Source organism: Schistocerca nitens, chromosome 3 (genome assembly GCF_023898315.1).
Source record: "Schistocerca nitens isolate TAMUIC-IGC-003100 chromosome 3, iqSchNite1.1, whole genome shotgun sequence".
Classification (NCBI taxonomy): domain Eukaryota; kingdom Metazoa; phylum Arthropoda; class Insecta; order Orthoptera; family Acrididae; genus Schistocerca; species Schistocerca nitens.
Window position 1 is genome coordinate 993,090,492 of NC_064616.1, and position 288,358 is coordinate 993,378,849.

General features: G+C 40.5%; 1 protein-coding gene, 1 non-coding gene and 1 pseudogene across 2 annotated transcripts; 2 read left to right on the forward strand and 1 right to left on the reverse strand.

The window, feature by feature from the left end:
- The first annotated feature begins 45,479 nt into the window (after positions 1 to 45,479).
- Positions 45,480 to 185,299, forward strand: LOC126249055 (src substrate cortactin). The gene is made up of 12 exons (XM_049950689.1): positions 45,480 to 45,603; positions 55,558 to 55,723; positions 83,847 to 83,966; positions 90,801 to 90,921; positions 104,365 to 104,530; positions 108,492 to 108,602; positions 145,838 to 145,959; positions 148,969 to 149,083; positions 151,391 to 151,548; positions 157,371 to 157,632; positions 179,801 to 179,856; positions 179,942 to 185,299. Exons 2-12 carry the CDS (start codon positions 55,566 to 55,568, stop codon positions 180,020 to 180,022), a joined length of 1,470 nt encoding a protein of 489 aa, XP_049806646.1. The 5' UTR covers positions 45,480 to 45,603; positions 55,558 to 55,565; the 3' UTR covers positions 180,023 to 185,299.
- Positions 185,300 to 188,614: 3,315 nt separating this feature from the next.
- Trnat-ugu (transfer RNA threonine (anticodon UGU)) lies at positions 188,615 to 188,689 on the forward strand. The gene has a single exon. It is a non-coding gene; the product is annotated as a tRNA-Thr (tRNA).
- A 48,624-nt stretch (positions 188,690 to 237,313) lies between these two features.
- LOC126250327 (5S ribosomal RNA) lies at positions 237,314 to 237,431 on the reverse strand (annotated as a pseudogene).
- Between the last annotated feature and the right edge of the window lie 50,927 nt (positions 237,432 to 288,358).

The window sequence follows — 288,358 nt, forward strand, 5'->3', positions numbered from 1 at the left end:
TTCCTAGCGGAACTTGTTGTTCTGGATTAATGGCAAGTCACTTGTCATTTTATGCATACTAACAGGATATATGAGGTCTGACTAGGCCGCATACCCTACATCAGAATCAGCCACCAGACCCATTATTTTTTCACCTAATCCGTCTAATTCGTTTTCTGACACTGATTAAAACTTAATAAACTGGCTGTGGCTGCATTACCGCATGCATATATGTAAGTTATTCAGATCCAAATACAGAATAAAACTTCACTTGAGGGATGCATTGAACCCCACACCCATACGTGGGTTATTTGCCTTGGCGTGTCTATGGAGACACTGCCAAAGTCCACCAACGATTCCGCGCTCAAAGAAGAGAGACATATCAGCATCGGTCAAAAGTTCGATGCTGCGCCTCGTTTGTTGAGCACACAGGTGCCGTGTAATAAAAGGCGAGGTCCAGAGAGTAAGTGGCCATGCATACACTCCGGAACTTTTCAAAAACATTAGCAAGCAGGACCATGTTGTTGTCCGTGTATAGTCTTGCGTATTCACCAAAATTGGGAATGTTGAATTCCTGCCGGACATTCGCAGCATGTTCATAATCTGCTCTAGTTACGACATCGCCTGTGGGAGTACTGGTAGATGCAGATATCTCGGATAGCCCTATTTTGTCGATTTTTGCATTACTGTCCAGATACTCATAAGGGAAAACTCCTTTCCTAGTCACAAGTTGAAACTTTTCCTCATCAGGGTATGCAGATCGCGTGATGTGCATATCCTCCAGGGGTATAGTGTCGAAAAGTTTATAGTGAAGTCTACATGAAACGTAGAAAGTCAAGGAAGCAGAGCGTAATTTTTGGCGTCATCTGTTTCAAGAAAGAAGTATACATCTCTACACTCTCAGGCAGGACACTGATCTTATCTTTCATCACACTGAAATTAGGCAATTGCTCAAAGTGAAAGTGAGTATGATAACCACTCACATTGTGAAAGAAGATGGCCATGTGTCATGGTAACTTATACCTCAAGTTGCAAGCATTGTGGCATGCGCCACTGAACTACCCCATAAGATGACAATGATCTCTATGAGGCGTTTCAGCTTTTCTCAGTCCACAAACACGACATTCAAACGCTTTATAGAATAATTTTTTATCCTCCTCCAATTCGGTCATGCGAATGTTGGAGCTGTAAAGCCTATAAAAATCCCATGAAAATTCCTTGAGCTCAGTGTGCTACGAAATTTCAGGATTATCCCCGACATAAGATTCATAGTGGTTAAGACTTGAATCATATGAGCATACAAATTGGTACACATCAACATAGGTCGTGTTTTTGCGTGAAAATGGTATGTGATGCTGCAGGGTCACCTTCACAGTAGGTGACAGACGCAATAAACATTCGAAGTCACTGTATACAACATATGGGCATAGGTCTTGGTGGTGAGAATTCTTGAATTTAATGAATTTGTGTTCTTCTGTAGGCATAACAACACGTACCACTTTCTTGGATTCACAGTCCTTCAGATGCCTATTTAAATACTATTCCTCCAAAAAGGTATTTTGACACCTGAAACAAATATGCCGTTTACCAGGGTGTTTAATCAGTTCAACTGAAAGAAGGAGGAACATGTCCTTGATCCATACATAATGCTGATTTTCACCTTCAGAGAAGAACAGCATCTTTATATTAAGATCGGGCTCATCTGCACATTTCGAAAAATGAAATGTTCCAGCTACAGTATGCCTGTCCTGCTTATGTTGCTGATTTTCATCATTATCATCAGATTCATCTGGCATGCATTACAGCTTCTTCAAGTCATAAACATGAACCAGTATTCAGAGATTTTGTGCCTGAGATTTAGGTGTGTCCTGAACCTTTATGGGGAACTCGATACCATCCAAGTTATAACATCCACGAATGTTATGGCCTATTCTGTATCGAAATGTGTGCTTGGGATGATATCTGTAATGGTAATTTCGCTGGGAAGCCAGGATAGGCCATGCCAAACAAGCATTATCCTTTATATTTTCAGACTTAATACAAGCCTGCTGGTTCTTAATATCCTCAGGGAGTGCACCTTTAAAACGATCATAGACATGAATATGTATGTCAAGGTGCGGTATTTGGCTGAGTGCTTCAGCTGACCCTCTTAGTTCCATCTCAGAAAACTGGGACAATATATCACCAACTGTGGATTCACGATACCACTCGGAGATTGATGTACCCCAAGATATAATGCCATTATCGCCCCAGAAGTAGTGCAGGCTTTTTTCCTCAGCAGCACCCTGATGTTTGGAAGGATGACTCAACTCGCAGCAGAGTACTACATTACATTTCATGGCATTAAATACTGGATCATCTCGGGCTTTGAGGAGTTCCGTCTCTAGCACCGGGAGGCACACTGCTAGAAACCAAGCTGGGTCGACATACCCCACCCCCCTGCCAGATTCTGGATTCTAGTGAAATAGATGCGGCCCTCAAAGGCCCTAGCAACATCTGAGTTTTCTAGAGGAGTTATGACGCCTCTAATCTGATGTCCTTCATTATCAGGACAGGAGAGAGCATTGCCGTTAGTCACAGGTTCATTATCATTAACACAATAAAACAATGTCTAGGGGAAGCCGATAGCTGCCCGCACCTGGTAGATGATGGCATTGGGGAGGAGGCGCCTGCTAGGATGAGGGGTATCACTAAGGCATATATACCTTTCGTTGGCGTGGGCGATCAGCCTGAGCTAGAGTAGGAGGAGGTGGCAATGGTGAGACCCAGTGGAAGCACCCAGGCCGTGGAAAGGGCGCTAATGATGCATGCTGTAAACTTCACCACAACCAGCTGGGGACGGGGAGATCGTTGTTCTTCTGACTGAACTAACCACGGACTCCAGAGGGTATGTGATGGTGCAGGGGCTAGCTCTGCAGCGGCTGCAACTGCTGCTGCCTCTCTTGCAGCCACGAGCAATGCACTGCATGCACTTGGGAGTGTGTTTGACACCTGCCTCCACAACCACTGCTCTAGACCCCCGTGCCACCGAGAGCTGTTGTGGTGGCAATGTTGGTGATGCCTCTGTAACATACGAATAACGAAAAAACTTAATTACAATGCTCAAGATTTTTTAAATATATGCTGCCAACAAATAACAACAATTAAGTGCATCAACATTCCAGAATAATAACTGCATGCTGTAATGGCAGTGGTTGCATTATAATCACATTTTCCACTCTGGGTCCAAGGATTGAGCAGTTCAGTCAGGCGTTTGGGTACTACTTCCATCCTACCTGGCGATATCTCTTCCTCCAAAACGGTGAGATGGCGCTGCCTTTCAGCATCCTCAGCAGTCGCCATCTTATGTACCCATTCTGGTATCTCACCCTCGCCTTGGAGCCATCTGTCTAGCTCTCTGGCGTTACCTACAACAAGATACCGGACGTAATTATTATTTGAAAATATTACTGACATACACAGAAAATCGTATTCTTTTGTTTACTGAAATACAAACAGAAAATCGTATATACTAGTTCACTGAAAATATATATGAAGCACACACACACACACACACACACACACACACACACACTGAATTTGAAAATTGTATTCTGTCACTTACAAGGCTGAATCGATGGCTCCTTACTTTCGACCTCGACACTGTAACGGAACATATTAAAGGCTTTACTTTAGTGAAGTATGCGATACCCTCCAAATTCAACCAGTTAACGAGTATTTATGATTATAGAAAAGTTATTGTGTATGTTAACAATGATTGCACAACATGTCTCCGTAAACAGTCAACCCATTAAATTATACTGAATAACTGACCCACACAAAAGTTAATATCACTTGATCACTGATACAGCAAATGTCATCATGTAAAAACACTAAGTTTATCTAAAATAATTAATATGAAGTACGAAAAATAGTGGCCAAATTAGGTATTTTGGATCTCCTTAAATAAAAATCACCCAGTGAAACCTATTTGTTCACTAGGAGCGTTTTCACTCAGTATTCACGTAATCAATCCTATTTTAGACGAAAACCAATGTAATTCTTAATCATTCATGTTACTTACTTATTTATGCAAATTAGAGAAGTCAATTGACAAACTTCTAAAAAACGGCCTTTTTGTAACAGAGAATTATTATGTCAAGTCAACAAATCTGTCTGTCATTTTCATAACATGTTAAATTATGTCACTCGATGCAAATTAATAACTTATCTGCACAAATTATGATAACAGATGTACATGTGACTTATAAACTATATCTCTTTTTAGTAGTTCTTTGACAATGTTATAAATACAAGCAGCAAGAAGGGTTGGGGGCGCAGTCGGAACGTCACTTTGGTAAAGTGTGTTTGTGTGTTATTGTTTGAGGTGGTTAAACAATGCAAGGAACATGTAAAGGAAGAACTACTTTGTGTTGTGTCATGGTCTTTGGTGGACAGTGGAATTAAGATGGCCACCAGAGTAATAAATATTTGAAGTTTACATATTTGTTGGTTTCGCTCGTTCTTTATCATCAAAAGCACATAAAAAACACGGGACCTCATGTTTTTAACCATAGACAACCAGATTAAGAGCCAGCATCAGCATCGAGACACAGCAGCGATCCAGCAAGCAGCAGCGATTACCACAACGCATTTTAATGGTGCCAACCTAACATCAAGTGCTAACAAGCTCCGTAAATGGGAGTGAAATAGTGAGATTATAGCAGTTAGCAATATCTAGGACTAGGCGACCATTACAACACATACAGTTGCTTCATCGTCCATAGAAACACCGAGAAAAGCAATGAATATGTCTCAATCAACTGAATATTACGTAAATGCACCATGTTACGATAAATGAATGTATATACGTTCCCCTGGTCTCATCATTAGAATCACAGTACATTACGTAAAAAAGAATAGTTTCCCTAAGAGCTACATGCTGAAGATAAGGTGGGTAGATCACGTAACTAATGAGGAGGTATTGAATAGGATTGGGGAGAAGAGAAGTTTGTGGCACAACTTGACTAGAAGAAGGGATCGGTTGGTAGGACATGTTTTGAGGCATCAAGGGATCACATATTTAGCATTGGAGGGCAGCGTGGAGGGTAAAAATCGTAGAGGGAGACCAAGAGATGAATACACTAAGCAGATTCAGAAGGATGTAGGTTGCAGTAGGTACTGGGAGATGAAGAAGCTTGCACAGGATAGAGTAGCATGGAGAGCTGCATCAAACCAGTCTCAGGACTGAAGACCACAACAACAACAACAAGAGCTACATATCACGAAAAAAAAATGCACTTACATTCTTGCTGCGCCGACTCTAATATTGCTGGAGGCTGTTGCTGCAATAGTCTCTGTCTCCAGCTACCGGTCTAGGTCGGCCAACATCTCGGCGATGAGGGCTGCAACGACAAGAAAAAACAGACAATCTGTAATACCAGGTACGGAACAAAAAAATTCGTCACACACACACGCTAAAATTACGTGAGAAAAGCTTTCAAAGTTCGATAGTACAGATTAGTGCCTCTGCCACCTACAGCCTGAACAATTGCTGAGGAAGGGTTCTAAAATTACATAACACACAGGTGCATTGTAAGAATAGGAAAAAAAACAATTAAATTACGTGGTAGACCATCTGGACAACCTCGTTCAGCACTGTCAATATCATCTGCTGATGAATGTGATGTTGCTCGCTTCATCGTAGCCCAAAAACGAACATGAGCACACAATAACCGAACACCAATAGAGCAGACAAATGAAAGTAGTCTGGAACACGCACTGGCTGCTAGCACCAAGCCGATCAGAATGAGGTCGATATGGAAGGGGATAGGGTTTGTATACCCTCTGTGATGTCAGATCAAAGATCGAGAGTTTTTCCCATCAAAAGCCAATAGGAACACAGCATCATGGGGGAACACATGTGAGAATGGTTGCTTTCCATCACTCCCTGTCTTGAACTATCCAGCTGACCACAACATGTCGGTGAAGACACACCGCATGTAACGCCCCTTCATGACTTTGAGTACCAAGATGATATCAGTACTTGAATTTTCGCACACAGATAAATAATACAGAGAAATATTCTAACTGAATCAGTAGCGTTTCAAGACGTGATATCACTACCTTAATTTTCACACATTGAATTACGTTTGCGTTTCGTGATATTATCTCGAATTTTATCTACTCCTGTAAGAGGGTAAGTACACTTCATGTAACACTCTTCATGACTTTAAGTGCTGAGACGAAGTCAGTACCTGATTTTTCACACATTGAATTACATTTGTGTTTCGTGAGACGATTTTTGTTTCACACAGCGAAGGTACTTTATCGAATTTCAGTGGTGAGAGCGAGGTATTTCGGGAAACGAGCTGGGTTTCCCAGAGTTGAATGCCTATATTCTTTATTCTGTGCAGTTGCGAGCGTGTAGAGACTTGTCTGAGAACCACTTAAGAAACTTAAAGACGAGTCGTACGATGTGTGGAATTTCCAACCAGCGCAGCCCCCCTACCTCTTTCTCCCTGCCACTTGAGAGACAGTCCTGAGAAGCTTACTGCTGTGCGAGACCTCCGTGGCCTAGGATTAGCGGAGCAAAGCTTCCAGTCTGACCAGTGGCGGCAGCAACTGCAGAGCGGGCCTCCTCGGAACGTCACGTTACTCTCTGCAGCTCACTTTGGTGTTCAAAGCAGTTTAGTATAACAGTGTTGATATTTAACAATATGTATCAGCAGCACTGGTGTCGTGAGAGGAACGCAGTGCTCGATCGATGTGTTTGAGAATATTTTCTCCTTTCGTGAAGTTCAGGAATCCTATTTTCGTGAGGGTAGTAACTTGAACAGTTGGTTCAATGCACTAAGGAAGTGGGACAGGCGCGAGTATTCAGTGTTCTTTGAATATGGTGATATGACAGTACACCTAGCAAGGCAGTGGGAGAATCATGTTTTCTCGATCTGTAATTAAGAGGCAGTCAATACAAAAAATTTATAAACATGTGGATGTTAAATTCGTGTATACAGTGTTCCTCGAATGTTGTGATGGTTCAAGCAGCAGGGCAGTAGGTTAATCAGATCTGTAATTAGGAATCAGTTACCAACTTATATTCCAAGCCGTATACAGCTATGTGAGCAGTCACTCCGATTTTTTCGAAATTCGTAGCGATTTTCGAAATAGTGGAAAACATTCCCACCCCCCCTCCACCGAAGATGATGATGAAATAAAGAGAAAATACATATTTCCCCGAAACTCCATTGCAAATTTAATTGTTGCCAACATTTCCATGCCAGTTTTCTAGAGGGAGAGGTACATGTGGTCTATCCACCAAGGATAAACAGAGTTCGATTCCAGGTGGAGGATGCTGCCTTTTGCATTATGAACACACAAAGACATAGAACCATCAATTCCTGCCAATTTAATTGTTATAAACAAATACCACTAAACTTATAAACAATTAGGGCTCTCCAGCCACTGGGGCATGGGGCAGATGCAGCATTGAAATAAACAGCGTGAAATTGCTTAAATAAATATGACACTGGTGTCGTGTAGTCCTCCCAGTGCAACTGGCCGACACAAACTGAGTGAGTTTCCCACCATTTTTCCCCTGAGCTGCCATCTTGAATTATGTCATGGGTGGGAGGGAAAGGGGAAGGGAAGGGGGAGGGAAGGAGGTAAGGATTTCCCTGACATAACCCACATGCCAGCTGGAGAAACCCCATGACATCATCAGGGGGTGAGGGTAATTAATCGATCAACATAATGAACTTTCATAATTAACTTGTATCAATTTTATATCGAAATTCGGTGGTACTCCCCTTACGCCACTACTGCCATTCACTAGGTTTGGCATCACTTTCAAAAATTTGAGAAGATTAGCTCCTAAGAACGGACTGACGTCATCAGCGATTACAAACCTCCAAGTAGGCGAAAAATTCGGACAGAAGTTGTAATGAGATCTCCCTAAGTAGCCGGGGTAACTTGGCTGGAAGTTTGTTAAGCCACGTGAGATGTAATGCCGTTTGTGTTAGAAGATCTTTACGTGCAAAGGAGTGCAGTTCCGTTAAAACTCTTGAAGGTTTCAATTGCACATAAGTTTGAGGTGAAAGTAGATTTTTCAAACGTTCACGCTGAGTTAACAATTTATGTTGGATCAGAGAGTCTTTCTCATGGATCTATGGCAGTTCATGTAGCACGTCCTCAATATTTTTAAACAGTTTTAGTGTTAACACTTATCTGTCGAAATCACTACGCACTTGGTATTAGTGAAAAATCGATTCCATTCGGAGAAACTACAATTCACAGCTTGTTGACCAGAATGACAGGAGTTTTACATTACCAATGTTCAGCAACGGAGAAACATTTTGCTGGTCTGAATCAGAGTGAGAGATTGCACATTTGTAGTTGGAGTTGCAGTGGCTGGAGAAGAGAGAGAATGGTTGTCTGTTTGTTGCAATAGGTGTCTTCAAAGGAGTATCCATTGTATATGATGACAAAAATACTGACCCCATTTGTAAAAATTCTACGTGAAATACCGAAGGTCGGGAAGTCACCAATGTAGAATTCCTTTTATGATGTTACCCTATGTTCGAATGATGAAACAATACACAATAACAGAAAACTACAATTTATTCAGAAACTACACTCTGAAAGGGACACCGGTAACACAAGCACATTACAAACACAAAAGACACCCGTGAGGTAAAAATATCACTTCACACTACACAATGCACTTCGATCAGTCGATCTATTGGTCGCCACACTATTATCCTGTAACGAGTCACTGGAGACCATGGAGCCTTATTCCGAAATACTCAGAAAATATCACTGAACAACCTCCAAAATTATGTCGGTAGAGTTCATTTCGGCCTGTGCTAGCAGAAATTCCCCAATTTTGAAACAGAAACTAAATGGAAAAACACCTTCAGTGTCATTAATACATTGCATTTGCATTGCTGTCCCACACTGTTGGCCTCATAACCTGGACAAAAATACCTCAAACAAATCCAGAAAAAACATACGGAATTTACATAAATTGTGGCATCCACAATTCTAAGTAAGCTGTTGAGATACTGCTCATCCCACGCTGGAAAACGGGTAGACGACTAACAAATATTGAGTAGCTGCACGTAAACGTTCTTTGGAACCAGAAGTAGTGTTAGCGCTATCTAATCACTGCATAAAACAACAGTAAGCTCATACGCTAATTACACACAGCTCATTCTGGCAGAAACCTCCAAAACACTTCAGTCCGAAACCGCTCTGCTGGTACGGTCGCAGGTTCGAATCTTGCCTCGGGCATGGATGTGTGAAATGTCCTTAGGTTAGTTAGGTTTAAGTAGTTCTAAGTCCAGGGGACTGATGACCTCAGATGTAGAGTCCCATAGTGCTTAGAGCCATTGGAACCTGCAAAACAATCTCAAAGTCCAGGATAGAACTAATTGACAAGAATATATTACGCTGGGTTAGGAAAAAACGACCTCATCCATGATCATGGCGATTTGCAAGCATCTAATAATGAGTTGACGAATGCAGATTTTCATGTAGAAACTCATGGATTTAGGGCAGTTGTACAAGATTGCGACACTGTAGGAGGAACTGCCAGATGTATATACTGAACGAGAAAGTAAGAGATGATAGCTGCAGAATGTGTCAGGACCAGAAGATCATATCACATACATTGTCCTATCACACATATGTAATGCAGACTTGACCACTAGGTGTCGCGAGAGGTGGATCCACCAGTAAAAAAGTAGACAGAGAGTATTGTGTTGTCAGTACTCAGTTGAGAAGCTGTAACAGCAGAATGGATCAGTCATGACAGCTCACTCTCTTTGAATGTGGGATAGTCATGGGATGTTACCTAAGTAACAACATTGTAAGGAGATTTCAACCCTATAAAAGATGCCCAAGTAAACTGTTGATGATGTGGTTGTAAAGCGTAAACACATAGGAACAGCCACAGTGAAACCAACAACAGGCAGACTTGGGGTTACAATTTTTTAATGTTCAAAATCTGAGCAAACTCAGATAATGTGACTTAAATTTCATATTTTTATGTTCTTAGACTTTTTTCAGGAAATCTTTTTTACAGCTAATTCTGTCATGGCATATGTACATTTTTCATGTTGTAAAGTGCAACGAATAACAACTTTAAATTTTCAACAGTTAGTTTATTCTGTTCATCTCTCCACTGAACATTCAGCAGAGAAAATATTCCCTCTACAGCTGCGTTGTGTGCAGGTATGGCAATTCATTGCAATCAACACTGCTACTCATGTATTGGTACCATTTCTCAGTAACACTTTTCCCTATCAATGTTGTAGTTTTCATCATGTACTGCAGTGTTAAAGCACTTATTTCACCAAAGAATACAAAGTCATCAGTAATAACATCAGCACCTCTTAAAAATAATACAGTTTTTTCCACTGCTTGCCTCGCTGGTTCTTTTTTCCAGAGTCAACCAATGGAACACAGATATGACACAGTGCCGGGTCACTCATTTATTAATATAATTGAAACTAACAGTGTGAAAAGAGCATATTTCACTTTCAAAGGCTTTAACTAAATTTCCATCATCGGAATCCTTTACTTTTAAACGGACAAAGTGGTTTTCTGCCTTTCATGCAAACTAGAGGTAGTGTTCTATAAAACAGTATACTTCTCACTTTCAATGTGTAGAATTTGTTTTTGCTAAAAGATCACATAATACTGTGTTCAATCCATAAATGGATGTCTGCTAATGGATTTTCTAAAAAGAGCCTAATAGTTGCAAGACAGTTTTGTTCAGATAAGAAATAACTTTTAGGACATCACATATCTGCAGTATCCTCTCATTTGCAGGTGTAAGTGACATATGTCTTGGTTTACAGTAAGACAAAACTGCCTTGCATTCTGTTCCTCCAAACTGACAGAATTCCACTAACTTGTGAGCTCTTACAATGTACAGTGTAGATTGAAAATATGTTATGTACAAATGCTTCTGCATCAAAAATTTACATCAGCATTGCCTTACCCAAAAGGATCTATATTTCTTAAGAGATTGTGGTTAATAAGTACTTTCAAAATGTACTGTACAACTTTGTTGGGTGTTTCTTTATGGAGAGATTGAAAATCAATACGTTTAGTCTGCATATCACCTTCAGATGGAGAAAAAAACTAAAGTAATGGTGGGGGGCAGAACTTTACATTTCTATGTTTACTGGAATCAATACTGTACTAACAAAATGAACTAACTCTAATAGTGATTTTAGTTCATTGAGACAGTCAGGTGCAATCACTTTGGTCACTATTGTCTCACAATAATTTTGTCATTGCACATGCAAAATTTGCTGCAGTATTGGCTCCACTGAAAGTTTTTTGATAAGTTTGCTGGTGGAATCCATGGAGTTAAAGTCCTGGTGGTATTTAATGGTGTGAGATGAATGTGCAGCTTCTGCTGCTGTAATTTTTAGATTAGTTTCAATAGTGATTCTGGGGAAAAAATTGTTATAGTTTGAGTTGCATCCTGTACAATTTTATTTTTCTTGTGGTTCTTTGTCACATTATGGTTTAACATACCAGAATGCCCTCCATGTGAGATGGAAAAATAGCACCTAAAACAAGAATAAGATTTAAAATTTTGTCCTAATACAAAACTATACAGTATCACCATAAAATTATTTATCTCTAATTTATATAGAACACACCACAATAGTGACATTGCAAGTTAATGAGAATTGAGGTTATGTCCATCACAGTGAGAAAAAATTCGTAATTAACAATAGAAATACAGTATTTATGTGTAGATATTCATATATGTTACATTAACATTGGAAAATATATAATCAAATAGAGACATAAGTAACAATACAATTATACAAATCAATTAGTCACCTGCATAGTGTGCATTCTGCTTCTATGTCTGTTCTACCCTAGTGCAGAAAAGGAAATTCATCCTTAAACTTGCACTTGCAGTAAATTTTTGGCATCATGATTCGTATACTGATATACTGTGTATCTTATAGTACACACTAGTTGGTCCAGGTTTAAGTATATGTAGACTCTTGTCTTTACTGTGCCTTCATAAAAGCGAAAACAAAATAAAGGTTAAAGAGAAAAAGTAGTGTAAACTTTAAGCAGGGTTCAGCAAAGACCCACTACAGAGCACACAAATCATAATAAAATACATTTACTAAACAGTTACTAAAAGTGCGACAAATTTCCTGGATGATTGCTGCTAGAGCCAGGAGTCAAAATAAATTAAAATGATAAGTAAATAACATGTTTTATTATATTCTAAAAATGGGTGGTTTTGCAAAAAATTCCAAAACTGAGTTGAGGTTGGGGAAGAGTCTCAAAAACTGGTGTCCCAAATAAAATGGGTACTATGGTAACCTTAGGCAGACCTCAAGTACTTACAAACTGGAGCCATTGAACGTTATGGGGATGGTGGGGGTGGGGGTGGGGGGTTAGAGGTGGCTGTAAAAATTGCATGAAATCAGTGGAAGGAATCATCCGTGATATCAAAACTGCTGCCAGCAGTCCAGATAGCACAATGACTTTGTATATGTAATCAAAAAGAATATGGTACAATGGTCGAGCAGCACTGTATTAGCACCGCATTCTGCAGTCAGTCCTAAGTAAAACTTGAGGTGATGTAAAGAGTGCGACCTTTGTACAATACATCCCTGGAAACATGCTATTTGGAGTGATGACACACACTATATCCTCTGGTGATCCAACAACTGTGTGAGTTGCAGATGACATGATGTTCACTGAGTAAAAACGGCAACAACCAAAAAACGCACAGAAAATATGTCGCAAACAGCAAATAAAATTCTCAAAAACACGGTGTAACATACAATAAATAAGGTAGTATGAAAGTATCTATAGTAAACTATATTTCAAAAAACCAATAGTAAAAATGTAATAATGTGCCACTGTTTTTGTATAACCATGTTATTTTCTGCATGTTTTAGATTTAAAAAACCCATTGATGTTGGTGATATTTGTCGCCAAAGCTAGTTTCAGAAAATAAAGAAATAAAAGAATAACAAGGTGTTTTGCATCAAGGCGGACTCAATTTCTGATATTGCTGTAACACTATATTTCTGGTTTCAGCTATTGAGGGGTAATGGGCTGGCATTCCTCCACAGACTTAAGACACTTCATTGAAGGAGCCTCTGGCAGAGTTCAAGCTGTCATAAACATGAAGGGTAGGCACACCACATATTAATGTCCGCTAATAGGTGTCTAGATACCTCTGATCAGATAGTGTATTACATATGGATAAAACAGTGGGATTTACAGTATAATTAAAAAGGCATGATGAAGTAATGATTCACCAAAACTTGAGATAGCTATGCAAATTAATGAAGGAGTCTTTTACTGTAGGAATGCTTTTACATCCTTATGCGGATACAGTCCCCGTACTCTCCCTGAGTGGGGGATCTGCTAAGAGATAGCTACACTCATGTGGCACACTTACTACTCTAAAAGGTCCATTGTACACCAATTGCCACTTGCTATTCTGTTTCAAGGATGCCGAGGACTTAGGATGATTGCGTAAGAGTACTAAGTCCCCAACACTAAATTTTTGGTTATTCGTCACATGTCGGTTATATTTTTCTTTCCTTTTCTGAGCGCACCTGGTAAGGTTGCACCCTGCTTTTCTTATCTTCCATCTCGTGTGTTTATATGCAATGTATAACCTGAAAAATTTATTTAACTCTCCAAATGTTCTCTCTACTATTTCCTATTCGGACCAAGGAATGGAGTATGAGGCTCGACAGTAAGTTTTGTGAGGCTTTACCTCGATATTGTACTGATATCCCTTAACAAATCTGTATAATTAAATAATAACTGGTACCAAATCCTGCTGTTGTATTGAATTCAAATTTTCGGACTGTGATACTTTGTTCACTAATGCGTCCATATTCGCTTTTGATTGATCAACTTGTACATCAGGATAATAGAGATTCTGTCCTAGACAATGATTGTCTAAATGTAGTATCGACTGATTCCTACATTTTATATTAATAGCATTACATTTAGGTACAGGTACCTCTCCGGATCTGAGCATGGACAATTCTATTCTCCTACCAGCATTCATCAAACTTAATTTTCCCCGAGAAAGGTCGATTATTGCGTCCCTTTCTCTCAAAAAATCTACCCCCAAAATGCAGGCTACCTTTAAACCCTTTACTACCAGGAATGAGCTCGCTATGGCTTCTTCCCCTATATACATCTCTACCCGCACTTGGAGTTTAATTATTTGTCGCTGTGCACTTATGGCTCCAGTGACTTTACAATTATTCACGGGAAAAGTCAGCATACGCCTTTCCTTCCCCAGTACCTTGAATAAGTCCATACTCATAACACTGACAGTAGCACCTGTATCTACAACCGCTTGCACATCAATATTATTAATTTTGATCTCTATTATCGCTTGTACTTTGTCTTTGTGATCCTTTATGCACGTGGATGGTTCAGTTATTAGTTCGTCTCCCATCTGTACCCCGTCATTGTACCTAAGGATACAGATTTTGTTCGGCGTTTTGTTCTGTGTCGGGCTGCTCTCACTCCAAACCTCAGCCGACGATGGAGAGCGTATCTCGGCTGCATCTAGTTTGTTGAATTATTGCTAGTGGATGGGCGTGGCTGCTCTGTGTCACTGACCTCCACTATGTGCACGTTGTGTTGCGTCGGCCGCCACGGTTGCGCAATTGGCGCATTTTGTGGTGGCGGTCGGTTATTGTCGTATCTTTCACTTTTTTGCCGGTCCGGACTGGGCCTCTGGTTCTGTGGCCAAGTTCGGTTTGCATCATTATAAGTATTAGTGTTGTACGGCCCCCTGGCATTCTTCCATCTATGATTGCTTGGTGGGCCTGTTTCATACCGGTCATCGAACCTCCTCTTTCGGTCATTATTCACCGGCGGACTATTGCCGTTCCGGTCTCTACCTCTATTTCCGTTTTGTGCATACTCTTGTCTCCTATTATTACCTCCGCCGTTTCCATTACTTGGTGGAGGCGTGTTATTTCTACCATTTCTATAACCGTTTCCGTTATTTCTAGCCTGTTCAGAGGCTGCCTTAACGTCCTCCTGAATCAGGTCAATTGAGTCCAGAACAGACAAGAAATGTTCCATATCATTTTCAGGCATGTGTATAAGCTTTTCCTTTACATGTATCGGCAAGTGTGATTTCAAAAGTCTGATCAAATCCCGGGATGAAATCTGTTCGTCCCAGTAACGGGTCTTGTTAATGTACTTCTCAAAATATTTTCGCAAATTTCCTAGTCGTGGAGAATACGGCTCTGGATTATATACTTCCTTCCGTAATCTCTCTTGAATACATGTTGACCAATATTTGGCCAAGAATGCCTTTTCGAATTGCTCATATGTATCACAACTGTCAGCTGCTTCGGTTGCCCATAATGCAGCATCTCCTTGTATGTATGACATAACAAACTGTATTTTCTGGGTATGACTCCAAACGCTAGGCAAAATGTTTCTAAATCCCTTGATAAACACTACAGGGTGAACAGATTTCTTCTCCGTTGTAAAGATCTGAAACTGTCGGTTCCTAATCAGACTTTCTTCAATTACTACTTTGGAATGACATTTATTTGTTCCGCTTACATTGGTTGCCTGTTCTGTCTCGCAGTCGCAATTTTTTACTGCAGTATTTATAGGCCTATCATTGTTGGACCTGGCTGGCGTGACATACGCCTGCGCATCGTCATGCCGCAAGCTTAGCTCCATTTCGGCAAGACTGCGGTCCACACTCCGCTGCCACAGCGGAATGTCCTTTTGCACTATCTTTTTAAGATTTTGCACATCCACAGTTGAGTCCACCTCCCTGGCCTCTATTGCGGCGTGCACTTTCTCATCTATTTCCTTTGTGAATTTACATTCTACTTTGTGCACTTGTTCGATCACTTTGTCCTCAATTACTTGGGTTGTGTCAATTTCTAGTTGTTCGACCCTATTAGTCAGGACACTGATTTCCTCTACGATATTGGCATTAGCCACTTGAATACTGTCTACTCTTTCGCTTAATTCATGTACTGTTTTGGGTATGGTTGCATATTTTTGTTTCAAACTGACAATATCACTTTGCATAACTTCTAAAGTTCGCATCAACTGCAAGTCCCTCTCATGCAGGCGTCGGTCACGCTCTGCTTGTTTAGCATCACGTTCTTTATCGCGCTCTGCTTGTTTGCATGCAAATTCCGCTACCAATCTCTGGTCACGCTCTGCTTGTTCACTGGCAAATTTAGCTACCAATCTCTGGTCACGCTCTGCTTGCATATGTACAAATTCAGCTTGGAAATTGAGCATGCGCTCGAACATAACTCTTAATGATTGCACTTCTGACATCACACCACTCTCTGGTCCGTGTCCAGTGCTTGCAGATTGCACAGAATTTCCGCTATCAACTGAATCACTGGGTGGCAGTGGCAACATTTCTTGCCCTTCTGCCCCCAGATTCTCACATTGTACTTCCTGAACTACGTCACTAACATTACTTTGTGTCCCACATTCCAACTCGGTATCACTACTTACTGACTGTTGCTCATTATCCATGTTGATATCTTTCTGACTACGCAATCTAACCATAGTAAACACAAGAAATAAAATCTGAACTAAATATCCTAACACTCAGGTTTCACTGACATAATCACACAAGAAATGGACATTAACTAATACACACTTACTATATACTACAATGACTAACTACCTAAATGTCCTGTTATTTTAAAACAAAGCACTAACAACAAGCACACCACTAATGATCCGAGAACACTGCACTGAGGCTACTTTACTACCCACAGGACAACTACACTGTAGCTTTACCTTTTGGTGATCTATCTTGGGTGCAGCTGCCCCCTGATATTGTGGTAGGTAATTAATTTTTCGAAATAATGAGCTCTCCTCTTCAACTTGCCTCTGGATACATAGTGTTCTCATGCAAAAAATCATACACAGGTATTACCACACAATATTGGTTATGAAATACATACAATACATAGAAAAATTATTAAATGTTCTGCAACAAAGTTCGACTATATTAATTCCCTAGTTATCTCACGGGTATTTAGTGGCCACTGCATATTCGAGCCCCACGTTGGGCGCCAATTTAACGAAATCGGCGATGTCGAATTCGTTAAAGAATGAATAATAAATTTTATCTTTTTTGCTTTTAAGTTAAGTTTCTTTCGTGCGAACTTTGTTGTAGAACCACTCTCTTATTTTCGTGTGGTAATAAAAAATTTTACTTTCTTAGGAATTACGTACATTTAAAGAAAAAATATTACGTGCACTCATATTAACTGGATAATATTATTTAGTTGAGAATTGAGTCCTTTAAATCATTCGGCCTTGACATACACTTTCCAGATGCAGTGGGTTTTTTGTTAAATATTTTCACTGAATTTTATCCCGGAAATAGCCATAGAACATAAGATTATCTCTATCAGCAGAAAATGTTTTAATTATTGCCAAGCCGACAATTATCACTGATCAAACCTACTTCACTACGCATTTGAGTTATTTTAAAGAACCAAACTGTTTAAATTTCAATGTTAACTAACATTAACTATCCGCCTACGAATGCACAAACGTATAATTAATTCAAATTTTATCAGCCACAGGATCACTGAAAAGGAAGAACAATTTCTTAATTCACGATTGATTTTTATGCATCTGTTCCCGATTTACGGGTTTGATAATTTTTTAAATGTGCCGCCTCTTCAGATCTGCGATTGTTGGTCGCGGCACAGCCCAGCAACACCGCTAAAAAATGCTGAAAAATTCTTAAAGAAATTTTATAGATGACGTGGGCAAGCTAATTTACATAAATAATTCACACTTTTGATAAATACTGATATATTTAGCTCAAACAACAATTCAACTCACATTAATTCGTAACGCATCGTCTAATGGCGGCTAAGTCCAGACAGAGACAAAAGAAGTCTACACATTCGTTAAAAGCTTCTTCACAGCGTCCTACCTCGATCACGTCAGAACAGAGACGACCAAAGAATACATAATGTTTAGTCCTTATATAGCATTTCCCGACTATTAACATTTCCTTGTAAATTATTCTTTTCTGGCAAATTTTTATATCTCTGATACCGCAAATACTGACACATTTTACATTCACATATTAAATACAGAAAAATTCCTATCCTAAATACAGAGAAATATTACAATAAAACATAATGAAAATAACAAACGTATTTTATACCACATTCAGTAATATTTTGTTGAATAATTACGATGTATATACAACTTGCCCAGAGCGGCGTATATGGCACAAATAAACTGTGAAAATGCCAGGGAACGTTACATTGCCCCCTGGCAGCATTTGGCAAAGAGTTTTTTACACTTTGACACAATGGTGCCAGTAACGTTCTTTATACTTCTGTATGTTTTACGGAATGGCTCTTTTATTTAGTCCCAGGGTTATATAAGTTCATGGCTCCCCCATTTGGGCGTAGGCAAACAGGAAACCTGGGCAAAACTGTGCCGGAGCCCAGCCATCCCAGTTGGTTTATAGTCAATATTGTCCTTTTAACAGTTATTCATTTGAATTAAATTAGCAGTGTGTCACAAACGGGGTTACACAATTACACAATATCACAGTCACATACAGTTCAATGGAAGGTTTTTTGTGTGTGATACTATTATTCTTGTGATACACTACAAGGTCACTTGTCCTAGGATATATCACTCACGGACATACATAGTAAATGTTCAATGTTTATCGAAATGAAGTCATTAACATGTTATTCAGTTTATGTGAACATTTCAAAAAAGTCAATAATGTTGTATTTGGTGAGCGGTGCGGAGTGATTGTTGGGCGGCGCTCGACGCGGCGCGTTGACTCCGTGTAGGTCACCGCCCCCGGCGTTGACAGCTACGGCGCGGAGGGGCGTGGCTGTCTGGTCTGCTACGGGCTGCTGTGGCCGCTGCATAGCTGATGTAGCCGGATGCGCGTTGGATATCAGCTCGCCCGTGCGACGTCTTCTCGCGGTGCTCCAGGAAACATGCAACAAGTTCACAAACAGTGTACTATCCTTATAGGCATTTTTCCTGCTGTGGGAAAGAACGCACACAGTTAGTGGTAGTTATTACTCAGTAGGCCTTTGCGACGTCTTCTCGCGGTGCTCCAGGAAACATGCAACAAGTTCACAAACAGTGTACTATCCTTATAGGCATTTTTCCTGCTGTGGGAAAGAACGCACACAGTTAGTGGTAGTTATTACTCAGTAGGCCTTCACTAGTCTGGTTTGCACAATGTTTCGTTGTCACAGTAACACTTTTATGGGCACACAATATTCTTCACCATGTCATGACTTGTCATTAGTCACACGCAAGTTTTCACCTTAGGACAAAATCAAAATGTATTTCTGTAGTCAATGCGCTTTCCTAGCGTCCCTTGACACACAAAGAGTTAAAGTTTGACACTAAGTTGATCCACTGTCCGTTATCGGTTCACTGTTCGTGTCGTGCTAGTTCCTTGTCCACTTGCACACACGGTGATGATACAGTTTTTTATTACTTATACACAACTACTCCGTGACGTATTGCTGCAGGTTTAACAGTCACTGTCTGTCTCTGCCGCACAATACTGCACTTTTGTTTAAGTTCCTTTATTTTTATTTACAATGTCCGCTGCTCAATTTTGTTTGTAACAGCACATTCGTAACTCTTTACCAAGGTGTGAGATTTGCGTACATGGTAACAATTACTCAAAATTCGTATTAGTTTGCCCAAAGTCATCTATATTCGTGTTCGATTAGATTTTATTTGTGCATTCCAGCCGGATTCAGGCATATTGTTCAATAACTCCTTTGTACTCATGTCACACTTTACTATTAACGTCCTACGTAACTACAGTGTAGTCTCTGTAGGCAAAAATTTACTTGGACTGTATCTGGCTAGCTCCTTTTAACTGATTGAATATGTACATGCTTCAATTGAAGCTTCTTTGTGCGTAACTTTGCGTTACATAAATTTGCAACAAGTTTGCCTCCCGTGGTGCCCTCGGGTCACTACTGGGTGCATTATTTTCTCTGATAACATTGGTGAGATAATAAAGTTCTCAGGACATCATATTACTGATATTATTCTGGGTTCGAGTCTGTCAATCTGACAGCTACACATATATACATACATACACATAATAGAAAAGATTGTGCCAAGAAATATTTCAAATTTGACACACATATAGGAAATTATGTAGTACACTAACTAATCCTTACTAAAATGTTCTTCTTGACTGAACTTTGTCACAGCTTAACACTACAAATAATTGCACTAATCAGATTATCTGTGCAAACATTTAGAGCATGGTTTAGATAACACAAATTAAAAGAGTACTTAACATAAATATCCATACACATGAGAAAGTCAATCATATTCTTATAACTAAACACTTCTACACCAGTACACATTATCTCTAAAGATCACACATCATTAATGTTCATTTTACAAAAGAGTGGTGTCCACATAGGACTATTAGTCTTTTACTGTAGGAATGCTTTTACATCCTTATGCGGATACAGTCCCCGTACTCTCCCTGAGTGGGGGATCTGCTAAGAGATAGCTACACTCATGTGGCACACTTACTACTCTAAAAGGTCCATTGTACACCAATTGCCACTTGCTATTCTGTTTCAAGGATGCCGAGGACTTAGGATGATTGCGTAAGAGTACTAAGTCCCCAACACTAAATTTTTGGTTATTCGTCACATGTCGGTTATATTTTTCTTTCCTTTTCTGAGCGCACCTGGTAAGGTTGCACCCTGCTTTTCTTATCTTCCATCTCGTGTGTTTATATGCAATGTATAACCTGAAAAATTTATTTAACTCTCCAAATGTTCTCTCTACTATTTCCTATTCGGACCAAGGAATGGAGTATGAGGCTCGACAGTAAGTTTTGTGAGGCTTTACCTCGATATTGTACTGATATCCCTTAACAAATCTGTATAATTAAATAATAACTGGTACCAAATCCTGCTGTTGTATTGAATTCAAATTTTCGGACTGTGATACTTTGTTCACTAATGCGTCCATATTCGCTTTTGATTGATCAACTTGTACATCAGGATAATAGAGATTCTGTCCTAGACAATGATTGTCTAAATGTAGTATCGACTGATTCCTACATTTTATATTAATAGCATTACATTTAGGTACAGGTACCTCTCCGGATCTGAGCATGGACAATTCTATTCTCCTACCAGCATTCATCAAACTTAATTTTCCCCGAGAAAGGTCGATTATTGCGTTCCTTTCTCTCAAAAAATCTACCCCCAAAATGCAGGCTACCTTTAAACCCTTTACTACCAGGAATGAGCTCGCTATGGCTTCTTCCCCTATATACATCTCTACCCGCACTTGGAGTTTAATTATTTGTCGCTGTGCACTTATGGCTCCAGTGACTTTACAATTATTCACGGGAAAAGTCAGCATACGCCTTTCCTTCCCCAGTACCTTGAATAAGTCCATACTCATAACACTGACAGTAGCACCTGTATCTACAACCGCTTGCACATCAATATTATTAATTTTGATCTCTATTATCGCTTGTACTTTGTCTTTGTGATCCTTTATGCACGTGGATGGTTCAGTTATTAGTTCGTCTCCCATCTGTACCCCGTCATTGTACCTAAGGATACAGATTTTGTTCGGCGTTTTGTTCTGTGTCGGGCTGCTCTCACTCCAAACCTCAGCCGACGATGGAGAGCGTATCTCGGCTGCATCTAGTTTGTTGAATTATTGCTAGTGGATGGGCGTGGCTGCTCTGTGTCACTGACCTCCACTATGTGCACGTTGTGTTGCGTCGGCCGCCACGGTTGCGCAATTGGCGCATTTTGTGGTGGCGGTCGGTTATTGTCGTATCTTTCACTTTTTTGCCGGTCCGGACTGGGCCTCTGGTTCTGTGGCCAAGTTCGGTTTGCATCATTATAAGTATTAGTGTTGTACGGCCCCCTGGCATTCTTCCATCTATGATTGCTTGGTGGGCCTGTTTCATACCGGTCATCGAACCTCCTCTTTCGGTCATTATTCACCGGCGGACTATTGCCGTTCCGGTCTCTACCTCTATTTCCGTTTTGTGCATACTCTTGTCTCCTATTATTACCTCCGCCGTTTCCATTACTTGGTGGAGGCGTGTTATTTCTACCATTTCTATAACCGTTTCCGTTATTTCTAGCCTGTTCAGAGGCTGCCTTAACGTCCTCCTGAATCAGGTCAATTGAGTCCAGAACAGACAAGAAATGTTCCATATCATTTTCAGGCATGTGTATAAGCTTTTCCTTTACATGTATCGGCAAGTGTGATTTCAAAAGTCTGATCAAATCCCGGGATGAAATCTGTTCGTCCCAGTAACGGGTCTTGTTAATGTACTTCTCAAAATATTTTCGCAAATTTCCTAGTCGTGGAGAATACGGCTCTGGATTATATACTTCCTTCCGTAATCTCTCTTGAATACATGTTGACCAATATTTGGCCAAGAATGCCTTTTCGAATTGCTCATATGTATCACAACTGTCAGCTGCTTCGGTTGCCCATAATGCAGCATCTCCTTGTATGTATGACATAACAAACTGTATTTTCTGGGTATGACTCCAAACGCTAGGCAAAATGTTTCTAAATCCCTTGATAAACACTACAGGGTGAACAGATTTCTTCTCCGTTGTAAAGATCTGAAACTGTCGGTTCCTAATCAGACTTTCTTCAATTACTACTTTGGAATGACATTTATTTGTTCCGCTTACATTGGTTGCCTGTTCTGTCTCGCAGTCGCAATTTTTTACTGCAGTATTTATAGGCCTATCATTGTTGGACCTGGCTGGCGTGACATACGCCTGCGCATCGTCATGCCGCAAGCTTAGCTCCATTTCGGCAAGACGGCGGTCCACACTCCGCTGCCACAGCGGAATGTCCTTTTGCACTATCTTTTTAAGATTTTGCACATCCACAGTTGAGTCCACCTCCCTGGCCTCTATTGCGGCGTGCACTTTCTCATCTATTTCCTTTGTGAATTTACATTCTACTTTGTGCACTTGTTCGATCACTTTGTCCTCAATTACTTGGGTTGTGTCAATTTCTAGTTGTTCGACCCTATTAGTCAGGACACTGATTTCCTCTACGATATTGGCATTAGCCACTTGAATACTGTCTACTCTTTCGCTTAATTCATGTACTGTTTTGGGTATGGTTGCATATTTTTGTTTCAAACTGACAATATCACTTTGCATAACTTCTAAAGTTCGCATCAACTGCAAGTCCCTCTCATGCAGGCGTCGGTCACGCTCTGCTTGTTTAGCATCACGTTCTTTATCGCGCTCTGCTTGTTTGCATGCAAATTCCGCTACCAATCTCTGGTCACGCTCTGCTTGTTCACTGGCAAATTTAGCTACCAATCTCTGGTCACGCTCTGCTTGCATATGTACAAATTCAGCTTGGAAATTGAGCATGCGCTCGAACATAACTCTTAATGATTGCACTTCTGACATCACACCACTCTCTGGTCCGTGTCCAGTGCTTGCAGATTGCACAGAATTTCCGCTATCAACTGAATCACTGGGTGGCAGTGGCAACATTTCTTGCCCTTCTGCCCCCAGATTCTCACATTGTACTTCCTGAACTACGTCACTAACATTACTTTGTGTCCCACATTCCAACTCGGTATCACTACTTACTGACTGTTGCTCATTATCCATGTTGATATCTTTCTGACTACGCAATCTAACCATAGTAAACACAAGAAATAAAATCTGAACTAAATATCCTAACACTCAGGTTTCACTGACATAATCACACAAGAAATGGACATTAACTAATACACACTTACTATATACTACAATGACTAACTACCTAAATGTCCTGTTATTTTAAAACAAAGCACTAACAACAAGCACACCACTAATGATCCGAGAACACTGCACTGAGGCTACTTTACTACCCACAGGACAACTACACTGTAGCTTTACCTTTTGGTGATCTATCTTGGGTGCAGCTGCCCCCTGATATTGTGGTAGGTAATTAATTTTTCGAAATAATGAGCTCTCCTCTTCAGCTTGCCTCTGGATACATAGTGTTCTCATGCAAAAAATCATACACAGGTATTACCACACAATATTGGTTATGAAATACATACAATACATAGAAAAATTATTAAATGTTCTGCAACAAAGTTCGACTATATTAATTCCCTAGTTATCCCACGGGTATTTAGTGGCCACTGCATATTCGAGCCCCACGTTGGGCGCCAATTTAACGAAATCGGCGATGTCGAATTCGTTAAAGAATGAATAATAAATTTTATCTTTTTTGCTTTTAAGTTAAGTTTCTTTCGTGCGAACTTTGTTGTAGAACCACTCTCTTATTTTCGTGTGGTAATAAAAAATTTTACTTTCTTAGGAATTACGTACATTTAAAGAAAAAATATTACGTGCACTCATATTAACTGGATAATATTATTTAGTTGAGAATTGAGTCCTTTAAATCATTCGGCCTTGACATACACTTTCCAGATGCAGTGGGTTTTTTGTTAAATATTTTCACTGAATTTTATCCCGGAAATAGCCATAGAACATAAGATTATCTCTATCAGCAGAAAATGTTTTAATTATTGCCAAGCCGACAATTATCACTGATCAAACCTACTTCACTACGCATTTGAGTTATTTTAAAGAACCAAACTGTTTAAATTTCAATGTTAACTAACATTAACTATCCGCCTACGAATGCACAAACGTATAATTAATTCAAATTTTATCAGCCACAGGATCACTGAAAAGGAAGAACAATTTCTTAATTCACGATTGATTTTTATGCATCTGTTCCCGATTTACGGGTTTGATAATTTTTTAAATGTGCCGCCTCTTCAGATCTGCGATTGTTGGTCGCGGCACAGCCCAGCAACACCGCTAAAAAATGCTGAAAAATTCTTAAAGAAATTTTATAGATGACGTGGGCAAGCTAATTTACATAAATAATTCACACTTTTGATAAATACTGATATATTTAGCTCAAACAACAATTCAACTCACATTAATTCGTAACGCATCGTCTAATGGCGGCTAAGTCCAGACAGAGACAAAAGAAGTCTACACATTCGTTAAAAGCTTCTTCACAGCGTCCTACCTCGATCACGTCAGAACAGAGACGACCAAAGAATACATAATGTTTAGTCCTTATATAGCATTTCCCGACTATTAACATTTCCTTGTAAATTATTCTTTTCTGGCAAATTTTTATATCTCTGATACCGCAAATACTGACACATTTTACATTCACATATTAAATACAGAAAAATTCCTATCCTAAATACAGAGAAATATTACAATAAAACATAATGAAAATAACAAACGTATTTTATACCACATTCAGTAATATTTTGTTGAATAATTACGATGTATATACAACTTGCCCAGAGCGGCGTATATGGCACAAATAAACTGTGAAAATGCCAGGGAACGTTACATTGCCCCCTGGCAGCATTTGGCAAAGAGTTTTTTACACTTTGACACAATGGTGCCAGTAACGTTCTTTATACTTCTGTATGTTTTACGGAATGGCTCTTTTATTTAGTCCCAGGGTTATATAAGTTCATGGCTCCCCCATTTGGGCGTAGGCAAACAGGAAACCTGGGCAAAACTGTGCCGGAGCCCAGCCATCCCAGTTGGTTTATAGTCAATATTGTCCTTTTAACAGTTATTCATTTGAATTAAATTAGCAGTGTGTCACAAACGGGGTTACACAATTACACAATATCACAGTCACATACAGTTCAATGGAAGGTTTTTTGTGTGTGATACTATTATTCTTGTGATACACTACAAGGTCACTTGTCCTAGGATATATCACTCACGGACATACATAGTAAATGTTCAATGTTTATCGAAATGAAGTCATTAACATGTTATTCAGTTTATGTGAACATTTCAAAAAAGTCAATAATGTTGTATTTGGTGAGCGGTGCGGAGTGATTGTTGGGCGGCGCTCGACGCGGCGCGTTGACTCCGTGTAGGTCACCGCCCCCGGCGTTGACAGCTACGGCGCGGAGGGGCGTGGCTGTCTGGTCTGCTACGGGCTGCTGTGGCCGCTGCATAGCTGATGTAGCCGGATGCGCGTTGGATATCAGCTCGCCCGTGCGACGTCTTCTCGCGGTGCTCCAGGAAACATGCAACAAGTTCACAAACAGTGTACTATCCTTATAGGCATTTTTCCTGCTGTGGGAAAGAACGCACACAGTTAGTGGTAGTTATTACTCAGTAGGCCTTTGCGACGTCTTCTCGCGGTGCTCCAGGAAACATGCAACAAGTTCACAAACAGTGTACTATCCTTATAGGCATTTTTCCTGCTGTGGGAAAGAACGCACACAGTTAGTGGTAGTTATTACTCAGTAGGCCTTCACTAGTCTGGTTTGCACAATGTTTCGTTGTCACAGTAACACTTTTATGGGCACACAATATTCTTCACCATGTCATGACTTGTCATTAGTCACACGCAAGTTTTCACCTTAGGACAAAATCAAAATGTATTTCTGTAGTCAATGCGCTTTCCTAGCGTCCCTTGACACACAAAGAGTTAAAGTTTGACACTAAGTTGATCCACTGTCCGTTATCGGTTCACTGTTCGTGTCGTGCTAGTTCCTTGTCCACTTGCACACACGGTGATGATACAGTTTTTTATTACTTATACACAACTACTCCGTGACGTATTGCTGCAGGTTTAACAGTCACTGTCTGTCTCTGCCGCACAATACTGCACTTTTGTTTAAGTTCCTTTATTTTTATTTACAATGTCCGCTGCTCAATTTTGTTTGTAACAGCACATTCGTAACTCTTTACCAAGGTGTGAGATTTGCGTACATGGTAACAATTACTCAAAATTCGTATTAGTTTGCCCAAAGTCATCTATATTCGTGTTCGATTAGATTTTATTTGTGCATTCCAGCCGGATTCAGGCATATTGTTCAATAACTCCTTTGTACTCATGTCACACTTTACTATTAACGTCCTACGTAACTACAGTGTAGTCTCTGTAGGCAAAAATTTACTTGGACTGTATCTGGCTAGCTCCTTTTAACTGATTGAATATGTACATGCTTCAATTGAAGCTTCTTTGTGCGTAACTTTGCGTTACATAAATTTGCAACAAGTTTGCCTCCCGTGGTGCCCTCGGGTCACTACTGGGTGCATTATTTTCTCTGATAACATTGGTGAGATAATAAAGTTCTCAGGACATCATATTACTGATATTATTCTGGGTTCGAGTCTGTCAATCTGACAGCTACACATATATACATACATACACATAATAGAAAAGATTGTGCCAAGAAATATTTCAAATTTGACACACATATAGGAAATTATGTAGTACACTAACTAATCCTTACTAAAATGTTCTTCTTGACTGAACTTTGTCACAGCTTAACACTACAAATAATTGCACTAATCAGATTATCTGTGCAAACATTTAGAGCATGGTTTAGATAACACAAATTAAAAGAGTACTTAACATAAATATCCATACACATGAGAAAGTCAATCATATTCTTATAACTAAACACTTCTACACCAGTACACATTATCTCTAAAGATCACACATCATTAATGTTCATTTTACAAAAGAGTGGTGTCCACATAGGACTATTAGTCTTTTACTGTAGGAATGCTTTTACATCCTTATGCGGATACAGTCCCCGTACTCTCCCTGAGTGGGGGATCTGCTAAGAGATAGCTACACTCATGTGGCACACTTACTACTCTAAAAGGTCCATTGTACACCAATTGCCACTTGCTATTCTGTTTCAAGGATGCCGAGGACTTAGGATGATTGCGTAAGAGTACTAAGTCCCCAACACTAAATTTTTGGTTATTCGTCACATGTCGGTTATATTTTTCTTTCCTTTTCTGAGCGCACCTGGTAAGGTTGCACCCTGCTTTTCTTATCTTCCATCTCGTGTGTTTATATGCAATGTATAACCTGAAAAATTTATTTAACTCTCCAAATGTTCTCTCTACTATTTCCTATTCGGACCAAGGAATGGAGTATGAGGCTCGACAGTAAGTTTTGTGAGGCTTTACCTCGATATTGTACTGATATCCCTTAACAAATCTGTATAATTAAATAATAACTGGTACCAAATCCTGCTGTTGTATTGAATTCAAATTTTCGGACTGTGATACTTTGTTCACTAATGCGTCCATATTCGCTTTTGATTGATCAACTTGTACATCAGGATAATAGAGATTCTGTCCTAGACAATGATTGTCTAAATGTAGTATCGACTGATTCCTACATTTTATATTAATAGCATTACATTTAGGTACAGGTACCTCTCCGGATCTGAGCATGGACAATTCTATTCTCCTACCAGCATTCATCAAACTTAATTTTCCCCGAGAAAGGTCGATTATTGCGTCCCTTTCTCTCAAAAAATCTACCCCCAAAATGCAGGCTACCTTTAAACCCTTTACTACCAGGAATGAGCTCGCTATGGCTTCTTCCCCTATATACATCTCTACCCGCACTTGGAGTTTAATTATTTGTCGCTGTGCACTTATGGCTCCAGTGACTTTACAATTATTCACGGGAAAAGTCAGCATACGCCTTTCCTTCCCCAGTACCTTGAATAAGTCCATACTCATAACACTGACAGTAGCACCTGTATCTACAACCGCTTGCACATCAATATTATTAATTTTGATCTCTATTATCGCTTGTACTTTGTCTTTGTGATCCTTTATGCACGTGGATGGTTCAGTTATTAGTTCGTCTCCCATCTGTACCCCGTCATTGTACCTAAGGATACAGATTTTGTTCGGCGTTTTGTTCTGTGTCGGGCTGCTCTCACTCCAAACCTCAGCCGACGATGGAGAGCGTATCTCGGCTGCATCTAGTTTGTTGAATTATTGCTAGTGGATGGGCGTGGCTGCTCTGTGTCACTGACCTCCACTATGTGCACGTTGTGTTGCGTCGGCCGCCACGGTTGCGCAATTGGCGCATTTTGTGGTGGCGGTCGGTTATTGTCGTATCTTTCACTTTTTTGCCGGTCCGGACTGGGCCTCTGGTTCTGTGGCCAAGTTCGGTTTGCATCATTATAAGTATTAGTGTTGTACGGCCCCCTGGCATTCTTCCATCTATGATTGCTTGGTGGGCCTGTTTCATACCGGTCATCGAACCTCCTCTTTCGGTCATTATTCACCGGCGGACTATTGCCGTTCCGGTCTCTACCTCTATTTCCGTTTTGTGCATACTCTTGTCTCCTATTATTACCTCCGCCGTTTCCATTACTTGGTGGAGGCGTGTTATTTCTACCATTTCTATAACCGTTTCCGTTATTTCTAGCCTGTTTAGAGGCTGCCTTAACGTCCTCCTGAATCAGGTCAATTGAGTCCAGAACAGACAAGAAATGTTCCATATCATTTTCAGGCATGTGTATAAGCTTTTCCTTTACATGTATCGGCAAGTGTGATTTCAAAAGTCTGATCAAATCCCGGGATGAAATCTGTTCGTCCCAGTAACGGGTCTTGTTAATGTACTTCTCAAAATATTTTCGCAAATTTCCTAGTCGTGGAGAATACGGCTCTGGATTATATACTTCCTTCCGTAATCTCTCTTGAATACATGTTGACCAATATTTGGCCAAGAATGCCTTTTCGAATTGCTCATATGTATCACAACTGTCAGCTGCTTCGGTTGCCCATAATGCAGCATCTCCTTGTATGTATGACATAACAAACTGTATTTTCTGGGTATGACTCCAAACGCTAGGCAAAATGTTTCTAAATCCCTTGATAAACACTACAGGGTGAACAGATTTCTTCTCCGTTGTAAAGATCTGAAACTGTCGGTTCCTAATCAGACTTTCTTCAATTACTACTTTGGAATGACATTTATTTGTTCCGCTTACATTGGTTGCCTGTTCTGTCTCGCAGTCGCAATTTTTTACTGCAGTATTTATAGGCCTATCATTGTTGGACCTGGCTGGCGTGACATACGCCTGCGCATCGTCATGCCGCAAGCTTAGCTCCATTTCGGCAAGACGGCGGTCCACACTCCGCTGCCACAGCGGAATGTCCTTTTGCACTATCTTTTTAAGATTTTGCACATCCACAGTTGAGTCCACCTCCCTGGCCTCTATTGCGGCGTGCACTTTCTCATCTATTTCCTTTGTGAATTTACATTCTACTTTGTGCACTTGTTCGATCACTTTGTCCTCAATTACTTGGGTTGTGTCAATTTCTAGTTGTTCGACCCTATTAGTCAGGACACTGATTTCCTCTACGATATTGGCATTAGCCACTTGAATACTGTCTACTCTTTCGCTTAATTCATGTACTGTTTTGGGTATGGTTGCATATTTTTGTTTCAAACTGACAATATCACTTTGCATAACTTCTAAAGTTCGCATCAACTGCAAGTCCCTCTCATGCAGGCGTCGGTCACGCTCTGCTTGTTTAGCATCACGTTCTTTATCGCGCTCTGCTTGTTTGCATGCAAATTCCGCTACCAATCTCTGGTCACGCTCTGCTTGTTCACTGGCAAATTTAGCTACCAATCTCTGGTCACGCTCTGCTTGCATATGTACAAATTCAGCTTGGAAATTGAGCATGCGCTCGAACATAACTCTTAATGATTGCACTTCTGACATCACACCACTCTCTGGTCCGTGTCCAGTGCTTGCAGATTGCACAGAATTTCCGCTATCAACTGAATCACTGGGTGGCAGTGGCAACATTTCTTGCCCTTCTGCCCCCAGATTCTCACATTGTACTTCCTGAACTACGTCACTAACATTACTTTGTGTCCCACATTCCAACTCGGTATCACTACTTACTGACTGTTGCTCATTATCCATGTTGATATCTTTCTGACTACGCAATCTAACCATAGTAAACACAAGAAATAAAATCTGCACTAAATATCCTAACACTCAGGTTTCACTGACATAATCACACAAGAAATGGACATTAACTAATACACACTTACTATATACTACAATGACTAACTACCTAAATGTCCTGTTATTTTAAAACAAAGCACTAACAACAAGCACACCACTAATGATCCGAGAACACTGCACTGAGGCTACTTTACTACCCACAGGACAACTACACTGTAGCTTTACCTTTTGGTGATCTATCTTGGGTGCAGCTGCCCCCTGATATTGTGGTAGGTAATTAATTTTTCGAAATAATGAGCTCTCCTCTTCAGCTTGCCTCTGGATACATAGTGTTCTCATGCAAAAAATCATACACAGGTATTACCACACAATATTGGTTATGAAATACATACAATACATAGAAAAATTATTAAATGTTCTGCAACAAAGTTCGACTATATTAATTCCCTAGTTATCCCACGGGTATTTAGTGGCCACTGCATATTCGAGCCCCACGTTGGGCGCCAATTTAACGAAATCGGCGATGTCGAATTCGTTAAAGAATGAATAATAAATTTTATCTTTTTTGCTTTTAAGTTAAGTTTCTTTCGTGCGAACTTTGTTGTAGAACCACTCTCTTATTTTCGTGTGGTAATAAAAAATTTTACTTTCTTAGGAATTACGTACATTTAAAGAAAAAATATTACGTGCACTCATATTAACTGGATAATATTATTTAGTTGAGAATTGAGTCCTTTAAATCATTCGGCCTTGACATACACTTTCCAGATGCAGTGGGTTTTTTGTTAAATATTTTCACTGAATTTTATCCCGGAAATAGCCATAGAACATAAGATTATCTCTATCAGCAGAAAATGTTTTAATTATTGCCAAGCCGACAATTATCACTGATCAAACCTACTTCACTACGCATTTGAGTTATTTTAAAGAACCAAACTGTTTAAATTTCAATGTTAACTAACATTAACTATCCGCCTACGAATGCACAAACGTATAATTAATTCAAATTTTATCAGCCACAGGATCACTGAAAAGGAAGAACAATTTCTTAATTCACGATTGATTTTTATGCATCTGTTCCCGATTTACGGGTTTGATAATTTTTTAAATGTGCCGCCTCTTCAGATCTGCGATTGTTGGTCGCGGCACAGCCCAGCAACACCGCTAAAAAATGCTGAAAAATTCTTAAAGAAATTTTATAGATGACGTGGGCAAGCTAATTTACATAAATAATTCACACTTTTGATAAATACTGATATATTTAGCTCAAACAACAATTCAACTCACATTAATTCGTAACGCATCGTCTAATGGCGGCTAAGTCCAGACAGAGACAAAAGAAGTCTACACATTCGTTAAAAGCTTCTTCACAGCGTCCTACCTCGATCACGTCAGAACAGAGACGACCAAAGAATACATAATGTTTAGTCCTTATATAGCATTTCCCGACTATTAACATTTCCTTGTAAATTATTCTTTTCTGGCAAATTTTTATATCTCTGATACCGCAAATACTGACACATTTTACATTCACATATTAAATACAGAAAAATTCCTATCCTAAATACAGAGAAATATTACAATAAAACATAATGAAAATAACAAACGTATTTTATACCACATTCAGTAATATTTTGTTGAATAATTACGATGTATATACAACTTGCCCAGAGCGGCGTATATGGCACAAATAAACTGTGAAAATGCCAGGGAACGTTACACTGCCCATCCTTACTTAAGAGCCAAAACCAGACAAGGTAGTGATGTTGGATACGGGGGTACGTAGAAGATCTCACCTACCCCAGAGGTGTTCCATTGGAATCAGGTCAGGGTACTGGACTGAGTGAGGTGGCGCAGTGGTTAGCACAATGCACTTGCATTTGGGAGGACGTGGGCTCAAATCCCCAGTTGGCTATCCAAATTTAGGTTTTGAATGATTTCCCTAAATCGCTCCAGGCAAATGACAGAATGGTTCCTTTGAAAAGAGCATCCCAATTTTCTTCCCCATCCTCCCATAACCCGAGCTTCTGCTCTGTCTCTTGACCTCATTATCGATGCAACATTAAACTCACATCATCTCCTCCTCCTCCTCCTCGTCAGGACTCTGGGCAGAGCAGTCAATGTCAGGAGTTATTGTCCACAAATCGTTGCCTCACAGATGCTGCTTTATGACAGGGCACATTATCATGCTAATACAATCATCATTTTCAACTGCTCCTCTATTGTGTGCAGAACACTATGTTGTAACAGGTGTTCATATCCTTCCATATTTAGCGTTTTCTATAGAGCAACAAGAGGACCACACCCTAACCACGAGAAAGACACCCATATCGTAACACCTCCTCCTCTGTACCTCACTGTTGGCACCATGCATGATGGCAGGTAATGTTCTCAAGGCATTCGCATAATACAAACTCTTCTAGCAGACTGACACAGGGTACAGTGTGATTCATCATTCCGGATCACTTGTTTCCAGTTATATACTGTCCACTGGCTTCACTCTTTAGATTACCTCAAGGTTCGTGTAGCATTGACTACAGAAATGTGTGGCTTATAAGGTGCTGCTTCATCCCACTCTTTTTAACTGTCTATGCACAGCCATTGTGCTAGCTGGACTGCTGCTAGCACTTCTGAACTCATGAGTGATTCCCTCCACGTATTTCATGCAACTTTTTACAACCACTCTCCATAATGCTCGACAGTTCCTTTCTGTCAGTACATGAGGTCTATCCAGATTGGTTAAGCTGTCGTTTCTCCTTCACACTTCCATTCCACAATTATATCACCAACAGTCAAATTGGGTAGCTTTATAAGGTTTGAAACTGCCTGATGGATCTTTTATTCAGGTGACATACAATGACTAGTCCACATTTGAAGACACTGAGCTCCCTTGACCGACCATTCGGCTGTTATTGCTTCTCTACTGACAACACAATACTCAACACCTTCTTTTATACTGGTGGATCTGCCTCTCGTGACATCTAGTGGTCACATTACATATGGGTGTCTGGATATTTTTGATCATAAAATGTAAGCCTGCACAAATCTTTTATATGGTGCTGTCAGACGTGGGTGCTATCCAAAAGGAAGCTCCGAAGAACCTGTATGACCTAATACTGCATTCTTCCCTCTGGTGGAAATTGTAGAAGGCAGGTATGCTCTAAACTTAAGATCCACAGAATGTGTGTGACTCTGGACACAGAGATTTTTTCAGAGGCAAAATGGCACTGTGTAGTTCATGATTAAATAATCCATTATTAATAATTCCAATACTAACAACAATATAATTTTTGTACACAATGGCCATTCATCTCTTTATAAAGAATACTTTGAATTGTGGACAGATTGTTTTACTAAATGCCATCTATTATGCCATCAGAGTAAAGAATTAAGAAGTTTCCTGCTGTTCAAATGTTATTCTGTCCCTGCAAAAATCTCTGTGCGTAAAGTCATACACATTCTTTAAATCTTACATTTTTAGCATCTGCCTTCTTCTACATTTTAACCTGAACATGTCTAATACTCTTCCATAAACCCTTGTACTTATATCTTCATTCTTCACCTTTCGTAACATCCAGCACTTATCTCTGTAAGTTCCTTTTAGAAATGTGTATTTCTCATCATTGTCACATTACTATTACATTTTCATCTCAAATTTTCCCAACCATAAGAACAATTTATGATCTTTGTAAGTGACCTATCTCTCAATATAGAACAGCTTGGTCTATAAAGTTTCTCAAATCATTCCCATTTTGAGAACACAAAACTCACTCACAAATCTATCAGCACTTCTGTATCAACATAGTTAACAAGCATAATGATTATGACTTCCTATGTGGTTTTTGTAAACAAGATGCAACTTGCCATATTTGTACCATCAATGAGTACAGTTTCATCACTTTTAATGTGTCTTTAAATTGCTGCATTAACGGATGTGTACGAAAATGATTCATTGTGATCGCTAGCTTTGGAAGTTGTTGAGACTTGACAAATGAATAAAAAGATTTATATATTAAAAAAACTGCAAACAGCGATGTCAAAATGTTCAGAAATGGAGTAACTTTGTCAACTGCTTTAAAACAAGTCTAAGTCAGCAAAAAATACAATATAAAAAATTATTCAAATGGTGAAAACTCTTTATTGAAAAGATACGTACATGTAATTATACATAACCTTAAATTGTCTAGTTTTAAATTCACTTGAGACTACTAAACAGTTACTCACATACAGAATATTAAATGAGAGGACTATCAATCAATTGAAATATAAACTGAAAGTAGGAGAGTAGCCAAATATAATGCATAATATAAAAAAATCTTCATGAGTATTCTCTATTTTTTTATTAATAGTTAAAAATGTAGCAGATAGGCACTGTCCACTTGTCACTAAAAGATGCACCCCTAGTGACAGACAGAAAACTCAGTACTGTAACAAGTGGTACACTCCAGGGCTTGAGAATATGAGGATAATGTTTCTTATGCACAGAAATAAGACTGGTAGAAGTGAGGAAGCCAGGCAACACATATGACCCTCAATACTTTGTATAAATAGGTAATAAAATCAGCTAAAGGTAAACTAAATCATGAATATATCACAGGTTCAAAAAACAGTTTTCAATCAGCTTGGAATGCTACAAAAAGTGAGATAAATATGGGCAAAGAGCAAAACACAGTCCCAATAGTTTGCAGTACCGTTAATGAATACTTTATGAACTACGCCAGCCCCCATCCTTCATTCACTGAAAATAATTATAATAATGTTGATCTGTAGTGTGTCTACTTAAGCAACAAAAACTAGCAACGAAAAAATTCTCATGCACAAAAATCACCTCAGGTAACATCATGAAACCTAGAAATAAACTTAAAAACTCAAAAACAGAGGCTTACTATGGGGTTAATAGCAATATTATTAAATACAAGGCCACTGCAATCGTGACACCACTAATGTATCTAGCAAATTATGTTTTCTATGAAAGAGTGTTCCCTGAATGTCTGAAAATTACATTTACACTTCGAAATTATAAGAAAGAAGAATGCCAATTATAGATCCATATCAATAGTTCCCATTATATCAAAAGTCACAGAAAACAATATGCATACGCAAATTTACCATTATTTTGAAAGTAACAAATTATAGAATAATAGCCAGTTTGGCTTTCGGTCTCAGCCTTCAACAACAAAAGCAGTAGAGTGTGTCCTAAACAACATATAATTACGAAGCATTTGAGAACAAGAAACTCACTTGTGTAGCACTGTTAGATTTAAGCAAAGCCTTTGTCTCTGTCACACATGATATAATGACAAAAAAATCTAGAACATTATGGTGTTGTAGATAATCCATTACAACTATTTCAGTCACATTTAAGTAACAGGGTACAATTAGTAAAGGCAAACAATGAAATGTCAACACCCATGAAAATAAAGAGAGAATCTCACAAGGCTCAGTGCTTGGGCCTTTCCTGTTCATTATGCATGTCAATGACTTCCCAAATTACATGGCATGTGATAATGTACTGTGTGCTGATGACATAACACTAATGAAAGATGGAGAAAGTCGACACTCTGCCTTAGAATACAACAAAGTAGGCCTAGCAATTGAAATGAGCAGTGACTGTGCAAGACCAACGATTTATCACTGAAGAAATTTATTCACCCTAGGGCTGGTTGTACAGTCTCCAGTTAACAGTTGGTTATGCTCTATTTCCAGAATAGCACGAGCAACGCAGTGTACGAACCTAGAATAACGCCTAATGAAAGAATAAACTCATACTTAATGGGCGATTTCTGGCTGGTTAACCGGAGAATAAGTTTTCAAGATGGCAGGAAAAATGACAGATGCAGACAGTGATGATGGGATTTTGGCGGAACTATTCATGAGAATGGGGAGAGTGTCAGACGACCCGGATTCCGAATTTATATCCAGATTTTGCTTATCAAAAGAAGCCGCACTTTGTCTTTTCAATCTTGTACATGAAAATCTGCTGCTTATGACGAACAGGTGAGACTATTTCTCTGGTTTCTTAATTAATACTGTTTATTTGTAGTAACATGTATTTGATTTCCACATTTTGTGTATTCAGTCATGTTATGTACGTAAATCAGGCACATTAAAATGATGATTTGTCCAAAAATTGCCCTTGTTTACCCGACTGTATTACAATCATTACAGTGAAAAGTACTGTCTCGTTTTATTTAGCTGACAAAAACCACACCAGTTCTGTATACTAATTGTATTAAAAGTTTTTTCTGTTTTAGACAAAACATCGATTTTTCGAGCTGCAAAACGTTTTGATAAAACAGTACTGGGCTAATATCACTCAGCCGCACTAAGTCAATAGCAGAAAATATTGTTCCGCCCTTTTCTAATGAGAATGCTCCTTTTTGTAAACATCACAGCAGTGTCAAAACAAATTTCCGCCCTTTAGTGAAAATATTACGATAACAGGCCGAGCAATGCTTCAAACCAACAACTTTGTCTCCCACCTGCCATTATTCAAATGGTTCAAATGGTTCTGAGCACTATGGGACTCAACTGCTGAGGTCATTAGTCCCCTAGAACTTAGAACTAGTTAAACCTAACTAACCTAAGGACGTCACAAACATCCATGCCCGAGGCAGGATTCGAACCTGCGACCGTAGCGGTCTTGCGGTTCCAGACTGCAGCGCCTTTAACCGCACGGCCACTTCGGCCGGCTTGCCATTATTCACTGAAGTATGTGGACTACTTGTGCTTACTCAGGCTGAGCTTGACACAGTAATATTACTAGGAAAGTTAGCGCTTTTTCTCTTTTAGGAAAAAGATTATGCTTCCCCAGTTACAGAACATAGCTGATGGGTTTCTCCATTACTAGTGTTATCCACATAAGACCACCCATATTTACCATAAAATAATTGCTATATATGTAGGTTATAAGAGGAGAACAGGAAATTAGTTATTGAATCTGCATAGCTGTAGCATGTGGACGGAATGCTTGGAATGCTATGTTTTTAACTTTCCTTGAATAACAAGTTATTTTCACTGTCCTCCTTTACGTCAAAGTATGGCTAGTTGTAGGAAACTTAATTGAAATATTTTGTATTGTACTTGTCTAAAGTACTATTTCTCTGAAATAGATGATTTAGAATGATAGTTTAATGTAACAAGAAGTTCCCAGTTCACTCAAGCACATTTATAGCAGAAAATATTGTTCACTCTTATCTCTCACTGGACAACAACTTTCCATCATTTAGTGAATGCTTCAAAGCAACAAAATTGTCCACCACCTACCATTATTCTCATAAACATATAAATTAATTGTGTTTACTCAAACTAAGTAATAAAATTAACATGAAACTCAGTCCTCCTCAGACTACATCCAAATTTATCATAAACTATTTGTTATCTTTGTGTTATAAGAAATAGGTACATGTCATTCAGCTAACAGGAATCTTTAATTATTGAATCTAAATAATCACTACAGTCTAAGGAGTGGCTGGCAAGCTATAATTTTAAATTTCTCTTGAACTGTCTCACGTCGTTCTTTTCTTTCTTTCAGAAATGACTCTGTTCCACCAATGAACCAGCTACTACAGACACTCAGATATTTTGCCTCTGGTGATTTCCTTCTGTCCACTGGAAACTTAATTGGTACTGGCAAGGGGACAGCCAGAATGATTATAAAAACGATGTGTATGACATGGACAACATGCACAAGAGATAGTTTCTATAATTTTTTAGATTTCTGGTGTAATTAAATGAAAATAAAATAAACAAATTTATATAGATGAATATACTTTTATTCTGAAATAATTTGTTTTTATTTTCTGATCCTAATTTGAGTATGCTCTTTCTTTAACCAGTACAGCTCTTCCTCCCTTTTCTGGTCCCTGTCAACCTACTTTTGAAGCAGCCCCACCTACAACTCTGCTAATTCTTTCACATTTGAGAACAGCTATTTTTATTTTGAAAACAAAAATAACAGTTTTAAGTTGAGATGACTGCAGAAAAGAAGGAAGAACACAGTGAATGTGTCACACCACTTCCCTCCCAGAATACATATAGCTGCTAGAGATGATTGCACAAGCCAAAATTATGTATGAAATAGTTACTGTTCCTCAAACATTTAGGGTGAGATACAAAAACAACAGCCTCTACTTTGATATGTGCCATAGGTACATTTCTACTCCAGGATTATAAAAAAGATAATGGTTGCTTATTGTTAATCTCGAAATCTTATTCTTCATACATACCCTCAATGCAATTAACGATCAGCACATCATAGAAACAGGACTGGATTTATATATGCTCAAGAACTGCAAAAATGGATGCAGAAATAACGTTCAATAATCCAGCAGTGGTATTTTCTGCAGAACACCCATTGCTGCTGTAATGGATCAATGATTCTAAGATGTATATACAGCAGCAAGCTAGCCAGTAACACCTCTCAGAATTTTCAGGCTAATCAATCACCATGTTGGCTGTGTTGTCACAGTTTCTTATAGAGACTGATTTGACCAACTATTTCACAAAGCAGACCACATTTCACAGTTGCTTCTATATTATGCACCTACTTATTATTCACCATCTACCATACAACTACATTTGAAGGCATACTATTATTCATAGAAATGTTGCATCTGAATCAAACTTACAGTAGCATCCTTCAGTTGACAACTTTATGAAATTGTGTATTTCATTGCACACAATTTGGAACTTACACTCCACTTATGCGATGCCACCAATCTGCAGCCTCTGCTACTTTTTCTGAGCATAATATTTACATGTTTCTTTCATTGCCACATGCACAAAAATATCTTACATCTGTTGTAGGTGCTCTGTCGATCTATGTGAAGTTGTTTGTGAATGGAAACTGCTGCATATTTTTTTCTACTTTATTTAGAAATCTAGAAAGATCGCTTACTGGTCAAACAAAAACACCTGATCATTTAACTAGTCTCAGGATAGATCCTTATATTCTTACAGAAATAAGTAAACTACCAATTTAGTTTAATGTTTTGCACTAACATTTTTATTGAATGAGAGTGCAGGAGTTATTGTGCTTTCTTGTACACACCTGAACTCATTTGCAGTATCTCCCAGCCTCAAATTATCCACAAGCAAATAGATGTACGATCTGTAACGCTTGTTAATCATATTCGACACCCTGTTTTGGCAGACGACAACTAAGTAAATATGAAACGACATGCGCGAAAATACCGAGAGTGCTCTTCAGTTGTCACCAACATAACTGGACATGAACGCTATTCCAGGAATAGCTAAATAGGAAATAAAATGATGTCGTACAACCTGCGCTTCAAGTTAACCCATGGCTAGCCTATTCCTTGGTTAGCTCTCCCTGGATTTATCCCGAGATTGTACAACCAGCCCCTAAAGACATTAAAACAAGATAAAAAAACGTCAAATTACTGAGATTGCATTTAGATCAAAAACTTACTTGGAATAAGCACATAAATTATCTATATGGCAAACTTGCTCATACTCTCTTCCTGCTGCACAAACTGGGACACATAATTAGTAAAAATTTATTAATTTCTGCATACTTTGTTTTCTTTCAGTACACCTGCAGTATAGACTACTACTCTTCCATAACTCAGTGGGTTCAAGTACCATCTTCATGTAGCAAAAAATGGCTCTGAGCACTATGGGACTTAACTTCTATGGTCATCAGTCCCCTAGAACTTAGAACTACGTAAACCTAACTAACCTAAGGACATCACACACAACCATGCCTGAAGCAGGATTCGAACCTGCGACCGTAGCGGTCACGCGGTTCCAGGCTGAAGCGCCTTTAACCGCACGGCCACACCGGCCGGCATGTAGCAAAAGAAAGCAGTTATATGTACATTAGGTTTAGCACCAAGACAAAGATGCAAAAATCACTGTAAAGAGCTCAGGATAATGACACTCCCTAGACTGTATATTCATAACTGTTTAGTATATACTAAAGAAAACGTAACAAACTTAAGTTCCCAAGTCCATGCCCATAATACTCGAAATAATAGTAACCTGGATCTTCTGAATTAACACATAAGACCCAAAAGTAGCTGTGTTTGAAATTATATAAGAAAATCTCAGACAGTGACCCATATACCAATGAAGAAGTGTGGTACAAATGTATACCATACTTGTGAACTGATGAGTTTCTAAACTGTGGCACCCAGGAGATATGCAATAAGCAGCAGACAATTACATTATGAAGTAGTAGATGCCTATATGTACGTGACAGTAGTGAAATCTATTTACACTATTTTCTACAAGGTATTTAAGTTAAAACATAATTAAAAATGAAACTATTATACATATGATTAATATGATGTATTATTACTATTGCTACTATTATTACTACTGCTACTATTACTACTATTATTATCATTATTATTATTATTAACATTGTATAGTACTACTAAATGTATGACTATTGTGTTATCACTATTATTTTAGTGTACATATCTACTTATACTGCACATGCATAGTCATGTAATTATATTGTATGGTTTTTTGTATCGAACACACTTACGAAGCCAACTGTATGAAAACATAGCGAAAGGCAAATAAAGATTCTATTTTATTCAATATTCCAATTCAAAAGAAAATTATAAAATTTTCATCAGCAAAAGGAAATTTTCACCAGATTTCAACCCAAATAGTGTTGATTATATCTACTGTATCTTGGAGATTGAGTAAATATTCATTAGCCATATATGAGAATTAAAAATTGTTATCTTTGTCAGTTGTCCAGGTGAAAATAGAATCGACAAAGACTTGCTTGAGAATCTCTTTTGGTTATCATTGCTGGAGGCAATCTGATGATGATGTGTCATTGTATGAAGGCACTGAATTTTCAATGGTTCTAAGCAGAATATTAACCCTTGCAGCTGGTTTTTCACTGTTCATTTCCTCACTAAACACTACAGATATAGCAAGGTGCAAAATAATATCATTGTAGATACCTAAGGACTCTCAGCCTGGTCCTAATGGGCCTCACGTTTTTTAACAACATGTAAAACGAAAAGAAAAACGTACGATCTGAGAACAAGTACATCAAAATTGTAAACTTCACGAAAGATTAGATTAGATTAGATTAGTACTTGTTCCATAGATCATGAATATGACACTTCGTAATGATGTGGAACGTGTCAGGTTAATAAAAGGTGTCTATACAAGATATTACATTACACAAAATATTACATGACACTTAATATTTTTAATTTTTTGTGGGGGTTGGGGAAATTACCCAGTTACTATATCCAAAAATTCATCTAATGAGTAGAAGGAGTTGTCATTAAGAAATTCTTTTAATTTCCTTTTAAATGCTATATGGCTATTTGTCAGATGCTATTAGGTAAGTGACCAAAGACTTTTGTGGTAGCATAATTTACCCCCTTCTGAGCCAAAGTTAGATTTAACCTCAAGGCTAAATCTAACTTTGGCTCAGAAGGGGGTAAATTATGTGTAGCCACGCTATTACTTTTGAATTCGTTCGGATTGTTAATAACAAATTTCATAAGAGTATATATATATATATATATATATATATATATATATATATATATATATATATATATATATATATCTGCAGGATGATATTGGATGAGCTCCAGCAATTATTCTGAGTACACGCTTTTGTGCAATGAACACTGTGTTACTCAATGATGAATTACCCCAGAATATGATGCCATACAAAAGCAGAGAATGAAAATAGGCGTGGCAAGCTAATTTACTCAAATGTATATCACCAAAATTTGCAATGACCCTAATAGAATAAGTAGCTGAACTCAAACGTTTCAGTAGATCTTCAGTGTGTTTTTTCCAGTTCAACCCCTCATCAATGCATACACCTAGAAGTTTTGAATATTCTATCTTAGCTACCGATTTCTGATCAAAGTCTATAATTATTAATAGTGTCATTCCATTTACTGTGTGGAACTGTATGTACTGCGTTTTGTCAAAGTTTAATGAGAGCCCATTTGCAGAGACGAATTTAATGATTTTCTGAAAAACATTGTTTACAATTTCATTAGTTAATTCTTGTCTGTTGATTGTGATAGCCGTACTTGTATCATCAGCAAAAAGTACCAGCTTTACATACTCGTGAATATAGAATGGCAAGACATTAATACATATTAAGAATAGCAGTGGACCTAAGACCGAACCTTGCGGCACCTCATTCTTGATTGTTCCCCAGTTTGAGAAATCACCAGTTTTTTGCATATTATGTGAACTGCTTATTTCAACTTTCTGCACTCTTCCAGTTAGGTATGATTTAAACCATTTGAGCGCTGTCCCATTCATACCACAGTACTTCAGTTTATCTAGAAGTATTCCATCATTTACACAATCAAAAGCCTTTGAGAGATCACAAAGAATCCCAACGGGTGACTTCTGGTTACTCAGAGCATTTAATATTTCATTAGTGAAAGTATATATAGCACTTTCTGTTGAAAAACCTTTCTGGAAACCAAACTGAGATTTTGTTAAAACTTTATTTTTACAAAGGTGTGAAGCTACTGTACAATACTTTACTTTTTCAAGAATTTTGGGCAAGGCTGTCAGAAGAGAGATTGGGCAGTAGTTGTTGACATCAGGCATATCCACTTTTTTATGCAGCGGTTTAACAATGGCATACTTCAGTCTATCTGGGAAAATACCCTGCTTCAGAGAGCTATTACATGTGTGGCTAAGAATCCCACTTATCTCTTGGGAACAAGCTTTTATCATCCTGCTGGAAATGCCATCAAATCCATGTGAGCTTTTATTCTTGAGAGAGTTTATTATCTTCCTAATTTCAGAAGGAGAGGTGGGTGGAATTTCAATTGTATCAATTCGGGTGGGTAAGGCCTCTTCCATTAACTGTCTTGCTTCTTCTAATGAACATTTAGATCCTATTTTCTCAACAACATTTCAAAAATGATTATTCAAAATGTTTTCAACTTCCGGCTTGTTGTTTGTCAAGTTTCCATTCACTTTGATGGTAATGCTGTCATCCTGTACTCTTGGTTGCCCTGTCTCCCTTGTAATAATATTCCAAATTGTTTTGATTTTGTTATCAGAGGTATTACTCTCAGACATGATGCACATGCTTCTGGACTTTTTAAAAACCTTTCTTAATGTAGCACAGTAGTTTTTATAATATTTGGCTGTTTCTGGGTCATTACTCTTCCTTGTTGTTAGATACAGTTCCCTTTTGTGGTTACAAGATATTATTCCTTTAGTATGCCAAGGTTTTTTGCATGGTTTCTTATAATTAGATTTAACTACTTTCTTGGGGAAACGGTTTCCAAATTCTCTTACAAGTGCATCATGAAATAAGTTATATTTTAAATTAGCATGGAGTTCCTTGTACACCTCATCCCAATATAACTGCTGAAGATTTTCTCTGAAATTTCTAACTGTTGAGTCATTAATTGAATGCACAACTTTGGATTACTAAATGGAGCTATGTCATATACTGTAACTAGCTGAGTACCATGATCAGAAAGGCCATTCTCAACAGGACCAGAATTTATGTTTTTCAACTTATTGGTCTATAAAATTGTTAGCTATCAATGTGCTGCTGTCCTTTACTACCCGAGTAGGAAAATCAATGACAGATGTCAAATCGAAAGACCTGAGCAAGGCTTCAAGGTCATTCTTCCTATTACACTCTTTCAGTGAATCAACATTGAAGTATCCACAAATAGTAATTTGCTTTCCCCTATCTGACAGATAGCACAACAAGGCATCCAAGTTTTCCAGGAATAAATGAAAGATTCCTGAAGGGGACCTATGTACTGTTACAATTATAAAAGAGCCCTCCTTCAGTTTACGTTGACAGGCACATGCTTCTATATATTGCTCTAGACAAAACTTTTTTGTATCTAAGCTTTTTACACAGTGATAAGTTTTGACATATATGGCAACTCCTCCTCTCACCTTATTCTCTCTATTCATATGTGCACCTAGTTTATAACCACTGATATTTACCTTTTCCATATCAGACACAATGTGATGCTCAGACAGGCATAGTGTATCTATTACATTATCAGATTCAATATCATCTAAACAAACCAGGAGATCATCTACTTTATTCTTCAATACCGGAAATTAAATTAATGGTTGACATAGTTGCCCCGTTTCCACCAAGCTTCCCTGTGCAACATGGCTTCGTGATATTTTTAAACATAAATGAAACATAATATTTACATCTATAAATGATTCTGAATGACCATTATTTGCTCTGTGAAACAAAACATGTAGTTTTTACTCAGATGTGAATGAATGAACAGGCCACGACATTTTATCGTATACCGTACTAAAAAAAAAAAAGTCATAGCCTTCAAGACGGAAGAAAAGACGCCTATACCCATTCGTAAGCGCCTCAAAATGATGAAAATGGTCAAAATAGTCATTGTTAAATGTCTTTTGCGTACAATTCAGAGGCATAATAAAACACCGTAAGGAGTTCCGCTTCCTGCCTGTTTCGTCTCCTTTACTTGTTGTTTCGGATTCTCTTTTAAATTCGTGATTAAGAATTTTGTGATTCTGAAAACCTTCAAAACAAGTATATTTCTCGTTCAGTGCGCCTTTAAAATAAATTATTTAGGTTTTTTGTCATTTGTTGTTGCTCATAACAATAGTTTGTTTCGCTGAAATGTTACGAATATCGACTAATCGGAACACCAGCGATTTTTTTATGTCTGACGGGGACAACATGTGGGTTGTGTATCTATGTAAGCAGTAGGTGCGTTTCAAGTTTAAATGTGAGTAAACGCTTGCAGATGATGCTAGCGCTTGACTACTGATAGAAAGTTCTGTAATTTTCTTATCTGTGCTCATGAAATGTTTTCTTTTCCATAAAGCAGCTCCCATTGCCGACCATTGCATAGTTCTTTGGGAAATACTACTGTTAGCTTACAAAACATTCATCTGTCATGACAGTGACATAAGTAAATATTAAGAGTACTTGAAACATACATGTTTCATGCTTTGTTGTGTACAAATGTGAATCTGTTGCAAATGTTTAATCATAAGATAAGACACCTGAAAATATAATTGAATGACAGACGAAATAAAGACAAATAACTATGACTTCCCCTTCATAATCGAATCAAAAATTGTGGCACGTTTAAAGGTATATTGCGGCTCGTAAATATACGTGTACGAGTAGTGTTAACTTCTGACATTCTGGCACAGCTCTAGTTCAGAATTTAATACTCAAAAGGAACGATGTTTGTCATATCCGTAGTTCTCACTATGGTGAACTGGTTTGCATCGTGGAAACACGTGCCTTTAAACCCTTGTGATTCCCAGGTGTGACTTCTTGTTGACATCTGTTAACAGTGAAACGAACTGTCAACTGACTGAATGACATGGAATCTAATATTCACTTCTTTCCAGCATGCTGGTATTTAATCGGTATGGTCGTTCTCTGGCGATTTTTCGGACATCTGAGACATCCACCAAGCGAAGTGGCACAATGATTAATACACTGGGCTCTAAACCAGGAAGACTGGGCACCAATTGTGTCTCAAGCATCTAAATTCAGATTATCTGTGGTTCAATAGGATTATTTGCTGTGAATTTAAGGATTTTTTTAACAGTGCTGCAAACAAATTACACCCACATTTTTGTCCAATCTTAACTTGTTACTAATGACATTAGATTGATGAGTTGATATAGACCCAATCTAATGTTCCATCTATACCTTTTCATCCATTATTTTCCAGAGTTCTGTTACAGCCAATGCAGAGAATAAAATGTCATACTCAAAGTGAAAATTGTTAAGATTACGTTTGCTAATAGATATATATTCTACCAGAATTCGTGGCTTCCACAAATCACACATTAGGCCAGTGGTTGTTAACTTTGTCCCTAGCATTCAGTAGTGGGCATTCCAGATTACATAGTAGGCAGCAGTGGTTTCTAAAACATTTTCATTCGGTTTGCATATTACGTGCTTAACTTGCTGAAACTCAGCTTTATAAATTTTATAAACTAAAATTACTCTCCTACTTTATATGCAATTACTGTGGAACTGATCGGTAGTTAAAAAACTTTAATATTATAGAATGCAAAAGTGGGCAGTGGGGGTAAAAAAAAAAAAAGGTTGACTATCCCTGCATTATACAAATGATGAGATGATTTCTTTGAAAAAGGCATACTTGATTCACTTCCTTAATGTGAACTCTTGTTCTGTCACAAATGACAACAATGTTGTCAAAACATTAAACCCAAATCTCCCTTTCTCAAACCACAAGGTAGTAATTTCTAAAGCTTTCCCTATAATGTAGAAGATACTATTTTTATTTAATTTTATTTGTCATCAAAGAATGATTACTTGTTTATTAAAACTGTTGGGAATGTAGTCACCGTGCCCGTTTTGAATTTTCTATTCTGCTGATACAATCAAAGTGAACCACTTTTCAAGTGTTAACTGTGCAGATTTTCTCAAATCTGAGTCAAATGATTTTTTTGTAGAATGATATCCTAGGCAAATGGTAATCATTTTGTGACAATTCCTTCTGTAACCTACATCGCATAGGCTATCTTTTACTAACTTGATGAGTCAAGGTGTCTTTTTCTGTAAAAAATGGAATAATTACAGTGTGCACAGAAGCATTTAAACATTCATTTGGCATTTTGTGTGAAAATGGAATGGGAAGACACCCTAATGTTTGTATAATTGGAAGTACCCTTTGTTGCACAGTTCAGTGGTTTTCAGAGTTTACTACTACTAGAACTAGAGTATAGACATAGATTGTTTTATTTCTTTGTCAGCTATACTAGCAGACTGATTCACAGAGAATCTTGCAGATGAATAAAAGTGCCATGCCCATGACTATAAATTACTGCCCTGTCAGTCTCTAAACTTTTAACTGAAATAACTTTGCATTTACTAACGATTCTTCTTTGCATCTTATCAGAAAATTATCTCAAACAGGTAGTTTGATAACCCACACAAGATGGACCACAATAGTAGGTCATGCACAGCTGACTGCTATTAAGAAGGAATAGAATGCTTGTTTGATTAAAAGAATCTGACCAACAGGATATTCCAGATTACTGACAGGAGCAGTTCCTAACATTCAAGTTCAGATGTGGTGTTTTAAGTACACTGAATGGGCATATTCCATTCAGGCCATCCAGGATTTTAAGGGGAAAGGAATTGTACTATAACACAAGAATTAACATTCTATCTGTGAAGACATTGTAAAGATAGAGCACAAGCTCACATTGGGAAAGAAAGAGGTAGAAAATTGACAATGACTTTGTTTAAGAAACTGTCTTAGCAGTTACATGAAATGATTGGGGGAAACCACAGAAACCCAAATATGGGCTCCTGGCTGGATTTTAACCTCAGTCCTGAGTATGATTCCATTGCAGTAGATTTCTGTTACTCTAATTACATGGTCTACATCATTTGGCTGATTTTTATAAAATGTTGTCAGATAGTTCAATTTACAGAGTACTTATGCATAATTTTTATGGGAGAAAGACTGCATGCTGGCCATTCACAGATCAATAAATAACGCATTGGCTTCCTCTGTATAAGAAACAAAATATTGATATTCAGTACTATTCGTGCAACTAGTGATACACATAAATATAGTTTTTTCTTCTTCTTCCTTTCATGCACTATCCATTATTAATTAAAAATTCAGCAGTGAAATAGGAGTCATCCAGAAAAAGATATTTTAGACCAGGTTTTAAAATTATTATGCTGAAGGGTTAGACATTTTATGTTGTTAAAATGATGAAAGGCTTCTGTGGCTACATGTTAAAGTCCTTTCTGAGCCACTGACAGCATTAATGGGCTGTAGTAGATCAGTTTTCATCTGTGTTGTAGCTGTGGCTGTGACAATTCCTTCCAAGTGTGTTCGAGCATATTGAGTGTGCATTTTGTGAAGAAGTTGTTAAAATACCTAACTTTTAGAAGAGATTTCTACCATGTATAACTCTCACAGCTCACTTTTGTACAGTTAGTACCTTTTTTTTCTAAGTGATAAGTTTGATGAATAACTCCCAGAAAATTATGCAGTTATATGAAGAGTAAAAGCAGCTGAACCTAGTTATTTGAGAAGCTCAGTAGTATATTTCTCTCAGTTCTAGTTTTCATCATTATGTTTGCCCAAAAATTTGTAGCATTGCACACTGTTTATTACTGCATCCTGTTCAAGTAGTACATTAATAGTTGGCACTATTCTATTTGTAGGACAAAGCTAAATATGCTTTTTTTCCAAATTTAAAGGTTAATCCATTTGCAGAGAGGCACTTGATAATTTCCAGAATGAATTTTCGCCCTGTAGTGGAATGTGCACAGATTTGAAACTTATTCGCATATTAAGACTCTGTGCTGGACTAGGACTTGAACTTGAGACCTTTTCCTTTAGGGCTACTGGGCAAGTGCTGTACCGACTGAGCTATGTAAGCACGACTCACAACCTACTCTCACAGTTTTACATCTGCTAGTACCTAATCTCCTACCTTCCAGACTTCACAGAAGTTCTACATGCCTCGTGGAACTAACATACCTGGAAGAAAGGATATTACAGACACACAGCTTAGCCACAGCCTGGAGGTTTTTCTTCTCCGAATGCATTTTAATTCTGCAGCTAAGTATGCTCACCGATTTGAAATTTTCTGGTAGATTAAAACTAAGTGCCTTGCCACTGGGACTCAAACCTGGGACCTTTTGTTTCTCACGAGCAAGTGCTCTACTGTCTGAACTATCTAAGCATGACTCATGACATGCCATCACAGCGAGGTACGCAGGAGAACTTGAAGTTTGAAAGATAAAAGAGGGGGTACTGGCAGAAAAAAAGATGTGAGGGTGGGTTGTGAGGTGTGCTCAGTCGGCTTAGTTGATAGAATATTTGCCTGAGAAAGGCAAAGGTCCCAGATTTGAGACCTGGTCTGGCACACAGATGTTAAAACTTTCAGGAAGTTTCACTTGACAATTGTTTGAAAAGTGTAGTTAATACTTTCTTTTCTTCCGGTATAATTTTTATATTATTCGACATATTTTTTTCATTATTTTTGTTAATTGCATTTCAAATCAGTTGTTTGAATAACCATCAGTTCCATTGACTGTGTTGTCAAGGAACATTACAGATCACTATGATGTGATAATCTGTGCAGAATCTTGTTGAAATAGGGATTAGCATTGTGAACTTAGTTCGACATGGAATCTCACTTTAGCAGTCATAAGCTGAGAGCATGCCGAGCAGTGGACAGCATGAGGAATGAAGGAGTGCCCATGCAGAGATTTCTATGAAGCCTCTATCTCTCCCATATCCAGCCTCTCTGCCTGCCTGCCTGCCAAACAAACAAGACACTAGCACCCACAGCTAGGGGGAGAAGGCTGTCGATCCTTATGTATAAATAGGTGGGACATCCATAGTATTTTGACCCTTCACCAGAAGATGATGGAGTCTGACTCTCTCTGAAATGCCAGTGTTCCAACTCTGCCACTTGGGTAGAAACCTGAGAGTTTTCATACTCATGGAAATTGATTCTGACCATAGAAGCCTCCATATAAAATAAAAGAATAGTCTGTGAGAAGAATTATGACATCACTTAATCTCTGACAGTGCAAATCATTTCTCATTATATATTCACAAAATTTTTGTTTTGAGTTAAATGGCACACAGCAGTTTTTGCATTCCTATCTTTTTAAACTGTACTTCTACAAAACCTATACATCATGTTATAGCATGTTTCTTTGCAGACATCAGTGGTATGAGTCTCTCTTTCATGTGTTATTGCTATCAGTATAGGCCTACCAAACATATGTGTGAGAGAAAATATTGGGTTTTCACTTTCAACTTGATCTTTTGTAGGAAACCATAACATTTATGGATGAAGCAACCACAGAATTTGTGAGGTGCTGCAAATAGCTACAAATGTTCTTCCTAAAGAGATTGTGCATGAAAACAAATGTTCAAACTGATTTTTCATAATTCTCTTGAATTTGTCTTATGACTATAAACACACACATAAAATTCTGTTTTAAGGCTAGTACAAACTTATAATTTTCATTAAAGAGGTTCTCATTTCAAGTACTATCTTAATTTCAATGTAACATCCATATTGAACTGAATGGAAGGGGCATAAATGATGAGTCACTGGTAGAAAGCATATTTAACAATTATTTCTTAAATACTGTAGAAAGCATAGGGACAAGCTGTTGAAAAGAAAAATCACAGCAATGTGTTGAAAAGCCAACACTCATAAATTCCAAGAATATGGATGTATCAGTAACTTCTCTTTCTGAAATTAAGAAAATTATACACACTCTCAAAAAAAAAAGTTCATCTCGTTTGGTGGTGTTTCCAATAAAGTACTAAAGATTTGTTCCCGTGTTATAAGCCCAGTCTTATCTGAAATACATCGTGCATCATTAACTCAAGGATTTTTCCAGACAGACATAAATATGCATTATTAAAGCCCTGTTTAAGAAAGGTTATAGGGGAGATGCCAATAACTACTGACTTGTTTCACTACTGGCATTGTTTTTCAAATTTTTTGAGAAAGTGATATATTTTAGAACAGTATCTCACCTGAGGAACAATAATATTCTCAGCAAATCACAGTCTGGATTTCAGAAGAGTTTCTGTACTGAGAATGCTATTTACTTGTTCACTCACCAACTTTTGCAAGCATTAAGTAATAAAACAGTGCCAGTTGGTATTTTCTGCTAGTTTGTGGTACCCTCCATTTGTAATGCTGGAATTCAATATGATGTTGGCCTAACCTTAGACTTGATGACAGCTTCCACTCTCACACGCATAAATTCAATCAGGTGTTGGAAGGTTTCTTGGGGAATGGCAGCCCATTCTTCACGGAGTGCTGCACTGAGGAGAGGTATCGATGTCAGTCAGTGAGGCCTGGCACAAAGTTGGAGCTCCCAAACATCTCAAAGACGCTCTATAGGATTCAGGTCAGGACCCTATGCAGGCCAGTTCATTACAGGGATGTTATTGTCATGTAATCACTCCGCCACAGGCCATGAATTATGAACAGATGCTTGATCGTGTTGAAAGATGCAATCGCCATCCCCGAATTGCTGTTCATCAGTAGGAAGCAAGATGGTGCTTAAAACATAAATGTAGGCCTGTTCTGTGATAGTGCCATGCAAAACAACAAGGGGTGCAAGCCTCCTCCATGAAAAACATGACCACACCATAACACCACTGCCTCCGAATTTTACTGTTGGCACTACACACGTTGCCAGATGACGTTCACTGGGCATTTGCCATATCCACACCCTGCCATCGGATCGCCACATTGTGTACCGTGATTCGTCATGCCACACAATGTTTTTCCACTGTTCAATCATCCAATGCTTACGCTCCTTGGCATTTACCGGCATGATGTGTGGCTTATGAGCAGCCATTCGACCATGAAATCCAAGTTTTCTCACCTCCTGCGTAACTGTGATAGTACTTGCAATGGATCATGATGCAGTTTGGAATTTTTGTGTGATGGTCTGGGTAGATTCTGCCTATTACACTTTGTGACCCTCTTCAACTGTCGGCAGTCTGTCAGTCAACAGACGAGGTCAGTCCGTACACTTTTGTGCTGTACGTGTCCCTTCACATTTCCACTTCAGTATCACATCAGAAACAGTGGACCTAGGGATGTTTAGGAGTGTGGAAATCTCGCGTGTAGACGTATGACCCAAGTGACACCCAATCACCTGACCACATTCGAAGCCCATGAGTTCTACGGAGTGCCCCATTCTGCTTTCTCACAATGTCTAATGATTACTGAGGTCACTGATATGCAGTACCTGGCCATAGGTGGCAGCACAATGCAACTAATATGAAAAATGTATGTTTTTGTGGTGTCTGGATACTTTTGTGTATCTAAGGCATTTGACTGTTTGGATCACAGTATTCTCCTAGATAAAGATAAATTGGAGGTTTGTGGAATTGATGGCATAGCCAACCAATGGTTAATGTAGTATCTAACCAAAAGAATGCAGGAAGCTGTACGTAGTAATTCAACCATTGTACTCCTGGACATTATTCTGACCGGTAAGAAATCGCATATGGTGTTCCCCAAGGCTCAGTTTTAACTCCATGTTGTTTCTCATTTGTGTAAACTACCTTCCATCTAACATACAACAAGCAAGAGTTAGTTCTTATTGTGGATAACACTAGTATTGTAGTCAATGCAAAAATTCATACAGCATCAGAAGAAATGGTAAGCAATGTCCTTAAAAGTATCATTTACTGGTTTTCTGTGAATGGTCTCGCTCTCAATTTTAAAAAGACACAACATACAGTGTACTATCCAAATGGTGGAATGAAATGATCATATGACACTGATGGCTGGGAGTCCACACCCGGGCAAGTTCGGCCGCCAAAGTGCAAGTCTTTTCAGTTGATGCCACACTGGGTGACTCATGTGTCAATTATGATGAAATGATGATGAGGACAAGACAACATCCTGTCGCCAAACAGAACATCTCTGGCCCAGCTGGAAATCGAACCCGGGCCTGCTGCATGGCAGTCAGACCCGCTGATCACTCAGTTTAGGGTGCAGACACACCAGTGATAAGTGTAACACATGGTGAGGAAGTAACAAATAGGATGGAACCTCCAAAATTCTTAGGTGTCCATATTTATGAGAATTTAAACTGGAAAAAGCACATGTTTGAACTCCTAAAACCACTTAGTTCAGCCACATTTGTACTTCGAACCACTGTAAATCTTGGGGAGAGACAAATCAGTTAGTTGACATATTTTGCATATTTTCATTCAGTAATGTTATATGGAATATAATGTGTTGGGGAAACTCATCTTCAAGAGTCCGCAGTTCGTGGTCTTGTGGTTGTGTTCTCACTTCCCGAGCGTGGAGTCCTGGGTTCGATTCCCAGCGGGGTCAGGGATTTTCACCTGCCTCGATGTGACTGGGTGTCATCATCATTCATGAAAGTGGCAAGATTGGACTGAGCAAAGGTTGGGAATTTGTACGGGCACTGATTGAGCACCCGACAAACCAATCATCATCATCTTCAAGAAAGAAAGTTTTCATTGCAAAAAATGTCCTGCAAGACTAATATGTGGTGCTCACCCACGGTCATCTTGTAGACATCTGTTTAAGGAGGTGGGCATTCTGACTACTGCTTCACACTATGTTTATTCCCTCATGGAGTTTATTGTAAATAATCCATTGCAATTCAAAAGGAACAATGATTTACATAATTACAACACCAGAAGGAAAAATGACTTTCATTACTCCACATTAAGGTTGTCTTTAGCACAAAAAGGTGTGCACAGTGCTGCAACTACAATTTTTAATCGCTTACCCAAAAATATAAACTGTCTGACAGAGAGCAAAGTAAAATTTTAAAACAAATTGAAAAAGTTTCTCCTTGACAACTCCTATTCCACAAAAGAATTTCTGTTATTGTAATGTATAAAGGATGCTGGGTAGAAATTAGTAACTCACAAATGTATATTTAAAAAAATAAAGGCCTTATAAATGTTCAGCATGTGTCCATTTTTAAAAATTAATTTGCGATGTGAATGTAAAAATGACTTGTTCCACATAAAAATGTAATTTTTCTTATGTACGAGGTGTTGAAAAGATGTGTTGAATACTTTGAGAGGTGGTATTACTCATTGAAACAAGAAAAATAAGTCCAATAAACATAGATCCGAAAAGGCATACTTTCTGCAATAAACACGTATTTACTGTAGGTGTTCAGTGTGGCATCCATTCATGACAATGCACCCCTCTGCCCTTCAGTGTAGGGAATGATGCAGTCTTGAAGTATATACGGTTGTTGTTGTATGTGCTGGCACACATTGAAGATGCGGCCCTGTAGTGTTCGCACATCATTGATCGGTATGGCATAGATAAATTCTTTTGAATGTCCCCATAACTAAAAGTCTAGGGGATTGAGGTCTGGGGAACGAGCAGGCTCCAAGGTGGGCCTTCCACGGTCAGTCTTCCGAGGTGCAAGGTACCTCTGTCCCTCAGACTCTAGAGAAGTCTCCTGAACAGCTTATCAGAGAGCACTCTGCACTGTGGATATTTTTCAGTGTAGAGGCACTGGCTCGTAGGCTATGTCCATTTGCTGTACCATAGCAGAATGTCATATCTGCCCTTTCACTTATCAAGTAGTAGGCTTCCACTGCTAACAAGTGATAGAAGAGAGAAAATGTAAATGTATATGCAAACAGCACAATAACAGTAAGCACATAGGTGAACCCACATTTGGAAGAAGGTAAAACACCATGAAACATACCCAGGGTTGACAGTACTGTACAAGAAGGCACACAAACATGACGAAAACTAACATACAACACAACCCGAACAACACAGCTGACTGCAGACCACCTAATGGTAAGTAGAGTACAGTGAGTAAGACGTCATAATATCCTGCTGACAGATTTGATGGAGCGCCAGTGCGGTGACTGTGCTAATATCTGCAACCATGCATCACACAGCCCTTCCTATAAATACGTGTTTATCTCGGAAAGTATGTATTTCCATACCCATGTTTGTTGGACTTATTTTTCTCGATTAGATGAGTTCTACCACAGTATTCACACTTTTTTTTTAACACCCTGTATAGTGTGGTTTCTTGTGGATACTCACACACAAAAATACCTGGGATGTAGCGATAACATAAACTACTAAACAACTTCCTTCTACGTACATTCTCTGTACTTTATAAACTGAAGGTGTTATATTTTCAGATTGCACAATGTGGAAGGCGACTGCTGGACAAAATCTACAGATAGCTGATGGAAATGACGATGACTGGGAGACAGACCCAGATTTTGTTAACGATGTTACTGAACAAGAACAGCGATGGGGATCCCGAACAGTTGAAGGCTCAGGAAGAACTGTTGGTGCAATAGAGTAATTATGGAGCAAGCTCATTTTCATATAATATCATAGTGTGGTGCAAACCTAACTGCCTTATGCTGATTCTCCCTTACAGATATGGTACCGTTACTTTGTCTTGCGAATTGTAAATTTTCAAATATATACAGTCGGTGATTTCTTGCCAGCCAGAACTCTGTTGGCTGTTGTGCATTCTACAAGACACTAATTTGATTGCATGAAGTTTAATACACTGCTTCTTGCTTTATCTGTAGTGGATTGCTATCACACACATCACTGTGCCCATTAAAACTTAACTTCATAATTACTGATAAGCTGAAGAGTACTATACATGCCAAACAGACTCGGTATGTGATTCTACAAGGAATGCATCATTTATCAGATAAAGGGCCAATTTTAAATGTTTACAGACCTGTATTCACACAGAAGTGTAAAACCATATGGTGGATCAATTTCTCTCTGTTTGTCAATAAAAGTTGTACTTGTTGTTCTAAATGAAAGTACATGTACATGTACATTGCTGTTTTCTCTTGACTACTCAACAGCCCAGTAGAGTTAAACTTAATTGATAGGTGTACTGCAGTGGTGCAGATGAAAGCTGAACCTGATACATAAATTACAGTCAATATCTGTGCATATGTTTCTTAACTGGTTCCAGACCTAAAGACATTGAGTGATCAGCAGAACATCTCACTATTATGATAACAATAACAGTAATATTTAGGGATTGCAGTGTTGAGATTTCAGACTAGTGAAACTAATTGAAAACTTGTGCACATTTTGTAGGTTGCTTTGCATAACGTGTATAACGTCTTTCGGCCATTATTATTATTATTATTATTATTATTATTATTATTATTATGTTTATGGTGGGATGGTCACAGACATCTACTAGTTGGTTTTGAAGGTGCTGTAAATTGCTGAGGCAAGCAATCTTCTGCATGTAAGTTTCAAAGCTATTTCATCTTACACCTGTATCACCAAAGAATCTTTGGTTTGGTGTGTAGAAAGTTAAAGATAGTACAAAATTTGGATAAGAATATTATTTGAAGAATAATATATGTACTAGATTTGAGGACAGTGGCACTTATTCTTCTTATATACACAAACTGGCTGTTAACAGTACAGCTAAAATAGGTGCTCCTCTAGAAGATTGAGTAGTAGAAATTTGTAACAACATTTGTGCAAAAGATGAAAATATTTATGTTCAGAGATGTATTCTTTGTTAAAACATGCAAGAACATAAAAGCTATTGGTCAAAACATTTATCTATCCAGTAAACCAGTGCATATTCCAAAGATACACTTGTAGTACAATGGCTGTGTTAATAATGCTTTTTATGGAATACCAAGGCCAAAATTAAATTTGTCAGAGACACACATTATTTTGTTGTTGTCAATCACGTGACCTGATAAAGTGCAGTGAGTATTCAAATTGAATCATACTGGAAAACAAGACATGAAATGAGCTATGAAGTACAGTGAAGATGAAACACAGAAAAGAACAGAACAACTCCTTGTTGCTCACTTACCTTTGTGCAAGGCAGTGGTGACCATGAACTGCACTGCATAGGAATTAAGCCTATATTTCAGGGTAGTCACAAGGGTCAAGATCTGTCGAGGCTTGTGAAATATTCTGTAGAAACACATTATGCTGCAGTGTTTACAAACTACAATTTGAATACAACATCGTCACAATCTTATTTAATCACCTTCTGTTAAACAAATAAATTATAAATTCAGTTGACACTGTGGGTGTGGAACTTGAGCTCATGATCATATTTGAAGTAGTGTTTGGCTTGAAAAATAACTACTTATGGGTTGATACTGAACTGATGCAAAACAGTTCCTTCTTTAAATTAAAGTTTACCATGTTTATTTGCAGAGCTTGTTGACTGCATCATAAAATTAATGTATGTAGGTGGAGTCAACATGGTTCATTGAGCTATATGACATTATGGTTTATTATTTTACATCAAAATGTTTATTAAAAAGTTCCTGTTTTGGCTAAGAACTGTTGCAGTAACAACCCAAGCTGACAACCAGTGCAAACAATGCTTCACTAACATCGCGCTAAATGAAAACCAAAGTTCATTTCCTACACTTATTACTACTTTTATCATGACACCATATGAAAACTCGAGTTCAAAGTATAAAATACTTTGGGAAAACACCCAAGTCTCACATTGACTTCTCTTGCAAAATTGATAACTGTCCACTATGTAGTTTATACTGTTTGGAAACTAAGAAGACTAATCTGTCTGTGCTGTCCTGTCCTGTCCTGTCATGAAGTCTAGGCAAGTTTGCATAAATGACATCTTGTGTGAAGGACACTAAAATTCATGTTAATTTTCGTGGTATACAGTGTATGAACATTCAATTATTTCTCATATAATATAAAATCAATGAATTAGACTTTTCGTAAATAGTAAATTAAAGTACAAGAAATTATGAATATAACTTGCTACTAAACTGCAATGGATGGCCCTACTTATAATTCATTTTGTTTGTACCATTTTCTTAACTTAGAACTATAATTGTATGCTTGTACACGAATTCTGCATGTCTTACTTTTACATAATTAATATGGGGTAAAGGTGATAAGGTGCCTAGTTTTTCATGCTGCCGTGTGTTTCCATGTGTTATTCAATTTATCTGCATTGAATTTCTATCTCTCTGGAATCTTAAGTGTAGCTGCTTCTTGTAAGTCCTTAATACATGCTTCAATGGGTTTTTCTCATGGCACTAGCTGTACCAGATACCTTTGCCACCAATATTTTCTGCTCCAGCCCTGTACAGTAGGCAGCACTTAGCTGTATGTGGCCACAAATTCTTACTTTCATTCACTTACCTGGAGTGAACTTTTCTGCAGCCTTTACTATATGGAAAATACTTTACTTACTGTGCTGATCTCCTTAAAGCTGGACTGGATGCACACAACTAAGTGACACATCTGTGTACGACTGCCCTTGATGGAATTTCATAACATGCTCAAAGCAGGTGTTCATTCTGGTAAATCCTCTCACAGGTCAAACTTTCTTACAGAAAGCTATGACATTTTTAAATTATTAGATTTTAAACTTGGAGAAACTTCCTCTTACTTAAAACAGTTCAAGATCTCATGTGCTATTCAGTCACCTCACAGCGTGTATATTGGCAAACCGAGTGACCAATTAGCACTCGCATGTCAGAGCATGAATGCTACATATGACTGAGGCAACTCGGCAAATCATCAATAGCTGAATACAACGTGGAATGCAACCAGACTATCAATTTTCAAGAAGTCAGTGAACTTGCTTGGCAGCTCCAGTGAACTTGCTTGGCAGCTATCGACGCAGCAGGGAACAATAAAGGAGGCTATTGAAACGCACAATTGAGCATCCCAACTGCATGAGCAAGAAGTATAGCTACAAGTTGCTGAAGGCCTGTCTGCCAGAAATTCCAGTTACCCTGAAGAGAACGGCTACATGTATTCACCAGTCAACAGCTCCACAAGACTTAGGTTCACATGCATGAACAATTGGCCACGAAAGAACTGCCATGCGGCATCAACATCTTGCTACAGGGAAACACTGCGATGTCGGTACAAGTTGACCGTTGGCTGCTGATTCGCTATGGCCTGACAATCACCTTTTAGAGTCTCCTCCACAGGCATCTCGACTTCAAACTGTCTAATGTAATACCAGAATGTGATGTCAGTTGTCACCTAATAATCAAAATAAGATCCCTGAAAAGAACCACTGTAAAGACACTTGAAACACCTGTTTTATAGTTGTTTACATACTTCAACTGATGCAGCCTAACACTGAAAAGATTTTATTTAAATTGACATAGCCCTGTACACTTAATTCTAGCTGTGTTCAATGAGTTTTACTGGACATTTGAAAGCCTGTTGTTTAAATTTTTAGTGTGACTTCCATCAGTGCAAACATTTTCGCGTGGAACATATACTCTTTGATACCTTTCAAGCAATTGTGAAATTGAACCTTTCAGGCAGTTTTGAGATAACTTTCTTTATATTTTTTAGTTTATCATGTTATATTTCTGGGGAGTCCATAGTAGTCTGTAAAAACTTGGAGAAGGTTGTGCATTTTCTCAATTACTTCGTGCCATCAAAAAGTAGTATGTGAGTTACTTTTCTTTTATGTGCCCTGAAAGGAAGTTTTCCTTGTTTCTGAAACAAGAAATCTGAGAACAAAGTGCATTTTCAACCATCAGCTGCATCAGGAAACTGACATTCTTTATGATTTAAAGAATCAGCAACAGCCTCATTTAATATTTTGGCTGATAAAAAGTTCATTTCCTTTTTAGTGAAGTTTGGATGATAGTGTGACAAAATTTACTTACAACTTGGAGTTCTAAAGAACTTTGCCCCCGGGAATTTAGGCATGTGGAATCTATTTCAGATTTGATCCTTCAAATGTGGTTATTATAATTGTCTGCTGTGCCATCATAGTTCTGGTCTCTCTTTCTTTGTATGATCTTTCACATGCTTGGATGCATAAATATGTTTTGTAGTCTACCATATTGTATTTCCCTTACTCCAAAAAAATCCACCATGATTGCCTTGGCCATGACTTGAATCACTACAATCTCTTTTTCCAACAAAAAATAAATTTATAAAATAGTGAATTTGTTTGGCTTTTACTTCCTGTGGATAAGGTGGTATGATTTCTGAAGATTACAAAGTACGCCTATAAATGGTTGCACTTGCAGCGTGAGTTGGTTTCACAAACACACACAGTACCATCTGTTGTCATGACCCTACTAATACAAATACTCCTAGTAAAGCATTAGACTACAAAAGAACTATTATCATTCATAATATAATGGCAGCTACTCCTGTCATCTTATTGCCATAAATAGACCTGTCATAGTGTCTGTATCCATATTTGTAGGCAAACAAGTTAAACACACAACCAAGGAATGTCATGCAGTCAAAGAATCTACTTCAAAGGAGTCAAAATTTACTTTTTTCCAGAAAGTTTGTGATATGATTACATTGATTTTCTAGTGAAAGGTGACTACCACACATCTTTATAGAAGTTTTTTACTGTAGAAATGAAAGAAAAAAGTGCACAGCAGATTACAAGAAAGATCCTTTTCCAGTGTGATTAATATATTAGTTTTTTCATGTCCAAGTTTGATATCAAAGTTTTTCTTGAGGATATTTCCCACTTTCCAGATTCAGTTCACTTGACTTAGATTAGCTTTCATTCCAATGGATCTATAGCGAGGAGATCCTCCATGATGTAAAACTTGCAAGAAAAGAAGAATGCACAATAAATATTTACAAAAAAAACAGATATACGAGGGTTGGAACTTTAATAGTGGCAACTATTTACTTACAGCTCGTACAAGTTTTACTGACCTTCAAAGTAGTCACCAGAATTGTGTATAACCCGTTGCCAGCGATGTGGAAGTTGTAGAATGCTCTTAGCAGTGCCAGTTGTGTTGACAGTTAGAGCGGTGCGGTCTATTGCCCGAAGAATTTGTAGCAGTTCTGAAGCGAATGCTGTGAAGTGTTTCCTTCAGTTTAGAAAGCGAGTTGAACTTACGAGGGCTTAAGTCAGGGGAGTGCAGAAGGTGGTATTGCACTTAGCAGCCACATCAGTCAAACAAATCAGTAAAAGCTTGCACTGTACGTGCTTGAGCATTGTCCCACAAAATGATGGTCAGGTCCTGCAGAAAGTGCCATCACCTCTGTCTCTAAGCTGGTCGTAGGTTGTGTTCCAAAAATGAACAGCATAGAGACAGAAGTGATGACACTTTCTGCAGGACCTGACCATCATTTTGCAGGAAAATGCTCAAGCACATACAGTGCAAGCTGTTACTGATTTGTTTGACTGATAGGGCTGCTAAGTGCTACACCACCTACTGCACTCCCCTGACTTAAGCCTTCATGAATTCAACTTGATTTCTAAACTGAAGGAAACACTTCACAGCATTTGCTTCAGAACTGCTACAAATTCGTTGGACAATAGACCACGCCGCTCTAACTGTCAACACAACTGGCACTGCTAAGAGTATCCTACAACTTCCACATCGCTGGCAACGGGTTATACACAATGCTGGTGACTACTTTGAAAGTCAGTAAAACTTTGAAACATGTATCTATTTTGTACGAGCTGTAAATAAATAGTTCCAACCCTCGTATTAATGTTCCTTCCCCAGTTCCCAAGTGAAATGACCTTTGTGGATGTGGAATAAGTCAAAAAATCTTAAATATATTTTCATTTAAAAGGTAATAACAAATGTATCACAAAACATGGAAATATTCAATATACTGACGAGCATATGACAATTTGTTGCCTATAGTTGCCACGCATCACCTAGAAAAACCATTTCAAAATACTTATTTACAATAATCACATTACGGCATGGCATTTGTATAGAAGTCATATTGTACATAATACTCATGTTATTTTATATGAGGGTGATTCAAATATAAACAGTAATTGTGCCAGTGTACTGCACAAGCAAATCCAAGCAGGATGGTTTAGTGGGAGTGGGGAGACGGGGATTGTAAATTGGTATGATAGGGACAGGGAACCAGCTTGGTTTGCTGCTGCACTCTGTTCTGGCCTCAGTACAGCCATGAGTGAACAAGAGGTTCCTTTGTCTGTTGTGCTGTGTATTATGATGAAGTTTTTAACCCTTGAAGGAGTTAAACACTCAGAGATTTTAACTCATTTGAAGGCACAGTTTGGGGACACTGTACTATCCCAGAACTGAGTTTTTACTCGGGCCATAGAGTTTAAGGGTGGCAGAAAAAGTGTAGAGAATGAGGGTCCTACTAGTTGTCCAAGGTCAAGTCTCACAGATGACAACGTCTGTGCTGTTCAAAAGCTTATTATAGGTGATCACTGATACAGTGTTGAAGAAATCACAGCAGAAGTGGGTATCAGCATTGAAAATACTCATGCCATTATCAGTGAACAGTTTGGCTTTAGAAAAATTAATGCTTGATGGGTTCCAAAGTCGTTAAGGGAACGAAGAAGAAGAAAAAACAGGTCCGGTTGAAAATCTGTGAGAGACTTCTGAATTGATTCTGGCTAGAAGGGGAGAATTTTTTGAAGTATATCATCACATGTGATGAGACATGGGTCCATTATTACACTCGAGAATCGAAAATGACGAGTAAGGAGTGGTGAAGAAAGGATGAAGGCCAAAACCCACCTCTTTATGCGGAAAGTTCTTGTGACTGTGTTTTTTGACTACAGAGGAGTGTTACACATTGATATCTTCGTGACTGATGTATGGTGAATGCAGCTAACTACTACTAGTCATTAATGTCAGCAAAAACTGCCTCCTGAAACAAAAGATCAGGAATGCACATCAGAGATGTCATGCATTTCTACGACAATGCTAAGCCACACATTGTGAGTTTCAGAAGGGACAGATTGGAGGCTATGCACTGGGAAACCACCAAACACCATCCCTACAGTCCAGATTTGACACCCCCCACCCCCACTCACGGCCTCTTTCCCCCCCCCCCCCCATGAAAGAATTATTTGGAGGGTAACAATTCAAAAACAGTGAAGATGTCAAGAAGCATGTGCACAATTGGTTGATGGTGCACCCTCAGACTTTTTATGAACAAGGCTTTTCGTGAATTAATTGCTGGCAAAAGCATGTAGAGTGTGCTGGAGGCTATGCTGGATTCAATTGTGTAAATGATTGATCAATAACTCTATAACAAATGATAACTATTTATGTATGAATCACCCTCATATTATTAATATTGTATTTTCATCAATCAGTTCTGCTAAGAAATTCATCAATGAAGTGGAAGGAATTGGCCACGAATAAATTGTTTAGGCCTATCGTAAACTGAACTTTATTGGTAGTTAAAATTGTTATAGCTGCTGGAAATTTATTGAAAATGTGTGTTTCTGAATAATGGATGCAATTCCAAACTGAAGTAAATGACTTTATATCTTCGTGAATATTATTCTTATTTCTGGGATTGATTCCATGAAATGAATTGTAGGTTTGAAAAAGAGATATATATATGTAATGACTAATTTGTTAAGGAATAACTATATTGGGAAGCAATAGTTAGTGTCCCCAGTTCCTTAAATAGGCCTCTGCTGGGCATTCTTGAGTTCACACCACAAATGATTCATATTACATATTTTTAGGCATGGAGAACCTTAGCTGGGCTTGATGAGTTACCCCAAAAATAATCCCATATAACATTATAGAATGTAAGTAAGCAAAGTATGCAAGCTCTTTTATTTTTGTACCACCGATGGCTGGCAAAATTTGCATTGCAGATAGAGATTTGCTTATGTGTTTTAGCAGTTCTGTGGTGCATTCCTTCCAGTTGAATTTATTATCAAGTTGTAAACCCAAGAATTTAACATTGCCAACTTTGTTTATCTGCTTGTCATCATATTTTAGGCATTTACTTGAACAAAAACTCTTACAAGTCCTGATCTGAATATAGTGTTTTTTTTTTCAAAGAGTTTGTGGTGAAGAATTGACTAGGAACCATTTATTAATGTCCATGAAAATTTCATAAACTGAACTTTCTAAGACTAGATTTGCTATTTATTGCAATGTTTGTGTTGTCTGCAAACAAAGCAGCTTGACATCTGGTAATGTTACTGATTAAAGGTCACTAATATATACAAGAAAAAGTAAGAGCACTAAGATGGAACCTTGTGGGACACCACATATAATTAGTTCCCAATTGGATGATAGCTGAATGCTTAATACATGTGTCTTTCGTATGACACCCTTTTTTACTGTCGAGATCTTGGATGTGAATCATTTTCCAGCATTTCCTGTTATGCCACAATATTCTAATTTACTTAAAAGGATATTGTGATTTACACAGTCAGATGCCTTCAACACATCACAAAATATACCAGTAGTCTGTAACTTATTGTCCAATGAATTAAGTATAAGGGTCAGTCAAATGAAAATGAGACAGATGGGAAAAAAGTAAGTAAACTGTTAATTGTTTTAAGGGGACACAGTCGCGAGGGAACTCCCATAAGGAATCAATGCAAAAATGAGCAAACATCAGGTACACTTTCTGAAGTAACTAATGGAGATAGAGACCTGAAACTTTTACAGTGTACAGCTGAAACATCATTGTCAAATCACATAAAAATGGTTAATGTATTTTATATATTTCATGAGTAATCATTTTTTTGTTCTATAAGACAAAAAATTAAAACTTTTCTAAACACCTTGGAGTTTGTAAATCTGTTCTTTTTATCACTACTGGTCTACTTTTTTTATCTAATTAATCATCGTTGTATTAACAAGAGATACTGTAAGTCTAATGTCTGTAGCAGTCATAGTTTTTGAGAAAAGTGTACCAGAAGGTCAAAAAATGTAGTTTTGAGAAAAATGGTATTAAAGTTTTACATGCAAGAAAGTAATGTACAATGTCATACAGACACACTTTTAAAACATTCCAGGGCTATACTGTAGCCCAGCTTCTTGATCTTTATCTTCTTTTCTTTGATCTTCTGGCTATCCTGGCCTCCTTGGTAGCATTTCCTGCAGAAATATCAGCATAACGGATACAGTCCATGTCAATTTTTTTCAGTCCCCTTTCAGTATTGATACCATCCTTTGTTCCCAAGAGTCTTAATACATCAGTCTTCTTTGACACACCAGCATTGAAGCACATCACTGCATCATGAACACCAAATTTTAGTGTTTCTTTTCTAAAGAAAACAGTATTTGGTAGCCTTGTCCAAATGACAGAATTCAAACTTTCATTTGGGTTTTCAGTTTTTCCATGGAGACACTTTTTCAAGAGCTCTTGTTGGCTAAGGTATCTGAAAATGGGTTTCACAGCTAGCAGGATTTTTTCTGGAATTGAATAATTGGAGCACAGATTAAGACTAAAAAAAATTCAATTTTTTGAGCCTGTTCGCGACTGTGTCCCCTTAAAAGTAATCACCATAACTGTTAATACATTTATCCTGCTGTGACACAATACGGTCAATGCCTTCGTGGAAAAATATTTGCAGTTGCCTGTGGAACCATGATTGACCCAGTGTGCACCTGTTCATCCAAAGCAAATCAACGGCCACCAATATCTTTGAAGCCCACCTGTTGCCAAGATTGTTTCAAGTGTGCTGCAGAAGTGTCACTAGGAAACACTTTGACGTCCTCCTTACAGTTCCGATTTTTCCCCATGCGATTTTTGTATTTTTGGAGCCCTGAAGAAATACATTTGTGACTATCGATTTGCTTCGAAAGAAGAGGTGCGCGCCTGGGTAGAATCGTGATTCTGTAGGCAACCACAAATGTTTTTCTGTGAAGGCATTGACTATATCTTCTCAAAGTGGGATAAATATGTTAACAGTTATGAGATTTACTTTTGGGATAATGAACAGTTTACCTACTTTTTCCACCTGTCTTATTTTTATTTGAGTGCCCCTTATACCTTATCACTGTGTGTGTATCTAGCCTTCTCAATATCGGAATATCTGTACTATGACTTTGGCAATTAATTATTGGTGGCCAAACAGTTAAAAAACCGACTGTGTATTACTTTTTCTAAAATTTTTGACAATGCTGGCAAAAGTGAAAGTGGATGGAAATGTGGTGGTATTTCTTTTATCTCCATTCTTAAACAAACATTTAAGTTTAGCACATTTCAGCCAATCAGGAAATGTTCCACTGATAAATGACTCATTACACAAACAACTTAATATGTTACCAAACTCAGAAGCACAGTCTTTAATTAACTTTGTTGATATTTTATCATAACTACTAAAATAACTTGATTTTACATGTTTTATAGTGGGCATTACTTTTGCTTGTGTAGTGAGGGTCATAAGTTGTGTGTAATGACTGTTCTGAGATATTCCATGATAGCATCTAGTGAACGTGACAACTTCACCTCTTCAGTAACAGTTATGAAATGCTTGTTAAATAGATTTGTAACACTGCACACACATTTTACCAATGTATCATTTACTCCTAATGCTGTTTGCTCTTCATCTCTGGTTCTGTCAGTCTCCTCCTTCACTATATACCATATTGTATTTATTTGCTATCTGAGGGGATTATCATCTTCCTGTAATACATTTGCTTTGATATCAGTATTACTATCTGCAATATTTTGCGATATATCTTGTAATGAATACAGCATCGACATCAGAGCTGTTTCTGATTGAGACATACAACTTCCTTTTTATCTTGCAAGAGATATTTGTTCCCTGAGCAATCCAAGACTTCTTTGTAGACTTTGGTAATCTATTTATTTCCTATTTTCCAGATTCAGTTGTCTTGGCCTGCTGTTATTTCCTGACATGGAAGAAGTTTAAGTAAGTCTGCAGGTTTTGTGCCTTAAGTTAAAATCTTCTGTGTTGTTAGGACACATTATATTTCATCAGACAATTGATGCTTTGACATCTCTGCTGGGAACTTCTTCAGGATCTTATGGTGTCCCCTGTAGACTGAGCACTGTCAGAGACCAATGTCGCCTTCTTTTATAAACAGACGTGTTCACATGCTTGTGCTGGAGATGTGGGATTATTGGATAAAAATCTTATGGCTACAATTGGTGGGTCATCATCACTGGATAGTGATAACAGACACGAAAGCATGCAGACTAACATAAAATGCTTGTATGTGCGTGATGTTTATACCACCCGCAGAAGATTGGAGAACCTGTGCAGAAGAAGAAGTAAGTTACTGAGTGATTGGTCTCTTCTTTCCTGTTGTTGTGATAATGATGTGATCCCCAAATTATCCAGAATTAGTCAACACGTGCAGACAATGAAAGCCAGGAGGATTTACCAAAGGGCAAGCCAAACTTCTTCATGAAAGAATCCAGCAAATGTGCAAAGACTTGAATTATTTCAGCTTCATTTTTGTTGCTTTTCATTTTCCACTGGCAACAACTCTCTCACTTCAGGACTGGGATAAATTGGACAGTATAACGATTAGTCATTCAGCAAGATTTCCGCATTTCAGTGCTATGAAACAGAAAGAAAAATTTGAGAAACTAATGGATAAACTACACAAGAAAGACAACATTGTGTGTCTGAAATGAGTAGCAGCGAATCTCTCATCAGGGGTACTCAATGATGCAGATGTCTCAGTTCTGGGCAAAGGTCTGAATTTCGCAACTATACATTCCTGTTGAAGAAATTGTAAGTGCTGTCGAAGCATCCTTGTTTCATCTTGAAAGTGCAGGTCAAAGAAGTGAGACAAGATGTGTTGAGAATTCTACGAAAATTGAAACCACCCAAAAGCAGCATATCGGCACAAGAAAGGAAAGCTTTTAATTAACTCAAGAGATAAGGGAAATGATGAAGTTCTTATGAACATTTTGGAAGACCATGACAAGTTGGAACAACTATTAGCTTACTCTTTGTACTGCAAGTTAAAAAATGATCTGACAAACAGAATCATTCAGAAAGTGAAAAATTTGATATCAGTGTCCAAAGTGGATAGCTCTTATTACAAAGAATGTGTGGACTACCCAAGATACACAAAGAATCAGTTCCTTCGAGATCTATAGTGAATGAGATCAACTCATAAACTTACTTTTTAGCAAGTCTTTTGTATGGAAAACATGTCGTTGGAAAAGCAAATACTTTTGTAAAAGATTCAAAACTTTCTTAGAAATTATAAGCACGGTGAAGATATCAGCAAGTGACATTTTTGTTAGCTTCGATGTGACATCGCTATTTACAAACATCCCAGTATCAGATACAGTGGAGATCGTAAGGGAGAAAGTTGCACCAGATGTTTATGACTTAATTAATTTATGTCTTTGATGAGCTATTTTAAGTATGATGGTGAGCTCTACGAACAGACTGATGGTGTTGCTACGAGCTCACCCTTGTCGAACAGTAGCAGCTGACATTTTTATAGATTATTTTGAGCAACAGGCATTGAGTAGTGCTCCTTTGAGCAGACTGATGGTTTTGTTATGAGCTCACCCATGTCTAACAGTAGCAGCTGACATTTTTATGTATTATTTTGAGCAACAGGCATTAAGTAGTGTTCCTTTGAAGCCTTCCTGTTGAATCTGCTATGTGGATGATACATTTGTTATATGGCCACACAGCAAAGAGGAGCTTCATGGGTTCCATACTTCTTAACTGCAATTCATCCCAAATTTGTCTTGGAAGTTGAAAGTGAGATCGGTCTCCCGCTCCTAGATGTGTTGGTGTATGAAAGATCTGACAACACACTAGGACACAGAGTGTATAGGAAGCCAACCAACACAAATAAGTATTGAGATGCCACTTTGCACCTTTACCCAGCCCAGACACGAGCAGTGCTCAACACACTGTCTTTACGTGCCTTCCACAACAGCTTGGAATTAGAGGTGGATTTTTTAAAGAAGACTTTGAAGTCCAGTGGCTGTGACAGTTTGTCTGTAGACATGGCTTTTAAGTGAAATATTAATTTTGCTAATAGAAATGACGAGGAACTGCCCTCTCACTCTGTTAAGTTATTGTTTGTTTCTGGGGTCACTGATCACTGAAGCTGAATTCTAAGGAAAAAGGGTATTCAGATGGATGCAGTTGATTGCCTCTATGAAATAATGTGTGGCTGCAGCAAAGTGTATATAGGTACATCAAACCATGTTTAACAAATGTGGTGGTTGCCGTAGAATTTTGAAAGAGGGGGTGTTCTGTGTAGACTCTAAGTTACGGTTTCATTGGGGCGAATGTAGTGACGAGGAAACGAGGGTAGAAAATGAGGCTCTTCCGTGGCAGTGTAGATTATGTAGAAAGGACAGAAAAATCTCGGAACAGGGGGCAAAAATTTGTGCCCTTAAGGCTGAATTAGAAAACGCGAACTTGGAATTACGTAGGTTAAGGGAGGAAAAAGGGACTGGGAACTGGGAAAAGGTAGCAAGCAAAGGGCGAAAAAGGGAAACAGTTGTAAAAACTCCAGAAATTCAATTAGTAAATCAGTTTGGATTGCTATCTGAAGTGGAGGAAGGGCCTCATCCAGATGTAGTGGAAAGCAGGTTGAAGCAGAATATTAGCTTAAAGAAAAAAGAAAGGTCGGGATCAAACCAGAATAGTAAAAGAATAATTCTGCTTATAGGCAGCAGTCATGGGAGGGGTGTGGGCCAGCTGCTTCAGGAGAAATTAGGTGCAGGGTACCAGGTCACAAGTTTTGTGAAACCAAGTGGTAGCCTTAGCCAGGTGACAGAAAACTTAGGTCAGCTATGCAGGGACTTTGAGAAGGAAGATCAGGTAATTATAGTTCGGGGAGCAGGAAACAGCCTGGCTATGAATCCAAGATACACTATTAGGAGTGACCTGGATAAAATAGGAGCAGATACTGAGCACACAAATGTAGGGTTTGTGGAGGTCTTTCAGCGCCATGATCAGCCCTGGGTAAACACTGCTGTAAGGCATGTTAACACTGAGCTGAACAGGATGCTCTAGACACTGGCAAAATCTCACATAAGTGTTGTTCCAGTAAATGCTATTGGTAGGTGGGGATACACTACACATGGCCTGCACCTGAACAGGATGGGGAAAAGTAAGTTAGCTTCTCTATTAGCAGAAACTGTAAGGGGGTCCACAGTCACACAAGGGGTAATCCTGTGGTTAATGGGTCCAGGCAGACAGGTTTTTTAGGTTAAAACCAAAGTCCAGGCACATGACAATCAAGATAAATAGAATAAAAGAAACTTCATGTACAGTTAATAGGGCTATAGCTAAGGGCAGTATCAACATACTTCATCAAAATATCAGGGGAATAAAAAATAAAGTAGATGAGCTATTAGTGTTTAGATGATCTCAAAAATAAGAATGAGATTGGTATACTCTGTCTGTCTGAACACCATGTACCTGTGGGCATGGATAGTGTCAGTATAAGTGGGTATAATTTAGCATCCTACACTTGCAGATCTAGGATGGATAAAGGAGGAGTTGCCATTTTCATAAAACAAGCGTATAAATGCAAAACTGTAAAAGTAAGCAAATTTTCTTTTGATTAGCACTTTGAGGTTTGTGCATGTGAACTTCAGCTAGATAATGTAGTATTGATATTAGCAACAGTGTACAGGTCCCCATTAGGAGACTGGGAGCTGTTCATAAAAAAGTTTGACTCCCTATTATGCTGTCTGTCAGACAAAAAGAAGAAGTTATTAATCTGTGGTGATTTCAATGTAAACTTTCTAAGTAATTCTGATAGGAAAAGTGAACTAGAAGTGTTATTAACAACGTATAACTTAGAATCAGTAATCAATTTCCCTACACGTATAGCTCAGGACAGTAGCACGCTAATAGATAATGTATTTGTACAGAAAGGGGATGTAAAACAAATACGTGCTTTCCCTGTGGTAAATGGATTGTCAGACCATGACGCACAACTGATTAACTTACAAAACCTAACAGTGTGTACAGTTTGGAAACCATTAAGTAAAACTATGAGGTCGCTCAACCCGGTATCTATACAGCACTTCATAGAAAGCTTGAGAAATGTTAATTGGGGAGATGTATATAATGAGCCAAATGCTAATGATAAGTGTAACATATTTTTTGATAAATTTATATCCCTCTTTGAACATTGTTTCCCAAAGAAAATTACTAAATGTAACACCACACACTTTTCAAAGAAACCTTGGATTACTACAGGTATTAAAGTGTCTTCAGAAATAAAAAGAAAACTATATGAGACAGCAAGAACTAGTAAAGATCCAGAAGTAGTTTTACACTATAAAAATATTGTAACATACTGAGAAAAGTTGTAAGGAAATCAAGAAATATGTATATAAGAGAAGAAATTAACAACTCTGGCAATAAAATGAAATCAATATGGAATGTTGGTAGAAGGGAGACAGGAAAAGTGACCACTGGGGTAGGTAGTATTACTGTTAAAGAAAATGAGACCATCCTAACCAACAGTACACAAGTAGCTAATGTATTTGACGATTTCTTAAGTGTAGGAGAAAAAATTGGTGAGAACAGTTCAAAAGAAAAAGCCATCGAAGAGTCTGTTTTGAAAAAATTTAGTCAGATTAAGTTTCACCTAACAACCTCTTGTGAAATAAGTAAAATTATTAAATCTCTGAAAAATAATTGTTCTGTTGGAGTAGATGACATCTCTAATAAGATATTAAAACAATGTGGAGCAATTAGGGCTGATGTTTTGAGTCACATATGTAATGCGTCACTAACTCAAGGTATAATCCCAAACTGGTTAAAATATGCCATTGTCGGGCCTCTCTACAAAAAAGGGACACCACAGATAATAATTGGCCAGTATCCTTGCTTACAGCATTCTCAAAAATCTTCGAGAAAGTAATGTACTCAAGAGCGGTCAGACATCTCAACAGCAATGGGATACTTAGTAAATCACAGTTTTTTAATCTCATTTTGTTCTCTTTTGTTCGTTGCATCTTCTCGGGGCAGACGTCATAAGACATCCATTTAAGTTCGTTGTTGATCGGTTAACTCAGTTTTTTTTATTACAGAGGACAGCTAACCCTCTGACCGAACACGCTGAGTTACCGTGCCGGCTAGTTTGGATTTCAAAAATGCTGTTCCACTGAGACAGCAATTTACAATTTCACTGTCCACATAATAGAGTCTTTAAATAGTAAAATGTCACCAATAGGAATTTTCTGTGACTTGTCCAAAGCATTTGATTGTGTGAACCATGACATTATGTTACAGAAATTACAATTCTGTGGTATAAATGGAATAGCATGTGAGTGGTTTAAGTCATACCTACAGAACAGGAAGCAAAAAGTTTCCTTATATGGGTCAAGTGATTTAAATAAGTTTTCCACTTCATCTAACTGGGGTGAAATTACATTAGGTGTTCCACAGGGTTCAACCATGGGTCCCCTTTTGTTCTTTATATATATGTGAATGACCTCCCTTCCTATCATCCGAAACAGGAAGCTGAACTGACACTGTTTGCTGATGATACAAGCATCATTATTAATCCAGTAAAATAAAGTCCAATTGAAAATGATACAAATAAGGTCTTTGGAAAAGTCATTAATTGGTTTTCTGCAAATGGGCTCGCTCTAAACTTTGAAAAAACACAGTACATCCAATTTTCTGCTGGAAAAAGCACAGTTCCTTCAATAAATATAACACATCAACAGAAGTCAGTGGACAGGGTAGAGCATACTAAGTTTTTGCGTGTACATGTAGATGAGAATCTTAATTGGAAAATTCATATTTTGAATCTCCTAAAGTGACTAGGTTTAGCAACTTTGCGATCAGAGTAATTGCCAATTTTGAGGATATAGACATTAGTAAGCTAACATACTTTGTATACTTTCATTCTCTGATGTCATACGGGATAATAGTTTGGGGTAACTCAACATTTAGACAAAAAGTATTCACTGCTCAAAAGAAAGTAGTTAGAATAATGTGTGTGGTTCATAGTCGCACATCTTGTAGGCATCTTTTTTGAAGATTGGGAATTCTTACAACAGCCTCACAATACATCTACTCACTATTGAAATTTGTTCTCAACAACATGGACCAGTTTAAAAATAACAGTGACATCCATGATTATAATACCAGAAAAAAGGTAGACTTACACTATCTTTGGCACAGAAAGGGGTAAAATATGCTGCTATAAAAATTTTCGACAAATTACCAGGTGAAATAAGGTGTCTGACAGACAGCAGTAATAGCTTCAAAAATAAATTGAAAGCATATCTCCTTGACAACTCCTTCTATACCATAGATGAATTCTTCAATAGGAATAAGTAAATCTATAAATATAGAATGTAGTATATGCATTTTGTGCCATTTAAGGGAATGGGGTAAATAATAGAAATATTAATCTTTAACTCTGTATTCACATGTAACTTCAATAGAAAGGATGACTGTAGGCTTCTGTCATTGTGGTTTCCTGCCATCAAGAAACTGAATCTCCAGTCATGGCGTATGAACAGTACAGTGTCCTGGAAGCCTTTCTGGACAGCAATATTTTGGATAAACATTCATTGTCTCTAATTCTGCCCATTTCACTTCTAGCCAATGATGTTGGCCCACCAATAGCAGCAGGGGAAATTTTAACCAACAACTCTTCTCCAGTGTAAGTGTGGGAAAAATCCCTTTCGAACCAATGATGTTAGCCCAACAACAGTAGCAACAAGAGTTTTAGCCAATAACCCCCTTCTTTGGCATTAGTGCAGGAATACTTCCCTTACTATCAAATGATGATGGCCCACCAATGGTAGCCACAAAATTTTTATACAGTAGTCCCACTTCTCCAACACAAGTGCAGGAAAACTCCCCTTTATAATAGGATGTGACACTGGTCTTTGACAATACTCAGTCTACAGTGGACACCATAAGAGCCTGAAGAAGATCCTAGGAGAGGTGTCAAAACATTGACCATTTGATGAAATATGACGTGACCTAACAACCCAGCAGATATTAACTTCAATGAAAAAAATTTGCCACCAAGAGATGTTCAATATCACGCAAAACATCGGTAAAAGATTGATACAATCTCATCCTTTGAATGAGACTTATAAACTTATTTATCATGGATCATACAGTGCAGGCTTTCATTGCTGGTATTTACATCCTTTGTGTTTTTTGTTACATGGGCATTGGATATGGCCAAGGGCGTGTTTCTATGGCTAATGGTTGATCTCCAATCTTTGATCTTCTAATCCTAGAAACATCATCCAGATGATATAAAGATGCAGTTAATGTTTTCAAAGTTAGATAAGCACTGTTCTATCTTTACTATTGTGCAAGTTTATCAAATGGCCACAGTGTTTAGATTTCTCTGTGTACATAAATTGCTTTGGCCATCGTTAAATGATGGGACATTTCTATAGTGGACATAAAGCTCAGATATTTTAATAATCAATGTTGAAGTCTGATGTACATATGCCATCTTTAGTGATCCTACTGGCAGTTGAGCATTTACCACAGCTATCAAAGTAGACTGACTGAATGATTTGAGTGACCAAAAAAAAAGGTTTTTTAAGTTGCAAATGAACCCAAATGTATTCAGTGCTCAAACTATAATCATTATCTGCAAAACTTAAGGATGAGATAGATAAAGTATTATAAAATATTAACTAGTAGATGGGAATGTACAAAAGTGCAGGAGCATGTTGCCAGAGGTCTCCCAGTCATGTACAGGAAGTTGGATGTCACATAGTGTGAGGTCAGCATGACTATAACACCAAATAGGGCTGTCCCTGCAACATGAGACAGTTGAAAGGACGGGAGAAGACAGCACTTGTCAATCAGTGGGCAGTTACAGTGCATTGTGGTGGTGTTCTTCGTTACAGTATGGCCCAGAGACAACATTCGGATGACTGGAACAAAGACAAAGTTTGATGAGCGTAGCCCAAGAGTTTGGGATTGCTCACAGCTTTGTTTAATGTGCACGGAGAGCATTATGGACCACAGGCACTACTGCCCGAAGGAGAGGAGTTGGTTGACCGTGGTCAGCTACAGCAGCAGGTGACTGCTGACCGACAAGTAGTGGAGTCGTGTGCTCTTCTTGGATGAAGACAGATTCAGTCTGGGTGGTGATTCTTGACATACCCTCATATCGCGAGAGGTGGGAACATGTAATCCACCCAGAAACACTGTCGAACATCACCGTTTTGGTGGTCGACCTGTTACGGTGTTGGGAGGCACAATTTTGCGTGGGCATATTGAAATCCAAATCTTTGAACATGATGTACTCACCGGTCAACATTACTGTGACACTGTACTCCTTCCCCATTCACATCTTTTCAAGGGTGCATTTGTCTCTGACTTTATTTTTATGGATGATAGCGCATGGCCACGTCAAACTGTGCAGGTGGAGCAGCTCTCGGAATGAGAGGATATTTGGCAAAATGACTGGCCTGCTCATTCCCCCGATTTAAATCCCATCGAGCATGTGTGGGTGCATCCACACTCTCCAATGACCACCCAGCAGTTGTCTATCACGCTGATGGAGGAATGGATCACCGTGCCACAAGAACTTCTTACCAACCTTGTGGCCAGCATAGTAGCATATTGCAGGGCATGCATTGCCATCTGTGGCTATCACACACCCTATTAAGAACCGTGTCCCATCTTTTGTAATGATCAGGGTAATATCATAAATTGTGGTGACTTCCATGTGCAATTATTGTCTTTGAATAGAAGTGTCATTTCTGTCTGTCTCGTGTATTTCTTTAATTTGCCTTCTTTAGTACACTGTAGTAGTTCTTTCTATGTATGGTTCATGTTTCATCAATCTTACTTGACACTAACACATGTGAAAGTTACTTTCATCCTTAATTTTTGTACATCAGTGTATTTCATCAGCTTCTTTGTGCTTATTTCCCTGTTATCCAGCATTAGGCTAGGTTGGCACGTTTATGGTGCTTCTCCATTTTCCTCTGTTTTTCCACCATTCTTCTTCCATAAGTGTTTTGTTCCAGTCCTGATTCTTTCTTCTTAAACTTGTGTTTAATGAGTTAACCCATCTTGCTCTAGGTCTTGCTCTTGCCCACAAATATGGCCTCCACCATTCATTTTGGTATTCTTCCAACTTTCAGTCTCTTTTTATGTCCAAGTCATTTTAACCTGTTTTCAGTTCTCTCGTTCATCTTTTATGCACCACTACGGACTACATTAATTTCATAACTACATAACTGTGTTACTACTTAACTACATTAATTTCTGTTGTTTCTTTCCTTCCTTCCCCTCCACATTTACTTCATTCCTTCGTAGTGTTGTTCTCTTTTTTCTTCAGGCCATGCTGCACTAATCTTCCTTTTAGCCTTTTCCGGAATACTTACACAATTTTGTAACTTTGCTTTAAGTGAGGCATGTACTTCGGTGTCTTCATGATCGATTTTGAGTTTTTCCTTGTTCTCCTTTGATCCCTAAGTCAGTCATTTTCAATTTGGCTACATAACTGCATAATTTTCTTATGTGCCTATTATGGTCCATTCTTTGAATATGATTATAAAAAGCAATTCATCGCTTCTGAATTAAATCTGCAGTTTTTTATAAATGTGTAAATTCAGTGTTACTGTATTAAAAGAAGTAGTGTGTTATAGTTGTTTTAACTCTGTCATTAGGTATGGTATAGTTTTCAAATAGAGTTTCGCGGATGCTGAAGCTGCAGAAGGAGGTTACCATAAAGTGTACACTACTCAACACAAAGAACTTCTTGCCCCTGATTTTGAATCTACAAACACTTACTGTTCCCTCCTTTTATGAAATTATATTCGCGTTACTCCACAGACAGAAAATATTTGACAATAAACATTTTAACCATACATACAACATGAGATACAAAGAGAGTTTTATATTTCCCACACACTAATTGAAATTACATGCACAGTCTCCACAATACATAGGAATGAAAGTATATAACAAATTAACAGACAGAAACATACTTAATATGAAGCCAGATCTTGTAAAATCATATTGCAAGATATCCTGTGGAAGAAATGCTACTATTCAATGGGAGAGTTTATGGAGAATGAACTGAGCCTTTCTTTCTGTAGCAAAACTGTTGTTATTAAGACACTGTTATTAGCACTAGTTGTTCTCTGTTTATTACGAAGGTTCACTACAAATTTGTGACATATCTGATGTATCTGAATCAAATGATTTAAAGTATGTCTTTTATGATACTAATAAATCACAATTCACAATTCTTCATTGTTTTGAATTGGCCCTAATATTTTCTTAATATCCTTCTTTCAGTGATTTCCAATTTCTTCATCACCATTTTCATGATCAGTAACAGGCATTCCGCAGCATGAAGTACTTCTGGGCTATTTACTGTTGCATAGTATTTGAACTTAGCATTTATGGACATTGATTTTTGTTATAGATATCGTTGATTAAATGATGTGCTATTTTCATTTTGGCTGTTCTTAAGTGAACTGGTTCTTTTCATGACACATTTTTTCTTGTTACTTCTTTTCAATACTTGAATATATTGTTCAAATTAATTTATCCATATTTAGGGAGAAAATATGGGAAACCAAAGGTTATCTACAATTTGAACAGAAATCAGTCTCCAGTTATAAGAGTGGAAGGACATGAAAGGGAAGCAGTAGTTAGAAGGGCATGAGACACGGTTGTAGCCTAGTCCTTACGTTATTTGATCTGTACGTTGAGCAAGCTGTGTAGGAACCTAAAGAGAAATTTGCAAAGATAGTTAAAGTTCAGGGAGAAGGAATAAGAATTGGGCAACAAAATAACTGACGATGATTAAAGTAGAGAGGATACAAAATGAAGACTGGCACTAGCAAAAAAAGTATTTCTAAAGAAGAGAAATTTTTCAACATCAAATATAAATTTAAATGTTAGGAAGACTTTTCTGAAGGTATTTGTACGGAGTGTAGCTGTCGTGTCCACCCGCTTAGTTTGGCGGACGAGAAATGCTCACATAGATTTTGTAGGACAAGTTTAATTGACAAGAAGCGATACATCTTCTCTGACATGCGTTGAGTACAATGTAAGAATTAATTACTTTAGAAATACAATATCATTCTTAAATAAGAATGAACTGCATTGAAAAGAAAGTTTCTTTTTTTTAGTATAGAAATAACAGCATTATTTATATGGAAGACGAAGGCCTGAGCAAAACAGTTACTTATGGGATAAAGAATAAACATCAATACTGACTGGAGGCCTTTAGGAAAATAACCACTATTGGAAAATGCCACTAACTGCTAAATACACAATGCACTATCCTAGCAAAAGTTCAAGTCCCGACAGGGCAGTCAAAAGAATACTGTGATAATTGTAAACTTAGACTCGGTACAAGTTGAAGACAGAGGAGGACAGTCCAAAATCAGAGCTCCAGTATGATGGAACACAGTTGAGTCCAGAGTAGCAATAATGAAACAAAGACCTGTATTCTTGCAAGTCCACAAGGTGATCACCGACTCGGAAATTGTTGTTGTCGTAACAGTGGTTCCAAAATGAGTTACCGATTGATGGAATTTTACTGCGTTCAGTACCTGGCCTGGGAGCCCACTTGGAGTGAATCGGTTATTGTGGCGCGTGCACCAGCCTGAATAATATAGCCTGGATGCCAGTATACCGTAGGCACTACTTTCAGTCATGTGGCCTGCAGAGGAGAATAGGTCCACAGGACCATCAACCTGTTTGGGCACCCGGGACAGTGTGTGGTCGCTAGGCGGGTCATGGCCGAGTTGCGTATCTGTCTGCAGGAAGGCTGGCCCCTGCGAGTTATGTGATTGCTTCTCTCAGATGTATTGTTGGCTGCTGGCTGGGTAGATGCGAAGCATATTCCCCCCCCCCCCCCCCCCCCATCTTCCTCCCCCTCCAAAAGAGTGGAGAGGTGGTGGCCAATCTCCGCACGACTGTGTGGAGAAAGCTGGATCCCAGCTGGTAGCATGTAGAGTAACTGAGAGTCTCCTCCTCCTCCTCCTCCTCCTCCTCCTCCTCCTCCTCCTCCTGTGGTCAGCTGCTGATGGGAGCAGCCTACGGGTGTGTTCATGTGACTGGAGCGGGTGGGCCCAAAGCAGGCAGCAGTGAGCTTCCTGGAGTCAGCCTGTAAGGAGACCAGGCTGGACATAGAGGGTAGAAAACTGTGTGGGGAAAACATGGAAACAGAGATATAATAATTGGTGCACAGGAGCACTAGGATGAGAATTCATTGTGCACTCAGGATTAGAATTTATTGTGTGAAAGCACTTGGAATGAATTTTTTTTTTTTTTGTGACAGCAGTTTGGATGAAGATTGCTTCTGTCGAAGCAGCTGGGATACAATAGTGTTTAAAAGTTCTATAGCAGTTTCTTGTACCATTTTTAAAATTTTACTCTATTAGATTTAGTTCGTCCTTACTGTAGCTTCTCTTGGTGCTCCTTATTAATTTAACTGTTTCATTTCTAACTTCAATGAAGTTTGGATTTAAGGGAGAGTGTGGTTATTCTATTGTTTGGAGATCTGAAATCTGTTAGTGGTTGCTGTTAGTTTATAGCTGACTATGAAATCCCTGTGATTGAAAACTATAAAACTATATTATTATATCTAAAAACAAAGATGATGTGATTTACCAAACGAAAGCGCTGGCACGTCGATAGACACACAAACATACACACAAAATTCAAGCTTTCGCGACAGACTGTTGCCTCATCAGGAAAGAGGGAAGGAGAGGGAAAGACGAAAGGATGTGGGTTTTAAGGGAGAGGGTAAGGAGTCATTCCAATCCCGGGAGCGGAAAGACTTAACTTAGGGGGGAAAAAAGGACGGGTATACACTCGCCCACACACACATATCCATCCACACATACACAGACACAAGCAGACATATTTATTATTATTATTATTATTATTATTATTATTATTATTATTCTTTACTTTCTCAGACGTTAAGTCTGGTTAAAAATGGAAAGTGACGCGGACCTTGATCAAGCGTCACTTCCTTTTAACTGTATGGTATGTGTTATATTGCATTTAGGAACTTTCGGGTAATTGAACATGTATCAATACTTACTGATTTCTGTAGTTGTATATATAAGTTTGGATGTAGCTGTATTGCATTGATGTACTGGTGGATATTGTGTGGTATGACTCCTGTAGTTGATAGTATAATTGGTATAATGTCAACTTTATCGTGATGCCACATATCCTTGACTTCCTCAGCCAGTTGGATGTATTTTTCAATTTTTTCTCCTGTTTTCTTTTGTATATTTGTTGTATTGGGTATGGATATTTCAATTAGTTGTGTTAATTTCTTCTTTTTATTGGTGAGTATGATGTCAGGTTTGTTATGTGGTGTTGTTTTATCTGTTATAATGGTTCTGTTCCAGTATAATTTGAATTCATCATTCTCCAGTACACTTTGTGGTGCATACTTGTATGTGGGAACGTGTTGCTTTATAAGTTTATGTTGTAAGGCAAGCTGTTGATGTATTATTTTTGCTACATTGTCATGTCTTCTGGGGTATTCTGTATTTGCTAGTATTGTACATCCGCTTGTGATGTGATCTACTGTTTCTATTTGTTGTTTGCAAAGTCTGCATTTATCTGTTGTGGTATTGGGATCTTTAATAATATGCTTGCTGTAATACCTGGTGTTTATTGTTTGATCCTGTATTGCAATCATGAATCCTTCCGTCTCACTGTATATATTGCCTTTTCTTAGCCATGTGTTGGATGCGTCTTGATCGATGTGTGGCTGTGTTAAATGATACGGGTGCCTGCCATGTAGTGTTTTCTTTTTCCAATTTATTTTCTTCGTGTCTGTTGATGTTATGTGATCTAAAGGGTTGTAGAAGTGGTTATGAAATTGCAATGGTGTAGCCGATGTATTTGTATGAGTGATTGCTTTGTGTATTTTGCTAGTTTCTGCTCGTTCTAGAAAGAATTTTCTTAAATTGTCTACCTGTCCATAATGTAGGTTTTTTATGTCGATAAATCCCCTTCCTCCTTTCTTTCTGCTTAATGTGAATCTTTCTGTTGCTGAATGTATGTGATGTATTCTATATTTGTGGCATTGTGATCGTGTAAGTGTATTGAGCGCTTCTAGGTCTGTGTTACTCCATTTCACTACTCCAAATGAGTAGGTCAATATTGGTATAGCATAAGTATTTATAGCTTTTGTCTTGTTTCTTGCTGTCAATTCTGTTTTCAGTATTTTTGTTAGTCTTTGTCTATATTTTTCTTTTAGTTCTTCTTTAATATTTGTATTATCTATTCCTATTTTTTGTCTGTATCCTAGATATTTATAGGCATCTGTTTTTTCCATCGCTTCTATGCAGTCGCTGTGGTTATCAAGTATGTAATCTTCTTGTTTAGTGTGTTTTCCCTTGACTATGCTATTTTTCTTACATTTGTCTGTTCCAAAAGCCATATTTATATCATTGCTGAATACTTCTGTTATCTTTAGTAATTGGTTGAGTTGTTGATTTGTTGCTGCCAGTAGTTTTAGATCATCCATGTATAGCAAATGTGTGATTTTGTGTGGGTATGTTCCAGTAATATTGTATCCATAATTTGTATTATTTAGCATGTTGGATAGTGGGTTCAGGGCAAGGCAGAACCAGAAAGGACTTAATGAGTCTCCTTGGTATATTCCACGCTTAATCTGTATTGGCTGTGATGTGATATTATTTGAATTTGTTTGGATATTAAGTGTGGTTTTCCAATTTTTCATTACTATGTTTAGGAACTGTATCAATTTAGGATCTACTTTGTATATTTCCAATATTTGTAGTAACCATGAGTGGGGTACACTATCAAAAGCTTTTTGGTAATCAATGTATGCATAGTGTAGTGACCTTTGTTTAGTTTTAGCTTGATATGTCACCTCTGCATCTATTATCAGTTGCTCTTTACATCCTCGTGCTCCTTTGCAGCAGCCTTTTTGTTCTTCATTTATAATTTTGTTCTGTGTTGTGTCATTAATTTCTGTGTATGACTGAAGTTAATATTTTGTATATTGTTGGTAGGCATGTTATGGGGCGATATTTTGCTGGGTTTGCTGTGTCTGCTTGATCTTTAGGTTTCAGATAAGTTATTCCATGTGTAAGTGTATCAGGGAATGTGTATGGGTCTGCAATGTAACTGTTAAATAATTTAGTTAGATGTGAATGTGTTGAGGTGAACTTCTTTAGCCAGAAATTTGCTATTTTATCTTTTCCAGGGGCTTTCCAATTGTGAGTAGAATTAATTGCTTGGGTGACTTCATGTTGCAAAATTATCACTTCAGGCATTTGTGGTATCATCTTGTATGTGTCTGTTTCTGCTTGTATCCACCGTGCATGCCTGTTATGTTGTACCGGGTTTGACCATATGTTGCTCCAGAAGTGTTCCATGTCTGTTATATTTGGTGGATTGTCTATTTTAATGTGTGTGTTATCTATTGTCTGGTAAAATTTCTTTTGGTTTGTGTTGAATGTTTGGTTTTGTTTCCTTCTATTTTCACTTTTTTTGTATCTTCTAAGTCGTTTGGCCAATGCTTGTAATTTCTGTTTCTTTTCATATAATTGCTCTATCGCTTCTTGTTGTGAGATTTTACCTAACCTTTTTCGTTTTTTTTTTTCTGACATTTCATTTCTTATAAATTGTGTTAGCTGTCCGATGTCCTTTCTCAGTTTTTCTATTCTGATCTGTAGCCTGTGTTGCCATGCTGGTTTTGTGGGTTTCTTCTGTGTGTTGGTTGGTTCTGATCTCTGCCTAGTGTGTATATTTAGTGTAGTGAGTGCTCCTATATAAAGCAGTAGTTGTAACTCTTCCATAGTTGTATTTTCATTTATTTTGTTGTGTATGATTGTGTTGATAGTTTTTATTGTTGTTTCGACTTGTGGGTTATTTGGTGGTCTATGCAAGAATGGTCTAATGTCTGTATTTGTGTCTTTGTATTCTATATATGTCAGCTGAAATTTTTCTTCTATATCTAACATTGTGTGTCACTTCGTGTTCTATTTGTGCTTGTTCTGGTGGCTGTCTTAAGATTTCGTTTTCCTCTGATTGTTTAATTGGTGCGTGTTGTTCTTTGTTTGTTTGCTCTGGGATGTTTGAGTCCATTACTGTATTTTCTTCTTCTTGTGATTGCACATTATTTTGTTCCAGTATTTGTTGTACTTGTTGTTTGATGTTTTCTAATTCTGACTGGGGTATCCTGTTATTTTTGATTATTACACGGATCTGATCAGCTAGTCGTTGTTCTGTTAAAAATTTTAATTCTGGGTATCTGGTAATAAATGTTGTGTATACCTGTGATCTGTATCCAGTTGTGTTGGTTATTATTATTATTATTATTATTATTATTATTATTATTATTAAAATACATTTTGAGGGTTAAGTGTGTAGTGATACAGAAAATTTGGTCAGACAGTGCTGTGGACACATTGTGTATTCTCTGAGTCCCAGAAAAATGAGTTGTTGAGTGCTCTGATGAACAACACATTTTAGATAGTACACCCGTTCCAGAACAGTACTCATTATTCTGACAGCTCTTCAGTGAACTAAATAGCTAAACTCGTTTGTTTCTATAAATTAATTGCGCAGACAGTTATCGTATTCCAACCGTGTGCTGATATAATGTGGAAACAGTGTTCTGTGTACAATTAATAATTATCACAAAAGCATCAGAATGTTGACGTTAATAGGATGCACATTACTCAGTAAGTAATTGTTAAGTAATTAACTGACATTGATATGCAGTGTTTTAGCGTTATTTATGCATTTATTTATTTATTATAACAGTATGAAAAAATTACGTGAAGAAACTGCAGAGGCAGATGCAGTCCTTAAACAAAGACAGTTGGAAGATGGACCCAAAGCAGCATTTGGCTATGGAGGGAAGTTTGGAGTGCAGAAAGACAGGTACTGTTACATACCAGCATGTAAAAGAAAAACAAACTGCAAATTTTTTTTTCTGCTTTGATTCACCTTTCATTGGATGCACCTTTTTTCCCCCCACTGGTACCAAATACAAGTTAAATTGGATGACATGAGTTTGGTAGAATCTTCCAATTTTTGGCTAATGTAAAAACAGATTCAGCTGCATGATCCATCCCTTTATTTTCCTCTGACTAGCCACGGCAGAGTCTTGTTTTGAGAACTGCATCATCAGATTCACATTTTCCAGACCATATTTATTTTGCTTGTTTTTTAAGTACTGCCTGTAAAATTGATGACTATGCCAGAAACCCATTTATTCTTCAGTCCAGAGCTTGTTTTCTGGAACATAATTATTACTTATAGTGCTGATAACTAGGTCAAAAATTGGTCTTATTTTGCAGTTTGTCATTATATTGCAGCGGGTTGTCACGGAAATGTAGACAACACAATAACAGCCCATCTCAATTACTGCCAATAGGAATTCCCAAATCTGATAGTGTATAAAAGGGTCTTCTTCTCCAGTAGTGCTCAGTGACAGAAAGCAAGTGCCTGTTTGCAGCAAAATCCCATGTACATGTTCATTTCAACATGTTTTCATCCATCTCATGACCTTGCATAACCAACTCATCCTGCTTTTGTAAATATATTTGTTCTGTTGATGAAGTGAAGGACTCTTTGGGTGGAACAAGGGAAAAAGGTGGGGGGGGGGGGGGGGGGGGCAATAAGTGCAATGATACAAAAATTTTGTAAGTATGATTTCATTCTCATCTTCTCACTGAATGGAAATGCTGATGTAACCAGAGGAATTTCACTGTATGCACCACAATTTTTACTACCTGAGATGGAACTAATAATCGACATCTGTGACTTATAGTTGAAAAATGTGAAGATATGTTTTTGAGTGTTCAGTCGGAGTTTCTTAGATTGGATCCTACAGTCTGGCCATGCAAAGCCTGAGCACTGGGTGATGACTGCAGCACTGTGCTGTTTTGTGCTTTTGAAGGGAAATTCTGATGGAACTATTTGTGGACTTAGGGCATACAAAAAATGCAGTAGTAAATGTAACTGTTTACAGTCCAGGATACATGAGAGTGTGGTATAAAGATATCTGGCCACACTGCATCTCAAGTGGTTAAAAAATCCAGCAGTACTGCCTTTCCCAGCACACAGTTTGTGTGCTCAAGCTGTAAACATCTAACCATATCATCATCATCATCATCGGTATCAGGGAAACTAAAGAGATTGAAGAGAGGTACACTCCAAAACCAGTAATACAGCAATATCAGAGTTATAAATACAAATCCACAGGTAAGTTCCAGGCCACAGCTGTGTTAGCTATACAATTGGATAAAGCATGAGTAGAAACAGATACCAAGTGCCTGAATCCACTTGCACATATGCTTATATGCAGAGGTGGTTGAACAGCTCTATCCAGATTATGTGGATCCATGCATTCGGCCTAGGGATCCCTCAAAACTCTCTTGCATTCTTTTCACCATGTTTGTCTAATGCAGATACTAACATTAGTTGATGTCTGCAGTTTCCAAGTGGTGTACAAGGTTCATCATACAGCTAGATGCAGATCTTATGACGTTTCACATTTGACAATGATTTTTGCTTGGATTTGTAGAAATATATGTGGTTTTTTCTAATGGTTGGTACATAGGGTTACAGCATAACTTAATCTGTCTCAGGCTTAATGACAGTGGTCATTTGGTTCTGAATAAAGTGGAAGATTGGAACCCAGTTGTCAATATTTCTATGGGAGAGTTTAGGTGTGACTATCTAAACCTACACTATACAGTTTAGTGCTGTAATCTCTCATTATTACTAGAGAGTAATTGATATGCTTGCGGCTGAGTTTGTGAACCTCCAATGTGCACAAGCGAGTGACACACTTAAGTCTAGAATAAAGTAAAAACAGAGTATTCTGTAGTATTAATAATCACCACCATCGTCATCAATGTATAAAAATGTCAAAAATAGTTTGAAGCTGAAATTAATCCTCCCCAATGTCTTATTCTTTGTTGTTTCCTTCAGTTCTTGGTTAAGATATTCTTTTACTTTGATCCATCATGCCATATCTTCTTCTGCCTCTTGCTTTGTTTTCCTTCTATCTTCCACATCTACATCTACATCAATGCTCTGAAATCCACCCTATAGTGAATACCAGAGGGTACCCCGTACCACTATTAGTCATTTCATTTCCTGTTCCACTCACAAATAGAATGAGGGAAAAATGACTGCCTATATACCTCTGCATGAGTCCTAATTTCACATATCTTATCTTTGTGGTCCTTGTGCAGAATGTATGTTGGAGGCAACAGAATCATTCTGCAGTAGCTTCAAATGCCGGTTCTCTAAATTTTCTCAAGAGTGTCAATTTTCTCAAGAATGTTGCCTTCCCTCCAGGAATTCCAATGTGAGTTCCCGAAGCATCTCAATAACACTTGCGTGTTGTTCGAACCTACCAGTAACATATCTAGCAGCTTGCCTCTGAATTGTGTCAATGTCTTTCTTCAATATGAAGTGGCATGGATCCCAAACACTTGAGCAGTACTCAAGAAGAGGTCACACTAGCATCCTATACGTGATCTCCTTTACAGATGAGCCCCACTTTCCTAGGATTCTCCCAGTAAACCAAAGTTGACCATTCACCTTTCCTACCACAATCATCAGCCTTCCCTTCGATGAAAATTTTATGCAAATAGTTTTTCTTTAAAACATGCCCAGCACAGTTTGCTTTCCTGTTTTTAATGTTTTTCTGGATGGTATTTGTATCTCTAGTTCTCACAGTCAATTCATCATTCCTTTCTTTGTCTGCCCATTTACTTATGCCCATTTGTCTCCATTGTCATGTTTCGAGGCTTTACAAATACATCTCCTCTTTCTTCCCTATCGTCCATATTTCAGAGTAATATGTAACTACACTTCACATGGGCATTTGTCTCAACAAATCTTTTTCTTTGAGCAATTCCTGTTGGTGTTATTTTAGTATTCCTTGTATTTTTCTAAAGACTTCTTATTTGTGGATATGTATTTTCTTATTTCTCTGGTACATTTCCATCAATAATAAACATGTTTTCTATGCAAGTGCTATTTTAATTAAATTTTTGTGGGTGACGTGGATAAACAGTCCAGATTTTCCTCCTTGTTTTTCTTATTGTCTCCATCATTTTCTGAAGATCACCATCATTTTCTCTAAGGACTACTTAATCATCAGTAGGTTTATCATTTTTCATTCCATGTCTTTCTCCTTGTGTTCTGCCCCTGTAATATTAAAGGCTTTTTCCACAAGTCTATAACCGTAGGCTATAAGCAGGGATTCAAACATGTAAAAACATTGTCTCATATCTCTTTTAACACCTGATTGCTTTTCTGCCTTGTGAAATCTCACAAGTACTTTCTGTTTTAGCTGTGAATCCCCTCATGTCTCACAAAGTTTGTTTTTATGATCGGAAATGTCTTAATCGACACACCTTTGACCACAGGAAAATGGTGCATAGAGCCACTAGTATACTGTGTTAAAGGAAACTTGTTTTTTCCATACAGTTCACTAGAGTACATTGTGTGTCCAACCATAAATGGGACAATGTGGCCTGTGTACACTGTCCAATCTGTCAACATGCCTCAAAAAGTAGTTCAAATATAGACTGTCCCCACAATGTCACTTTACGCCAAGAAAGGTTCTCGGCACGAAACCTGCCAACGGAATTGGCATACACCGTGGCAACATTTGAACATTCAACTACAGTGCTGAGACACAAAACATTGAAAATCTGCCTCGTAGTGGTCACCCTCGGCCAACAACTCCAGCTGATGAGTGCTGCCTAAAAATTATGACTCCTAAGTACCGCAAGAAAAACGTAATACACTCCTGGAAATGGAAAAAAGAACACATTGACACCGGTGTGTCAGACCCACCATACTTGCTCCGGACACTGCGAGAGGGCTGTACAAGCAATGATCACACGCACGGCACAGCGGACACACCAGGAACCGCGGTGTTGGCCGTCGAATGGCGCTAGCTGCGCAGCATTTGTGCACCGCCGCCGTCAGTGTCAGCCAGTTTGCCGTGGCATACGGAGCTCCATCGCAGTCTTTAACACTGGTAGCATGCCGCGACAGCGTGGACGTGAACCGTATGTGCAGTTGACGGACTTTGAGCGAGGGCATATAGTGGGCATGCGGGAGGCCGGGTGGACGTACCGCCGAATTGCTCAACACGTGGGGCGTGAGGTCTCCACAGTACATCGATGTTGTCGCCAGTGGTCGGCGGAAGGTGCACGTGCCCGTCGACCTGGGACCGGACCGCAGCGACGCACGGATGCACGCCAAGACCGTAGGATCCTACGCAGTGCCGTAGGGGACCGCACCACCACTTCCCAGCAAATTAGGGACACTGTTGCTCCTGGGGTATCGGCGAGGACCATTCGCAACCGTCTCCATGAAGCTGGGCTACGGTCCCGCACACCGTTAGGCCGTCTTCCGCTCACGCCCCAACATCGTGCAGCCCGCCTCCAGTGGTGTCGCGACAGGCGTGAATGGAGGGACGAATGGAGACGTGTCGTCTTCAGCGATGAGAGTCGCTTCTGCCTTGGTGCCAATGATGGTCGTATGCGTGTTTGGCGCCGTGCAGGTGAGCGCCACAATCAGGACTGCATATGACCGAGGCACACAGGGCCAACACCCGGCATCATGGTGTGGGGAGCGATCTCCTACACTGGCCGTACACCACTGGTGATCGTCGAGGGGACACTGAATAGTGCACGGTACATCCAAACCGTCATCGAACCCATCGTTCTACCATTCCTAGACCGGCAAGGGAACTTGCTGTTCCAACAGGACAATGCACGTCCGCATGTATCCTGTGCCACCCAACGTGCTCTAGAAGGTGTAAGTCAACTACCCTGGCCAGCAAGATCTCCGGATCTGTCCCCCATTGAGCATGTTTGGGACTGGATGAAGTGTCGTCTCACGCGGTCTGCACGTCCAGCACGAACGCTGGTCCAACTGAGGCGCCACGTGGAAATGGCATGGCAAGCCGTTCCACAGGACTACATCCAGCATCTCTACGATCGTCTTCATGGGAGAATAACAGCCTGCATTGCTGCGAAAGGTGGATATACACTGTACTAGTGCCGACATTGTGCATGCTCTGTTGCCTGTGTCTGTGTGCCTGTGGTTCTGTCAGTGTGATCATGTGATGTATCTGACCCCAGGAATGTGTCAATAAAGTTTCCCCTTCCTGGGACAATGAATTCACGGTGTTCGTATTTCAATTTCCAGGAGTGTAGAACTGTGCACTACGTTTTTGGAGGCAAATGGCACGGATGTGTCGACCCAGACAGTACGCAACCATCTTCTTGGGATCAGTTTGTCCATTATGAACAATAGTACAAGAAGATACAAAAATCAGATATAACATACAAATAAAATTTGTAGGTTTTCGATCATATTGTTTCATTTACTGCCTTTTCCCTTATACTTGAGTCGTAATAACAAACTTAACAACCTCCTCTTCAAGGCTTTTTTTTTTCCCCCCCCATCTGAGTGAAGTGGTATTCCTTTGGAGAAAGCAACCGATAATTTTTCTGTGAAATGTTATTTACCATCATTTCTGTTGTACATCATCAAAAATATTTTTAAGATGACATGCTGTTTAAAGATATAATTATGTTCTCATAATCATTCCCCATGGCCTCATGCAGAAGATAATTATTTCAAATGCTTAAATTGCTTATCACCAGTTTTGAACTTGTAGTTATTTTCACATACATTACAAGTACAAGGGTAATCACAAGAGTAAGGTCTCCTATTTTTTTTATATGTACATAGACCTGTTTATTTCTACAATAGTTTACATCAGTTTACAGCTTGAACATTTAGCTATTTTTCGACGCAATCACCATTTCTGTCGACGCATTTTTGTAGACGCTGTGGCAGTTTTTGTATGGCCATGTCGTACCAACATGTCGCCGTGCTGTTCAGAAAGTTATGAACCTCTTCTTTCATCTTGTCGTCGGAGCTGAATCGCTTTCTGGCCAAATGTTCTTTTAACCTAGAGAACAAGTGATAGTCACTGGGTGCCAATTCTGGACTATAGGGTGAGTGGGTGATTATGCTCCACTGAAACTGTTGCAGGAGAGCAACGGTTTGCCAAGCGATGTGTGGGTGAGCATTGTCACGGAGAATGTGTACGCCCTTGCTCAAAATTCCTCTTCTCTGGTTCTGAATTGCCCATTTGAGTTTTTTCAGAGTCTCTCAGTACCGGTACCTGTCAGCGTTAATTGTGGTCCCAGTGATTCAGCTCCAACAACGAGGTGAAAGAAGAGGTTCATAACTTTCTGAACAGCATGGCGGCAAGCTGGTATGACGTGGCCATATAAAAACTGCCACAGTGTTTACAAAAATGCATTGACAGAATGGTGATTATGTCGAAAAATAGCTAAATGTTCAAGCTGTAAACTGATGTAAACCATTGTAGAAATAAACAGGTCTATGTACTTGTGAAAAATAGGAGACCTTACTTTTGGGATTACCCTCATACTATTGTCTCCATGTTGTTCTCAACATAAAATTTGGTTTTCATGGCACACAGTTGATAGCCGAGTATTTGTATCACAGTGTGTGTCTCTGACACTCAAGAAACTGAATAGAGCTTCCAGTTATCTCATCATATATTGACAGCTAGTGCACAGAATTGGATCAAAATGCATGTAGTTACTATAAACTCACAAAAATTATGCAGGATTTGTGCAGCAGTGATTTCAGTCTCACAAATCAGTGTGCTGTTAATTCTTTTTTGTTTTATAGGATGGATCAGTGTGCTGTTGGACATGACTATGTTGCAAAAGTAGAGAAGCACGTGTCCCAGAAGGATTACAGTGCAGGCTTTGGGGGCAAATTTGGAGTGCAGAAGGATCGAATTGACAAGGTGAGTTTGTATGTTTGCACCAATTGTAATTTTGTCTTCTTCTCCTCAAAAGTGACTTTGAATCAAATAGCATGCCTGTGGAATATCACATCTGTGTAACTGGATTCGTGCTTACGAGTGAGAAAGGGCACAGTATGTAGTAATTGACTGAGATTCATGAGGTGAAACCAAAGTTTACCTGGTATTCCCCCAGGAAGTGTGATAGGCCATTTACTGTTCTTGATCTACATAAATGATTAAAAAGACAATCTGAGCAATCCTCATAGATTGTTTACAAGTAATACAGTTACTTACTGGCTAGTGAAGTCAATAGAAGGTAAAAATAAGTTACAAAATATTTCAGACAAGATATCTGAATGATATGTAAAGTACAAGGCGTACAACTTTGCTTCTGCCATTTGCCGATAGGTGGTGACAGTGGTAAGTAGCGGTCGAAAGAAACATATCACAGACATCAGGCAGTTAGCTTGGATCTCAGTCAACATAACCTCATTCAAACATTAGTTGATTTGTGTCAAAGTTGTTCTTGATTGAAAATGTCAGTTTATGAGCCTAATTCTCATCATTTGCGGGAGATGTTACTATCTTGTTTCAATATGAAGAAAACAGTGGCTGAGTCTCATCAAATGCTCTCAAGTATGTACGGTAAGGACGCTATTAGTGAAAGAAAGTGTCGTGAGTGGTTTCAACGCTTCAAGAACGATAATTTTAATGTCGTAGACCGGCATAGTGATGGAAGAGAGAACGTTTTCGAAGGTGCAGAATTGGGGACATTGCTGAGTGAAGACTTGCGTCAAACCCAAGAAGAATTGGCTTGATTAGTGGGAGTGACACAGTAAGCCATTTCAAAACATATCAAGGCTATGGGCATGATTCAGAAAGAAGGAACTTGGGTCCCTTGTGAGCTGAAACCAAGAGAGATTGAACGGCATTTGTGTGTTTGTAAACAGTTGCTTCAGAGACAAAAAGGGAAGGGATTTCTCCATCACTTTGTGACCGGGGATGAAAAATGGGTTCATTACGGTAACCCTAAATGCAAAAAATCATGGGGATATCCCGGCCATGCTTCCACGTTGACGGCCAAACCGAATATTCACGGTTCCAAGATCATGCTTTGCATTTGGTGGGATCAGCTTGGCGTCGTGTACTATGAGGTGTTAAAACCAAGTGAAACAATCACAGGTGCTCGTTATCGAATGCAATTAATGCATTTGAGTAGAGCATTAAAAGACAAACAGCTGCAATACAGCTAGAGGCACGATAAAGTGATTTTGCAGCATGACAACACTCAACCCCACGTTGCGAAAGAGGCCAAAACGTACTTGGAAATGTTAAAATGGGAAGTCCTACCCCACCCGCCGTATTCTCAGACATTGCTCTCTCTGACTATCACCTGTTTAGATCAATGGAGCATGGCCTGGCTGACCAACACTTCAGATCTCATGAAGAAGTCACAAATTGGATCGATTCATGGATCGCTTCAGAAGATGAACAATTTTTTTGACATTGGATTTGTACACTACCCGAAAGGTAGGAGAAAGTACTGGCCAGCGATGGAAAATACTTTGAATGATACATGTGTAACCAATTTGTTTTATTAAAGCCTCAAATGTTTGGGAAAAAATGGCGGAAGCAAAGTTGTACACCTTTTAACTACTAAGAGAATTCCATTGAATTTCTATTATATGATAAAGAACACAAATTTAGAGGTTGTCAATATTAAATATGTTGGGATTACTGATAGGAATGACTTAAATGGGGATGAACATGCCGAAAATGTAGGGAAGGCAAACTATATTTTATTAGCAGATCACTCAAAAGGTGCAACAAAGCCACTAAAGAAATGGTTACACTATGCTTGTCCGTCCTATTCAAGAGTATTTCTATGGGTTATGAGATCCTTACCAGATGGGACTGGGAGAGGACATTGGTCCAAAAAAAGGGGAACTTGTTCTGTGTTGTCACAAAATGGGAGGGGGTGAGTGTCACAGACTGATAAGCAAGTTTGGGTGGTATTCATTGAAACAAAGATGTTTTACATTAGAGCAAAATCTCATCACAAAATTTCAGTTAACAACTTTCTCCTCTGACTCCCAATATACCTTGTTACTCCCCACTTACATAAGGAGGAATGATGATCATGATAAAATAAGAGAAATCAGAACTTACACAGAAAGATTTAGATATCTGTGTCTCCCATATACTATTCCAGAGGGAATGGTAGAGAGATCCTTTGAAACTGATGTTATGCTCTGTCCACTAAGCATGTCCTGGTATATGATTGTGTAGAAAAGTCACCTAATTTTTACTGTTCAAAAAGGACTGAAATGAGCTGAATGTCCTACCCATAATTCAATAATATTTTAATTTACTTAGAAGTTTACCATATTCTTTGCAACCATCCAATCTGTGTGCATTAGAGTTCATACGTCTCTTGCCGCTGACAACATTTCGAGAGTCAGATAAACGGTTCTACTGAAGCAGATTAGTGACTCCTCTCTTGAATATTTGGGTACTTCAAATTTCTTTCTTAATAGCCGAAAACATAAAGTCTCACGATTTGATAACCTATTACCAACCTTTTCCTCAGTATTTGATGAAAATACTGTCTATTGCTGTGATGCTAATGGTGTCATTTCACTAAGGGTTAGTAGTTATATTTTGTCCCTCAATCCCAGTAGCACACAGATGAGCTGGTCATACGTTTTTGTAAATTTATTTGTTTATTTGCTGTCCATATAACAATCAGTTTTTGGACATTGTCATAGATTTTAGATCACATATACAAAGGTTTAGTTAACATACGTAAGTGCACACATTGATATAAATAGTGAAGGTCATATTATAATTTTTTGTTGCAAAAACAAACTTATGCCAGTACACTGTTTTACAAAGGGCTATTTCAACTTGAAATCTTCTGCTGAATAACAGCTTTTCTCTATTAATAAAAGCTTAAGTTCATTCTTTGAAGTGTTTAAATTAGCTGTCATGAGGTCAGATTGAAATCTGTTATAAAAGATGGTTCCTATTGTATGTGGATTATGGTCTGCAGCCTTTGTTTTACTTGTAATCCTGTGAAATTTTCCCTTCCCCATGGATCGTACCTATATACATTATTGTTTGTTACATTATATTCTGGATTTTGTTTCACAAACATTATTGCCTGCGGGATATGCGTAGACTATATGGTTAGTATTTTATATTTTGTGCAGATTTCTGTGCAAGGCTCTTTCCTGTTTACCTCAGCTACCACTCTTACTGTCTTTTTTTTGTAGTCTGAAGAGCCTGTATGTATAGACAGCTGGTGCCCCTCCCCGTGTCTCAATACAATCTTGAAGATGTGGATGTGTCACTCCAAAATATATTTGTCTCAAGCTACCTTGGTCCAGGAAGGCTGAGACCCTTTTCAGTAGATACGTATTTGAACTGAATTCCTTACTAATATGGTATATATGTTCTTTCCATGACAGGTGTTCATCAACAATTATACCCAAAAACTTGTGTTTTTTGTGTAGCCAAGGACCAATGGGACTGTAAATAGAGTTCTATTTATATTCTGACTATAGCTAAGCATAAATTGTGTTGTCACTGTCTTCTCTTTATTTACGAGTAGCTGATTTGCAATAAGATAACTTGACAGAAAATTACAGTTGATTTCACTACTGTTTGTAGCAGTTTGCATATCACGGCCCCAGCTGACAAAAGATGTGTAATCGGCATAGCTTACAACCTTGCAGTTTTGGGGTTCAATTAAGTTGTTAATGTACACAAGAAACAGAAAAGGCCTCAATATACTTACTCGGTCACACCAAATCGAGGTATCTTGTGGGTTGATTTCGTTGTTACCAGCTGTTAATTCCTTTTATAAGTTAGCTTGACACACTGGTTCCTGTCTTTCAGATAGGAGGTAAGGAGTTGTAAGGCTACCCCTCTCATCCAAATGCTTCTAAGTTATGCCATAGAATTTTATGATTAGTAGTATCAAAAGCTGTACTCGTATCCAGGAAGGTGCATATCGCCTTGTCTCCTTCGTCTACCTTGTTTAATATTTCGTGTATAGAGGTTGCTACTCCCATTACAGTAGATCTTCCTTTTCTAAAACCGTGTTGTAGATTGCTAAATAGATTGTTTCATGAAATATGCCTCAAATTGATTTAATATTACAATATTGGCCTATAGTCTTTCATATCAGCTTTTATTCCCTTTTTGTACACCGGCAGGATTTCAGTGATTTTCAAAAGATCAAAGAATTCTCCATGGCAGAGGGATGTATTTATTAGGTGTGTTAGAGGCTTCACTAATTCTCCTCTGCATTCCTTTAGCAGCTCAGGTAAAATGTCATCCCAGCCACAACACATTTTAGCTTGAAGGTTTGAAATGATTGCCGTTTTACTAACATTGGCTGAGTTCCTTATTTGATAGGCATATATCTGAGCTATAAGGTTAGTCAAGGAATCTCTGTATTTTTTCTGAGCAGTTTACATTTTGTTAAATAGTATTGTAATTTAGTATCTCTAAAGATTATGTAACAGTCTTTCATGTACTCTCTCAGGTCACTGATTTCTGGAGGTAAGTTCTCAGCTTTGTAATAATAGCTTTGTTTACTTGTTTTACTAAAGGACGTGTTTAATTTAAAGTTTTATTGAATAATTTATAGACATTTTTCCATTATCGTTCACATTTGTTGCATTGTAATTGGTTCCCATTTTTCATTGCCTAATGCCCTCTTAAGTTTACTATAGTTAAATTTTCTTTTATACATAAACATATCACTTTTAGTTATATCTACATTCCCTACATCAATTTCCATAGTAAGGGCTCTGTGATCAGATATGTCATTTTCTATGTTGGTTATGTTTATGTTCTCCTTTGTTATGTTTGTGTGAATGTGGTCAATGCATGTGAGCCGTGTTGCAGCTCACGTTGGTGACAGTGGTAGGCTGGCATCATGTAATAGGGATAGTGGTGTCTCATTTTCTTCTTGTGTTTACTGACGCCACAGCGTTTGCTAGCGTTGTCAGTCCATGTGTGGCAGCAGCAGTTATTGATAGTACAGTGGTATTATTTTTGGAGGGATGTGAAGTGTTTTCTGGGTCACAAGGTGTCAGGGGGTTCGGTTGGGACGGAGCACAGTGAGGTCCGGCAGCGCGAGGACGTGCAGGCACTGCCAGATCGAGTGGCTGTAGTTGCGAGGGCCGCAATCTCGTTGTCCACTGGACCCAGGACGTTTGAGTTGAGTGAACATTAACCCAGTTGTGAAACCTCCACTATTTTGAGATCACACTGTTTGTTCAGCCGTTGTTGCTCGCAGGGTCGCTGAAATGAAGAGCGACGAGTGGAGTGTTTGGAGTTGGCGAAATTAATTAGCTGTCCTCCACTTCTTATTATTAATCATTGCAGTATTTTTCTGCCTAGTGGCTGCTAATGCTCAGTAACCTGCCCTGGAGGTTTGCGTATTTTTGTGGCAGTGTACCTTTCCTCGCCTTACCGCTACTCTCCGGTAAGGTGTGTAGTTCGACAACCTCCTTGATTGTGGTTCGAATATTTTGTTTCTTTTGGATTACTTTGATCATAGTGGTTCCTTCTGCTTCTGGATGTTCTAAACACCGGATTCGGAAGACGCAGTGCTGTCCACCAGTTCCGCCTTGCCTGGGTTATTCCATCATTGTATTGGTTATCAGACATTAGGTAGATTTTGAAAGAGTGTTGGTCTGTGTTTAAACTGTCACTAGTTTGAGTTTCCATCCTGTTAGGTGAATACAACTCTTGGCTGCCTGTCTCATTGTTTACGAAGTTGAGCGACTTTCCCAGGTTGATCCTTGGAGCACTGTCTGAGGCCCACTTCTCTCTTGATTTGGTCAGAATGTGATGATTGTTATTTTAAATACGGTAATTTTGAATTATTACTGATTGGGCCTTCAGCTGACAAATAATTTGAATTTCTTGTCAATAAGGCCTTCAGCTGTGAACACAATTGGTCTTAAGAATTTTTAATTAGATATTGTCTCTTAATAGTGAACGTTTGATGATTGTCTTTTTTTTAGATATTTTAGTATCCCTTGGAGAAGTTTAACTGTTTCTTAAGTATTTTCTATCCAGGCCTTCAGCTGTCAAATTGTTTTTTGAGTTATTACTATTGGGGTCTTCAGCCAACAAATAATTTTAATTTCTGGTCAATAAGGCCTTCAGCCGTGAGTGCAACTTGCTTAATTTTTTTTTTTAATTAGACATTGTGTCTTAACAGTCAAGTTGAATGATTGTTCCTTATTGTCCAGTTTAGTTGCAATTGTTTCCAAATAAAGTGTACGTGATTTTAAAAAAAAAAAAAAAAAATATCTGAGCAACCACACCGAATCCTGCCTTTCCCTAAGTACCAGGTCTCAGTGGTAGCAGAGCGTGGTTAGGATTGTAATATTGCCGTTACAGTTACCGTTGGTTCGAATTGTAACTCTCTCAGTGTTAGACGATATTTGCCTTTGCTATTTTGTTGTTTCAGGTGACCAATTCTAATGACGGTCAGACAGTGCCCTGGGATCAGCCTGTTGAGGATGGACTACCTCGTTTATGAGCTGGCGATAAGGCGCCAGCCTGTTGAGGGTAGTTTCCCAGACTCAGCCGCGCGTTTGCATGCTACCATTCTTCAGCCAGTTGATGTCTTGCCGGATGTTGTGGGCGAGACAGAAGCAGCCATTGAGTTTTTGTTTACACCTGTTAGGGTTCTTGAGGGCACCATCAGCTTTTTGGAGGGCACTCAACCTAGTGGCAGTCAGTTAGACAGGGTGCGGGCATAGTTAATACATTTAACCAACCAGATAGCGAATTTAAGGAAATTAAAGTTAGAGGATCATTATAAAGAATCAACTGCTGAATTGGGGTCCTTGATTAATGAATTGCAGTTCAAAATTTCATGTTTAGAGCTTGTTGGGGAGAAGACTGGGGAGCAGGATTTGCTGTCTTCAGGGTGGCGCACAAGCCAGTCCGGGAATAACGCACTTATGTCTCCCGAGAGGTTAGACGCAGCGTTTGCTAAATTGCCTAATCCTCTGGTGCATCTCTTTTGGGACATCATAGAATTAGTTCTAGACCGACTCGAGCAGATTGAAAGGTTTATTATGGTTGTTGGTTCACTGTGAGCAACACACTGCTGCCTTTGGCATTTCGCATCAAGTAGTTTTGTCGCTATTGTATCCGTTAACTGGAGGCGAATTGAGGACCCTCGTATCCAGAGCCATGGCAGAGGGGTTTTCCTTGCAGTGGTTGAGGGAGCTTGTAATTAACGAAAGATTGACCATGGGAGTTCGCAAACAGCTCAAGTGTCACTATATTTGGCAGATGCAGCAAGATAAAGAGGAGTTACATGAGTATGTGGACAGAGTCCAGACGGCCTGCTTGGCCTTTTTAGTCAACTTGCCAGAATGGGAGTTAGTTTCTATTATCTTGGTGGGAATGCGAGCGGTGGATAAGTCGCACTTTGTTTTTTTTGTTGTTGTCCCTCCACCTGGGAAGAACTTAGTGCTGCCGTTGTAGCGATATCTGCGTTACCGCTTGCGGACGATCCGTGCCATGAAGTTAAGGTTCAGCCTGCGGGCGTTATCAAGGAGAACTCCGGATTATCTACATTGGCTGAGTCTGCTAAAAGGGAACCACGGCATTGCTTCAGGTGCGGTCAGACATGTCATTTAGTTCGTTCTTGCATTCAACCACGTGCACCCAGAGCCAATAAATGACGCCGGGCCGGGCAGCGACCTCGGGATCGAGCCTTTAAACCTTGGTGTGCCCATGTCGTTGCTTGATCATCACCTCCCCGGCCTTATATTTGTTCTCGAGCAGGTGGCGAACCTATTTGTGCCCTTTTGGATTCTGGTAGCTCCTTTTCGTTGTTGTGCTCGGATTGGTTTCTTGAATTTCGTCATCTTACGAGACTTTAGTCGGTCCCTTCTTCGATGCAGAGATGTCGGGTTGCCAATGGGCAGGTGTTGCCTCTGCACGGTTGGGTCCAAGGGAGTATCTCGATTGGGGATTTCCCCTGGCCCTTGTCTTTGGCCTTGGTTAAGAAGCTGCTGGTCGTTTTGATTTTGGGGTGTGATTTTATCAGTAAAACTGGTCTTGTCTTGCATTATTCCGAGTACACCTTCTTCTTTAAGTTTGCTTCTGCTCAGGAGTTTGGGTTCTGTGAATGTGCTAAGCGTAAGGTGCATCGAAATACCAGCGTGCTGGCTGTTGATGCTAAGGTTAAGGAGTTTGATCTCATCCATCTATCTTCACAGCAGGCCTCTGAACTAGAGGATTTGTTGCAGAGGTTCCCCGAGCTTCTCTGTGGTAGACTGGGGGTTACTAATGTTCTTGACTACCATATTCGTCTATCTGACCATATTCCTGTCAGGCAGTCCCCATATCATCTCTCATCGCCTAAGATGAAGATACTAAGAGGAAAAATCTCTAAAATGCTCAAGCAAGGAGTTATTAGGCCTTCTACATCTGCTTATTCTTCCCCCATATTCCTTGTTCCTAAGGATCAGGGGCGGGATTTTTGGCCTGTTGTTGGCTACCAGCACCTGAACACCAAGGTTGTCCTCAAATCAGTTCCATTACCTGATCTTTATAACTCTTTTACTTGGTTTGCCAGTGCTAATTGGTTCTCAGTGCTCGATCTGAATCCAGCCTGTTATCAGATTCCCTTAGCTGAAGAGTGTAAACACCTTACAGCATTTTGTACTGACTAGAATCTGTTTGAGTTTAACAGGGTTCCCTTTGATTTGGCTACTGACGCAGCTGTTCTTACTCATTTGCTGGATAATATTCTTGGAAACTTGAAATTAGTCTGTGTTTATAATTACTTGGACGACTTGGTGATTTATAGCTGTTCGTTTCAGGAGCATTTGGAACATATCCATTAAGTTTTTGCCAGGTTGCGGGGGGCCAGTTTGACTGTTAAACCCAGTAAGGTGACATTACCCAGGCAGCAGGTATCCTTCTTAGGTCACCTAGTATCAGGCGAGAACATTCGTATTGACCGGGAGCGGTAAGGCATTGAGAGCTCTCCTGCCGCATGCTGATAAACGTTGGATTGCCAGGTTCATAGGCATGTCGAATTATTTTAGGTGTTTTGTCCCTAATTTTGCTCAGTTGGCAGCTCCTTTAAATGAATTGCGTCGAAAAGGGGTGTGTTTTGACTGGGGACCTGCCCATGAGGCTATGTTTGAGCACATTAAGGTAGCTATAGCCATCCCTCCGGTTCTCAGAGTGCCACCGAGCGAGGTGGCGCAGTGGTTAGCACACTGGACTCGCATTTGGGTGGACGACGGTTCAATCCCGCGTCCGGCCATCCTGAGTTAGGTTTTCCGTGATTTCCCTAAATCGCTCCAGGCAAATGCCGGGATGGTTCCTTTCAAAGGGCACGGCCGACTTCCTTCCCCATCCTTCCCTAATCCAATGAGACCGATGACGTCACTGTCTGGTCTCCTCCACCAAAACAACCCAAACTCAGAGTGCCTGATTTTAATAAAAAAATTATTGTACAAACCAACGCATCTAATGAGGGAATTTTGGCCATCCTCCTACAGGAGTTCGAGGCTCAAAGGCAGCCATTAGTATACGTGTCTCGCCGGTTAACCAGTGCTGAAGTTAAATATTTCGTTTATGAATGTGAGGCATTGGCCGTCTTGTTCGTGCTGGAGAAGTATCGCTTTTATCACGAGCATAGAGTATTTCAGCTAGAAACCGACAAGCAAGCGTAAAACTGGCCGTATCGTCAGGTGGGCAGTACACATTTCAGCGTTTCAATTCGAGGTTAAACACATTAAGGGGACTGTGAATGTGCTTACGGATGTCCTCAGCCATATGTTCACTGAACATCCATCTAGTGAGTGCGTCCAAGAAGCAGAGGAAGACAATCTTAGTTGTGTTGTGTTAGGCAGTATTCCTCATTTGTTTAGTGACATTGCCGACCATCAGGATCAGGACCCCACTTGGGGACTGGTTAAGTAACGGCTGTCAGTGGGGAACCTTTGGATGGATATGTCATCAGGAAAGGCATTTGGTGTAAAAGGGTGGGACATGCCAAGGAGTTGAATATCTGTCTACCAGAAACCCTGGTATGCCCCGTTTTCCATTACTTTCACGACTCGTTGATTAGCAGGCATTTAGGAACCTATAAGACCTTGCAGAAAATTAAGAAGCATTTGACTTGGCCGTCAATGGACTGAGACAATAGAGAGATGGTTTGTCGGTGTCAGTTGTGTCGTGTGGCCAAGCCTAAGACCGCACTTCAAGAGGGCTTCTTGAGTTCTGAGTGTGAATCCTGTCCCATGGACAAATTCTATATCACTTATGTGGAGCCCTTACCTCGCACCAAAAGAGGCCATCAGTACATATTGGTTATTATTGACGCATTTTCAAGGTTTACCTGGCTGCTTAAGAGTTGTAACGTGTCTGCTGCTGCTACTATTTGCCCATTTAACTAACGTATATAGTGTTTTTGGACCCCCTAAGCAAATCGTTAGTCATAATGTGCTGGCCTTTCTTTCGGCTTCCTTCAAGGCTTTCTGTTTTACAAGCCATGTGAAGCACATGACTACCACTCCGTATTACCTGCAGGGCTCTTTCGCAGAGAGGGTCAATCGTAATCTCAAATCCGCACTGACTATCTACCATCAGAAAATGCCCAGTAAGTGGGATTCTAGTCTCCCTTGGCTTAGTTCTGCCTTCAATACCACCAGCCATGAGGCTTTGAAGGTTACTCTGGTTTCCTTGTCATTTCTTATCCTGTTAATTCCCCACTTTGGAACTTATGGGTAATTCAAGATCTAATCCCTGTGGATATTACCCGTCAGATCGCCAAAGAAAACTGGAATTGTGCCAGGCACAATATTCTCAGGGCCCATGACAAACAAGCTGACCGTTACAACCGTAATCGAGTCTTTAGGGGTAAACCAGGAGACCAGATGTATGTCCGTAATTTTCCAGCGAGGGAGGTGCGTGTTGGGAACCTTGGTAAGTTCACTCCTTGTTTCCTGGGTCCCTGTACTATTATGCATATTTTAGGCCCAGTTAATCTTCTGATTAGCCAGCCACGGTGGCCGTGCGGTTCTAGGCACTTCAGTCCGGAACTGCGTGACTGCTACGGTTGCAGGTTCGAATCCTGCCTCGGGCATGGGTGTGTGTGATGTCCTTCGGTTAGTTAGGTTTAAGTAGTTCTAAGTTCTAGGGGACTGATGACCTCAGATGTTAAGTCCCATAGTGCCCAGAGCCATTTGAACCATTTTTTAATCTTCTGGTTAAGGACAACCGCACCGGCAAGCAAAACTGGGTCCATCGTAATCAAATTAAGTTTGGTTAGGCCACTTGTTGGATTACCCCCGGGTTGGTGTTTGAGGGGGGAGGGGCGAGGTTGAGCTGTGTTGCGGCTCGCGTTGGTGCTGTCGGTAGGTTGGCATCGTGTAATACGGATAGTGGCATCTCGTTTTCTTGTTGTGTTTACTGGTGCCACCACGTTTGCTAGCATTGTCTGTCCGCGAGTGGCAGCAGCAGCGGTTATCGATATCTAATATGGTGGTACTATCTTCGGAGGGACGTGAAGTGTGTTCTGGGTCGGAGGGTGTCGAGGAGTTCAGTTGGGACGGAGCACAGTGAGGTCCGGCAGCGCGAGGACGTGCAGGCACTGCCAGATCGAGGGGCTGTAGTTGCGAGGGCTGCAATCTCGTTGTCCACCGGACCCAGGACGTTTGAGTTGAGTGAACATTAACCCAGTTGTGAAACCTCCACTATTTTGAGATCACACTGTTTGTTCAGCCGTTGCTGCTCGCAGGGTCGCTGAGACGAAGAGCGACAATTGTAGTGTTTGGAGTTGGCAAAATTAACCAGCCGTCCTCCACTTCTTATTATTAATCATTGAATTCCTTGTGTTATTGTTGGTGAAGCTCAACCAGTGGTATTTTTCTGCCTAGTGGCCGCTAACGCCCCAGTTACCTGCCCTGAGGTTTGCGTATTTTCGTGGCAGTGTACCTTTCCTCACCTTGCTACTGCTCTCCGGTAAGACGTGTAGTTCGACAGCCTCCTTGATTGTGGTTCGAATATTTTGTTTCTTTTGGATTACTTTGGTTGTAGTGTTTCCTTCTGCTTCTGGATGTTCTAAACACCGGATTCGGAAGACGCAGTGCTGTCCACCGGTTCCGCCTTGCCTGGGTTATTCCATCGTTGAATTGGTTATCAGAAGTTAGGTAGATTTTGAAAGAGTGTTGTTCAGTGTTTAAACTGTCACTAGTTTGAGTTGCCATCTGGTTAAGTGAATACAACTCTTGGCTTCCTGTCTCATTCTTTACGAAGTTGAGCGACTTTCCCAGGTTTATCCTTGGAGCACTGTCTGAGGCTCACTTCCCTCTTGATTTGGTCAGAATGTGATGATTATTTTTTTAAATACGGTAATTTTGAATTATTACTGTTTGGGCCTTCAGCCGACAAATAATTTTAATTTCTGGTCGATAAGGCCTTCAGCTGTGAGTGCAACTTGCTTAATTTTTTTAAAATTAGACATTGTGTCTTAACAGTCAAATTGAATAGTTGTTCCTTATAGTCAACTTTAGTTGCAATTGTTTCCAAATAAAGTGTATGTGATTTAAAAAAAAAAAAATCTGAGCCACCAACAGTAACTGATTACAACAGCCCCGTCCACACCGAATCCTGCCTTTCCCTAAGTACCAGGTCTCAGCATGTCTGTTTTTGTACTGTAGTTGTTGTATGTTCTGAGTTTCTGTGATAATAGTTATAACACTGAAGTAAGTCAACATAGTGCAGATAATTATTGCTTTTATTTAAAGAGTGTATGTTAATGTCTCCAACAAACGGCAACATGTTTTTATACAATTATGTCTTCTCCAGCAGATCCTCCAGACAATTGAAAAGTTCGTCAATACTACTTCCAGGTGATGTATACAGAGCTGCTATAATCAGGCTGTTGTTTTCTAATTTTAAATTTTTTGCTGCATCCTTAAGTACTATTTCTTTACTCAGATTACCAATCCATTTGACTTTTTCACATGCAATATCATTCCCGCTATGAATGCCTATATCTCCACCTTTATGTGTCCTCCTACAGTACAAGTTTATGAGTTCATAATTTCTTAGCCTGTACTATATACTTTCTCTTCCTTGCAACCTAATTCACTTTCTATGAAGAAATGTGGTCTTGATTCATGTAGGTATATATCCAAGTACTCTGTGTTTTTGTTATATACATTCTTGTATGTAATGTTGAAATCACTATGTTATGCTCTAAAAAAGCATCGCTTTACCCCGTGACTGATAATCATGTTTACATCATGTAAGATTGTTAAAATAATTCTTATTTCTTATTTCATTCCTTGGCATATGTAATTACAGGGCAAAATTAAATTAGACAAATGAAAAGTGTTAGGTCTGGAAAAATTCATGTGGTTTTATTTTCAGAGTGCAGAAGGTTGGGAATATAAAGAGAAAATTGAAAAACATGCGTCACAAAGGGACTACAGTTCTGGATTTGGTGGGAAGTTTGGAATTCAGGCAGATCGACAGGATAAGTCTGCAGTAGGTTGGGATTATGTAGAAAAGATCGAAAAACATGAGTCACAGAAAGGTAAGGAAAAAACAAGTGTGTTCAGAAATTATTGTGTTACTTTTGATAAAAAGTTTGAAAATAATGTTATCACACAATCACCAGAAATTATGAGTTTATCTTGTAACGTGATTCCGTTCACAAAGGCAACAATTATTATAGACACATGATAATCCTTAAACTTGCATTATTCCTGAATTAAGATGCACCTTTAAAGTATGTGTGTGCCATGTTTTATTTCATTTGAAACAGTGTTAATTTGGAAAACAAGTTCTAATACACATCCCCATATGTCTTTATATCCTGATTATGTGATAGCTTTTTCATAATTCCAGTTATGCAATTGGTTTAGTAATCAAATCAGTTGCAGCAGCTTTTTTCCTTAATTTTTTTATGATGTTTGATGAAGTTCCATTAATTTGCATGTGCACTATTTCAGCTAATGGTTGATGAATAAGAATGTACGGGGAAAATAAAATAGTAGTGTGCAACAGACATCTATACAAAGTGGAAGAACATGTCATAGTACTTTAAAGACAAAGCAGGTCTCTCAAGATAGCTGAAACGTATATGGCCAGAATATGGGGAGAAATAAAGTTTATGCAATTACACTCCCAAAGTTTAATTCTAAGTTATTGTACTGTGAAAACATGAAAATGCACATCAGTGTAATAGTTGTTTAACATGTAAACAATACAATGAAATGGGACACAATGAACAGTGGAGCATTTTGTCCTAGGGAGTGTCATGATTTATTTTGGAGCCCTGGATGTAGATGTATTTTTATGCAGAGAGAGTGCAACTGAGCAAGTAGTACAGTAATTAAGATACTGTACTTGCTGCATTTGGTGGGACGACAATTTAAACCCTTTCCTAGCCATGCAGATTAAGGGTTTTCTGAAGTTGCCCTTTCTCTATTGCATCTATTGAATCTTTAATGATCTTGTCATTGAGGACACACAGAACTGTAATCATTCTTATGTAGTTCCAACATTTTGTTGGGAGATGACCACCCTCTTAGATTCAAGAACTGTTGTTTTAAATTTCTGTCATAGCACGTGTAATTTATACTGGTGACCAGTTTTGAATGTAGCTATGTTTGAAATTAGTCAGCAGTATAAATTACTCAGAGCTACACTATGTGATCAAAACTATCCAGATACACACAAAAACATACATTTTTCATAGTAGGTGCATTGTGCTGCCACCTACTGCCAGGTACTCCATATCAGTAACCTCAGTAGTCATTAGACATTGTGAGAGAGCAGAATGGGGTGCTCCGTAGAACTCATGGATTTCAAACATGGACAGGTGATTGGGTGTTACTTGTGTCATACATCTGCACGCGAGATTTCCACACTCCTAAACATCCCTAGGGCCACTGTTTCTGATGTGATACTGAAGTGAAAATGTGAAGGGACATGTACAGCACAAAAGTGTACAGGCTGACCTCGTCTGTTGACTGACAGAGACCGCCGGCAGTTGGAGAGGGTCATAATGCGTAATAAGCAGACATCTACCCAGACCATCACACAGGAATTCCAAACTGCATCAGGATCCACTGCAAGTACTATGACAGGCGGGAGGTGTGAAAACTTGGATTTCATGGTCAAGTGGCTGCTCATAAGCCACACATCACGCCAGTAAATGCCAAACGACGCCTCGCTTGGTATAACGAACGTAAACATTGGATGATTGAACAGTGGAAAAATGTTGTGTGGAGTGACGAATCACAGTACACAATGTGGCAATCTGATGGCAGGATGTGGATATGGCGAATGCCCGGTAAAAGTCATCTGCCAACGTGTGTAGTGCCAACAGTAAAATTCGGAGGCGGTGGTGTTATGGTGTGGTCATGTTTTTCATGGAGGGGGCTTGCACCTATTGTCGTTTTGCATGGGACTATCACAGCACAGGCCTACATTGATGTTTTAAGCACCTTCTTACTTCCCACTGTTGAAGAGCAATTTGGGAATGGCGATTGAATCTTTCAACACGATCGAGCACCTGTTCATAATGTGCGGCCTCTGACAGAGTGGTTACACGACAATAACATCCCTGTAATGGATTGCCCTGCACAGAGTCCTGACCTGAGTCCTGTAGAACACCTCGGGAATGTTTTGGAACAAGACTTTGTGCCAGTCCTCACTGACCAACATCAATACCTCTCCTCAGTGCAGCACTCCGTGAAGAATGGGCTGCCATTCCCCAAGAAACCTTCCAGCACCTGATTGAATGTATGCCTGCAAGAGTGGAAGCTGTCATCAAGGCTAAGGGTGGGCCAACACAATACTGAATTCCAGCATTACCAATGGAGGGCCCCACAAACTTGCAAGTCATTTTCAGCCAGGTGTCTGGATACTTTTGATCACGTAGTGAATGACAGAAATTTAAATAAAAGAAAGTGTAAGAATCCTTCCTGTCACAGTGTGTGCATTTTATTAAACAGGCTCACATGTCCCTTTGTAACTTCCCATTTTCATTAAAAATTTTCCTGAGCTGGCTGATTGCAAGCTAAAAATAAAGAAAATTAGGGTTTGTAGGTCAAATAAAATAATTTTTTGATTGACAGACGGCAGTGATGTGGTCAATGTTACTGGCTGCTACTAGACAATACGTCACATGCTGATGCAATCAATAGTTGTGCATGCACTTCAAAATGAACAAAACATACACCCCATGCTGATGCAATCAGTAGTTGTGCATGCACCTCAAAACAAACAAAACATGTACTTAAGAGATTTTTGTAAATTATTGGTAGTGGGGAGGGTATTAATGATGGTGGCAGAACAGCAGCAGTTGTAATACCTATTATGCATACGTAGGCATCATAATTAAATTTTTCAAAGGCAAATAACAGCACTAAGGTAAGTGTCCATTCTCACATTGTGAATGATGTGAAGTAACAAAATTCCTAATACACAAGAAAGAAACAGTAAGTTGAGAACACAGCTTAATTTTTGGTGCAACAGGCTACACAAACAATAGATACACTGCTTGTGAATCACTGTCATCCTTGTGTTCACTACATCTGCTGTCAGAATGTAATGAAGTAATAAGCTACTCATTGTGTTTTCCACTACAGCTTCATTCTCCCACACCGAGCGAGGTGGCGCAGTGGTTATCACACTGGACTCGCATTCGGGAGGACGACGGTTCAATCCCGTCTCCGGCCATCCTGATTTAGGTTTTCCGTGATTTGCCTAAATCGTTTCAGGTAAATGCCGGGATGGTTCCTTTGAAAGGGCACGGCCGAATTCCTTCCCAATCCATCCCTAACCCGAGCTTGCGCTCCGTCTCTAATGACCTCATTGTCGACGGGACGTTAAACACTAACCACCACCACCAATCATTCTCCCACACTTTCATTGTGATCTCATTTGTGTTTTCCATGACATCATGACCCTCCAGAAGCGAATTCTAGATTATAGCATTACTTGTCAATCTCTCTATTTCTGCCGGTGTGTGTTTATTGTTGTGTGGTGAGCTGCACCAAACTGGTCGTTGAACTGAAGAACACAATACATTACTGTGAGATCTCGCAGAATTATTATAGTATTTGGTCCACTCTAAATGCATAAATTGTATATCGAAATTCAAAGTTAGAAAAAAGTAAAACTACCATCAACCTAATGATTGGTTTGAACTCAACAGTGGTTTACTGGGTATGGTCCTGTTGAGGATGGTATATCCTTGTCTTCATCCAATTTGTTAATTAGACTTTCCTTGCCAGTAATAAGGGGACATGCAGTTTAACATGGGATCTTTACTGAGATGCAGTTATGCATTTTTCGTAGGCATAAAGCATCAGTAGAGGCAAAAGCAGTGAAAGGAGACTAAAATCCGACACTTATTCTGACAGCTGTCATCACAAATGAGTGTTTTGTTTCTGAAAAGAATGGGTGGATATTTGATTGGTGTATCTCAGTTACATGAGAATTTTTGTATCACTGTAATAGCAACTATTGCTTTACTGTTTCAGATTATGCTAAAGGCTTTGGTGGAAAATTTGGTGTTGAAACTGACAGACAGGACAAGTCTGCTTTGGGCTGGGATCATGTAGAGAAGACTGAAAAGCATGCAAGTCAAAAAGGTATTGTTGTATACAACTATTAATCTTTACCAAACTGAAAATGTTTGTGCTATTTTTACTACAAATAAGAAAAGAGAACAGTAAATTAGATACACACAAACAGTGTGACGGATGTTTCAAGTTGCTATTCGTTCAAGTAAGTGCTTGTTCAAGTAATAGTGTACTGACTTGTCAACATAAATACAAAAAATATATGAAACCAGAAGGTAAAAATATATAGTATGAATAATGCTAGATGTAATTCATAAGATTTAAAAGGTAATGTGGTGTGAGAAATCTATACAAGGACCGAGCGAGGTGGCGCAGTGGTTAGACACTGGACTCGCATTCGGGAGGACGACGGTTCAATCCCGCGTCCGACCATCCTGATTTAGGTTTTCCGTGATTTCCCTAAATCACTCCAGGCCAATGCCGGGATGGTTCCTCTGAAAGGGCACGGCCGACTTCCTTCCCCATCCTTCCCTAATCCGATGAGACCGATGACCACGCTGTCTGGTCTCCTTCCCCAAAAACCAACCAACCATCTATACAAGGGATCATGTGGCTTTTTTTCCTTTCATGGAGAAACATGCTAAACACCTTTGACACACAGAATAAAGATTAGTATTCACAAACTCTGTTCTCCAAACATGCCCTTGGTTAAAAGGAATCTCATCACAACTGTTGACTAAATTTTGCAGTGAACAAATAATCATTTGATTAGGCTTTATTTTCAATTCCTGTGGCCACACTTTAGCACATCATCTATATTCATCAGCCCTTGTGGGAGACACTGCGACTGCCAGCAAACTGTAGAGACTAATTTTACATCATGGTGGCAACAAATAAGTTCTCTACTAGTCTCTCTTCAAAAACACATTTTTTAAAATTTCTGGATATTGTATCCTTCCCCTCATTATAAAATTGCATACTATTTAAGATATTATGGCTCTCTAGTCTGACCACAACATACACTTCTCTCAAATAAATCCATCTCCCTTTAATAACAATGCTTTACAGTCACCACTTCAAAGCCGGAAACTTGTCTGCACTTCACTTTTTCTATTATCCTGTAGAATCCGAAGTTTCACTATATTTTGTAGTACTGTACATCCACAGTTCACAGATGATAGTTAAGTGTGTGGCAGCATCCTTTTTGTTGTATTATACAGGGTGATAAAAAAATGTTTACAAGCAGACATGGCACTTCAGGCATACAACAAGGATCAGTAATCACATGGGAAGCAGTTTTCGTAAAGGCCATCCGGGGCTACTGAATGGCATTGGAGTTATTTCGTCACATGCTACAAATGTATGCCAGCTGCAGGAGAGGCTCAAAGTGCTGTCCAGATGCATGAAGCCATGTCTGACATCGACACTGCATCGAACAGTGCACCCCCTCAATGACATCCCGCTACTGCAACAATACTGCCCACTAGGCTCTCCTGAGGTGTAACAGGTGTTTTGTACACAAGGCCCTTGAGGCATCCTCACCAGAAAAAATCAGTTGATGACAGATCAGGTGATCACAGTGGTCATGCAACTGACCCACCATGAGCAATCCAGCAGCTGTAAAAGGTTGCCTACAGATGTGCCCTCATTTTTCTGCTGAAATGCGCAGTGGCTCCATCATGCTGAAGTCAGATGTGACGACAAGTAGGCATGGGAACAACATTCATCATGCCCAGTACAACCTCTCACAGGAATATGAGGTATGTGCAATCTCCAAGTCAGTCTGGGAAAATGTACAGCCCAATTAAATGCAGTGCCCTCTCGTGAGCAGAGCATCATCTTGTGGCATTTGCAACTCCCAGTTCCTATGTGATTATTGATACTTGTTGTATTCTGGATGTGCCATGTCAGTTTTAAACTCTTTTTTTTCTATCATCCCATATGTTAAGTGTTTATCTTCCATGTGGTGGATACTAAAAATGACTATGTATGTCCCTTTTTGTAAATTGTAATTAATTGATTTATGGTCCTCACAGGAATGCTACATGTGTGATTACAGACTTTCTACATCTTTCCTTTAAATGCCACTTTGACTGTCCTTTACATATAGATATTACATGATAGATGTGAAAATGATGCTCGGAGGAGACACTCAAAATGTAAGTTGTTCTGACAACATCTGCTGCACAAGCAATATGAGATCTGGGATTGTAATGCTACAAAACATCACTCACAGACATATGAAATACCACTCGCAGACAGGAATCCGTATAACTTTGATTTTATTTTAATTTTTTGTTTGATGCTAGTATTGATTTTTCAGTAGTGTTTTAAGATTATCAAAAATGTTTATTCACTGATCTGTCCCATACATTACCAAATTGGCTTCTAAGATTGTGCTTTGCTTATTTCAAAAGAATGTACTTTCAGGTGTTGCTATGAGTATCAGCCAGCTACACTGCTCTTTAAATGGTTTTTATTTTATAAATCACTCACAATGAACCCATTTCAGTATATTGTCATCATCAGGTGCTCTGTAAATACATAAGTAAGTGATGGTCCTAATATAATGGTCTGTAACTATAATCAGTAAAGTTATAATACATTTGTTTGGTGTTTTTTCCTTACATGTAATATCGTTGCTGCCATGTGCTGTCTCTTTTTAGAATTATTAGTTTCTCCTTACATGTACATTGGAGATGTATGTCTGACTTAAGTCAGTTTTTATGTATGCTATTTTTCTCTTGACAGCTTGGATGACAGTGGATCAGCGATATTACTTGTTTACATAGTTACCATTATAAGTAAGTGATGTGTGGAAATTTGGTTGTTTTTTATTATTTTTATAGGTTTGGTTCTAATTGTTTTTGCCTGGAGTTTGGTTTAGTTTTAGTTGAAATTTTTATGTTATATTTTTATGTTATATTTTTATTTCTTCATAATAATTTTGTTATTGACTATGATTTGTGAAGTTTTCTTGATCTTATGTCTCTTGTATGCTCTTCATTTTGCTATCGCTGTTACTATGATTATGTATTATTTAGTGTCTCTGTTTTATTACATTACCCATTTTCTTGCTTTACAATGCGAATAAAGTTTTCTATATACTTTTTGTGCTTTAGGTCGGTTTGTTCGTTCAGTAAATTTGTGGGGTTGCTGTATGCATGTGAATATATGTCTATTTCTTCAAGGATGTTCATGATTGCTCCCTTTTGCATAATATGGAGGATTTCTAGTGCTTCATTTATGGGTTTTATGTCATGTTTTTCTGTTTGTAGATGTTGAAAAAATGTGAATGGGTTATTTTCACTTTCTCTGGTGTGCTCCTTATATATATCTAATGTTCAAGATTCCACGAGTTTGTTCCGTGTAGAATTTGTGACATGAAAGGAGGAGGCTCTGCTGCTAGGTAGTTCGCATGGTAGAGGTGTGGGCCAGCAGTTGCAGGAAGTGTTGGGGAGTAAGTACCAGACCACCAGCATTGTTAAGCCTAGTGCAGGGGTGGCCCAAGTGACTGACAGCATAGGGGAGTTACGTAGGAATTTTGCGGAGGATGATCAGGTAGTGATAGTTGGTGGAGCAGCGAACAGTCTTGATAGGTATGGGGAATATGATGTAAGTGGTGACCTGGTAAAGATAGTTACTCAAACTGGTGGCACTAATGTGCATTTCGTGCAACTGTTTCAGCATCATGAATGGCCTCACCTTAATGCGGCTGTTAGGTGCGTTAATATGGGGCTGGAGAAGGCACTGATGGTAGAGGGCATGAGTCACATTTCAGTGGTGCCAGCTGAGTCTGTTAGTAGATCGGGTTACAATACGCGTGGCCTGCACCTCAATAGGTATGGGAAGGGGAGGCTGGCAAAACTTACAGGTGACAAGTGTAGTGGGTGGTGGTGGGATCACTCGTGGAAAAATTCCTGTAGTCGTTAGTGTTAGAGCTGCACCTTTTTTAGATTGAAGTCAGCTGATAGGTATACCTGCTTAAAGGTAGTCCCTCTAACTAAGGGCTAACCTCCAGAGGACGTCATGTTTCCAAGTAGAGAAGGAATTAGCATACACTCCTGGAAATGGAAAAAAGAACACATTGACACCGGTGTGTCAGACCCACCATACTTGCTCCGGACACTGCGAGAGGGCTGTACAAGCAATGATCACACGCACGGCACAGCGGACACACCAGGAACCGCGGTGTTGGCCGTCGAATGGCGCTAGCTGCGCAGCATTTGTGCACCGCCGCCGTCAGTGTCAGCCAGTTTGCCGTGGCATACGGAGCTCCATCGCAGTCTTTAACACTGGTAGCATGCCGCGACAGCGTGGACGTGAACCGTATGTGCAGTTGACGGACTTTGAGCGAGGGCGTATAGTGGGCATGCGGGAGGCCGGGTGGACGTACCGCCGAATTGCTCAACACGTGGGGCGTGAGGTCTCCACAGTACATCGATGTTGTCGCCAGTGGTCGGCGGAAGGTGCACGTGCCCGTCGACCTGGGACCGGACTGCAGCGACGCACGGATGCACGCCAAGACCGTAGGATCCTACGCAGTGCCGTAGGGGACCGCACCGCCACTTCCCAGCAAATTAGGGACACTGTTGCTCCTGGGGTATCGGCGAGGACCATTCGCAACCGTCTCCATGAAGCTGGGCTACGGTCCCGCACACCGTTAGGCCGTCTTCCGCTCACGCCCCAACATCGTGCAGCCCGCCTCCAGTGGTGTCGCGACAGGCGTGAATGGAGGGACGAATGGAGACGTGTCGTCTTCAGCGATGAGAGTCGCTTCTGCCTTGGTGCCAATGATGGTCGTATGCGTGTTTGGCGCCGTGCAGGTGAGCGCCACAATCAGGACTGCATACGACCGAGGCACACAGGGCCAACACCCGGCATCATGGTGTGGGGAGCGATCTCCTACACTGGCCGTACACCACTGGTGATCGTCGAGGGGACACTGAATAGTGCACGGTACATCCAAACCGTCATCGAACCCATCGTTCTACCATTCCTAGACCGGCAAGGGAACTTGCTGTTCCAACAGGACAATGCACGTCCGCATGTATCCCGTGCCACCCAACGTGCTCTAGAAGGTGTAAGTCAACTACCCTGGCCAGCAAGATCTCCGGATCTGTCCCCCATTGAGCATGTTTGGGACTGGATGAAGCGTCGTCTCACGCGGTCTGCACGTCCAGCACGAACGCTGGTCCAACTGAGACGCCAGGTGGAAATGGCATGGCAAGCCGTTCCACAGGACTACATCCAGCATCTCTACGATTGTCTCCATGGGAGAATAGCAGCCTGCATTGCTGCGAAAGGTGGATATACACTGTACTAGTGCCGACATTGTGCATGCTCTGTTGCCTGTGTCTATGTGCCTGTGGTTCTGTCAGTGTGATCATGTGATGTATCTGACCCCAGGAATGTGTCAATAAAGTTTCCCCTTCCTGGGACAATGAATTCACGGTGTTCTTATTTCAATTTCCAGGAGTGTATTTCGACAAAATATAAGAGGTATTAGAGATAAAGTTAGTGAACTGGTTATAGATGTTGACTGTGAAATTATTATTATCAGAGCACCACCTAAATAATTTCACAATTCAAGGGCTTCCTTTACCAGGATACAGATTAGCTGGCTGTTTTTCAAGGAGTTCCTTGTGGGGTGAGGGAGTGGCCATGTACATAAAAAACAGTATTCCCTTTGAGTCCATTGACGTATCATGGCACTGCACTGAACAGATATTTGAATGTTGTGCAGAGGCAGTTGAATTTAGTGAAAGTAAACTTCTAATTGTTGCTGTTTATAGGTCCCCTAACTCCGACTTCAGAGCATTTCTGCTCAAGCTAGAAAGGGTTCTTGGTTCACTTTATAGGAAGTACCAGAAATTAGTTATATGTGGTGACTTAAGTATTAATTTTGTACATGATGATGCAAGAAAAAGGAAGTTGGTAGATCTCCTAAATTCATATGTTCTGATGCAGACTGTGTATTTTCCAACTAGGGTGCAGGGGAACAGTAGCACAGCCATAGATAATATTTTTATTCATTCTTCATTACTAGATGGGCATTCTGTTAGTAAAAGGGTGAATGACCTTTCAGACCATGATGCACAAATTTAACACTAAAAGCCTTTGTACCCAAACAAATGTCACATATAACTACCAACTATGTAGGAAAGTTAATCCAACAGCAATAGTGAGTTTCTTAACACTTGTCAAGGAACAAGAATGGCAGGACGTTTATAGTGCCGATAACATAGATGACAAGTATAATGCTTTCTTTAACACATTTCTCATGCTCTTTGAGAGTTGATTTCCATTAGAACATTCTAAATGGGGCACTAGCACTAAAAGGCAGCCTGGGTGGCTGACTAGTGGGACAATGATATCATATACAACAAAGCGAGAATTATATCAAAATGATAGAAGTAGCCACAATCAAGCTACAGTGGCCCATTACAAATAGTACTGTAAGGTGCTTAAAAATGTTATTAGGAAGGCAAAGATTATGTGGTATGTAAATAGAATAGCTAAATCACAGGATAAAATTAAAACCATATGGTCACTTGTGAAGGAAGTGTCTGGTCAGCAGCACAAGGTTGATGATATAAAGTCAGTTCGTAGAAAAAATATTTCTGTTACTGGTAAATCAGATATATATACAGTATTTAACAATCACTTTCTGAGCATTGCTGGTGAATTAAATAAAAATTTAGTTTCTACAGGGAATCATATAACACTCTTGGCAAATGCCTTTCCGAGGTTGATGTTTGAAGTACTCCTTTGTGGTACAGACAAGGGGGAGATTGAGCCAATAATTAAATCACTGAAGACTAATGACTCTCATGGATATGATGGAGTGCCTAGCATAATATTAAAGTACTGTGCAGCACATGTTAGTCCTGTATTTAGCCATATTTGTAATTTTTTCTTTAGAAATGGTCAGTTTTTCTGAATGATTAAAGTACTCAGTAGTAAAGCCACTTTATAAAAAGGGAGAAAGCGATAATGTAGACAATTTTAGATCTATTTGTATGCCATCAGTGTTTGCTAAAGTTATTGTAAAGTCTGTTTATGTAAGGATAATTGATCATTTTATATCACACGATTTGCTTTGAAATGTACAGTTCAGCTTTAGAAGTCATTTAACAACTGAAAATGCTATATTATCTTTCCTCTGTGAGGTACTGGATGGGTTAAATAAAAGGTCTTGAATGCTAGGCATATTTTTTGTTTGAATTAAGGCATTTGATTGTGTTGATCACAAAATATTGCTCCAGAAGTTGGACCATTATGGCATACGGGGAGTAGCTTACAATTGTTTCACCTCTTACTTTGGCAATAGACAGCAAAAGGTCATTATTCACATTGTTGAGAATGGCTGTGTTGTGGGGTCTGAGTGGGGTACGGTCAAGTGGGGGGAGGGGGGGAGGGGGTGGCCCAGGGATCAGTGTTGGGGCCACACATGTTCCTTGTTTATATAAATGATACGCCCTCTAGTATTGCGGGTAACTCTATAAAATATATTTGTTTGCTGATGACACTAGCTTGTTGGTAAAGGATGTTGTGTGCAACATTGGCTTGGTTTCAAATAGTGCAGTTCATGGTATAAGTTCATGACTTGTAGAAAAGAAACTAAAGCTAAATCACAGTAAGACTCGGTTTTACAGTTTCTAACACACATTTCAACAAAACCTGACATTTTAATTTCACGGAATTGGCATATGATTAGTAAAACTGAACAGTTCAAATTTCTAGGTGTTCAGATAGGTAGTAAACCGGCATGGAAAGCTCACGTTCACGATCTTGTACAAAGACTTAATGCCGCCATTTTTAATATTTGAACAGTATCTGAAGAGAGTGATCATTCAACACGAAAATTAGTCTACTTTGTTTATTTTCATTCATTTATGTGATATGGTATTATATTTTGGGGGGTAATTTTTCCCATTCTGAAAGGATATTTTTGGCTCAGAAACGAGCGGTTTGGGCAATAAGTGGTGTAAATTCACAAACCTCTTGTTGACCCCTATTCACAAGTCTGGGTATTTTGACATTGGCCTCTCAGTATATATATATTCCTTATTGTCATTTCTCGTTAACAATATTAGCTTATTCCCAAGAATAAGCAGCTTTCACTCAGTTAATACTCGGCAGAAATCCAACCTGCATTTGGATCAGACTTTGTTAACTCTTGTGCAGAAAGGTGTGCAGTATACTACTGCATCCATTTTCAATAAGCTACCACAAGAGTTAAAGAATCTTAGCAGTAATCCATGCACTTTTAAATTGAAACTGAAGAGTTTCCTCATAGGTCGCTCCTATTCTGTCGAGGAGTTCCTTGAAAAATTAAGCTGATTCTTGTTGTATTGTCGATTATGTTTACTTACATTTATGGCTTGACATTTTTTGGGTTCACAAACATTTTATTTTTGTCTTTTATTACGTTTATGTTGTAATTTCATGTATTGACACATTCCATGACCTTGGATATTTGCTCCTCAGTTTGGTCCTATGGAACTTGATGTGTAAATAAATATATAAAATGAAATTTTGTAAACATTGAGGTGGTTGTGTATGGAATTTTCAAGCTGCCTTTGTAGATTTTGTGTTTGAGACTGTGTGTTTTGATATGCAAAGACAATGTCAGTTTTGGTGAATAATATGTTAATTTTGTTTGAGATATTTCCCAGATAAGTTGTGGTTACGTATGTTGTTTTCTTCTTCTTCTTCGTTTTAATTCTCTATGTATACTGGGCCTTTTTGGTTGCATTTTACTGTAGTATAATTGCATTACAATTTTGGGGTCATAATCATTTTCGTGGGCTATGTATTCTACGACTTTTATTTCCTTCTGAACTGCTTCATTTTCTAGTGGAAAATTTGTTAATCTGTTAAGCATTGTGTGGAAGAACGCGAGTTTGTGGGCCTTAGGATGACATGTGTGTGCACTGCTTATACAGTCTGTTGGGGTAGACTTTCTGTAAATTTCAAAGCAATGTTTGCTGTTTGTTAAGTCGAGAAAGTTGATTGTTTTGTTAGTTTTGTGTTCTGTGGTAAATTTCATTTTAATCCTTTGACTGCTGGAGGCATGCCATCTGCTTGGCGTGCTGAGGCACCAAGGCCTGCGGCCTAATCTGGCTACCTGTGCTGCGAGCCTGTCCTTCGGAGCCGCCGCCGGGACCGGAGCGGCCTGCACTGCCCAACCTGCCCTGTGCTGTGCTGCATACTTCTCAGCTGATTATGATTAATGAAGCAACCCACTATCATCCAGAAATTAAAAAGTAGGAGACTGCATTGGGCTGGACATGTGGCTAGAATGGAAAACAACAGAATCTCCAAGAAAGCATTTGAAAGAACTCTCCAGGCAACAAGACCATTGGGTCGACCTCGTACAAGGTGGAAAGATGACATAGAGAAGGACATCGCAGTATTAGGAATTTCCGCAGGGTGCAGATAGGTTGCGAGAGATAGAAGGCGGTGGAAACACATCGTTGATGCAGTGCATGGTCTACAGGGCCTGTGATGACTGAGGAGAGAGGGAGGGAGAGAGAGAGAGAGAGAGAGAGAGAGAGAGAGAGAGAGAGACTATTTTCCAATAATCTACAAATTAGTCGAAAAGATGTTGATTTTTATGAAAACATGAAAGCAGAGTATATTTGAAACTTCTTTTACTAATATCATTTTCTGTTAATGCTTCAAAGCCAGTGTCATTTGATCAACGAATTTTAAGCACCCAACCCTCCCCAGAACAAGGAGTTTAATTTCCAATCTTCGCTAACAACAGAGGCAAAGTAGCAAGAAAAATCGCACTGAGAACAGCATTTTAACTTTGGCGTGTTGTTTCTCGTTGATCAAAGGCATTTAAATCAGTTATGGAAAACAGGTTTTCTACAAGTAGACCAAATGTGATTTATATTTGTACTATTAAGGATAAAAGAATAACTGTCCATGTTATGCGTTAATATTTAAATGTATCGTACGCAGATTAATATATGGGTTTTGTTATACTGGCCCAATGTACTCGGCGTAATTACATTTGCCACAGTACAGATGTTGTGCCATCTCAATCACCAATTCCATTCATTTGCCAGTAAAGTGCTACACATGAAGAAGTCAGGCTTCATTTGAATAGTTTTACACCTGTTGCACCTATTTCCCATCCTTTTCGATCTGGGCTTTGGACTGGCACTGGCGAAGTTAAAAACAGATTTATATTTCATTTTTTACATTTTTTAGTAATTTATTCAGAAGTGTCAATAAATTTTCTCAGATTTAGTTCCCAGTGATTAATAATGCTTCTTTGTGTGATAAGTCTCAAAGCAGGATACAACACGTAATGGAACGTTGTAAGTTTTGCTTTGGTAACTAGTTTCCCGGCGCACTTTCTGTTTCGTGCAAACCACGCATCTGCACATTAGCGTACTTTTCTGCGAATGTTCACTCACGATAACAGCTGGTAAATGTCTCCCTGTGAATTGCAGAGGATTCTCGTTATCGTATCACCTTGTTTCCATTCTGTAGCATATTTTTCTACAATCTCCCATAAGAGAGAAAGGTGAAACTCTGAAAGTGCCATTTTTCGCCCTGTTAGCGACCGGTGGAGAGCATGAGCATTTAGAGTGCACAAATCCAGAATGTGAAAAAAATATTTCTTGAACCATTTCACAGTCTTACGCACTAATCCCACTGAGCTCAGTAACATGTCACAACGGTCAACTGCACCCATACTCGAATTGTAATCTACAATACATTGTGGTTTCTTTATTTTTTCACCAGTATTTCTGACAGTCTTCTGTGATTCAACCATTTGTGTTGTGTGACTTGTGGTCAATATGCACTCCTCTCTCTTATCGCACCACTCGATAGCAAGGACCTTGTCAGAGGACTTAAACTCAGTTTCTCCTCGTTTTAATTTCTTCTGCAGTTTTGGCATGGTGCACCTATTCTTATGAACAGTGCCACATGCAGCTGCTGAATGGTTGTGAAGCCAGAGGAACAGGTCTGGGCTGGAGTACCAATTATCTCCATATGGAATATGACCCTGTTCCAAATACGGTCCCAGAAGAGTTATCACTACATCACCACTTTTTCCCAAATTGTGGAACCCAATTTCTGTTGTTGCACCTGTATATACAATAAAATCCAAATTATACCCACTCCAACAGTCACCCAGTACAAATGTCTTTATTCCGAATGTGTTTCGCTTGGTTGGAATAAACAGCTTAAACGATAATTGCCCTTTGAAAAGCAAGACTTTCATCTATACGAAGCTTGTGATGTGGGCAAAATGAACTACAAAATGTCTTTCAAACTTTGTCAACAATCGCCCTAATTTTAAATAGACCGTCACCTCTGGTACTCGCAGAGTTATCACTGAATTGTAACGTTCTCAGAAGTAGACAAAAACGGCCTCAGGACATAATTTCATTGGAAACTGTATCTCTGGACCAATAATCACTTAATTTTAACTTCTTAACTTGTGCCATTAGAAGGCAAATAGCAACAAAACAATACATGTCCTCAAATCCAGTGTCTTTCCACTTTGACAGTCGGGGAATTCACAGATTCAGTAGTATTTTCTCTGGTGTAAACGTAAAAACGATTTGTTTCATCTGCAATAAATTGCCAAAGTTCTTGGGACAGAAATATCACAAAAAATGAAAGAATGGTCGGGTCAGTATCTAATTGACAGTTGTGTCCCGAACTCGAGTCATTGAAGTAATGGTTTAACGGCTGGAAATCGGTTTCTTTCCAGTAAAATGGGTCACTTAAGCGTGCTCTTTTCCTAACCATTTCACTGTCACTTTCTGATTCCTCGGATTCAGAGGAACTGCTGACTGTAATTCTTCCTCTCCCCTCTGATGTGAAGGGCTGAGCACTACAGCTTCGAGATTCTGTTGAAGAATCATCACTGCTAACGACGTCAGATAATTCACACTCGCTGTCGCAATTAGTGAGCATACCCAGGATTTCTTTATCTGTGCAACCATGGCGACATGACATTTCTCCCAGAAAACAAGAAAACTGATGAAAACATAGGAATTGAAGCCGAATTCTGCAAAGAGGGAATGCAGCAACAAACATATATGCACTCTCGAACTATATAGTCAGATCACTGAACAGCTACTGGAAGAGCAGGGCGGAAAGACAGCTCTGCGTGTTTACATGTCTGTAGCGCTCAGGTAGCTGTGACTCAGCGCGCCTAAACTCGTCCCTAGCGCTGGAAAGGCCAGTGGTGTGGTACACGTCAACACATCCTCAGTGCTGTAGGGAAGACCCGAGGGCCGCGCTTATACACGTCAGGTGTGCCAGGGGAACGGCGAGGCATGAAATAAGATGGCGCCAGTAGAACAGTGCAGCAACACTTCAGCCTCAGCTAAAAAGAAGTTTCGTAACAGCGCAGAGTGTAAAGAATGCAAAAACCATGTGATTAAAGGCATCCTCTGTGTGAAATGTAACTTCTGGTTACACGAAAAATGCGCGAATGTGAATGAATCTCGAGTTCGTTAATGACGATATTAGGTGGTCGTGTCGTAACTGTCTTAGTGATGAACGTAAAGACTTCCTCGACATGATAAATTCAAAAGACAAAATTATCAAGTTACTGAATAGTGACATTGAGACTCTCAGAAAAGAAATTGTAATCTTGAAGCAAGAAAACGTGAAACTATTAAATGAAAAAAATTTGTGGATCCGTGGAAACAGTGAATCAGTGAAGGAAAATGGCCAAAAACACAGTGAGACTCAGTGTTAAAAGCGATATACAAACTGAAAAAAGTGATGATAATGACGAAAATTGCGTAGAAAGAAATACAAAACATGTCGAACGTAGAAATAAAATAATAAAAGTGGGTTGCAGTGACGTACAAAAACAAAGGAAGGAAGCATCAAGAACGTGGCAAACAAGGTACCGCAAATGACTTCTTAATAATTGGGGATTCACTATTCAAAAACGTTGCAGTATCGAATACTAAAACTGATGTCCGCCCAGGGATAGGTATACATCAATTAAATAGTCACCTCAAGAACATGGAGACAACGAAACAAAATGCATTCCCGCTGGTACATCGTGATGAAAACTACAAAGATGTATTCATCCACGTGGGGACGAACTCACTGCGAAACAGCAATGAAGAAGAGATGGTAAACAAAGCAAGAAATCTAATCCGTACGGCGAAAAATGTGTAACCGGCGTCAAAGTTAATTATTAGTAGTATCTTGCACAGAAGATCTGTAAGTGATAAATACATAGAAGGATAAACATTCGCATCAGAGAGCAGTGCAGCAGACTTGGTGCAGTTTTCATAGATTTGAATAAATTTGTTAGTGTTAAATGTCTAGGACAAGATGGACTGCATCTGAACAGGCTAGGATCAGCAACATTCAGCAATATGTTTAGTGATATACACAAGACCATACTTAATAAGGGAAACTAGTATGCAAAGATGGGGGTGTAAAAATTGATAAGCCTAATGAAGTTGAAACTAAAATACACAAACAGCGTTTCAAACCAGATGCCATTAGGAATATTCAAAAAGGTAACAATACGTTCTTATTGCACTTGAACATAAATGGGTTAAGTTCAGATTACATAAATGGCAGAGAAACTAAACTAAATGACTTGCAAATCATTTTGTCGGAAATACCAAATATCAAGATTGTGTGCTTTAATTAACACTGGCTTACAAAGGATAGTATCAAAATCTTAAATAACCTTGATAATTTTTATGTTGCCAGCATCTTTTGTAGAAGTAATTTAACTCAAGGAGAATCGTGCATACTAGTGGAAAGATCAATGGAATGTAAAGCAAGACTCAATTTCGATTCCCTTAATGAAGAATGTGTATTTGAAAGCTGCTGTGTAGAGTTAGCGCAAAATATTTTAATTTTATATGTGTACAGACTTCCGGGCGCAGAAATAACGAAACATTTTTTGTCAAAATTCCAGTGTCTGTTCCAAAAACTTCAAAAAGAAACCAATAAAAGAATCATAATAACCGCTGATTTCAACATAGAACTAGACAGTGAAACCAATAACTCAATAAAATTCATTGATATGATTCAAACATCGGGTTTCAGTGCAAATTTCACTGATTTCACTCAAGTTAACGAAGTGTCTGCATCATGTATAGATAATATTTTAACCAATTACACTTATAATGAGACAAATAAGTTTTGTTTAGATTTAGGATTTTCTGATCATTGCGCTCTGTTTATGGAGTTACCAAAAACAATAGAACCTTGCACAACAAAAGAAACCTACACCAAACGCCAGTTCAGCAAAGAAAATATAAACTTATTCTATCGTAGATTAAATAAGGTGGAGTGGTCTATAGATCATAGTATTTCATGCTCTGAAAATTTTGCTACTTTTCTGGAAAAATTCCTGCTCATTTTTAATGAAACTTTCCCTCTTACTGTACATCATAAAAAGTAGGAAATAAAGTAAAGTGGATTACTGAAGGAATAAAAATCTCGAGTGCAAGAAAAAAGGCGGCTACATAGGGAACTAAAACATAATAAAAGTCCTGATTTTGTTACCTATGTAAAAGATTACAAAAATATTTTTAAAAAAGTAGTAAAGGCAGCCAAAGAGCTGGAAAATAATAGATTTATATTGGATAGTGAAAACAAATCAAAGGCATTATGGTCAGTGATCAAAGCTGAAACAGGTGCCACAGGTAGAGGCCACAATATTTCTAAAATCAAGATAGAGGATAAAACTATTGTAAATCCTGCTCAAATTTGTGAATTGTTTAATGAATTGTTTATAAATGTAGCAGAGTATCCAGTCACAGTAAATTTCTTCAACGGTGAGCAACTTGATGGTGAATTTTTCAGTACCTTTACAAAAAATACAGTAAAAGATACAGAAAATGTGATACTTTCACTAAAAAGTAAAACATCAGGGATGGGATACCAAAAAAAGTGTTAAAAACAGTCTAAAATAATTGCGCAGCCACTAACTACAGTAGTTAACCAGTCCCTTGAAGAAGGTTATTTTCCAGGGACTCTGAATTACGCAGTAGTTAATCCACTATTCATAAAAAGGCGCAAAAGAACGCATGGGAAACTATTGTCCAATCTCTCTTTTTCCATCACTGTCAAAAATATTCGAGAAGGTAGTCACCATACAAATTCAAAAATTCATAGAATAATTTAAAATAATTTCAAAAAATCAGTATGGATTTCAAAAAGGCAAAACCACAATATCTGCTATAAATAATTTTGTTGATAAAATTAGCTCGTCTCTAGACAAATCATTGCATGCCACAGGAATTTTTTTGTGACCTATCAAAGGGCTTTGATAGTGTGAATCACTCCTTGCTACTTGTAAACTGGAAAAGTATGGAATTAGGGGCACGGTATTAGAATGGTTTAAATCCTATCTAACCAACCGAAGACAAAGAGTGGTTATAACATCAGAGAGAGGAACTTATACTTCAGAATGGAAAACCATTTCACAAGCAGTACCCCCCAAGGTTCTGTCTTAGGTCCCATTCTTTTTTTGTTGTACATAAATGATCTGCCACTTAATATTCAGTGTCACTTAGTTTTATTTGCAGATGACACATCTTTAATAATTGAAAGTAATATTGCAGATCAAATTCCACAAACTGTATTAAATACTCTAGAAAACTTAGATACCTGGTTTGATCTAAATGGGTTAAAATTAAACATGGAAATGACTCAGTTAATACAATTTAAAACAAAACAAGCAAAATTAAATGATATTCAGGTCAGTCACAGAAACCAGGATTTGCAGGAAGCTAGGTATGTGAAATTCCTAGGAATGCAACTAGATAAAAATCTATCATGGGGGTCACACATACAGTACCTTGCAAATAAATTAAATAGCCTAGCATATGCAGTGAAAATATTGTACAATGCTACCAGTATGGGCATAAGAAAAGTAGTATATCACAGCTACTTTGAGTCAGTGATACTTACTTACTTACTCGCTCACTCACTCACTGGTCATACCGGACTCGAGAGTCCATTACCGCAGCAATGTATTTTCGCCACCTGTCCCTGTCTTGGGCTATTTCCTTCCATTCACCTTCAATACCTAGGCTCCTTAAATCAGCCTTCACATTGTCGTCCCATCTACGCCTCGGTCTCCCCACAGGATCTTTTCCCTCTAGGTGCCCTACCAGTACTCTGCGCGCTGCCTTGCCCTCATCCATTCGAGCTACGTGACCCACCCATCGCAGCCTACATGATTTAATAATACTGATTATGTCAGGGCTTGAATAGAGTTCGTGAAGCTCTTCGTTATGCAGTTTTCGCCACTCTCCGCTAATGTCATCCCTTTTTGCTCCGAAAATTTTCCTCAAAATTTTGTTTTCAAATACTCGAAACGGCTTTTCATTTTGCACAGTGAGAGACAAGTCTCACACCCATACAGCATAACTGGTAGAATAATAGTTTTGTATATTCTAATCTTTAAATTCCTAGACAATATCCGTGATGAAAGTAATCTATTCAGTGAGAAGTAGCACGCATTTCCCACCCATAATCTCTTCTTCAGTTCGGATTCAATCTCATTTCTCGAAGTGATGTCCATGCCTAGATACTTATCGGTGTTCACTTTTTCAAACTGCATGTCTCCAACTCTTAACATTTCCTGATCTACTGCTGTTGGCATTCTAGTAGTAACCAGGTATTTAGTTTTGTCTTCACTTTTCCTTAGACCTACATCTTCACTAGCCTTGATTAATGCATTCGCATTTGCTGTTACAGATTCTTTCTTATCGCTAATGATGTTTAGATCATCTGCATACCCTAATATCTTAATATTTCCATTTAACTCCACACCCTCTGAATTATCTGCTGCCATTCGTACAATATATTCTAGGACTAAATTAAAAAGTAGCGGAGACAGGGCATCTCTCTGCTTAAGTCTGTTCTTTATTACAAATTCTTCTGACTCCAATTTCTCCACGTGTACTCTACCTTTTGTGTTTTTCAAACTTGCTTCTATAAGTCTAACATACTTCTTTGGTATTCCAAGTTCCAAAAGAATTCTGTACAATTTTTATTGCAATACTGAATCATATGCTTTTGTAAAATCTATGAAAAGATTATGAACTGGTTTATTGCATTCCCATTTCTTTTCCAAAATTTCACGCAGGGTGAATCTTTGGTCTATAGTTGATCTGTTCCTCCGAAAGCCGGCTTGGTAATCCCCCACAATTTCATCTGCATATGGTGTAAGCCCGCTTAGCAAAATATTTGAGAAAATTTTGGAACATGCTGGTAATAGTGATATCCCTCTATAATTACTACAATCCATTTTGTTGCCCTTCTTAAAAATTGGGATCAGAATCGATGGCTGCCACTCTTCAGGTATCATCTCTGAGTTCCATACTTTAGTTATCACTTTGTGAACTACTACCACCAAATTCTGTCCCCCATTTTTAACTAATTCTGCAGTTATGCAATCTGATCCTGGTGCTTTATGGTTTTTCAATTTGTTGATTGCATCTCTTACTTCCTTTAACGTTGGCTCAGGTATCTGGGGTTCTGCTGTATGAGTCAGTAATAAGGTATGGAATTGTATTTTGGGGTGCCTGAAACCATATATGTCGAATACTAAAACTTCAGAAAGCCATCATTAGAAATATGTACAATGTAGGTCGAAGAAAATCATGTCGCCCACTCTTAAAAAATCTGAGTATACTAAGTCTTCCCTCACTATACATATATGAGCTGATTATCTTTGTACATAGTAACCCTGATTCATTTGTAGCAAATCATTTTCAACACGATTACAAAACTAGAAATCAAAAGAATTTTATGCTGCCCACACACTGTTTAAAACTTTATGCTCAAACTCCACATTATATGGTTATGAAAATTTATAACAAAGTGAAAGGAAGAGAATTGCTCAGCATAAATTTAGAAACACGGAAAAAATCCTTATATGAGAAACTAGAGCAGAAATGTTACTATTCAGTAGAAGAATTCATAAATAACAACCTGAAAATTTGAGCAGGAGAGAGCAAATGCTTAGGGCTGATAATGTTAAAAGTTTGTTACTTTTGAAGAAAAATTATTAATTGCTTAATTAAGTAATTATTCAGTACTGTGTATTATATTACTGATATTATAAGGAAAATTGTAAACCAGTTTTTGTGTTTTGACGAGTCTCCTGTACTTTTAAGTCAATGGCTTGAAATTGTATGTAATGAGACAATAAACTTCTACTTCATGAAGAGTTAACACATCCCCAGCAATCAAAGGGTTAAGGTGTAATTGATTCAGTGGTTTATGTCTTTTGTCTATGCCAGTAAGGTTACCGTCTACAAGCATTAAAGTGTTGTCTACGTTTCTGTAGCAGTATATGATTTTTTGATTAGTTGGGTTTTTTGTTTTGAAGAATTTTTCTTCCAAGCTGTTAAAGAATATGTCAGCTATGGTTCCAGCAGTGCGACTCCATCTTTTTGTGTATATATTTTATTATCAAACTTGAAGTAATTTTGGTGTGTGATAAGTTTTATTAGTTGTAATATTTCTGTAGTGCCATGTATTGAGATTTTTCTGGATTCAAGTAGGTTTTGTTCTATGATATCGGTTGTTTCCTGCATTGGAATGTTCGTGTATAGGTTAGTAATGTCAGAAGATATAAATCTTGAATTTGGAGGTATTTTTATCTCTTTGATATTTTTAGCTAATGTTCTAGACTTTCTTACTATATATTTTTTGTTGTATGTGTAAAATTTATTAAGGAGGCTTTTTAATTTTGTCCTAATATAGTATGTGGGGCTGTAAACATTATCTACTACAGGACGCATAGGAACAAATTGTTAGTGTGTTTTAGGGTTTCCATGGATATATATCTTGATTTTGGTGTTCCTCATAAGATAGTTTACTGTTAATTTCTCACTGGCTCCATAATTTTGCTCCATATTGTCTGACATGACGTACCAACCTTGATTCTGCTGAAATCTTGATGCTGACATAGGCCAAGATGAGTTTTTTCTGTAGACAAACCTTATTAAAAGTCACACTTTTGATCAGTATTACCATTTTTATTTTTATCCTTAAGTATTTCAATTTGGAACTTTTCAGTTTTAATGAAGGGGAGGGCCCAGTATCTTACTTATTTGCTGTTGTTTGTTGGTGACAGTATAGCTGTTGTAACCCTCACTGTGGGCCGCAGTGTTTACTGAAGGTAAAGAAATTTTGCAACAACAACGTAAATTGTCAATTAGTCCATGAACCAAATAGTAATAGTTTTTGGCACAATATTCATTTAAGTCACAAACAGAAATTATTATGAGATTATTCTGGGGTAGTAAAATAAAACACAAGCTTGACTAATCTGGATAACATGTATTTCATAATGAATGTTTCATAGCCTAGTGGTCATGCAAAACCACATGTACAGGTTACTTAGCACTAAACACATAGTAAACAGTCACAACATTTTAGAGTACATCGGTAGAGGCAAGTGGGATAACAGTAACTGAGGCAGAGACTACCATCAGACAGCCTTTTATTTGGCCACTACATTTGCTCTTGTGACGGGCCTGTGATATCAGACTGGTTTCTGCCGCAGGCACCCTTGCCAAACCTGTGCAATAGTACATATATCAATACATCTGTGTAATCCATGTTCATGTTCAGCAGGATTACTAAATCCCTCCCCCCCTTGAAACAGCATGTAGGGCAGCACCTGCCCAGCTGGTGTGGGGGTGGACGACATGGAAGCAGGTGAGAGGTGGACAGTGTCACTCCAGGGAGATGTTTGGGGCTGCCAACGATGCTGATGGTGGATCCGAACTTCTTGTGTAGAACCAGAGATTTCTACAAGCAGAGACACCCCTGTGGGATAAGGTGGGGTTAGTATTCGACATTGGTGAAGTCGAATTGATGTCCATGACCATATCTCACAGCTTGCAAGGGTTGATAGAAGAGAGAGAGAGAAGATCCAACGGAGAGCAGCGCGCTTCGTTACAGGATCATTTAGTAATCGCGAAAGCGTTACGGAGATGATAGATAAACTCCAGTGGAAGACTCTGCAGGAGAGACGCTCAGTAGCCCGGTACGGGCTTTTGTTTAAGTTTCGAGAACATACCTTCATCGAAGAGTCCAGCAGTATATTGCTCCCTCCTACGTATATCTCGCGAAGAGACCATGAGGATAAAATCGCAGAGATTAGAGCCCACACAGAAGCATACAGACAATCCTTCTTTCCACGAACAATACGAGACTGGAATAGCAGGGAGAACCGATAGAGGTACTCAGGGTACCCTCCGCCACACACCGTCAGGTGGCTTGCGGAGTATGGATGTAGACGTAGACCGGGCAGCCATCCTCTGAGACCTATGACTTAGCTGTGGTGGTGTCCAAGATGGACTCATTGCTGCAGGAGGCCATTGACCAGAATGCCGCAACTGGAGTTGATTGCAGTGATGATGCAGCATCCCAGATTTTGTAGCCACCAGTATTGCCTGATGTCCCTGTTTCACCATGAACCCCGGATCCACTTTGGATTCCAGCTAAATGTGTGAGCCCACACTAGGGCTCTCACACACAATGGCATGGCTGTGCTGGCTTCTTGTTCCAGTGGTGGATATAAGTGATTGACAAACATCCTGTGAGGTGCCCATGAATGAGTTCTGTCAGTCTTGCACCATTGATGGGTGTGGGCCTGTAAGAAGCTAGATTCAACAGTGAGGTTATGAGAGGTGGAGCACAGGCTCAGATTACAGAAACATGAGAAGAAAACTGGTTTGTAAAATCACAGAAAACCTGAAGCTGTTTGGCCAGATGGGTATTTGAACAGTCGTTCCCCAAATGTGAGGCCAGCATGCTAAATTTGGCAAGGAGTTTAGCTCTGAAGCCGAATTAACCACCCCTAAAGCTCTAAGATTTTTTTCCTTAAAGGTACAAACTGCTGATAAGGTGTTTAATACCTTTGCAGGTGCAAAACCTTTTGAAATCACCTGCTGTTAGTTGGTGAAGTTGTTGGTCACTAACATGTGAGGTGCACTGTCTGTTGTCAAGATTCTTTTCGAGGCTCTCACTGTGGCCAATGTAGTTGTCAGTTGGTGGAGGACAACATAGAGGAAATGGGAGGAGACCGTGATGTTTAACCATATGAATTCCAGGAAAAGTCTCACAAAATTGGCATAATCTCCCGTCTCTTGACTGCCTTTGTGCAGCACTTGGTGGAAATAACTGGGATGGGGCCATTTGGTATGCCTGCAAATGGTACCCTGTTGCGCCACCCATGCAGCGTCATTGTCCACACAGGGGCAGTAGATATATTGACATACCAGTTGCTTCATCCTATAAATTCCTCATTGGGATTGATGTGTGAACTGAAGCACCCGAAGTTGCAGAGAGGATGGTACTACAACCTGGCACTGTTTATTATCTTCTGTAAGGAGCACTACACTGTACCAAATTTGAAGTTGGTGACACCAATGGGAAAAAAAGACTAAGTGGATCTGCACTGGAAAGCTTGGGAGGCCAACCCAATCGGAGGTATTGCAGGACCTGTTAAAGAAGCAGATCATGCTAAGATGATGTAGCAATGTCCTGGGAATTTATAGGCAAGTCATCAAGCGACTTCTCCATTTGGTCGTCTAACTGAAAAAAAAAAAAACTTTATCCAGGTATTCAAATTTAAGATCCAGACCTTCCAGAAGGTGAGGTAGTGCATTATAATGCAGAGGAAAAGTGTGATAATGAATAGAATGCTTAACATTATTCAATTACATGGTATATCAATGAAGGCAGTGTTCCATATGCTCAGGTCATTTAACCTTGGGACATCTAAAATAATGGCCACTGCTTCTTTTTCAGGCCGAGAATAATACTCCTGAGCTGGAATAAATGTCTACAACTTAAATGTGATTAGTCTCTCTGTTCCAACTTCATAACGTATGAGAGAGAACTGCCCTGATGCCATATGGGGGTGCATATTTGGACAAGGCCATTTGCAAATTGGGCTGGTAAGTCAAAAGGTCAGGTAGAAATTGTAGGGCTCATTTTAGCTTCCGAAAAGCTCTGGTGCATTGTTCGGCCCATTGAAAGGTGCTTTCTTTTTAAGGAAACTATTTAGCAAATGGGCTATGGAGGCTGCTTGGGGAATAAATTGTGCGTAGTAATTCATTTTTCCGAGAAATTCCTGAAGATAATAATGTAAACTGGAAGTTAGCTTGAGAAGTATGGATATAGAAGTAGAAGGTCGTTAATCGGTTTAGGCACAGGCCTATTCTGAATAGGCTCTACGTATTCTGTTGTGGGCCAACGACCCTCTTCACTGAGGATATAACCTAAGTAACCCACGGCTTAAAGAAGCCACATTTGGAAAAGTTATACTTCAGGCCTTTCTGTGCAAGGCACGCAAAAACCAGATGAAGATTGTGCAAATATTTGTCTGCTGTATGACCAGTGTAATTTACACAATATGAAATTCCAGCAATAGTCTGTTCAAGAAACTTCTGGAATGTGATGGGAGCACTTGCCACACCAAAGGCAATATGTTATACTGATATAGTCTGAACAGCATTTTGAAGACTAATATCAAATTATTTGAATAACACAATCTTGATCACAATGTTATTTACTTTTGATGACCAATTTCGGCCAGTGTAGACCATCTTCAGATCTAGAAACTAATTGAAGCAAGTGTTCCTTTTCAACAACTCATATTTAATATCTTATGAGAGTTTTCATCAAAACGCAACTGAAAATAGGCATATGTGAGATAGATTTTGGAGAATAATTTACATCTTGAAAGTTTAAGAAAGAGCTCACCCGAAAAAGCAAGAATAAGAGTCAGTGTCCACCTGAGCATTAATGGTGTGCTTCAAGTCCTCCTCCTGTCAAAGAGAGCCCCCATGTTTGCTAACCACCACTAATTTCGAAGCCCACTGACTGTAGTAAATGGTGGACGGAAGTTGTTGTTGTTTTAGACTGTCCAATTTAATCTTAACCTTATTCTTAATGGCCGGTGGAAATGAGCAGGCTTTGCAAAATCTCAGACTTGTTGTAGGCTTTAAGACAATGTGAGCCTGAAATTCAACTAGTTTCCTCAAACCAGCTTCAAACAGTGGCACAAATTTTGTATGAAGCATATCAATGCCAGCATGAGGTACTGTCAAGCTGAGGGAACATATAGCATAATGTAATGAAAATCTTACAGCAGCATATGCATCAAGGCCAAGTATATTCTCCACCAATGGATACACCACAATAAAAAATTACACTGTTCGAGACACCAGATTATAAGTGGCCATTAGTTATACACATATTATAAGTGGCCGTACAACAGCAGTTTTGATTGTACTGCACTGCACTGCATTGAACTGAACGAGGGAGCACTCACACTTAAGTACGTCAGCTGGTGTATCATTGAAACTGATGCACTGGTATAAAAAAGAATAGCCACTGGGATGTTTCGTGCTGTTGTGTGTAACAAAACTTTATGTGGCACCAGCACCTGATCACTTCCGGAAGTATTATTAATTTGAAATAATCTCGATCATTTGGTGCTCCACAGCTGATTTATATTAATAAGAACCGTCACATCTATAGTTAGATATGTTTATTATTTCACAATTGGTTTTGTTCAATGAACATCGTCAGGTAACACTGAAAATTCACCAAATAACTTCATAATGTTCTCACAGAATTATGTCGATATCATGACTCAAAAAGTCTAATTATCTTACTCGACACTGAAGACATGTTCTAGAACATGATGAGCACACAACACTCTACCAGCTGTGTGGTACAAACACAGTCAGCAGTAAGTGAACGGAACATAACATGCTCTGCACACTTTGAATTGTACAGTTACACTGCCTGGTGCCCAGCTCGCTACGACACATGTCTGCAATGAGACATTCACATAAACACTTATAACATTCATCCTCATAATGTAGGGTTTCTAAAGCTTAGGATGCAAGGAAAAACAGTCAGGGCAACTGGGAAATAAAATATATTGCCACGAACAAAACCTGGTACTACTCTGGGATTGCAGAGAATGCAGATGTGTGGACACTGCTGAGCAGAACTTGTTTACCATGTTAGAGTCTGTGACGGAAACCCACTGTACTATACCACTACTATCTGGGCCACCTGTGAAATGTCAAAATCTGCCTAAAAAGTTTGTTGCACTTCTTGTTATATTTAAAATACATGCGCAATTGGCAGCACTTCGACCGATGAGACTTTCAGTTGTCGTAAGGCTTGCATGCGGATCTCCGTATTGGGAACGAAGTGAAGCGCTGCATTGTGAATTTTAACTCTCTGCTAGTGATTTACCATATTTATGTCTGAATTTTCACAACCAAGCTGCTTAACTACAGTGTCTTTCTTGTGACGTTGAAAGAATTTTAGCCTTGCTGCTACCACGTGCATTTTAATGGGAAAATGCTCAGACAATAAAGAGAGTATGTCAGACAACGGTAACTCTGATGGAATGGACAGCAGGGCTAACTTTTGAACCAAGGAATATAACTAAGGATTTGTAGACAGCAAATACTCATTTGCGATCTGGATATTTAATATCACTTGCATGGAAATATAGCACACTGTGAAGCAAAATTGCAGGCTCCTCATCTGCACATTTATGTTCTAACCCTTGTGTTAGGCTACAGTATTTATTGAACCTAAAGAACTTCTGTAACAACAATGTAAACTGTCAGTCACGTATTTCATAATCAAAGTTCTGTATAGACTAACAGTGATGGAAACTACAATTTCATGATACATATAGGCAGTACACAGCTGTGGGGTTGCAGAGTCCACGGGCAGAGCTGAGTTGGGTAACAGTAACTGAGGCAGATATGGCTGATGGGTGGCCTTATATTTGGCCCATTACAGACGCTCGTGTAACTGGCCTGTCATATCAGCCATGTTTCTGCTGCAAATGACTTCCCCACATATGTGCAATGTTACAGACACCTATACATCTGTATCATCCATTGGCACATCTGATGTGGTTGCTGAAAGATCTGTGTGCCATTCTTAGTTGTGACCCTTGCAAAGAAGCCGCTCGATTCTTGTTCAGAGTGTAAAATAAATTCTACACAAACTTTCAGTTCAGTTGAATGACACACATTTGGCTGGAACATTCTGGAAGCGGAGCACATGATGAGCAATACAATAAGTAAAACTTAACCCTTCATTACACACTTTTTTTAGAAGTGTATATACAGGGTGTTACAAAAAGGTATGGCCAAACTTTCAGGAAATATTCCTCACACACAAATAAAGAAAAGATGTTATGTGGACGTGTGTCCGGAAACGCTTACTTTCCATGTTAGAGCTCATTTTAGTTTCATCAGTATGTACTGTACTTCCTCGATTCTGATGATCAAATTCTAAATTTTCACAATCAATATGTGTGGGCTGACGAGAATCCGCACACAATTGTGCAATCACGTCATCAACACAGATTTTCTGTGAATGTTTGGGCAGGCATTGTTGGTGACGTCTTGATTGGGCCCGATGTTCTTCCACCTATGCTCAATGGAGCACGTTATCTTGATTTCATACAGGATACTCTACCTGTGCTGCTAGAACATGTGCCCTTACAAGTACGACCCAACATGTGGTTCATGCACGATGGAGCTCCTGCACATTTCAGTCGAAGTGTTCGTACGCTTCTCAACAACAGATTCGGTGACCGATGGATTGGTAGAGGCGGACCAATTCCATGGCCTCCACGCTCTCTTGACCTCAACCCTCTTGACTTTCATTTATGGGGGCATTTGAAAGCTCTTGTCTACACAACCCCGGTACCAAATGTAGAGACTCTTCGTGCTCGTATTGTGAACGGCTGTGATACAATACGCCATTCTCTAGGGATGCATCAGCATATCAGGGATTCCATGCGACGGAGGGTGGATGCATGTATCCTCGCTAACGGAGGACATTTTGAACATTTACTGTAACAAAATGTTTGAAGTCACGCTGGTACGTTCTGTTGCTGTGTCTTTCCATTCCATGATTAATGTGATTTGAAGAGAAGTAATAAAATGAGCTCTAACATGGAAGATAAACTTTTCTGGACACATGTCCACATAACATATTTTCTTTCTTTGTGTGTGAGGAATGTTTCCTGAAAGTTTTGCCGTACCTTTTTGTAACACCCTGTATAAAACAAAGATGATGTGGCTTACCAAATGAAAGTGCTGCCAGGTCGACAGACACACAAACAAACACAAACATACACACAAAATTCAAGCTTTCGCAACAAACTGTTGCCTCATCAGGAAAGAGGGAAGGAGAGGGAAGGACGAAAGGATGTGGGTTTTATGGGAGAGGGTAAGGAGTCATTCCAGTCCCGGGAGCGGAAAGACTTACCTTAGGGGGAAAAAAGGACGGGTATACACTCGCGCGCGCGCACACACACACACACACACACACACACACACACACACACACACACACACACATATATCCATCCACACATATACAGACACAAGCTTGTGTCTGTATATGTGTGGATGGATATGTGTGTGTGTGTGTGTGTGTGTGTGTGTGTGTGTGTGTGTGTGTGCGCGCGCGCGCGCACGAGTGTATACCCGTCCTTTTTTCCCCCTAGGGTAAGTCTTTCTGCTCCCGGGATTGGAATGACTCCTTACCCTCTCCATTAAAACCCACATCCTTTCGTCTTTCCCTCTCCTTCCCTCTTTCCTGAGGAGGCAACAGTTTGTTGCGAAAGCTTGAATTTTGTGTGTATGTTTGTGTTTGTTTGTGTGTCTGTCGACCTGCCAGCACTTTCATTTGGTAAGTCACATCATCTTTGTTTTTAGATATATTTTTCCTACGTGGAATGTTTCCCTCTATTATATATATGTGTGTGTGTGTGTGTGTGTGGTATTTCAAATTGTTCAAGGATGTCAGGAAAAATGTTGAAAAAAATAAGATGTTTTTAAGTCAGAAAAAAATTTATTTTTATTCAGTTTGCATTTATGCAAAACTGTGGGAAACTTATCATATACACTCATAAGTGACACTTTGCACATATGCAAAACTGTGTGAAGTTTTTCACACAGAAAGATTATTAACTGTAAAATATAGTTTTTTCATGTCAAATTAACAACAGATATGAAAGAATTAATGACATATTCGAAAATTAATGAAAGACACATGTCTTAATCACTATGGAATGCAAGAAAGCAGTTTTTGTCTTTATTTAAACATAAATTCATTTTGCACTTTTCACACATGATAAAGGTATAGCCTTTTTCAGTTAGGGCATTTGCATGTTGTTCTCTTCTTATTCCACACTGGCCAGTGATCATAAGGATCTAACCTTACTTCCTTTGGAGGTAATGATGATCCCTTATATCTCATCCTGTTTATCTCTATTGTATCTGTGCTAGCTGGTCTACCTTGGTTTTTGAGCCAATTCAGTTCTAAATTTCTTCTGATGCATTGACATGTTTGCTGCTGTTTGTTTTTTTTTTTTCCATTAGTACCCTTCTGTACAGAATCCACGAATTTATTACAATTATATCAATCAGATGGAAAAACAAACGTAAATACCTGCGTTTGGATCTAATTTTTATATGACATCTTCCAATGTTGCTATCCAAGAAATCTACATTTTCCATATGTGAGTTGTAAACAGATACAACAGCTGGACACTGCCCCATTCTGTGCCCTCTCCTCTTTCTGTCAAATCTTGTCACTTCAGATTTTGGCAGCTCACCAACAAATGTATACAGGAAACAGACAATATTATTATCTTTATACAAAACAAAGGAAATGTCCACATTGTCAACAGTAGTGATGCATTCCTCAGAATAGCCACTTACTTCTTTCTTCAGTTCCTTTTCAAATTTGCAATTTGCTATCCTATTCCTTTGTATTGTTCCTACACTCTGGATCCCAAGTTTTAAAAGGTATACAACTAGATCCATAGAGGTATAATATCTGTCAAAGTAGATCTTGTAATTCTGATGGCTTGGAACTTCCCTTATGAGGTGAACCACAACGTTTCCAGATGTTCCAATATCTGGTTCATTATCTAACCTGAATTTTGGATTATTTTCTTGCCCACTGTAGATTTCAATTTTGTGTGTAAACCCCATATCCCCACACAAAACAAATAGTTTATACCCCCATTTATGTGGTTTGTCTTTCATATAAACCTTCATGTGGTGCCTTGCTTTGGTTGCACAGATTTGTTCAGCAACTGACAAACGCTCACTCATTGGAATCAAAAGCCATTTTTTATTCCTATGATCAATTATAGGTTTGATTTTGTACAATTTGTCATGATCTTGACTCTCAGGGTCTGGCCGCTTTGTATTGTCATTGAAATGCGGAGTGGCCATCAGACACTCAAAGTATCTCCGAGACATTGTCTGTTTTACTACCTCAACACCAATAACATCATTCCAGAGATCTCGAACAGCAGTAGATGGAGCTGAAGAACTAATAATACATATGCCTATAAGTTTATGAATGTCATGAATATTGCAATTAAATGGTTTGTTTGGATTTTTTTGTGTGCTGTAAAGATTAGTTTCATCAACAATTTTTGCCATTAATTCATCATTAAAAAAATATTTAAAAAACTGATATGGTGTGGACAACTCTAGCACTGACTGTGGCAGTGAGGACTTTCCTTTGAATATAAATTTATTTATCATTTCCAAAGGAAGCACTTTGTTTTTTCCAGATGATTCAATTTTTCTGAACCTTTTGGTGTTTTTCAGAAGCTTGTGGTACCTGTGCATCAGCAACAGCTTCATTATCATCATCCTTCAAACAATAATTATTTGAATTATGTGTATTAACTACAGTAGCCTCAGGCTCGCTATAACTATCTGCAGATTCCAGATCATTTACGTTTATTGTCGGGTCTTCATCTGAATCGTCAAATTCTAACTCATCTTCACTGCCAGAAGGGCATTCTAGGGCCACGAATTCTTCATACATCATCACTTTACGCCGTCCATCGTCGAAATACGAGAATGACTCCATTACAGCACTTGAACCATCACAATAAACTAGAAAAAAGCAGAAAGAAGGAAACACTACTTTCTCATCGTTCGATTGTGGATAGAAGTATTATTACGCACTACTGCCCATATGCAAACGAAATTGATTTGTATACTACTCACATATTTACTAGCAGAAATACAAGATGAACGGAGCAGAATACTCTCCAATGGTTTTAGAAGCACTACAATTTTTTTGCATTCACGTGTTCTTCCATTCAACTACTAATAATCACCACCGAAAGAAAGCAATGTCAGCCTGACTTACAATGGTACTCACAGCATCACACATTGTCGCGTCATACACTCAGTAGCGCATTCCAGTGGCAGAATCTTATCAGTTACCGTCATAATACAACATAGCACATCAGCAAAGCAGTTTCAATCGTTAAACTTCAAGAACAATGGCAAAAAGCTAGTTGAAACTTTGCTTTGCATATCTGCAAAGCAACGCAGTGAAGGGTTATATTTTATAAATTTTTATTCAGTGCCACTCAAACTGTGTTGTCACTTGAAAGTCTTCTCTGGAGTCACAGTCTGATGTGTTTGTCATCCAAACCAATTTTGAATGGTCTACTCTGTTCTTACACTTGCTGTAATGAATGATCTTCACCAGTATATTGGATCTTAATTCTTTTATTAATTGTAATTTGTTTTACTTGTATGTTGGTCTGACAGTAAATAACAGAAACTTGTTTGGTGCCAGTCTCAAGTGGAGCAACCATCTTTATACTTCCACCTACGGCCCATTTTTTTTTATTATGATTTCTAAAGAAACTGCCACATTGCAGGATAATAGCACAATATTTTCAAGATTCATTACAAATGTGGCCTATGTTTTTAGATTTTTGTAATGTAATTGGCATGTCTCTTTGAATAACTCCTGACTGTGTACAAATATTTCTGTGACTTTCTACCGTGAGGAGAACAAATATTTGGCTTGGCTGTCATTATTGCTGTTGTCAGCCTTCATTACATAACCACTATGAGCATAATAATAATATTTCCTAGTACACTAGTGACCAGTAAATGGCATGCATATTAATCTTAAGAGCAGGTGTATCCAATTTTATAAGGCGAGAAGGTGCTTGGGGCATTGCACCTCCCATTGTATCGTGTCCATTATACTTGAATTATTGTATCTTTTGATATTTATGGCTTAAAATAAATTCAACCCAGATGTTAGTATGAAATATGTTGTCATAATAAGTGAACAACACATACAGTTACTTTTACTATATTTACATTGTCACCCCCCTGCAGGTCCGGGGGTTAGAAACGGCCCGAGGTGTTCCTGCCTGTCGTATGTGGCAACTAAAAGGAGTTTCACACATATCGGCCTTTATGTGATGGTCCCCTGTAGGGTTTGACCTCCATTCTTCAAAATTTTTCCAAAGAGCGAGCCAATTGTGGAAGGGCGCCTTACAAGGTGCATCGTGTCCATCGTGCATTGAGATCTTTAGCCCACATTCTTGTCGTCGCATTGCAGTCCAGCCCATTCTCCATCTCTTGGGCGAGGACACCTTCCTGAGTGCGTTTTCCACCATGCACTATGCAGTGTGATTTCTGTGTCGATGATGACCGTGGACTTCTTTGCACCTGATATCCAGCACGGTAGCCAGTCCGTTGTGGTGGGGCCGCCGTGTACCCTGTTGGTTGTAGCCCCCTGACCACACAGGGATCGGTCTGCTGATGCCTGCACCGTTAACTCCCCACGTATGCCGAGGGGTAGATGCCCATCCCCCAGGGGCATCGGGACTCCCGGCAATGGCTATCCTGCCAGGTGGCCTTTGCTGCGGCTGGGTGGCGCCCGTGGGGAGGGCCCCTGGTTGGAGTGGGTGGCAACAGGGCAGATGATACGTGATGAAGCGTAGTCCATCATCTCTTGCTGGTGGTGAAACATCAGCAGCCTCTAAGCGATCACGAGCTCAATTCAACGCACAGAAGTACGACCCCAAATCGTTCCCCTCCCAGGCCACACCATGGGAGGAACGTCAGGCTAAGGATGGCAGCGGATCTTACTCACCCTGGTACCTTGTATGTTCGAGAGATGGTGGGGAATCTTTCATGACGATGAAGCCTCAGTTTTTTGTAGAGCATTTAGAGGACAAGTTCGGGGAGGTGGAGGGCTTGTCCAAAATGAGATCTGGGTCAGCCTCGATCAAAACAGCATCCTCTGCCCAGTCACGGGAGTTACTCGCTTGTGACAAGCTGGGGGATGTTTCTGTAACCGTCACGCCTCATAAGAGCTTAAATATGGTCCAGGGTATCATATTTCACAGAGACCTTCTTTTGCAGTCCGATGATGAGCTGCACACCAATTTAGAGCGGCGAGGTGTACATCACGTCCAGTGTGTCCACCGGGGTCCGAAGGATAATCAGGTTGCCACCGGTGCCTTCATCTTGGCCTTTGAGGGTGATGCATTACCCAAGAAGGTCAAGGTGACGGTCTACCGGTGTGATGTAAAGCCCTATATCCCTCCCCCGATGCGGTGCTTTAAGTGCTGGAAGTTCGGCCATATGTCTTCCCGCGTCACATGCCGAGATTGTGGATGCCCGTCACATCCCAATACTCCATGTGCCCTGCCTGCCATCTGTGTCAACTGCGGAGAGCACCATTCGCCTTGCTTGTCTGACTGCAGGATTCTCCAGAAAGAAAGGAAAATCATGGAGTACAAGACCCTGGACTGACTGACCTACACTGAGTAGCCTGCATCCTGTGCATATGACATCATCTTATGCTGCTGCTACAACAGTTCTGGCACCATCAGCTCCGCCAACCCAGGTCACCTCTCAGAGCCGGAAGACTACACCCCCCCCCCCAACCCCCACCCCCCAAACCGTCAGGGACGTCCGTCCCCACTTCTAAGCCGGAGAAGCGTAAGTCTTCTTCAGCTTCTCTCTCTAGGAAAGGGTCCCTTGGGTCACTCCTTTCCCAGGTTTCTGCTAGTGGGAAAGACGACACCCGCCAGTGGCTGAAGAGCCCAAAAGCAGCTGGTCGTAGGGCTTCACGCTCATCCTAAGACCCGGATACTGAGCCAGTGAAGTCCTCCCAGCCAGGGAAACCCGAGGAATAGCGAGAGGAAGCCAAAAGAAAACCTCCAAGGCCAAGAAAATTGTGGTGGAACCCACACCACTTCTACCTACAAACTCTGGGGCTGAGGATCGGGTGGAGGTTTTGGCATCCGCTGAGGACCTAGATCTCACCACACCCTCAGACACAATGGATATATACTGCTCAGACAATAAATTGGTGGCAGCAGGTGACTCTGAGGCGTAAACTTCCTCATTGAAGCTTCCACGCCTTCCCAGTCTACGATGTCATTCTCCAGTGGAATTGTGGCGGTTTTTTCCACTGGCTGGCTGAGCTACAGCAACTGTTAAGCTTTACACCTGCTATCTGCATTGCCCTCCGGGAAACCTGGTTCCCAGCAATGCAGACCCCTGCCCTCTGCGGCTATAAGGAATATTACAGGAACCGTAGCAACTATAATTGAGTGTCATGTGGAGTTTGCGTTTATGTCTTAAACTCTGTCTGTAGTGAACATGTGCCCCTTCAAACCCCTCTTGAAACTGTGGCTGTCAGAATAAGGACGATGAAGGAAATAACTGTCTGCACTGTGTATCTTCCTCCAGATGGTGCAGTACCCCTGAATGTATTAGCTGCACTGATTGATCAACTCCATAAACCTTTCCTACTTCTGGGAGATTTTAATGCCCATAACCCCTTGTGGGGTGGTACCACGCTTACTGACCGAGGCAGAGTTGTCGAAACTTTACTGTCGTAATTCGACCTCAACCTCTGCCTCTTAAATACTGGGGCCTCCACACATTTCAGTGTGGCTCGTGGTAGTTACTCAGCCTTTGATTTATCAATTTGTAGCCCAGGACTTCTCCCATCTATCCACTGGAGAGCACATGACGACCTGTGTGGTAGTGACCACTTCCCCATCTTCCTGTCACTGCCCCAGTGTCAGGCACACGGACGCTTGCCCAGATGGGCTTTGAACGAGGTGGACTGGGGAACTTTCACCTCTGCTGTCACTGCTGAATCTCCCCCACACGGTAACATCGATGTCATGGTTGAGGAGGTGACTACAACAATTGTTTCTGCAGCAGAAAACGCAATCCCTCCCTCTTTAGGGTGCCCGAGGCATAAGGCATCCCTTGGTGGTCGCCGGAAGTCAATGAAGCAATTAAGGAGTATCGGCGAGCTCTACAGCAGCATAAGTGGCACTCTTCCCTGGAGCACCTCATAGCCTTTAAATGGCTCCGTGCTTGCGTTTGCCAACTTACCAAAAGATGGACACAGGAGTGTTGGTCGACATTGGGGGCCATATGTCACCTTCCCAAGTCTGGGCAAAGATCAAACGTGTTTTTGGGTACCAGACCCTAACAGGTATTCCCGGTGTTACCATAAATGGCATGTTATCTACCGATGCAAACACAATTGCCGAGCACTTTGCTCGAGCCTCTGCATCAGAGAATTACCCTCCAGCCTTCTGCACACCCAAACGGTGGCTGGAAGGGAACGTTCTCTCATTCACTACACGCTGCAGTGAATCCTATAACACCCCATTTACAGAGTGGGAGCTCCTCGGTGCCCTTGCACATTGCCCCGACACAGCTCCTGGGCCTGATCGCATCCACAGCCAGATGATTAAACATCTCTCATCTGACTACATCTTCTCGTCATCTTCAACCAGATCTGGTGCAATGGCATCTTTCCATCGCAATGGCGGGAGAGCACCATCATTCTGGTGCTCAAACCCGGTAAAAATCCGCTCGATGTGGATAGCTATTGGCCCATCAGCCTCACCAATGTTCTTTGTAAGCTGCTGGAACGTATGGTATGTCGGCTGTAGGGTTGGCTCCTGGAGTCACATGGCTTGCTGGCTCCATGTCAGGGCGGCTCTACCAATGATAATCTTGTGTCCATCAAGTCTGCCATCCGAACAGCCTTTTCCAGACAGCAACACCTGATTGCTGTCTTTTTTGACTTACGTAAAGCATACAACATGACTTGGCGACATCATATCCTTGCCACGTTGTATGAGTGTATCCAAAACTTCCTGTTGCTCCATACTTTCCGTGTCCAAGTTGGTGACTCCTGTAGTTCCATCCACATCCAGGAGAATGGAATCCCATAGGGCTCTGTATTGAGTGTCTCTCTATTTTTAGTGGCCATTAATGGTCTAGCAGCAGCTGTCGGGCCCTCCGTCTCACCTTCTCTGTGTGCAGACGACTTCTGCATTTCGTGCTGCTGCTCCAGTACTGTTGTTGCTGAGCGGCGCCTCCAGGGAGCCATCCACAAGGCACAGTCATGGGCTCTAGCCATGGTTTCCAGTTTTCAGCCACAACGTCGTGTGTCTTGCACTTCTGTCAGTGTCGTACCGTTCATCTGGAACCCGCACTTTACCTTAGTGACGATCCACTCACTGTAGTGGTGACATCAGTTCCTAGGACTGATTTTCGACGCTCAATTGACTTCGCTCCCTCATCTTCATCGGCCTAAACAGAAGTGGTGGCAGCACCTCAATGCCCTCTGTTGCCTGAGCAACACTAATTGGGGTGCAGATCACTCTACGCTGCTGCAGCTCTACAGAGCCCTTGTCCAATCCCGAATTGACCATGGAAGTGTGGTTTATGGTTCGGGAGTGTCCTCAGCATTGCATTTACTCGACCCTGTGCACCACTGCGAGGCTCAGTTAGCAACAGGAGCTTTTAGGACGAGACCAGTGACCCGCGTACTGGTGGAGGCTGGTGTCACTCCACTGAAGATCAGACTGCTCGCCAGTTACACAGCACACATTCATAGTTCCCCTGAGCATCTGAATTACTGTCTCCTTTTCCCGCCCACGGCAGTCTATCCCCCGCATCGGCGGCCCAGATCGGGGCTAACGATTCCGTTTCGCATGCAGTCCCTTCTCTCCAAACTGGAGTCCTTCCCTTTACCACCTCTACTTGCGGTCTGTTTACGTATGCCTCCATGGTGTACATCTGAGCCACAGCCTCATCTGGACCTTTTGCATGGCCCTAAGGACTCCGTTAACCCTGCCGCTCTCTGCTGTCACTTCCTCTAGCCGGCCGCGGTGGTCTCGCGGTTCTAGGCGCGCAGTCCGGAACCGCGCGACTGCTACGGTCGCAGGTTCGAATCCTGCCTCGGGCATGGGTGTGTGTGATGTCCTTAGGTTAGTTAGGTTTAAGTAGTTCTAAGTTCTAGGGGACTTATGACCTAAGATGTTGAGTCCCATAGTGCTCAGAGCCATTTGAACCATTTTTGTCACTTCCTCTCAATTCTTGACGTGTTACGGGGCTCTGAAGTGGTTTACACTGACAGCTCAATGATTGATGGTCACGTAGGCTTCACATATGTTTATTGGTGATGTATTGAGCAGCCCTCCTTGCCAGTTGGCTGCAGTGTTTTCACTGCAGAGCTGGTGCCATATCTCGTGCTCTTGAGTACATCCGCTCGTGCCCTGGCGAGTCATTTCTCCTGTGTACTGACTCATTTAGCAGCCTACAAGCTATCGACTAGTGTTACCCTCACTACCCTCTGGTGGTGTCCATTCAGGAGTCCATCTGTGCCCTGGAAAAGTCCCTCCGTTCCACGGTGTTTGTGTGGACCCCAGGACAGTTCGGAGTCCCCGGCAACGAACTTGCTGACAGGCTGGCCAAACAGGCGATGCAGAAACCACATTCTGGAGATAGGCATCTCCGAAGCTGACCTGCGTTCTGTCTTACACCATAGGGTTTTCCGGCTTTGGGATGCGGACTGGCATAACAGCACACTCGACGAACTGCGTGTCATTAAGGAGACAGTGAATGTGTGGAAGTCTTCCACGCAGGCCTCTCGCAGGGAACCAGTTGTCCTCTGCCGGCTCCGCATTAGCCTTACGTGGCTAACGCACGATTACCAACTCCGTCATGAGGACCCGCTTCAGTGTCGCTCTGGCTCCCAAATGATAGTCGTCCATCTCTTGCCGGACTGCCTACTTTTAGCCGCTCTGCGGCAGACTTTTAACTTTCCCAGCACCCTGCCTTCGGTGTTGGGCAACAGTGCCTGCACAGCAGCTTTAGTTTTACGTTTTATCCGTGAGAGTGAGTTTTATACTCCTATGCAGGTTTTAGCGCGTGTCCTTTGTCCCTCTGTGGCCTCCACCCTAGTACTTTTAGGGTGGAGGTTTTAATGTGTTGAGAGTGGCTGGCTTTCCCTTTTTATTCTGGTGGTTGGCCAGCCACTGTAATCTGCTTTCTTGTTTTACTCTCTTCTGTTTCTAGGGTCTCTCCACTGTTTTCTTGTCCTCTTTCGTTTCTTTTAGTGTTCGGTACCTTCCCTTCGTTCTTGTGGCTTTTCCTTTCTTTCCGTTTTGTGTTACATGTTTCATCCATTTTATTCTCACACTTGTGGCCTCGTTTTATTCGGAACAAGGGACCACGTAGTTTGGTCCCTTCTCCCGCCTTTAAACCGACCAATCGACATTGTCATATATTTTCTAGCAGGGCTGCCATTATTTGTGACTATATGTGTTAACGACATACTGAATTTAGAAGTAATATCAAAATCAACTCTTTCATGAAATTTCACTTTGATTGTCACACTTTTTGCCGGTGTGGAAAATTCTAGTACGAGTCGCAAATGACGGCAGTCGAGTTTAGATTCATTTTGTACACCTGACATCACACATTGTGCGTCAGCCGGTGAACATTCGGTAGTGTTCTGAGCACTCGGCTCTGAACGCCGTAGCCAGAACGAGTGTTAGACGTGAGTGTAGCGAGTTAATTAGTGAATTTTCATTCCTTTTGTTGCAAGTTGTCACCGCTGAGAATGGTGGTAAGCGACAAATACTATATAAGCAAACGACAGACATAAATGCACGCTACACACTTTCTTCAAGTACAAAGCCTTTCTACACACGTACTGGATTTGGCAACATTGCAGTCCCTGTCCGAGCCTCAGCCTTCGCGGACCACAGTCGTTTGTGTATCGGACTATAGTGCGCGTCGCTCACCGGCAACTTGTTGTTTAAAGAGCAACCTGTAGTGAGGGGCCGGTATCTTTGGCGTATACTGTGCTAGGCTGCATCTTCCTTTGACAGTCCCTAACATTTCGTCATTTGAGACAAAAATACCTGCACTACTTGAAACACAACAGCAATTGCTCCCTTCATTGTTTAATTTGATTATGAAGTAAGTGCAGGAAGCTCGTGCTTTATCCTACTCTTTTCATTTTGGAATATTCAGAGACTCATTTACCATGATGCTTTGATACTTGCAAAACACTAAACTGTGATTTGTGACAGTTTATTTTGATTCTGATTTTTCTAGATTATGCTGTTGGTTTTGGTGGAAAATTTGGAGTCCAAGCTGACAGGCAAGATAAGTCAGCAGTTGGTTGGGATCATCATGAAAATCTTCATCAACATGAAAGTCAAACGGATCATAAACAGGTAAATTCCTTAACTGGTAGTCATAAACTGCCTAACATAAACTTCGATAGACTGGAAATCCGATCACTTTTTCACAGCCGTGTCGTGTATTCGCGTAGAAACTCACTCGGAGCCCAGTAGGTTTTCATTTTCTTGGCATTGCAAAGATGCAATGTAAGCCACATAAAATGGCTTTCACACTAAATTAGTCTCATTGTGTACCCTTATTCTTTTCAGCTGACTTCAGTAAGAACTGAGCCGTGTCCTATATACAGTTGTCAGTCTGGTGCAACTGTCAAACTCCAATTGGTAGAGTCTACGTGCACTGCAATAAATATAGTGTGTTGTCTTTCTACACGATTCAGTTTATATCTTTTCTTTGTATATAGCGTATAAATCATTTTGATAATCAGAAATTTCACTAATCCGTCATTACTCGATGAAAATCACATATTCTTTCGTAAGAACAAGACTTGTACAATCTGTGGCACTGTCTGGTTGCAATGTAATTGCTGAGGAAAGATCGTGATATTTATATGAAAGATGTTTGTCTCAGTTTAGCTAAGTTTAGTCAGTAACATATTCCGTGAATCACCCAGATAGATCGTAATGATGTGGAACGAATCGTTATACGTTCACGTCGCAAATTAATTTGTACGTATGGTTACATTCTGAACATTTCTATTTCTTTTTTATTTATTCATTCTTCCATTGCACAAAAATTAAACTGAGAATAGGAATGTAGTGAAAACCTCCAAAAATGTATTTAGATTTTTGCTTTTTCTCATTTACAATTTTATACAATAGGTACAAATGCATATAGATTTTTTTTGTGCCCAGTACAGATGTTTTCAAATAAAGCATTATCTGCTTTCACTTCATGTAAAACATCCATCCAAAAAGTTCCATGACAGATTTTATTCCTGATGCGTAATTGATGTCAGCACGGTAGCTGTGGTGGCAGCCTGAGCTAGCAGCTGAAAGCAAGAGATGTGCATTTGACTGGTCGGTTGTGAGCAGGAAGTGTTAAGTAGTGGATGTGTGGCTGTAGCGAGTCGACTTTGTTGTTTCACAAATCACAGTGGCGTGACAAGCAGTGATTTGATTACGTGTTTTACTTGTTACTACAGCCATGGAGACATTTGAGTCAATGAAAAATACTTATGGCAATAATTGTTTAAGTTGTGCACGAGTGTTTGAGTGGCTTAAACATTTTAAAGGAAGATAGGTGTCACTCGAGAATAAAGGGAGCTCAGGGTGTCCCACCTCAAGTTCATCTGACTGAAATATTGAGAAAATTCATGATCTTTTGCAAACTGACCATCATCTCTCATGCAGAGCTATCACTGAAGAACCAAACATCTCTAAATCAAATGCTCAAGACATTCTGCACAATGTTTTGAAGAAGAGAAAAGTCTGTGCAAAGTTTGTCCCACACAGCTTGTCTCCTGAACAAAAAGGACGATACATGGAAGCTTGCCACATATTGATTGAAATGCAAAGCAAAACATGGACAATTTTGTTGTGGAAAAAAATTATCGCAAGTGATGAGACTTGAGGTTATCAATACAAACCTACCACAAAGAATAAAGTGCAGAATGTGCCTTTGATGGATTGCCAAGACCAAAGAAGGTGGGAATGACAGAATAAAAAGTGAAGACAATGCTCATTGTCTTTTTTGGTGTTCATGGCATTATCCACAGGGAGTTTTTCCACTGGCACCACTGAAAATTCCCGGTATTATTTGGTATTGGGAATCTGTTGTGCAACAGTGGAAGGGAGGGATTTCTTTGTACTGCATGAGACAATACATCCAATCACATGGCTGCAGTTGTAGTGCAGTTCCTAATGTAAAAACAAGTGCTAGTCTCAATCATGCTTCATACATGCCTGGTTTGGCACTGAGTGACTTTTCTTATACCCAAAAATAAAATTAACATGAAGGTTGAACACTTTGATAACATAATCCATATTCAGGCCAACATGGCATGCAAGTTTAACATCATCCTGAAGGATGGCTTTCCTGACAGCTTCACATGGTTGTATGAACATACTGTGTGTTGTACTATTGTGTGGGGAGGTGATGTAGAATACCTACAGCATTAAAACAACAATCTTAAATTTTCTCTGATTTTTTATTAATCCAGTCTCAAAACTTATTGGACTGCTGGTGTACACCTAACATCTTTAAAGGAAGTTTCTCTCCCAGTTTGTCTCAATCTGCCACATTACTCAGTATGTTTTTCAGGATAAATATGTGAGAGCTATGCTCTCAAACCATATTTAAATAAAAATTTATTATTTCATTTAAATTTGTCTTTTGTATTCCATGAAGTAGATTACTTCGTAACTATAGTCATTGCTTTGTGACTTAAATTTGTCATATTTGGAATCTCATGCTGTATCCATGAATCCATGGAAGCAGCTAGTGGTTCCCACAGAACATAAATGAGATTGAGAATTGGGTTGAGCCAGGGGGGATGCTTGGATAGCCTAATGATACAGCAGCTACTTGTGAAAAGTAGGACCTTCAAATTCTTGTTCTGGTCATGGCCCAAATTTTCTATTGTCACTTCAGATGAATGTCTGTATAGTTACTATGATATTAATGGTAGTCACAGAATATGTCTGGTTGTGTGTTTAATATATATAAATAGTTTGTGCTATTGTTGGCACATTTCAAAAGTTTCTATAGTGAGTTACAATTTCACTTGTGAATTATTAAACCTATAAACAAATTTGAAAGCATTCTCACAAGAAAGTGAAATAAAGAAGCAGAACTTTAATATTTTTATGCAAATATTCTCAAACTATATCAGTTATGTCCAAATGAAACTAAATAACACCTCTAACTATGTATACCACAGAGGTATATTATCATGTATGTTTCGAGCTGGTATTATGCTTGCAAGTCTTAGCCACTCTTTCCTCCAGGCACCAGCCAAATAGTTATTCCAGACATTAGTTCTTTTGTTTATTTTTTTTTATCAGTGTCAGAAATACATATGAAACATTACTTTAATGTTTCAGGGATTTGGTGGAAAATTTGGACTCCAGACAGACCGAGTTGATAAATCAGCACATGATTTCAATGCAAAACCAGAAAAAGTAGGAACAAATTATGAAAAAGTGAAACCAGATGTTGGTGAGTCATTTATTATTATTATTATTATTATTATTATTATTATTATTAAGCATTAGTGCTGTACTTTATCACATTTTATTTGTACTTCAGTACTTTGGTTTTACTTCAGACTACACCTGTAAGACATGCAGGTTTTATTTTAGAAGTGTACTGCTCTTCCATCTTATGTAAACATTGGAGAATAGTGACTAAATCTTGCATGGTATTAGAGTGACATGCAGCTGTGTGGATGGGTGGTGAAGAGATGCACACGAGCAAGTGGGAGTTTTCTTATTGATGCACCAGCCACTTGCATCATTCTATTGATTCTGTCTGTTTTGGGTGCTTCAGCATATTTTTTGAATATTTTGTGTTGATTTTCTTGTTAGTACACACATTGTACCAACTGGTTCAGCATTATGGTTTTACTTATGGATGTGATAGAGGAAACATTACAAATAACACATGCGTAAGCAAGGCAGTTATAGTTACCTTAAGTCAGTTACTCAGGAGAATGTCAGGAATGAAACTGAATGTGCCCAAGTGCTGGCAGTTGGGGAATGTGTTGTGACAAAGTCTTTCTCTCTGTACAAAATGCATCACTCACTCCAAGCCAGTCTGTCTGATGCTGTTAAAGAAGGGCTACGTGCAAGTCATGTGGTTACAGCTTACTTAAAAATCTGTAAGTGTCAGCTTACAGTGTAGTACATCATGTTGACTTCACAATTATAAATCATTGTTGGCTATCTCTCTACATATTCGTGGAGGTATGTACCATCTATGCAACTAAATGAAGGCAGTTTGTCTATAGCCATTTGCAATTTGCTTCTTTTATTTGGGAAGCATCATCAGTGGCCTGAAATACGTGTTTCCTTTTATACGTGCAATAAACGTATTATGTGGTAGACGTCCTTCCTAATCCTTCCCTAGTCTGATGGGTCCCCCCCCCCCCCCCCCAAAATCAACCAACAGAATAAAAGGATTGTGCCACAAGGAAGCCTGTGAACTTAGATTTGAAAAATCAGGAGTTTGTCATTAAAAATTTTCAGTTCTACTGCAACCTTATCAGAAACAAAATATGCAAAATACAGCATTTTTTAAAATAAGCCCTTTTTATTAACTGCATACCCTGCGATGGGGTGTATGTACAGGTATCTTCTTCTTCGTAACGTGCAGTCTTCCAGCAGCAGAGGTTGGTTATACATATATAGCTCTGATACTGGCAGTGCAGAATGGAAAGCTTCTCGTAATGTGCAACTATGTCATCTTTGAACGTCTTTCGGCCATGAGTTTTTCTTTCTTATGATGGACCTTTTGCCATTTATGTTCCCTTCAGTAATAAGCTGTAATAATTGATCTCTCTTGCCTCTCATTATATGTCCCAATCATTGTCTCTTTCTTTGTTTTATTATATGTTGCAGTTTTTTTTGTTTTACTTTTTTGCCCAATGAAGAACATGCAAGAGACAATAATACAAATAAATTTCAAAAATCTCAAATCATTTTTCAATATTTAGATCAATGGTCCAAGTTTCATGCCCATAAAGGAAAATAGATAATATGAACACTGAATCATTTTTGTTCTTTGTGTAGACTAAAGTCTGGTCTCATGAAGAATTTTCTCACATCGACGAATTGTTTTCTGGCATATCAGAGTTAAATTACAGAAATGAGGACGTCTTGAAATGAAATAAGACACTGATCATGGTGCACCTAAACAATGAAAGAATGCCTAGATGGCACTTTATTTATCAACATCAGCTATACATTAACCATTTTGACAGACTCCTCATCAGATTGCAGAAGAAATAAGTAAGACATACTGAATATTGTCAAATTTTATAAAATGTACAAGCTAGGCAGCTTGAACTTGTGTTGCTGCATGTTTTATAGATATGCTGCACATTTCTGTATTTTAATTTTAAACTTTCATTCTTTTGTGAATGTGAATAGAAAAAAGACCCAGCAGTCTGCATTCATTGATGAATTGTTAGTTCAGGAGTCAAATAAGAAAGCTTTTCATAAAATTTTTACTGTTTCTAAAGTACCTACCTCTGATAGAAAATTCAGTTGTGTGAATACACATACCTCATTTCTGTATTTGCAGGTTGATGGTCTTCTGTTGATAATAATTCTTGAAACACAGTCACATTAATATTTGTAATTATGTAGAATGTTTGTTTACATCCAGAAAATTCTTTGCAATTTGTTGACTGTAACAACATATTGGATTAATCACTTCAAAAGAATATTGCTTACCTGATAAAGTTAATAATCAATAAAACTTCTTTAGAAGCATTTTATTTGCTATTTATTCTGCACTGTGCAGGATCTCTCAGGCCATCCAACATACGTGAGAAGTTCGAAAACATGGCGAAAATTGAAGAACTGAAGCAAAATATTGAAGCAGAGCCCTGGAGTCCTAGTAACCAAATAGTGAAATCTGAAGACCATATTAGAAGAGAAGCAGAGATTTTGAAAACACAGGTGAGAAATTGTGCAGAATTGAATATTGAACATTACTTTTTGGATACCTAATAATTCATTGGTATCTGCATTGTGCCAGTTGTGGACACACTATGTCTGATTGCATTTTGGCAGGTGGACAAGGGTGGGGTGAGTAAGGAGGGGGGGAGAGGGGGGGACAGGGAGAGAGGTTGAGAGGCAACAGGTTTGCTGGCTAGAAATGGACGAGGGAGAGGTGTCAGGTGCACAGGCTAGGCATGTGATACACAGGCACTAGAGCTGGTGGGGTGTGGTGGGAAATGAAGGTGATGTGGACATGTGGATTGGACAGGCATGGCAGGATGGAAGAGGAGGAAGCTGTTGGGTAGAGCATTTAGGGACAGTGGTTTAATGCAGATTAAATCCAGGAGGGTTACAGGAGTGAAGGATGTGTTGCAAGGATAACTCCTATCTGCATAGTTCAGAAAAACTGGTGGTGAAATGAAGGGTCTAGATGACCTGGGTTGTGGAGCAGCCATTGAACTCGAGCATGTTGTGCCACTGGGTGGTCAACTTTGTTCTTGGCCACAGTTTGGCTGTGGCCATTCATTCTATTGGACAGCTGGTTGGTTGTCACACCGATTATAAAAAGCTGTACAGCGATAGCAGCAGATTTGGTATATGATGTGGCTACTTTCACAGCTGGCTCTACCTCTGACGAGATAGGATTATCCTGTAACAGGACTGGAGTAGGAAGTGCTGGGTGGGTGGATTGGACAGGTGTTTCAATTGGTTCTTTCGCTGTGATATTGTCTATATGGCAAGGGACTGAGAGGGGCATACGGACGGTCCAGGATGTTATGTAGTTTGGGCGATCAACAGAATACCAATTTAGGAGGAGTGAGGCGGATCCTGGGTAAGGTGTCCCTCATTTCTGTGCATGATGGTAGTTAACCAGAGCCCAGTTGAAATGTGTGGTTCAGTTGTTCCAGTTTAGGGTGATATTTGGTGACAAGGGGGTCACTCCCTTGGAGCTGATTCTTAAGAGTGGCAGGAGGATTATGGGTGTGTTAGGTGATAGCACGGAAAACCTGTTTGCAGGCTAATTTAGAGGCTATTATCTGTGTTTTTGGGCCCTCGTGAGACCTTCAGAATTCTGCGCAGGGTAGTTCTCGTCACTGCATATATGCCAACCGGTGTGACAGCTATCAAAATGCATGTAATGTTGGTAGTTAGTGGATTTAGTATGCACAGAGGTGTGGATGGAGCCATCGGAGAGGGGGAAGGCAATGGAGAGGCAGGGAGGAAGGTGGCACATTGGGTTGAAAAGGACCAGGTGAAGCAGATGGGAGAGAAAGTGTTGATGTTGTAAAGGAATGAAGATAGGAAGTCTTGACCCTGAATTCAAATCATCAAGGTATCATCAATTAACCTGAAGCAGGCAAGGAGCTTGGGGTTTTGGTAGGCTAGGAAGATTTCCTCTAGATGGCCTTAAAAATGTTGGCACAGGAGGTTGCAATGCAAGTGTCCGTGGCTGTGCTGCAGATTTGCAGGAGAAGTAATCACTTGTGAGGGTATAGTTGGTAAGGTTAATGAGGAATGAGTTGTGGGTTTGATGTCAGAAGGCCATGAGCATGAGGGGTTTTGGTGTCAAGGAAGGTGGCATCAACAGTGGTGAGTAGGGGTCTAGGAGGTAAAAGGGTGGGGTTAGTGGAAAGTCAGTAGAGCAAGTGATTAGTATCATTGATATGAGACACAAGGTTTCAGGCAATTGGATGAAGGTTTTGGTAGAGTGAAAATTTTTTCAGTAGAAGCGCAACATCCAGCTACAATTGGTCATCCAGGATTGTTGGATTTGTAGAACTTGGGGAGCATGCAGAAGGTTGGTGTTCAGGGTGTCATTGGTTGAGAAGGGAGATGGACTCAGGGGAGAGGTTCTGGGATGGCTCTGACATTTTAAGTAGGTATAGGAGGTTATGCTTAATGTTTGGGATAGGACCACTATGACTAAGTTTGTAGGTGAAGGTGTCAGACAGTTGCAGAAGCGTTCTGTTGGGTCTCGCTGTGATTGATCACAACAGTGATGGAGACTTTGTCTGTAGTGAGGATGATTAGGTCAGGATCTGTCTTGAATTTGTGTGTGGCTGTCCTTTCTTCTGCTGAAAGGTTAGTGTCTTTAGGGAGGGACCTGGTGAACAATGGTGAGGCCAAGTGGGAGATACGGAATTCCTGGAAGATGACCGGGGTGTGATTAGGTGGGAGGGAGGGTTCACTGTTGGATGAATATGAACTGGGAGAGGCAAAGTTTTATTTTGGGATTAGGTTAGTAACAAAGAAATGTGTCCACTGCAGGGATCAGGAGGAAGAAAGTAGGTCTTTGATAAGCCCAGCTTGGTTAAACTTGGGTGTGGGGCTGAAGCTGAGGCATTTCAATAGAAGTTAAACGTCTCTAGAATTGAGGTTTTTTGTGCAGAGGTTAAAAACAGTGTTTCAAGTTGTTTCAGTTCTGGATTTCATGATGTGTTGGGAGGAAGGTTTGAAGGATGTAGCAAACTGAAAACGCCAGCTAGGCAGAGTCTGGATGCTGTGAGGGATGGACAAGGCGGTCCACTGTGGGTAGGGTAGGTTTTGGTGAGTATTTATGCTCCAAGGTGGGAGTAGGACGTCAACAGGTTGGACAATATATGGAGGTAGCCTTAGTGCTCTTCCAGGTGTTGGAAGCCAAGGGTTTCAATTTTGGAGATACGGTGTACGTAGTTCGAATTGCTCAGTAATGTAAACATCGCACTTGTGGGAAAGAAAGTCAGGTCATTTGTTTTTACTCTATTCAATATGTACATTATTCAAACAATAATATGTGGTCAGAGAAAGGAAAGAAATGTTGATTACTGAATAAATATAACAGAGGAAATGTTAAAAAATGTCCAGTTGATGGACTACGAAAAGTGTGGGAAACCATCACTCGGTGGAACACCTCTTCATTTCAGAGCAAATTGTGCAAAGTTTGCACGAAATACGAAGTACGAAATGAAATGACATGGGGATATACAGAGTTTAAAGTGCCATGACATCTACCACATTGCTTTCGAAATTAACGCGTCGTGCAGGACTATTAATTTTTAGAACTGTATATATTTTCCTTTTGGAAATTCGTTCAAGGGGAGCATTTCTTCTTGTAATTACATTTTTTTACTGTCAATATCTACATTTAGGTATCGTCTTATTACATTCCTTCTGAAGATGCCCATAAAGATTATAAGTTCTATTAGAGTATTGATTATTTCTAAAAATTTATGTTTATATTCGGATGTATTGCTTGAAGTATTGTATTACAAATATACAAATAAAAAAAGGAATAAAAATTAAACTAATGTTAATGTCTGCAAGAGTAGTATCAGTGACATAAATGAGCTCGGGACTACACAACAGGTATCTGCATGTCGGTTTGTACTGCAATTGTCTCACTCATCCTCTGGCCCGCATCACCTCCAGTTGCTTGGGTGCAGATTTCATCAAACTGAATGGTACAGCAAGGGGTTAAGGAACAGTATCTGGCACTGTGTTTTAGCTAGGAAAGGGACATGTTTCTGAACTTATGCAGATAGATGGAGCAGGGGTGTGTTTGGGTTGAGATGGTGCTAGGAAAACATGAAACGACATAGGAAGTGGACAAATGAAAGCATTATGTGGCTGTAAGGGGGACTGAATAACAGAGCCTGAGTTTGGAGAGTGAAAAGGATGGAAGAAATTGTGCTAAGACCAATAGGATGGTTCTGAGATGTGAGGGTATTTGATCCTGCGTAAGTTATTGTCATTCACTGGAAAGAAAAGGAGAGGTAGGTGGATTCGGACAGATGAAATGTAGTTACTTGTTGCTAGGCTAGTGTTTTAACTGTGATACAGTTTGTAAAATAACGTGTGTCACAGTCAAAATGGTTACAACTGGTGCTACTGAATGTTAAAAAAGGCACGCGAGATCCCACTGATTGGTGCCAGTTAAGGTTGAGGGTGATAAAGGAAAGAGGGAAAGATGTGGATGGATAGTACAAGAGATACAAAGTAGATGTAAATCATGAGACAGTAACTAAGGACAGACAACACAGGGTTTACAATGGAAGAGAACCACTAGGTGGTATAAATGTAGTAAGGAGGTGTCTGGCAGAATGTAAATCTTTAGGAGCAAGGGAGACCACTCACCAAATAGCAGAAGCCTCGAGTCATCGTCAGGCACACACTAAAAAGAAGGACAATTGCTAGCTTGCAGAATAAATCCTTTGCCGAGCTAGAGAACAAATATACATGTATTTTGGCAGATGGAGAAGGATTTTTTTTTTGGGGGGGGGGGGGAGGCAGGGGTCCGGGACAGAGGTTGCAGGGGGGGGCTTGCTAGAAATGCAGGATGGAGGGGTGGCAGGTGCAAGAGTTAGACATGTGATACACAGGTACCGGGGCTGGTGGGGTGCAGCGCACAATGGAGGTGGTGTAGAGATATGGATTGAGCAGTGTTGAAGGGACAGGCGAAGGGAAAACTTTTGGGTGGTGGGTGAGGGTCAATGGGTTAACAACAATTGAGGCCAGAAGGGTTGTGGGAGTGAAGGATGTGTTGCAAGGATAACTCCCATTTGTGTGGTTCAGAAAAACTGTCGGTGGGTGGAAGTATCCAGATGGACAAGCCTGTGAAGCAGTCATTGAACTTGAGCACGTTGTGCTCAGCTGCAAGATGTGCCAATGGGTGGTCAACTTTGTTCTCGGCAACAGTCGGCAGTGGCCATTTATTCTGGTGGTGGTGGTTGGTTGGTTGTCACACCGACATAGAAAGCTGTGCAGTGATTGCAGCAGAGCTGATCTATGACATGGCTGTTTTCTCAGATGGCCCTGCCTTTAGTGGGATACGATATGTCTGTAACAGGACTGGAGTAAGAAATGCTGGGTAGGTGGACTTGGCAGGTTTTGCACCTGGGTCTTCCATGGGGAAATAATCCCTGTGGCAAGGTGTTGATAGTGAGATTGGCTTAGGGTTGGACCGAGATGTTGTGTAGGTTGAATGGACAATGGAATACCACTTAGGGAATGATTTTAGGTAGTACATCCCTCACTTCTGGACATGATAATAGACAATCAAAGGCCTGGTGAAGTATATGATTCAGTTTTTCCAGTCTAGGGTGATATTGGGTGATGAGGGGGTCACTCGTTTGTAACAGAGTCTTTAGGATGGTGGGAGGATTAGGGGATGTGAAGATATGGCAAGGGAGATCATTTTGTGTGCTAGGTTTAAAGGTAGTGTTTGTCTGTGAAAACCCTCAACATGAATAACAGGTGCATCCATTTGATATGAAGGGAGTGCAGTTTAGATTATGAAATATTATCCGACATCATTATATAAAATATATATATAAAATATTCTTTTATCTTGGCTGAAGCTGTGAAAACACCTTTGTTCATCATCTGTGGCATCAGAAAATTTTTGGACAAATATCTGTGGATAATGTATGAGCAAATATTTTCTGGATTAATGTGGTTGATTTTATGTAATGTTGTTACATGTTATTTGTAACAACTGTATCCAGTTTTTGCAGGACACATTGTTTCAAGGTTAATGTTTTTGCTCAAGCACATACTAACAGCATCACTATACACAAGACTGGACTAAATATCTAGGTGCCTGAAACAGACAGTGATATGGCAATCTGTTGGAGCAGAGGGCTGAAATTTTTTGAATATTATTGTAATTATGGATCAAGTGAAATTTTAGTGTTATTTCACTCAGAAATTTACTTTGTAAGTTTTTATCAATAAGTTTACTTTTAATGTATGTAAATATCAAAGGGATATGTATTAAATTAAAGCTGTTTATATTTCATCAGCTGGTGACTCCCTCAGTACATCACGGACAAGAAGAAGAAGAAATTGCAGAACCACCTGACAAAGTGAACCCACCTACACCAACAGTCACGACTACACAGAACCCACTAATTTCAGAGCCAGCAGTCACAAACCAGAGCACAGTTGCTGATGAACAGCTGCTACCACCTACAATAGAAGATAATCTGCAATCAGAAAATACTGCATTGTATGAAGTAGAAGATACTGGCTATACTGCAGTAGCATTGTATGACTATCAAGCAGGTATTTAAATATGTATATATACAAATATTTTTAATTTGCTACTGTGTCTACAAAAGTAGCAAGACGGAACACAGCAAACAAGATCAGTGTGATTGCTTTCATTGCTTTCACCCATTTGACACTTCCCAAATACCTAGGACTGCATGATTTATCAGCAGATGATGCATGCAGAGCACAACAAGGTGTCTTTTGTAGTTGTAGGTGGTTATTTTATCAATACCTGTGGTTTTCAAGTGTCCACTGAGATCTTTTGACATTGCACCCAGTGTGCCATGAATAACTGGGACCAGTTTTTCTCCATAGTTGTGATGTCCAATACACTGTATTTTAGTTTTCGTTAAGTCCGAAGTCCCACAGTAATCTATTATTGTTATTCTCTCTTCCTTCTTTCTTTGTTATGACCAGTTAAAGAGTGCACTTGACCTTGTTAGCTTAGTCTGACAGATTCTGTTTCTTCTCCTCTTCCCAAAATCTCTTCGTGGATTTGGTGGATTGTTTCTTGCATTCCTTTGCTCGTGATTTTCCACATTCTCTGAGGGTATCTTCTGTGGCATTCCTGTCTTGCTTAAGTTCTTGTAACTAAGTGATTTTTACCTTCTTTTAACTTAATATATTAAGTAGTTTTTTTATTAATCTAGTGTTGTCTGATCTGGAAATGTGGCCTTAAAACTTCAAGTGTCATCTATGTATTGTATCAGTGAACTGTTCTACTTCTCTTTATTGGTCTGTAGTTTTTCTTATAATCCATATGTTATTTTTATTAATGGGACCATACATTTTCATAAGAATATTCTCTCTACCTTTGGCATTTCATCAATTTTTGAATGACCAAGAGATGTAGTTTCTGAGGTATGTAATGCTTAAAGCATGACGTCTATCTTGTAATGCAGATGTTTCACAGTACCAGACGTTACTCATTTATTGTAGTGACTCCATGTTATTCTGTACACTTTCTGGAATTTTGTGGCTCTTTGTAAATTGACTTTACTGTCTCACCAAAGACATACCATGATGTGACCAAGATATTTAAAAGAGAACACACATGACATTATTCCATATTTCATTTGTAGTGGGAATCATCAGACATTTTTATGTAAATTTTCCTTCAAATGAGTTTTTGTGTAAATTTTCCTTCAAATAAGTCTTCTCATATGATATTTGGAGGTCTGTCTTTGCTTCTGTTTTGTGTAACTTTTCTATGGCCTATATTGTTTCCTTGGTAATCATAGTGAAGTTAGCTAGATTGTCAGCAACAACTAGGACCTTCTCTTTGATTCTCTGATCCAAGGTCCTGATGTTTATACCCTTGATTTCTTTCCCCCATTCTCTAATAACTTTGTCTCATACAATGTTAAAAAGAAGCTGGGAGATGCCATCTGCTTGTCGAACTCCTGTATGTACTTGTGAGAGTGTGCCAGATTAATTCTCTAGCTTTCCTGTACACTCTGAGCTCTTCTGAAGTGTCCAAAACAGTTTGTCTATCAACACAGTCATATGCCTTCTTAAAGCCCACAAATGTGACATATGTGTTGATAGTTCGATGTGTCCTTAGTGTTGTCTTTGGACACCAAATCTGCTCAGTTAATGATCTATCTTTTCTGAAGCCTGCTTTATACTGAGCAATCAAATGATCTGTTTGCTGTTCAACTATGTTTAAGAGAGCTTTGGATAGAACCTTGTCTGTAACTGACAGAGTCTCTGTAGTTGTTGGGGTCTGCCCTACCACCTTTTTATGTAACAGATGTAAATAACTGTTATAACTTCAAGTTGAACAAATATATTTCAAGGAAGACGCAATACATGAAAGTCACAGATCAAGTAAACAGAGTAAGACTTGTGTACACTTTAACAGTCAAATCATAACTGAGTCCGAGACTAGCGGCCGCTGGCTGGCTGGCCCCTTAGGCAGTGCTGCTGCTGCTGCATGGCTGGCAGACAGCGCCGCATGTAGAGGACACGCCTAACTGCGCGGCGGCACTTTGAAAGATTGGCAAATCACAACAATAACTTTCTTCAGGCCTATGGAATCATTTGTTTTCCATATTTCAATTAAGAGTACATAAATTCTTCTTATGAGGTCATCTCCTCCTATTTTTAACATTTCTGCAAATATGCCATCCTCTCGTGCCACTTTGTTATTTTTAAGTGCTTTAATTCTCTCTTACTTTTTGAATTTTTTGGGGATGAGAGTCTAGGTTTGGTACAGGCTTCTGAAAATGCAACCTTTCCACTGGTGGATCACAGTTCAGTAAATTTTGAAAATAACCAGCTAGTATCATGCAGTTCCCTTTATTTTTTATCCCTAGTTTTCCATTAATTATGCAGAAACACAATTTTGGAGGGTTTATACCCAGATAAATCCTCATGGAATGTCTTGTAGAAATTTCAGGCATTGTTTTTCTGGATATCCTGCTCTATTTCTATAAGCTTGCTTTTGTTCCAGGCACGTTTTTCTGCAGTGAATTGTTTTTGATGTTGATTTTTATATCTTCAGGAAGGACTCCCCCCTTTCAACTGTTTGATTCCATTCCAGTGATTCAATGCTTTGATTCACCTATTGACAGCTTCATTGCTTGTCGTTCATGTTTCCTGGGTGGTGGTCTTAATTTCATGGTTGATGTTTGTAATGTTTTGTGGAGGTCTGGCCACACCTTGAGGTCTTCATTTTCCATGTCATGAGTGGAAGCTTCGGTGTTCATCATGCAGTTTGTATTAAGCTTTGGAAATCATTCACCTTAGGTCTGGATCTGTTTGGTAGGAACATGATTTTGATTTGTGTTAAATAGTTATCTGAATCAGTGACTTCCTTCTGTACTTCTGTACATTATGAAACTCATGCATGTTGTTGTGGTCTGATGTCCAAAGACTGGTTGATGCAGCTCTCTGTGTCACTCTGTCCCATACAAGTCTCTTCATGTCTGAATAACTACTGCAACCTACATCCTTTTGAATCTGCTTGCTGTATTCTTCTCCCTCTACAATTTTTACCTCCCACACTTCCCCCAATACTAAATTGGTGATCCTTGGTGTCTTAGAATATGTGTTATCAACTGATCCTTTCTTTTAGTTGGATGGTGTCCCAAAATCTATTCAGTACCTCCTTATTAATTACATGACCTACCCATTTAACCTTCAGCATTCTTCTGTAGTACCACATTTCAAAAAATTCTATTCTCTTCTTGTCAGAATTGATTATCCTCCAGAAAAATACTGTCAGTAAAGACTTCCTAACACTTAAATGTATATTTGATGCTAACAAATTTCTGTTCTGCAGAAACACTTTTCTTGCTATTACCAGTCTATATTTTACTGCCCAAATACCAAAACTCATCTACTACTTTAAGTGGCTCATTTCCTAATCTAATTTCCATAGCTTTGCCTGATTTGATTTGACTGCATTCCAGTACCCTTGTTTTGTTTTTGGTAATGTTCATCATATATCCTCCTTTCAGGGCACTGTCAATCCATTCAACTGCTCCTCCAAGTCCTTTGCTTTCTCTAAAAATTCCAACACTTTTATTTCTACTCCCTGAACTTTAATTCCTCCTCCCATTTTTTTCTTTGGTTTCCTTTACTGTTGGATCAATGTACAGATTGAATAACAGCAATGATAGGCTACAACCCTGTCTTACTCCCTTCTCAACCACTGCTTCCCTTTCATGTCACTCAATTCTCATAACTCTGTGCAGGCTGTAAATAGCCTTTCACTCCCTGTATTTAACTCTGCTACATTCAGAATTTCAAAGAATGTATTCCAGTCGACATTATCGAAAGCTTTCTCCAACTCTACAAATGCTATAAACATAGGTTTGCCTTTCCCCAGCCTGTCTTATAAGAGAAGTCATAGGGTCAGTATTGCCTCATGTGTTCCTACATTTCTACGAAATCCAAACTGATCTTCCCCGAGATTGGCTTCTATCAGTTTTTCCATTCTTCTGTAAAGAATTTTTTTGCAACCATGACTTATTAAACTAATAGTTTGGTAATATTCTCACATGTGAGAAACAGCTTTGTTTAGAATTGGATTTATTACATTCTTCTTGAAGTCTGAGAGTATTTTGCCTGTCTAATACATATTGAACACCAGATGGAATGGTTTTGTTATGGCTGGCTCTCTCAAGAATATTAGTAGTTGTGATGGAATGTAATCTAGACCAGGAGCCTTGTTTTGAATTAAGTCTTTCAGTACTCTGTCAAATTCTTCTCACAGTATTATATCTCCCATCTCATCTTCATCTACATCCTCTTACCTTTCTATAATATTGCCTTCAAGTTCATTTCCTTTCTATGGTCCCTCTATGTACTCCTTTCGCCTTTCAGCTTTCCCTCCTTTGGTTAGTACTGGTTTTCCATCTGAGCTCTTGATATTCATACAGCTGCTTCTCTTTTCTTCAAAGGCCTCTTTAATTTTTCTGTAGGAAGTATCTATCTTTCCACTAGTGATATATGCTTCTATATCCATGCATCCTCTGGCCATTCTTTCTTAGTCATATTGCACTTCCTGTGAATTTCATTTTTTAGATCTTTGTATTGCCTTTCACATGCTTCATCAATTAAATTCAGTATCTCCTGTGATATCCAAGAATCTCTACTAGGCCACGTATTTTTACCTATTTCATTCTCTGCTACCTTCACTATTTCACCTCTCAAAGCTACCCATTTGTCTTCTGCTGTATTCCTTTCTCTTGTTGTAGTCAGTCATTGCCTAAAGCCCCCTCTGAATCTCTCAACAACTTCTGTTTCTTTCAACTTATACAGGTCCCATGTCCTTAATTTCCTACCTCTTTGCAGTTTCTTCAGCTTTAAGCTGCAGTTCCTAACCGATAAATTGTGGTCCGAGTCCACATCTGCCCCTGGAAATGTCTTGCAGTTTAAAATCTTATTACGAAATCTGTGTACTATCATTATATAATTAATCTGAAACTTTCTGGGGTCCCTTCCATGTATACACTCTTCTTTCACTACACTTAAACCAACTGTTAGTGATGATTCTGTGCAGCTTTCTCCTTCATTCCTTTCCCCAGTCTGTATTCAACTACTTCTCTCTCTCTCTCTCTCTCTCTCTCTCTCTCTCTCTCTCTCTCTCTCTCTCTCTCTCTCTCTCTCCCTCCCTTATCCTACTATCGAATACCAGTCCCAGCCACAATTAAATTTTCCTCTAACCAAACTATCTGAATAACTTCTTTTACCTCATCATACATTCTTTCCATCTCTTCATCTTCTGCAAAGCTAGTTGACATATAAAATTGTACTATTGTGGTGAATGTTGACTTTGTGTCCATCTTGGCTACAATAATGCATTCACAACACTGTTCATAGTAGCTTACCCACTTTCCTATTTTATTATTCATTATTAGACCTACTCCTGCATTACCACTATTTGATTTTTGTATTTATTGCCCTGTTCTCACCTAACCAGAAGACCTGTTCCTCATGCCATCAACCTTTGCTAATATCCACCATATCTAACTTAAAATTTCTGGTCTACTTGCCCAGTTAAGGAATCTAACATCTCATGCTCTGATCCATAGAATTCCAGTTTTGTTTATCCTGATGATGACATCCTCTGGAGTAGTCCCCACCCAGAGATCCAAATGGGGGACTATTTTACCTCTCGAATATTTTACCCAAGAAGATTCTATCATCATTTAACCATACAGTAGAGCTGCATGTCCTCAGAACAAATTACAACTGTAGTTTCCCCTTGCCTTCAGCCATTTTCAGTACTGGTTGCACACTTTTACTTGGCCCCTGAGTGGAAAATGGTGGGGGCAGAAGCTTGTGAACGACTCGTAACACATTGGGTGCTGAGAAAAGCCCCACCTCCTCCGCTCAGAGCAGCCAGCTTTGGATTAATGCAGCCCAGAAATGACACAAAAGTTGTGGGCAAATTGCTAGAAGGATCAGGTACAGCCTTTTTGCTCATTTTTGTAAATAATATTAATAATCGCTACACACAACACTCCACGCTCCACATGGATCAACACAATATTCACAATGGTTAGATATTGTTACAATACACAGTACTGTAATGTAGCCAATGTTAGCAATGATTGTAACAGGGTGTGTACGACCAGGGACAACCGGGAGATCCAGGAAAAACCCGGGAATTTTTTCATCCGGGAGAAAACCGGGAATTTTTTAGAATTCCGGGAATTTTCCATTGTTTTTGTTTGCAGTCAAATTTTTATAATTTTGACTGGTAAAAACCGATACTCTAACAAAGGATATTACTGTATCCCACTACTACAGAATAATAATGCAGCAATAAAACATGAACGAGAGAAAAAACGAAAATAAAACTTCAATTGCAAAGGAAATACGCCATATACAGCGACAAAACACAGTGCTCATACAAGCGTCTGTCAACAGCAAAATGTGTCAAAGGGTTTATGAAGACCAAGCAATGCTTCGTAACAACAAATTGCCTCCGATGAGCGTGATGTCACAACTGTTTACATTAGATTCATTTTAGCAGTAACGAGCAGGATCATGTGCATGTGCAGCTTAGTAGTACCTTCTCCCGCTTCTGGCTACAGAAATGTGACTGTTGGCTGTGTAAGCAGTCGCAGCAAGCAGCTAGATGCTACCGGGAAAAATTTTACTGGAGCGCCCAAGTTGCCAGATTCATGCGTGCGCAGCAGGTCCAGATCTGGGAGGAGGGGGTGGCAAAATTCATATTCTTGAGGGAAGAAACCTTGTTTCACAAAGCGACTAGCATCCAGCACATGTTAGTCTATTTATTATTCATATGACTTTGAAATGCATTCCTGCCGGTTTTTGAACATTTTTGAACGCATTCTAAGTTGATTTCTGAATGAATCTTAAGTTGATCTGTGAATGTGTGCATAGTGTACATGATGTGTCTGTCAGGGAATCCTCGTCGCATGTAGAAACAAACTTTCCTACAGACAAAAGGGGCTATACAAGCTGAGCGGATTAAGGCCGAGCGGATGAATGACACCCGCTGTCTGATTGTGTGGTTGATTGGGTTTGCGAATCATAGATTCAGACTACAGGAGTGGAAATAAACGAATAACAGGTAAGAAAGATTACGTATTACCTTCTCGGTGTATCCAAGAAAATAACATTTTGACAGAAAATTTTTGGTCAGATCACTATACTAGTAAGGGCCAATTTGTACAGTCCCCGGCTAGCAGCCGCATTAAGTTCTATTCTGGAAGAAGCACGGAAAACGCGTTGTACAAACATGTAACAATGCCTGACTGGAGAATAATCGCAGGATAACTAAACCGGTGATTCCAGAGTTAGTGATGTTGAACTGCAAATAAGCTTTGACATTGGCAGGAATAGTTACAGAATTAGTGATGACAAGACTGTTTGTTAGAAAGAGGAAGGAGGAGAAACGAGTACATCACACAAATTATGGAACAATATGACGATTCCAAGTTTGTATAAAAATTTCATACTACTACTTTTTGATTTTGTTTTATCTAGCAGACAGTGCAAAATAGACGTAATCAGATCAGGAAACAACACCAGTCTAGGGTCCTATTTGTATTAACAGCTTTCTCAGTATTAGACAACGACATTTCGACTTTTCATGTAGCAAAACGTTTGAAGAACTTTGAGGTAATAGATTCTTTCACAGAAAGGAAAGCACATCATGTAAAGCTGTAGCTCGATTAGAGAGCAAAATTCTAGGAGCTAAGGATTGAAGAAATGTGTATAGTCTTGCTTGTCTCATGTCTTTACTGGGTTTATGTATCCTATATTTAATTTTATGTCACACAAAGCAGCAAGTTGTTAAGTGATAGGGAATAAAGAGTGCAAATTTTCTGAAGAGTTCTTTTTTTTTTTTAAAAAAAAAAAAGAGGGACAGGGTGTCAAACCGGCCGACTGTAAGCAGGAGAGGCACCACAGGACATTTTAATTTCCACTGTTCTAAATATGATTTGATGGCATCCATTACAAAATATACGTGTTTCAATTCCACAGAGCGAAGTACAGTGACGTGTGATAAAATAAAATAATGCTGTGTGACGAGGCGAGGCACACTTACAACCAAATAACACATGTTACATTTCCTCAAACACATGTTTTATGCATCAAACTCTTCAGAAAGACGTGTGCTACAAAATGAACATATTTTTGGAAATTCTTTCCTTTTTTTTTACGTCCTATCTCAAACGATCGAGTGAGTGGTGGGGTATTGCCCCGGGGCTGATGTGCAGAGCAGTCTGAGTTACAGTGGGGAAGTGGGTAGTCTCCACGTGACCCGTGTTTACATTTAGTGATTTTGCTGTTTCCTCTTCGTTTTCTGCTCTCACGTCAAATGAAAACAAAACAGATTTCTGTGGCTGGGAGCTATCAAGTGAATTAAAATACATTCACATAATTACGGAAGGCTAAAATGTGTTACTAGTTGCAGATTTTATTTTATTTCCACCTTTCTGACAGTCGAGCATTAATTGCCTTGCAGAACAATGAAGTCATTTTTGTCGGTTTGCTAAAGAAATTTTCTTTTATTAATCTTTTCCGCTGAGGCAGACAATATATTTGAAACAAAGTTTTTAATTCTACACACTGTTCGCTGCATTTCAAGTGCATGTTTTCAACTTCTAGCACGTATGGCATTATGTCATAATAAAGAACCAAACATGAGATAACACAGTACTGCTACTACAAGAAAATTTACATCCCAAGAAACCACATTGAAAACTTAATACCAGGTCGTGGCCTACTTCACTGGGAATCTGGAAATACGAATGTGTACTTTAAATGTGCACAGTTTAGTATGGGTCCCGAAATTCCGATGCTCTTGGAGTATCCTCTGATGTCTTGTTTCTTTTATGTCATGATGTAAGATCTTTTAATGTTTTACACGTACGAGCATACGGGCTCCCTACGACATCGTAGCTGCACAAGCGCAGTGACGCCTGTCATCTGGCGCTCTCTGGCAACTGCAGAAACGAACCTATTTCTAAGAGGTCGTGGGAAAATATTCCGAACGGTGGTTTGAAAAGCATTTTTCACTCTCATTTAAAAATCAAGTCATCGATGACAAGCCATTTAGATGAATTTCAAGCCCAGAAGATCAGAAATTTATGTCATTATTAAAACATTTACTGGCACATTTGTGTGATATGTCTTAAATTGTAATACACACATAAAAGACCAGCATTATATGTGAAATCTTAGCTTCTCTTGCAGTGTATTAATCTTATATACCAATATTTCATGTGAAAGCTTTGCGTTTTGTGCAGCAACACTATGTATATTAATTTAAAACATTAACTTTTTCTGTTTGTGTGTTCGCTCTACTTAAAGAGTGATGTTGCTATTGGCTGACTACATCACATGTCCTAAGCTCTGAATACCCTCTGTCATCGGCTGGTGAGATCACGTGACATGAGCTACGACTGGCTTACAAAAGCGCATCGCAATCTCGATTTCAATGCTTCGGAAAGTAACATGCGGTATTTGGTGGAATTCGAATTTATACTTTCATAATAGGAAAATATGCAGCGTACATGTTGCTACACATCAAAGATCTTTCCAAAACGCATTTTTTCCCTGTGTTTTCACCTGGGAGAAAGTGTATTTTTAACCGGGAAATCCAGGAGAAATCCGGGAATTTTTTTTCCTATTCCGCGTATACACCCTGTGTAAGCATTCCAGTGTGGCAAGAAGACAGCTGACTTCCACCGGTCACAGAGAGGCCAAGGTAAACTGTGCGACCAATACCAGCACAGTAAGGTCATGTTGGCAGGTGTTGCAAGGCCAGATCAGTCAGTCATCCTGACTGTTGCCCCTGCAACTACTGAAATGCTCTGTCCCTCTTCAGGAACCACATATTTTTCTGGCCTCTCAGAAGATGCCCCTCCACTGCCATTGCACATATGGTACAACTATCTGTATCTTTCAGGCACACAATTCTACCTCAATACAGCAAGATCCATGGTTTGTCTGAAGCATATTCTTTGCAGTAACTGCTACATAATCAATCTGAAATTCCCCTAGTAGTGGATTAGGTGATCTTCAGATTTACTTTTCTGGGTAGCTGTCTTGTAAACTTTGTAGACATAACACACAACACAGATGATGTGCAAAAGCTTGTTATAAATTCTCCACTCTTATTTGTCTGATAATGCACTGGTTGAAGTCCTACTATTGCTCTGTATTTCATCTCCATGCCAGCCTGTCCATTAAAATCAATTAGTAAGATTTTCACACAAGGTTTTAGGATCTGCTTTTAGTTTCCTCTAGTGTTTTCCAAAAGTCTTCTACTGTGTGAGAAATTTTCTTGTTTTCACTGTTAGTGGGAGCATGAGCATTTATCAGGGGATATGTTTTGTACCTTGAGTTCACTGTAAGAACTAACATTCTTTCACATGGGGATGAAAAATCTAGAACAGAATCTAAAATCATTTTCCTTACTGTAGTCTCAAATACTGATAAATCACATTTGGTTTTTATGGATGATTTTATTATTATTATTATTTCTTTACTTTCTCAGACGTTAAGTCTGGTTGAGAATGGAAAGTGACGCGGACCTTGATCAAGCGTCACTTCCTATTAACTGTACGGTATGTGTTATATTGCATTTAGGAACTTTCGGGTAATTGAACATGTATCAATAATTACGGATTTCTGTAGTTGTATATATGTGTTTGGATGTAGCTGTATTGCATTGATGTACTGGTGGATATTGTGTGGTATGACTCCCGTAGTTGATACTATAATTGGTATGATGTCAACTTTATCCTGATGCCACATGTCTTTGACTTCCTCAGCCAGTTGGATGTATTTTTCAATTTTTTCTCCTGTTTTCTTTTGTATATTTGTTGTATTGGGTATGGATATTTCGATTAGTTGTGTTAATTTCTTCTTTTTATTGGTGAGTATGATGTCAGGTTTGTTATGTGGTGTTGTTTTATCTGTTATAATGGTTCTGTTCCAGTATAATTTGTATTCATCATTCTCCAGTACATTTTGTGGTGCATACTTGTATGTAGGAACTTGTTGTTTTAAAAGTTTATGTTGTAAGGCAAGCTGTTGATGTATTATTTTTGCGACATTGTCATGTCTTCTGGGGTATTCTGTATTTGCTAGTATTGTACATCCGCTTGTGATGTGATCTACTGTTTCTATTTGTTGTTTACAAAGTCTGCATTTATCTGTTGTGGTATTGGGATCTTTAATAATATGCTTGCTGTAATACCTGGTGTTTATTGTTTGATCCTGTATTGCAATCATGAATCCTTCTGTCTCACTGTATATATTGCCTTTTCTTAGCCATGTGTTGGATGCGTCTTGATCGATGTGTGGCTGTGTTAGATGATACGGGTGCTTGCCATGAAGTGTTTTCTTTTTCCAATTTACTTTCTTCGTATCTGTTGATGTTATGTGGTCTAAAGGGTTGTAGAGGTGGTTACGAAATTGTAGTGGTGTAGCCGATGTATTTATATGAGTGATTGCTTTGTGTATTTTGCTAGTTTCTGCTCGTTCTATAAAGAATTTTCTTAAATTGTCTACCTGTCCATAATGTAGGTTTTTTATATCGATAAATCCCCTTCCTCCTTCCTTTCTGCTTAATGTGAATCTTTCTGTTGCTGAATTTATGTGATGTATTCTATATTTATTGCATTGTGATCGTGTAAGTGTATTGAGTGCTTCTAGGTCTGTGTTACTCCATTTCACTACTCCAAATGAGTAGGTCAATATTGGTATGGCATAAGTATTTATAGCTTTGGTCTTGTTTCTTGCTGTCAATTCTGTTTTCAGTATTTTTGTTAGTCTTTGTCTATATTTTTCTTTTAGTTCTTCTTTAATATTTGTATTATCCATTCCTATTTTTTGTCTGTATCCTAGATATTTATAGGCATCCGTTTTTTCCATCGCTTCTATGCAGTCGCTGTGGTTATCCAATATGTAATCTTCTTGTTTAGTGTGTTTTCCCTTGACTATGCTATTTTTCTTACATTTGTCTGTTCCAAAAGCCATACTTATATCATTGCTGAATACTTCTGTTATCTTTAGTAATTGGTTGAGTTGTTGATTTGTTGCTGCCAGTAGTTTTAGATCATCCATGTATAGCAAATGTGTGATTTTGTGTGGGTATGTTCCAGTAATATTGTATCCATAATTTGTATTATTTAGCATGTTGGATAGTGGGTTCAGAGCAAGGCAGAACCAGAAAGGACTTAATGAGTCTCCTTGGTATATTCCACGCTTAATCTGTATTGGCTGTGATGTGATATTATTTGAATTTGTTTGGATATTAAGTGTGGTTTTCCAATTTTTCATTACTATGTTTAGGAACTGTATCAATTTAGGATCTACTTTGTATATTTCCAATATTTGTAGTAACCATGAGTGGGGTACACTATCAAAAGCTTTTTGGTAATCAATGTATGCGTAGTGTAGCGACCTTTGTTTAGTTTTAGCTTGATATGTCACCTCTGCATCTATTATCAGTTGCTCTTTACATCCTCGTGCTCCTTTGCAACAGCCTTTTTGTTCTTCATTTATAATTTTGTTCTGTGTTGTATGTGTCATTAATTTCTGTTTAATGATTGAAGTTAATATTTTGTATATTGTTGGTAGGCATGTTATGGGGCGATATTTAGCTGGGTTCGCTGTGTCTGCTTGATCTTTAGGTTTCAGATAAGTTATTCCATGTGTAAGTGTATCAGGGAATGTGTATGGGTCTGCAATGTAACTGTTAAATAATTCAGTTAGATGTGAATGTGTTGAGGTGAACTTCTTTAACCAGAAATTTGCTATTTTATCATTTCCAGCGGCTTTCCAATTGTGAGTAGAATTAATTGCTTGGGTGACTTCATGTTGCAAAATTATCACTTCAGGCATTTGTGGTATCATCTTGTATGTGTCTGTTTCTGCTTGTATCCACCGTGCATGCCTGTTATGTTGTACCGGGTTAGACCATATGTTGCTCCAGAAGTGTTCCATGTCTGTTATGTTTGGTGGATTGTTTATTTTAATGTGTGTGTTATCTATTGTCTGGTAAAATTTCTTTTGGTTTGTGTTGAATGTTTGGTTTTGTTTCCTTCTATTTTCACTTTTTTTGTATCTTCTGAGTCGTTTGGCTAATGCTTGTAATTTCTGCTTCTTTTCGTCTAATTGCTCTGTCGCTTCTTGTTGTGAGATTTTACCTAACCTTTTTAGTTTTTTTTCCGAGATTTCATTTCTTATAAATTGTGTTAGCTGTCCGATGTCTTTTCTCAGTTTTTCTATTCTGATCTGTAGCCTGTGTTGCCATGCTGGTTTTGTGGGTTTCTTCTGTGTGTTGGTTGGTTCTGATCTCTGTCTAGTGTGTATATTTAGTGTAGTGAGTGCTCCTATATAAACCAGTAGTTGTAACTCTTCCATAGTTGTGTTTTCATTTATTTTGTTGTGTATGATTGTGTTGATAGTTTTTATTGTTGTTTCGACTTGTGGGTTATTTGGTGGTCTATGCAAGAATGGTCTTATGTCTGTATTTGTGTCTTTGTATTCTATATATGTCAGCTGAAATTTTTCTTCTATATCTAACATGTGTGTCACTTCGTGTTCTATTTGTGCTTGTTCTGGTGGCTGTCTTAAGATTTCGTTTTCCTCTGATTGTTTAATTGGTGCGTGTTGTTCTTTGTTTGTTTGCTCTGGGATGTTTGAGTCCATTACTGTATTTTCTTCTTCTTCTGATTGCACATTATTTTGTTCCAGTATTTGTTGTACTTGTTGTTTGATGTTTTCTAATTCTGACTGGGGTATCCTGTTATTTTTGATTATTACACGGATCTGATCAGCTAGTCGTTGTTCTGTTAAAAATTTTAATTCTGGGTATCTGGTAATAAATGTTGTGTATACTTGTGATCTGTATCCAGTTGTGTTGGTTCCTAGGTTTGTTGCTTGGTAATAACAGAACATGAGGTGTCGATTAACTTCATCTGACCATCTCATCCTCTGTCTTTGTTTTCCTTCTAGGGTGGTTGCAGGAAGCATATCCTGCAAAACACCTCTATTTGGATTTAAATCATTTTCCAGTTGGCTAGCAGTGTCGTTACCATTGTGGGCGGGCATAGGGTTCAAGCGTCGTCCCCGACCATGACGGCGCTTGTCCGAGGCTTCTTTAGTTCTGTCCTGAACCAACTAATCACACTAAAGGGGGGTTAGCCCTATTAGTGGTTTGTTCTTTTCGTCGCCTTTTACGACTGGCAGAACATACCGGAGGCCTATTCTTTTCCCGGGCCTCCACGGGTATTATTATTATTATTATTATTATTATTATTATTATTATTATCTTTCCTTTCTCAGACATTATGTCTGGTTAAAAATGGAAAGTGACGCGGACCTTGATCAAGCGTGACTTCCTTTTAACTGTACGGTGTATGTTACATTGCATTTAGGAACTTTCGAGTAATTGAACATGTATCAATAATTACAGATTTCTGTAGTTGTATATATACGTTTGGATGTAGCTGTATTGCGTTGATGTACTGGTGGATATTGTGTGGTATGACTCCTGTAGTTGATAGTATAATTGGTATAATGTCAACTTTATCCTGATGCCACATGTCCTTGACTTCCTCAGCCTGTTGGATGTATTTTTCAATTTTTTCTCCTGTTTTCTTTTGTATATTTGTTGTATTGGGTATGGATATTTTGATTAGTTGTGTTAATTTCTTCTTTTTATTGGTGAGTATGATGTCAGGTTTGTCATGTGGTGTTGTTTTATCTGTTATAATGGTTCTGTTCCAGTATAATTTGTATTCATTATTCTCCAGTACATTTTGTGGTGCATACTTGTATGTAGGAACGTGTTGTTTTATAAGTTTATGTTGTAAGGCAAGCTGTTGATGTATTATTTTTGCTACATTGTCATGTCTTCTGGGGTATTCTGTATTTGCTAGTATTGTACATCCCCTTGTGATGTGATCTACTGTTTCTATTTGTTGTTTGCAAAGTCTGCATTTATCTGTTGTGGTATTGGGATCTTTAATAATATGCTTGCTGTAATACCTGGTGTTTATTGTTTGATCCTGTATTGCAATCATGAATCCTTCCGTCTCACTGTATATATTGCCTTTTCTTAGCCACGTGTTGGATGCGTCTTGATCGATGTATGGCTGTGTTAGATGATACGGGTGCTTGCCATGTAGTGTTTTCTTTTTCCAATTCACTTTCTTCGTATCTGTTGATGTTATGTGATCTAAAGGGTTGTAGAAGTGGTTATGAAATTGCAATGGTGTAGCCGATGTATTTATATGAGTGATCGCTTTGTGTATTTTGCTAGTTTCTGCTCGTTCTAGAAAGAATTTTCTTAAATTGTCTACCTGTCCATAATGTAGGTTTTTTATATCGATAAATCCCCTTCCTCCTTCCTTTCTGCTTAATGTGAATCTTTCTGTTGCTGAATGTATGTGATGTATTCTATATTTGTGGCATTGTGATTGTGTAAGTGTATTGAGCGCTTCTAGGTCTGTGTTACTCCATTTCACTACTCCAAATGAGTAGGTCAGTATTGGTATAGCATAAGTATTTATAGCTTTTGTCTTGTTTCTTGCTGTCAATTCTGTTTTCAGTATTTTTGTTAGTCTTTATCTATATTTTTCTTTTAGTTCTTCTTTAATATTTGTATTATCTATTTCTATTTTTTCTCTGTATCCTAGATATTGATAGGCATCTGTTTTTTCCATCGCTTCTATGCAGTCGCTGTGGTTATCCAATATGTAATCTTCTTGTTTAGTGTGTTTTCCCTTGACTATGCTATTTTTCTTACATTTGTCTGTTCCAAAAGCCCTATTTATATTATTATTATATTATATTATTATTATTATTAGTAGTAGTAGTAGTAGTAGTAGTAGTAGTAGTAGTAGTAGTATTGGAGGTGGTGGTGGTGGTGGTGGTGGTGGTGTTTCACAAAACCTTTTCTTTCCCCAGGTATATATCCTATCAATTGATATGTGCGTTGGTTGGGTGGGAAGTTGTATGTGCTGTACATTCTTTATCTAATTTAGTGTGTAGCAAAGAATGTTGTGTAGCTGACAGCCTATAAATGTTGAGTATTGATTTTAGTATCCCAATGATTTTTTTCATCATCATGTGGCTAGGGCCTTTGGTGACATTAAAAGCAACGGTGGTAACATTAAGAGTGCAACGGGAATTCCACTGTTAAATGCAGAGGAGAGAGCAGATAGGTGGAAAGAATACATTTAAAGCCTCTATAAGGGTGAAGATTTATCTGATGTGATAGAAGATGAAACAGGAGTCGATTTAGAAGAGATAGGGGATCCAGTATTAGAATCGGAATTTAAAAGAGCTTTGGAGGACTTATGGTCAAATAAGGCAGAAGGGATAGATAACATTCCATCAGAATTTCTAAAATCATTGGGGGAAGTGGCAACAAAACGACTATTCACGTTGGTGTGTAGAATATATGAGTCTGGCGACATACCATCTGACTTTCGGAAAAGCATCATCCACACAATTCCGAAGACGGCAAGAGCTAACAAGTGCGAGAATTATCGCACAATCAGCTTAACAGCTCATGCATCGAAGCTGCTTACAAGAATAATATACAGAAGAATGGAAAAGAAAATTGAGAATGCGGTAGGTGACGATCAGCTTGGCTTTAGAAAAAGTAAAGGGACGAGAGAGGCAATTCTGACGTTACGGCTAATAATGGAAGCAAGGCTAAAGAAAAATCAAGACACTTTCATAGGATTTGTCGACCTGGAAAAAGCGTTCAACAATATAAAATGGTGCAAGCTGTTCGAGATTCTGAAAAAAGTAGGGGTAAGCTATAGGGAGAGACGGGTCATATACAATATGTACAACAACCAAGAGGGAATAATAAGAGTGGACGATCAAGAACGAAGTGCTCGTATTAAGAAGGGTGTAAGACAAGTCTGTAGCCTTTCACCCCTACTCTTCAATCTGTACATCGAGGAAGCAATGATGGAAATAAAAGAAAGGTTCAGGATTGGAATTCAAATACAAGGTGAAAGGATATCAATGATACGATTCGCTGATGACATTGCTATCTTAAGTGAAAGTGAAGAAGAATTAAATGATCTGCTGAACGGAATGAACAGTCTAATGAGTACACAGTATGGTTTGAGAGTAAATCGGAGAAAGACGAAGGTAATGAGAAGTAGTAGAAATGAGAACAGCGAGAAACTTAACATCAGGATTGATGGTCACGAAGTCAATGAAGTTAAGGAATTCTGCTACCTAGGCAGTAAAATAACCAATGACAGACGGAGCAAGGACATCAAAAGCAGACTCGCTATGGCAAAAAAGGCACTTCTGGCCAAGAGAAGTCTACTAATATCAAATACCGGCCTTAATTTGAGGAAGAAATTTCTGAGGATGTACGTCTGGAGTACAGCATTGTATGGTAGTGAAACATGGACTGTGGGACAACCGGAACAGAAGAGAATCGAAGCATTTGAGATGTGGTGCTATAGATGAATGTTGAAAATTAGGTGGACTGATAAGGTAAGGAATGAGGAGGTTCTACGCAGAATCGGAGAGGAAAGGAATTTGTGGAAAACACTGATAAGGAGAAGGGACAGGATGATAGGACATCTGCTAAGACATGAGGGAATGACTTCCATGGTACTAGAGGGAGCTGTAGAGGGCAAAAACTGTAGAGGAAGACAGAGATTGAAATACGTCAAGCAAATAATTGAGGACATAGGTTGCAAGTGCTACTCTGAGATGAAGAGGTTAGCACAGGAAAGGAATTCGTGGTGGGCCGCATCAAACCAGTCAATAGACTGATGACCAAAAAAAAAAAAGGTCCGGGTGCAAATCTTTTGATTTGACGCCACTTCGGCAACTTACTCGTTGATGGGGATGAAATGATGATGATTAGGACAACACAACACCCAATCCTTGAGTGGAGAAAATCTCAGACCCAGCCGGGAATTGAACCCGCGCCCTTAGGATTGACATTCTGTCGCGCTGACCACTCAGCTACCGGGTGCTGACATCCCAATGATACAATAATTGTACATTTAATCTGAAGAATTGCGATTTGATCACACTCACTATCTCATAGTTTTAAGTTTTCATTGTTTTCTTTAGTGAGTTCATCTGAAAACCAAAATATTTAGTTCAACAATACCATTGCTAGTTGGTTCTCTAGTTCTTGTAAATCTTGTGAAAATGCGCTCATCACTAGGACTCACAATGTATAACATCATTGTAAATGTACAAAGCAAGTGATGGTTAGTAATATAGTGAACTTCCCTTTACATTAAATTTTACATTATATAAATAGCATTGCATGGACCTGACTCTGAGTTATGGGTAGGGGCCAAAGATGAGCCTTTATTTAATTGTAATACTATATAGCGATTTAAATCCATGAAATATTATAGTTTTGTCGTAATACGATTTATGTTGTTACCAAGTACATAACTACCTTTAAAAATTCATGTAAATATCCACTACAGTAGAGCTGAAAAAGATTAGCCGACAGTAAATTTCTTCACTCACTCTTAAAACCTAGCAAGTTACCAACTGTACCCATGTATCTGACCACTGTCTGTACTATTGTTAAATTGTTGTAGTCTTTACAGAGATTGCTTTCAGTTTTAGCGAAGAAGATATACCAAGGTCGGTCTCTCCCTCCCTCCCTCCCTCCCTCCCTCCCACCCTCCCTCCCTCCCTCCCTCTCTGCCCCCCATCCCCCTCCTGGCTCTCCCTCTCTCTCTCCTTATGGTCAAGGTGTATTCCTTGTAGAATCCTTTAGTTGCATATCATTTACCTTGCAGGTAGAAGCCTGCTTCTCGCATACGCTCTTTTGACAAATGTTCAATTTTAGTGTGTGCATGTAGATTATTGACTTACTGTTAGAAAAAGTTTACATGATCTCTCATCAGCCAACAGATATGTTAATGCTGGGAAATTTTTTTGCATTTTCCTCTATAGCATTAATGTAGCTGCCTTTAAACTAGTTAAAGTTATTGCAGAAACAAGGGAGTATATTTTATACTGTATGAAACAACAGCTTAAAAATATCTGTTTGTGAAATACAATTATACAATGATCTGCGAGGTAGCAGGACTTCCATTTGTTAATGGCAGTTGATGCCAGTATATGCTATTGGTAGTGTAGTTTCGGGTAATAGCATTGACAGTTCTAGAGAAAAGAAGTTACCAGAACATAAATGTGATCCACATTGTGTGTAAACAATCAAGTCATTGTTACATATGTTTCTTGCTACTTGTAATAAACAGGAACAGGCAGTAATTTCTAGAATGGTGAAGTATGAGAAAATTTGTAGAAGTTTTCTCAGAAACACCCACAACGCAATTCGTCAAGTTTATCTGAATGTATAGTAAACAACATACTGTATATATCTGAGAATATTAAATGTGACTTGTAATCCGTAGTTACCTTCTATCAGGATGGAGATCACCTACCTTAGCCAATTAGAATATGAATGTTTGCAAATAATTTGCCTGCAGTGAGCACATTTTCTTGTTAACACATTCTTTGTATTAAATTTCTTGAACTGCTATTTGTAATCACATAAAGGTGACTGTGGTATCAAGATAAGGCTACCCATTAATTACAGAGTAGAACTAGGGATGGTTTTGTAATAGTAACACTAAACATGCTGCAAGGAAGCTGGCAAGAAATGACTTGAGAACTACAGGACATGTAGTGTTTGCACCGTACATGTGTGGCATGGAAGCTTCATTAAAAAGTTACAAATTAAATTTTGTAGAGTTAGTTTGTCTCCACAATTATTTCAGTTTCTTTTTATTTTTCATTCTAACACGTTCATAAAAAGTTTTTCACCTCGAATACGTCTCAGAACAGGCGTCGATGTAAATTCGAGGTGAGCGAGGAATGAAAAAACAACTCGTATGTAATTAAAAAATAGCTGTGAATCTGTGAAATCAGAATTGACTGCTCGGTTATATTCAATACTGATTTGCTCCAACCCATTCAGTACTGATTTACTCCAACCCAAGCATTGTAACATGCTTATATCCTTCTTGTGCACGCTGTTCACAAGACAGTCAAGATGTCGCTGCTCAAGTTTTTCCCACTCTTCGAAAGTGGCTCTCCTGATGTCATCTAGATTGTGTGAAGTGTTCATGTGATGACACACCCCAAGTATCAACAGGTTCCGAGCATGCCCTGTCAGGTTCCTGTCAGCAGAAACCACAGGCCATTCCATTTGTTTAATTCGTGACTTTTTGTAGGAAGGTGTTCGTGTGGTAGTTGCGGTATGTTCCCGCATTATCATCTCGAAAGACTGACACGTTGTAGAAATGTCAGTTCCGAGGTTAGTCAATATGTTTGAAGATCACGTCCCCGAAGCTATGCGGCTGCATATCTGACTCGTACATTATTATCTGGCCACCGTGTATGATGATCGAGCATCAAACAATAATTCCTGCTCTCACTGATGAAGAGAAGTTGACACCATTGTTCCTAGTTCCATTCCAGGTGTTCCCTCATCCACCTACTGTGCAAAAGGTAAGGGGAGGGGGTTATTATTACTGTTGCTCATAATGTATGCCTAGAGATTGTATTGATCACATGGGGATTACTGCGTACTGTCCGAGTATACAAAGGCCTCCCAGTTGCCTCCAATCAGATATTACTCATTTGTGTTGCATTCCCTACAGGGGAAAAGGTAAGGGGAGGGGGTTATTACTGTTGCTCATAATGTATGCCTAGAGATTGTATTGATCACATGGGGATTACTGCGTACTGTCCGAGTATACAAAGGCCTCCCAGTTGCCTCCAATCAGATATTACTCATTTGTGTTGCATTCCCTACAGGGTACCTATGAATCTTAATTTGTGGAAAGTGTCCAATGTGTTTTTGACTATGAATGTCCACTGAAACGTAGATCTTCAAAGTTTTATGTCTCACAAAAGCAGTTGAATGTTCGAATGTCACTGCTGTGCTGAATTCTGATTTGGTGGGCAGCTTCCCGTGCCGACATTGTGCACACTGTCTGTGCTTGAAGTCACTCTTTGAGGCATGTTGACAGGTTTCAGTTCAGCATATTGTGGCTATGTGTGTCCTGTATACTGGTAATAGGGCAGCCCTTGGTCTTGCTGGAGATCTGCCCACCGTCCTCGCAGATATCGATACCAGTGTTAACAGAGTGGTGAAATTTTGTGAACTATCAGGCCTCGTCCCTAAACTAGTGGGGAAGGGCGGCAGACTTTAGTATGTTATAAACTGCTCTGCCTGTGGGGACAGCCTTCGTCCCCACCCATGAGATTTCCTGTTGATTTTTGATCGGGGCGCTGATGACCATGATGTCGAGCACCCCCTCAACCCAACTCATCATCATTATCATCATCATCATCATCATCATCATCATTTTTTCCTTTTGCATATGTATAAAGGTTGTTGAATAGATTATTGTAGCAGATGTTATAGGTTGTTCTCTACCTACTATGGCCAGATACAGTCTTAGGGATTTGAAATTAAACTATGGGTACATTGTGGTCCCATCTAAATGTCAAAAGAAATAGGCACAGGATTATATGAAAATTGAATGTATGCTATATTTTGTATTAAAATCAAATAATGGAAAGAGTAATGATAACAACCCACTGCATACCAGGGTTATTGAGCAGTTGGCAAGTACATAAACAAGTTTGAAACTGTTGCTTCTCTCTCTCTCTCTCTCTCTCTCTCTCTCTCTCTCTCTCACTCCCCCCCCCCTCCCCCGCGTCTCTCTCTCTCTCTCTCTCTCTCTCTCTCTCTCACTCACTCACTCACTCACTCCCCCCCCCTCCCTCCCCCTCCGTGTGTGTGCGCATGCGTGCGTGTGTAAAATAAAACATATATTTCTGTTAAGTCGGGGGAAGGAAATTGTGTAAAATCTTGGCAACAATTTCAGTTGTGTTTATGTGCTTGTCAGCCACTCTGTCCTGAATTATGTGGAGAGTGGTTACCTTTATTTTTATGTATTCTTCCCAGGACTTTTTTGTGTTTAAGTCATATCATCAATAGAAAGCTAAATATAACAAAGCCTTTGAATGATGATACAGTCAGAATATTATTGAATAAAGGCATGTAGCTTACAGCTAGTGTCACTCTTATTATCATTTGTCTGTCACACTGTGCAGTGCAGAAATTGTCTTTAGTATCATGCACTGATACAAAAGTAATTTTTTTATATTTTATTTCTTTCCATTGTCTTTATTTCAGCTGCTGAAGATGAAATATCCTTTGATCCAGATGACATCATTACAGGAATAGAAATGGTCAGTACTTCGCATCTTTAACTAAAGTTTTATCATGTGTACATTATTCAGTTTTAAATATTGGTCATTCTTTTCTCCATTGCAGATAGATGAAGGTTGGTGGAGAGGGTATTGTAGGGGACAGTATGGCTTGTTCCCTGCTAACTATGTCCAGTTGCAGTCATAGTGATGTGGGGCTATAGTTCCATTGTGATCCCATCAGAAATTATATTGTACAGACTTTTATGAGAATGTGTTGACATCTTCATTCACACTGGGTATTGGATTTTATGCATACAGAGTAGAGGTATCTTGATTTTTTTAACTTGCTGTAGAATGCATTTGTTCAGTATTTTAAACCCTTTACATTCTAAATTGCTAAGTAAAAGAGCAAATAAGTTTCAAGAAAACATATATTTATTTATTTATTATTTCTGATGTGTGTAAACTAGATACACCGTAATTTTTTACAGTATATCATTTGTTATCAATTCCAAATGATTTTACTAAGATTTTATACCTTTCATTTTTCACAGTTTTATTTTTTATTTTGAAGATTTATAATGAAAGAATGTGAACAAATAAGTATTACACTAAGAAGACTGTTTATATAACAATGATTTATCATCTTGAATTTAAAAAAAATTTGCTTGGTATATTCACTTCAAGGTGGTCACCTTTATAATGTAAAATAATATGAAACCAGACTGAGAAATTCAATGAAGGTTTATTTGTAACAGGACCTTCAACCTATACAGAGTTTGATAAAAAAACATGGAATTTTTATTTTCACCAAAAACCCGAGTTTCACAAAAGTGGCATAGAACTTCCTGGCACTTAGTGACTGTACAATCTTGTTGCAAGAACTCAAAAGTGCTCTACACCATTGAGATTGAAGAACACAGTGTGCACAACCTTCAAATCCAGTTGAATTTGATGAGTTTCATCTTCATACACACACACACACACACACACACACACACACACACATTTCATCACAAGTAATTATTCTTTTGAGCAGTTCTGGATCATGATGAACTTCATTCATCATCTCCTAAACAGTGTTCAATTGTAATTGCTTTTTGTCAGAAGTGACAAGCTGCTGAATAAGCCAAATAATTTGCAAACTTTGTCATCAATAATCATTTTCTTCATTTTTTACATTGTTTTTTGTTGTCTTCAGTGTGTTCATGGCCATTGTATAAACATTTTTACCAATTGTTTTATTCATAGAAGTTCCAGCAAAAACAACGTTCAATATTTCCAATGTGGTGGTGCAATTTATATCATTCTTAATGCAAAATGTAAGCAAATTCTTCATTCCATATGTTAAAAATCACCAAGCGTATCAAAGCACACACATCCTATTCGGTGGCTAGCAACAAGGTAAACTTCAGTGTCATATTAAATCAGGGGCAAGTACACCACCAGAAAATGTCACCATTGAACGTGTACAATCCCACACTTTCTTAATCAAAGTTTATAAACAAATGCTTAAAATTTCATTATAGTTGTGATTCTTATGATTTTAAAATCAGCAGAAATAAGTGTATTTTCTTTCTGCTTGCACCTCGAATAATAGTTTTAGCTTATCTCTGTTTTTAGAATGTATTGCTCATAACACAGGAAAGTCTTATAAAAGACTGATATGTTTACAAATGGTGGCTTCCTTGCAGTGAACATTTACTAATTTCAGATACATTTATGGTAACCATGTATATTTATGCAACACACTGATCTTCTTAGAGTTACTTGATAACTAATCATATACATCCTATCCTACCTGAAATGGAAGACAGACCTTACACTCCTCTGAATTACTAACATACGCATGAATGATTTTCCAAAAGTACATTGAAGATACAATCATTATATATGTAAGATATGGCAAGTACTTAATTGAAAAGAAACTGATACTATCTGTCGTTCTGAGTTGAGGTTACCTTTATTATCAGTACTTTAGGAAATGAGTTAGAAGATTTTAAGCAATTATAACTTCATATTAAACTGTTGCAAAAGAAACAGTCATCGTTTCTTTTTAGAACATAATTGGTAAAACCATTAAGGATGTTGTCTTACAGCCAAATAAGTTGGTATATTCAATTAGAGTAACTTGAAATGGCTATGTGCTACTTTGCACAATCATAAAGATGTTTTAATATTTTGAGTAAGTTGTTTACCATACATTGTCATATATAGTTATTGAATACGTTCTGTAACACATTTTACTTGTGGTGGAGCATAAGATACATATGTTCAGAAACAGTACTTGGAGAAGCTATTCTGTGGTGTTTAGACACAGATTAGTGAATTTATGCTAATCAAACAATGGAAAGTCCAGGTTGGAATATCAACAATATTATGAAAAGGATAGATTGTTACTCACCATAAATATGACACGCTGAGTTGCAGACAGGGATGATGATGACTGACTGCACCGCAGCGTGTCACCTATACAGTGAGTAGCAATTCTATCTTTTTCAAAATATTCTTAATAAATGCTAATGAAAGATAAGACTGTTCATAGTTGTAATGATATGCTTATATGCAAGTATACAAGTAAAGTTGCATATTTGAGTAGGAGAAATCTAAATTGTACACTGTATATGGTGGGGAAGGGGAGGCCATTAATAATGTGGAATTGACAAACACAGCAAGAATTATTGCTTATGCTACTGCTGCTGTTATTGTTAATGGTAATAGTGGCAGTAGAGATTAAGCCTTTTTGTAATTATACAGATATTAATTTTCATGTTCTTTCATCTCAATGTTACGACTTCAATTGATTGATTATTTACTCATGAAAAAAGGAAAAAAAAACTTCTGCAGAGCATATCTTTCTTTTGATATTTCCACTCTCGAGTCATTGTTTAACTCATTTATTGTGCTGCATTAAATGTATTCACTTAAACACAGATGCATTCAAAATAATAACAGTGATTGGGATGAGCAAGATCATCGTAAATAAGGTTAAAACGACATATGAGCAAGGGCAATGCGATCCTGTAATACGAAGCCTAGAATCGGTAATGAATTCTGAACGTAGACAGCTAAGAAAGAGGCAACCGGAGTCATGAAACAAACAGCCATAGTCAAAATCCAATAATTTCTGTTGGTCTCAGATGCAGTATGCACAATTACAGTCATCTGATTGACACAAAGTGTAAACAAAGAAGTGACAGAGAGCAGCCATGTCAGCTGTTATATGCTAGCTGCAGGTCATCCCAATAATTTATATCTTTGTGTAAATCAGTGACTGACTGCAAGCTGCCATCCAGTATTCGTGCCGAGGTTGTGAAACAGAATACGTATGGAATAAAGCTCTTTAAATCACTCAGTATTCCTGAATATGAGCTTTGTGGAAAACAGTGTACGTGTGAATGAATGTAACTCTCTCAGCTTTGTGAGGCTGTGTAAGAAAGTGCTTGCTTATGGAGGAAGTGTGGCTTATTGATTGATTTACTAGCTTGAATGGCTTTATGGGGAAAACATTCTTCTCAAACACAACTTTGAAACTGTTTTGAAAAGTGTTTAATACAGGCCGTAGACTTTGTATGGGAAGTGGTAGTGATAGTAATGATATGACTATGTATAACATTTATTTGCTTGACAACCATATAAGTGTATTTTCCTATTATATAACTTTTCCATGTTGAGAACTCAGTATACAAAAAAGAAGATTTTTACTTTCTGTGTCCTATTGTATACAGGTGGATCTTGCATATATTGGTCATGCTAGAGTTTTGAAACATACATAGTACTAGCACTCACTGTGTATGTTTGAAATAGGAACAAGAAGGTACACTACCATTCATATCATGTAACCAAAGTCTCATAAGTCTTCCAATGATTGGTATTTAATTGGAAGCCTGAAAAGTGGTAGAGTAAGAGAATTGGATCATTGTAAATGTGCCTCCCCCTGTCCCATCTTTGTGTATTTTCCATAATATAGCATATTTTCTTCAGGCATAGCATGATTATCATTTTTTAAATCCATGACACAACTGACATTGCTGCATTAAACATTTAACAGCCTTCAAACACACTGAAAATTAAAGAAGAAATAGATAACTGTCTATCAAGGGGGTTGCATGACTCCAGATGTATTTCTGTAAATGTCAGAAATTATTTTCATTGACCTGTAACCAAAGAGTTTGTAACATTCTTATGTAAATGGTTTTTGTAACATTTTGTTCTTGGTGCTGTTACTGTCTTTTTTTATGTAGATGTCATTATTGCAAAAGCTTTGTTCCTCAAGATTGAAATTGTAAGCCTTACTAATAAATCCAAACTGTTCATTTTAGAGAAAGTTGTTTAGATTTCCCTAAATGTCATTATTATTCATTTTAATGTATTTCTGTGATTAATATGTCGTTAAATATTGCCAGATGCTGTGAACCTGCACCTTATGCATTGAATTGTTATTGACAGTTTATTATAGAATTCTTGCATTCTTTCAAAGTAGTTTGAGGTGCCCACTTTTTTTAACTCAATTTCCTCATAATTGTATGTTTCATGTAATGTGAGTACGTGTGAGATCTGATGCTTACCTGATATGTCATCTCCGTTGTATGTGTAGATGGTGAATACCTACACGTGCAGATTTCAGGTGTTAATAGTCCTTCGGCAGTTTAGTTACTCGAATTTCAGTGCCAATGACATTTTCCCCAGAACTGCACAGCGTGTTGGCCAACATACTGATTAAATTTAATGTGTGTAGAATAAAAAAGTACAGAGTTCTGCTGTTTACTGAAATCAGTATCACACACTCCATCATCCATTTCACAAGTTTCATAATTCCAGCATTCTGAAGTTTATTTTTATGAAATTTTATTCATTTATTGTTAACTATTTTCATCACTTTCTAATAATTTTGTTTTGGGCAAATTTTTTATATCATAGATTGTAAAAGTTATTGTCTACCTACAGTGAATTACCGTGAAAACTTTTAGGAACCAGCAATTATGTATGAAGAGAACAGAAACAACACTATATGTTAATAGTAGTGAGACATGGATTATTAGAGTGAAGTCTGTTTACTTTCAGACTTTCTGCTAATGTAAAATAACTGAAATATGTCTCAACACTGCAGAACCCATATGGTAGTTGTTAAGGGTTAACAACATAAATGCTGCTTATTCCAGTAAGTGTTTTCAAGCTCAATTACAGTTTAAATATTTTCTGACTGAATATCTTTGTATAACAGTTGTTGGTACAATGTTGTGACATTTTTTGCTTTAATAGCATTGTTGGCCTTAAAACAATATTTGTAATCTAAACATGAATATAATAAAATTTATTTTATACATAAAATAATTGTGCTGGTTTTGTTCATATATCACCTCTACTTATTATTCAGAATAGTTTCTTGGGTATCATACTCACCCATCCCAAAAAAGGGGGGAGGGTAGTGTTTAAAATCTGTTGAACAGAGATAGTGTGTAAAGAAACATCCCCCAGGCTGTGGCTAAGCCATGTCTCCGCAATATCCTTTCTTTCAGGAGTGCTAGTTCTGCAAGGTTCGCAGGAGAGCTTCTGTAAAGTTTGGAAGGTAGGAGACGAGGTACTGGCAGAAGTAAAGCTGTGAGTACCGGGCGTGAGTCGTGCTTCGGTAGCTCAGTTGGTAGAGCACTTGCCCGCGAAAGGCAAAGGTCCCGAGTTCGAGTCTCGGTCGGGCACACATTTTTAATCTGCCAGGAAGTTTCAGAGATAGTGTGTGTTTCTCTGCACTTCATCTGATGACTGGGCCATGAGCATTATGCGTCATATAGATATAATTGATCCATTTAGTTATCTGTGAATATTGGACAACTGTAAACAAAGCACACTGGACCAGAATTGGAAGGAAGTGCAGAATGATGAACTGAAGACAAGCTGAAACTTGTACATCTCAGAGATGATACATTTTGAACTTATTCAGGTGGTTACGTCAGTTTCCACTGTTAATGTTTTGATGATCTCAGAACTGTCCTTAATCACCAGTCATTCTTCTGCATTGTACAAGAGCTTCCCAGATATGACCTTGGCTTAGGCAGCACAGTAAATCTCAATACTTATTCAGTTTTCATAGTTACATCTCAGTGTTGCTCAGTTTTGGAGCTTTGAAGTTTTGTTTGCCAATATACCAAGATGAGTACAATGTTACTATCTATCTCTCTTTCTCTATCTATCTATCTATCTCTGTCAGTGCACGTGCATGCAGGTGTGTGTAGGTGTGTGTGTGTGGGGGGGGGGGGGGGAGGAGTTTATGTGTGGATCTTGCTGTTTTAACTGAAGAATCAGTTATAATAAAAACAAAATTTTCAAGAAATAAGTAATGTCTTGAAATTTTGAAGAACTGCAAATATTTTTTTTATTTTTTTTTTATATTTTTTTTACAGCCTTGATGTTTTTAGTTCCCTGACAAGCTGGAAAATGAATATTGTTTGTAAGAAGTGTTTGATTTGGTTATTTCATTGGTTACACAAAGAGAAATAAGGAACATTAGCAACATTTGTCAAAGGCATTGTTATTTCAGAAAATTAAAGCACTTGCAAGGAAGCATATGAGTGATGTGAAACTTATATGAAATTTAAAGGGAGTGGCAAGTAAATATTAAAAATACCAGGCATTCTCACAAGGGGTGTGTAAATAGGAGATTGTAGACAATCATCATTCATTATATACTTTTTCCTGCCAATAGTAAATTATTGATGAAAGACCATTATGTGTTATATCTGCCAAAGTGTCTCACAGACTTTCAATATTTAATCTCAGTCAATGTAGATTTTCATATAGTAAAAGGCAACCAGTTTGTAATAGTATGATATTGTGACAAGCTGTGCTACATGCAATATGGGGTTGTGGTTAGCATCACTGTCTGTATGCTGTGGGTCACCAGTTCAGATCTGATCACCAGCAAAGATTTATTATTTATCTTTTCTAGAAAGTTCTCAAAGTTTCTTATGTTTGTAATGTTTATATATCCTGGAATATTAGATGTATGTATAAACTGTAGCATTCTCCATCCAGGAGGCAGTGCTGTTCTATCTGTATGTTAGTGTCAGTAATAAATGTACTTTCAGTGCTAAGTGTTATACTTCATTGATGACCCTACTTTCAGATTTTGACTTGATTGTGGTTTTGACCAGACAGTATTATACCAGTTTTCGGCAAATGTAAGAGAGTTGAGAGGCACTCATGCTTTTGTTTAGTTAATGTTCTTAGTGCTGGTGTCAACTGAGATACTGAAGTAAGTACATTTTTCTAAATGGAATTGTATACTTTTTAAAACTGCACTCTATAGCTCTTTAGAAGACAATTACAATGATATAGCGTTTGTTAATGTTGACATTGAAACCTATCATAAAAACTTTGAGAAATATCCCAGAATGTGAGAGCACAGGGGCCAGAAACAGCATTTGCTGTGCAAACACTGGCAAGCAGGTGTCTCGGAGCAGATTGCATAATTGTATACCGTAAGGTAGGTCTGTGCTACGAGCATAAAGCTTTATTTCCCCTTGAACCAACTTACAACATAGATACAGGTTCACCTACGAATGTTGTATATGGAAATACGGCACAGGCTAGAATCTAGCGAATCACAAAGGGATTAGGAAAACTATTTCACATTTGTGTATCCTCCCAGATTTACGTGAGCTGAAAGATAGAAATCAACTGTTCATTCCTCAAAAATAAAGGCCTCTTATACACTGCAGAAAGTAACTACTGTATTAAATATCTAAATGTTAGCAGGAAGATTTGACCTATCTTATCCTGTATGTGGCCTTGTGCTTCTTACGTAAACACATAGCTGTCGGACAACTGTCTCTACCTACACTGCTCTAAACTATATCTTATAGGATACATTCATTAAAATAATCATTTTATTAAACATACTTTGGTGACCACTTGTACACCGCAAAATAAATATTCTTTTTAATGAAATGTCATTTCATACAGAATGTAAGCACATAATGACAATGTTACCTGCTACATTGAATACACACTGTCAATTTATGTAACATTGCAATCCAATTTCATACACAATTAAATGAAATAAACAATTTACTAACAATGATTTGGTAACCACCCCAATCACACAACATAAGTTTTGTTATAATAAAAAAAAAAAAAAACTTTATCCATTACTTAAGAATGTGTTCAAACTGTTGACCATGGACTGAAAGGCACATTTGCAATCGCCATTCGAAAAAACAATGAACATATGTAATTACAGTGGACGATATGGTAGAGCATGCACAGGTGATTCGATGACATACATTGTCTGGCGTAGTTGGGGATTCATCATAGATAGCATTCAAGAGTGTTTTCCAAAAATAGAAAGAAAAAAGAAATCGAGAGGAGTCAAATTGGGTGACCTTCCAGGCCATTTGACAACAGAATTTCATCCTATCCAATGTCCAGGAAAGTTCACATTCAGTATTTGCGTTGCAATACGGGATGAGTGAAATGGACAACTGTCATGTTGCAGCCACATACTCTGTTGAATATCCAATGGCACCTCTTCACAGTTACTGTCTGTTCTTTCAGGAACAGATACTACCGTCATATATATAGTTAAAAAAATATGGGTTCCCGGCCTTTGACCTTCTTGTGCGAACGCACACACTATGCCCGAACTCGTACGGGACTTGGTATTAATCTGCCACGAGTAATGAGTATGATGGGCAAACATCTATTAGGCGCACTACGAATGTAGTGTTGTGGACATGTTGGTAATGTGGATCTCACGGGGAGCGTGCAAGGGATAAGTCCCTGCAGATGCACTATCCTCTGTGCCCGCGGTGGCTCAGATGGATAGAGCGTCTGCCGTGTAAGCAGGAGATCCCGGGTTCGAGTCCCGGTCGGGGCACACATTTTCAACATGTCCCCAATGAAGTGTATCAACGCCTGCTTGCAGCTAGGGTGTCTATTTAATTATCATTTCATTTCTAGCAAAGCTGCATGGTCATCCACGGTAACTGTTCTTTCGGGAACAGATACTACCGTCATATATATAGTTATATAAAAATAGCATATCCAACTTCTCTTCATTGGTGTACACGTCTGCACACAACGAATGTTGAAGCAGAAATGAGTGACCTGTTGTACCGAAAAGTAAACGGGCAAATATGTTGACATTCTGACACAGCGTAGCACAAAAGTTCTGCTTGGCTGTGTTTGCACCACTAATGCCAATTCTGGCCACCGTGCTGTCAAACTCTGGGACTTATTTTTTACAACAGATTTCAGTGTCAACATTAACAAATGTTATATCACTGTAATTGTCTTCTCAAGAGCTATCGAATGCAGTTATAAAAAGTAACATTAACCAAACAAAAAAATACGTACACCTCGACAGTCAAACATTTGCAGAAAATCACTCTATGATATAAAAGAGTGTGAGTGTGTGTGTGTGTGTGTGTGTGTTGTTGTCGTTGTTGTTGAGATTCTCACAGTTTAATTGATGACTAAGTGATTCACAAGTGTACAGCTTGTTATCAGTCTCCAATGGGAACACTATTTCAGCAAACTGCCTTGTTGGAATTATCAATAATGCTCATATGCATGATTAATCAGTGCACAAGATAATGGCAATGTGGTAATTTGCCAAAGTTTTCTATACGTTGGACTCGGGGATCCGACCGTTCATGTGTGAATTATTTTGTCACTGCTTGTCATGTGTAAAGAGCACCAATAATGCAGTGAATTTGGCAGAACATGAGTGCACATGGAGGTAAAGCCTCCATCTGTTTAAGCACACAATCCTCTTGAGAGTAATAAATTCTGCTGTAGACAGCCTTGTATAGAGAATTCCCAGATCTCCACACACACAGTTGCAACAGCATTGCTACTGAGAACAACAACTGTCAACAGTATTCTTCATCGAAGAAGTCACTGCAGCAACATCCGTGAACACTGGACCAATGAAGGAGCGGAAGACGTGGTAAACGAGTGGATGCCTGTAACAACTTCTGCATTACCGTGCAGATGTTCGAAAGTTTTTTCCCCAAAATAGGGACTCTTGATTAAATATGTTGGCCCCACATAAATTTAATGTGAATGAGAAATCGAAGTGGGGCAACTTCCTGCTGGAAATAAAGCAGCAGCTTATTCTACCGTGGTGGTAAGTACAGTGATACTCGTGCTCTCTTTTGATGGGAATGACCCATTTCTCCTGAGATGGCACAGTGGTAAAACACTGGATTTGCATTCAGAAGAAGTGGGATTCTAATCTCCATTTGGTCATCCTGATTCAGGTTTCCTGTAGTTTTCCTAAACTGATTAAGGGAAAAGCTGGGATGATTCCTTTGAAATGGACAGTTTATTTCCTTTTCCAGCATTGCTCCACTCCATCTCCTGCATCAACAGGCTGCTACATTCTAATCTTTCTTTTTTACTTTTCTGATTTTACTTGAAATTAGGTGTACTAACATTCTGAACACGTGTTACACACACGCACACGCACACAGCCATCAGGTGTTGATAACACAGTATGTTGTTCGTTCAGATAATTTCGTTACATGATGACATCCACCTGCATTTTGTTTTTCACCAGTGTGGTTGAATAGGACGTTGCTGAAGACTGGATCCAGAACCAATTTCAGATGCTCTTCGTGCAGGTGTTACGGATACTTTTTTAATGGCAGATTTAAGTGCAGGCTATTTTGATATACGGTTGCCCGAGATACCAGTAGAGGTTGGACGTAGCAAACAATTGCACTGTAGTCGTAACTAAATGCTTTGTGTACTCCACTTTGCTTTGTTTTGTGTGTTGTTCTTTGTTCCCTTTTCTTATTTTGAAATGAGTGAAGAGACTAGTGCTGGTCCATCCCGGGGTTCAAATATGACTCGCACATCACCAGAAGGGATCAGTGATCCGTTTGATTATTATGTCAGTTCTGCTTTCGCAGAAGCACAGGACGTGGATGTAGGCAGCCAGCCTTGTTAGAGGGAGGCAGGGCTTGTTCCCCCACACCACTCCTCTCGTCTTGGACTGTCTTAAGTTTTATTTGTTTACACAAACAGCAAACTGCCAAGATACAGTATCCACATATTATCTACAATCTCACCAAGTACTTGATTGTGTGCTCTAACAGAGGTGGTAAATGTGCATAATGCTTATGTCCTTCACATGCTACTACACTGAAGCGCCAAAGAAATTGTATAGGCATGTGTATTCAAATACAGAGATATGAAAACAGGCAGAATATGGCGCTGCAGTCAGCAACGCCTAGATACGACGACAAGTGTCTGGCGCAGTTGTTAGATATGTTAGTGCTGCTACGACGGCAGGTTATCGATATTTAAGTGAGTCTGAACGTGGTGTTATAGTCGGCGCATGAGCGACGGGTCACAGCATCTCCGAGGTAGCGACGAAGTGGGGATTTTCTCGTACGACCATTTCACGAGTCTACCGTGAATATCACGAATCTGGTGAAACATCGAATCTCTGACATCGCTGTAGTCGGAAAAAGATCCTGCAAGAACGGGACCGACGACGACTGAAGAGAATCGTTCAACGTGACAGAAGTGCGACGCTTCCGCAAATTGTTGAAGATTTCAGTGCTGGGCCATCAACAAGTGTCAGCATGCGAACCATTCAACGAAACATCATTGATATGGGCTTTCAGAGCCGAAGGCCCACTCGTGTACCCTTGATGACTGCACGACACAAACCCTCACGCCTCGCCTGGGCCCGTCAATGCCGACATTGGACTGTTGAGGCCTGGAAATATGTTGCTTGGTCGGACGAGTCTCGTTTCAAATTGTATCGAGTGAATGGATGTGTACAGGCGTGGAGACTACCTCACAAATCCGTAGACCCCCGCAGGACAGCAGGGGACTGTTCAAGCTGGTGGAGGCTCTGTAATGGCGTGGGGCATGTGCACTTTGAGTGATATGGGACCCCTGATATGTCTAGATATGACTGTGACATAGATATGACTGTGACAGGTGACACATCCTTAAGCATCCTGTCGTATCACCTGCATCCATTCGTGTCCATTGTGCATTCTAATGGACTTGGGCAAATCCAGCAGGACGATGGGACACCCCACACGTCCAGAATTGCTACAGAGTGGCTTGAGGAGCACTCTTCTGATTTTAAACACTGCCACTGGCCACCAAACTCCCCAGACATGAACATTATTGAACATATCTTAGATGCCTTGCAACATGCTGTTAAGAAAAGGTCTCCAGCCCCTCGTACTTTTACGGATTTATGGACAGCCTGCCGGCCGCTGTGACCGAGCAGCTCTAGGTGCTTCAGTCCGGAACTGCCTCGGGCATGGATGTGTGTGATGTCCTTAGGTTAGTTACGTTTAAGTAGTTCTACGTCTCGGGGACTGATGACCTCAGATGTTAAGTTCCATATTGCTTAGAGCCATTTGAACCATATGGACAGCCCTGCAAGATTCGTGGTGTCAGTTCCCTCCAGCACTACTTCGGACATAAGTCAAGTCCATCCCACGTTGTGTTGCCGCACGTCTGCATGCTCTTGGGGGCTCTAAATTATATTAGGCTGGTGTACCAGTTTCTGTGGCTCTTCAGTGTATTATCCTTAGATAAATTTATTGGGTTAGTCAGCTAAAATCTTCACCTCAAGTAACTTGTAACTGTTCTCAAATACATTTCATTTGTCTTTTGTACATTCCCCTTTTTTGAATCGATTGTTAACTTGGTGATGCAATGGATATTCTTAATATGACATGAGCTGCAGTCACACATACTTCTTTCATCTCTTTTGGGCAGTTATGTCTTTTCTGTGTTCTGGCTGCTGGATAACAGTGATTGATGGAAAACCTTTCATAAAGTCATAGGTACCAGGTAGTGGGAAAGCTTTGTTTTTGAATTTATGCAATCGTTTTAAGTAAGTAAAACAGCGATCCTTCTGTCTTTTTAAAATGAGAAAACTCAATCAAATTGTGCCCTGCCAGGCACTGAAGCAAACCTATGCAGTACTGGATATGAAAAAGACATGTTCCACATATATGTGCTTTGTTACAGATATGAAGATGACAGCAAAGTCTGTGGAAACTGATTGTCTTAAATAAAGAATTATTTATATAATCTTCGCTTTAGAATGTTTGCAGCAAGTAAAACAGATCACTCCTTCTGTCTCCTCAAAATGAGAAAATTCAGTATTTCAGAATTTGAAACACGAACAGCTGCTGGCATGAGTTTCTTAGAAGTAGATACCTTAGGGGTTGCGAAGCAACTCAAATCGCTTGATACGGGCAAGTCTTCAGGTCCAGATTGTATACCGATTAGGTTCCTTTCAGATTATGCTGATACAATAGCTCCCTACTTAGCAATCATATAAAACCGCTCGCTCACCGATAGATCTGTACCTAAAGATTGGAAAATTGCGCAGGTCGCACCAGTGTTTAAGAAAGGTAGTAGGAGTAATCCATAGAACTACAGACCTATATCATTGACGTCGGTTTGCAGTAGAGTTTTGGAGCATATACTGTATTCAAACATTATGAATCACCTCGAAGGGAACGATTTATTGGTACGTAATCAGCATGGTTTCAGAAAACATCGTTCTTGTGCAACGCAGCTAGCTCTTTATTCACACGAAGTAATGGCCACTATCGACAGGGGATCTCAAGTTGATTCCATATTTCTAGATTTCCGGAAAGCTTTTGACACCCTTCCTCGCAAGTGACTTCTAATCAAGCTGCGGGCCTATGGGGTATCATCTCAGTTGTGCGACTGGATTCGTAATTTCCTGTCAGGAAGGTCGCAGTACATAGTAATAGACGGCAAATCATCGAGTAAAACTGAAGTGATATCAGGTGTTCCCCAGGGAAGCGTCCTGGGACCTCTGCTGTTCCTGATCTATATAAATGACCTGGGTGACAATCTGAGCAGTTCTCTTAGGTTGTTCGCAGATGATGCTGTAATTTACCGTCTAGTAAGGTCATCCGAAGACCAGTATCAGTAGCAAAGCGATTTAGAAAAGATTTCTGTATGGTGTGGCAGGTGTCAGTTGACGCTAAATAACGAAAAGTGTGAGGTGATCCACATGAGTTCCAAAAGAAATCCGTTGGAATTCAATTACTCAATAAATAGTACAATTCTCAAGGCTGTCAATTCAACTAAGTACCTGGGTGTTAAAATTGCGAACAACTTCAGTTGGAAAGACCACATAGATAATATTGTGGGGAAAGCGAGCCAAAGGTTGCGTTTCATTGGCAGGACACTTAGAAGATGCAACAAGTCCACTAAAGAGGCAGCTTACACTACACTCATTCATCCTCTGTTAGAATATTGCTGCGCGGTGTGGGATCCTTATCAGGTGGGATTGACGGGGGACATCGAAAGGATGCAAAAAAGGGCAGCTCGTTTTGAATTATCACGTAATACAAAAAGGAGTGTGGCAGATATGATACGCAAATTGGGATGGAAGTCATTAAAGCAAAGACGTTTTTCGTCACGGCGAGATCTATTTACGAAATTTCAGTCACCAACTTTCTCTTCCGAATGCGAAAATATTTTGTTGAGCCCAACCTACATAGGTAGGAATCATCATCAAAATAAAATAAGAGAAATCAGAGCTCGAACAGAGGTTTAGGTGTTCGTTTTTCCCGCGCGCTGTTCGGGAGTGGAACGGTAGAGAGAGAGTATGATTGTGGTTCGATGAACCCTCTGCCAAGCACTTAAATGTGAATTGCAGGGTAGTCATGTAGATGTAGATGTAGATCTGTACAAAGCATGGCAAACTGTTCTATAAAAAGCATCTTGCATTTCTAGCCTCTTTGTCAGTTAATTTGAGCCAATTTCCTTTAACATCACAATCATATTTACTTCCTCTCTTATAATCTTTTATATCTTTCATTAATGATGAAGCACTGTTAGTTTTACATAAATAATTGTTTCATATATGTATATTGGTGATAATGATAATATGTTTAGGTGCCCGAAGTTATTTCAGCAGGAATCTCTACGAGATAATTGTGCTATACATCTTTCAGCTTTCTTTTGTAGCTTTAGTAATGTTAGTATGTGCACATGTGCAGCATTTCCGCAGACCAGAATACCATATGATATATTTTTTTTAGTGGACTACTCCATATTACTTTTTTAATAATGTTTGGGTGTTTATTACTCTTGACATTTTTACTCGCCGCACGGGGTAGTCGCATGGTCTGAGGCGCACTGTCACTTTGTGCAGCTTCCCCTGTCAGAGATTCAAGTCCTCTCTCGGGCATGGGCATGTGTGTTGTCCTTAGCGTAAGGTAGTTTAAGTAGTGTGTAAGCCTAGGGACCGATGACCTCAGCAGTTTGGTCCCATAGCCCTAACCACAAATTTCCAAATTTATACTCGTCATAAATATGTTTGAATTCATTTTACCACATATGTTATTTATATGATTCTCCCATGTCAAATAACCTATCCACCATCTTGCTTAGGAATGTCTGCCTCTTTTTAAATCCAAGCTTGACAGTAATATTGCTTAAGTTAAAGTGTTTTGTCTGGATGCATCTGCATGTATGTAGATTTGTTAACATTTATGAAAAGATTATTTTCACCCAAGTAATTATTTCCATCTTTTATAACAATAATTGAAATTTCTGGCTGGAAAATATGTAAAATAAGAGAAAGGCAACCAATTACCTTTAGAGGATTCGTGCATGGTACACAGAAACACACGATAAAAACAGTTCACCTCTTCGGGGACGAATTTTTTTAATAATTTCAATTTTGACAGTTATTTTTAACCCTTATGTTTGAGACGTAAGGAATTCATTACAAATATATTTTTTCAACAAATGCTTCAATTTACTGTACAACAATGAAAATAGGAAATGGCCACATTTGTTTACATGGTGCATAGCAGGTTACATGAGAGCAAACATGGTGAAAACATAAAGAAACCAAAAAATTTGATAAACAATGGAAAAATTCAAGTAACAAGAAATTGTTCACACCATGTATTGTGGAAGAACTCCATGCATTCTTGACAAACAGGAACCTTGCATTTTTTGCAAGTGTATCTTGTTCTTCGTTTGCAGTTTTTATCTCTGCATCTAGAAGGATTCTCACACCATCCAGTCTTATATCTGCAGAACATCCAGTGCGTTGCCTTTTCTTTGAGTGAGCATGGTCAGGAGTGTTTGATGGTCTGCCACACTTCCTTTGCAGGCTTCCAAGCTCTATAACTGTTGTAGCAACTGATGCATTGAATTCCACGAAACAAATATTTCCTTCAATGTCTCTTTTGTAAAGAATCCATGCATTTACTAGTACAACATAATAAAAGTGGAAAAATATTCTCAAATAAAACTTCTTGCTCTTCATTGTGTGAGGGTAGCGTGCAACCATCCGGTCAGTCATGTCTACTCTGCCCATGAATTTGTTGTAGCATGCTACAGTATATGGCCCCTCTATATCTATGTGAGCATGGTTCTTCACGTCCCATCTTTTGACAGTATCAGTTGGTGTCCCTCCAGCAAAGGCAGATACCATGTGGACAATGTTACTATCCACCCATTGCATAACTGTAATATTGTAATTAGAAGTAGCAATAGACATTGAACCTGTTGGTCAATTTACTCTCTGGAACCTTCAGTCTGTTTGACCTTATGGTTCCCAATACATGAATTTTCTTTTGCTTCAGATACGAAAGCAATGGGATTGTTGTGAATAAATTGTCAAGAATGATCTTGTGAGTCTTTCCTTCTAGCCCCTGGCACAGTCTTACAACAGTGTTCCCAATAGTACCAAAGTTAGGGCTCATTGTGTTATTCTGTTCCTGCGTTGTCCCTTGGTACATCTCAAAAAATGTCACGTACCCATCTGAGCTAGAGTGTGTACCCATGCTTTGAATCCCCACTTTTTGGGTTTAGACTTTATATACTGTTTTGCCCTGTTTCTATCCTTGAAGGGCATAATCATTTCAACTATAGATTGATATTCAGTAGGAGTTACGGTCCCTGAAAATGTCTCTTTCAGTATGTCCAAACTGAGTTTCACCTTCACAAACATGTCAGTGTTGTTTCCAGGGATTTCGTCATTGTCCACAAAATGTAATTACATTTTTATTTTTTCAAATCTCTTTAGTGACATAATGTCAGCAATAAGATCCATTCTCAAAGCTGGGTTACTTGACCAGTACATACGATAGTTTCAGTACTTTATGTATGTCATAATCAAATTAGTCGCTAAGAAGCAATGAATTTCACTTACTGAAACAGAGAAATTGCATTCACCATTTGAAAAACCATATCATGTTATCTTTGTAACTATCACATCCAGTGCTTCAGGAGTGAACATGTTGCAGTAATAAAAATATGGTGTCTTTTCTACTGAAGGATCACTATTCAGGAGTGAACATGTTGCAGTAGTAAAAATATGGTGTCTTTTCTACTGAAGGATCACTATTACTGTTGTAAACACCACAGAATCCAGGAATGTTACCAACGAAGTCATTGTCCTTGTTTGGATGCCATATAATATGGGAAGATGTTGGAGAATTTGAAACTGTGGAACTTGTTGCACTATTGGTCTGCACTTTTGTTGACTGAATTGTGCTATCAACAGCTAAATTGCCACTAGCAACAATGTCATCATCAGAATCGTAATCAGGACTATCACTGTCTTCATCACTTGTAATTACATCCAAATCAGAACAATTGGCATCATCGACAGAATCTAAAATGAATAAAATTTCCTGTGGGCTTAATGTTTTCCTTCAATTCATTTTTAATAATGTTGGAAGAGAAACTGTAAAATAAATGAAAGTAACAAAATGACAAAAACAGTATTTTATAATTCAGCCACTGGTGGTTACGTTGTACACTCCTGGAAATTGAAATAAGAACACCGTGAATTCATTGTCCCAGGAAGGGGAAACTTTATTGACACATTCCTGGGGTCAGATACATCACATGATCACACTGACAGAACCACAGGCACATAGACACAGGCAACAGAGCATGCACAATGTCGGCACTAGTACAGTGTATATCCACCTTTCGCAGCAATGCAGGCTGCTATTCTCCCATGGAGACGATCGTAGAGATGCTGGATGTAGTCCTGTGGAACGGCTTGCCATGCCATTTCCACCTGGCGCCTCAGTTGGACCAGCGTTCGTGCTGGACGTGCAGACCGCATGAGACGACGCTTCATGCAGTCCCAAACATGCTCAATGGGGGACAGATCCGGAGATCTTGCTGGCCAGGGTAGTTGACTTACACCTTCTAGAGCACGTTGGGTGGCACGGGATACATGCGGACGTGCATTGTCCTGTTGGAACAGCAAGTTCCCTTGCCGGTCTAGGAATGGTAGAACGATGGGTTCGATGACGGTTTGGATGTACCGTGCACTATTCAGTGTCCCCTCGACGATCACCAGTGGTGTACGGCCAGTGTAGGAGATCGCTCCCCACACCATGATGCCGGGTGTTGGCCCTGTGTGCCTCGGTCGTATGCAGTCCTGATTGTGGCGCTCACCTGCACGGCGCCAAACACGCATACGACCATCATTGGCACCAAGGCAGAAGCGACTCTCATCGCTGAAGACGACACGTCTCCATTCGTCCCTCCATTCACGCCTGTCGCGACACCACTGGAGGCGGGCTGCACGATGTTGGGGCGTGAGCGGAAGACGGCCTAACGGTGTGCGGGACCGTAGCCCAGCTTCATGGAGACGGTTGCGAATGGTCCTCGCCGATACCCCAGGAGCAACAGTGTCCCTAATTTGCTGGGAAGTGGCGGTGCGGTCCCCTACGGCACTGCGTAGGATCCTACGGTCTTGGCGTGCATCCGTCGTGCGTCGCTGCGGTCCGGTCCCAGGTCGACGGGCACGTGCACCTTCCGCCGACCACTGGCGACAACATCGATGTACTGTGGAGACCTCACGCCCCACGTGTTGAGCAATTCGGCGGTACGTCCACCTGGCCTCCCGCATGCCCACTATACGCCCTCGCTCAAAGTCCGTCAACTGCACATACGGTTCACGTCCACACTGTCGCGGCATGCTACCAGTGTTAAAGACTGCGATGGAGCTCCGTATGCCACGGCAAACTGACTGACACTGACGGCGGCGGTGCACAAATGCTGCGCAGCTAGCGCCATTCGACGGCCAACACCGCGGTTCCTGGTGTGTCCGCTGTGCCGTGCGTGTGATCATTGCTTGTACAGCCCTCTCGCAGTGTCCGGAGCAAGTATGGTGGGTCTGACACACCGGTGTCAATGTGTTCTTTTTTCCATTTCCAGGAGTGTATTTCAGGTGATGTAACCTATTGCACTGTGTCCACAAATGTGTACGTTAGTAAACAGTCGATTTATGCAAAATAGTTCCCAGATATCACTGTTTCAACAGTAACATTATAATAATGAATGTCCAAAGCACACAATAAAAAATTGTAGACGAAGAATTCTGCAAAAAAGTGTAAATTATGATTTCAAATGCACATACTGAACAACAGGCAGCTGCTGCTATCCACAGATATAAAAACATGTCTCTCCATAACAGTCAAAGATAATAAACTAGGGACACAGTAGCCAACTTATGGGAACACAATGGCCACAAATGTAACCACTGCCCATTACAGGACCTCATTTTCTTCAATATATTCAGGAAAAGGTTAATGGTCACATACACTCCTGGAAATTGAAATAAGAACACCGTGAATTCATTGTCCCAGGAAGGGGAAACTTTATTGACACATTCCTGGGGTCAGATACATCACATTATCACACTGACAGAACCACAGGCACATAGACACAGGCAACAGAGCATGCACAATGTCGGCACTAGTACAGTGTATATCCACCTTTCGCGGCAATGCAGGCTGCTATTCTCCCATGGAGACGATCGTAGAGATGCTGGATGTAGTCCTGTGGAACGGCTTGCCATGCCATTTCCACCTGGCGCCTCAGTTGGACCAGCGTTCGTGCTGGACGTGCAGACCGCGTGAGACGACGCTTCATCCAGTCCCAAACATGCTCAATGGGGGACAGATCCGGAGATCTTGCTGGCCAGGGTAGTTGACTTACACCTTCTAGAGCACGTTGGGTGGCACGGGATACATGCGGACGTGCATTGTCCTGTTGGAACAGCAAGTTCCCTTGCCGGTCTAGGAATGGTAGAACGATGGGTTCGATGACGGTTTGGATGTACCGTGCACTATTCAGTGTCCCCTCGACGATCACCAGTGGTGTACGGCCAGTGTAGGAGATCGCTCCCCACACCATGATGCCGGGTGTTGGCCCTGTGTGCCTCGGTCATATGCAGTCCTGATTGTGGCGCTCACCTGCACGGCGCCAAACACGCATACGACCATCATTGGCACCAAGGCAGAAGCGACTCTCATCGCTGAAGACGACACGTCTCCATTCGTCCCTCCATTCACGCCTGTCACGACACCACTGGAGGCGGGCTGCACGATGTTGGGGCGTGAGCGGAAGACGGCCTAACGGTGTGCGGGACCGTAGCCCAGCTTCATGGAGACGGTTGCGAATGGTCCTCGCCGATACCCCAGGAGCAACAGTGTCCCTAATTTGCTGGGAAGTGGTGGTGCGGTCCCCTACGGCACTGCGTAGGATCCTACGGTCTTGGCGTGCATCCGTGCGTCGCTGCGGTCCGGTCCCAGGGCGACGGGCACGTGCACCTTCCGCCGACCACTGGCGACAACATCGATGTACTGTGGAGACCTCACGCCCCACGTGTTGAGCAATTCGGCGGTACGTCCACCCGGCCTCCCGCATGCCCACTATACGCCCTCGCTCAAAGTCCGTCAACTGCACATACGGTTCACGTCCACGCTGTCGCGGCATGCTACCAGTGTTAAAGACTGCGATGGAGTTCCGTATGCCACGGCAAACTGGCTGACACTGACGGCGGCGGTGCACAAATGCTGCGCAGCTAGCGCCATTCGACGGCCAACACCGCGGTTCCTGGTGTGTCCGCTGTGCCGTGCGTGTGATCATTGCTTGTACAGCCCTCTCGCAGTGTCCGGAGCAAGTATGGTGGGTCTGACACACCGGTGTCAATGTGTTCTTTTTTCCATTTCCAGGAGTGTACGTGTCAGTATCCCTGAAGAGGTTAATACTAGCTTTCAAGCACTTGCTCTTTTCTAGTAGGAGTGCACACATTTACAGACACTCAGATGTACACACACACAGTACGAGCAAGACACATTGCCCTTCCCTTATTTTAGGTGTAGTTTCCATTTTTAATATTTAGAGAAGCTTTCTTTTGTAAGTCATCTGTTGAAACAATACTGTTAACAAATGAAGTGTCATCTCCATACATGAGAGTATTTCCATTTATAGTAGGTGGGAAAGCTGCCACGTATGCAGAAGACGCTAAATGTCTTATCGGTAGTATCACATCATTGACATATACATAAAATGAGTAGTAGTGGCAAGCACTAATCCTTGAGGCAAACCATATTTAACAAATTCAAAATTTGAATAGACATTGGGTTCTACATTCATATCTACATAACTACTCTGCAATTCACACTTAGACGCTATGAACTACTCAGACTATTTCTTGACCTTACCTCTGTCAAATAGCATTTGGGAAAAATGAACACACAACTCATTCTGTGCAAGCTCTGATATCTCGTATTTTATAATGACGGTCATTTCGTCTCGGTAGGTGACTTTGAACAAAGTATTCTTTCTGATAGGTGATAGAAATTTTATGAAAACATCTTGCCACTATAGAAAACACCCACCCCAACTTGAGTATCGTATCAGCAAGGGCACCCGTACGCACGTGCAAGGAATTGCCTAATCCCCACGCCGGTCTCAGGAAAATGAAAAAGTATAGCGTAGTCAGGTGTGTCCCCCCCCAAAGAAGATGATTTAAAAGTCGATATTATGCAAGTTTTCAACACGTCTGGAACTGGAACGTTTTAATGGCTACTTACAAGTCACCACTCATCTTACAAAATATTAAAAATCCTCCGTACCCCCGATCCAGCCACCCCTCCCCACTCCCTGCAAACTATCATATGGGTGGCCTTGCACATTGTTGACACTCTCTCCTCTGTTCTGCAGTACCTCAAAATGACCTGCCCTTTCTAGAAGTTTTACAATGTCTTTTGTCGTACAGATACCATACCACACAGCAGTGGTACAGAAGAGGATGGACAACTGTAATGTACACAGTCTCTTTTGTAGCTTTGCTGCACATTCCGTTATACCAATAAAATCCATCTTTGGCTTGCCTTCCTCTCAACAATATTTATATTTGTGTGTTTATCTTATAAGCAAAATGTATTGGATTTGTTTATTAATTTTGTACCTTACTTATAGTCATTCTCTCTCTCTCTCTCTCTCTTTCTCTCTCTCTCTCTCTCTCTCTCTCTCTCTCTCTCTCTCTCTCTCTCTGAGTACCAGGCTTTTCCTGGGTAGGTAGCCCATCTTCATCCCCTCTCTACAATCCATCTCCTCCACTCTCCTCTTTCCTTTCTGTGTCCATCTCCTCCTCTCCCATCTCTCTGTTCATTTACCTCTCCCACATCTCTGTCCATCTCCTTGTCCCCTATCTGTGCTCATGTTCTCCTGTCCCCTCACTGTCTGTCGGTCTCCTAGATCCGTTCCTTCTCCACATTGCACTCGGTTGGTCAATACTATGCTGTTTGTGGATGACCAGGAGTTGTCATTCGATAATGTTCCATGTGTGCTTGACTGGAGACAGATTTGATTAGATTAGATTAGATTAGATTATTTTTTTGTTCCACAGATCGGTGCTGAGGAGATCCTCGTGGATGTGGAACGTTTCAATTTTGTTTAAAGCTGAAGTAACAATACTAATAGTATGAATATATACAATACATAATTTTTTTCTATTAAAAAATTCGTCAATGGAGTAGAAGGAGTTGTCCACTAGTAAGTCTTTCAGGCTCCTTTTAAACTGATCTTTATTTGTAACTAGATTTTTTATGTTTGCCGGCAAATTATTGAAGATGAGTGTTCCTGAGTAGTGGACCCCTGGTATTGTACGTATGAACTGAGCTGTTTGTTGGAAAAAGAGATATATTATTTAGGACAAATTTCATTAAGGAGTAAATATACTGAGAGGCAGTAGTTAGTATACCCAGTTCTTTGAAGAGGTTTCTACAGGACGTCTGTGAATTTACTCCACAAATAATACGTATTACACGCTTTTGGACTCTGAAAACCTTTGCTCGACTTGAAGAGTTACCCCAAAATATTATACCGTATGACATTACGGAATGAAAGTGTGCAAGCTTTTTCATTTTTATGTCACCTATGTCTGCTAACACTCGAATTGCAAATACAGATTTGTTCAGGCGTTTCTGCAGTTCTGTGGTGTGCTCTTCCCAACTGAATTTATTATCAAGTTGTAATCCCAGGAATTTAAGACTGTCAACCTCTTCTATCTGCTCTTCTTCGTATTTTATGCATATGCTAGGTGGAAACCTCTTACAGGTTCTAAATTGCATATAGTGAGTCTTTTCGAAGTTTAATGTCAGTGAGTTGGCTTTAAACCATTTATTAATATCCATGAAAATATCATTAGCAGATCTTTCTAGAACTACACTTGACATACTATTTATTGCAATATTTGTGTCACCTGCAAACAAAACGAACTCTGCTTCTGGCAGTGTAACTGATGAGAGATCATTAATGTACACAAGAAAAAGCAATGGCCCTAAGATGGATCCTTGTGGGACACCACATGTAATTTCTTCCCATTCTGATGATGACTGAGGACTTAATTCACTAGTCCCTTGCACTGACACCCTTTGTTTCCTGTTAGTGAGGTATGACTTGAACCATTTTGCAGCACTGCCCGTGACACCATAGAATTCTAATTTACTTAAAAGGATGTTGTGGTTCACACAATCAAATGCCTTTGACAAATCACAGAAAATACCTGCTGCTTGTAATTTGTTATTTAATGAATTAAGTACATTTTCACTGTAGGTGTAAATAGCCTTCTCGATATCAGAACCCTTCAGAAATCCAAACTGTGTTCTTGATAATATGTTATTTGTGGTCAGATGGTTGAGAAGCTGCCTGTACATTACTTTTTCTAAAATTTTTGAGAATGCTGGCAAAAGTGAAATTGGTCTGTAGGTTGATGGTATCTCTTTATCCCCTGTCTTGAATAGAGGCTTAACATCTGCATATTTTAGCCAGTCAGGAAATGTCCCAGTTATAATTGACTGGTTACACAAGTAACTTAGAATTGTACTAAACTCACAAGAACATGCCTTAATTAACTTTGCTGATATTTTATCATAACCACTAGAATTCTTTGTTTTTAAAGATTTTATTATGGAAGTTATTTCTTTTGGTGAAGTGAGTGACATATTCATGTACCTGAAGCTATTTGTAAAGGCTTGTTTCAGATATTCAAGGGCATTATTTACTGACCCTGACAATCCCATTCTAGCAGTAATGGATATAAAGTACTTGTTAAATAGATTTGCCACAGTATGCCCATTGGTTACTAATGTGTCATCTACCCTTAGTCCTATTTGCTCCTGTTCCTTTCTGGTTCTACCTGTCTCCTCTTTCATTATATCCCATATTGTTTTTATTCTGTTCCCTGACATTGCTATCTTCTTCTCGTAGTGCATTTGTTTAGATGTCTGAATTACTTTTTTTAATATTTTACAGTATTCCTTGTATTTAGCTAAATCATTAGCATCGGACCTATTCTTGGTTGACAGATACATTTTCCTTTTTATCTTACAAGAAATCTTTATTCCTTGTGTAATCCATGGTTTTATTATAGACTTCTGTTTAATTTGAGTAACTTTTAGAGGAAAACAGTTTTCAAACATGGTACTGACATTGTTCATGAATGTGTTCTATTTTTCATTCATGTCATGAGTACTTTCCAGTTCATATCTTTGAGCAGTTTTCTAAAACACTCAATTTTTGGTTGATTGACTACTCTCCTGTACTCAGATTTAGCAGTCTTGATAATTTGCTTAGAATTTACATCTAAAACATGGAGCTGCATGTCATGATCTGGTAGTCCATTTATAATGGGTTTTATGATATGATTTTGTTCCTTTGATTTGTCTATAAAAATGTTATCAATGGCTGTTCTTGAGGATTTAGTGATCCTAGTTGGAAAGTTTACAGTATGAGTTAGATTGAAAGACAACATTACTAACTGCAGTAAATATTTACTGGAAGATTCCATTAGAAAATTTGTATTAAAGTCACCAGCAATCAAAATTTCTTCGTTTCTTCCTGTTAAATAACCCAAAAGATCTTCTGGATGATTTATGAATAGATTATAATTTCCTGCAGGTGCTCGGTAAATAGTTACTATTATATAGCATCTGTTATGGAACTCTACTTCTGTTGCACATGCTTCTAGATGCTGCTCTAAACAGAATTTATTAATGTCAATTTTCTTGAATTTATGGCAGTTTTTAATAAATGTGGCAACTCCTCCTCCATCCATATCTACTCTGCAGAAGTAGGAAGCTAGCTTAAATCCTGAAATGTCTAACATATCTATACCAGTGGTCAATTTGGCAATTGAGCAGACCAAGGCCTACATGTCAACACTCTGTAAAGCATGTTGGGCTACAACAATGGTATCTGGGCGAGAGTTATCCTGTTGGAAAACACCCTCTGTAATGCTGTTTACGAATGGCAGCACAACTGGTCGAATCACCAGAATGACCTACAGACTTGCAGTCAGCGTGCACGGGAATAAACACGAGAGTGCTCCTGATGTCATACAAAATTGCATCCGAGGCCACAACTGCAGGTGTAGTGTAGTCTAGCACGCAATTGCAGACCCTCAACTGGTCTCCTAACCAACACAACAGACCACCACCCTGCCCTACAATGAGCTCTCGGTTGACACATCTGAAGTCGCAAATGATGATGGTTTGGGGTCAGTAGAATGGATGCTTACAAGGTGTCTGGCTCAGAGCTGTCTTGAAGTAACTGATTTGTAACAGTTCGTTCTGTCACTGTGGTGCCGACTGCTGCTGCAGATGCAGTACGATGCGCCAGAGCCATACACCGAACACGATAGTCTTCCGTCTCGGTAGTGCCATGTGACCTTCCACGAGTGACCACTGCTGCCAGCAATCATGTACAGTGGCTAAATTGCTGCCTAGTCATTTTGCAATAATACAAAAGGAACATCCAGTTTCTTGTTCAAACTCGATGAGGGTTGATAATGGCGTCTCTGTCGCTTTAAAGACATTCTTGACTAAAATCAACTCATCACGTCCAGTCTCAAATCTAACTAACGCTCACGACCGTTACAGCGTTTATTAAAACAAACCTAACTTGCACCTTCATAGTGGCACTAGCCACTAGCGCTACTCTTAGGCTAGGCGCAAATTGAGAAGAGTATCGCACGTGTGACGTGACACTAGACTACAGCGCGACACGCACGTGCCGCACTGGTCGCGCGGGTCCAGCGCACATTGCGACGCGTACACCATACTTCACACACGCCGACTGGCGACGCTCTGCGCTGACTGAACCGAAGCGCGCGCAACCTCTTATCTTTCTCAAACGACTTTACAGAAACTATTCTCTGAAAATATATGATTTTTGCCTTACTTGTAGCTTTTATATGTCAGCTTCGTGACGAAGTGCCCATCACCTCGCTAATGACCATTCTTATTGTGATGTACACATTTTAGTGAGACACTACGCAAAACTCAAAAAGTTTGCAACGAAAATTAGGGGTCGCTATGATTTTACGTTTGGTACGTGTTACGCCATATGTTGCTGCGTATGAATTCAGCTAACATGCTGAATTTTTGTTTAGACATGGGAGGAGATCTCTATCTGCCTCCGATCTCGAGAAAATGGATCCCATGTAGCGCGCTCACTTCCGGTCTCACGCCCGCGAGAATGAAATACTCGCAACATCTCTCGTGTCTCCTAAACCGCTCGAGACATCGAAACGAAAGTTTGGCGAATGATAGCACACAAGGACAGTGTTTTGCCAGTTATTAAACACACGGAACTTTCTTATCTATGGCGATATATCACTACTTATACTTCTTTTTTTATTTATTTCACTCCAGTGACTGTAATTTTTTAAGAGTTATCGACAGCTAGCGAAACAAGAGCTTCCTAGTATGAAAATAAACATGAAATTTCTTCTTTTATGTTACGGCAAACCGATACTACGAGAATTTTCGTAAGCTATTGAGCTCTGTGATTGCCAATTACTTGTTTAATGAGGCCCTCCGTTTCGGAATTCTGTCTCAATAGCTGATGTGAGATGAGTTTGGCAAATTACATTGTGACAAAGGAAGTACAATTAAACCAGTCACCAAGAGAAATGTGGCCTTTACTCATAAATGGTGATGCTTCTTCGAATGAGAAAAGGTTAACAACTCACACAAAAGATTGGCAATTCTGTTGGAATTTTGGTGGAATCCCCGTATTTTTAACACTGAGCGACTGGAATGGAAACTTACCAAAGGATTTTATTCCTTCTCTTGATCTGAGCAGTATTAAAATAATGACGAGCGTTCCTTCAGGCGGAATGATAGGCACATGCCAGATACTGGTTACTCACCTACGGCTTGCCAAACTGACAATGCGTGATCGCGAATAAAATAGTTGTTATTGAGAAAAATAAAAAATTGATCTGTCGCACAACACAATGGTGAGTGTATTGTCAGCAGCGAAGGATAATGCGCGCGAAAGGAATGCACAAGCTAGCCATGTGTGCCTTGTGAGTTGGAGTTCGAAAAACATTGTCATGAAAGTAGATCTGCCTTTGTCAGCAGCACATTTCAACAAATTAAATATATCTAATCATAACAGTCTTTTAGGATATTCCTACTTTCGTAATAATACCGACCATTTTCTTCATTTGTGTAGCCTGTTGTATAATTAGTTTATTAATGCTGACAATGTCCATGCAACAATTGAAATGCTTTTTCTCATCACGGCGAACCAATTAAAACATTGTTATTTGTGACTGCTTTTCGACTGTTTCTAGCTTGCAGTGGAAATATGTTGCTCACATGCATGTAGTACAGTGTGTCGTATTACATTATTACATTCATATTAGAGTAATCACAGTGAAACTTCTATACTTCAGATCTTGGACGCTTTTCACCAGGTGCACAAAGGGATCACACCTGTGGAGATTATCCCTTTCTAAATTTTTGTAACAGATCGTACAGATACGCTAGCTTACTAGGCAGCGAGAAGATAACCTTGCTTTACTTTCCTGCCTTGATTCTTAATCACATGATTTTATAATATTCCTTGCTTCCTTATTCACTACCGTCTGTCCGTTCTTGCGATCTGAAAACATCGCGGAGGCATATGGTGCAATTCCAGTGGCCAATGGCTCATCAGTTACTGAAGTATACATTTTTCTAGCCAGAAGAAAAACAGAACAAAACTATGCACATATAAGTAACAGAAAAGTATAACGTGCTAACGAAGAAAGCTTGAGCGTATAAATGGCGAAAAACGAAATACTACCCACAGGCAATAAAATTCAGTACACAGTAAGGCAAAATTTATCGTATGGGCAATATTACCACTGCTCATATGCGCCGTTACGATGTGAGCATATGGCCGTGCTACTTTTCCGCTCCCCGCCTCGCATTTCCCAGCTAGCGAGGCAAGCGCGACGCGCGAAACTGTGCCTCAACCACAACGCCGCGCGACCTGGCGCAGGCGCGTGTAGCGTCCCAGTCGCGCTGCGTCGCAATTTGCGCGGTCCCATTTGAACCAGTGATGTTACAAAAACGCGCGCTGCGCTGCGTCGCGCCACGCGCGCTATACGCGTCTCAATTTGTGCCTAGCCTTACGCGACTGGCGTGAATTCTGATACATCATCTTCCAGATGTACAGACACGCCTACCAACTTTCGTTTATATCGCACAGCTCCTCGGTATTGCGATTTTTTTTTCAGTCACTATATTTGACATATGTTTAACGAATTTTACACATATTTGTACACATTTGACTTATATCTCGAGCGGATTTCGACTTGCAGTTTCATTTTCACGCAGCTCAATCTTTATGACGTCGTATCTAGTGAACTGTGTGCTGTACAATGACGTAATTTTGCAGATAAATCTAGTGGTAACTGCTGTTTGCAAAACCGTGTTGTTAATAGAGTTAGTAGTAAAGAAGTAATAAATTAAAACGTCGTGCATGATGCGGCAGCTTTTCACGCATCTCAGTGCTTATGACTCATATCTCCTGAACCTGGCCCACGAGAAAGATAAACGTGACACGTACATCACAGCATATGACACTGTTAGTTAGATAGTTGGTTGCGTGTTCCATTGATCAATCACACGGTACGATAGCCGATATGATGTGGAACGTGTCAATTGCACCAGAAATGCACATATGAAACAAGATAGTATATTTTACAGAGTTAAAAAATAATATTTCTATTATTTACCCCATTCCTTTAAATGGCACAAAATGCATATTCTATATTTATAGATTTATTTATTCCTACTCAAGAATTCGTCTATGGTATAGAAGGCGTTGTCAAGGAGATATGATTTCAATTTATTTTTGAAGCTATTACTGCTGTCTGTCAGACATTTTATTTCATCTGGTAATTTGTGGCAAATTTTTATAGCAGCATATTTTACCCCTTTCTGTGCCATAGATAGAGTAAAGGATGGTGTAAGTCTCTTTTTTTCTGGTATTATAATCATGAATGTCACTGTTGTTTTTAAACTGGTCCATGTTGTTGAGAACAAATTTCATTAGTGAGTAGATGTATTGTGAGGCTGTTGTAAGAATTCCCAATCTTTAAAAAATATGCCTACAAGATGTGCGACTATGAACCCCACACATTATTCTAACCACTTTCTTTTGAGCAGTGAATACTTTTTGTCTAAATGTTGAGTTACCCCAAAATATTATTCTGTATGACATCAGAGTGTGAAAGTGTGCAATTTATATAACCTCAAAATTGGGAATTATTCTGATTGCAAAAGTTGCTGAACCTAGTCACTTTAGGAGATCCAAAATATGAATTTTCCAATTAAGATCCTCATCTGTATCTACACCCAAAAACTTGGTGTGCTCTACCCTGTCTACTGACTTCTGTTGATGTGTTATATTTATTGAAGGAACTGTACTTTTTGCAGTAGAAAATTGGATGTACTGTGTTTTTCAAAGTTTAGAGCGAGCCCATTTGCAGAAAACCAACTAATGACTTTTCCAAAGACCTTATTTGTATCATTTTCAATTGGAGTTTCTTTTACTGGATTAATAATGATGCCTGTAGCATCAGCAACAGTGTCATTTCAGCTTCCTGTTTCAAATAGGAAGGGAGGTAGTTCACGTATATCAAGAACAGAACGGGACCCATGATTGAACCCTGTGGAACACCTAATGTAATTTCACCCCAGTGAGATGAAGTGGCAAATTTATTTAAATCACTTGACCCATTTAAGTAAAATTTTTGCTTCCTGTTCTGTAGGTATGACTTAAACCACTCATATGCTATTCCACTTATACCACAGAAATGTAATTTCTGTAACATAATGTCATGGTTCACACAATCAAATGCTTTGATCAAGTCACAGAAAATTCCTATTGGTGACATTTTACTATTTAAAGACTCTATTATGTGGACAGTAAAACTGTATATTGCTGTATCAGTGGAACAGCATTTTTGAAATCCGAACTGTGATTTACTAAGTATCCCATTGCTGTTGAGATGTCTGACGACTCTTGAGTACATTACTTTCTCGAAGATTTTTGAGAATGCTGTAAGCAAGGATACTGACCGATAATTATTGACATCTGTGGTGTCCCTATTTTGTAGAGAGGCCTGACAATGACATATTTTAGGCTGTATGGGAAAATACCTTGAGTTAGTAACTCAGAACATCAGGTGTAATTGCTCCACATTGTTTTAATATCTTATTAGAGATGTCATCTACTCCAACAGAACATTTATTTTTCAGAGATTTAATAATTGTACTTATTTCACAAGAGGGTGTTAGGTGAAACTTAATCTGACTAAATTTTTTCAAAACAGACTCTTCAATGGCTTTTTCTTTTGAACTGTTCACACCAATGTTTTCTCCTACACTTAAGAAATCGTCGTTAAATACACTCCTGGAAATTGAAATAAGAACACCGTGAATTCATTGTCCCAGGAAGGGGAAACTTTATTGACACATTCCTGGGGTCAGATACATCACATGATCACACTGACAGAACCACAGGCACATAGACACAGGCAACAGAGCATGCACAATGTCGGCACTAGTACAGTGTATATCCACCTTTCGCAGCAATGCAGGCTGCTATTCTCCCATGGAGACGATCGTAGAGATGCTGGATGTAGTCCTGTGGAACGGCTTGCCATGCCATTTCCACCTGGCGCCTCAGTTGGACCAGCGTTCGTGCTGGACGTGCAAACCGCGTGAGACGACGCTTCATCCAGTCCCAAACATGCTCAATGGGGGACAGATCCGGAGATCTTGCTGGCCAGGGTAGTTGACTTACACCTTCTAGAGCACGTTGGGTGGCACGGGATACATGCGGACGTGCATTGTCCTGTTGAAACAGCAAGTTCCCTTGCCGGTCTAGGAATGGTAGAACGATGGGTTCGATGACGGTTTGGATGTACCGTGCACTATTCAGTGTCCCCTCGACGATCACCAGTGGTGTACGGCCAGTGTAGGAGATCGCTCCCCACACCATGATGCCGGGTGTTGGCCCTGTGTGCCTCGGTCGTATGCAGTCCTGATTGTGGCGCTCACCTGCACGGCGCCAAACACGCATACGACCATCATTGGCACCAAGGCAGAAGCGACTCTCATCGCTGAAGACGACACGTCTCCATTCGTCCCTCCATTCACGCCTGTCGCGACACCACTGGAGGCGGGCTGCACGATGTTGGGGCGTGAGCGGAAGACGGCCTAACGGTGTGCGGGACAGTAGCCCAGCTTCATGGAGACGGTTGCGAATGGTCCTCGCCGATACCCCAGGAGCAACAGTGTCCCTAATTTGCTGGGAAGTGGCGGTGCGGTCCCCTACGGCACTGCGTAGGATCCTACGGTCTTGGCGTGCATCCGTGCGTCGCTGCGGTCCGGTCCCAGGTCGACGGGCACGTGCACCTTCCGCCGACCACTGGCGACAACATCGATGTACTGTGGAGACCTCACGCCCCACGTGTTGAGCAATTCGGCGGTACGTCCACCCGGCCTCCCGCATGCCCACTATACGCCCTCGCTCAAAGTCCGTCAACTGCACATACGGTTCACGTCCTTGCTGTCGCGGCATGCTACCAGTGTTAAAGACTGCGATGGAGCTCCGTATGCCACGGCAAACTGGCTGACACTGACGGCGGCGGTGCACAAATGCTGCGCAGCTAGCGCCATTCGACGGCCAACACCGCGGTTCCTGGTGTGTCCGCTGTGCCGTGCGTGTGATCCTTGCTTGTACAGCCCTCTCGCAGTGTCCGGAGCAAGTATGGTGGGTCTGACACACCGGTGTCAATGTGTTCTTTTTTCCTTTTCCAGGAGTGTACATTAGCTACTTGTGTACTGTGGGTTAGGATGGCCTCGTTCTCTTTAACAGTGATACTACCTACTCCAGTGGGTACTTTACCTGTCTCCCTTCTAACAACATTCCATATTGATTTTAATTTATTGCCTGAGTTTTCAATTTCTCCTCTTATATACATATTTCTTGATTTCCTTACAACTTTTCTCAGTATGTTACAATAATTTTTATAGTGTAAAACTACTTCTGTATCTTTTCTAGTTCTTGCTGTCTCATATAGTTTTCTTTTTTTTTTTCTGGAGACACTTTATTACCTATAGTAATCCAAGGTTTCTTTGAAAAGTGTGTGGTGTTACATTTAGTAAATTCCTTTGGGAAACAATGTTCAAAAGGGGATATAAATTTATCAAGAAATATGTTGCGCTTGGAAATATGTTGCTAGCATTTGGCTCATTATATACATCTCCCCAATTAACATTTCTTAATCTTTCTCTGAAGTGCTGTATAGCGACCTCACACTTTTAGTTAATGGTTTCCAAACTGTACACCCTGTTATGTTTTGTAAGTTAATCAGGTGTGCATCATGGTCTGACAATCCATTTACCACAGGGAAAGCATGTGTTTGTTTTACATCCTCTTTCTGTACAAATACATTATCTACTAGCGTGCTACTGTCCTGAGCTATACGTGTAGGGAAATTGATTACTGATTCTAAGTTATACGTTGTTAATAACACTTCTAGTTCACTTTTCCTATCAGAATTACTTAGAAAGTTTATATTGAAATCACCACAGATTAATAACTTCTCCTTTTTGTCTGACAGACAGCATAATAAGGAGTCAAACTTTTTTATGAACAGCTCCAAATCGCCTAATGGAGACCTGTACACTGTTGCTAATATCAATACTACATTATCTAGCTTGAAGTTCACATGCACAAACCTCAAAGCTGATCAACACAAAATTTGCTTACTTCTACAGTTTTGCATTTATACCTTTGTTTTACGAAAATGGCAACTCCTCCTTTATCCATCCTAGATCTACAAGTGTAAGATGCTAAATTATACCCACTTATACTGATACTATCCATGCCCACAGTTACGTGGTGTTGAGACAGACAGAGTATACCAATCTCATTCTTATTTTTGAGATCACCTAAACACACTAATAGCTCATCTACTTTATTTTTTATTACCCTGATATTTTGATGAAGTTAAGTTGACATTGCCCTTAGCTTTACCCCTATTTACTGTACATGAAGTTTCTTTTATTCTATTTACCTTGATTGTCATCTGTCTGACCTTTGGCTTTAACCTGTAGTTCATACAAATGCCAGCAGCCGTCTCCGGCAGAGAGCGAGTAACTATTTCAAACGACTTTGACAGTTCTTGAATGCCTGTTAAAATGCATGCAAGCTGTGTGTAGCACATAAAAAAGTCAAGACCTTTAGTGGGTACCATTTTAAATACATATTGATTTCCCGTGGGCCGTGGATGGAGAAGAGCGTTCATGAGATGTGGTGGACAAACTGGCTCTTGTGACGTCACAAGTTCGTTGCTAGGCCCGTATTTCTTGTGGGCCCCGTCCTGAATTTTGTGCTGTACAATGATACATTCTTCTAGGTACAATCAGCGGCATACATAGATACTGTATGCGAAAAGTGTTGCAAATAGAGTTAGTGGCAACGAAGTAATAAGTTTAAACATCTTGCATGATGCGGCAGTTTTTCACACACCTCAGTATCTGATGTCATATCTCCTGAACTGTGTCGTGCATCGATACAATTATGCTAGTACATTCAGTGGTATATGTGAATACGGCTGCAAAATTTGACTTGAATACATTTTATAGTAAAGAAGTAATACATGAAAACTTCATGGTTCATGCAGCCGGTTTACTGCATGAGCAGCGAAAATGTAGTAAGCGATAAACTTTTTTCTTTCATCATTTTGTGGAGGGTTTCACCAAGGAAAAGTTTCGTAAAGGTATGAAACTATGTATAAAGTTTGTTGCAAGTCACTAGGTGCTCTCATTCTCAAATACTGGATGACTGAAAAACGGGAATTCGCGCGTCGTATCTACACTCTTTTTGCACACCACCCCTACTCTTTTGATGGGTGGTTCTTACCCCCCCCCCCCCTCCCAGCGACTCTTTCCAGAGCGTAAGTGATATGTGTACCGAGTTTGGTTGAAATCGGGTCTGTGGTTTAGGAGAATATATGGAACATACAAATAAACGTACATCAATTTTTATAATACACCGAGGTGACAAAAGTTAAGGGATACCTCCCAGTATCGTGTCGGACCTGCTTTTGCCCGCCGTAGAGCGACAGCTCGATGCGGCACGGACTCAGCAAGTCGTTGGAAGTACTCTGCAGAAATATTGAGCCATGCTTCCTCTGTAGCCACAGTGTTGCCAGTGCAGGATTTTGTGCATGAAATGACCTCTCGATTATGTCTCATAAATGTTCGATGGAATTTATGTCAGGCGAACTGCGTGTCCAAGTCATTCCTTCGAATTGTTCAGAATGTTCTTCAAACCAATCGCAACAATGAAATGAACATGTCCGAAAGAACAGATACCGTCTTCATATAGATAAGGCTTACTGGCCAATGATCTTCTTCAGTGCGGATGCACTCACATTGCTCAAACTCGTACGAGAATCTGTAGATTGACTGCTGCCAGTAATGGGTATAGTGGGCATGGGCATTACAAATGTAGTGTGAGGACAGTAAGTTAGAAATGTGGGTCTCACGGGGGGCATGCCAGAGATAAGTCCCTGCAGTCACACTACCCTCTGTGTCCTGGGAAGCCTAACACACACGTCGTCACAGTCTAATATATACAGTCACGACACGCTCGCTGATTTTTGTTATACACAGCGACAACAGCGCCTCAAGCGGTGGAGAAGCTACGCTGCTGAATACGGTATTCAGTAAATGTAAACAGTATCGTTTATATTCATTTTTAAGATGGTTTTTACGAAAGGCAGTATATGTAGCGCAATCAGTTGCAGTAATAATAGGAAGAAGACACCACGTTTGTCATTCTTCAGGTTTCCTAAGGACCCTGAGAGGTATGAAACATCAGAATAGAGCGCTCTTTATTTACGATTTTTTTTTCTAAACTGTATTGAATTACTGAATTTGTTGTTCTTTTTTAGGAGCAAGAAGTGGTTAGTAAATAGTAGAAGACAGGACCTGCTTCAAAAAGATGCCCTTTATTTGCACAATGACGTGAAGTTTTGTACGTTACATTTCGAGTCAAACCAGTTCATGAGCGCGGAAAAGAGGAAATTGGAATGGAATGCAGTTCCCACGTTATTTGACGTGCCGAATAAGCCACAACTAGTGACTATGAAGAGAAAATTGCCATACAAACGTGAAAGTGTTACTGCAAAAACAATAAAACTGTCTCCTGACACAGAAGAAACAGCTACCACAAGTGTTACAACACGAGAGACACATATAAAATCACTAACAATGGAATCTGCAGCACAGACATCTTTTGAAGATGAAATGCTTAGATTACGTGAAATTATTCGCGTGTTGAAAAATCGTGTGAAATGTAAAAAGTGCAAATCATTAGTAGCAGCAGGCATTGAGACACTTGTCACTTGTGGCACCATATCATCATCTGCCACTGCTACTGCAGATTTTTGCCAAAAAGTAAACGATATTTTTGACATATTTAATGCATATAGTGTTAAACGGCCTGTATCCTTAAGGAACTGCATTACAAATGCCTCAAGACATTTAGAAATATTAAAGACACTGAAGCCATGGATACAGTCATAGAAATTTGTAGATGTTGATGGGAAAGATTTTTCATCTAGAATTAAGCGTGTTAAAGGACTTCTGGGTAACATAAGCGCTTTGAACGTGTTTGTTGATGACGTTTTGGATGGAACCAAGTTATATTTATTAACACGCAAAATTAATCAAGATCCACTGGAAAACTTTTTCTCAGTGATAAGGCATAAAGGTGGTTTTTGTAGCAACCCATCACCACGACAGTTTTGTGCTGCATTCAGTAATTGTGCTTTAAGCAAATTAATGAACACACATGGTGTAGCTACCTCCAATTGTGAGGGGATCAGCTGGGGTCAGACAATAGTGGATATGAAAGCAGCGCCAAAATTACTTGTTTCACCACTGTTGGACGTCAGTGACTAGAGTTCAGTGATCAGACTACCAAATGTGGAAGTCCAAAAAGATCTCGAAGAGGCAAACAGCATGACATACGTGTTTGGTTATGTATTAAAGAAACTGCTTACAATTCATGACTGTTATAAATGTGGCAGCCAAGACTTAGACGCAAATGACAAAGTTTATTGTCATTTTAAAAGTTATGAAGGCAACTTTGGAAGCCTATTTATTTGTACAGAAGATCTCAAAGAATTTTTAACTCATTGTGAGACTAAGATGACTTCTACTTTTTATGAATATGCTCACATAAGTAATTGTGGTGCTTTCTTTGTGAACATGTTGATGGACATCCCCAATTTTCCACCTGGGTGCTGTGCTGAAACCAAGCTGCTGTTAATTCAAAAGTAATAGCAGTGTGCATAACTACAATACTAGGAGAAAGGATGATCTTCACTATTCAAGATTAAATCTAACTTTGGCACAGAAAGGGGTGAATTATACTGGCACTAAAGTCTTTGGTCACTTACCAAATAGTATCAAAAGTCTGACAGATAACCAACAAGTATTTAAGAAGAAATTAAAAGAATTTCTGAATGACAACTCCTTCTACTCCATAGAGGAATTTTTACATATAAATTAAGAAAAAAAGAAAAAAATATTTAAAAAATAAAAAAAATAAATTAAGAAAAACAAAAACACAAAAAAATAAAGTTGTTATATTAACTTAAGTATGTTGTTAAATTAACCTAATTATGTCATGTATTAGAAAATTCGACTCGTTCCACATCATTACGAAATATCGTATTCATGATCCATGGAACTAGTATTAATCTAATCTAATCTAATCTAATAAGACTGTTTGTGAAAGTGAGGCTTTTTACATTGTTAAATTCAGGAATCAAGACTTAGTCTGTAGAAGTAAGAGAAGAAATAAAAAAGTGATGATGCTGGCTCATTTGGGTTGCTAAAGTGTTAGGACTGACTCATTCATTTAATTTTATTTTCGTTAAATGTATCAATGGGATATAATAAAGTTTTAAAACAGTCATACTTTTTATTGAGATAACCTGGTACCACAAAGAATAAGACGGAAATTGTATTTTGGAAGCAGGCTTCCTGCAAAGCAGAACGTAATGAAAAGTGATGTGTCGCTTCATTTTTACACAAGGAAGATCATCTATATACTTCATATGTGGGATGTACAGTATGTATTCTCTTACTTTCAGTGGAATAAGTGCGACTGTATGCTACTTCTTAATTATTTCTTCAAGAATATGTTGCAGCTTATGTCAATTCATTCAATAGTTCGTGCTCTGTTTACTTATATTTCACGATCATTTATGTCTCTCGCTGTTCTTCTAACACTTGTGACGCAAAAATATATTAACTATTTTGTAAATTACGTACAAAACGAATTAAAAACAAACATTATTTTTGCATCGCATCTGCCGTCAGAGTAAGGCGAGCTTTCTGGCTGCTAGTGGCGCTAGTGTCACTTGAACTGTCAAATGGTAACAACTTTCACAGCAGTAAGTGTCGCGACTGCATATATTAGACTGTTCCACAAGTTTAAGTAAGCGCAATCAACAATTCAACAAGAATCAACTTAATTTTTTAAGGAACTCTTCGACAGAATGGAAGGAGTGACCCATGAGGAAACTCTTCGGTTTCGATTTGAAAGTGTGTGGATTAGTGCTAAGATTTTTGAATTCGAGCGATAGCTTATTGAAAATGGATGCAGCAGTATACTGCACACCTTTCTGCACAAGAGCTAAGGAAGTCCGATCCAAATGCAGGTTTGATTTCTGCCGAGTATTAACTGAGTGAAAGCTGCTTATTCTTGGAAAAAAGATAATATTGTTAACAAGAAATGACAGTAAGAAATATATATATTGAAAAACCTGTGTCAAAACACCCAGACTCGTGAACAGGGGTCGACAAGAGGTTCGTGAACTTACACCACTTGTTGCCCCAACCGCCCGTTTCTGAGCCAAAAATATCCTTTTAGAATGGGAATAGTTACCCCAAAATATAATACCACACGACATAAGAGATTGAAAATAAACGAAGTAGACTAATTTTCATGTCGAAAGATCACTCACTTCAGATACCGTTCAAATAGTAAAAATGGCAGCATTAAGTCTTTCAACAAGAGACTGAATGTGGGCTTTCCATGACAGTTCACTATCTATCTGAACACCTAGATATTTGAAACGTTCAGTTTCACTAATCATTTGCCCATTCTGTGAAATTAAAATGTCAGGTTTTGTTAAATTGTGTGTTGGAAACTGCAAAACGTGAGTCTTACTGTGATTTAGCAATAGTTTATTTTCTACAAGACTTGAACTTAGGTCACGAACTGCACTATTTCAAACCTGGCCAATGTTTCACACAACATCCTTTACCACCATGCTAGTGTCATCAGCAAACAGAAATATTTTAGAGTTACCCATAATACTAGAGGGCATATCATTTATATAAATGAGGGATAGGAGTGGCCCCAACACCGATCCCAGGGGCACCCCCAGTTAATGTACCCCACTCAGGCTCACCACATCACAGCCATTCTTAACAATGTGAATAATGACCTTTTGCTGTCTGTTGCTAAAGTAAGAAGTGAACCAATTGTTAGCTACTCCCTGTATTCTGTAGTGGTCCAACTTCTGGAGCAATATTTTGTGATCAACACAATCAAACGCCTTATTTAAATAAAAAATACGCCTACCGTTCGAAACCTTTTGTGCAACTCATCCAGTACCTCACAGAGGAAAGAGAATATAGAATTTTCAGTTGTTAAATGACTTTTGTACATTTCATAGCAAATTGTGTGACATAAAATGATCAATTATCCTTACATACACAGCCTTTTCAATAACTTAAGCAAACACTGATGGCATAGAAATAGGTCTAAAATATCCTACATTATCCTTTTCTCCTTTTATTAAGTGGCTTTACTATCGAGTACTTTAATCGTTCAGGAAACTGACCATTCCTAAAGGAAAAATTACAGATATGGCTAAATGCAGGGCTAACATGTGCATCACAGTACTTAAATATTACGCTACACACTCCATCCATCATACCCATGAGAGTCCTTAGTCTTCAGTGATTTAATTATTGACTCAATCTCCTCCTTGTCTGTATCACAGAGCAGTATTTCAGACATCAATCTCGAAAATTCATTTGCCAAGAGTGTTATATGATTCCCTGTAGAAACTAAATTTTTATTTAATTCACCAGCAATACTCAGAAAATGATTGTTAAATACTGTATATATATCTGATTTACCAGTAACAGAAAAATTTTTTCTACGAACTGACTTTATATCATCAACCTTGTGCTGCTGACCAGACACTTCCTTCACAAGTGACCATATGGTTTTAATTTTATCCTGTGAATTAGCTATTCTATTTGCATACCACACACTCTTTGACTTCCTTATAATATTTTTAAGCACTTTACAATACTGTTTATAATGGACTACTGTAGCTTGATAGTGACTACTTCTAACATTTTGATATAATTCCCACTTTGTTCTACATGATATCCTTATCCCACCGGTCAGCAACCCAGGCTGCCTATCGCTGCTAATACCCCGTTTAGAACGTTGTAATGGAAAGCAACTCTCAAGGAGCATGAGAAATGTGTTAAGGAAAGCATTGTATTTGTCATCTACGTTATTAGCACTATAAACATCCTGTCACTCTTGTTCCTTGACGAGTTTTAAAAACCTCTCAATTGCTGTTGGATTAAGTTTCCTACATAGTTTGTAATTCTATGTGACATTTGTTTGGGTGCAAAAGCATTTTAGTGTTAAAATTTTTGCATCATGGTCTGAAAGGCCATTCACCCCTTTACTAACAGAATTCCCATCTAGTAATGAAGTTCTTTCCATGGGCGACATTTGAGATCGCCGATATTATTTCTTTCACTCATGATCTGTAGTAAACTGACATTTTCAAAGTACTTAACGATTTATTCGGACGGTATTATGTTACGTGCAATAGGACTCCAACTTGACCTGCACTAAGACGTAATTAAATCACACGTAGGTCCTTACGTACTGAAAGTGGTGAAATACTTTTTTGTGTGTGTATATAGCCTATAATGATTAACTGTTTTTGAGCATGGATTCGTCTAAGTAACTTCAATAATTATACAGGATCCCATGCTACATTTTTGTGTCAGTAAAATCTAAGAAGGATCCATGCCTTCGCATATCTTTGTAGTGAAACCAAAATCAAATTAAAAATAAAAACAAAATATATATACACTCCCGGAAATGGAAAAAAGAACACATTGACACCGGTGTGTCAGACCCACCATACTTGCTCCGGACACTGCGAGAGGGCTGTACAAGCAATGATCACACACACGGCACAGCGGACACACCAGGAACCGCGGTGTTGGCCGTCGAATGGCGCTAGCTGCGCAGCATTTGTGCACCGCCGCCGTCAGTGTCAGCCAGTTTGCCGTGGCATACGGAGCTCCATCGCAGTCTTTAACACTGGTAGCATGCCGCGACAGCAAGGACGTGAACCGTATGTGCAGTTGACGGACTTTGAGCGAGGGCGTATAGTGGGCATGCGGGAGGCCGGGTGGACGTACCGCCGAATTGCTCAACACGTGGGGCGTGAGGTCTCCACAGTACATCGATGTTGTCGCCAGTGGTCGGCGGAAGGTGCACGTGCCCGTCGACCTGGGACCGGACCGCAGCGACGCACGGATGCACGCCAAGACCGTAGGATCCTACGCAGTACCGTAGGGGACCGCACCGCCACTTCCCAGCAAATTAGGGACACTGTTGCTCCTGGGGTATCGGCGAGGACCATTCGCAACCGTCTCCATGAAGCTGGGCTACGGTCCTGCACACCGTTAGGCCGTCTTCCGCTCACGCCCCAACATCGTGCAGCCCGCCTCCAGTGGTGTCGCGACAGGCGTGAATGGAGGGACGAATGGAGACGTGTCGTCTTCAGCGATGAGAGTCGCTTCTGCCTTGGTGCCAATGACGGTCGTATGCGTGTTTGGCGCCGTGCAGGTGAGCGCCACAATCAGGACTGCATACGACCGAGGCACACAGGGCCAACACCCGGCATCATGGTGTGGGGAGCGATCTCCTACACTGGCCGTACACCACTGGTGATCGTCGAGGGGACACTGAATAGTGCACGGTACATCCAAACCGTCATCGAACCCATCGTTCTACCATTCCTAGACCGGCAAGGGAACTTGCTGTTCCAACAGGACAATGCACGTCCGCATGTATCCCGTGCCACCCAACGTGCTCTAGAAGGTGTAAGTCAACTACCCTGGCCAGCAAGATCTCCGGATCTGTCCCCCATTGAGCATGTTTGGGACTGGATGAAGCGTCGTCTCACGCGGTCTGCACGTCCAGCACGAACGCTGGTCCAACTGAGGCGCCAGGTGGAAATGGCATGGCAAGCCGTTCCACAGGACTACATCCAGCATCTCTACGATCGTCTCCATGGGAGAATAGCAGCCTGCATTGCTGCGAAAGGTGGATATACACTGTACTAGTGCCGACATTGTGCATGCTCTGTTGCCTGTGTCTATGTGCCTGTGGTTCTGTCAGTGTGATCATGTGATGTATCTGACCCCAGGAATGTGTCAATAAAGTTTCCCCTTCCTGGGACAATGAATTCACGGTGTTCTTATTTCAATTTCCAGGAGTGTATTAAATTGAATAATAAAGCCCCACATTCACAGTCCATTCAACAACAGCCACATTAATAGGTTATATATGAATAGATAACACAAGGGGTTCCAACAGGTGATCAGTTACAGTCATTCCACCAGGAAGGAGGTACATGGCTCGTTTTGTCTGTAGTTCAAACTTGCCTAGACGGTCAATACCGCGGATCAGTTGCGTCCGCATTGTTACTTTGTACCAGGAAGGACTCTCAACAATGGAAGTGTCCAGGCGTCTCGAAGTGAACCAAAGTGATGTTGTTCGGACATGGAGGAGATACAGAGAGACAGGAACTGTCGATGACGTGCCTCGCTCAGGCCATCCAAGGGCTACTACTGCAGTGGATGACCGCTGCCTACGGATTATGGCTCGGAGGAACGCTGACACCAACGCCACCATGTTGAATAATATTTTCATGCAGTCACAGGACATCGTGTTACGACTCAAACTGTGCGCAATATGCTGCATGATGCGCAACTTCACCCCCGATATACATGGCGGGGTCCATCTTTGCAACCATGACACCATGCAGTGCGGTACAAATGGTCCCAACAACATGCCGAACGGACCGCTCAGGATTAGCATCTCTTTCTCTTCGCCGATGTTTTGGGGTGGCATTATGTGAGGCCGATGTACGTCACTGGTAGTCATAGAAGGCGCCGCAATGGCTGTACGATATGTGAATGCTATCCTCCGACCGAAAGTGCAACCATATCGGCAGCATATTGACGAGGCATTCATCTTCATGGACAACAATTCGCGTCCCCATCGAACACATTTTGTGAATGACTTCGTTCAGGATAACGACATAACTCGACTATAGTGGCCAGCATATTCTCCAGACATGAACCCTATCGAACGTGTCTGGGAAAATGGCTACTTATGGATGACGTGACCCACCAACCACTCTGAGGGATATACGCGTAATCGCCGTTGAGGAGTGGGACAATCTGGACCAACAGTGCCTTGATGAACTTGTGGATAGTATGTCACGACGAATACAGGCACATATCAACGCAAGAGGACACGCTACTGAGTATTAGAGGAACCGGTGTGTACAGCAATCTGGACCACCACCTCTGAAGGTCTCGCTGTATTGTTGTACAACATGCAATGTGTGGTTTTCATGAGCAATAAAAAGGGCAGAAGTGATGGTTATGTTGATGTCTGTTTTAATTTTCTGTATATGTTTCGGAACCGAGGTGACGCAAAACTTTTTTTGATGTGTGTATTAAAAACATTTCAACCTGTCACTAACAGAAATAATGAAAATTTATCAAATTACTAGTTAGCAAGGTGCCAGGTTTGAGTGGTGGCCATGTCACCGAAATTCATTAAAGAAATCTGTGTTAGTTAGGATAACACACTCAACCTCCCCTTTAACTACCACAGTTCCTATCACACAACAGACAATTTATGGAGGAAATTATGATATAGCCTTGTTTGTGGTCAGTTTAAGAGTTGCATCTTCGACATAATTCTGTTTACGATAATTTAATAGCTGATCACTCGTATCTGGCAAAGGTCCTGTAATAAAGGTGAAATTTCACTACTAAATAATACAGAGATTTTGGTATCATAAAGTGATTTATTGCGATAATTCCGAAAGTATTATCAGACACAAATATTGAATGGAATATACGTAAGAACAATGTAACGTAAATAATTAGATGTTGGCTGAATTCATGTACAGGAGTGGGATCAACGATAACATTGTAGTGCCCTACAAACTTCGTGAATGAGAGTATGCCTTAACACGTTATCCCTGACTATTACGAACAATATCGATCAGAGATGAGTGTCCTTGATACAGATCACACATGCAAGCCGTGACTGTGTATGGCGACAAGGTGACATTGTAAGCTGGGAGATATCAAATTAATTACACTACTGAGCCGGTGCTGTGAATACATTACCACGTGCAAGAAGGGCCTCTTGCCGACAGCTCGAAGCACAGGGATGATGCAGCTGCTCTCAGTGGCAGTCCGTGCCCGTGTATATAGACCCGACCAAAATAGCGAACGCGAAGCGGCAAACAAATCCGACTGTTGTCACCAAGTGGTAAAAGACAGGTTCTCTGCTCGGTTTACCGTAACAGTAACACTTCTGTCTCTTGCAATCGCCTTCACTCTGGCTGAGGGAGGAGACCAGACAGCGAGGTCATTGGCCTCATCGGATTAGGGAAGGAAGTCGACCGTGCCCTTTCAAAGGAACCAACTCGGCACTTGCATGTAGCGATTTAGGGAAATCACGGAAAACCTAAATCAGGATGGCAGGATGTGGGAATGAACCGTCGTCCTCCAGAATGCGAGTCCAGTGTTTTCACTGTGGCTGACCAGAAGTGAAGAACTCTAATGTTCACTCTGCTAGTCCAAGAGCGAAACACATCTCTCTGGCCGTCCAGAAGCGAAATAGTTAGTTAGTTAGTTACGTGTTCCATTGATCTGTGAACTCCTCACTTCACCTTCACACCGCAACGTTAGCGCCTTGTCCCCACAATGCAGCAAAATCTCCCACTGTGGAAGGACCCAGAAACAGCTGCCAATAATACTCCTAGGTTCTGCCACCCCTTTCCCCTCAAACCATTACAACAAATTTTCCTTCTATCACGGGTTGTCCCGCCAAATTCGCAGAGTGCTCTTTTGCATCAGCACACGTCATACCGGTCCACCAATCAGATGACTTTTTCTGTGTATGAACAGGAAGGTATAGACATCAACAGCCTCTCGCCGTTATACGGCAGTGGTCTACGTGGACGCCGTACTATCGACCCACGTGGACGCAGATATTAAAATTCCCCGAACCAACACCGACAATGCAGCGGTCCGGCGTCATCTGGTAGGCGTTTTACATCTTACTAAGGTGTATAAGGTACAAAATATTAACAGAGTCGTTATGTGTGTAGAGGCCTTATATTTCACAAAGCAAAAAGTGGTCGTTTGTTACATCAGTGTACGTATGACTGCAAAAAATGTGTAAGCTACCTAGATAGGGAATGGCTTCAAATCAGTGAAAAATATCTGTTAATAAACTGCATTTGTCATATGTAAGAAACTAATACTAAACAGAAAGCGTTGTTCAGAAGAGGGTTGAAGCATTAGGGCCTACTTTAGTTTTAGTTTAACTGTACAGATGATTATGATTAGGAATTTGGTGCACCCAAATTCAAATAAGCTGAGATGAGTAGGCTACAATGAAAATTTTTTGTACACGGTTGGGGCTGGTGCTACCTCAGAAATCGCGACAGATTCGTAAATAAACTATTATTTGTGACAAAAAAGAATATAAATGTCTTTGGTCTGCGTTTCAGTTGCAGTCATTTATTACATTAATAATAACATCCTACAAGCTGCTACAAAAACAAAGTTTTAAAAAAAATTGCAAGGAGCCGTTACTGAACCTACGTCACACTTCACACCTCTTGAAACTATCACTCTACTCACGAGGCCATTATGAATTAGCGCACATTGGAACATTATTATTGCTCGTGTTACCTCTCCTGAGGGTTTTTCCAAAGTTGCGTCAATAATTGACATTTAATGTGTCAAGGTAAAGTTTTTGAATAAATCTTCAATGCATCATTGCTCTCAAACAGCACATTAGTTTCTAGTAGACATTGGGGCCTATTGAAACGGATGTATATATTGGCATTTAAAAAGTTGTCAGTGATATGAGTACAGCAGAGATGATCAGCCAAAATACGCTCCACTTCTTGTGAGGTATACAGCAAGCCCCAATGTGAAGTAGGAGAGAGTATTGGGACAACCTGCATTCTGTTGCAAAGTACCATTATCCAAGATGGCGGCAATGACGTCATCCAAGATGACGACCCTGACGTCATACAAGATGGCGGATTTTGGCGGGAGAGTGCCACCCACCCTCCCCTCCCCTCCCCTAGAAAAATGGCAAGAAGTTCAAATTCCAATAGGATAATGCATTACACCACGGTTATCTCCACTAACCTAAGAAAATCACGGGAAGATAAATCACTTGGGTTACCTCCACTAACCTAAGTCATCCGACCACGACCTCATCCAAGGAAATGGCGCCAATTTTGAATTTTGGCAGAAAGATAAGTCACATGGGGTTTCTCTACTAAGCTAAAAAAATGATGTGAAAGAAAGGATACTTGGACTAACCTCAGTAACCAGATCATCGCATCCTCTTAAGGATTCGTGGGAGGAGGACTAGACCAGTGTTGAACATAAGTCTTTATTTTGCATGCACCAGTCTTTATGTAAACAATTTAATGCAGCACACCCATCCAGTGCGTTCGCCACGAGGTCCAGACTCCAACTGACCTAGTACACAGTACCACTACCAGAGGGCACTATCATCTGTGATGTAATCTAAGATGCAGGGGTAAATGGCGACAGACACTCTCTCCAACACGATATCTAGAGTCTAACTGATCTAGTACACAGTACTGACACCAGAGGGTGCTGTGATCCCTCCTGTGATGTAATTCCAAGATGGTGGTCTGGAGGGGGAAAATGGCTCAAAAATGACTCAGCCAGCGCTGGGCTGCTGGGGAGAGCAAGAAAGGAGTGTACTTTATTTATTTTGGAGCAATTTATTTAGGGATGGAGTATATTTATCACACTGATACAAAACACATGGTTGGGCTCACAATACACAGTCTGCAGACCTGTGAACTACTCCTAAAGAACGCTCTGCATACATGCAAACAACTCCTAACTTACCGAAATAATTTCAGTACAGACCTGCAAACTATTCCTAAATAATGCAGCACAGTGATGTGTAGACACGCTCAGTACTCGTAAATTGTCCAAATAGTGCATAACACAGCCTACAGAGCTGGTCACAAAATAATGCAACAGACACATGCAGACACCACCCACCATCCCCAGACCATTGGACCGCATACGTTCCTAGAAGTCGGGACCAACCAACAGCCCCACGATGTGATGCAGCCATCAACTGTCAAACCACACACATGCGCCCGTTCGGGTCCAGCATGCATGAGGTGGTGGCATTCCTTTCATACTCAACACCTGGGAAATGTCTCTTGAAATACATGTTCACCTTGGCGCCGTTGCTGATGAGACCAGACGAAAGTACAGACATTCCAAGATGGGATGCGCATGCATGTTCACTGCTGCTGGCATGAACCCTCCCTCTACCTGCAGTCCGGTGAAGAGTTTATTGCCAAGCGATGCTGCAGAAATCTGTTCCAGAATAGCATAAGCTACTTCCTCTCTAGCAGTTGTAATGGACCATGCATGACGTGTGGCTGACACATCACTGCGCATAGCTACATACCGCCGCAGGTGCATCTAGCAACATTCTCAATGTTATACTGAAGCCACATGGCTGTCTAAAATAATAACCAAGTCGAACTCTAGTAAATTGCGTAGTGTCCCAGAAATACTTAATGTGCGCTTTTGTAGGAATTTTCGAGATGTCTCAGCTTGTATGCACGGAAATTCTTTCCCTAACAGTACCTGTTTACCAAAATAGCGCAGAATAACATCGAATGCACTCTTGTCAGCGGACCCAACGCGATACCCTTCCTGCCCTCGACATACTCAAACATCCTCACGGCTATGTAGAGACACCAATATCCCAGCACAAAGGATGTCTTAGGAATGACTCGAGCATTATCATTTGCTCTTATCGAATTTACCCACCCAATTACTCATGCTATCGGTACTCAATTACATTGCTCTCCCACTGAGAACAGGAGCTTGAATATTAGAGCATTAAACCTATATCCAACCCAGCAATATATCACCGCGTACCGTGTCGATGTAGTAAACATACAATTCATATCCTCCACCATACAAAATCATCCCTTTTACATCAGAAAGCCGTCGGTGGATCTAAGTCACTCTCAGAACTGTTCTACAAATTCGGCCTCGTTTCGCCCCTCGGCACAAACGCATTACTGTTCCTGGTCCAGACCTGCTTGCTTGCTTGCTCTCTTTTCTACACCAATCTCCAGACTCTGGGATTACAAGAAGATATCTAATCTCGCATGGTTTGCTAGACTATCATACCATTTTCTCAGTACTTCTCGATAGCAGGCAAATATCAATATCCCTTGCATAGCAGTACCGCTCGCGCTATATAATTACGAAGATATAGACCGGAAATTATTTCTCTAGAAATCCGAAACTTTAGCTAGGTGAGGCGTGCTGTAAACCACTGACTAACTAGAAACCTGTCGCGTGTGTGAAGACATTTACTCGGCAACTCGAAACAAATAGAGGAAACTGATATTTCCACTCTCGAATACCGATCTCAGTGCTGTAGTAGATTCCAAATCATCCCTACAATTTACAAGGTCAACATGTCTCGAGAACCGGCAAACGTGTCTTCCACACGCTAGATGCACAAACCTCAACTAAATAAAGATGCGAAATGTGCAGAAGCAGTCAACTGAACAGTTTACGTGGGAGGGAATAACGATCCAGTGCAAATGCACCTCCATATTTAATCTTCTCACATTTGCACGCAATCACGAAAGCTATCCAACAAAACACTAAGTATTAGTTCGCTATTTGGCCGTCTAGAGGACAACACGGTTAATTCATATACATTCCTACACTCCAACAGGCCTCTCCGTTCTGACAGCACCTACCGTTACTAGAAACGTGAATCACTCGTGCACAAGTCACCAGCGCTGCAGGCCGAGCACGCACAGGTACAATCAATCATCCTAACAAATCACTCATATATATATATATATATATATATATATATATATATATATATATATACACTCCTGGAAATTGAAATAAGAACACCGTGAATTCATTGTCCCAGGAAGGGGAAACTTTATTGACACATTCCTGGGGTCAGATACATCACATGATCACACTGACAGAACCACAGGCACATAGACACAGGCAACAGAGCATGCACAATGTCGGCACTAGTACAGTGTATATCCACCTTTCGCAGCAATGCAGGCTGCTATTCTCCCATGGAGACGATCGTAGAGATGCTGGATGTAGTCCTGTGGAACGGCTTGCCATGCCATTTCCACCTGGCGCCTCAGTTGGACCAGCGTTCGTGCTGGACGTGCAGACCGCGTGAGACGACGCTTCATCCAGTCCCAAACATGCTCAATGGAGGACAGATCCGGAGATCTTGCTGGCCAGGGTAGTTGACTTACACCTTCTAGAGCACGTTGGGTGGCACGGGATACATGCGGACGTGCATTGTCCTGTTGGAACAGCAAGTTCCCTTGCCGGTCTAGGAATGGTAGAACGATGGGTTCGATGATGGTTTGGATGTACCGTGCACTATTCAGTGTCCCCTCGACGATCACCAGTGGTGTACGGCCAGTGTAGGAGATCGCTCCCCACACCATGATGCCGGGTGTTGGCCCTGTGTGCCTCGGTCGTATGCAGTCCTGATTGTGGCGCTCACCTGCACGGCGCCAAACACGCATACGACCATCATTGGCACCAAGGCAGAAGCGACTCTCATCGCTGAAGACGACACGTCTCCATTCGTCCCTCCATTCACGCCTGTCGCGACACCACTGGAGGCGGGCTGCACGATGTTGGGGCGTGAGCGGAAGACGGCCTAACGGTGTGCGGGACCGTAGCCCAGCTTCATGGAGACGGTTGCGAATGGTCCTCGCCGATACCCCAGGAGCAACAGTGTCCCTAATTTGCTGGGAAGTGGCGGTGCGGTCCCCTACGGCACTGCGTAGGATCCTACGGTCTTGGCGTGCATCCGTGCGTCGCTGCGGTCCGGTCCCAGGTCGACGGGCACGTGAACCTTCCGCCGACCACTGGCGACAACATCGATGTACTGTGGAGACCTCACGCCCCACGTGTTGAGCAATTCGGCGGTACGTCCACCCGGCCTCCCGCATGCCCACTATACGCCCTCGCGCAAAGTCCGTCAACTGCACATACGGTTCACGTCCACGCTGTCGCGGCATGCTACCAGTGTTAAAGACTGCGATGGAGCTCCGTATGCCACGGCAAACTGGCTGACACTGACGGCGGCTGTGCACAAATGCTGCGCAGCTAGCGCCATTCGACGGCCAACACCGCGGTTCCTGGTGTGTCCGCTGTGCCGTGCGTGTGATCATTGCTTGTACAGCCCTCTCGCAGTGTCCGGAGCAAGTATGGTGGGTCTGACACACCGGTGTCAATGTGTTCTTTTTTCCATTTCCAGAAGTGTATATATATATATACTTACAACTAAATCGCGGTCTCAGTTGAATAATATTTGACAATGACCAAAGTATGGGAAATACTGGACATAGTTATTTCCTTTACACATGTCGGAACACAAACACATACATTATAAGCGTGATGCTCAAATGCGAACATATCACACACCCCCACTACTACTACGTATAATACTTGCCCAATAAATGATTCTACATGTTGCAAAATAATACTGACCGAAAATCAATGATGGTTGGGCATGTGTCTTAGGTCTTTCTTGTGAGTGAAACCACTCTGTCTTGGAAAGAGAGATGTAATCGGCCAGATGTTAAAGAAACCATATCGCAACAAGCGGTCTAACTTCTACAGGTGCACACAAGTATCCATGTTAAAAGCTATACCCGCTTTGCAAATCGAGGTACGACATTAACTCTGAATGAGGTGGTTTTTTCTGGAAAATACAGTTACGGTGATTGTAGGAATGTGTATTATCAGACCAACACGTATCCCACGATGCAAGATCGTGATAAAGTTACTGCATTTTGAAAGTGATTCGGCTAAGGAACGTGGTGTTATATATGCGGTATTTGCGACTCCCTCACACCGCCCCAGCTAGATAATTCTATAGTATTTGTAGTGCATTCTGTCTCGATACCATATCAGTGGTTCTGCGGTATTTCCACTGAGCTATAGGCGATGACCGATTGAGAAGGAACACAAACAGTAGTAGAAGAGGATGTGATGACTGAGATCGTAAGAAAATGTACACTTGCTTCTCAAATCTCTAGTGTTACGCTATCCACTAGAAATGACGTCTGGGATTTGGAAGCAGGTCTTTCCATCCAAGCACATACCTGCGTTGGATCCTATTGACATCTACATCTACATCTACATGGTTACTCTGCTATTCTAACCTGTCCGCTACAGTAAACTTACAACCTGGTTTTAGTCACCCCCTACGCATCTTGCAAGTGCACCCATCTCCACAGCTTTCCACATGTAATCATTCCAATTTAAGTCGAAACTGAGCAGAAGCCGGAGAAAACCATGTCCACCACCTTCTGCAACGCGTGTAGAAACAGAACGACCTGAGTTAGTGCAACACTGCCATGTTCTGACCATTCGGCGGAAATGCGCGCGATGTGGTACGTATCCGATCTAGATACAGATACTAGAGTCTTAAGCAGATCAACGTCCATTCAAATCTATCAGCCCAACATGCTATCATCGTCATTCTCTACCGCCAAACAGAAAAAATTACGAACTATAAAAGGTCCGCAAATTTCATCCGATATAGAAGTCACCTAGGCACCAATGCTAGCGCAGTAACGCAAAGCAGCGGTGCGGTCCAGCGTGGAGAAAGAGATTTCGGAATGCTCCCTAGAATAGCCCTAGAATGGCACTTTGAAATCTGTTACTATACATCGATAAGGAGTGCTAAACTCCTCGACATGGGCGCGTCTCGAGATGGGTGAGGACCCCATTTATTCATGAGACGTGGGGTGTAGCGGTCTTCTCGTCGGTTGCAGATTAATTTGCCAACGGTGCTGCTGGGCGGGTTGATCAATGACAGTGTGAGGAGGGTCTTTCACTCTTTAATTTTACCCTAAGACAGCGAGAATGCTGTGTGACTCCCACGCAGAGAGATAGATCGTAAATTAACATGCTCGAGGTGATAGAAATATGTGGAGCGCTGTCTGGTATACTTTGATGGTTTGTGTGTTCGAGAATTAACACTGAGTGGACGTGCTACACAGTCATCCACCCATGTTCGCAATGATACTCGCAAAGTGGAGAAGGCGTGGTTTTGCTATGATACTGAAACTGGGGAAACATGCTGTCACATCATTGGCCGGTGTTGGGGTTACTGTAAAATTGCTAAAACTGTTCGCCCTATCAACTGAGATGCTTATTATTAGAGTACATCGATGGTGTCTTTCCCATCCCATCCGTGCGCTGGCACGCTGTTGGTTACCACATAACGATTGAATGATATCACTTGTTTGAGTTGGGGAAAGAGTTTTGGTGGAGAGACAGCACCTTCTGGGGTGGATAACATCGAAACACTGATCGCCTACATGAGTGCAATATGAGGAATCAGTCGAAAGGGAACGCGGGGCCATCAGCTATTCAGTCAGTGTGAGAGACGAGTCTAAACGTAGAGCTCGTAACTGTCTTTAATTCACACTACTGGCCATTAAAATTGCTACACCAAGAAGAAATGAAGATGATAAACGGGTATTCATTGAACAAATACATTATACTAGAACTGACATGTGATTACATTTTCACGCAATTTGGGTGCATAGATCCTGAGAAAGCAGTACCCAGAACAACCACCTCTGACCATAATAACGGGCTTGATACGCCTGGGCATTGAGTCAAACAGAGCTTGGATAGCATACACAGGTACAGCTCTCAGTTCATCAAGAGTAGTGACTGGCGTATTGTGACGAGCCAGTTGCTAGGCCACCTTGCTTGACCAGACGTTTCCAATTGGTGAGAGATCTGGAGAATGTGCTGGCCAGGGCAGCAGTCGAACATTTTCTGTATCCAGAAAGGCCCGTACAGGACCTGCAACATGCGGTCTTGCATTATCCTGCTGAACTGTACGGTTTTGCAGGGATCGAATGAAGGGTAGAGCCACGGGTCATAATAAATCTGAAATGTAACGTCCACTGTTCAAAGTGCTGTCAATGCGAACAAGAGGTGACCGAGACGTGTAACCAATGGCACCCCATACCATCACGCCGGGTGATACGCCAGTATGGCGATTACGAATACATGCTTCCAATGTGCGTTCACTGCGATGTCACCAAACACGGATGCGACCATCATGATGCTGTAAACAGAACCTGAATTCATCCGAAAAAATGACGTTTTGCCATTCGTACACCAAGGTTCGTCGTTGAGTACACCATCGCAGGCGCTCCTGTCTGTGATGGAGCGTCAAGGGTAACCGCAGCCATGGACTCCGAGCTGATAGTCCATGCTGCTGCAAACGTTGTCGAACTGTTCGTGCAGATGGTTGTTGTCTTGCAAACATCCCCATCTGCTGACTCAGGGATCGAGACGTGGCTGCACGACCCATTACAGCCATGTGGATAAGATGCCTGTCATCTCGACTGCTAGTGATACGAGGCCGCTGGGATCCAGCACGGCGTTCCGTATTACCCTCCTGAACCCACCGATTCCACATTCTGCTAACAGTCATTGGATCTCGACCAACGCGAGCAGCAATGTCGCGATACGATAAACCGCAATCGCGATAGGCTACAGTTCGACCTTTATCAAAGTCGGAAACGTGATGGTACGCATTTCTCCTCCTTACACGAAGCATCACAACAACGTTTTACCAGGCAACGCCGGTCAATTGCTGTTTGTGTATGAGAAATCGGTTGGAAACTTTCCTCATGTCAGCACGTTATAGGTGTCGCCACCAGCGCCAACCTTGTGTGAATGCTCTGAAAAGCTAATCATTTGCATATCACAGCATCTTCTTCCTGTCGGTTAAATTTCGCGTCTGTAGCACGTCATCTTCGTGGTGTAGCAATTTTAATGGCCAGTAGTGTAAAATCAGCTGATGTGTGGCGTGTTATGCTATCCGCTATAAGATTTACACCGTGCAACATCTAGTTTCCTGCGAAAGGCCATGGATCAGAACTTCTTAATGTCAGTTTAGAACCTGGCACAGGCCTCAAAGTCGTGACAGAATAACGAAGTGTTTGGCATTGTACAAAAACGTGTTAGAAAACAGTGTTTCAACCAACTAAACAGGAAAAGAGGGAGCGTCTTCTGCGACTTAGTACAGTCTGTGGGATACGATCATTCACCTAGAGTATAGGTGATCAAAATTTAAAGTGGCCTTTGCACTGCCTGTATATTTAATAGGCAGCAGTATCAGCAGCAGTTTGAGGTTTAAATTCGGTGAGGGTCGGGGTATATCGTTAGGAACGCTTGGAGGTCTGCACACTGCACTATTCTGGGGAGCATTGCGAAATCTCTTTCTCCACGCTGGACCGCACTGCACCTTTGCGTCATTGCGCCAGCATTGGTGCCTAGGTGAAGTTAGTGGACCTTTTATAGTTCGTAATTTTTCTCTAGTTGGGGGTAAAGAATAACGATGATAGCATGTTCGGCTGGTAGATTTGAATGGACATGGATCTGCTTCGGACTGTAGTATCTGTATCTAGTTCGGATACGTACCACATTGGGCGCATTTCCGCCGAATGGTCAAAACACGGTCCTGTTGCACTAACTCAGGTCGTCCTGTTTCTGCATGTGTTGCAGAAGGTGGTGGACATGTCTTTCTCCGACTTCTGCTCAGTTCCGACATAAATTGAAACGATCACATGTGGAAAACTGTGGAGATGGGGTGTGGTGTTTCAAAAGTCTAATCAGGAAACATCGCGTTTCTTTACCGCTTGAGCGACGCCAGGTAAGAAATGTTAATATATATATTTATTTATTTGTAGTATGTTAAGTGGAGACTTGTTATTTAAAAAGATTTTGTTTCTGTTCTTTGATGTCGAGCGTGGCAGCAAGATGATCCAGTGGCGACTCCAGACGAGAGCTAACCACTATCGCATAGTAGTCGACGGCCGGCGGCTGGAACAACCGTTGAAACATCGTGCTGACCATTATTAAAATATATTGTACGTTTTTTTTATAAAATGAAAAGGGGGTTCAGTGTTGAATGTGGAATGATAAAGTTTGTAATTGGATGTCAATTGGTTATCAGCTGTTAAATAAACTTCGAGTTGGAAGTTAAAACAGTCTGTTGACTCTGTTGTTACGACATACATCGTAAATATTACTTATTTGTGAAATTTGCAAATTTTATTAAAATTCAAAGTTCTTGAAGAGATTCTGGCAGAATTTTATCAGGAGTGTGGACGATCTTCAATAATGAACTAGTTTAAAGTTTTATTAATGAGAAGTCGACACGTATTGACATTTTGAAAATAATAGATACTGTGAAGTGTATTAAAATTCTGTTTTAAAACTTTATCGGCGATTGTGGTCAAGAAGATCGGTTTTAAAGTAGAATATCTCGTTAAATGAGATCAAGATTGATTCTTTAGTGACATTAATTAATTATTTAAGGAAAAATTAGGACAATTTCAAATCATTCTGGCAAAGATATCGAGGAGTGTCAGACCGCACAACAAACATATATAAACTCTGGGACTTTGTTGAACTGTTCAAATGGTTCAAATGGCTCTGCGCACAACGAACATATATAAACTCTGGGACTTTGTTGAACTGTTCAAATGGCTCAAATGGCTCTGAGCACTATGGGACTTAACATCTATGGTCATCAGTCCCCTAGAACTTAGAACTACTTAAACCTAACTAACCTAAGGACAGCACACAACACCCAGCCATCACGAGGCAGAGAAAATCCCTGACCCCGCCGGGAATCGAACCCGGGAACCCGGGCGTGGGAAGCGAGAACGCTACCGCACGACCACGAGATGCGGGCTGTTGAACTGTCAAAATTTTTTTTGTCGATAAAACTTTTCTACAACAGGGACTGGTGAATTTTGCTGCGTCTACCCTCATCTTCTAGGTTGAATCTGCTACAACTTAATGTTTTTCTTTATGGGTTTTTCAAGTAACTAGGAAAAGAACTTATAATTTGATCTGCGGCGGACCGTCCATATTGGGTACACGGCGAGGCTGTTATGAAGCCTGTTGGTTTGCAGATTGCCTTTCTTTCCCCTGCTGCAGACATTGTTGCTGAGTTGCTGCGACAGGATCGGCGGTTCAGCGCAGGGGGCAGTTGCAAGATGCGTAGGGGGTGACTGAAACAAGCAGCAGACAGGTTCGCTGAAGGTGACTCGCTGCGAGATACGAGAGTGCCAGAAATATGATTGAGTAGTGGTTGTAATTGATGTGTCGGCAGCGGGGCCAACACCTTGTAGATCGAAGTGGCTGAAAGTGCACGCTAAACTAACGCAGACGGGCGAGAAGTACTGGAACATGAGACTTATTAATGAATAAGAAGAAAAGTACGTAGCTGGAATAATATACTTAACTTTATTCTCTTGTTGGAATACATCTCTTGAATAGTAGTAAGCTATAAGCACTGATACAAATGGCGCCTTGCTAGGTAGTAGCTATGGAATAAGCTGAAGGCTATTCTATCAGTCTCTCGGCAAATGAGAGGAAGACTTGGTAGGTCTGGTCGCAAGCTATGTCGTCCGTACACTGGGGCGAGGTCTAGTCCGTGTATTGTGACCTGCCATGTGGTGGCGCTAGGATTGCGATTACATAGTGGCGACACGTGGGTCCGACATGTACTACAGGACCGCGGCCGATTTAAGTTACCACCTAGCAAGTGTGGTGTCTAGCGGTGACACCACAGTAATCATTAAAGGAATTGTCGATTTGTTGGCGAAAATACATGTTCAAAGCCGGTGGTAGACAGAAAAAAAATTCCGAAATTGTACTAACTGATTTCTGTGAGAATTGCTTTGAACAATTAGTTCATGAGCCCACACGAATTGTAAATGGTTGCGAAAACACACTTGACCTCTTAACCACAAATAATCCTGAGCTAATAGAGAGCGTCATGACGGATACAGGGATTAGTGAACACAAGGTCATTGTAGCGAGGCTCAAAATCATATCAACCAAAACCACTAAAAATAAACGCAAAACATATCTATTTAAAACAGCAGATAAAAATTCGCTTGATGCCTTCCTAAGAGAGAGTCTCCATTCCTTCCAAGCTAATTATGTAAGTGTAGACCAGATATGGCTCAAATTCAAAGATACACTATCGACAGTAATAGATAGATCCAAAAAAGCTTAAGTCCTCCCGAACAGGCGATGAAGGCCCAACGGTACTGACCGGCTGCTGTGCCATCCTCAGCTCATAGGCATCACTGAATGCGGATATGGAGGGGTATGTCGTCAGCACACCGCTCTCCCGGCCGTATGTCAGCTTCCGAGACCGGAGCCGCTACTTCTCAGTCAAGTAGCTCCTCAGTTTGCCTCACAAGGGCTGAGTGCACCCCGCTTGCCAACAGCGCTCGGCAGGCCGGATGGTCACCCATCCGAGTCCTAGCCCAGCCCGACAGCGCTTAACATCGGTGATCTAACGGGAACCGGTGTTACCATTGCAGCAAGGCCGTTGGCGCAGATAGATTCATACCGCATAAGTTAATAAGTGACGGTACTGATCCACCACGGTACACATAACACGTCAGAACACTGTTGCAGAAGCGACGAAAAAAGCATGCCAAATTCAGAAGAACGCAAAATCCCCAAGACTGGCTAAATTTCACGGAAGCTCGAAATTTAGTGCGGACGTCAATGCGAGATGCTTTTAATAGTTTCCACAATGAAATATTGTCTCAAAATATGGTAGAAAACCCAAAGAGATTCTGGTCGTATGTAAGGTATACCAGTGGCAAAAAACAGTCAATACCGTCGCTGAGCGATAGCGATGGAAATGTTGCCGATGATGGTGCCACTAAAACTAAATACAGTCTTCCGTATTTCCTTCACGAAGTATATATTCCAGAATTTGAAACCAGAACAGCTGTTAGCATGAGTGACATAAAAGTAGACATCTTAGGTGTTTAGAAACAACTCAAATCACTTAAGAAAGGTAAGTCTTACGGTCCAGATGGTATACAAATCACGTTTCTCTCAGAGTTTGCAGACACAATAGCGCCTTTCTTTGCAATCATATACAACTACTCACTTGACGAAAGGTCTGTTCCTAAAGAATGGAAAGTAGCACATGTCACACCAATATTCAAGAAGGGAAATAGGAGTAACCCATTGAATTACAGACCCATATCACTGACCTCAATTTGCAGTAGGATTTTCTAGCATATACTGTACTCGAACATTATGAATCACCTTGAAGAAAATGACTTATTGACTCATAACCAACACGGATTCACAAAATATCGTTCTTGTGCAACACAGCTAGCTCTTTATTCCCATGAGGTAATGAGTGCTGTCGACAAGGGATCTCAGATCGATTCCATATTCCTAGATTTCCAGAAGGCTTTTGATACCGCTCCTCACAAGTGACTATTAATCAGATTGCGTGTATATGGAGTATCGTCTCAGTTGTGTGACTGGATTCGTGATTTCCTCTCAGAGAGGTCACAGTTCGTAGTGATAAGCAGTAAACCATCGAGTAGAACAGAAGTGATATCTGGCGTTCCGCAAGGTGTCATAGGCCCTCTGCTGTTCCCGATTTATATAAATGATCTAGGTGATAATCTGAGCAGCTCCCTTGGATTGTTTGCACATGACGTTGTAATTTACCGTCTAGTAAAATCATCAGACGATCAACTCCGATTACAAAATGATCTAGAGACAATTTCTGTATGGTGCGAAAAGTGGCAATTAGCACTAAACAAAGAAAAGTGCGAGGTCATCCACATGGGTACTAAAAGAAATCCGATCAATTTCGGGTATACGACAAACCGCACAAATCTAAGGGCTGTCAATTCGACTAAATACCTAGAAATTACATTTACGAGCAACTTAAATTGGCAAGACCACATGGATAATACGAGGTGCATTCAAGTTCTAAGACCTCCGATTTTTTTTCTAATTAACTACTCACCCGAAATCGATGAAACTGGCGTTACTTCTCGACGTAGTCGCCCTGCAGACGTACACATTTTTCACAACGCTGACGCCATGATTCCATGGCAGCGGCGAAGGCTTCTTTAGGAGTCTGTTTTGACCACTGGAAAATCGCTGAGGCAATAGCAGCACGGCTGGTGAATGTGCGGCCACGGAGAGTGTCTTTCATTGTTGGAAAAAGCCAAAAGTCCCTAGGAGCCAGGTCAGGTGAGTAGGGAGCATGAGGAATCACTTCAAAGTTGTTATCACGAAAAAACTGTTGCGTAACGTTAGCTCGATGTGCGGGTGCGTTGTCTCGGTGAAACAGCACACGCGCAGCCCTTCCCGGACGTTTTTGTTGCAGTGCAGGAAGGAATTGGTTCTTTAAAATATTTTCGTAGGATGCACCTTTTGCCGTAGTGCCCTTTGGAACGCAATGGGTAAGGATTACGCCCTCGCTGTCCCAGAACATGGACACCATAATTTTTTCAGCACTGGCGGTTACCCGAAATTTTTTTGGTGGTGGTGAATCTGTGTGCTTCTATTGAGCTGACTGGCGCATTGTTTCTGGATTGAAAAATGGCATCCACGTCTCATCCATTGTCACAACCGACGAAAAGAAAGTCCCATTCGTGCTGTCGTTGCGCATCGACACTGCTTGGCAACATGCCACACGGGCAGCCGTGTGGTCGTCCGTCAGCATTCGTGGCACCCACCTGGATGACACTTTTCGCATTTTCAGCTCGCCATGCAGGATTGTGTGCACAGAACCCACAGAAATGCCAACTCTGGAGGCGATCTGTTCAACAGTCATTCGGCGATCCCCCAAAACAATTCTCTCCACTTTCTCGATCGTGTCGTCAGACCGGCTTGTGTGAGCCCGAGGTTGTTTCGGTTTGTTGTCACAAGATGTTCTGCCTTCATTAAACTGTTGCACCCACGAACGCACTTTCGACACATCCATAACTCCATCACCACATGTCTCCTTCAGCTGTTGATGAATTTCAATTGGTTTCACACCACGCAAATTCAGAAAACGAATGGTTGCACGCTGTTCAAGTAAGGAAAACTTCGCCATTTTAAGTATTTAAAACAGTTCTCATTCTCGCCGCTGGCGGTAAAATTCCATCTGCCGTATGGTGCTGCCATCTCTGGGACGTATTGACAATGAACGCAGCCTCATTTTAAAACAATGCGCTTGTTTCTATCTCTGTCCAGTCCGGAGAAAAAAAATCGGAGGCCTTAGAACTTGAATGCACCTCGTATTGTGGGGCAGGCGAAACAAAGACTGCACTTTGCTGGCAGAACACTTAGAAAAAGCTACAAACCCACTAAAGAGACAGCCTGCATTACACTCGTCCGTCTTCTGCTGGAATATTGCTGTGCGGTATGGGATCCTTACCAGAGAGGATTGACGGAGGACATCGAAAAAGTGCAAACAAGGGCAGCTCGTTTCGTGTTATCGCGCAATAGGGGTGAGAGTGTCACTGATATGATATGCGAGTTGGGGTGGCAGTCACTGAAACAAAGGCGGTTTTCTTTGCAGCGAGATCCATTGCGAAATTACAATCACCAACTTCCTCCTCCGAATGCGTTCTTGACAACCACCTACGTAGGGAGAAATGATCACCATAACAAAATATGAGAAATCAGTGCTCGAACAGAAAGATTTAGGTGTTCCTTTTTCCCACGCGCCATTAGAGAGTGGAATGGTAGAGAAGTAGTATGATAATGTTTCGATGAACCCTCTGCCAGGTACTTAAGTGTGAATTGCAGAGTAACCATGCAGATGTAGATGTAGATGTCAATAGGATCTAACGCAGGTATGTGCTTGGATGGAAAGACCTGCTTCCAAATCCCAGACGTCATTTCTAGTGGATAGCGTAACACTAGAGATTTGAGAAGCAAGTGTACATTTTCTTACGATCTCAGTCATCACATCCTCTTCTACTACTGTTTGTGTTCCTTCTCAATCGGTCATCGCCTATAGCTCAGTGGAAATACCGCAGAACCACTGATATGGTATCGAGACAGAATGCACTACAAATACTATAGAATTATCTAGCTGGGGCGGTGTGAGGGAGTCGCAAATACCGCATATATAACACCACGTTCCTTAGCCGAATCACTTTCAAAATGCAGTAACTTTATCACGATCTTGCATCGTGGGATACGTGTTGGTCTGATAATACACATTCCTACAATCACCGTAACTGTATTTTCCAGAAAAAACCACCTCATTCAGAGTTAATGTCGTACCTCGATTTGCAAAGCGGGTATAGCTTTTAACCCTCTACTGCCCACCGTGACTCTGAAGTCACGTCAAATTTTATCGTTATATTTCGCATTAGGATCGTTATTTCTTTCTTGACCAGTGTGACTTGAGTGTTACAATATGGCTGCTTTATACACAAACAATGTAACTGCCCACTGTGACCTCAGAGTCACAGAACTATTTTTAAAAAATAATTTGTTTCAAAAACAAAAATTCACCTGATATGTGTTAAATACATTATTCTCTAACATTCTGTGCATATAAATATTTTTTTCTACAGGAAATAATAATTTGGGCAATAGAGGGTTAACATGGATACTTGTGTGCACCTGTAGAAGCTAGACCGCTTGTTGCGATCTGGTTTCTTTAACATCTGGCCGATTACATCTATCTTTCTAAGACAGAGTGGTTTCACTCACAAGAAAGACCTAAGACACATGCCCACCCATCATTGATTTTCGGTCAGTAATATTTTGCAACATGTAGAATCATTTATTGGGCAAGTATTATACGTAGTAGTAGTGGGGGTGTGTGATATGTTCGCATTTGAGCATCACGCTTATAATGTATGTGTTTGTGTTCCGACATGTGTAAAGGAAATAACTATGTCCAGTATTTCCCACACTTTAGTCATTGTCAAATATTATTCAACTGAGACCGCGATTTAGTTGTAAGTATATGGATAATATATATATATATATATATATATATATATATATATATATATATATATATATATATATATATATGTGAGTGATTGTATGTGTGCGTGCTCGGCCTGCAGCGCTGGTGACTTGTGCACGAGTGATTCACGTTTCTCGTAACGGTAGGTGCTGTCAGAACGGAGAGGCCTGTTGGAGTGTAGGAATGTATATGAATTAACCGTGTTGTCCTCTAGACGACCAAATAGCGAACTAATACTTAGTGTTTTGTTGGATAGCTTTCGTGATTGCGTGCAAATGTGAGAAGATTAAATATGGAGGTGCATTTGCACTGGATCGTTATTCCCTCCCACGTAAACTGTTCAGTTGACTGCTTCTGCACATTTCGCATCTTTATTTAGTTGAGGTTTGTGCATCTAGCGTGTGGAAATCGACCTCCAACCGGGCTATATCACCACGTATCATACTGATGTGGTAAACACAGAATTTCTATCCTGCACCATACAGTATCACCACTTCTGCATCCTGCATATAGCTATCGACCACCAAACACTCATACACGTGCTGCGAAGACAGACAGATTCCAAAATAACACAAAAACATGCACTGTACATAGTCTTTGCAGCACTAGATATTTCCAGTGAGGTCGGTCGGTCATCCATCGCAGCCAATTGCCAGGAGTCAACTGTCTCCACACACACTTGCCTAATACAAAGCCGACCGCGGTGGTCTAGCGGTTCTAGGCGCTCAGTCCGGAACCGCGCGACTGCTACGGTCGCAGGTTCGAATCCTGCCTCGGGCATGGATGTGTGTGATGTCCTTAGGTTAGTTAGGTTTAAGTAGTTCTAAGTTCTAGGGGACTGATGACCAGAGATGTTAAGTCCCAAGGTGCTCAGAGCCATTTGAACCTAATACACAAACAGAGTGCCCTCAGCGGACTGCAGTGACTCTCCAAATTGGTGTACAAAGGCTTGGCTGATTCCTCCCGGCACAAAGGCATGACTGTTTCCAGCCCTGGCCGGCTTGCTTGCTTGCTGCCATGCTTTCTATAGCCATCTCCAGACTCTGGGATTAGAAGAACATATGTATTTTCACGTGGTTTGCCAGAATATCGTGGCATTTGCGCTATAGTTCTCGATATCAGCCACATAGCAGTTAGCTACCGATCACTTACACAGTATAATTCCGAAGATGAAGACTGGGAATTATATCCCTAGAAACCGGAAACTTTAGCGAGGTGCAGCGTGGTGGGACATGCTGCAAACCACTGAGTAACTAGAACCTTACCTTGTCTGTGAAGATCTTTACGTGAAAACTCGAAAAAATAGAGGAAACTAGTGGTTCCACTCGTATTTTTTTAACAAATACCTATCTCAATGATATAACAGATTTCAAATCATCCTTCTACTTTACAAAGTCAACTAACGTGTTTCTCATGTCTAGAGAACCAGCAAATGTGTCTTCCACCCATCTTTCACGATCTAGATGACCGAGCGAGATGGTTCAGTGGTTAGCACCCTGGACTCACATTCTGCAGGATGGTGGTTCAAACCCGTGTCTGGTCATCCTGATTTAGGTTTCCCATGATTATCCTAAATCGCTTCAGGCAAATGTTGGAATGGTAACTTCGAAAGGGAACAGCTGCATTCCTTTCCCTTCCGTAATCCTATGGGACTGATGACCTCGCTGTTTGTTCCCATCCCCCGAATCAACCAACCAACCAATCACCATCTAGACATAAAACACACCACAATCGATGTTCTATCAACCAAATGACGATAGGAAATACGTAGAAGCAGCCAACCTGACAGTTTACATGGGAGGGAATAATGGTCCAGCGCAAACACACGGCCATATTGAATCTTCTCAAATTTCCACAGAGAACACACGTGATCATGAAGGCCGCCCAACACATACCGAGTATTAATTCACCATTCAGCCGCCTACTGGGCGACACAGTTAGGTCAGCTAAATTCCTGTACTCCAGCCGCCCTTTCTAGTTCAGACGGCTGTCACTGTAAGCCGGAAATGTCAAACGTTCTGTCCACAGGCTACTACCACAACGTGCGATCCCACACCCCAGACGCCATCATCCTAGGAAACCAGCCACATATATTTTATCGCTGTACTTACAATTAAATATTACGATTGCTCCCTCAATCTGATGATATTTGATAAAGATCACATTATCGGAAATGTCCCCTCTTGATGATTATGGCTATGGAAACATAAATATCTATATCCTCCTTATTACAGGACTTAATTTCCCACGTAAAAAATTTTGCATTCGTCACTGTGAAAGATGAGTTTAAATTTAGAGGCAGTCAATCACCTTCGAACAGCTGTTTGGAAACGCTCCACAATGCCACAAAACTCTTCCAGTTTCCATATGTTGAGACTGTCTTTTACTTAAACTCATCCTGTGTGTGTGTTGTGTGAGCAGCAGCGTGATTTACTCCATGAAATGTCCAGCTTTCAGTCAGAGCTAATGGATCGAAATCGTGGTGGAGAAAACAAGATGTATGGTGGTGTACAAAGCTGCATCGTATGCTACTTTGGCTTGTTATAGCAGAAAAAAAAAAACAATGTATCAAACAAGAGCACGGATACCCTCTCTTGCGACTGATAGTCTGTGGGATATGGTCCTCCTATAGTACAGGCGGTGACTTCTACTGGTCTGAGTAGGCAACTTCGATCACTGAGTCGTCCAATACCTATATATATAATGGGCATCAGCAGATGCGGTCGATGCCGGCACGCAGATGGTATTCATTTTCGACATATATATTGGAAGACGGACAAGGTAAAATCTTATCGAGTTATCTACTGGATGAGGTTAGCAGAGGTTTTATAGTTTGTAGTTTTTTCTTTGTTGGATAGTACAAAATAACGATGATAGAATGTTTGGGTGACAGATGTGAATGCACCTTGAGGCATGCAGATCTCTTACAGACTGCAGTAATTCTATGTAGTTTGGACGTGCATTGCAGTGCAGTAGCGAAATCCCCGTTCTTTTTCTAGTTCCTTTTCTATCAGTAACTCGTGTCGCAGGAGAAAGCTTCGTTTGGCGTTGGTCTCACACATCGTACACGGCTGGCGGAGCTACGACTACATGTTCCCATTTCCACTGAGTGGTCAAAAATGAGGGTCATGTCACATTAACCCAGTTCACCCTGTTTCTGTGGTAGATATAGCGCTCTCCGACTTCTGCTCAGTTCCGACTTCATTTGGAACGATCACATGCACAAAGCTGCAGGGATGGCGAGGCAGAATCTGAGGAATAGCTACAAGATGTGACAGGAGTATCTAAAATCCTGTTGGAGTTTTACTGTAGCAGAGAGGCTCGAAAAAAGTGACTCGTTCCTGGATATGGGAGTGTCACGAATATTATTCACTAGTGGCTGTAATCACTGAAAGACATCTCCACAGGTTCCAGTGCAAGTATGCGGTTGGTTGGAAAGACTTGATTCCAAATCGCAGGCAGCATTTCTACCAGAAAGCATAACACTATAGATGGGAAAAGCCCGTGTACAGTTCTTACGATCTCAGTCTGGTGTTGCATTTTTTGTAAAGTGTTTCATCGTTTAGCACACCATTTACTGTATGTGATCATTCTCATTCCCCACTCGCCTATAATCCAGTAGATACATCGCAGAACATCTGACATGCCATTGGGATAGAATAAAAATACTGGAGAAAGATCTATCGGTGGCATAAGGGAGTTGCATGCCACGTTCCTTCGCCAAAACACTCTCTAAGTTCAGTGGATTTACTACGAGCTTAGGTGAGGTGCACCCGCACTTTCGGTCTGTTAATACACATCCCGACGATCGCCATCTATATTCGATTTCACGGTATCTGTGTGTAGGATCACTTCATTCGGAAGCAATACCATACCTGCATTTACAAAGCCTGTATAGTTTTTTTAACATCGATATCGTTATCGATACTTGTGTGCGCCGATAGAATCAAAACCGCTTGTGACAGTTACATAACCGTTGCGATCGTGTTTTTTAACATCTGCTGGATTGTAAGATGATTATGTCTCTCGTCCTAAGATACACTGGTATCACTCGCAAGGAAAAACAAATGAGGCATGTCCATCCATCGCGGATTTTCTCTCAGTATCGCTTGGTATCACCACCATTCAGTTATTGGCGAAGTATAATACTTAGTAGTAGAGCCTGTGTGATAGGTTGACTACAATCAGCAGGCTTGTAAAGTATACGTGTGTTCCAGCATATGGAAAAAAAAAATGACTGAGTCCTGTGTTAAGGAAGGTATTGATTTGATGTGGAAAATTGCAATAGCCAAAGGGGGATGCAACACTTTTCACGTGGAAAATTACGTCCAGTAATAAGGAGGATATAGATGTTTATATTTCCAGAGCCACAGTCATCAAGAGGGGCCATTTCTGATACTTTGCTCATTTTTGAGTGCCATCAGATTGAGGGTGCAATCGTAATATTTAATTGTAAGTACAGCGATAAAATATATGTGGCTGGTTTCCTAGGATGATTGCGTCTGGGGTGTGGGAGCGCACGTTGTGGTGGTAGCCTGTGGCCAGAACGATTGACATTTCCGGATTACGGTTGCAGCTGTCCGAACTAGAGAGGGCGCCTGGAGTACAGACATTTTGCTGACCTAACCATGTCACCCAGTAGGCGGCTGAAAAGCGATTCATGATCATGTGTGTTCTCTTTGGAAATATGAGAAGATTTTTATATGGACGTGTGTTTGCGCTGGACCATTATTCCCTTCCATGTAAACTGACCAGTTCACTGCTTCTACATATTTCCCATCTTCATTTGGTTGAGAGAACATTGATTGTGGGGTGTGCCGTGTGGCCAGCTGGAGTGGCCAAGCGGTTCTAGGCGCTACAGTCTGGAACCGCGCGACCGCTACGGTCGCAGATTCGAATCCTGCCTCGGGCATGTATGTGTGTGATGTCCTTAGGTTAGTTAGGTTTAAGTAGTTCTAAGTTCTAGGGGACTTATGACCTCAGAAGTTGAGTCCCATAGTGCTCAGAGCCATTTGAACCATTTTTCTGCTGTGTGCATCTATAACGTGACTGGTTGGTTGGTTGATTTGGCACATAGGAACAAACAGCGAGGTCATCAGTCCCAAAGGATTATGGAATGGAATGTAAGGCGGCTGTGCCCTTTCACAAGAAGTTCCATGATGTCAGAGAGTCACAATACATGCTTCGTGTGGGGCATAGGAGCCTCTAGAGTCTATATCAAACTACACTCCTGGAAATGGAAAAAAGAACACATTGACACCGGTGTGTCAGACCCACCATACTTGCTCCGGACACTGCGAGAGGGCTGTACAAGCAATGATCACACACACGGCACAGCGGACACACCAGGAACCGCGGTGTTGGCCGTCGAATGGCGCTAGCTGCGCAGCATTTGTGCACCGCCGCCGTCAGTGTCAGCCAGTTTGCCGTGGCATACGGAGCTCCACCGCAGTCTTTAACACTGGTAGCATGCCGCGACAGCGTGGACGTGAACCGTATGTGCAGTCGACGGACTTTGAGCGAGGGCGTATAGTGGGCATGCGGGAGGCCGGGTGGACGTACCGCCGAATTGCTCAACACGTGGGGCGTGAGGTCTCCACAGTACATCGATGTTGTCGCCAGTGGTCGGCGGAAGGTGCACGTGCCCGTCGACCTGGGACCGGACCGCAGCGACGCACGGATGCACGCCAAGACCGTAGGATCCTACGCAGTGCCGTAGGGGACCGCACCGCCACTTCCCAGCAAATTAGGGACACTGTTGCTCCTGGGGTATCGGCGAGGACCATTCGCAACCGTCTCCATGAAGCTGGGCTACGGTCCCGCACACCGTTAGGCCGTCTTCCGCTCACGCCCCAACATCGTGCAGCCCGCCTCCAGTGGTGTCGCGACAGGCGTGAATGGAGGGACGAATGGAGACGTGTCGTCTTCAGCGATGAGAGTCGCTTCTGCCTTGGTGCCAATGATGGTCGTATGCGTGTTTGGCGCCGTGCAGGTGAGCGCCACAATCAGGACTGCATACGACCGAGGCACACAGGGCCAACACCCGGCATCATGGTGTGGGGAGCGATCTCCTACACTGGCCGTACACCACTGGTGATCGTCGAGGGGACACTGAATAGTGCACGGTACATCCAAACCGTCATCGAACCCATCGTTCTACCATTCCTAGACCGGCAAGGGAACTTGCTGTTCCAACAGGACAATGCACGTCTGCATGTATCCCGTGCCACCCAACGTGCTCTAGAAGGTGTAAGTCAACTACCCTGGCCAGCAAGATCTCCGGATCTGTCCCCCATTGAGCATGTTTGGGACTGGATGAAGCGTCGTCTCACGCGGTCTGCACGTCCAGCACGAACGCTGGTCCAACTGAGACGCCAGGTGGAAATGGCATGGCAAGCCGTTCCACAGGACTACATCCAGCATCTCTACGATCGTCTCCATGGGAGAATAGCAGCCTGCATTGCTGCGAAAGGTGGATATACACTGTACTAGTGCCGACATTGTGCATGCTCTGTTGCCTGTGTCTATGTGCCTGTGGTTCTGTCAGTGTGATCATGTGATGTATCTGACCCCAGGAATGTGTCAATAAAGTTTCCCCTTCCTGGGACAATGAATACACGGTGTTCTTATTTCAATTTCCAGGAGTGTAGATAGGGGGGGCAAGGTATCTACAGATAATTCTGAGAGTCACATGATGTCCTCTTTGTTCTAGCGTTCCGAGTCACGTCCTAGAAGACCATCCCCTCTGGCGGGATGCAGTCTGTTGTACAGGATGACGGGTCTGGGCAGGCGGTGGGCGTTATGGAATAATAGTGTAAATTTTAGAGAAAGGCCATTTATTGGCTAAAGCATGATGAAAGGGGCTACATAGGCCTAGGGAGGTGAGGGTGAGCCAGAGCTTATAATTTGGCGAACATTGTTCGCAAAGCTACCGAAAGTTGTTGTCTGCCAAAACTAAGTCCACAGTGCCGCAGCACTGGGAGAAGCGGGAGATGTTCGGTGCTACAGGGCGCGCATCCGACTCGCGGGTGAGCAAGAATACAAGAGAGCGGGCCCGGCGACGGGCGGCCGGGTATGTTCGACGCACCACGCGGCTTCCTCCACCCTGATTGGTCAGGACCGAGCAAACCGTGCGGGCGGCATGGAACTTTCCAGAGCGTTGCCTGCTAAGCGACGCCTGGGACGGCGTTACCTCGTCAGCACACGAGAGAGGCGCGTGAACAAGGTGCCCTTTCTCGGTGCTGACTTCCTGTTACTAGACCGTGGGACGAAAGAATTTACAGGCAGCTAACACTGCCGGCCGTGGCTTGGCCGCAATGGAAAAATGAAGTTACCGTTTGGGTGCTCATATAATAAAATAAAATCCCTTATTGTCTGGCTCATCCTTTACATTCCTCCCCCTTCCGTGGGAGCGGAGAACGTACGTGAATTCGCTCAATGTAATTATTATTTGAATGTAAACAAATTTATCTTGCAAAAGAAAGTGAACATCACTTGATTAACAATGGCCCTCACGGAAGACGGCAAGGGTCTTAATCTACGGGAGGGTGTAGAGACTCTAAAGACCTCCTAGGGGTCGCAAAGGGACTTACATCAATAATATTGTGTGTATACAAGAATCATCATAAAACATCAGAACATCTTAAAATCATAATTAGAACAAAATATACAGTGTGAGTTAGGTAAACATGTCAAGTGTTCTTGTTGCTAAGTTGAAGTAAAAATGTCTTTTTTTTCTTTTGTTAGAATAAGTTGAAAATATAAACATATCACCACTGATGAGTCACGGCGAGGGCGAGTGGCACGAGGCGGCGTGGTGTGTTGTCCTCAGCGGGCAGCGCGCAGGCTGCCGGCGGGTAGGGGGCGTGGCCGTGGCCAGGTCCGTGCACTGCAACTCAGCGCAGGGGGGTATGAGGGGAGGTCCACATGTGTCAAACACAGTTGAAAAGGGAGTTATCACTAAGGGAACACTTCACTACACTACACTAGTTTTTCCACATTAGTTGTTATTTCAGTTTCACTCTTAAAACTAAGGGAGGGCACATGCCTGATAGGTATTTGTTTTCTCTTTTTTTTTGGGTTTAGTTTGTGGCTGTTTGTCATTCATTCAAGTGTGCCAACAGGCGAACGTAAGAAATTTGTCCTTTCTCATGTTTTAGCAGGTCATCAATTGACGATAGGAGGTGAACATTTGATTTATTAGACAAGACCGGTAAGTTAGCTGACAAGGTAATCATGAATGGGCTTTCAGGTATAAAAAACATAATTAAAGGGGTGCGAATAGTAAGTAATGCGTAGTGGCATGAAAGGTTATAAGTGGTGTTCCAACAGGAACCGTTTGCTAAAGACCTGCGCGGAGGCTACGTCACAGTGGCAGCTGGCTACAAGGCCGAATCTCCCGCTGCGTCAGAAAGGCGCGCGGCAGATAACTTCCAAGGGCAGCGACGCGTCAGAGCTGCACGCGGCAGCTGAGAAGCGAAGTGCGCACGTGCGTGGCGTAGGAAGCATGCGTCAGGTGTAAGAGCGAGAGAGAGAGAGCGATGAAGCTTACCGACGCTGTTCACTGCGCTGTCTGTATTTTACATTCTCTCCAAAGGGAAATAGATATGCGTAATCGATATGGTTTATTCACCGATGACAAACAAAATAGAAGTGGGATTACGCGTGTCATCACGCTAGACGCGTTGTTACCGTAGGTTCTGTTTAAAATTACATAAACATACATAAATGTAGAAATGAGGCACACAAGTATCATATCAAATTGTTGCAAATGCCATATCAATAACAAACAAAAATGTTAAATGTCTCCTTGGGCTAACCATCCAAGTGTAATAACATTCACATTTTGAGAAGAATTTTCTCGTAACTCAATATATTTGCTGAACACCATAAATGGAGACTGACCAAGAACAATGACACCAGTTTGGTGCAGGTGGGGCGTAGATTGTGTCGTTGGATGTCAAGGCTGTTGTTAACGAGAGGGGGGAAACAAAACTCGACAGGAATCTAGAGATTTCCATAGTGGAAACAGAAAGCGTAAGGAATTGGATTAGAAAAGACTAAGTTGAGCGTAATTTCTGAAGGACTTTTCCTGTATGAAGGTATAGTGCACGGCGCATCGTTGACACGACATTATCGCCTAGTTAACTGTGTATATGACAATTCTGCGACTCCAAGATAGCTGCTACATACTTCTTCGTCAAACTCGGCTTCTCCGACATAAAAAAAAAAACTTTACTGTGCGACAAAATTCACCGTCTTCATCCTCTCAACATCTTGCAACAAAACCTTACTTTGCGACCAAATTCGCCGTCTTCATCCTCTCAACATTTTGCGACTAAACTCGCCGTCTCTGTAACTCCGTAGTGCTGGCCTCCTCGGGCCCAGCTGGTTGCTTAAAACTCCGTCTATCCTTGCTTGTATCGCAGTGTCCTGGGACACGTCATACAGTTAAATGCTACTACTTCAATAGTCGGTATTCCTTCGGAAAATACAATGGGGAAACAAAGAAGGCTCAAGGTTTTGAACAGAGATTTCCGCTTACTGGCGTTTAGCTGCGGGCTAGACGCGGTTAGCGTCTGATGTTGCCTGATCAGCTGTCGTCAGAGAGCACGGAACACTGTTCTCGTGAACTCTTCTTAGAGATGGAAGATCAAATTCTGGGCTGAATAGTTTTGTGTCTGTTGAAAGTTGACACATCAAAGTGGGTAGGATGGACTGTGTCGCGAAACTGAAAAGTGAAGAAACGGCATAGACAGCTAGGGTTCCGCGCGATCGCCATTCGCGTCACGTCAGGTACGTGCCCCTGCGGGTGGTGCATGACTCTTCATGTGTTGTTCTGTTGATAATTGAAAGATGAAAGTGGGTAGAACAGACTATGTCGCGAAACGGAAAAGTGAAGAAACGACACAGACAGCTGACGGACCGCGCGGGTGCCAACCGCGTCATGTAAGGTACGTGCCATCGCGGGTGGTGCATGACTCTTCATGTGTTGTGTTGTTGATAGTAGAAAGATGAAAGTGGTTAGAACAGACTATGCCGCGAAGATGAAAAGTGAAGAAACGGCATAGACAGATAGGGTTCCGCGCGATCGCCATTCGCGTCACGTCAGGTACGTGCCCCTGCGGGTTGCGGTTCTCTTGTTCATCCAACAAACTAGGTGTATGGCCAAAGCTTGCTCGTTCTGTGGGTGTGATTCACTCTGTTTAGGTTATCTATCACGGGGGTAGGCATGTGGTACGTCCCTCCAGATGAACATTCAAATACAAATCAAAATAAAGCATGGTTACATCCTAAACTACTCTTCCAAAGCAATTTATCGCCTAAGACATCATTATTATTAAACAAATAATTGGCAGTACTCGGGAACTTACTCTAGCATACTTGAAATCCTACAAAATGATTATCCTCATCAGTATAGTAACACAGCGACACATGGAAACACTAGGTTGATACAAATACTAAATTACTGGTGCTGACCAAACTTTAGCAAAATTCTCTAAATAGGTAGTAATAAAACAGTCAAAATGAACAACAATAAGATAATACATGGACTTAAGTAATTGGACACAAGTAATTAGACATAAGTAATTGGCAACTCGTCATAGTGATACAAGACATGGCAAAACCGCAACAAAAGCAAAGGTTCAAAATAATATTTCCTTCAAACAAAACTTCCTTATCCTCCAGTTACATTTCGTAGCAAAATGAGTGTAAGTATCCCTTGGTATTCCTTTATGCTCTCGTTTGCATTTCCATACCAACTAATAGTCTCTGGTACTTCTACCAACAAGAAAACTGTCTTTAAGTAATGGCAATGTTGTGTGTAATGCTGTGGCGTAGTGTAATGTCACGTTAATACTTCCTTTACAAGATTCTGATGAAAAGTGGTTTTGTGTCGCCTTCAATGAACAGACCAATAATTATTAAACATGTGAAATGCTGTTTGCTGTGTTGATTTGTTTTTGCAAATATTTGTGATTATCAGTCACCCAGTCAATCGTTCAGGGATATGATTGTTGTTCCTTTTGTTAATTCTCTCACCTACCTGCTTCCATATAATCAATATTGGCGGCTCGACGAAGCTGGTTGCATCTCGAAGACGTCGATATGACTTACCTGTCGGTGCTTTGGTCTATAATAAAATTAGAGTTCATTTGTCATATAAAAAGTGTGTAGGGAGCAAAGTAAGTTCCTGACTATTGAAAATGTGCATAAAGTTATTCAAAGGGTTCGTTATACAATGGTTAAGTATTTCTGTGTTGAGATTCAGTGCAGCTTGAGGTGCTAAGGTGCGACACGCGTCGCGCTCGTGAGATTGTAAGTTGCTGACAGCACAGCTGACAGTACGGCTGCGTCCGGTTTCACTGGCTCGGCGGCATAACTGGCGTTCACGCTGGGTCCGTCCTCTTGCTACGAATGAAGTTTATCTCTCGGTACAGTCACAAAATTTCCTTCCAGAGTTAGCTTATGTTGTTCACGACAGTTATGCATGGAGGATGTTCTTTTCTAAGGGACTTAATAACTTCAATCGCTAGAGGTCACAAAACTATCGGGTTCCAATTATTTTACTTAAACATTTCTTCTAAAATTTAGATAACTGGCAGGTGTTAGGCTTCTAGATAAACTGTATTTTTGCGATGGCATTCCAAACCCAACTCCTTGGCTAACGCGTTTCCCACACAGCGGTCGTTTACAGGACAGATATAGCGGCAAGTGCCGGCTTTCTTGACGCCATATAGATCCGTTTATTAAGGTGGTGGTAATACAACATAGCCGGAGATCGATCTGAAATTCCAATGTTTTCTAATCCTGATAGTTTCCACAATGCGTACCAGGAAAAAGTTCTCTCTCCGACAACACAAATAGATCCCTATCTTAGATCAGGCTAGTAAAATCTGTAGGGCAATATTGAGCTGGTGAATTTATTTCTATAATTATCACTTTAGGTTTGCTGTTTATGTTGTGTCGATTCCCTAAGGTCTCGACACAATGAGTGGCTAGGTGCACGCGAAACTAACGCAGACGGGCGTAAATTCTGAAACAGGAGACTGGATGAAAACTATAAAGAAAAGAAGAGAGATTTTAATATACTTAACTTTAAGGTAGTCTTGTTCTTGTTGAAATACATCTCTTGCATAGTAGTAAGCAATTAGCAATGATACACATGGCGCCTTGCTAGGTAGTAGCGATGGACTAGCTGAAGGCTATTTAATCTGTCTCTCGGCAATTGAGAGGAATACTTGGTAGGTCTAGTCGCAAGCTATGTCGTCCGTACAACTGGGGCGAGGTCAAGTCCGTGTCTTGTGACCTGCCATGTGGTGGCGCTAGGATTGCGAGTACACAGTGGCGACACGCGGGTCCGACATGTACTACAGGACCGCGGCCGATTTAAGTTACCACCTAGCAAGTGTGGTGTCTAGCGGTGACACCACATTCCTCCCCCGCAAATCGGCGAACGGTCGTGAGATAAGGCTTCCGCCCGCCGTGGGGAGGACCCCATGTTGACGTATGCGATGAGGTGGGGAGCCTAACAACAGGCGAGGCTGTGCCACCCGCACCCGGCCATTCGGTCCGAGGGGAGCTAGGAAACGCCTGCAAACCTAGTCCAGGGTGCACGTCAACATGAGGTGCATGCGCACGTAATGAGAGAGGGTCCGCAGGGTCGACCTCCATGTGGTCGGAGCACCCGACGGGCGAAGACGACATCCGGTCCGGAGCGGGCAAGAGGTCCATGGCGGAGGACGACTGGTCACGGGAAGCAAGCGGCGGCGCGTGACCCAGGGAGGCGCGAGGCGGCTGCAGCGAAGCGTCCGCTGCTGGCGGCGCCGGCGGCGGCTGCGGCGGCGCGACGCCATGAGGCAAAATGGAAGGCATCGTCGGTAACACCTGGGGATGAGGCGAGCCAGTAGATGGGTCCCCAGGGCGCTGACCTGACGGCTCCGTCGCTGAAAGCAGACGGGGAGCGGCAGAACCCAGGCGACGACAGAGGCGCAGCTGATTGAGATGCCGACGCACCTCCCCAGAGGCCCCCAAAACCAAATACATCGCGCGGCCGAGGCAGCGAAGAATGCGCCCTGCGAGCCAACGCTGTGAACCGCGATAGTTGCGATAATAGACAACGTCGCCAGGAGCAAAAGCAGGAGTCTGCCGCTGCACAGGAACCTGATGTGGCGGATGCAGCAAAGACATCAGAGTTCGATGAGAGCGACCATGGAGCAATTCAGCCGGCGAGCGACCATCGCGGGGCTGAGAGCGATACGAAGACAAAAAGAGCAACAAAGCGTCCTCCCGAGAATGCGACTCTTTCAACTTCAACATCTGCGACTTGAAAGTCCGGACCAATCGTTCCGCGGCACCGTTTGACTGAGGCGAAAACGGCGCGGATGTCAGATGTTGAATACCATTGGCCTTGCAGAACGACTGAAATTCTGCGGACATGAATTGTGGGCCATTGTCGGAAACAATAGTCTGCGGAAGACCTTCAATGCAAAAGATAGCAGACAAGGCTTGGATGGTGGCAGAAGACGTCGTGGAAGACATCCGGACAACAAAAGGAAAATTACTGAAAGCATCGACCACAACCAACCATCGAGCATTCCAGAATGGACCAGCAAAATCGATGTGCAAGCGTTGCCAAGGGGAAGTGGCTTTCGGCCATGCAAAGAATTTCCGCGGCGGTGCGGATTGTTGTTCGGCACACGCCACGCAAGAGGAGCACATAGTCGTAATCGCAGCATCGATTCCGAACCAAGTACAGTGCTGCCGAGCAAGTTGTTTCGTTCGCACTATACCCCAATGGCCTTGGTGAAGAAGCTTTAAGACAGAGGACTGTAACGAACGTGGGACCACGACTCGGGATTGATCATTATCGGAACGCAACAACAAAACACCACGACGTACAAAAAGTCTCTCCTTGTGAGCAAAAAAACGGCGAACCAAAGGATCCTCGATCCGTGACTTTGACAAGGGCCATTGCGTAGCAACAAAACGCAAAACGGAAGCAAGGACCGGGTCAGCAGCTGTGGCTGTAGCTACACGACGAAAATCAATCGGAACCGATGCGACCACGTCATCTGCTTCCGAATCAATGAACATGCAAGCAAGTTCGGAAGAATCGAATGCTTTATCCTCAGCAACAGGCAAACGGGACAACGCATCAGCGTTTCCGTGCTTAGCAGTGGACCGATACAAGATATCGTAGCGGTACTGCGAGAGAAAAAGAGACCAGCGAATGAATTTCTGCGCTCTACGTGGAGGTACAGGTTTGTTCGGATGAAAAAGCGATGTCAAAGGTTTGTGGTCCGTGATGATTGTAAAGTGACGACCATACAAGAAGTCATGGAACTTGGTAACACCAAACACTAGAGCTAAAGCTTCTTTCTCTATTTGTGAATAATTTCTTTGCGCAGATGAGAGCAATTTTGACGCAAAGGCAATAGGGCGATCATGCGAACCATCTTTGTGCGCAAGCACAGCACCGATCCCGAAATCCGATGCATCTACCATCAACAAAAGGGGTTTTCGGGGATCGAATGGCGTAAGGCAAGTATTTGAAAGTAACGCCGATTTCAACTGGCGAAAGGCGCGTTCGCATTCCGTCGTCCAGACGAACGGAACACCTTTACGGCGTAAGCGATGAAGCGGAGCTGAAAGGGAAGAAGCATTGCGCACAAACTTTGAATAATAATTTACCTTACCCAGCACACTCTGTAGCTGTTTTAAGTTCTGCGGTGACGGCAAGTCCTGAATGGCACGAAGGTGCTCTGGACTCGGATGTATACCTTGGGCATTTATGACATGCCCCAGGTACGGTAAGTCACGAGCAAAAAACACACATTTGTCCTTCCTCAAGCGAAGACCATTCTGACGCAATACCTGAAATAAGGTTCGGAGATTTTGCAAATGTTCTGCTTCTGTCTTTCCTGAGATCACAATATCGTCCAGATAGTTCGCAGCAGTAGGGACCGACGCACAAATAGTTTGTAAATATTGCTGAAATAAAGCAGGGGCGGATGCACACCCGAATGGCAGTCTTTTGAAGCGATACAAGCCAAGATGCGTGTTTACCACTAAGACGCGCTGGGAGTCTTCGTCCACAGGTATCTGCAAGTACGCATCTGCTAGGTCCAATTTTGAAAAATATTTTCCCGGGCACAGTTTGTCAAAAAGATCTTCCGGGCGGGGCAAAGGAAAAGTAGCAGTCACAAGTTGTGGATTCACAGTTGCCTTGAAGTCCACGCAAAGTCTCAATTTTCCGGAAGGTTTTGGCAAAAGTACTAAGGGTGAGGCCCAGAGAGAAGCCTGCACACGTTCAATGACACCTTGAGATTCTAATTCGGCTAACGTTCTTGCGACCTCATCACGCAATGCGTGGGGAACATTGCGCGCTCTGAAAAATTTTGGTTGCGCGTTGTCTTTCAGTTCCAAATGCGCTTCATAGTTCTTAGCGCAACCAAGGCCCGGTGCAAAAATGTCTGCAAATTCTTCACAAAGACTAGAAACACTGGCGGAAGGCACAGTCTGATTCACTGATAGGACCTGATTTACAATAGACAAATTAAACAATTGAAACAAATCTAAGCCAAACAAGTTCACTGCACTAGAGGAACGAAGAACATAAAAGGACACAAGTTTTGTCTGTCCCTTGTATGTTGCAATAAGGCTGCACTGTCCTAACACAGGTATATGCTGTCCTGAGTAACTAGTTAACGTAACATTTGCGGCACGCAATGGCGGTTGGCCCAGTTGTTTGTACGTGTCGTGATTGAGCAATGAAACTGCAGCTCCGGTATCGAGCTGGAATGGTATCACTTGTCCTGCAAAGTCTAAGTCCACAAAAAGTTTATTGTCTTGTTGACGACAAGAGCGACTGTCTCGTGCAATTTGAACTGATACAGGTCCAGAAGCACTTGCAACTTTACGGGATTGCCGGCGACGTCGACGCACACGTTGGGTGGGACGAACACAGTCACTGTTAGCTAAAGTGTCACTGGACGGGTGGGCATGAACTACATGAATGTCCATGGGCGAAGGTCCACGAGCCTGATTGTCCTGGGTTCGATTCCTGCGCGAAGCAAAGGGCCTGGAATTTGTGTTATTGTCTGATCTTAACTTTTTCTGGCAAACACTTTGTACATGTCCTTTCTTGTGACAGTAAAAGCAAACAGCTTGGCGTGACGGGCAATTTTCACGCGAATGTCTAGTTGCACACCGCGGGCAAGATTTCACTGCATTTGCTTGCTTACGCGGCGCACGTGGTTGCAAGCGAGGCGGCCGCTGCGAAGTCGGGCGCGAGGGCCGCTCAGCGTCCCGTGCAGCGGGCCCGGCGGGCCGATTAATGTGACACACTGCAGGCGAAGTTTCAAATGATGCCTGAGCAAAGTCAAGTGTGTCTTGCCTGTCCAATATGTCTATCACTTGTTGCAGGGAGGGATTAACTAGTTTCAAAATCTGTTCCCTTATGCGAACATCAGAAACGTTTTGTGCAATCGCATCACGCACCATAGTATCTGAATATGGGAGGCCACATTCACAGGCAAACGCGCAGTCTCTAGTAAGGCCTTGCAAAGTTGCTACCCACTCCCTATTAGTCTGACCGGCCGTACGTTTTGTACGAAAAAACGTATACCGTTTTGCAACAACATTAACTGTTTCTTTGAAATAGGCATCTAAAGCCGACAAAATTTCCTCGTAGGTCAGAGTTGCTACGTCGCGTCGGGGAAACAATTTCACTATCACACGGTAGGTAGACACACCGACACAAGAAAGCAAAAACGGCTGCCGCTCTTTACCTTGAATTCCATAAGCAGTGAGGTGGAAGTTGAACTGATCGGCCCACTCAGTCCAGCTTTCGGTTGTGGCCTCGAAGGGCCTAAATGGCGGTGCGACAGCGTTGTGTGGCTGCGGTAGCGAAGAAGCGGCTGCCGCCGCATCGGTTTGCAGCGCACGTTGACCCTGGACGAGCTGTCCAAGGGCTTCCAATAACGCCTGCGTCTGCTGATTCTGCAAGCGAAAAAATTCGGACAGTACATCTGGAGAATGCGGCGAAGCCATGACACAAGCAAATTAGAGCAAGTATAACACAAAGACTGCAACGTGGGCGCGGTATCCCATCCTCGTCGCCAAAATATTGTTGTGTCGATTCCCTAAGGTCTCGACACAATGAGTGGCTAGGTGCACGCGAAACTAACGCAGACGGGCGTAAATTCTGAAACAGGAGACTGGATGAAAACTATAAAGAAAAGAAGAGAGATTTTAATATACTTAACTTTAAGGTAGTCTTGTTCTTGTTGAAATACATCTCTTGCATAGTAGTAAGCAATTAGCAATGATACACATGGCGCCTTGCTAGGTAGTAGCGATGGACTAGCTGAAGGCTATTTAATCTGTCTCTCGGCAATGGAGAGGAATACTTGGTAGGTCTAGTCGCAAGCTATGTCGTCCGTACAACTGGGGCGAGGTCAAGTCCGTGTCTTGTGACCTGCCATGTGGTGGCGCTAGGATTGCGAGTACACAGTGGCGACACGCGGGTCCGACATGTACTACAGGACCGCGGCCGATTTAAGTTACCACCTAGCAAGTGTGGTGTCTAGCGGTGACACCACAGTTTAAACTGCAATGTACGAATGTACGAAGGTGTAACGTGGCTGACGCACGTGGCGTGCAGGGCGCAATGAGGGTGGTGAGGAGGGGCGAGGGGAAAGGTGCAGATACTGTACGCGCCAAAGACAGAGGCGGTGGTTGGGGAAGGGGGAACTGCAATGGCCGCTCTCTCTCGGCACGCTGTGAGAGGGAAGGGAAGGGGGCCGCGTCGCCAGCTGATAGGGAGGGGCGAGGCTCGGCGCATGTAAACAGGTGTAGACAACAGCGGCGGTATTTACGCGACTCCTTTCGTGGCATTTGATATACAGAAATACGTGGTACCAAAAAACTTACCTTGTTGTCTGTTCAACATCGCATCATGAAAACAATAAAAGAGCACTTGAGGAAGACTCCTTTTACTTTAGAGTAGCCTATTTGTTGTTTAACTTGGACGTACTTATTCTTGTTATTATCGTTGTGTGATCATTTAGCAAAACATACATGTAATAGGGCGTATTTCAAAGGACAGGTAGACGGCAGCATGTAGTCACTGATCTACTGGCAGTTACGAAAGACGTGTTACTATCATGTTTTTATGCTAAAGCTTTAATAGCTGTGTTCGTGCACTATTCACTAAATTAACAGGTGAAATGTGAATCCCTTTGAAATATACAAGATTAACTGATTCTTTCTCTACGTGTTCTTTTGACAAGGACAACTTTCCCCTTAATTCCATGATTAAAGAATGTTTGTGTTTTTAATTCTCGACTGCTACGATAACATTACTGGAGAAATTAAATGACAAGACAAAATGATTACATAACGTCAATCACTTCCATTAACATGTGACGTCATAAATTCTATTACTAGCTACCAATGGTTGCCAATTCTTATGTCTACTTATAACTAACATGCACAACTTAATTGAAGGTATAGTAACTACGGTGTTTTCCGTCAATTAATTCTCTTGCTGCATGCAGGACTTTTCCAACCGTTTACATACCATTCCAGACCTACTTTCTGGAACGCAAATCATAGGGGTTTGACCTTAGAGCATATCTACGTTGCTGTCTAGGCGGTTGTATTACCTTCTTTCTTGCTTTTTTGGGTGGAACTACTGGCGTAATAGGCTGAGCTTCTCCGGTCGGAATTCCATGCTGAACCAAATCCGTGGCCGGTAGAAACTACCTCTCTTCAAACAACCACGAAAATTCCTCTAATACTGGCTGCAACCTCCTTTTCTCCTCACTTTTTAAATGCCCTAACTTCTCTGCCAACTGACTCCTTAACGTCGACGCGACATATCGCACTTCCCTAACTGAACATTTCTTTCCTTTCCTTCCTTTCTTATCTTTATTTCGCTGCTTCTCAGCTCCTCTTATTTCCTCAAAAATTTCCTGACCACTGGCAACAATAGTACCCTTCGGTATCACAACATCTTCTACACCAAAATTATCTATACTTACTGGTATCGCAAAACCCTTCTGTCTCCTCTCCGGTCGGCAGATACTTCTCTTTATATGTACTGACTGACGATCTAAAACATCATTCTGGGTGAGCGGGTCAACCAGAATGTCTGTCTTAGGCTGTTCTTGAATTTTGACATCTATTCAGAGAATCTTTCCACTTCCGCCTTTTATCCTCACAGGGTCAGTGGTTTTTATCGCCCACATCTGCGGTTTTATGCGAGACTGTGAACGGCGCCTTTCACAGCTCCCTCGCGTCTGACGGGGGTGCGCACTGCCAAATCTGTGAACTGCTTCGCCGAACTGCACAGTTCGCGTTCGATAATCCACTATCCCCTGATAACGGTGCAGGAAGTCATTCCCTAGTATGATGTCAAATTCACCCTTCTTTAGCCTTATTACTTCCATCCTCTGACTGTATTTACCCTCGTCTATTTGCAGATTCACTACACACGAACCTGCAGGGACAATTACTTCCTCTCCAAGGCCACTGATATGGTACCGGGGTGGCTGTAACACCCTTCGATCATTTTTCTCCACAAACAATACACTAACTTCAGGCCGGCCGAAGTGGCCGTGCGGTTAAAGGCACTGCAGTCTGGAACCGCAAGACCGCTACGGTCGCAGGTTCGAATCCTGCCTCGGGCATGGATGTTTGTGATGTCCTTAGGTTAGTTAGGTTTAACTAGTTCTAAGTTCTAGGGGACTAATAACCTCAGCAGTTGAGTCCCATAGTGCTCAGAGCCATTTGAACCACTAACTTCAGCACCAGTATCAACTAAAATTCTAACTGATTTGTTCCCGAGTATGCCAACTAGACTAACGTGTTCCACCTCTTTACATTTTTCGGTCCTAACCGGGCGTATTATTTATGTCGGGGGCGCGGGTGGGTGGCGGAACCTGCCCCCCAAGCGTTTCCCTGATTCGACCCCGCGTTGCGGCGGTGGCCGCGCATCTGATTTGAAAATGGTGACTTTGTGGGGCAAACATTATTAGGATGACCTACTGTCTGGCAAATGGTGCAATACGGCGCGCGACAGCGCATTGCCGTACGGTTGGGCTTCCCACAACGCTGACAAAATACTTCTTTTGCTGGGACCGGTACTGGGTCCGTTGGGCGCGGTGCGGCAGCGCAAAAACGCAATACCTCTTCGCGTAACATTGCCAAACGAACAGCTTCAAACAGAGAAGTGGGGGAGGCTGCTTTGACTTCTCCTCCGATGCGGGGGTCAATACCGCGAACAAATGCATCAATTGCACGCGCTTCGGCTTCTGAGCGCAAAATTCTGTTTTCATTGGCATTTTCACCTAGCTTGTAGGTACGACAAGATACTGCTCGTATGCGATCTGCAAAGGCATCAAAATCCTCATTAGGCTTCTGCCTAAGGGTTGATAATTGATCTCTGTAATATGCGGTACCTCTGGTATCGGAATAACGCGTAGTCAATCCGCGGGCCAATACTTCAAATTCGTGCGTGTCACGCAATTCGTCCACCGTTTCTATGAACATTCGGGCTTCCCCTGTCAACTTCAGTCTGGCTACATTGACCAGTAGATCATCCGGCCAGGCACACGTGCGACCCACATCACGAATATTTTGTAAGAACATAGCCACATTTTCGTGGGACTTCCCAGAAAACGTGGGGATGAAATCAGCAGCAGGAAAATTGCTTACAGTCGCCATGTTAGCAGAAATTGTGGCGTTTGTATTAGAGACAGAATTAGTGTTAGTTGCGTCTGTTTGAGCATTTGTTACAGGGGTGGAGCTAGCCACAGGTATGGAAGTTCGCGCACTAGCTTCCAGCGTCTGTTTCAAGACGCGGTTTTGCTCAAGTAGCTCCTGATTTTGTGCGAATAACTGGCGCATTTGCGCATTTATGGCCTCGAGCGGGTCTTGCGAGACAGGTGCCTCTACGGGGGTATCCCGTTCCGTCGCTCGTGTTCCCATCGGCATGTTTACAATTTTATGGGACGCTAGTGACCAGAAAAAAGTAATGATTGTTACAAAAAAAGGACGGCCACAAAGATTCTCAATCCAGCGGCGGAAGATCGTCAAGCTATAGTTGTAAGCATCGCGGCGAGTTACATGGCGATGGACGCGGTGCGACGCAGTGGTGGCGGCGACGGCGTGGTGCAGTGGCTGCGGCGGCGGTGGTCGGTGCTCGGCGGGCGGCAGCGGGCGGCGGCGGCGGCGTCGGGACCCTCGGGCGGCGGCAGATGTGTTGGCGGCGGACGGCGCTGGCTCGGCCGGTCGGCGATGGCGGCCGCTGACGCGTCGGTGACAGCGGCGGGCGACGGTGGGCGGCGCGGCGGCGGCGGCTGGAGCGGCGGCGGATGACGGCGGCCCGGCCGGTCGCGCAGCGCAGGCCCCTCCAACTCAGGCAGCGGGCAGCGCGGCGGCGTCCGGCGCACGTGGCTGACTAGCGTGGGCTGCCTCGCTACAGTGCGCGCCCTGTGCGTGTTCACTGGCGCAGCCACGGCCCACGTGGAGCAAGCGTGGCGGCCGGTTGGCGCATACCATGCGCGAAGTGTACGGCGTCTCGCCGGGAAAAATTTTGTGTAGCGACAAAGTAAATACGGGAACGCATCCCACTTCTGACACCAGTTGTACAGGATGGCGGGTCTGGGCAGGCGGTGGGCGTTATGGAATAATAGTGTAAATTTTAGAGAAAGGCCATTTATTGGCTAAAGCATGATGAAAGGGGCTACATAGGCCTAGGGAGGTGAGGGTGAGCCAGAGCTTATAATTTGGCGAACATTGTTCGCAAAGCTACCGAAAGTTGTTGTCTGCCAAAACTAAGTCCACAGTGCCGCAGCACTGGGAGAAGCGGGAGATGTTCGGTGCTACAGGGCGCGCATCCGACTCGCGGGTGAGCAAGAATACAAGAGAGCGGGCCCGGCGACGGGCGGCCGGGTATATTCGACGCACCACGCGGCTTCCTCCACCCTGATTGGTCAGGACCGAGCAAACCGTGCGGGCGGCATGGAACTTTCCAGAGCGTTGCCTGCTAAGCGACGCCTGGGACGGCGTTACCTCGTCAGCACACGAGAGAGGCGCGTGAACAAGGTGCCCTTTCTCGGTGCTGACTTCCTGTTACTAGACCGTGGGACGAAAGAATTTACAGGCAGCTAACACTGCCGGCCGTGGCTTGGCCGCAATGGAAAAATGAAGTTACCGTTTGGGTGCTCATATAATAAAATAAAATCCCTTATTGTCTGGCTCATCCTTTACACTGTCAACCAATGTTGTGGCTTTAGACCAGCAGCTGTAGGACATTGAAAATTCACCGAAAATTCCAGTCATTTTACTCGTCTGTGGGACAGTGCTTCGAATTGTTCCGATTTTCATGTCTGTGCTGTCTCTCTCTCTCTTTGTTCAGTGACACATTTAGTTCATGTGACATCTTCAAGTTATGTATGTGACTATATTCCGCAACACCAAATATAATAACTCTGGAAGCACTTCATGTTCAGTGACAAAGGATATCCATATGCCAGAGATGGGAAGAAGCCAGTGGGGATTTACAACACGGCAGGAACTAAGTGGCCGCTCTTGTGGGTACTGTGTGGCTATACCGTAGGCTAGTGCGTGGTCTCTGGGGGCAGGGAGGACACGCACGGGAGTGAACACCTGGCCAGGGTGGCCGAGCGGTTCTAGGCGCTGCAATCTGGAACCGTGCGACCGCTATGGTCGCAGGTTCGAATCCTGCCTCGCGAATGGATGTGTGTGATGTCCTTAGGTTAGTTAGATTTAAGTAGTTTAAAGCTCTAGGGGACTGATGACCTCAGAAGTTAAGTCCCATAGTGCTCAGAGACATTTTTTTTGAGTGAACATTTTGCCTCTTGCACTTCAGAAGACTCACTTGACTTCTATCGAATGATCTACAGTTATGGCACTCGCATTTGTCAGCATCAGTTGGAAAGTGTATCTTAGCCCCATCCTGCTGCCTCTTCATTATTTCATGAAGCGTATTCATCTTCACCAAATGTCATTGCTATCGACACAGTCCTCAGATGCATGGTTACAGCTAAATGCTCCATCTGCTCCAGCACCAACATCTCATCCACTGAACACATAAAGCAATGCCATCCATCTTCCCAAACCAGCAGCTAGATACAGACTAAGTCCTTATCCCACTATTTTTCCCCAGATCGCCATCTTGGATTACGTCATGGGAGAAGAGTGGGTGTGGGATTGCAGCGCCCTCTGGTTGTGGTGTTGTGAACTAGGTCAATTGGACTCTAGACCTCATGGTGAACACACCGGATGGAGCTAATGTCTATGACAGCTCAAATTGTTTAAATAAACAGTGCATACTGACGTCTATCCCATCCAGCAGCCCAGCACAGACTGAGTCCTTTTCCTGCCGGTTTCCAGATGGGCGAGAGGAGGGGAGGAATAGGTATGTATTTTTAGTGACTTCTGGAAAGAAGAGAAAGCAGTCTCACTCTGTCAGCGACTTAAGATTCTTTCCAGACTGACGCTATTCGCACGCATATTTACTCTTGCTACAGGAGGAAAGAGTATCCTACCTTAGCAAAGTTGCTAACGTCGTTAAAAGAAAGTGAACTTTTCAGGGATGAGAAAACGTCACTAACAATTATGTTTAAAAGTATGGGTTTCCGTTACAAATTGCTAGACGGACGCAATGTCCTGTTAGAAACGGTGCATATTGTAATGGCTCGAAGCATATCGTTACACGAAATTGTGGGCAAGGACATTCATTCCATAATACGGCTAGACAAAACGTGAGTTAATGCTGGGGAAGCTGTCAATAAATGTCAGACGGATGACATTACAAGCAGTACTGATCACAGCCGTCGAAAAGAGCAGCAAGATTAATAGTAGTCCAAGAAGGTTCTTCCAGTCGTTTTGTTCCTGATGCACTTTCAGTTTTTCAAAAATGGTTCAAATGGCTCTGAGCACTATGGGACTTAACATCTATGGTCATCAGTCCCCTAGAACTTAGAACTACTTAAACCTAACTAACCTAAGGACATCACACAACACCCAGCCATCACGAGGCACAGAAAATCCCTGACCCCGCCGGGAATCGAACCCGGGAACCCGGGCGTGGGAAGCGAGAACGCTACCGCACGACCACGAGATGCGGGCTTCAGTTTTTCGGCCCAAAAAGAAGGATGATTATCGTGAAGACATGGACAACACACGTTTTGTTCAGTGGTTCAGGAATATTTTAAAACAGTTTTCTGTCCCTACAACAATTTTAATGGACAATACTCCATATTATTTATTGATACTGAACAAAGCCCCTACCACAAACGAGCGCAGAGAAGTAATAGTGCAGTGGTTCAGGCACAAAATATTGCTGCGGATATGAGCATGACGAAGCTTATTTTATATTCGCTTTTTAAAGAAAGTAAGCCTTCAACGCATACATACGTAGGAGACGAAATCGCCATGGAGCAGCATCACACTGTAATAAGGCTGTCACCATATCATAGTCATTTCAACTCCATAGAGTTAGTATAGAGTGATGTGAAGACATATAAAAGGAACAGTAAGTAATAAGTCCTTTACAATAACAGAGGTGGAAAGGCTGTTGAGTGAAGCTCTTGCTACTTTGGATGCAGCCTCGTCAAGGGGAAAGGTCTAGCACATTGAAAAACTTATTCAAGCAGTAAAGACAATGAAGGTATCTTTAGCGACCATGAACAGCTAATGATTTGTCTTAGTGATGACGACGATGAAGATGGTTTTGGAGCTGATCCCGACAACAATGACGAAGGGGAACTGCAGGGAATTGCGCCATTGTCGCCATAAACTGATGAGTGAAAAGCTACGAACATCGGTTATGTATTGCATCCCTGTCATACAAAACCTAGAGCTAGAAGTTAGTATCTCAGTTATTATTTATTTTGTAAACTATGTACCATATTGTCTTCAGGATATCGGTCATCATCAAATGCGTGTTTTCCGTGTTTCTTTGCTCTGCAGTCGAAAGCGTATGCTTAATTATACTTATACAGGGTGTTTCAAAAATGACCGGTATATTTGAAACGGCAATAAAAACTAAACGAGCAGCGATAGAAATACACCGTTTGTTGCAATATGCTTGGGACAACAGTACATTTTCAGGCAGACAAACTTTCGAAATTACAGTAGTTACAATTTTCAACAACAGATGGCGCTGCAAGTGATGTGAAAGATATAGAAGACAACGCAGTCTGTGGGTGCGCCATTCTGTACGTCGTCTTTCTGCTGTAAGCATGTGCTGATCACAACGTGCACGTGTGCTGTAGACAACATGGTTTATTCCTTAGAACAGAGGATTTTTCTGGTGTTGGAATTCCACCGCCTAGAACACAGTGTTGTTGCAACAAGACGAAGTTTTCAACGGAGGTTTAATGGAACCAAAGGACCGAAAAGCGATACAATAAAGGATCTGTTTGAAAAATTTCAACGGACTGGGAACGTGACGGATGAACGTGCTGGAAAGGTAGGGCGACCGCGTACGGCAACCACAGAGGGCAACGCGCAGCTAGTGCAGCAGGTGATCCAACAGCGGCCTCGGGTTTCCGTTCGCCGTGTTGCAGCTACGGTCCAAATGACGCCAACGTCCACGTATCGTCTCATGCGCCAGAGTTTACACCTCTGTCCATACAAAATTCAAATGCGGCAACCCCTCAGCGCTGCTACCATTGCTGCACGAGAGACATTCGCTAACGATATAGTGCACAGGATTGATGACGGCGATATGCATGTGGGCAGCATTTGGTTTACTGACGAAGCTTATTTTTACCTGGACGGCTTCGTCAATAAACAGAACTGGCGCATATGGGGAACCGAAAAGCCCCATGTTGCAGTCCCATCGTCCCTGCATCCTCAAAAAGTACTGGTCTGGGCCGCCATATGTTCCAAAGGAATCATTGGCTCATTTTTCAGATCCGAAACGATTACTGCATCACGCTATCTGGACATTCTTCGTGAATTTGTGGCGGTACAAACTGCCTTAGACGACACTGCGAACACCTCGTGGTTTATGCAAGACGGTGCCCGGCCACATCGCACGGCCGACGTCTTTAATTTCCTGAATGAATATTTCGATGATCGTGTGATTGCTTTGGGCTATCCGAAACATACAGGAGGCGGCGTGGATTGGCCTCCCTATTCGCCAGACATGAACCCCTGTGACTTCTTTCTGTGGGAACACTTGAAAGATCAGGTGTACCGCCAGAATCCAGAAACAATTGAACAGCTGAAGCAGTACATCTCATCTGCATGTGAAGCCATTCCGCCAGACACGTTGTCAAAGGTTTCGGGTAATTTCATTCAGAGACTACGCCATATTATTGCTACGCATGGTGGATATGTGGAAAATATCGTACTATAGAGTTTCCCAGACCGCAGCGCCATCTGTTGTTGAAAATTGTAACTACTGTAATTTCGAAAGTTTGTCTGCCTGAAAATGTACTGTTGTCCCAAGCATATTGCAACAAACGGTGTATTTCTATCGCTGCTCGTTTAGTTTTTATTGCCGTTTCAAATATACCGGTCATTTTTGAAACACCCTGTATCTACAGTATTATGCGATTGTTTATTTGCTGTCATTGTCGTAGCAACTCAAAAACGAATTGTTATTGCACAGTAGCTTACATTTACGAGGTGGAATGTAAATTCGTGTCGTCTGCGATGTGTATAGAAGCTGGTGTTGCAACATCGTTATTGCAGTATAGCCAACCTAACATGACATAATGCGAACTGTCAAATGCAGTGTTTCGCGAGCACAGGTATAAGTGCACTACAGGCCTATCGTCCTCAGCCCACAATAAGTGCATTGCACACAAAAACTTTGCTATAGCTGATGAAATGTCTCTGTGTTCCACCAAAAATTTTCGTCAGTCACTAGGCTTTCTGAATCGGAAACAAAGGGAGCAGAGAAGTTGAAGGATGGAGGTCTCTGAGCCAGAATAATTAAGTTTTTCATAGAGATGACCCTGTCTGTTTATATACTTTGGGTAGTCTCCACTGTCGTAATAATCAAGTACAGTTCTACACACAGGCTCCTTTTTGAAAGCGTCGAATTCTGTAGGTTTCCATTTTCGGCTATAGCCCTTTTATATCCATTCCTTGGAGAATCTAAACAGGTGTTCACATCTGGAGATTGCGACCGCTACGGTCGCAGGTTCGAATCCTGCCTCGGGCATGGATGTGTGTGATGTCCTTAGGTTAGTTAGGTTTAATTAGTTCTAAGTTCTAGGCGACTGATGACCTCAGAAGTTAAGTAGCATAGTGCTCAGAGCCATTCACATCTGGAGATTCTGATCGGCTAATAAAGCCTGCAGTCGACTTGGGAACTGTGTACACTCAGCTGGCTCTGATATACTGCACTGTCATTAGTGTGTCCATTGCTTTTGCTGACAATTTATCAAGTTGCCCAAAATTTTATATTCCCGGTTTCTTCACTGTTGGCCAGACCAGTCTTTTCGTCCTCTATGCACACCGAATAGAGGAACACTACACGTAGGCCCTTGCTCCTGCATCTCGCTCACTACCAAACACGTCAATGTACCTTTCCGTGGAAGACTGAAACCACATGTGAACACATGATATCTTACAGAAACTTTGTACATTCAGCTGGCCCTGACCTACTGCACTATTAATTGTGTATCCATTGCAACAAAGCTATGAGGTAGGTGAATCAGAGCTTAGCACCAGTGGGCTCCTAGGGGCGAATGTGACCTTGAGGTGTCTAATTTCGTAACATCCACTCTAGTCCCAAGTTACACTTGTATTGTCAATATCTTTACATAATTTTGATAAAAAATTGCACACTTTTAACAGTGCAAAATTCAGATTGTGGAAGCTTATGTATTTTGAAAACTAACATGTCTTCCACATACTTTTGAACAGGATGCAAGACTCAGGTGTGTGTGCATGTTAGAGAGAGAGAGAGAGAGAGATTATGTATACTTTTGAATTTTTAAACACAGTGCCAAAGGTTGTTAACATGGTTTTGAACATGGTGCCATTTCACATAATTCAGTTGCAGCTTAGATATTTTTTATAAGTAATAAAGATATGGAAATACTGTAAGTTATGCCATTTCTACCTTTTTGATAGATAAATCAGATGGTTGGGATATTTTTGAACATTGTGCAGATTCAGGTCGTTTGGATGCTTTTGAAAATGACAACAATTTACACAAAATTCATACCTTCAGATACTTTTCAAAACTGTGACAATTTATGCAAAATTTAGATTTTATGGATGCTTTTGAAAATGGCGCCATATTGGATTGCAGCGTCAGTGTACTTGCAAAGCATAACTGGGCTAGTTCCAACATCTCAAATTTTTTAATTTCCCAACATTTTAAACTTAGCACAATTGGGCTACTTCCACCGTCTTCCATTTCTGTAAATTTTCTGCCACTGCCATCTAGAATTTTTTTTTTAAATTTCTAGCCACTTCCATCTTGGATTTTTGACTTTCCCAGCAGCACTATCTTTTTTTAAAATTCTTCAGAAGCACCATCTCACATTTTTTAATCTTCCACGTACAATGTCTAGGATTTTTCAGCAGCTGCGGAGCTGACTAGTGGTGGCCAGTTGAACTGAAATTAATGGAATTATAAAAATTCTTAAAGCAAAGGCTCATATGGTGTTGATGGACTTTCAAATAGAATTCTGACAAGTTGTTCTAACTGAATCAGTAACGTCCTTAGTTATATATCTGAAGTATAGTGGAACTTTTCCACACAGGTTGAAATATGCAGTTGTTAAACATCTTCATAAGAAGGCGACTAGGGAGACTTCAACTATGTACTTACAAGTTGTCTCACATTTAAGTAGAAACAATTTACTTGATATATCACACTTTGGATTCCAGAAGGATTGCTTTTTGTACATTCACTCACCAAATATTACATGCTTTGAACGATAAAATATCGCTGACTGGTATTTCCAGTGATCTTTCCAAGGTGTTTATCATGCTACACTCTTAGAAAAGCTAATACGTTTTATGGAATTGATGACTTTAGACACAACTAGTTTCAATCATACTTAACAAAGAGAATGCAGAAGTTGTGCTAAATAATTCAAGCAATACTGGAAGGGTAGAAACTTTTAGTGACTGAGGAGAAATCATAAACACAGTCTTACATGTTTCAATTCTCTGCCTGAACATTCCCTAAATTATGAGCATACACACTGTATTGAAGCATAGACTTCTGTGGTCATTGTCACTACCAAATAAAATTCTTCTGCATATGTGACTGCATTGTCAATATGCAAAATTCTCTGGTGTTTTGCCCAACGTTGCAAATAACCTGACAGCACAGCATCCTGAAGAAGGCCATTTGCAACAGTGAGTGAAACGGTGGAGAATTTTAGACATTGACAACGAGGTGACATATCCAGAGCAATTTTATCAACACTTTGTTCAGTTCTGTACAACAAATAGGCTCATACCAACAACTGATGTAGCACATGAACAGGAGTCAGTAAACAGGGTAGAATGCTCCAAATTTTTGAGTACACATACTGATGGATACTTTAAGTGGAAGACACATATTACAGAGCTTCTTAAACAATTAACTTAAGCTACTTTTCCTCTTTGTATAATTGCTAGTTCTGGAAACAAAGCAATCACTCTCTTGATATATTTTGCATGTTTTCACTCAGTGATGTATTATGGAATAATTGTCTAGGAAAACTCACCACTTAAAAAGAAAGTATGATTGGAGAAAAGTGAGTAATAAGATTATCATGTGGTGTTCGCACACAAACATCATGTAGGTACTTCTTCAAAGAGTTGGATATTTTAACTGCACCATCGAAATACATATACTCACTAATGAAATTTGTCAGAAATAATTCGTCACAATGTGGTAAGAAGATAGATGTCCATATCTACAACACTAAAGGAAAAAATTACCTTTATTACTTATTATGAAAGCTGTCAGTGGCTCAGAAAGAAGTTCAGTATTCTTCAATCATTAGCCCAATAACATAACATATTTGACAGGTAGCAAAGAAATTTTTAAATCTAACCTAAAACCATTTCTCCTTGACAACTCTTTTTCCACAGACAAATCTCTATTTAAAAACTGGTAGACCGTTAAAAACATGTTTTTTACGAGTAGTTGCATGAGTAGACCTGGAAAATGTGTTCACTAATGTTAACATTAATCATGTATGCGTATCCTGTAAACTGAATTGTTCCGCAGCATTTCGATAAAAGAATCGTTCAAATGATCTATGGAACATGTAATTAACTGACATTGTTATACTACTTTCAGAGTTACAATTTCTGATGATTTACACATTTTTGTTGCTACTGCTTGGAAGTTATGAATTTTGGAAAAGATGTATATTCTATGCAGCGAAAGCCACTGAGGATGCTGTTAGTAGAGCTATACCTACTTTTCTGTCTTGGTGGAGTACATGATATCCTTTAAGCTTAATATTTTGACTCCAGTTTGAGTGGTTGTTCACAAATCACAGTGATTATGGCGTTTTTCTGAAAAAAATTGCACTCTGAAATGTCATTGTTTGTGATTGCTCAGTGGGAGTTCCACTGTAAAATTTTCGTTAACTGATTTTTTCTTTCTGTGTTAAAATGAGATAATAATCATTACCTATTGTGCTAATGAGTCTGTCAATTTCGTTATCAGAGACTGGACTGGTCTTATATGTCCAGCAACAAGGTTCACAATTTTTTCAATTTGTGTCTTTCTTGTCACATCTGCAAAATAAGTACTGCCTGTGTTTCTTTCCTTCTGACTAGGTATATTAAGATACTGTGGGTAATATGGATTTGCTGCAATGCATCCTAACAATAGTTTGCTTTTATGGTAAATGGCAGGGAATTTAGATGCAGTAGAAGTTACTGAAGGTTTTGTTTGCTACTGAGGCTGCTTCCTATGTTGTGATGCTATGTCGTCTGTCAATAAGACTGAGGTTCGCCTGCATGTCGACTATTGTCCACTGAACCATCAAAGCTTCCACGTTTGGTCTGTGAGTTAATAGATTATTAACTTCAATGTGTGGAATGTTGAGCCCTGCAGAAGTTTTATTTAATTGCCTCTGGCTCTTATACAATGCGTACAGCTTAAACATTGAGTTATTACTCCCTTTAGATTTAATAGAAATGGGATTTGAATTTGACTACTCCTCTGCAGGAAGATTATCACCAGTTTTGCAATATTTCTGAGAATGACATTAATTACTAATATGGTCGTCTCTTAGACAATTAACACATTATGTAGCTTGTTTATCCATATGGCAATACAATGCATTAAGAGACATGGATTCCACATGCCGTTAAAACAAAGTGTGAAATATTCAGTAGCAGGACATCAGGTAAGCTATGGTTATGGCACTGATTTCAATAAAATACATGTGCTGGCCAAAGAAACTAACTAGAAGAGAAGTCCGAGAAACTGTTGAGATTTCCAAGAAAAAATGTAATTTCAATAGACAGGACAGCTATATACTTCCGCCTTCATGGCTTTCCACCATCAAGAAAGAGAAAATTCACCCACAGTGCGTCAGCGATGCAAACAATATCCAGGACGCCCAATCTGCAGGCAATAACATATTTTCGATAAACATTCCCCCACGTGCTCTGCCCATTCCGCTTCTATTCAATGACAATTGCACACCAATAGCAGGAAGAACTTTAACCAATAACTCTTTTTCAACATAACTGGGGAGAATTTCCTTTCTATACGATGATGATGACCCCCTAATGGCAGCCACAGGAATTTAACACAATAACACCACTTCTTTAAAATGGCATGGGAAAATTTCCTTTTATAAGACAATGTCACACCGGTATTTGACAGCCTCCAGCTAACCATGAACACCACAAGATCCTGATGAAGATTCCAGGAGAGGGGTCGAAATGTGATCATGCATAGGAAAACTGATGCAGTCTAAAAACAAAGAAGACTTTACCTTCAATGACAATTGCCATGAAAGCCAGCAAACGTACATATTGTTTGAAGCATTTGTATGTATAAGCGTATTTTCGCTAGCAATAAATGTCGATGTTTTGAAATGTTGTTCCACTTCTCAACAATTTACTATGCAAACAAGAATATTCATTAAGAAATTTAAATTTACCCATAATAAACTTTATCGTTGTCAGTTAATTAATTCTAATACTATAGTCTCACTTTTTGTAGCACTGTCAGTATCTCGTAACATCATTTTCACTTTTCGGTGCTGAGCTAAGCAAATTATCTGTTGTGTTGATGTTCTGTCTAATGGCAGCTCTCCATCATTTTTTTTCTTGGGAAGTTAGATCTTCACAAGATGATTTTCAACTGTTTTTGCATGTGAAGTTGTTGCTTATATACATGGATACATTATATTCAAATGTTTTATGTTTTTATGTTATATTTTCTGACATGTTCCATACCCACGAGAATCATCTCATTTTTTGGGTCTATGGAACGGAAACTGAATCTAATCTAATCTAATGCTTGAGTCCACATTTGTATGAAAATGACATTTATGGGATTCAAATATTTTGCAGCTCTTAGGGATAGCTTTATATTAGATCAGGAAGACGGAAGTGGAAAACAATGCAAAAAGTGTGGTTCCAAAAAATTCCATTGCATGGTACAGATTTTTACCCACTATACAAGGAACGAGAGCAAGAGGGATCTGCATTTTATAAGTATTTTAGAAAGTCGAAGCTCCAGTTATTATCATTTGTTTCATCAAACTGCACCCAGAATTACTAAAAGAAATAAAATGTTACAGGATGCCATCACATCCCATGAAAAATTAGTTTGCTTAAAGATAAGTATAGTTGTCAGTACAGTGTAAATTTTTGTGCAGTAATCGTATCTCCCCCAATACCTTTCCCCTCAAGACTAATAACTTTTCTTTACATCTTGTATCTCGATTTAACAATTCAAGTGCCTTATTTGTACTGGGGCTAGCTAGTGAAACCACATAAATATTGGTCACTGATGACTGCAAAACTGTTTCATACACAATCCAGAGAGCTACTTAACAATAAATGAGCCTGTCACAAACACATATTTGAACAAATAGCTCTAATATATTACTTCACAAAAAAGTATTTTGCCATTATTGCAGCGTCTGAAAGTGTCAGTTCATTTCTTTGTGAAAAATTACAAATGCCTGACAACATAAAAATGAATTCCACTTACTGGCCAACAGAACTCCTTTCTCTTCAGCTTGCAGACATATTGCAATTCTTTTCGCTGTTAAATGTTAAATACCACACAAGTATGTATAAAAATCCACTTTATACATGTAATCACTGCCAAGTAATTTAGTGCACTCATGTCATACAGTTCAAACTGCTGCCTCACAGCTTCAATTAATCTTTCATTATTTATTATAAAATCATAAATTTTCAGAAAAGAAATAACGAAATGAAACAATTTATAACAAATAACCAAAACAACAAACAGTTGGTATCAACCAAGAAAAGCACAATGAAGCGAAATATGGAGATATACACATTATCATGTATTGGGAGGAAATTAACTTGGAGGCCACATGACCAACAACTGATTGATGACATCATCTGTCAAAACTTTCTTCCCATGAAACCCTGACAGTATTGAATGTAGCGTGACATGATGGGAGGGCCAATGTGGATGCTGCCATTTGAAATGCATTGCAGAATGTTTTGATGGGATGTAATGTGATGTGATGTGACAGCCAGTATGAACTGGCGTTCAGTTTCACGTTCGATGGATGACTGGTATGATAAACTGTAATGATGTGCAACAAATCATTTTACATCATATAAAAATTAATTAGAAAATTTGGCTACTTTCTGAAGGTTTATAAGGTCTCTTTTGTAAATATACAGATATGAGTCAGTAATTCCTATCCAGAACCTTTTACAGAATACAAGAGTAGAAATTCTTCTACAGAATAGAAGTGGCTGTCCAGGAGAAACTTTTTAGGTTTGCTGTCTGTCAGATATTTTATATCATGTGGTAAATGATCAAAAAATTTATTTTCAGCATTGTGCACTTTGAGCTAAAGACAAACTTAATGTGACATAATGAATGTTATTTTTTCTTCTGGTACTGTAGTTATATATATCATTGTTCCTTTTGAACTGCAGTGGGTTACTTACAACAAATTTCATGAATTAATAAATTTACTGTTTGCTTTTAAGTTTACAGTTTGTGGATTCAATATCCATGTTCAAAGACTCAGTATCCTCATTGTGGTTAATTAGGACTACAGCCTCACATCTGTGTACCATAGTTGCTGAGCTGCCAGTTCATCTGTGCATCAGATTAGCCACCTTCTCTATGTAGTCCACTGCCATATTTTCAATGTTCGCTGAAATGGAATTACATTATATCTAATGCCAAGAAACAGACCTGACCTCTTTGAGAATGTCATCATCGAAATTGATATTAGTGTCCATGAGGCAGTTACAGCAAAAATGAAACCAGAGGACAAAGGAATTGTTCCCAAAAGACTTAAATATGCTCTGGCGAAGCCGCTCTTCAAGAAAGGAGAGAAAACTGACGTTACAAAATATCAGGCTAGTATCTATTTTTTCAAAAATATTTGAAAAGCTTGTTTCTTCAAAGATACTTGGAAAGCTTATGTATTCTAGAATTTTAGGACACCTACATAAATTCAATATTCTTAGCAAATATTAGTTTGGTTTCCAAGATGTTCTGTCAACTAAACATGCGATCTATGCTTTTAGAGATAAGGTTGTGGAATCTCTAAATCAGAAAATGGTGGAAATTGGTTTATTTTGTGATTTATTTAAAGCCTTTGACACTGTGAACCAACAAATACTATTACTCAAGGCAGAATTGACTACAGTCATACCTGAAAGATAGGAAACAGAAAATAGGCTTAGACAGCTCAGACAGTTAGTGAGGTGGTATGGCTTCATCAGAATGAAGAGGCATTAATTGTGCAGTTCCATAGGGATCGATTCTGGGTCCTTTACTAATCCAGATATTTATGAATGATTTACCTCATTCTACAATCATACATTGTAATTTCACCATCTTTGCAGGTGACGCTAACATAATAGTTAATGGTCACAAATCTGAAAATTTTCACATTTCTATTGAGAATAATCTTATACATTTAATTAAATGGTTTACTGCCAACTGTCTCTCACTGAACTTTAGTAAGGCTAATTACATTCAGTTCACCCCAACTGCTAAAACTGAGGAAGCATTAACTGTTAAATATGCCACACGGGTAACAGAAAGAGTTGAAGTAAAAAACTTTCTGGGTCTTAAGATTGTCAAGTAAACTGGACCTATGATACTGTTGCAGCAGAAGCTGAGTAGCACTGTGGTGTAGTGGTTATGATACTAAACTGTTGCATGGAAGATAGTGAGTTCAAAACACACCTAGACTGTACAATTTTAATTTCTATATTCGGTTCGAGTACAGTCCAGAAGTATTCACAAATATCAAGAATCATTGTACTGGAATGTGCTGTAGCTGCATATATACTGTATGTGTTCTGGTCAGAGGCAGTTCAGTCAGTGTTCTTGTATGTGCAAATGCTGAATAAACCTTCGTTAAGTGAAGTTAGACCTTTATAAGAGATTCAGCTCACCAATTTTTACACTGCAAATTATTTATAGAAGTAGACACTTAACCACTAATGTCATGTGAAATTATTTTCTGGAGAAGTAAATGCCTAGCAAAGAAAATATTCGTTGCTCAGAAGCATGTTGTAAGGCTGATGTGTGGCATAGACCCTAGATGCAGTTACAGTCTATTCTAGGAACTGGAAGTTCTTACAACTACTTCTCAATACATGTGTTTTATCAGGAAACAAATGATTTATACAAACGTAACTGTGGATATCACCAGGGCAACACAAGGAGGAAGCATTGAATGTAATGCATTGAATGTAAAAGTTTGGAAGTAGCGCAGAAGGGTGTACAAACCCTGGTATAAAGATATTTAAGGCTCTTCTTCCAGAAATTAAATGTGAAATAGGCAACAAAACTAAATTCAAAGAGCTTCTGAGGCAATTTCTTTTAGTTTGAAGAGTTTATTAAACACAGTGAAAAACTGCCTTAAAACCTCAAAAAACTTGTAAGATGTAGAATCATAATAACTGAGCATCAAGCTGTACATTCATGTCATATATGTAATTATTTCAGTGTTGCCCTGCTTATAGTGGATATTTTTGGGTTATCATCCTTGTATATTTAAAGTGACGACTTCAGTTTTTGAAGATAGGGCCCCCATTCTTTTCTGTACATACCACACACGTACTCAAGTTCATTTATTTCGATCCATATGGTTTAGATGCCACAGCTTCATTATAATGACGCCAGCCGGAGTGGCCGTGCGGTTCTAGGCAATGCAGTCTGGAGGCGAGCGACCGCTACGGTCGCAGGTTCGAATCCTGCCTCGGGCATGGATGTGTGTGATGTCCTTAGGTTAGTTAGGTTTAATTAGTTCTAAGTTCTAGGCGACTGCCGACCTCAGAAGTTAAGTCGCATAGTGCTCAGAGCCATTTGAACCATTTGAACCATTGTAATGACGCTCATTCCACTTGGGACCTGTGGAATGGTACATTAGCTTATTTGTTTGAGTTGTAAAAATTTGACTTGACTTGACAAGAATGTAGCCACTGTACATGACTGCTGGCAGCAGAGGTCACGAGCACATACGGTCGCAAGAAGACTGGGCTATGGATGGCCTCGTGGTACTACCAAGAAGGAAGACCATTGTGTTCAGTGAATGGCTGTGTTGCATTGTACTACATCTACAGCAGCAATCTGAGCAGTAGCTGACTCCACAATCACATAACTGGTACAAATCGGTTCCTTCAGGGACAGAGGCAGACTCCCCGTAGCACACGTTCCACTAACCCCAAATACCCACCTTTCGCGACTTCAGTGGTGTCCATCAAGAGCTCGCTAGAGGGCATGCTGGAGGTCTGTTGTGTTTTCTGATGAAAGCTGATTCTGCTCTGGTCTAGTGTGCGATTTTGTATTACAGTAGAAGCCCTCTTGTGGTTATTGCATGCACCCTGACTGGCTATTTGTATATCAGTATGGTGATTACTCCTGTTGAGCTGCCATTCATGAACAGCATTTCCCTGGGTGTTTTCCAACAGGATAACAGTCTCCCACATACCGCTTTTGTAACTCAACATGCTCTACAGAGTGTCGTCATGTTGCCTTCGCCTGCGCACTGCCTAGGTATGTCTCTGATCGATGATCGGACGACAACTCCAGGGCCATTTACATAAAGCATTATGCATCCCTGCATTGCGATAGTAGTGGGTCAAGGGCAGTGTCGTGCCACATTCCATTGTTGCCAAATTTATTCAAGATGGCTGCGATGACGTCATCGAAGATGGCGGCTTTTGGCGGGAAAATAGGCCAATTATGCTATATCCACTAATGTAACCTCCAGAAAAAATGGGAATTTTGAATTTTGGCAGGAAATATACCAATTGTGTAACGTGCACTAACCTAAGCCTCCAGAAGAAATTGGCGCCAAATTCAAATTCCAACAAGATAATGCATGCAAAACCATACTTGTCTTTATTATTATTCATTATTATTGATTATCATTTATTATTATCATTCATTATCATTAATTATCATTTATTATTATTGATTATTATTATTATTATTTATTATTATTATTGGCCTACCTCCACTAGAAAATTCGCGCCAAATTCAAATTCCAGCACGATAATGGCTGCAAAACCGTACTTGTCTTTATTATTACTCATTATCATTCATCATTATTATTATTTATTATTATTGTTCGTCTACCTCCACTAGAAACTTGCGCCAGGTTCCAATTCCAACACAATAATGTCTCGAAAACTGTACTTCTATTTTTTATTATTTATTATCATTTATTACTATTATTTATTCAAGATGTGCGATTTTCGCGGCGAGAAAGCCATTTGCGTTACATCCATAACAAAAATCTATCACCAGTTCAAACCCCAACACCATAATCGATCACACGTACCAAATAGCCCAAATCCTATGAACTTTCGCGCTCATTTATCATTTCACTGCCAAGCTATCAAAATAGCGTCAAATAATAAAGTGCACTTATAGTAACCTAATTCACATCCTTTGAGTTTGTGTGGGGAAAAAAGTGCTGATGTCTCTATTTCAAGTGGTACGGTCATCACTTGTTCTCCGACACAATCAGTACACATCTTCGAGATCGCAGTGCAGTCGCGACGACGTCGGCGCTCCAACTGAATTAGTTTAAATCGTCGCCGCACCTGGCCCCGTCCCCCAGGCGCCACGGTCGCCGAGTGAGCGGCCGCATTTCCCCGCTCGCCACAGGTAAGGGAGCGCTGGCGCTGCCAGCCAGAGCGCGCTGGGGGCCGGCCCGTGCTCACCGCTCCACCGGCGATCGCTCCCACGTCGTAAACATGTTTTCGCTGGACACGCTGGACCTTTGCGCGGTTTGAGAGCTGTCAGGCGTGTGGCTTCGAGGGGGAGAGGGTGTGGTGGTGGTGGGCCAAGCACATTAGGGTGGATGTTTCGTATCTTGGAGAACACAATGTTTACTGCCATCTCGGATAACTGTACTGCCGTCATCAGGCGGTGTCACTGTGGCGTCCTCTGATGGTGAGGAAATGCACTAAGACAGTTGGGGTCTGCAGCTCGTGGTGAACACACTAGGTGGCGCCATCTTAGATTACGGTACTTATGTCACTACGGCGTCCTCCAGTGGCATAGATATGAACTAAGTCAGTTGGGCTATGGACTGAGTGGTGATTACACTTGGTGGTGGTCTTGCCCCTAATTGTTTAAATGAAGGCTGGTATATGATTTTGACAGTTGGCAATTAGCAAGCAGAGTTTTTTTTAGATGGATTATTATTTTGACAATTTAGGAGTTGTTTGTCGATATGGACATAAATGCTGTGCGTTGTTTATTAGTGGTTCGCCTGTCTGTAGGCTGTGCAATGTGTTATTTTTGACGGTTTACAATTAGGAAGAGTGTGTGTAGAGCTTTATACATGAGTTATATAGGAGGGTTTTGCAGGTCTGTATACTGTGGGGCATGTCAGAGCGTGTGTTCTGTGAACATATACTCCATCCCTAAATAAATTGCGCCCAAACAAATAAATTACACTCCTTCCCCCCTCCATGAGCCTAGTGCGGGCTGAGTCCTTTTACTGCCCGTCCTCTAGGAAGTGGTGTTGGTGGTACGGTTCGTTTTCAGCAATTTTCTTACGTTGGTAGCGAAAACACAAGTGAGCTTTGTTTAGTGGCTGATTCCACACTTGGTGCCTGATCATAGGAGGAAGTGGCAGTCGGGTGAATGAGGTTAGTACAAGTGTCCTTTCTTTACGCGCAATTCTCATAGGTTGGTAGCGAAAGTGCAAGAATTCAAACTCGGCGAGGGTTCCTAGGAAGAGGTGTTTGGTCCTTGAAAAGTAGTTGAAAGTAGGTAGTTGAACACCTTTGCATACGTATATGAAATTGTAAATTGAATTATTTAATATGATTAAAATTGAAATGGAATTAAGTACTTAGGTAATTGATAGGTTAGACGCGTGATGTGGGTGTTAGCATATTTACAGAAGACTATGTCCGTCTCGTGTATGGAGGGGGCGATCGAGGGTTTGTGACGTAAGCAGTCAGACGTCCGCGGGGTGGGGCCGTGGCGCGTGTCCGGTGGACGGCGAATGGTCGGCATCGACAGGTTTGAACGCGTCCAGGGAAACAACTATCACGCCAAAAGTGGGGCAGGACGTTCTTTGTCGAACCACGTGCTGAGCTGAACGGCCGACCGCTGTGTGATTTCGCTCCCAGGCAAACAATTTTGGCGGGAAAAGTGCGGAGGCGACGAATACACGTGGTGAACGGACAACGGACCGTTGTGAGGTCCAGTGTGTCCAGATATCAGCGCACACTCCGCTGCAGAGTGAAAATCTCATTCTGGAAACATCCCCCAGGCTGCGGCTAAGCCATGTCTCCGCAATATCCTTTCTTTCAGGAGTGCTAGTTCTGCAAGGTTCGCAGGAGAGCTTCTGTAAAGTTTGGAAGGTAGGAGACGAGGTACTGGCAGAAGTAAAGCTGTGAGTACCCGGCGTGAGTCGTGCTTCGGTAGCTCAGTTGGTAGAGCACTTGCCCGCGAAAGGCAAAGGTCCCGAGTTCGAGTCTCGGTCGGGCACACGGTTTTAATCTGCCAGGAAGTTTCAATTCTTATAGCCCTTTTCTGAAGTAGCAATAGCTTATTTAGATCTGCTCTGGTTGTTTCTGTTTCGTAATTCAGGTGAGAGGAAAATAGAGCATTGTATGCAGTCTTTAGGACAACAATGTCTTTGCAGAACTTGCTGATCATATTAATTGCAAATATATTCATAGACAACTTACATACTAAAGTGTCATCATGTGTGTCCTACTTTAGATTGCTTTGAACTGTTAAACCGTGGAATTTTACACTAAACTCTGTTTTTACTAATTCATTACTTATGTATAGTTTTAAAACTACTGGTTTTAAACTCCATGTGACATCTTTTTACTACTGCTTACCTTTAAGTGGCTTTCATTAAAGTACTATACAATTTCATTTGTCACATTATTACAGTGGGTCTTTAGTTCATTAAATGATCCATTTTTACACACAATGCATGCATCATCTGCATACAAAACTATTTTGGAATGCTGAGTGCTATATCTTATATGATTTTTTCATTAATCAAAAACAGAAGAGTACCCAATACTGAGCCCTGGGACACTCCACATTTTATATTTTTGAACACCACTTAGAATTTTAAGCAGTACAAACTGTTTTCGGTTTTCAAGAAGCGGTGCGCCCTTTTTTACACCACCACCCGGACTTCTGACAACCCCCTCGTCCAGCAGCTAGGACGACCAAATGACATTCACGACCACTATAGGCGGCCCGTTGCCCTAATCGAATAGACAGGTCAACATAGAAGTTTCACCACCACCGACTCCTCTCCGAGATTAACACCATCAAGCAAGATGTCCACCACCACCTACACTCCACAGCAGTGGTAGGAAATGCCCTTCTGGGTAAACCGTACGTTACAGATAGACTTGGGCAACTCAACACCCAGTCCAGAAGATATGAGGCCGCGAGCACAACAAGAAATCACCCATCGGATTTCCAAACTCAAGCGTGTGTATCCACAAACGCTCCAACAAAACGGTGATATGACCGGTAGGAACACGTATGGAAATGGAAATGGCATGTGCGGTTCATATCAACAAGCAAGTAATTCCGAAAAAGAAAATATACATGTACACGGAAGTATGCCTATCCCTAATCAGGTGGGGGCAGCTTCTCATTCCACAAGTAGTAGTATTGACGAAAGCTTAATCAAACATAGGCAATTTCAAGTGTTCAATGCGGAAAGGAAAACAGTACACCCTGTAATCTTTATAAAGGGATTTAGAAATTTGTTACCTAATGCATGGAATGACCGTCAAAAGATCCATTTATTATAGCACACATCCAAGGTGACGCTGCCCTAAAGATCAGTTTTGGAATGATATTGGTCTAAAGTGATTCACGAACGCCTTAGCACCGAAGTTTAGGCCAACGATATACAACCAAAAGCAAGGCACGCTTCGAAAATATTTCGAGAAATACATTAATAAAACCAGATATTGGGATGAGCCTATATCAGCACGTGATGTAATCAGGATATTAAAATTGCGATTGCCAGGTCATATTCGTGACAAGCTGATCAATGTGCCGAAGATGACTTGGAAAGATATTTATCTGTATTAGACGAAATCGATCTAACGCAAGAAAAAGACAGGACGAATAGGGACCGAGAAAACGGGAACTTTTCGCCACGCAAATATGGGAATCGAAATAATAATACTAATAATCCCAACTTTGGGAACAACAGCAACGGCAGAGAAAACCCACATGCGGATCAAAATATCAAAAACGCAAATGGTGAAACACCTCACAATAAAAAACGTAGATGGGAAGAAAGATACCATCCCAGATACAACAACAACAACCAGAATAATAAATGCAGGTCGAACGAAGGTCAATGGCCTTACCAAAGTAATAACGCGAACAACCATAACTATCCGGTGCAGTGGATGCAAGCTTCCATCCCAAAACCACCGCCCGTCAACAATAATACCTATCAATGTGACAACCGAAATTCCATACAGAATGCAAGTGCCATACCGCAACCATGGACAGGTAATAAGAGTAGCGTAAGAATCGTTGAGATGACAGGTGAAGGCAGCAATAACATAGCGCGACCTTCAAACGAGAAACGACCGCAATAAGCTCCCAATTGTTGGTCGATGGATAGATAGGGGGCGCATCTAGAAGTAATGCACGAGACAATGTACGATTGCTGAGGTACCAGGATGGAAATAGTATGCAACAGGATTTGTTAACCGAACAAAACAAATGTAATAACACAGAAGTGGATGTAGTGTACACCATTGTAAAAGCAAGAATCAATGAAATTCCTATAGAAATATATATAGATACAGGTGCTACTACAAATAAACCCTACGTCAAAACCGCAAATTGCCTACATACCCAGCACAGAACTGTCGTGTTACTGGAGCCATTAGTGCACAGGCACAATACATTCAATACCAGCTGTGGGTAGATTTATACTTCGGAAAGGAAAACATAAAATGTGCCTTTCTGGTAGTTAAAGGATTGCGAGTGGCCTGCATCCTGGGGTGCGGCTTTCTTAGCCCGAAAAAGGCACAAATTGACCTCTCAAGCGGAAAGATTTGCCTATTGAATGGAAACAGACAGATTGTGCTGGATTTGGAGAGAACAGAAAAGTATCACTGGTAAAGACTGCCAAAGCATACAAGTTGAAAACGGCGGGCTGCCAACATTACAAGTAAGCAGCGACTTAAGGGGACAAGAAGAGTATTACGCAGATGTAGTTCCTGATGAAACATTTAGCTGGACAAAAACCACTGACGGCAAAGTACAAGAACCAGATTATTTGACCGGATCACAACGGCAACAACTTATACAGTTATTAAACCATTATAGTGAAGTATTTTCCGAAAGACCTGGAATCATCAAAGGGTACGAGTTCCCACGAAATATTCTGCCAAGCTTCATATTCTGTTCCGTGGACTAAAAAAGAAGCAGTACACAAGGAAATACAAAAGATAGTGCAATGGGAAATTATAGAACCATCCGTATCACCATATAGCAGTTCTCTAGTGGCTGTATCCAAGCACGGGGCAAAAATTAGACTTGTCCTAGACGCGAGGAACATAAATAAAATTATCATACCCGTGAGGACAAGGCCGGCGAACCTAGAGCAACAAATACAAAAGTTTTATTGTGTAAAATACCTGACCTCCATAGATTTTCGAAGCAGTTATTGGCAAATCCCGTTAACGAAAGAATCTAGGAAATATATCGCCTTCATCTTCAACGGAAGGAGATACCAATTTGGAGTATTATCCTTTGGACTCAATGTAAGCGCGGGAGTATTCATTACCGCGCTGGATCAAGCGCTAGGCGCAGAGTTGTTAGAAAAAGTGACTCTTTACGTGGACGATCTTTTAGTGGCCACACCCACATAGGAAGAGCAAGTAGAAATTTTAGAGAGAGTGTTAAGTAAAGTAGCAGAGGCAGGTATTACTGCAAATATTGAAAAAACCCAAGTTTGGGAGAAAACAACTGAAGTTTCTTGGGCATATTATCTCACCATTAGGAATAATGCCCGACAAAAAAAAGCTTCAAGCGATTAAAGAATTCCCACAACCTACAAACAAAAAACAGTTAAAATCATTCATAGGATTGGTTTCCTTTTTCCGACGTTTTGTGCCGAATCAGGTGCTCAACAATGAAGCATTGCTTACCTTATTGCGTAAAAACGTTACCTGGAATTGGTCTGAAGAATGTCAGCAAGCCTACGAAGATATCAAAATAGCCCTAGCAAATGCACAATTGCTATATCATCCCGATATAAACAAACGTTTTTGTATAGCCACTGATTCTTCATCCTATGGTTTAGGAGCATGTTTCAACCAGAAAAAACCAAAGGGGATTGTGAAATAAGGGTAATAGCTTTCACTTGCAGGGTGCTTGCCAAGTGTGAAAAGGCCTATTCAGTAACGGAACTGGAGGCACTAAGTGTCGTTTGGGCACTCCAAAAATTTCATTATTATGTTTACGGCAAACAGATAAACTTGTTCTGCGATCATCAGGCTTTAAGCTTCCTATAATGTGCAAGTTATTACATGTCAGACTAGCATGTTGGGCACTAGTACTACAGGAATATGATCTAAGAATAATGTACATCAAAGGAAAGGATAATATAATTGCTGACGCATTGTCACATCTACCGGCAGGAATGCCACAACTAGTAGAAATGGTAGAGCGAGCGTCCGAATTTAAAGTTTTATTGATGGCGTGACAACCATACCGTCGAGAATATTTACACCTGTGCACGAATATTGGACAGCTGCAAGACGAAGATCATATCTTGGGGAAACTAAAAAACACACAATAATAACAGAACAAGACAGTAACGAAACCTTACGTTACAAAATAAACCTTACGTTATAAAATAGAGAAGAATATATTATATCACCGAAACGACACAGACTCAGAAACCTGGTGCGTGTGTATTCCTAACAAATGCATACAAAATTTTGTTTAGTACACACACTACGCGTGGGGGCATATAGGAATACAAAAGTGTGTAGCCATAATACAAAGATATTGTTATATTCCCAATGTTAAACGTATGGCTCAAAAAATAGTAAGAACATGTGACATTGGTCAGAAAGCAAAAGCCAACAATAGAAGTAACAAAACCGTTCTACATTCGATCGTTCCCATTCAGCCACTTCAAATTGTATCGGTGGACGTCGTGGGACCACTACCGACCGCTCGCGGTGGAATGAAATATATATTGGCTATTTATGATACGTTTACAAAATATGTGAAATTGTATCTGATGAAAACCACTACCGCCAAGCATATGATACAACGCAAGTTAAAAGATTTCATACCGAAAATAGGAAAACCACAAAATATCTTGACAGGCAATGCTAAATATTTCACTGGCCGCATGTGGAGAGTGCTTTTACGCGACCAGGACATCAAGCATATATTAGTTGCTCATTTCCATCCGGAAGCAAGCCCCATGGAGAGAATATTCCGTGAACTCAACTGATTTATTAGAACATATACCCCCCAACAACACACAAAATGGCCAGAATTGGTATCCTTATTCCAAAACATACACAACAATTTGCCACATCCATCAACAGGCTACACACCTCATGAATTGTTATTCAATACTTCAGAGCCTAATGAATGCATAACACCACTGCCAAAAATACCACACAATAATAAAAGTCATGATGATAAGATAAAGGACGCCATCAATACCATGACCAGATTTGCTCATCAGCGAAAGAAACAGTATGACAAGACGATCAAGAAAATATTCCAGTATCAAGTAAACGACTTAGTTCTAATAAGAAACCATCCTAAGTCTTCATCAATAAGAAAGAAAAATAAGAAATGGCAAATGCTATATACAGGACCGTAAAAAATTGTGCAAATACGGCACAACTGCAGCTACCTGATAGCGAATTTGAATAATGGGAGGATAAAAGGATTATACCCTCACAAAGATCTAAAGAGATTTATTGAACCTCGGAACATAGCACAAGTAATTTATTGTATTTTATGTCTAGTATGTAAGTTTAGGAAACATTTCAGTATATATATTGTATAGTATAAGAACAGTGCTTCATGTTTGTGTTTAGTATGTAACAGGTGTGATGCATATGTAAATGAATCATTAACCCATCAACATTTAAATGAATATAGAGAAATTAAAGGACCTTAAGTCCAATGAGGAAATTAGCTTAAAAGAATACCTGTAAATACGATCTGTCTTTCAACCATTAGTAGAATTAGTAGGTATAGAGTTTGATATGTGCCATGATGAATATTTAATTAGTGAATGTAATGAATATTGCAATTTGTCATGGGAATAGTGACCACTAAATGAGAGATGTACGCATCATAATGATATAAACACCTTGTGACATCTATGATGTTGCATTGTAGAATCATTGGAACACAACATTTGAGAGTATAGCATAGCTCAATTTCAGAGCTTTTCAAATACCATTTCAAACTTCACTGTAGGATACGCGTTTACGCTAATGCTTTATGAAACAACAGCATGCCTGGAGGTCCTAATCATAACATGAATATATAATATGACAAATTTGTTAACAGTCAGCATGAAAAATATTGCAAAGTCCGTTGCGTGTATAATGTAACAATTACCAGTATGAAAAAACTTAACAGGAAGTGAAAACTGCTCTGTAAACTTGGTGTAGGATATTTCTGTATATAACCAGACATTTGTGTCACTATATAAACTCACAAACCAAGAATCATGTAATGCAATTTTGTCAAAGTTGTGCTGTAAGCCATACTAACAAGAACTGTTACAGTGTGTTGGTATTTGCGAATCAAGTGTGAACT

Coding starts and splice junctions, on each gene's coding strand:
- LOC126249055 (XM_049950689.1), top strand. CDS start 55,566: ATGTGGAAGGCGACTGCTGGACAAAATCTACAGATAGCTGATGGAAAT. Junction 83,967..90,800: donor TTTGGAGTGCAGAAAGACAG/GTACTGTTACAT, acceptor TTTGTTTTATAG/GATGGATCAGTGTGCTGTTG. Junction 151,549..157,370: donor CAGAGATTTTGAAAACACAG/GTGAGAAATTGT, acceptor ATATTTCATCAG/CTGGTGACTCCCTCAGTACA.